The sequence below is a fragment of the Acipenser ruthenus genome, chromosome 8, assembly GCF_902713425.1.
Source record: "Acipenser ruthenus chromosome 8, fAciRut3.2 maternal haplotype, whole genome shotgun sequence".
In the NCBI taxonomy this organism is placed as follows: domain Eukaryota; kingdom Metazoa; phylum Chordata; class Actinopteri; order Acipenseriformes; family Acipenseridae; genus Acipenser; species Acipenser ruthenus.
Genome location: NC_081196.1, coordinates 57,411,459 through 57,696,738, shown reverse-complemented (window position 1 = coordinate 57,696,738; position 285,280 = coordinate 57,411,459). Strand labels below are relative to the sequence as shown.

The 285,280-nt window shown below is 37.0% G+C and overlaps 1 protein-coding gene across 9 annotated transcripts; it reads right to left on the bottom strand.

Annotated features, from left to right (window-relative positions):
- Positions 1–83,680: 83,680 nt before the first annotated feature.
- Positions 83,681–254,458, bottom strand: LOC117407345 (dachshund homolog 1-like). 9 transcript variants are annotated; one of them, XM_059029354.1, is made up of 14 exons: positions 253,701–254,458; positions 186,279–186,394; positions 172,134–172,220; positions 165,753–165,857; positions 164,044–164,205; positions 139,076–139,231; positions 137,978–138,150; positions 135,978–136,113; positions 131,273–131,407; positions 106,531–106,676; positions 104,128–104,275; positions 103,659–103,802; positions 101,861–101,929; positions 83,681–84,017 (listed from the first exon to the last, which is right to left on the bottom strand). In XM_059029354.1, the coding sequence occupies exons 1-14, from the start codon at positions 254,237–254,239 to the stop codon at positions 84,007–84,009; spliced, it is 2,127 nt and encodes a 708-aa protein (XP_058885337.1). In that variant the 5' UTR covers positions 254,240–254,458; the 3' UTR covers positions 83,681–84,006. The 9 variants fall into 9 exon arrangements, with proteins under 9 accessions (XP_058885337.1, XP_058885335.1, XP_058885336.1 ...); XM_059029352.1 differs by lacking the exon at positions 83,681–84,017 and adding an exon at positions 87,893–90,851; XM_059029353.1 differs by lacking the exon at positions 83,681–84,017 and adding an exon at positions 87,893–90,851 and having other exon boundaries at positions 165,753–165,854.
- Between the last annotated feature and the right edge of the window lie 30,822 nt (positions 254,459–285,280).

Genomic DNA, 285,280 nt, shown 5'->3' with positions numbered 1-285,280 from the left:
ACTTATGCATCTAATCATAGTATTGATTGTGCTTTGTTTATTTATTTATTTTTTTTAATTTTGATTCTTTAGTGCTACTGATTTTGTTTAAAAATACAAAACTAAAACTGATAGACCACTGAGCTCATTCATCCCAGATGATTGTTCTGAGGATACAAGACAGACCGTATCCTAGCAACCTGAGAAGCACCTGTAAAAGGTAGCTTGCAGTGTGATAACTCCAATTTCTATAGTTTTGTGGGTCTGTGTCGCAGACTTAACGTTATCGTATCTTAACATAGCCAGCCGTCTAAAGGCCACACGTCCAAGGGCAGTCTGAGCTGTGGCAGTCAGACCGAGGACAGGTGGAGCGAGGACCTTTAGCAAATCCCTCCCAATGGCCTCTAGAGGCCTCATTCCTACCTTGACACCTAACGTCTGGATCCCCTGGACAAAGTGGGCTCACTCATTCTCCACTCCCAGAATGAACACAGGTAAGTACCTGCTGCACATACCGTTACTAACTCCTTCTTCCCCTACGCTGCCTGCTACAAACTTGAAAATCTCCTTTTTCAATTTTCGCTCTTTCTGACTAACAAATCTCTGCTTCTGAGTGAACTTATAACTGATACCAATCTTGATCTTCTCTGTCTAGCTGAAACCTGGCACTCTGTAAACGACATGCACTCGCTGCATCTAGCCACCCCAAAGGGCTATTCCCTCTTTGACAAACCTCACCTCACTGGCTGAGGCAGGGGCACTGCTGTTATTGCAAATTCTGTGCTCGCTTCCTCAGTTCTTTCTTTGCCTGCCTTTTCTTAATTTGAGCATCTCACCATCAAGCTCCCCTCTCCCATGTCCCTCACCCTTGTTGTTATCTACTGTCCACCTAATAGCAACTCTGCGAGTTTTCAGAATTCCTCTCCTTTGTCTGCACTTCTACTGACACAATCCTACTCCTAGGTGACTTCAACATTCATGTTCACTTGCCTTCCTCCCCCCTAGTGACTGACTTCAACATGATTCTGGACTGTCTTGGACTCTCTCAATCTGTCAACGTCCCCACTCACACCCGAGGACACACCCTGGATCTGCTCATCACCAGGGGCCTTGATATCTCCAATCTCTCCATCTCAGATATCTCTCTCTCTCTCGGACCATTTCTTAATCACTGCTAATATTAATCTCCCTGCTCCTTCCTCTGCTACTGATACTGTTATCTCCTTCCATCTCAAGAATCTGCTGAATCCTCTGAAACTCTCAGAATGTGTCTCTGCATCCCCTCTAAATGGTACTCTCCCAGTTGATGATGCGGTGACTCTCTACAACGCCACCCTTGCTCATATCATTGACACTGTTGCCCAGCTTACAACCAGAACCGTCAAGAAAGATCGAACTTCGATTGCTTAAGTCTGCCTGCCACAAGCTGGAGTGTAAGTGGAGGTCGTCTGGACTAACGGTTTACAGAGAGATCTAGACCGACCATCTCACGAGCTACAGGCATGCGCTTGCCGTGGCCAGGGTGAAATACTTCTCTGAAATCATTAAGACCAAAGCGCTTGTAAAGCGCTTTGTGATGGTGGTCTACTATGAAAGGTGTTATATAAAATAAAGATTGATGGATTGATTGATAGTTTTGTGCAATAAATAAACTTTAACCACACACAAACATATAAAGTTGTGGTCTATTTATTTAATCTATTTAATCACGAAGCAGAATGAATGTGGGGCTAAATCTGTATGTACCTGAAGCTTAGCATAAACTCTCAGTTTCTAAGGTCGACTGTCACTTTTCTGTTTGACCAGTCGTCTCTCCGGTTCTTCAGTACAACCCCAAAATGCATATATAATTAGCCTGGGTAACACCCACTGTGCAACCCCACTATTTTCCCCCTTTTTTGTAAATACAGAGTAACTCTCCCGCCTATTTCTGTTGAATTCTTATGAATTCCAAAAGGCAGTGTTGCATGGGGACAGTGCTACTGAACCTGTGATTTAGATCCCATGATAGCACCTGAGATAAGAGACAGGTCCTAGTTCTGTTGTCCATCAATCACATTCCATTGGGACGCTACACAACAATAAATAAAAAATAAATCATCACTGCACCTTCACATGAAAGTATTCCAAATGAGAATTGAGTGATCTATATGTGTCAAATATTGTATTATATTTCATGTCTTCAGTGTGTAGGGAATACTGACAGCTTTTGTCCTATGGCCAAATGGAGAAATCCACAAGACACAAAGCATTGAAAGGGGAATCTGACATTAAAGGTGAATTTATATTATTTCAGATGACAGGCTTTCCACTAGTGATGCCCAAAGGGATACCAACAGCTTGTGCAATATGTCCAGTACTTTTTTAGGCACAACGTTAGCCTAAAGGATCAAGTCTGACTACACAGACTCAGATTGGCAGAGCTAACAGAAATGCATGCATTCCAGATTTTCTCAGCATACTGTAGGTACAAATACTGATAACTTTGCCTCCAGACTTATGTACAACATTATCACTCATTTAGACAGCATAGATCTATTTCTGTTCTCTGCCGACTGACGATTGTAAGCAAAAATGACTTATTGGTTTATGTAAACCTTAGAAACTTAGACATTTTCTGACCAAATAAGAAGAAACAAGTATATTAGAAGCATAGATACCCTGTCATGGCTGAAAATTCAGAGCTGTCCTTATGATGAAAATCTGATGATCATGACATATTATTATTTATTTGTTTGGCAGGCGCCTTTATCCAAGACGACACTGGGGTTATGGGGCAGGAAAGGGTTACAATGCAAGCTTAATATTTAATTACAGTGTATTGAAAGTGAAAATAATACTAAAAAACAACTTGAACTAGGATGCAACAAGTTAAGATTACAACAAGTTATACCTACAATGACATAGTGCATGAAGCATTCTGAGATGCGGGAGGAGATGTGGGAGTCAAAGGATGGAAAGGAGAGGAAGATCTGTGCATCGTCCACGTAAAGGTGGTAGGAGAAGCCAAAAGAGGAGATGAGAATGCTTAGCAACAGGTGTAGAGTGAGAAGAAGAGGGGCCCCAAAACAGATCCTTGAGGTGCACCTGTAGAGAAGGGGCTGAAGAGAGTACAAACTAGCTTAAAGAACTTATTACTGTTGAATTAACTGTTCATTAATTTTTTGTTTCTAAGCTAATTTATTTACTTATTTATTTTTAAAAGACAGTTTGAATGTATTGTTTTTCTGTAAACTACAAAAATGTAAGAATAAAACTGCTTACCTACATGTTTTATACACATTGGTAAGTAAATTAGAAATGATTGTTTTCCTACAATAAGGACGCTCTGCACCCTCCAGCGCATCATTTGAGCTGACTGATATATTGCTGGGTGTAACTCATAGTCAACACAAACAAAACTCTTGCCACAGGTGACCAGATTGAGATTTAGAGATTTGAAAAAAAGATCCAAGGAAATTGATTAACATTTTATATTTATATGATTCCATTTACTTTCTGACAGTGTAGGGCTACCCCGTAAAAAGGGTATACTTTGGACGTAAAATGGAAGAAAGTTCTCAGGTTGCCATGGGTGACCATGCAAAGCGTAATGCGGATGGTCCTGCGTTGTGGGCTCATTGTGTTGACGAGTTTAGAGTTCTTTGCTAGAAAGAGAAATAAGGTACAGTACGTTTTTTGGTACCTTTTAAACCATTCAATTTTTTAGATTTGCTTAAATAAAGTTTATTAACTGGATAAAGCTTGTTTACTTTGCTTACTTATCAGTAGCCGTGACTTTGTGTTATACTGTCTGCCTCTGAAATTTCACTGCACACTTGAGCAGCCCTGGCGGCACACCGGTTGGGAACCTCTGGACTATAATATACTGTGAGTGACCAAGTTCAACTTTATCTGAGACAAACCATACTCCAGTTACCCCAAAGAGTATTAAAAATATAATTGAACCATTTCAATTTCCTCAGAAGGTCAAGGACAGCTACTGGATATCATCATACACTCCACATAAACTATAACGCTCCACCCTGCCAATTTGAAAGGGTTTATTGCATTATCATTAACTAGCATTGATTTACTTTGTTATATTACCGTGTGTTTCCTCCTGATAAGTGTTATAGATGTAATTGTACAGTTAGTCGTTTAATTGGAAAAGAAACATACTTCCATCTGTGGATCTAGGCAACTGCAAAATAAAGACAAGTAATTTACATCACCTTCAAATATATAATATTTCTCAGTGGGTACAGGGAAAACTTTTAAAACATAACACTAAAAACATAAAACAATGTACTTCACCAACATATATAAAAATGAGAAGTACTGCTCTCTTAACCATTGTAATTGCATCAGCCCAATGTATCATGCATGATCTTCTCTGATCACTTTCTCATCTCCTTTTTACTTCTTCTGTCCTCCCCACCCTCTATTTCTACCCCTTCTTTCTTTTCACTGCAATCTGAACTCCCTTTCCTCAACAACCTTTACTTCTGCTCTCTCCCTTCTTCCTCCTATTGAATCATTCTCCCTGCTTTCAGCTGACTCGGCTACCAGGAATCTGTCTTTGTCTCTCACCACAACTCTTGATTCCTTCTGTCCGGTCGTCTCCCACCCGACTCACTTTGCCCCTGTCCGGCCTTGGCTGTCCTCTACGCTCCACTCATCCTGTACTGGTTTATGTGCTGCTGAGCGGAGATGAAAGAAATACAAATTCCCCTCTGATCTAGATCATTACACCGTGTAACAAGTTTTTATTTTTTTTTGGTTCCTGGGTAGTAAGTGTTATTTCCTAATTGCTTATGCCTCAAAAGTATAGAAAATGGCTATTATTCCCCACAAACTTTGCTTTTGTGACCAGGACAGTGATATTTTGAAATTTACCTGTTTTTCCAGAACATTCCATATAGATTCAGTGCTGAGTAAACTTGGAGTAACTTCTAGAACTTTCTAGAACTTTCCAGTAATATAAATAGTAGTATAAATACAGGGGCCTTAAGCCCACCAGTTCAGTTTAGTTCCAGCTGCCTAAGTGGATACATATCTGCATTTTTCTGAGATGGCATCAAGAGGCTGCAAGCATCCGGCAGACGCATTTTGCTATGTCTGCGGCCAATTTATCAAGACAAGAGCGAAAAAGTACTCCTTGGAAGCATCTGCTAAGATGTGTGAGGCGGGACTGGCCACAGCAGACCGAGTTATCTGTGGGGAGGAACAACGTCAAGTGGGAGTCACTGGTGGACCCCCGGAAGGTGCTGATGCCACCACTGCACATCAAATTGGGCCTTATGAAACAATTTGTCAGAGCTCTAGATAAGGAGTCGGCAGCCTTCAAGTACCTTCAAGACTTCTTCCCTAAGCTGTCTGAGGCAAAGGTCAAAGCCGGTGTCTTCGTCGGACCACAGATAAAGAAGATCCTGGAGTGCAATGAATTCCCCAAGAAGCTCACTAGTAAGGAGAAAGCGGCTTGGAACAGCTTTGTCGCAGTTGTTCGGGGCTTCCTGGGCAATCACAAGGCCGAAAACTATGTGGAGCTGGTTGAGACTCTGGTGAAGAACTACGGCACAATGGGCTGTAGGATGTCCCTCAAAGTCCATATCCTTGATGCTCATCTTGATAAATTCAAGGAGAACATGGGAGCGTACTCGGAGGAGCAAGACGAGCGCTTCCACCAGGATATACTGGACTTTGAACGCCGCTACCAAGGACAGTATAACGAGAACATGATGGGAGACTACATTTGGGGGCTGATTCGTGAAAGTGATTTACAGTATAATTGTAAATCTCGAAAAACTACTCACTTCTAAATCTTTTGTAGTCATTTTTGTATTACTTTAGTATAAATACATGTTAATTTGGATTCATATGTTGTTTTTTTCTGACTTTATGTGAACGAAAAGACACAAATTCGCCCGTTTTCTCATTGGAAATAGGTAAATTTCAAAATATCACTGTCTGGTCACAAAAGCAAAGTTTGTGGGGAATAATAGCCATTTTCTATACTTCCCCACCTGTCCTCATTTTTGTCAACTCTCATACTATGAATCTCTCATCCTGTCTTCCTTCAAACCCCACAGACTTCTCCACCTTTTCCTTCCTCCTTAACCACCCAGCCGCCCATTTATTTTGGCAATTTCCATGTTAAAAATGCTCCTTTTTTCTGCAGATTTTTCATTCTTAGCCCTAAGCAATTTAGACAGTTTTCAAAACAAAGTTTACTATATTTTTTAAACACACACTTTTTTTTATTGTATTTATTTATTGTAATTATGACGGAAATAGAGTATTTCAACAGAACTTAAATAACAAAATAACAATAATGTGTTTACAGTTGTAGCATTATAATATAGGGCTTCTAGTTTTGGGTTTTTTTTTTTTGATCACGTGATGCCGATTCGCTTTCTTAATCAAACACTAATTCTCAAAGGAAGTTGTTTCTTTTTACCCTCATATCTTGATTGAGTTCACAAACGACATGCATTGATCTCACCTGATTCTATTTGAACCTGCATTTCGTTCTGGCTCTGATTGCTGAATTGAGATTATCAGTACCACTTTTTCTCTGAAGGTGTTATCCTCACCTGGGTCAGAGCTAATCCACTTTGTCAGCATTCAAACTGCAAGACCAGTCCCATCATTTAAAATTATTTGGTATAACATGGTAATAGGAAATATCACAGCTATAGTCAACTAATACAGTATTCCTCTTGTTTAGATTCACATTATATATAATCTCCTGTTTCACTCATCACATCCTGGTGATTTACCACAAATCTGAAGTCCTCCTGTGAAGTCAAAAGTGTTCTCAAACATGTCATCTTTCTATTTACAGCTTGTCCATGATTTTAATGTTCAAAGTATATGTATATACAATATCAAAATGGGATGAAACATTTAACCAGAAAACAGAATAACACATTTCCTTTGGAATAAAAAAGTATAATTTGTTTTCTTTCTGCAGAAAAGAGTAGGTTCACAAAATCTGCCTTGCACATATTCTTTATACATTTTGTATTCACACTAATATTAAGAACATTCATATTGTTGCAAATGCAGCGTAGTGACAGGATATGTGCATATTTAAAGGCAATATATAGAAAAAGAAAGAAAAAGAAATAAACAATGACAAGGGCTTTGGAACAGGAGCTGTGTCGACCAAAAATGCAGGAGGATTAAAGGACTGAAATTCTTGTAATTGGCAACAGATGTGCTAGCTGAGGTTTTTTCTGGATAAGATGATCTTCTGTAACAAAGATGCATTTCCCTTTACAAATACATATGCTTACAGTCTTGTAACAACAAAGACATGTCATAAGTCTTTGCAGGCTTCTTTTTAAAGCTGTCGAATTATGTTACTGTTGGTTGTTTTAAATGTTGTCAAAAGCTGACACTTTAGTAATCTTTTGGCAACTTCATGGGAAAGGCTTGAACATAATAAGCATACAGAAAAGCCGCTTGCTACTCAATACTAGATTGCTTTTAGAAGCATGATACCTGATTACATTCCCCTGCTATTGCCACACATAGTCTAAATGGATTTGACTACCATAGCTACCATGGCAGCTATTGGCCTTCTTACCAGTACTGTATACCGTAAAAATCGTTTTATAGGTCGCACTGGCGTAAAAGTCGCTCCCCTCTTTTTAAGGCTTTTTCCAGAAAATATATTTTTCTTTTGTAAATTAAATCTGCTTGTTTAATATAATTTCTCATTAATTCAGGCGGTGTCGAGCTCCGGATCGGTATTTTTAAATGCGGAGATCCATTGCTTCTCAATGGACAAGCCTCTATATTTAAATCTCACAGCTGTATAGGGACTGCAACATAGTTCAAACCAACTCATTTTATCTAGTTTATCAACCATCTCTTGAATTCGCCCGAGGGTCACCCCTGATATCGTGTATCTTAACCATGGACATAGTTATGTTGCACACTTTGTTAGATTGACATTTTCATTTTAAATTACAGAAGCCATCTATTAACCTGACCAAGGTGACTCTGACAGGTCCCAGACACTTTGAAGGCAAGGAAGTCAATTAATCTCTGACCACAATGACAGATACAGTAATTGGAATTTAAACAATAAAGTCTGCTTCCTTGTATTAGGTAGCGCATTAAGACTTTCAAGCATATCTAGAAGTCAGCTGAATGATGCTCTTAGGGATAAAGCAGTGTTTGTTATTTTCATAATTACTTTTTATAGTATAAAATGCACTTTGACAAATATGAATTAATATTTAAGTGCGCTTAACAAAATCTAAGGATCCTTGTGAGAACGTTACATTAAAACAGAGTCCTGATATATAGCAACAGATGTACAGAAGTAATCTATATTTTATACATTTAGTTTTCTAGGGGGAAAACCAACATAGATTACTTCATGTATATCAATGTGTAACCTTGGTGTTTTTATGTAAGTTAAAAGATTATATTTACTGTCTATATGTATTTGCTGTGTATTTCTATCATCTCTTTCCTAATTTTTTAATGTTTTATTCAGTGTTAACAATGGCAGGGAAATACAAAGTAAATATAGAACCACTTCATTATATTTCCTAGCGTGTTTTTCATATACTGTGTGCATGCATATAATTTCAACTTCACATATTGATGAAACTGTCATTTAATCTGTGTGGCAATTTTCTGTCTAACTGTTTGCATTTAAAAGAGGCACATTTTATTTACATAGCAAGCCTTATAATGCTGATAAAAGTTTTATAACATGTAGAAATTATAAACATTTAAATTATTTATTTATTTATTTAAGTATTTATTTATTTCTTAGCAGACGCCCTTACCCAGGGCGACTTACAATTGTTACAAAATATCACAGTACAGAATATCACATTACAGATAAGAGCAGTTGAAAGTACAATAAAATCAGTAGCAAAATATCAAATTCAAATAAGAGCAAAAAATAGAGAATATGTAAATAATTACATGTAAGAGCGGGTTCGACTAACAGCAGTAAACTTATATTAAACATATTTGCTTACACAAGTAAAGTCCAGTATGAGCATGTAGTAAGTATGATAAATGGATGAGAATGATTTCAAATAAGAGCAATTACAAAAAAAAACGTGAATACAGATACCTATAAGAGTAAAGTCAAATACAAGATACAGGAAGTAGTTATACTTAAGAGCAGTAGTAGAATACAGCAAGTTATGGAGCAGTTCAGTGCAAGTACAAGCTGATGCAAGTACTGGTACAATTGGTGCCATATAGTCCAGTATAGTCGAGAGCCGTGAGGTTTACAGATGCTGTCTGAACAGGTATGTCTTGAGGAGGTGCCAGAAGGTGGTTAAGGATTGAGCAGTCCTGATATCCATGGGTAGGTCGTTCCACGACTGAGGGGCAAGAGTGGAGAAGGAGCGGGAGCTGGAAGCGAGGGAGCGGAGGGGGGTACAGCTAATCTGCCGGTGGTGGAGGAGCAGAGGGGGCGAGGGGGGTGTAGAGAGAAATGATAGTCTGGAGATAGGAAGGAGCAGAAAGCTCAAGCATAAGTGCCCAACTAAATTTTAAGCAACATGTTTCTTTTATGTCTCTGAATGTCCTTGGACTCATAGACATCACAGCAGTCAAAGCACCTTCTGAGAATAAAACCACTTTCCAAATTACAAAAAAAAAAAAAAAAAAAAAAAAATTGTAATTAACATGCAGGAAGTTTGTAAAGCCATGTATTGTTATATAACGCTTGCCAATTTTAAATCATTCTTAGGCTAAGCAGCTTTCTATAGGGATTTTTAAAACAGAACAATTGTCTAGGGTAGGTATAATTAGTAAGGATTTTTTTTTTTTAAATGACACTACTTTAGGATGTAAGTTATGCATAAAGTCGTACATTTTCCCGAAATGGACAGATCTGTTTATCCTATGATGCTACATTTTATTGTAATGGTTTTTTTTTTTTGCTCTACATTTTTGGCCATGTATTTATTTGGTCCAGTGGTTAGGAGGCTGTGTGGTCCAGTGGTTAAAGAAAAGGGCTTGTAACCAGAAGGTCCCCGTTTCAAATCCCACCTCAGCCACTGACTCATTGTGTGACCCTGAGCAAGTCACTTACCTCCTTGTGCTCCGTCTTTCGGGTGAGACGTAGTTGTAAGTGACTCTGTATCTGATGCATAGTTCACACACCCTAGTCTCTGTAAGTCGCCTTGGATAAAGGCATCTGCTAAATAATAATAATAGAAACAACATATTTCTAAATCCATTGCTGCCAGTGGTCTGATGTGTGTCCACCAAAGGGAAAAATATATGTATACAAATACACAATTCTGTTTTGTTTAAGCTTCAGTTTCATTCACACATCTGATTCATTCACTTCTTGTCTACCCTCAGCACCCTTATCAAAATAATGCCCTGTCTTTGACAGTAACCCTCCCTTACTGTGTTACCAATTAACACACACCACAACCTTAATTCTTACTTGTTAAATCTGAATTAAAACTATGTTATAAAATACTGATCTGTGTGACTAAAGCAGTGGTTTTCAACCACACCCAATGAGGTCAAGGATTTTGTTTCAACCAGTTCCTTTTTTTTTATGATCCCCATACAAAAAATGTCCCATTGCCACATGATAAATACCTTGATCGTGCACCAATCTTCACTCCTTGAGTACTGGTGTTTTGGATTGCATTTGGCAATAATTCGATACGGTTTTGATTGTATATGAATATTTTTAACATGAACACATTCATTTTCTTACCTTAAGGTTTAAGCAGTCCTAAAACATTACATCATCACTTTATGCCATATCCACATATTGTGCATTAGTGTATACTCTGTAGAGAGCACTCAGAAGTTACTCAACTTACATAGGGGTCTGCAGTAAACCTTATCAACCTTGTTTATTGTACAAGTAATACACATACAACTTCCAAGCTAGTTAAGATTCATTATTATATCATCCATTATTCAGATGGATGCTCCTCCTTGTTGGGTTACCTGAGTGAAACTTTTGTACCTTTTTTCGATTTACATCCCAGAACTAAAATTCCAGTCACTAAAGTGCAGCTTGAAATAACACTGACCTGTTTTAAAAAGAGACTGCAGGAATCTAGGTTTACCTGCTCAATAAAAGTAACTTATCCATCATAATATATTCATGATTCATTTGTTCTCATGAGGGTAGGGAAGGTTTTGTCCTTCAGTATGTAGAAAGATTATTTCCTAATATTGTTGCTTCTGGCTACAGGAACCAAAATAAATCTCTAGGGATAGAGCTAATAGGCCAATATTTTGTGTTAAAGATACTGTTTGCTGGATGGTAAACTACATTTAAAATTGACTAGATATTCCATTATTTAATAGAACAGAATATTATTTTCTGTATAAAATCCTAAGGCTAAGAACATGTTAATAAATTATCCCCAAAATAATACTACTTTCTATTTTTTACCTATAGCCATCTACCAAATGCCATGTTTCATAAAGAAATGTAATTCTTTCAGTTTAAATGCTAGTAATTATTCGGATATTACTTGGAATATATGTTATATTCAGTTCATGTAAATAACATAGGCAGAATAATGTGAGCAGTACTCTGAATACCTTTATCCTGAAAATGACTTGTGTGACAGTTAAGTGATAATTTGATTTATGTGTACTGTATTTACATAAAAAAATTAAAATTAAAATTTAGAATGTTTCCTCCAAGTTCACTGCACAAAGGTATATATATATATATATATATATATATATATATATATATATATATATAGTAAGACAGCAGGGAGGGGGTTAAAACCTCCCTGCAGAAAAAAACATGTGCGTAGGCACATTTTGGGTTTTATTTAATTGTTTTGTTAATTGTTTAATTGTTAATTATCACCTGCACCTGGCCATGATTGAAAATTAGAGCCAGGTGCAGGGTTTATAAGGAGAGCAGTCAGTCTGCTCTGGACAGCTGCTGAAGAGTGTAGAAGCCCGACTGTGCTGGTGTGTGGGTACAGCCGTAATTTCAAAGGGGAACGGTAGAGTGAATCCTTTTCTGTGTGTGCTGTTCTGTTTGTTTTGTTTTTGTTACAGGTAAACAGCTTAGCTGTCCTGTTTTTAGTTTAGGTTCATGTTTTGTTTTAGTTATTGTTCAAAGAAGAGCTAGGTGTTTGTTTTGTTTATTTTGTTTTTTGTATTTTCATTAAAAATAGCGCAACTGCGCTTTCAAAAATCCATTTCTGTGTGTTGGGTCGGTGTTTTTAAAGAGGCAATGAACTGCAGAGAGGGGCGATTCTTTTACTATATATATATATATATATATATATATATATATATATATATATATATATATATATATATATATAATATCACTTAAATATCCCTTATCTTTCCAGGATACAGGTATTCAGGATACTGCTCACATTATTCTGGATATATGTCAAATCTGGATGAAAAGTTCAGAATAACCATCAACATGGGTGAACCACTTATAATTGAAGTTGTTTCTTTGCTAAATTGATCGCTCATTTCATACACCTGCATATAGATGACAGAAAAGCAACTTTGACAAACAAACCAGTGTTTTCATTTAGTAGGTTTGCATCACACCCTATACAATTAACTATTTTTGCTTCATAGTCAAATTAAACCTGCTGAATAATGTTACGTTAACATATTGAATTAGATACCGCTTCGTAGTTTTCCAAAAATTGAAAAATGTGACATTTTGAAATCTAACATGAAATACTGTACTACTATTATAGTTTCCAGTAGACTTTTGCAATATAATTATGTAGTTTCTTGATTGCATGATGTTAAATAAAATATCAAAATTATGTTATCTCCTACAATATTGTAAGAAAAGTCAGTCAGGTAGTGCATACCGCTCATGTGTGCCCGGGTGCGGACTAGTGGTATCGCACTGTAAAAATGCCCAGTGGTGCCACGCTACTCATGTGTCCCAGGCTTAAGTAACCCATTCCATAACCTCCCCACTCTCTGAGTGTCTCTTACCCTCTGTCCTGAGTCTGTTTACACTTCATTTCTAACTGTGTCATTTGCTTAAAGTATTGGTTAGGGTTGACTTTGTCTTCTCCTTTTAAGATTGTAAAGGCTTTAAACAAACCCCTGCCCTCATTTTCTATTTATTTTTGATCATTCAAGCCATAGGTGGCAGAAAAGAAACACTTTCTTGTAGCAATGTTTTCATGATCTGGCTGCATTGAGCTGAATTTATTGAAAATACCATTGAGGAAGCTTTGCCCCCCCAAATCGTAAAAAGCTGCTGCCACCAATAATTCATGCTGCACTTTATTCATTCTGTACACACAGTTTCATTTGAAACAATGACAGTAACATAGCAGCACATCAAACGTATAAGAAGATAGTACATTAAATGAGGACAAAAATAATATATAATTTCTCATAAATCTTTTATCAACAGTTCTTCAGCTGGTTCATACTTCAGATGGGGTTTTGAATGACAGGCATACACAAATCTTCATAAGTGCACTGCTGTTTATCAATATTATAACTCTGGGCCAATGTAATTTCAAACATGTAATTGAAAAGTCCAATACTATATCCTAGTCATTAAAACTATGAGTTTTTCAGGAAGAATGTAGCTGATTTAGATGCAAAGACATGTAATTGAAAATATATCTTATATGGTGTCATTGAAATAAATTACTTCAGACCTGACATCGTTCCAGTTACTGTTTTTTTTTCTTCTCCATTTATATCAAACACAGTCTCAGTGGAATAAGATGCTGTTTAAATGAAGAGACGCTGTTTATTAAAACCATAACTTTTCACTTGGATAATATCTTATTTAAATGGGAAAAAAAGGCAATAGAATTTTTTTTTTTTTTTTTGCCTTTCTCTTCGGTCTCCTGACAAATACACTTTTCAGTATATTACTGTATAAATGTGCATCCTATTCAGTTTTTATGTATCTGTTATACATAATAATGTATTTCTATTTTGAAGTGTATCCGGATATGAATACAAAAAATAAAGGCAAAAAACACAAAACACAACAACTTAGCTGATTGGAAATACTATGATAATACAAATCACCTATGGTATAAGACCAGTACTGAAGGAATAGGAAACCAGATCCGGCTTCAATAGAAACCTACAAGTAAAACTTAACCAATAACAAATCACTGAGAGACAAATAATAAACATAGGGGAGAAAAAAGTAAGTTTGATCATGCCCCATACCCAAGACACGCAAAACAGACAACAAAAGAAAAAGTGATGAAGATATCTATACAAATGATCATGATTCAAAAACAGTAAAGAGACCAACAGTAACGCAGTGATACCAGGAAACAAACAAGAGTGAGAAACATACACTGCCACAAACACTGGCAACAAGAACAAAACCAGCTCAAACATACACTGCTATACAAACACTGGCAACGAGAACAAAACCAGCTCAAACATACACTGCTATACAAACACTGGCAACGAGAACAAAACCAGCTCAAACATACACTGCTATACAAACACTGGCAACGAGAACAAAACCAGCTCAAACATACACTGCTATACAAACACTGGCAATGAGAACAAAACCAGCTCAAACATACACTGCTATACAAACACTGGCAACAAGAACAAAACCAGCTCAAACATACACTGCTATACAAACACTGGCAACAAGAACAAAACCAGCTCAAACATACACTGCTATACAAACACTGGCAACGAGAACAAAACCAGCTCAAACATACACTGCTATACAAACACTGGCAACAAGAACAAAACCAGCTCAAACATACACTGCTATACAAACACTGGCAACAAGAACAAAACCAGCTCAAACATACACTGCTATACAAACACTGGCAACAAGAACAAAACCAGCTCAAACATACACTGCTATACAAACACTGGCAACGAGAACAAAACCAGCTCAAACATACACTGCTATACAAACACTGGCACTTTCACAAATTACACTGCGGTACCTGCCCAGGTCAGCATCACCACATCCATTCAAAGCACAATCACAGGATTTAGTTACAAACTAACAAGTCACAACAGGGGATCTGGGACCTTTACCTAATTATTGACTTACACAGGGAAACAATATAATGTTTTTCTTTTCAAGCCCCCTACCGCAACATACCATAATAGTCACTATTATTATGAATAATTCAAAAGATGAGATCAATATTTTAACATTGTATTACTTTTATTTCATTCATGTTGCCACCAATGAGGACATGTTACAGTAAACATCTTGATGGCTGGTTGTTTGCTACTTGCTACACGCAAGACCAGCACGCACTCAGTGGGCTTGATTATTTGTGAAGAATTATTAACTGTATAACAAATGCGACAGGGTGAAATTATATTACACAAAACTCGGGTTAGGACACAGCCGTTCTGCAGTAGACATACAGTGTTCCCCTCGCATTCCTTTAGCTGTGGTGTTTTTATAATCATGTGCAAATGCATATTGCAGTAATGTTGCTTTTTTTGTAAGGAAGGTTGGTCAAATTTAAGAAATATATTTTTATCTAAATCAAATGTTGTAATCTATGGACTGGTTACAGTATGCAGCTGGGATAAACTGTGAGCTCTCAGCATAACAACCTCAAATTAATGTACACATCCCAGTTCCATACAGTGAATCCTTACCATCTATGTTTTTGCACACATTCAGCTGCAGTGGTGAATCAGTTTTCCTCAGCAGTAGTATCAGGTGTTATGAGAGAAATTATTTAATATGATATTCAAAATCTCTCAGCATCAAAATGCAAATTTAAGAGCTGTATTTTAAACACCACGAAAGCTAGTAACTGTTCCCTTAGGCAAGATCTATTTTTCTTTTCTTCATATGCAAAGCTCTACACTCCCTGCACCCAAAGTTTTAAATCCTTATTCCATCCAACATAGTGTACTATTGCATCAAGAACTGTCATGCTCTTTCAGGTATTTCCTGAAGGACTAGTCACAGTTCCATTGATTTCAGCCATTCCTTCTTTCTTTTGTATCACCTCAGGCACCACAATGTGACTTCAACATACAGCCTCAGAGAAATCCCCTGTGAAACCAATACCTGTTCTCTGGGTATTGCTCCTGGACCAGAATCGAAATACACAGACACGACTAAATACGTTTATATAATAATACAGTCATACTAGTAATAACAATAACAATAATATCAAGAAGGGGAAGAATCATATAAAAAGAAAGCAATAATAGAGCTGCATTGTGGAGCTTTAATATTCTATAATGAAAAGCATATACAAATGTATGGAATACAATTAGTACTGCACAGTGCGCATTGTTTTCACCTTTGGTTTAAAGACAATCTACATAAGGAGAGTACACGTGTGAATGGACACTCTGCTGTAGACATGGCTTTATTAATGGACTACCTCTGCACTTCTGACAATAGCAAGGTTATTCACTGCCTTCTGGTGGTATAAGAAGGCAACACGGTCTCTCTAGCTGGAACCTACTTTGTCATGATTGTCAACTGTAAATAGTAATGTGTACAGTAAATGCTATTAAAATAATTTTCATATTAACACACCCATTTTAATGCTATCACGCCAGATGTGATGAATATCGTTTAAATGTGTGGTGCAGTGTATTTCTAAAATCACAAAGTTTGAAAAGGGGCCTGAAAAAGACTGCACAAACTCAGAGATTATTGACAGATAGATAGGCTAAACATCCTTCCAGTCACGTGAAGGCCTTCTGCAGTGCCTGTGTCCAAAATAGCCATTATTTAAATACTAAATCTGTATATTATATTAATGCAGTTTAACGTTTAATTGTTTGGGATGTGCACACAATTAATTTGACTGTGAGACTTCTAGAATAAATATTAAGGTTAAGCAACTTACCTGTTTAGTAATTACAAGATGATGCAATTTTGTACTCTACTTAGTCTCTAGCCTACAACACCTGCAACAATAAGTTAATTTAATAATGCAAAAATATAGGAACTATATCTAATTCTTTTTATTTGTGTAAGTCTACCTTAATACAAGAATGACTACACTGGACTGCAAAATACGAATATGTACATAAAGTTAAAATCTGAATCCTGCTGAGAGCCTTTTAACAGAAGGAATAATTTGTCTTTGTTATACGAGGTGCCATCAATTTTCATTCATCTGTAGACCTATACATGTACAGACCAGTCATATAACAAAAGTTAAACATATTTAAATATGCTTTTATATATCAGTTCTACCATACCGGTACATACTGTAATGTTGCAGTCACAACACAATTTCATGATATATTATTAAAAGCAAACAATATACTGCAAATTAATTATTTGCACATCTCAAACAAAAGTTCAAAAATACATAAAAATACATTAATATAATTGAAATAATGACTATATCAGACACAGTTGCTGCAAAAGGCCATTACGTGACTGAAAGGATTACATCACATTAGCCTATCTGTGTGTCAATAATCTCTATGGTACCTATGCTTTGTGCACGCCCACCTGATCGCAAAAGGGTAAATTTGCATAAGACTACCATGGTTTTGCTTGGTGTCAAGGACAGTAAAAAGGAGAGGACAATGATGTCATAGATGGGCAGAGCTAAGGCAGGGCGAGTGCCTGGAGCCCAGAAAGGATATTCTTGTTCAGATTGCATATGGGAATAGAGTGGCAGTTAATACATTATGCAGGTATTTTGCAGTGACACCTAGTGTCCAGTCAAGCTAGAAGAAAGGCTGGAGTAACACTGCTGTGACTCTCGACAGTCAATGCAAAATACCTGAAATATTAATTCTTATACGTGCTTAAATAACCGTTATAAAAAAGAGGTATCAAAAAGGGGTTGTAAGTTATATGCAAAATCGTTATATCACATATTCGTTACAACGGGATTGTAGTGTATAATTATTATGTTTTTGGTAATTTTATAATGCATACAACTGCTACAAACAGTGTATTTACTGGGTTAATACTTTACATAGGCTAAAAGTTATTGTGACACAATGTGTTCAAATCTCACCTCTGCTGTGTGTTGTAATAATTAAACACTTTAAAAATATATATGTATTTTTTATTGATTCGGCTAAGAGAACATTGGCTAAGAGAACACTTTGCTTGCTTCCAGAGGTGTGTTCTCTTAGACAAAGACTACTGTAATCGTAAGTGATTAAGTGAAATATGCAGGCAAGGTGGTAAGAAAATCAACTTTTTTCAGTATTTTGCATTAGTTTATTGCTCCCCACAGCCATTATAGCCATTAATTAAATCAGAATTGAAATATTCATTCTTTGGAGGAGCATGATCAAATAAATGTCAACCAGGTTGTTTTTTTTTTGTTTTTTTTAAGATTTTTAAACATTTCAGAACGAAGAACATAACATGTGGTCAAAACATTACACATGCACAGAAACATTGAAAACTCCTGATGGATGAAACTAAGTTCAATTGTTATCATTGTATTTGATTCTACATATTTAAAAAAAAGCCAAAAACAGACATTTCAGTGCATTCACACCTTCATCCGGGCATCAAAGTATAAACAAGAATCACAGAAATATATACAATGACAGATAATTACAGATAGATAACTGGACCCCAGTTAGACAGATTTATACAAAAACACAAAAGCATACAAAATTCATTTTTAAAAATACAAATAAATAGAAAGAAGGAAAAAAAAAACACATTGCATAAAGTTGTAATTCTTCATAGATATAGACAACTGATATGTCACTTGCAAACATAACTTTGAGGTCTATTAGATATGTAAAGATGTAAACCATGGAGTGCCAAGTGCAAAAAAAAAGCACAAATATTTTACCATGTGTGTTTTTTTTTATTTATCCGGATTTCACTTAAATCTATCTCCTCTTAATTTCCAACTGTGTCTTCTGCTCCAGCTTTCTGTACTGTGCTTAAAGTAATGGTTTGTTTTAACTATGTCAACTCCTTTTAAGATTTTAAAGACTTCCGTCATGCCCCCCTTGATTTGTATTTCTTACAGGCTAAGTAGGTTTAGTTCTTTCAGCCTGTTTTCATAGATCAGTTCTTTAAGTTCTGGGATCAGTCTGGACTCTTCTGGACAGTCTCCAAGGCCACAATGCCCCTTTGTTGTTGTGGTGATCTGAATGGACACAATATTCCCAGTGCACTCTCATCAGTGCATTATAAAACCTCACCATAACCTCCTTGGATTTGTACTTTACACTTTTGGCTACATAGCCAAGCATTCTGTTTGCCTTTTTGATTGTGTCCCTGCACTGTGTGGTTATTGACAGCGATGGATCTATTACAACACCAAGGTATTTCTCTTGGTATTTGGATCTTACATTAATGTCTGAGACGAGTGAAAATTTACATTTGTTGGCATTGAATTTAATTTACCACATTTCTGCCTAGTTCTGTATGTGGTTAAATCTAAATGTTATCAGGGATTTGTCACACCATGATCTGACTTTCCAGAGAGATTTGTCTCCATGACCTGACTTCTCGGAGATACTGGATTCAGTGGACAGGAGTTGTGGTGTATAGTGAAGGCTCTATCCGAGGAGTAACAACTGGTTGAGGAGGAAAGAGGCCGACTGGGGACCTCAAAAGACAGGTGATGGAGGAAGTTCACATCAGTGAAAATGAATTAATGGCTAAGGTAAGGGTTGGGTGGGAGATAGAGGGGAGTGGTGCTGAGACACCAGCATCACTGTCAAGCCTTCTTGAGGTGTCATGGACAAGTCAACGAAACACAGACGACAGGAGGCGCCCACCTGATGACCCCTGTGAAGTCCAACACCCAACCTATTCCAGACGGTTGCCATGCTGAGGCACTAGGGAGATTCCTGGAGCCAGCATTACACTAGCCAACAACATCGGTCCAATAGGAAATCCATGTTACCTGGCGGAAGAAATGCTCTGAAGGCTCCAATATTACAGCAAAGATAAATCTTGGTTGGTCCTCACCACTACTATCTAATTTCATCTTAGTGAAAGCCAAGTCCAATATTAGCATGGAGTCAGTAACAGTCTGTATCCACTAGCCTTTCATGCAGCACTTTGTCACAGGCTTTTTGGTAGTCCAAGTATATGATGTCATAGGCTCTTTTTGTGTCCATCGTTGCTGTGACTTCTTCAAAAGAAGCCTAAGACGTTTGTCAAGCAGAAGCATCCATGTTAGTGGTCTCCTATGATGCCATTACTGTATAGATACTCCTCTTGCTTTCTTTTTACAAGTCATTCCATGATTTTGCATGTTGTGGAGGTGAGACTGATGGGTCTGTAGTTTCCTGGTTCTGTCTTATATATTTTTTAAATTACATTTGCAACGAGATAGTCACCTGGGACATTTTTTGATTGATTTATGTAAAATCTTTCCCAGGGACTTGCCGATGACCTCCCTTGTTTCTTTAAGCACTCTCCTCTTTTACCCTTTATAACAGAATGATATATTTTTAAGCTTGTTTTATAGTTACTAGTACATTTCTTGAATTGTATGCCATTAAACGTATATATTAACAATATTGAAACTGAACACCAACATTATAAAAATGTGTGTGCTTTGCATCTAACATATTAGTGTAATTTCTAGTTCAGTACAGCAAATACCAAAATCAATGCCAAAGTATTCACCATTCATTATTGTATGACTCTCTCAAATGTGTAGCTAATATCTGGAGAGATGCAAGAAAACAAATCACATTGGTCATGTTTGATTTACAACCACTATTGGTCTGTGACATACACTGCTAGAATGTCAGCTTAGATCACCACTTCTTGGCATTTGGTGTGTCTGTGACATCTCACAACTAGGAATTGACTGCACTATGATGGTGCCTGCTGTCCTTTAAGCTGTTTTTCTTTCTAGACACATACATTCAATGAGCAAGAGAACACGTCACATGGACGAGAATGCTGTCAGTATATTCTGTTCATAAAATACTTTTTATGGTTTACACATTGAAAGTAGACATCAGCAGGGGCCATATCTTGTGCAACACTTACATCCCTTCTGAGATGTGGCAGTTATACTATGGGGTTGGACTTAAGGCTGTGCTAATGTGGTAAAAACAAACAGGCTGACATCTGCTGTATACAATCTAGATATGATCAGAAATATTGCACTTCGTTCCATGGTGAAATGGATCTTTGTAATGCATGAACATTAGACTCCTAGATGAAGCTCTTAATGATGCAAATATATCCGGACCTGCTTATTCCCCTGACTACTGAGCATGCATGGGATATGTTACAGAGAGTATAGGATACTCATTCTCCACCACTTCAAAACTATGTGTGATTTTATGGGTCAATAGCTGGAAGCCTACAAAATGCCAGGCAGTATTTGATGCTCACAGAGAAGCAAATGGAATGCATAGCGTTGAGGCTGTGTACAGTTACCCAGTATTTTTTATTTTGGATTTGGGTTAAGATTCTTTATTTGCATACCAGCACTTTGTTATCAAGGCCCTCTATATTTAGTCATAAATATAACTACATCTACTGTATTTTGGGAAAAAAAACAGAACTGGTACTGTATCTTTCTACACTACTTTGTGTGTTTCCATTCTCAGTCATAAACATTGTCACATGCTGTTGTTTCTTTTTAACACATGCACACATACATGCTTCAATGGAAAGATTCCCTGTTTGCCTGCATAAGCTTATTCAGTCGTGCGTTCTTATTCAACAGAATACCAGCATCTTCTCAAGGTTTTGAATATTATGTGGCTCAGTAATAATAAATGGCCAGCAGAGAGCTATCTTGCTCCACATGAAAGTTGAAAGCAAATGTGGATGTTAATGTAGTCACAGATTGTTTCGTTTTGTGAATAACTTTAAGGGCATACATTTTGATAAAATAAAAAGTGACATACGTACAATAAAGTATTGCAATACATTTTAAAATAAAAGCTCTGCCAAAAAAAAAAAGCTTCAGGCATAAGAGCAATATTTAGGAACAGGAAAGGGTTCTATGGCTTTGGTAGTGGAAAAAGTAATTGATGGGCAAATGATGTAGTTCTGGATTCCTGGTGTGTCTAATAATTGTTTTGCAATGTGCAGAATGAGAAATAATGGTTTACATATGGATGATAAGTGTGTCATTATCCTCACTAGCAACAAACATTTAACTAGTCTGTTTCTGTTGTGTTGTTTACATTACTGTTGATTCACTCTGTCAGCAAACAACATTACATTGTCATTTATTACTAAATGGCAACTTCAACATGAATACTGCATGTTGCCTTACTTAATGCTTCATATGTCAAGACCAAATGTTTAAGATATACTGTAACAACATATTATAAAAACCTTCAGACTTGATTTTTTCTATTTTTATATGTGACACCTTCCCTGTCTTACTTAATATTCCTGAAGTAGTGTCTTTCTTGAAGTTTGCTGCTCAGGCAGTAGGACAGATGTTATTACTGAAGTAAATACAGTACAAAAGTAAGGGATAAACAGCAATAAGTGTTTAATCAGTAAAACGAATTCACTGTTTCCAGAGCCGTTAGACACGAGAACCTGGATCATTTTCTTACCGATTCAACACTGAGTTGTTTATGCCACTTAAAACATCTCTTCTTAGTTGAGATTCAATTGATTGTTAATTTGGTAATTGGATTCAATTTTTGCTCTTTTGTTATGGTTATTTAAGTTAAAATGTTTGTCTGTCATATTGTGGGAATGTTGTCATGAGTTGCTAAGAGTTTGAGTTTGAAATCCCACTTACAAAGTGTCTGTTGTAAGTGAAGATAGTAGCAAGGACTATGTTTTAGACATAGAACATGAAAGTGGCATTGGAAAAATAAAAATACAAAAAACAAAGGCATGTGAACCAGCAACAGAGAGTAAAGTTATTGACTGTTTTGCCAAAACTAAAACGGATGATGACCTAAATATAAGTGGGCTGCAACCTTATTTGGACAATGGTTAAACAAAAGAAATGCAAGAGCTGAGTTTAAACTAACTAACGTCTGTGTTGCTGGTGTGATGGAGATTTAATGATGACATTGCTGTTGTTCCTAAACTCAGTTGACCAGGTGATATTCAGTATCATAACACATTATAATGTGTCTTTAAATGTCAATGTTTCATAAGAACATAAGAACATAAGAAAGTTTACAAATGAGAGGAGGCCATTCTGCCCATCTTGCTCGTTTGGTTGTTAGTAGCTTATTGATCCCAGAATCTCATCAAGCAGCTTCTTGAAGGATCCCAGGGTGTCAGCTTCAACAACATTACTGGGGAGTTGGTTCCAGACCCTCACAATTCTCTGTGTAAAAAAGTGCCTCCTATTTTCTGTTCTGAATGCCCCTTTATCTAATCTCCATTTATGACCCCTGGTCCTTTTTTCTTTTTTCAAGTCAAAGTCATCCCCCGGGTTGACATTGTCTATACCTTTTAGGATTTTGAATGTTTGAATCAGATCGCCGCGTAGTCTTCTTTGTTCAAGACTGAATAGATTCAATTATTTTAGCCTGTCTGCATACGACATGCCTTTTAAACCCGGGATAATTCTGGTTGCTCTTCTTTGCACTCTTTCTAGAGCAGCAATATCCTTTTTGTAACGAGGTGACCAGAACTGAACACAATAATCTAGATGAGGTCTTACTAATGCATTGTAGAGTTTTAACATTACTTTCCTTGATTTAAATTCAACACTTCTCACAATATATCCAAGCATCTTGTTAGCCTTTTTTATAGCTTCCCCACATTGTCTAGATGAAGACATTTCTGAGTCAACATAAACTCCTAGGTCTTTTTCATAGTTCCCTTCTTCAATTTCACTATCTCCCATATGATATTTATAATGCACATTTTTATTGCCCGCATGCAATACTTTACACTTTTCTCTATTAAATTTCATTTGCCATGTGTCTGCCCAGTTCTGAATGCTGTCTAGATCATTTTGAATGACCTTTGCTGCTTCAACAGTGTCTGCCACTCCTCCTATTTTTGTGTCGTCTGCAAATTTAACGACTTTGCTTACTATATCAGAGTCTAAATCATTAATGTAGATTAGGAATAGCAGAGGACCTAATACTGATCCCTGTGGTACACCACTGGTTCCCTCGCTCCATTTCGAGGTTTCTCCTCTAATCAGTACTTTCTGTTTTCTACCTGTTAACCACTCCCTAATCCATGTGCATGCATTTCCTTGAATCCCTACTGCGTTCAGTTTGAGAATTAATCTTTTATGCGGGACTTTGTCAAAAGCTTTCTGGAAATCTAAATAAACCATGTAGTATGCTTTGCAATTATCCATTTTCAATGTTGCATCCTCAAAAAAGTCAAGTAGGTTAGTTAGACATGATCTCCCTTTCCTAAAACCATGCTGGCTGTCTCCCAGGATATTGTTACCATATAGGTAATTTTCCATTTCGGATCTTATTATAGTTTCCATAAGTTTACATATAATAGAAGTCAGGCTTATTGGTCTGTAGTTACCTGGTTCGGTTTTGTCTCCCTTTTTGTGGATCGGTATTACGTTTGCTATTTTCCAGTCTGTTGGTACAACCCCTGTGTCAAGAGACTGTTGCATGATCTTGGTTAGCGGTTTGTAAATAACTTCTTTCATTTCTTTGAGTACTATTGGGAGGATCTCATCTGGCCCAGGGGATTTGTTTATTTTAAGAGCTCCTAGTCCCTTTAACACTTCTGCCTCTGTTATGCTAAAGTTATTTAAAATTGGATAGGAACAGGTCGACATGTGGGGCATGTTGTCCGTGTCCTCCTTTGTAAAAACCTGTGAAAAGTAATCATTTAATATATTTGCTATTTTTTTTTCTTCATTTATGATTTTGCCATTTGTGTCTCTTAGACATTTAACCTCCTCTTTGAATGTTCTCTTGCTGTTATAATATTGGAAAAAACATTTTGGAATTGGTTTTAGCCCCCTTAGCAATAATGATTTCTATCTCTCTCTTGGCCTTTCTAACTTCCTTTTTGACTTGTGTTTGCAGTTCCAAGTATTCTTTCTGTGTGCTTTGTTTTTGGTCCCTTTTAAACGCTCTGTAAAGTGCCTTTTTTCGCTGAATATTTTTTTTAATTGATCTATTAAACCATTTTGGCCATTTTGCTTTAGATTTAGATTTGTCTACTTTTGGGATGTAATTGTTTTGTGCCTCTAGTACTACATTTTTAAAAAACAGCCATCCTTTTTCTGTGGATGTTTTCTCTATTTTACTCCAATCTACTTCTATTAGTCTCTGTTTCATACCTTCGTAGTTTGCTTTTCTAAAATTGTAAACCTTAGCTTTAGTCATTACTTTTGGGGTTTTAAAAAATATTTCAAATGAGACCATGTTGTGGTCTGAGTTTGCCAATGGCTCTCTGACCTCTGTTTTAGTTATTCTGTCTTCATTATTTGAAAAGACTAAATCAAGGCATGCCTCCCCTCTAGTCGGTGCCTTGACAAATTGCGTTAGGAAGCAGTCATTTGTCATTTCCACCATTTCACTTTCGTCCGTCGTGCCCCCCATTGGGTTTTTCCATTTTATACAGGGGAAGTTGAAATCCCCCATTAGTATGGCTTCTCCTTTTCTACACGCATTTCGAATGTCATTGTACAACAGATTATTTTGCTCAGCGTCTGAATTTGGCGGTCTATAGCATGCTCCTATTATTATGCCCTTTGAATTTGTGTCCATTATTCTGACCCATATTGATTCTGCATTGTTTTCTTTGTCCTGATTTAACACCTGGGCTTCAAGGCTATTTCTTATGTATAGCGCTACCCCTCTGCCTCTTCTGTCCTGCCTGTCTTTCCTATACAGTGTGTACCCACTAATATTATATTCGTCTCCATCACTCTCAGACAACCAAGTTTCTGTAACACCTATCACATCGTAGTTACTTGTTAGTTTCGGTGTCATTAAGAAAACTATGCTGATATAGACTCTAAACAAGTACATCATAATAGCATATTGTTTCTGGGAAATTTCAACTGGAATAAAAGGTAGCCTACAATATGTATGTATTTGTATTTTAAAATGTCTAAGGGAATTTCACCATTTCATCTATTAGCTGAGTAAACCAGTAAAAAACGAAATTGTTCTTTGCCTCTGAACCGAGATTAAATGATATATGAACACTGTAATATTGAATTTATATTTTGTGCATTTGCTATAATTCTCCATTGCTGTTTCTGATTACATGATTGCAATTTTTTAAAATTCAATTGCAAATAAGATCAAATACCCCAGCTTGCACATTGCTGGAATTCAATGCTGGACATATGCATGTGAGAAGATTGACAATTCACAAAATTGAAAAAAATTGAAAACAAATTGAAAACAAGTATTCTATAACTGGGATGAAATGACAGAGCACAATACCTTGAATAATGACCATTCATTGAATGAGAGAATGTGCATTACAAATCCAGTCTAACACTATCCTGTCTTACCATGGGATACACAAAACTATATATGTGTGTGTGTAGGTGTGTGTGTACATGTGTGTGTACAAGCATTTTGAAATACAATGACTACCAATAAAATATACTGACACAAATAAAAGATCATAAATTAGTATATTATTATAAATACAGAGACAATCCCATAATATTAGAAACATATACATTTTTGTTTTTTATAAAATAATACATGATGAAGAAATAATTGTGTTACTAAAAATTAGATAAATATGAAAAGGACATGGCAAACAGTGCACTGTCTTGTGTCTAACGCATTATGAAGATGAATAAACAATAATGAAATAACTATTCTATGCATTGGCTAAAGTATATATGACCAATACATGTAGTATAATCTTGTTTCCAATTGTTTGGTGCATCCACTACCATAACTGACTTAATAACTATATTGGAAATGCAATGCGATTTTACAAGGGGATTTAACATGCAAGGAGATTAATGGATGGCATTGTAGTGAAGTCCTTCTAGAAATTTAGAAGAAAAATAAATAAATACATATCCAATTTACAAAAAAATACAAAGCGTGCCAAAGGTATCTGGATTGTTTAAAATATGAAAATGTTACAGTAAACTTGTCTTTTGATTTATGAGACCAAAACCTTAGGACCAGTTGCCACTACAATATTGTAAATGATATGTTTATGGGTTTCAGTCATCACTTTTCATTAATTTCTGTTGAAATATGTTGAAAATCAAAACCACAAACCACTGGATTTCATGCAATACATTTCACACATGGCTACATTTTCCTTTGTACACTTACACAATGAGTTTAAACTGAAACAAAACAGCAAATCAAGCATCATTTTAAAGTTGTGAGACAATGATAACAATGTGGTTTCTGACCACCTTGTGAAAGTTCAGAGTAGCTAGGAAGGGCTTTGTCAAATAAAGTCATTTATCAAATAGACTTTCATTACTTCATAATATAAAGAGCAAGATCCTGTTTTTTTCGGTATCAGCATATACAAATATTTCCTGAGTTATTTAACTTCCTTTCAAATGCAAGCCATTTAAAGTCCTTATCAACAGTCATTCTTACAGGAAGAAGTGTTTAACTGTAAAATGAGTCTCAATGTAGTGATGTTATCTGTAATGTATAGAACTACATAGTACATAACTACATAGGTTAATATTGCATCTTTTAATATATTGTTTCTTACGCCAACAAAAATAAAAAGTGAACATTAAAGATCCATTTAATGTACCATTATTTAACAGCATTAAATACATTATCCTCAATAATTGTACATTTTGTTTCTGCTTGTGTCACATTACATCACGTTTTTCCCAGCTTGGAACAGATGAAGAATGGTCTTTCCATGTTTTTACCAGACAGTAAGTTTGAGTTTCAACATCACCCTGAGAGCAGGTCTGCCCTGTGGTTTGGGTCAAGTCTCATCAGACGGCTTCAGGGAGACAAGGCTGCTTCGTGTGATCTGAGGCTGCTCAGCAGCATAGTGGAAATCGAGCATCAATGCTATTGTAATTATTAAAGCTGAATTAGTAACACCCCTGAGTTAATTTCGAGAAAGAGGGAAAAAGCAAAATGTTTTGATAATAAATTATATTAGGGACATAATCATAAAGCTTTAGGGCAGCAGAAGAGGGATTGGGATCAAATACATTTATTGGCACATTCATATTTTTATGATAATGGACCATAGTACAGTATATTATACATGTCATTTGTTATAGTTGTGTTATTCGATTTTGTTTTGGGGATTATTTTATTACTTTATCTTTTAATATTGAAACAATTAAGGTGTCATTTTTTAATTGAGGTATAATGTATTAATAAGACACTATAGAACAGTAATATATGGTAGTAACAATGTTTGGTAATTATGTATCCATTTTTTAAAAGAGAGTGTTATACCACCTTTATGGCTAGGCTATATTAAGGTGTCATTTTAATAATTATAAAATCACAATTATGTTAATCCATCTGTTGACTGTAAAATGTACATGAGGAATTTTTTTTAGCATGTTAAATTATTGCTCACATGATAGAAATAATAGAGAGATTGTTAAGATGGATTTGGCAGGGGGTTCCCTCTGGCTCTGGCCCTCTGGCTCTCGGAGGTCGAGGCCAGCTCGGCTGGGCTTAAGGTTGGGAAGTGACGTCACTTTGCCCCCAAAAGAGGACCCCCGGTTCCCTGCATCTGCGCCACCAATGCAAAGAAGAAAGAATGAAGAGTTAATAACAAGGTTAATAATGACAATCAATACTGGAAGATTTTTTTTATTTTTTTATTTTTATTATTATATAATTAAGGACTAATCTCACCACTCAGCAGAGAAGACCTCCCCTTGTGAGAGGAAAATTCTGGTGGTCCCACTCCAGGTATACTAGCAATATTCTATTTGGCCGAATAGATATCAGATAGACTGCTATCTGACAAGGTACTGGTTAATATTTACTTTGGCTGTCTAGGTTGCAGTGCCATTACAAAGGAATGGGGGGGTGGGAGTAGGGGATAGATTTGAGAGTTTCCAGGGGGAGGTGCAGCTTGTCTTTTGCGTGAATGAGGAATGAGGATGACTTCCTAGCTGAAGGGAGAAGGTGATACCTGTCTTTGCTTGCAGAAGGTGGTGAAGGAGGACCAGCCAGTATATCACTATATATATATATATATATATATATATATATATATATATATATATATATATATATATATATATACACAGTATATATAATGATATAGCCCCCAGTCAAGGCTGGTTTGTGCCCTTTAAATAGTTGACCGAGACACAGAAGCTGTAGTTCAGCGCTTTCCTGCGCACTTTTATTTACAAACACAAAAGGTTTAAACAAAACACTGTAACAAAAACAAAAGCCTAACTCCACCTAGGATTGCTAACTAAACCTTTTCAGGATCTAACCTACTAAACTGGACGACTAAGCCGTTTACCAGTCCCAAAACACACAGTACTTTTTTTTTTTTTTTTATTCGACCACACAAGTCTCCACATCGGTCTTTAGCCTCCATACAGATACAGATCAAACATATCACCTGGTTTATATACCTGCCTGTAATTACCAGGCAGGTGTCCCTCATTAAATTAGAGCCAGGTGGTTCCACTCAAGAGAATGAGTGTTCGACCCAGGACTTAAATAGGGAGGATAATTGATAGATTGGCTGGATTAATTAGGGAGGAGCCCCTGCCCCTGCTCCTGCTCCCCGAACAACACCTAATGGTTACAGTACCAAGCTGTACTGGTAAACGTAAATAAAGTTAATACTTGTATAACCTTCTGATCTTCTATGTAACTCACAAATTAGTAGTGTTGTAGTTTTCCATCCACTTCACCTTTGGTTATTTTCCAGCAAGTGCACTGTGACGGGTTGAATGGCTTGATTTCACCCAAATGTATTCACAAATTACACCTACAGCCCCATGGGCAGTGCCTTCATTTGATTTCTGTGGTGATGTATTATACAGAATTGAGAAACTGCAGATACAGAGGCATCTTCATCTCTTTTTATCACTACATCAAACACAACAAAAGGTTCAAAAGCATCAGTTTAACATCTGATCTGAAGGATGCCTTAAAACACATTGCTGGCATTGTTATGTATGCAGGTTATGTAACACGTTGACAAGATCCTTAGATAGTTAATAGAATAGGCCCAATTTCGATAGCAGGGCAACACACTAACACTAAGACAGTTTGTTAGTGCCTGATTATGGGACGCAAGGTTGGCGCAAACGACAGCAATGAGACTGTGAAATGATTTTGGTACAATGTTTTGCTCCAGGTTTTTATGGCTGCACTACCGCCAAGTGTCGTCCAAACCATTTTTACCCAAGTGATTTTGAAGACGGGATAAAGTTGTGGCTTTGTGATCCAAACAAACATCTGCAGGTGTTTTCAAAAAGCAAATACTGATGCAGGGAAGCTACTGTGCACACCATGAATAAACAGGCTGTGAGGGGCACGACTATGGAGACATGCAGAGAAAACTATTATTATTTATTATTTGTTTATTTAGCAGACGCCTTTATCCAAGGCGACTTAGAGACTAGGGTGTGTGAACTATGCATCAGCTGCAGAGTCACTTACAACTATTTAATTAACACAGGTTAAAAAATGTGATGTAAAAGTTACAGATAAACCTAAATGTATACAAAGTAACAAAAACTGGGTTTTCAGTGATGCTTAGTTCTCTTTTCATGTTGTGCGTGTCTTCATCCTGCACAAAGCAGTCATATCAGCATGAGTGATGACTGCTCTGTTCAAATGAAAATGTTAAACTCTGATAAATAAAAAAAAAAATAATAATTCATTCATTTATTTAAACAGGATCCGTGATGCTTTCTGGCCTTTGATCTGCATGTCTGAAATGCTGCCTGTTTCCACATGGTTCTGCCATTCACATGCAGATAAAAATACATCGAAACATTTTCGTTCTGCGGGAACAATGCCCTTTTTAGAGAAAGGACATTGTTTTGACAGATAAAGTAGGCATTTGATAAATTGAAACAGGTTCTGAATTATTTTGGGGAATGTGTGCTACATCTGTCTGCTGATTTTCCACTGAAGCACTGCTTAACTTTCTTGTCTGATTGTGATTTATTGAGACGCAATAGAGGTTAAGAAAATTTCATGGCTCTGCTCTTCAAATTTGTATGCGAATCAAACAGCATATGTTACTGTTTATTAAACTTAACATACAAAAGGACATAAAGAAAAAAAAGAAGAGAAGTGTGTTTACAGGAACCCTAGCATAAACAGCACCATTTACTGTTTCTTCAGTTTTAGGCTGTATTGCTTATCTATATTTAAGATACTGGTACCAACAGCAGGTGCAGAGCATACAATAACACTGTAACTCTTTTCCTTAATTATTCAGCCAATATTCATCAATCATTAACAATATGGTGCATCATGTATCAGTTTAACTACTTCCCTATTAATGTTTACTGCTTATGCTTTCTTTGCAGGTTTAAGTACCTGTGAGTATCAGTCTGTATGAGTAACAAGAACATCCAATAAAGTACAATAAAACAGCACTTTACAAACAATATATTATATCATTTTCTTTAAATTGGATTGGGAGCTTAATGCACTTTTATTACAATACTGAACAACACAAAGTATTGACAATTTCATAGAAAAATCACAGTATATTACATTAAAAAGTGTTGTTGTTTTTTTTTTAATGCCATAATTAAAGATAATAGATGTAAAGGTAATTTTAGCCCCATAAGTAAACCCCTAATATTTTAAGATTTTCAGAAAATGTGTAAGATGTGCAGATCGAAGAGTCTCCCATTCATTCTTTGTGGACAATCCATTTCCACAATAAGATGAGGACTGTATTTATAAGAGTTATAAGGTGGCAGTGGAAAAAGTCACACTCATTTTGAAAAACTGATTTTAAACATTTCCACATTTACTATTAATACAGGCCTTTTTAAACAAGCATGTATAACTGGAAATGCCAAACCGTACACATATGTTTAGCAATGTATTGTTTATGTGAGTATGTTTGCTGTAATAAGCACGGGAAATGATGTCCTGAACCATACATTTAGGTCTCAGAAGAAAATTAGAAAGAATTTGCAGATGTTCACCTTGTCCATACAACATTTTATACATTTATTTTGTAGGAGTATTATTTCTATTGAGTGCGAATAGATATAATTTAGCAAATTATAATATGTTTCAGTAGAACAGTGAAGAGCAACACATAACCATATTCCATTCTACCCCCCTGTTTAGGTTAAAACAAAACAAACAAATACTATACATATATATGTTTGATAGTGACTAGAGCAACTCTTATATTTAACTTTGTGCTACTTTCTGCTGTTGTTTAGCCACAATTGGAATTCGACTATAAAATCTGTCACTGGAAAACAGTATTAGGTGTGGAAAAACTACATTTTACAAATGTGTTGACATCCAGATAATCCTTTATAGGTACTTTATTCACAGCTTTATGTTTGGATAAACACTTAGCCCATGTGTTGCTTTAGGGGGTTTAGTTGATCTCATGCATATGGCAACATTACCTAAACTTTGGCAAATTTCCTAGATTTCACATGTTAGTAAAATATTACTTTCCAAAGTAATTAAAGTGAAGTACTCCATGAACTACGTTGATTTGTTTCACACAAACAGAGCTTGGCTTATCTATAGCTATTTTCCACATTTTTTTTTCATATTTGCATCATTACAGAAAGTTTTTTTTGTTTGTTTTGCTAACAATAGGGAATATCTTTCTGAGTTAGAATCAATAATAACAGTACATCATCTATCCAGACATATATAATTGTACTATGACAAATTTATCATTTACTATTGTGAGTGTGAGCAACGACTGTACAGTGTCCATTCAATAAATAGCCACTTTATTTTCAATAAGGTGTCTAGATCACACTACACAAATCAGTCAAATCATTTGTCAAACCATTGTTCTACTGTAATGCCATACTAGTTATAGCATTCTCACAGGAGTTTGCTACACTTCTTGACATTTGGTATATTTCAATTTGGCAAGAAATGTTTTTCACAGCAACAGCACTGTAATGGGATATAACTTTATAGTACCCTTCATAATGTCCAATTGCCTCTCACAATAATGTATTCATGATACGCCCCTCACTATACTGCAGATTCGGATATATCGCGGTCCTGGAGTTGGCGTTCTAACTGCGCATGCCTTAGCTGCACTATACATAGACAATTTCACTTAGAATTGCTGTTCGTTTTATTTTGTACTGCACATCACAAACTAAAATATACAGAACAATTAAAAACAAAGAATTAATATTGTACTGTTATCATATACACATGCATTGCACAATAACACAAAGCAAATTAAATATCTACTTGCTGAAGCGTTTTTTTTAAGCAATGCACTAGCAAAAGTCACAGGGTTAGGGTTAGGGTTAGGGTTAGGTTTAGGGTTAACAAGCCTCCTATGTTGGGAATGGATTCTTTCAATGCAGCGGTTTGGGCATTTGAGAACTTAAGTTAATGAGAAGCAATTACCCTCTGCAGTATAAATTAAAACGGTATGCTGCTTTTTATACAAAAAATGAGAAAAAGCGGGTTGCGTAGAGGATTTATATTGGACCCTGACGCCCACGATAAAACAAGGGAGTGCTTGTACAGTATTTGTTAGCCTATTTGTTTTTCTGTGGGTCTCTCACTATATCGCGGCCCTCGATATATAGCGGATTTATCGAGTGGATGGTGTATCTCAGTCTAATGTTTTGCATGACGCCTTGGAACTGTATATAACTGAATCAGTGATAATTACTGTTTTTCACTGGTCAAATTGTTTTATAAAACATTGAATCATTTTAATTGTAACCTAATGCTACACCACCTCAGCTTTCGCTGTACAGCAGCACCCTGTAATAAAATAAACAGCAAGTCCTCACAGAGGGTTTTCAAAGGAATCATTTTGTAAAGTATGTCTTACCTTTTCTCATGTATCACTATAACAAAACATGCTGCAGGGTTGCATTTATTCGTTATCTAATCTGAGGCGTTGTACAAAAATATAGAATGGAGGTTACAGGAACACGACTGCCACATGTGGCCCCTAATAGATAACAAGTGAAAACGAAACTCCCCTATTTTGGTTGAAATGGCTCAGTTCAGGTTAATAACTCCCGTAATTCATTATTTGAGTTTAGTGTTTATAATTGTTGTGAATGGATGTTAAAAGTTAGATTAGCCATGTATATTTACACTGTAGTTACATTTTTTACATGCATTCTGTGATTGTGAGGATGGAACATATTAAAAGCCAGTTATTTTCCTGATCATGCAATCTTGTTATAAGTACATGTATTAAATATTGTAACTACAGTAGTTTGTATCTACATTGCAGTTTATGTACCTGTACTTTGAAGTGCATTCACTTTTTAAACCAGTAGCCATAAATACTGACGAGTCACTAGGTCACTTATTTTTTTCATCTTTTATTTAACTTGATGTAGAATGTTTTCTTTGATAAACATCCGTGACATTCCATGCGCAAGAGACCACTGTCTGCAAAATTCTAAATGTGGAGATGACCAATAGGGTCTAGTTATTATGCAACTTTAGAAATGTCATCAACCAGTCAGAAACCTTAAAAAAAAACTAAATGTAAGAAGATCAAAATATTGTTGAAAAGGTAAATAAATACAGTATGTTATTTCAAAATGAAAACAAATAAACAAAAGCACAACATCAAAATAATAACATGTTTATGCAAAGCCTATAGAACTTCAGCTGCATTAATAAGTCCCAGAACATATATGTAATGCATTTGTTTCAAATGCTTTGAACACATTCGCAATAAAACTACAGAAAACATGTCTGTACTTTTTAACCAAAGTTAGTTCCTGTTATCTTTATTATTATTAATGACTAATGTTAACATTAACCATAGCTTTTTATCTTCTTCTGGTACAATAGCTTTTCAGACTACTAAATGAAGAATATATCAAAAGGCCATCCATGAGAAGCAAAAAACAATCTATTTCCTCCACTTTGTGACAGAAATGAGTAATTCCTTGGGTAGGACTGGGTGTTTTCCAGTCTTTTAGCCAAAGGAACATTAAACATGTAAATCATTGGTGAGTATGTTAGGCAATCATTCTTGCCACTTGTAGCAGAAAGGAATGTGGTTCAGTTAGATAATACAACTAAAAGGCTTCTTTGTTCAATTGGGAAGGCATTCACAGGAGGTATGAAAATGAGCATATTATTTGAATGACATTACCTTTACAGTGTCATTATGTATTACCTCAGTATGCTAGTAATGTCACTATTTCATTTAAATGTGTTCATTTGCAGCAGGGTTAAACATGACTCATGCATTCATTTCAAGAACGTTATGACAACAAAGGCTTACCTCTTATTTTAATTGGGGAACATGCAGATCATTTTAAGCACCACGCTATAGAGCAAGAATATTTAAGCTTCTTCTAGGTACTGTATAATTTCCTGTGCTAAAGGTCAAGCTGTTTTGTAGCATTGGTTATGTTTACTGTGACTCAAAATTGAACATTCTAGTTCTAGAATTCTGATGTTATAATACCATCATCATAACTCCTCTTTAATTACTGTGAAATGACATTGAATGGTACACCACATTGGTGTGTGTTATACAGAGTTGAAATGCTTTGAGGCATCACCTCCAGTACTCAATATTATAAAACTTCTAAGTTATTGTACCTATTAACATAATGAATACATATAAGTATATTCATTAAGATATATATCAACTACACACCTTTACCACACATTGCAACCAAAAAATAGATCAAACACAAGAGTGTAATTCTTATCAAAGAGAACATTATCAAATAACTTTATATCTGTCTGTAAGATAAAGCGATATGCTAAATTCAATTATTTGTAGCTGTATATGTTGTAGTGAAGAGAACAGCAACCCTCAGACAATGGTAATGTTGTCAAAGGCATTACAAAACTATTGAGGGATTACTACTGTAAATGAAGTGATACGCCTGTACTGTATTGTGTTTCTTTATATGGACAGCACAAAAGCCAAAATGCTTACAGATATATGTACATCTCATAAATTAGTTTTAGTATTCTGTTTTAGCCAGAAAAATCTGTATGTGCTTTATATTAGATCCATTAATCCTGAGTGATATCTAATGGATTTAACCTAAAAACCCTCAAAACAAAAATACTGCAATCAATCTGATTTAATGAATTCATTTTTTTAACAAAGTAAACCAAATCATATTGTTAGAATGAAGTTTAGTGGTTGTGCTTACAGTATTTAAACAAGTTCTCCTTGATTAGGACTATTCCTATTGGAACAGTACACAGTCACAGCCAATGTGTTTGCTGGTCAATGCTTCAGACATAGAGCTTTGAATGCAAAACAGAAGAGAACATTTTGATAATCGGATATTTTCTTTGTGAAAATCTTTTTTATTTTATTTTTTTTAATAAAGGCTTACAGAAATTCTTCACATTGCACTCTAGTTTTTAACGATAGATGGTTCATTCATATGCATAAATGTTTAATCCTCTGAAGTCCCTGCAATCCTTTGAGACCAAGATAAATGTGGGATTCAATCTGACTAGCAGCCTAATGATAAGACATGGAAAGATCTGTATATGCTTTTTGATTATATGATCTAAATCTTATTAAAACAAGAACTATGTACGTTGTAGCCGTTGAAACTAATTGGGAACTTTGCTGAAACATTTTTAGAACATGAGAGTTGGGCATTATAGATATGAGTAACTACCTGTTGTCTAACACCACTGTCCTGTTTGTGTTACTGATATAAAGTATAGTAGGCTACATTTGGCAGCTTTTTTCTCTTTTAATCTTACTTGGCTATTTTTTAAAATGTGTTATTATTATTATTATTATTATTTTATGACAGATGTGCCAAACTGATTCATGAGATGGAATGTGTGAATATCAGATTTCCTTCATTTATATATTATTATATATTGTCATTTTTTTGGGCAAAAAGTAGGTCTAGATCAAATCTAATTTTAAAATGCCAGTGAATTTGAGTTAATAAAAAAGGGATTTGTTATCAACTCATCCAATAGGAACAGGAATTGCAATCAGAAGACTGATAGGAAATAACAATAAGGCATGTGAAATGCTGAGCAATTACTTAGTGTAAAACAGATACATATCACAGAGAGGAACGTATTGTAAAACAGACATGTGATTGGGAAGTACGTGACTTTCACACAATTCACATTTCACATGTGCTTAGATAATAAATGATTTTCACAGGAACCCAAGAGTTAACGCAGTTCTCCATACTACCATTGTTGGGTGTAAGCTAAACAGTTGTTTCAACTAGCAGTTTAATGACATTGGCTCAGTGCCTGCAGTGTAATTTGCTATTTTTATTAGTCTGTCAATATTGTACATTACAGCCCTAGATGTGTCTCATTGAATGTGAAACAATTCCTTTAAACAGGAATAAAAACAGGAAATGGCTAATGCATGTTCTTAATAGCACAGATCCAGATTAAAGCCTTTGAAGTAGGCAGTACTAATTAATTTGAATTTTTGTGATGAAAAGACCCATGGTTGTTTGGGATACAGCACATCACTATTGTGTAAATAAAAATTTCAGAGTGTAACATTTTATTTTACACCCCACAGGTTTTAAAACAATTAAGTTATTCATCACTTTGAAGTCAAACGAAAATGCTGGTGAAGGATTTATATAAAACAGTCTTTGATCATGCTGGCTTATTCTTATTAGCTGTTCCAACTACCGGACAGCAGTCACATAAATGAAAACACAACTAAGTATTTAGGAATACTAAACAATTTAGGGGGGAAAAAACTACTTGCGGCATCAATTGATGCATTTTAAATGCAATAACCCGTAGATTACAGTGGCTGTTGTTGGAGCTGTCCTTTGTTGGAGACTATCAAGCCTCTTAGCTGCACCTGGTAATTTGCATAGTTGCCTCAAAGGACAGTGTGAGAACAGGAATAGGAAGTAATAATTCAGTTTTACTTAGTATGTGCCATACTCCTCCATCCTTAGCTGGAATGTCAGCATTGTATTTGTCAATTAAAAAAAAAAAAAAAAAACTGGTACCTGTTTCTACAATACCAGTTATGATACACAACATACTACAACACCCATTATGATATATTTAGGCCATGTAATTTTGATATTTTATTTAATATATATATATATATATATATATATATATATATATATATATATATATATATATATATATATATATTTTTTTTTACAGAAATCAAACATGGGAGGAAACAATTACATCTTAAAGAGATACTTAGTATGGGTATGAAATATCCCAGTTATCTAAACTAATGTATTATTCTTCGTGTTTAGATTCACTTTGTGTATCATTTTCAGTTTCAGTCATCACAACTGGTGTCTTTTTAAGTTTATAGCACCCATGATGCCTTCAAATTTAAAAATAACTCTCAAACATATCTTCTCTTTAAGTGTAGCTTGTAGACCACAGTGTACCAATTAACCTGTTCGTCTGCAACACTCTTCCCGTAGGAAATATAGGAAATACATCTGTAATAAGCACACATTGAACAGATAAATACACATTACATAAACTGGAGGCAAAGTGTTGAAGGGGGACGGGTTAATGGTTACCTCTGGTGCTTTTAACATTTTAATTTTGCCAGGATGTGATGACTGAAACAGAAAATGATTCAGCGTGAATCTAAACAAGAATTCCAATCCATAAGTTAAGATTACTGGGATGTGTCATACCCATAGCAAGCAGTTAAATATTAAAACAATATTTTTGTTTGATTAAGTACTCAAACACCCTGCTTGTCACTGTGAGCGATGAAACCAGGACGTGGCATGACGCCGCATCAAGCAGCTCCAACTGCTGTCAATACTCTGTTGTAAGGCCTCAACAATGGGAAACACCATCCAAATCTGTAGATGATATTGGAACTTACTTTTGCCTCTGTGAATCCAATCCAGTCCAGAACCCTGTTCTGATGACCACTCAGCTATTGAATTGATGAGTCCATAGCCTAGTTACAACCAGGTCTTTATGTTTCAATGAATGTAGTTGATAAATGATGTAGTTAAGGACCTGTATGGGACATGGTTCTAGATTCAATTGTGCTATTGTGGTACAATCTTCAGTAAAAAGTTCTAAGTGCATCAGAACAAAGTCATTTTACAGCATCAGAGGCGGAGATATTGATGGTATGCATGCATGTATTTAGCATTATTAGTGTCATGAGAATCAATGCTGTCTATCTGATATTGATTCACCCTTTTGTACATTTATGGTTTTGTTGCATCCTGAAACGATTAACAACATACACCATGAGAATTAGACTAATTGTAAATCAAGTACTTGGTAGAGAATCTCAATTTTGCTATGGACTGGAACAAAGTGGAGTGTCAGATTATACATTACAATGGTGTAACAGTACCTAGAACTCAAAAACACTTGGTACCTCTGATATTTTCAATTGAGTCCAGTATTGCTGTTTAATGTGCTGCAAAATACATGCTGTGTTTCATTCAGTATTTCCATCGCAAAACCGCACTGTGAAAGTGACTAGCAGCAATTTAGGGTTCAGGCCAAAACTCACTGGCTTAACTTATTTATGACCTCTGTTAATGATCTAAACAATGGCAGATCTCAATACTGCCACTCTTAAACATGATTGAATTTAGCAGAAATAATAAAGGGGTCACCAGTGAGATTAATAAAGAGTTGTTGGCATTCAGTTCATTAAAATAGACCCCACTTGCTAAAAACCAACACATACTCATATGCATAAAATCCCATTAACAGATTTGTTTCTATCACAAAAATTAAAACGGTATTAAATATTCCCTATAACATCTTAACACAACCTTAAAGTGCCTATGGACAAGTTTTCTACTGTTTTGCGAAGGTGGCCTGTGTAGTCATGCCATACTATATATCAATATTTTGAGACAATCAAAATCCCATTCAACTGATGACCAAAGTGAAAAAAAACAGCACGAATGACACATTTTCTTTTTTAAAGAAAATGGAAAGAAACTGCTTCTGTTGGGCAAATTCCTGAGACGCAATTGCCAACAGGTCAAATAATTACTTAGGTGCAGTACAGTTTATGCAGTTAACCATATAAGCACTTTTTTTAACAATAATTACCTTCCATAACTAAAGAATAATTTCCTTCTGGGGAAGAAGTTGAGTTGCTTGAATATGCTTATATACTTTGAACACAGAGCTCAGGATGTACAGTATCCGAAAGTAAAAAAAAAAAAAAAAACGGAATCTTATCACCTTGCACAAACAATGTTATGTAGAACTCTGACCCAAGGCCTTATTGTTTTCCCCTATAAAAACATTGGTAAGTCTCCTTCATCAGTGAACTGCCATCTTTTTGCTGAGGACATTATTTATGTCAGTAAATCATCCATGAATGAGGACAAAGCATGCCTACAGGAAAACTCTGACATTGTAATTATCCCTTTCTCGACACAAATTACTGTTTGACGCTAGATAAACTAAAACCATAGTAGTTGTTTGCTGGTATATTGAATAAATTCAAGGAATTAGCCAAAGGTGCCACAGTTAAACACAGCTTATAACTAAAGAACATTTAGAATACTAATAAACTAGACATTGAGCAGCTGATATATGTGTAAGATTGTGGGCCCGATTTAGACGACAGGGCAAACATTTAACTCTAGGGTAAAACGCATTTGCCCCTGATTTTGATTAAAAAATGTGCATGTTTGCTTTGAGCAATTTCGATAAAGGTGCAGATAGGGGTTACGGTGTTTCAAACTAACCAGGTAAGGGGAGGTTTATTTGAAATGTTCTTTTGATCCCATTACAAAAAGGGAACAAAGTGGTGAAGGAGCGAGAGAGTAACAGAGAGAAAACACGCTTTTTTCAAACAATTTTCTGATTTATATATATATATATATATATTAAAACAAACAATAAATAATATAGTTGTGCAAACTGTAATGTAGAACATGCTGATAGTTCCGAAAAGTAATTTTGATGTAACACAGTTTACTTTGTAAAGCAGTATCTCTTTAATATAATTTCAGTTACAGGAAGGTAGTTCAAACACATTATAGAGCACCTAGATTGTGTTGTATTCCTGTGGGAGGATAACTGCACAGTGTAAATATCAATATTGTGATAAAAAGTACCACAACATGGTACAGTATTTCTCCAAAGCACCACAAAAGCAAATACAACTAAAATTGTACATGGGACTTGTAGTAGCTTTATATTTCCAAGAAACAAACTAATCGCTATTAATTTTAGTGATGAAGACCAAACAGTAGAACTGCTGTTTTGTGTAGTATACATTATATAGTACAATACATCAACCATTTCATTTAGCTATTAAATTGACATTGCAAAATTTGCTAAAATAAACGGCATACCTTTTTTTGCATCTAACTGTATTTTTATTTTAAATAATAATTAATCGATAAATAACTGTTTCTACAGCAATTACAGAATAACAGATGAGAGTACAAGACGAGATGGATCACATCCTACCTTTACTGGGATGCCATGTACTTTAAATTGCAATGCAAAATGTTTGGTTCACAAGTCTATGAGAATAGTACTCTGATATTGTATACCTCTCTTGATCTTTGTTAGAGTGGAGCATAGTAGTTAGTGTCATAATAAGTACCAGAACCTGTTTGCCTCATGCACTCAAAGCAATCCCTTTCCACTTCCAACACAGCCATGGAAAAGTCTGAAAGTAAGATAAATGTTTTATTTTTATGTAAGTTACGTTTTATTCAAAGGTTGGACACACAAAAAAAGGAAAAAAAAACATAATTTCCACATGAGCTGAAAAAACCTACAAATGAATGTCCATAAAATATTTCCATTCAAGCATACATCACTTGTGATTCAGCTTTGTTCTCTGCTTCACAGATGGTAACCTGTATAAACTGAAGGCTCTACAAGACATTTCACAGAGGCTCTTCTGACAGGTGATCAAATACGAGAATGCCTCTCTCAGCTAAACAATGTTCAGATGTAGTCAATGCATGGATACTTTAACAGAATCTTTTACCTTTTCTTTCTGTTGACTTCCCTTTAATAACATAGAGTGAAACAACTTTTTGCAGATTTTCAATGTAAAGCAGCTCCTATTTATTTTCCATGTCTCCACAGCTGTGGAGCTGCTTCAATTAATCTTTAAAATGTTCTAAAGACACAGCATGCTAAAGTACTCAAAGATGTTTGATATAATTTTATATTACAGTATGTTTATTATGTCCTCGTTAGCTTTTATAATACACATTTAGGAATCTTCAAAATTATTTTCGGAAGGTCAGAATTCCAAAAATATGGTTTATGGTAATGGTGCTTTCACAGTGCAACTCAGGATAATCATGGCACAACTGGAATACCAATACCCCAAGCATCTCAAGACGAACTGCAACCTTGGCTAGAAATTGCAGTTGAATGGTTAAAAATGATGTTTCAGAGCTCATTTGACATAGTAAAGCTCATTAACATAAATCACTACATGTCAGTGTAACTAGAAGTATTAGACAATGCTTTAAATTATCACAAGGCACAGCACACAAAATAACAGGATGCAAGCAATTAACATACAAGTTGACTCGCAAAAATGATCCTCGCAACAACTCTGCAAGCTATTTATAGTAAAATCTGCCCCTAAAATGAAAACCAATAAGAGGTACTACTTGATGTATGTAGTTGTGTCCCTGTTGGTTGTGTTTGGATTCGATCAGTGCTATTTAATTATTACATTTACATTTAGCAGTACATTGTGCACAAAAAAATGTACACATTTTAACAACAGTGCATTGTCAAAATACAGAAATAACGATTACTGTCGTTTACATCCTGTACATAGAAAGAACCAAACAAGTAATATAAATGGAAAAACACAAGGATGTTGATATCTTCATGAAATAAGGAAATTAAGGAAATTCTTTGCAGATGTAAAGAATCTAAATTAATAATAAAACCTCATTAAATTTTATGTTTGCCAATATGAGTTGGAAATCTTACCAAACATTATAGAAACAGTTCCCCACATCTTCACTGTCTCATTAGGTGTGTCATACTGTTTTCATTAGAGTACATTAGAACTTGAAAGAGATCCCTTCATAATGACATATTGTTCCAATTCTACTTTCAGCGGGCTATAGAATATTTTAGCATTAGTGTTAGAAGCCAGCAGGTGTCTTCAGTTTGTTTTTCTTCTTGAATACTTTTATGTACATCCCTCCAGGCACATACTGGAATGTGAATGTTTCTAAAACAGACGTATTAAGAGACAAATGAGTCTGATTAGACTCAAGCAATAATACTGGAAGCATATTTTCAGGAACTTTTAGCCAGTTGTGGCTAATTAAAATACACACCTTTTATATTTCGTTGAATGAATACCTTTAGGGTTTTAATGTTTGTTTCATGTTCATAATATTATACAGAGTTGGATTTGTGCTTCAGACATATTAATGTTGCAAAGGTTCGGTCTTATCTCCAATTTGGCTCTGCTATTTAACTCCACCCCCTTGACTACCAATGCCATGGCAAAGCCACCAATGCCGTTTGGTACTAAACCCTCTGGTCACATTTGCTATCCAGGTGACTTCCAAAGCAACCTCAAGAAACAACACAAGCCACAGGGAATAATTTACCAAGGGCCGACACAATTATGCAAGTCCACAAACCACATCCATCTGGCCCGGGGATCCCTCCGGAACGACCAAGGCTAGCGTGACTGGTCACCCCTAAAATCCACCATTAAGTTCTGTGGAGGCTACCTCCACAGGAGGGTTTTATTACTATTATTAGTATCATCATTATTATTATTAGGGCAATTCTGAAGGTCAAGTAAAACCAGTCCTTTGTAATTTACATCATAACGGAACACATGAAAATCAATAATTGCTGTAGTTGTCTCCATTCCCTATTTCAGACATGCAGATTAATCATAGAAATGTGATGTTCTGTAAATCAGATTAAAATGCAGATGCACCTGTCACCCGCTTCGTACTGCCAGGGCATTACATCATTGTATGTAGCTCTAATAGGCACACTAATAATAAAACAAAACGCATCCAGATTTTCTTCAAAAATGTTAAAATTAAATAATAAATACACTTAAAGGCACATACTTAAAGACATGCTGATTATTGTATTATACTGAGAACTAGTCGTCATTTGTTAAATATAGACAGAAATAAAGAGATACATTTAAAAAATGAATGGCTGTTTGAAAAATAAATATAATTATGGCTTCTCTGATCATTGCTTTACAGCGTGCTGACAAACATTAAACTCTATTAAGCTGTCTTCAAGTATGCAAAATAATATGATTTCACAATGATTATATATTCACTTCACAGCTGGCTGAGTTTATGCATCTCCATTTGTCATTTACTATTGTGTCCAATTAAATGATTAGCTTTTAAAAACTGCAGCTATTAAAGAACCCTTATGTGTTTCATCGCACTGAGTGAAGCAGAAACAAACTCATTACAGCATGTATTCACACATATTAAATAACAAACAGATGGTCATTGTAAATTGGGGCTGCTTTTTTCAGCAGAAGTGCCAGAAAAAAAGGTGTTTTTATTTAGCTTTGTTTTCAGCTTTTTCTGACTTTTTTCTTCTGACAAAGCAGCAGCTGGTTGCTGAGTTTTTAAATCAGCCTAGATGAAAGAAAACCTTGTTACCATTAATTCCTGTAAAGTACATATTTGTATTATTTGAGTTAAGAATGTATGTGGAGCAAGCTTCTTGATTAACAGAGTTGTGAAGATTTAAAATTTGCAAAAGTGCAAATAATTGATCATGTTTATCAGGACTGAACTACACATTTCATTGTCTTAATAACTTTGTCCCCAAGGAAGTTTTTGTTTTCTCGTAACACATTTTAAATGTTAAGGTTTTTAGACACATGACTGATAATTGGTACAAATTTTCATTAAAGAAAAATCATATATAAACGGTATAAACGTGTGGTTACCATGAAATATACACACGCCTAGGTGGTGATTAGTCCCGAGGCGAAGACAAGGGCCTTTAACCACCCAGGCATGTGTATATTTCATGGAAACCGCATGACCCAAAATGGTGTAATTGTCATTTGGGAGAAATAAAATCAATAAAACACCTTTTTAATGTAAAAAAAAAACAATAATAATAATCTTTTATTGTGTATATATCCGCAGTGTTATATAGTTCAAAGGACATAACCTTTAATTTGTATTTAAGAATACATTTTAAGTTGCACTTGTTAAATATAAACTGCACATTACCATTTATTGTGAACTTTTGCATAGAAAGTGGCATCTGAAAAGTATTGGGCGGAGCAAAGGCTGAAAATGTGGATGGAGTGGGCGAAGTTTCAAATGAAACTGAGGAAGGAAGTACAGCAGCTGCGATGGAGGTTGAAGCTGAATTTCAAGGTGAGTTTCAGGATAGAACTTAACTCCACTCTTTTCTGTATTGCAGCATTGGAGTCTAGTAGCTTAGTAAACGCTTTCAGATCGGTGCCAGGTTAAGATGAAGATCAAACCAGATCTTGCGTACCAATCCGACTGCAAGGTCCATTGCTTCAGCTAATATTTTGTTAAACTACAGTGATAGCATTTTTTGAAAAGAAACATAAGATAGAAGTGAGAACCATCCTTTCATTACTGAAAGCAGCCTGAAGTAATTAACACAGATTACCCGACTGGTCTTTGCAGGGCAGGATGTTAGAACAAAACAGGCAATTCAAATGTTCAATTGCATCGCTAGGAATATACAGTATATGTAAGAAAAATGATAGCAAACGTCTTGTTTCTCTCTTCAGGTTCAGCTGACCCTTAGTACAATCAAACCCACCACTGACTGTTTATATGTAAAAATACTTTGGGAAATACGATGTCCACATTAAAGCCCTGTCCTGCAGAGACAATAATTACTGCATTAGGTTCACTGCAATGCAATTTAGTCTCAAATGGAGGTCTTGAAATAAGAGAACTAATATCTGTAACTGGTCATAAGAATTCAACTTCCAACCACATTCTCCAAAGAGATTGAATTATTCTTTTTTTATTTATCTGAGACTCTCTTGACAGGTTTATTTATTTATTTATATTTTTGGGGGGGTGGGATTGATATATGCTGTAAAGGTAGAAGTTTCAAGCTCTGTACCACCTAGGCTACCTAACTGTCACAACAGTAAAATATCTAGTAGGGATGGCTGTGTTGGACATTTAATGCTTAAGTAAAGCACACAAACAATTATTATGACCCTGATGAATCTGGAATGATTTTATATACATTATTTGGGCACATCATATAAGATACATTTTTACTGGTCTCCCATCTGCTGTTTTCAGTGGAGTTATACAACTGTGGTCTGCAGTTTAAAGTATTGTTTTCTTTCCTAATTCAAGGTAATATTTATGATAATTGAAAACATTTGCCAGGGAGGATTTCACCATGAAAATTGTTCTGAATGGAAAGGGTTTTACTGGGAAATATCTGTATCAGTTTTATCGTTCAAAAGAAAACAGATGTTTTGAAGTTTTAGGAAAAAGTGACCTGAATATTCCACATTCGGATCCAAGTGTTCAGCGGTTCTGCAAAGGGATTGTCTGTATAGCAAAACTGCTCATCATTCTGGGCATGGGGAGAAACGACTCTATTGTGTTTCCATACAAACGATGGCAGTAAGTCCTGCAAAACACTGATTGGAATACCAATAGTGGAAGCCATCTGACAAAATTAAATTAAGGTTTTCATTCCACCAGTCTTAAACTGTGGCTATGTAGAGGGCTATTGAAATGATTAGGAAGTTCAAATAATTTTATCCTAGGTAATCCCATATTTATTAAAAGTCCCACATTAACTCATGGGCAAGGCTATGTTTATGTCACTTACTGAGGTTTAGATCATTGTTATTTTTTATAATTTTCTGTTTTAGTCATCACATCCTGGTGGCCTCTGTAATTTATATGTAAATCTGGTACACCAGTGTGTAACCATTAACCTGTTCTCCTGCAACACTACACAACCAGAATACATTAGTTAAGACATCTCTGATATTTCAAGTCCATAACACTTTGTTGTTTAACACTAGAACCGCTATGACAGTCTTTTTGACAGACTGAGGTTTTCAAATTTAAATTACTCTGCGTGTCTGAAAGTTATGCGGTTGTCCGATTATGACTTTTCTTAACTACATGTACTAAATACCCTGACGGTGTTTGAAAGGCAGGGTCACGAAAATAAGGAAGTTATAATCCCGCCCATCTAGAACTGCCAAAGCAGTCATTTTGACTGCCTTTTACAATACATGTTTTTATTTTGAATATAAGCTACAGTATTCTATTTTGTTTATATATATATATATATATATATATAGAGAGAGAGAGAGAGAGAGAGAGAGAGAGAGAGAGAGAGAGAGAGAGAGAGACGTGCTCAAATTTGTTGTAGCTTTCTGTAGCTCTCAATGAGACTTCTGCACCTGTTAACAGGTAGTTTGGCCCACTCTTCCTGAGCAAACTGCTCCAGCTGTCTCAGGTTTGATGGATGCCTTCTCCAGAATGCAAGTTTCAGCTCTTTCCATAGATGTTCGATAGGATTCAGATCAGGACTCATAGAAGGCCACTTCAGAATAGTCCAATGTTTTGTTCTTATCCATTCTTGGGTGCTTTTAGCTGTGTGTTTTAGGTCATTATCCTGTTGGAGGACCCATGACCTGCGACTGAGACAGAGCTTTCTGACACTGGGCAGTACGTTTCGCTCCAGAATGCCTTGATAGTCTTGAGATTTCATTGTGCCCTGCACAGATTCAAGGCACCCTGTGCCAGGCACAGCAAAGCAGCCCCAAAACATAACCGAGCCTCCTCCATGTTTCACTGTAGGTATGGTGCTCTTTTCTTTGAAAGCTTCATTTTTTCGTCTGTGAACATAGAGCTGATGTGACTTGCCAAAAAGTTCCAGTTTTAACTCATCTGTCCAAAGGACATTCTCCCAGAAGGATTGTGGCTTGTCAATATGCATTTTAGCAAATTCCAGTCTGGCTTTTTTATGTTTTTCTTTCAAAAGTGGAGTCCTCCTGGGTCTTCTTCCATGGAGCCCACTTTCGCTCAAAAAGCGACGGATGGTGCGATCAGACACTGACGTACCTTCACCTTGGAGTTCAGCTTGTATCTCTTTGGCAGTTATCCTTGGTTCTTTTTCTACCATTCGCACTATCCTTCTGTTCACTCTGGGGTCGATTTTCCTCTTGCGGCCGCGCCCAGGGAGGTTGGCTACAGTTTCATGGACCTTAAAACTTCTTAATAGTATTTGCAACTGTTGTCACAGGAACATCAAGCTGCTTGGAGATGGTCTTGTAGCCTTTACCTTTACCATGCTTGTCTATTATTTTCTTCCTGATCTCCTCAGACAACTCTTTCCTTTGCTTTCTCTGGTCCATGTTCAGTGTGGTGCACACAATGATACCAAACAGCACAGTGACTACTTTTCTCCATTTAAATAGGCTGAATGACTGATTACAAGATTGGAGACATGTGTGATACTAATTAAAGAAACTAATTAGTTTGAAATATCACTATAATCCAATTATTTATTATCTTTCCTAAGGGGTACCAACAAATGTGTCCAGGCCATTTTAGAATATCTTTGTAAAATAAACAATAATTCATCTCTTTTCACAGCTTCTTTGCTTTATTCTGTGACATACCAAAGGCATGCAAGTATACATGATAAAATAGCTTTTAATTTCATCACTTTTCAGGAGGAATGAAGCATTATTTCAATGAGCTGTAAGGGTACCAACAAATTTGAGCATGTCTGTATATATATATATATATATATATATATATATATATATATATATATATATATATATATATATGCACACAAGCCTGTTGTTATCTCTACTTGACCTGGCAGCCATCAATTCCTTCGTTTTTGTACAAGGAATGCACCGGGGAAAATATCAATAGTAGAGATTTCATCTTGAAGCTAGCCACAGCGCTTCGGCAGAAACAGTTCTATCAGAAAACTGCAAAGCAGCAGGCGGCTGCTGCAGCTCAACCTGGATTCAGTGCTACACCGAGTAACACATGCAAGACAAAACATATGTTACTTTCGTTTTAAATTTTAAAATAATTTCATTTTTACAGTTTGTATGTACATATACCTGTTTACACATTAGTTTCTTTTGAAATGTTTATTTTATTATAGTTTTTTCATTTTTTGAAGTAGTGCTTTATATGTGCTTGAAGTTTGTTTAACTGTTCATTTAAATACGGTGTTTCAGTTGTGCAGATGTTTGACATGAATACATTTTTTGAGTTGCATCCGATGGTTTGACATTCATTTTAATACTGATGTTGTTTAAAATGTAACCATCATAATGACTGCCAGCAGCGAGTTTAGGTATGAGTATAACCATGCCTGTTCTAGTGTTAAAGTACTATACAGCTACTTAAATAGCTATAGACAAATGAAGCTTGAGAGGACAAATATAGACATATAGATATAGATAGATAGATAAATAGATCAAAATCCAAGACTCTTAATTGACATCTTTCGGTGTATACATTTATACGTGTATACTTTTGTAGTAGCATGCCAGCTTTATTAGCTATTTACCTAATATATGCTAAATTATAACATTTCTGACAGGAGTAATTCTTATCTGTACTTGATATGTCATGAGAGTGTCAAGGTTTGGGAAAAAAATATCACATAATCAAAATGCCTTGGCTAAGCTATTTTATGGTACACTGTTTCATCAGAAATATGATGAGTCTTCATGTAATAAATGCTGATTTGAATTAGATTTAGAATATATGTCATCCCCAATTAGCCTTGCTTGCATCACCATGATTCCACGTACACTCCAAATGAATCTATATTTCCTGCTCTGTACATGGGAGGTCATTTGTCAAATTTAATATACTTCTACCTTTGCTTTCCGCCTATTTCCGCCTATTTCTGAGGTTGGGTGACCAGTGATGAGATGAAAAAAGAAAGTAATAATCTTACACATTCACACATTACAAAATGCCCACAGAAATATCTGTTCAATATAGTGATCATGACTGCTTGTATGGGTATGGTGAAGTAAGAAGCCACCACCCTCTGAAAGAGGAACTGATGTGACGATGCCTGGTCAGCAGGGTGGACCGCGACGAAGTCACGCCCTTCCCCCAAAAAAGCTGAAGACCGAGCGGATCCGCCAACTCCACTTAAGTGAAGGAATAACAAACAAACAAACAAAATATAGATATCAGAGAGTGACTGATATTTGATAAGGTACTGGTTAATGTTTACGTGCTGAAACTCAGTTAATGACCGCTGCCGAGGATATTACTGACCAAACTCAGGTAATAACCCTGCTGAGGGTATTACTGACCAATGATTGATAAATGGCAAGCACAAAGCAACAAGGTGTAACAGAGCATCAATTGAAACAGTGGCTTCGTTATCACAGTGAAACAAGATTGATTTGGATTTCTGTGATGGACCTCATAGTGCTATCGCTACACTGATGGGGTATATTTCATACAGGGCTGAAGAGCATTCTGGCATGGGCAAGTGGTCAAATTCAGAAGGTCATGCTCCGTAGAACCACTGGCCAGCCAAGTATCCTCCAGAACCAAAGGAAGGGGAAGCGTCAGTAAAAAGCTAGATAGCATTAGTATCAGTAAGATGATCTTCATAGAAGAAAGATATGCCATTCCAATTGTCTAGGAGGTGGGACCAGAAGGCAAGGTCAGATTGACAACTGGCTGTTATGGTGACATGGTGAAATAGATCTTTAACAGATGAGGCTAGATCGAGAAGAAATAAAATAAAGGATTGGCCTTATGGTATGATCCTCACAGCATAATAAGAATGACCGAGTATGCTGAGTAGCTGTCGTTTTGTACTTGATTTTAGTTTTAGAAACTGCTTGATGTATTCACGTATCCTAGTTTGTTTCTCTTCTGGAAGCCGTGCTTCAAAGGATAAGGTGTCCAAGATGATGCCAAAAAATTCTGTGCAAGTAGAGAGTCCTAGAATTTTTTTTTTTTGATACGGGAACGCCAGGCTTTTTTTTAACTGACTTCAGAGTTGTTGTTGGTCCATAGGGGAAGATGAAAAATCGATCAGAAGGAATTCGTCCAATAATAGTACTAAAAAAAGGATCTTGTAGTTATAGAATCCAACAAAGGGCTTCTGAAAGGGCTATTTTTACACCCAAAAGTAAGCCAGACAGAAACATAGAAATTATATTTCCATGAAACTCTGAACAAGTGCCATTGATCAGGGTGGATTGGCATCCCTTATATCAGCTTTTGAAAGCCAGCCCCCCCCCCCCCCCCCCCAGCTTCTTTAACCCTTTGCGGGCCATTGTCGGACTGGGTCCGACATTGCAATTATTCCTCACAGGTCCTTTGTCGGACTGGGTCCGACATCATTATAGCAACACAATAAACGGATGTCCAGTCGTTTTTTCTCCGGAAAAAGCCGAGAAAACCATTCAATTGCCGAGTGGGAGCGACAGGAGCCGAAAAAAAATTGGCGTATCTCATGAATAGTCATACATGGTATCAGGTATCAGATAACGGGGGCGGTCTGAAGTAAACAAGTTGGCTGACTGAATCAGCGAACAGAAAACACAGACATTTGCAGAGCTTTTTTGAGATGTTATAGTAATAAAATAATGACTTGGATCGCATTATTGAGGAGTTTGGTGATAAAACGAGTGATCCGGAGATGATCGATCGGTATGTACGACTATTATTATTATTATTATTTATTTCTTACATAGGTGAACGCTATAGCAAACGAAAGGGTGGGGCGGGGCTGGAGATGCCTAGTGAGTGCTTTGTTGATATGCAGGGCCATTTAAACCCGTTTGACTGAAAAAAAACTTTTAAACAGCGCGTCTAAAATTAACTGCGCGTGTGAAAATTAATCAGACCTGGCGTGCCTGACGCGCGATTAATAAATGGACCGCAAAGGGTTAATAAGCTTGATTGCATGGTCGATAGTTGCACACTGTAATGAATGTTGTTTGGAAGGGATAAGGCTGTTTATACATGGCTGTGCAGAATGTCTGTGAGGAGCAGAGAGGTCGATGTGACAAATCCTTGCAGGAGCTGTAGGTGTAGTGAGCTGGGCGTCAGTAATGGTGTGAAGTACTGCTGATTGAATGGTGCTTCCTTCTATTGGAACTGATGGACAAAGAAAGTGCTGTTGGATGATGCTTGTTTGAATGCTGTCTCTAATGGATTGTGCAGGGCTCGCTTGAAGGTGACTGTCATTCCTGTTGATGGCTGAGCAGCCAGGAATTTACACAGAGTATCGAATAATACTTTTCTGCTTGAACCACTTGGGGATTGGGACCTTATTTTCATGAAGGAATTCTAGTAATCTTTGAGTTGGACAATCTTTATAAAGAAGGGCTCTTTCCTTTAGGACGTGGCATTTTTTAAATGTGTTTGCTTCTTCGTGGAACGGTGATTTTTGCTAATAAAGTTGGAGCCTTTTCACTTGTGGTCGGTTGGAGAACACTCGTTTTCTTGATGGGCAGGTCTGTGGATGTTTGTCCTTTTATCCCCAAATATCAGCCTAAGATTCCAAAAAATGAACTCAATCAATGGCTATGTTTACAACTTCTGACACCTAGAATGGAATGTTCTTTTTCTAGAATTGTGATGTCATCATACTGTCATCGTACTAAAGAACTATACTTTTATAATTTTGGAAATAATAGTGCTACTATCATGGTGTGCTACCTCTATTTTTGTTGTAAACATAGCCAATGAATGATATATAAATTATCTCTAAGGCTATGCTGTCTGGAATCTGCTTGGAAAATTATTCAGAACTTATTTGAATTCTACCACCTCAATGAACAACTCACTTGCAGGACTCAATAGAATTAAACATACAATAACAAACTGATATGGTAGGATTGGCCAATAAAATGAAGTTGCTTATTGAAGTGCTAGGAATGAAATCAGTGTAATTTCTTGTCAATCACGACAAAGTGGATTCAACTCCTGTGGATTTACTTTATTCTGCTGTGGGTAATATCATGATAAGAGTGCTTTTCTTCTTTTTAAGCACAATGACTGACCAACACAGGGGGAGCGGAGTAGGGAACCTGTCGAGCACAGGGAGGACCGAACACTCCGGCAGGGTGGCCAGAAGCATGGGGCAAGAGACCACACCCACCAGCATCAGACTGTGGCACAGGGGTGGAGGTCGGGGCAGTGTGGAGATGGACACATCACCTCCTCTCCCTTTTCTGTAGCCGTCAGTAGCTCTTCTTTCTCCGGTGCGGGTGACTCTAGTTCCGCCACAGGCGATTCTTGCTCCAGTGGCGGCAACTCCGGTTCCGGTGCAGGCCACTCCACTTTCCAGAACAGTAGCTCAAGCTCCGAAGGTTGCCTCTCCGGTTCAGGTAACCCCCTCTTTTGCCTCAGCTGTCGGTTGCTTTCTTCTTGTGCTGCTGTGGCCTCTTTTAATGCTTTTAGCATATCTTTTAACTCAATTTTCTTCTATTTGTCTTGTGTCAGTACGAGTGCTGCCACCATATGTGTACTGTGCTTTGCTTCTTGGGTCCTTTTTAATTATTATTATTATTATTTATTTCTTAGCAGACGCCCTTATCCAGGGCGACTTACAATCGTAAGCAAATACATTTCAAGTATCACAGTACAAGTAATAATACAATTAAGAGCAAGAATGCTTTTTAAGCACAATGACTGACTGTGACAGGGTACTGTGTCACATGCGCATGTAACCGCTGATAGGCAATACAGAGAGACATGGGATGTGGAGTTGAAACGATGCACAGGCGTGCAGGATTTATTAACTCAAAAAAGAAAGTAAATAAACAGGTTGTGTGACGCTACCAGCGATGGTAACGCACAGAGGACACATACAGTAAACATTTCCCCATGTAAATTACACCAACACTAATTTCCACATGTGCAGGGCAATAACCCTGCTACACTGACCAACACAGGAACTTTGTTTTTAAGTTCTGCTGTGCATGTTTATTTTACACAGAATAAAAATAAACAAAACAAAAACCTAACTCCTGTTCGGAGCACTTACTAAACATTTACTATTTCCCTAAACTGACCAAATTGGATGGATACGCCGTTTACCAGTACATAATACAAACACTTGTCTTTTCTGAAAAGAAAATAAAACACCAGATACAATTCCACTGGACACACAAGCTCCTTTATTTCTGTTTTTATAACTTCAAAGGCTCCATTCCTCATTCCTGAAAATGTGACAATTTGGACTACAACATCTAAAACCTGTATGTTTTCTGTATATTCAAACACAGATACTATTTATATATCTTCACTGTTAAGCACATTTCACCTCTAAAAGTGTACCTTCACATGGTTCATTCCATATCCTTAACAATGTCTTTCACTGTCCATCACAATCAGTTACCATTACATTGCTCATCCACGGTTGGAACAGTATTTCTATTGTCAGACTACAAATTTATAATAAAGTTCCTGAGAACTAATGCAAAAGAGCTTTTACTCCAATCTTGCATTAACATTTTATTCAGTATGGCAAGGGAGCTTTAAGTGTTTCCTTTCAAGCAAATTAGGTTGCTGGATGGAAATATAAACAGAAGGAAAATGTATTGCAGCATATAACAAAAGAGCTGCTTAATAAATTATGGTAATGCCATTAGTATTCTCTTTGCTTGTGAGGAAAATATTTAAATGGCTGGGATTTACATATAGTGACGAGTTTTCCATGTTGTAGTAAATTGCCAGTGTCTTTAATGACATGATTTTACTACCCGTTTTCCTGTCCTTGTTCCCTTTGGGGGTCAAAACAAGAAACTGATGTTCGATTGTGGTTGTTGAAACAGTAATTATTATAAAAGGAACATGGTTCTTTCCTTGTAAGATTGTGTTTTCTGTGGCACTGGTAATGGACTGGGAATCCTACTTTGAGCATTTAAAATGCCATGTTGCTTGGAAGTAAATATTTATAAAGCCTTCAGACATCCTTGTGCAGCTATTTTATTTACTAAGATATATTCTGTTGGCACTGATGTAGTATAAGGCTACCACCTTTTTTCTAACAACATGATTGCTTGTTTGATACTAACAAAGAGGGTGCAGTGTGATGCAAGCATATTCTTAAAATCAGGGGTTAATTTGTAAACAAAAAGGTACCAGATATTATAATTAAGCAAAAGGGATAGGGATAGTGGTTTTGATTCTAGACCTAATGTACTGACCTTGATTTACAGCAGCTCCCATATATGCTTCAACTTCTCATCTGCCTGTGGCTCGGGGTTTCGTGCCTTATTGTTGGTGTCAGTTGCTGCATGCCGACCTTTGCCCAGCCATGTTTTAACCCCCACTTGTTTTAATCTTCAGGTCTGAACAAAACAAGCGGCGGGTCGGCTAATCTAATGAACAGAAGCGACGACTGTTGCTGTTGTTAAGAGTGTTTGTTTATTTTGGGGGCGTTTTGACGTTTTGGGTGTAAAAAATAAAAGTTTTGTACTCATAGACGCCACAACTTAAAATATATCGTTACGGTACACTTTTGTCATTCAATTCATGTAACAGGAAAGTGTTTCTCTATTGTACGTTATGTACATAGGATTCTTTTTTGCAACAAAAAAAATACATTTTGTATTCCGTCATACAGTTCATAATTTGAGAACTGTTTAACTCTCATCTCATCAAAAAATGGTACCAGATCTGGGATCCAGTGCGATCCGGCACAAATGAACCCCTGCTTAAAATGTTTTAAACTAATTATGTTAAAATACTTTCCCGTCTCAGATCTTTGTCTTCCAACATCTATGCTTTAAGACAAGTTTTAAACACATTTAGGCTGCAGATGTGGCTCTCATTTATTTGAATAAAATCAAAGTTGTAAGATTTCTTATTTACAATAGCTGGCCTTTATTGACCTGAAATGTTGCACCTTGATTGGCTGAGGCAGTGTCCAACATTCTATTATGTTGATAAAATAGTAGAATATCTTTTGCCTTGAATGGTAAATGTTACCCCTGCATCTTCTTCAGTAATATAGACAATGATACACACTGCGTGTTATTTTTACCCTTTATACTCCTTGTCTTTTATAAAAAGACATAATCTCTGATAAGGCATTTACTTAGCAAGAATTGACTCTAATAGATCTCTCAGTCAAAATATCTAACTCAGGAAAATGTATGACTTTGTCTACAGCTGCCACTATCTTAGCAGATTGTACTGTCACTGTTTCACACAGAGAGCATTGCTGCACCATTAGTGAATATAAATAATGCACAGCCTTTTCTGCTCTACTCAGCTAAGTGCATAGAAACCTTGGGTTCCTCTTGTCAGAAATCCAATGGATTAGTACCTAGATTTATTTTAAGTCCATAAAGCACTTTGTTCTTGACAGCATTCAAAGTGGAAAGAGTGTTATACTTAGTGCGCATCTTAATGTTGTCATTCTTATCTCGTAAGGTAGGCTGATACAGTGACTGCAGCAGGCTCTTTTAATATTTCATTTGTTCTCACAGAAACCTTAACATGCTCTATACTGCCAAGGAAAATACAAAAGTTCAAATGTCATATTATAAATTATATTAGTGTAAATGTCAGTGGGATAAAACAAATATAAGGGAAGTAAAATTAAAGATGAACTTCCTCATAAATTGCTTATTGTTCCTGCTGAAATAGTTTAAAAATATTTTATGCAAATATTTAATATGGTGTTGTATCCTTCATGTTAATTTCTGTTTACTACTCTATTGTAAACTTCTATACTGTACTGTATGTTGATAAAGGTTGTTAAAATAATCCACTTTATAATGCAATATGTGGCCCCACAGTAAAGATGCAATGATATAAGAAGTGTTTGCCCTGAAAGTTCATTCACAGCATTTAAAAAAAATCTGTGAAAAGCTTTTTTTGCATTTCAAGAACATAAAAAGTAAATATTTTCTAAATTTGGATTGTTTTTGCTGTGAATTTCGAAAAAGGTGAGTAGTCGTTGCTATGGAAATATGTTTATTGCAAAAGCATTTTGTGGCATAATGAACATCGGTTTTTGCTCTCTGACGGGTTAGAAACCAAGTCATTTGGTGAAATGTGCTAAATATTGACATGCTATGTTGTTTAATACATTAGAATGTATATAAACCCATGTATTACTATATACTATGTTTCAGTATATTGTAATATATTTAATTTCCAAAAGGGATATTCTCCAATAGAACAAAAGGTTTACTTGAAAACAGTCACAATCAAAGTATAGGAGATCACTGAACAGGAATTTGGCAGGATCTATTGTCAGCCACCTTAGCTTGTTAGACAATGAATGGTAGATGTAATAACAAGACCTTTCCTGAAATAAATGATTAAACAAACAGATGGGAAGAATATAGTACATCCTGCCAAAAATATATTGTGGCTAACCTAAAACCTAAAAATACCTTAGGTTTAACATAATGTAAAAGCCATCCCAGAGTTCTTATTTAAATAGGCTGAGAGAAACTGTAAGGCAAAGTATTATAAATAGGGATCTACCTAATTCGCAATGCATATTGGACTAGTACAGAGAGAGAAAAAAAGAAACCTAATTTAAATTACCTGCTGCACACCAGTTTTTTTGCATTTCTTCGCTGTTCTGTGTGCATTGCACTTAGGCAAATAAAAAAAGAAAACACCCTTAGACAAATAACATAAAAAAATACTCCCAAATGGTTAACTTTCTTGTTTACTGTTCATGTCTATCAGTGTGTCTGTACTGGCTTTTCTGTACTGTTCAGTAGGAGGTGTGACAAAGTCGGTATTGCACTGCATTCAGTAAACCCGTTAAAGAGGATTATCCATGCACAAAATTCGTAGTAGATTATTTCTTGGCTTGGTTTTCTAAACATATCTCCAGATAAAAGAGAAAACCTTAGCTTAATGAAAATTATACTTCAGATGTAATTTGTCGTCAGGAACATTTGCAATTTTTATTATTATTATTATTATTATTATTATTATTATTATTATTATTTATTTCTTAGCAGACGCCCTTATCCAGGGCGACTTACAATCGTATTGCAATGATAGGCAGTGTAAATTATGACATTTTAATATAAAAACAATATGAAGCAATTCACGTTTTAAGGGACCATTGATGATCTTGGGCTGCATTTTTTATTAATTTGTGGATTCATGTTTCTCTGATAAAACAAGACTGCTATAATATTTGTTGATTGCATTAGCCATTGTAAGGGCACTGTGGTTGTTGCTTTTCATTCCCCTCATTGAATTATTTCCTGTCCTATACAACCAAATCAATGATCGGTTTCTTTTATTTCTAGTGATGTCATCCATGTCAGGATATTGCTTTTGGCATGTGCATTGAGACAGAACTCTATAGCCTTCAGGAAAGCCTGACTAAGAGAGGTATATTGTATACAACTAATACAGAAATAAAAAGATCACAGATCGCACAAAACATGTCACCAGTACAGGACAGCATGCCTGGGTGATGTAGTGAATTAGGATAGTCAAAAAACCGAATGATCAAAACATCAGAGGATCTTTATACTGTGGCACAAAAACTCAAAATCCTGCACCATCTCAGACATCATTCATGTTTTATTTATCTTTTCAGCATTAAGCAAATTTACAGGAAGATAACCCTAGTATAAGTAATTTGAGTTTCTTATATTGAAAAGTGAATAAAAAAGGACATGTGGTATACAGAGGTTGCAGAGGCCCTGTGGAGCACAATTCCATTTTTTTGTTCATCTAGTTTATGAATCAGTATATCTGGACATTCACAAAATTCATGTATCGGGTGGAGTTATCTTTCTTAGACCTGGATACAGTGTTGAATTATGCTACAGCAGGATTATTACAGGTGGGATACACAAGCAGGATGAATATAGAGTACACAGTATAAGGCGCAAGTATTTGGATCTGGGTCCATTTTGATCATTAAAATATACCCTGATGATGCCATTATGAGAAAAGGTATACAAATTTCCAAACAACATGGAAAACCTAAAACATACACAAGCAAAGGCAAATAAAAAACATAATGGATATTACACTGCTGATAAACACTGCTACAATCATACCGATACACATCACATATGCATCGTTTAATACTCTTTATTGATAGACTCAGAAACACCAAATCTGATTTTGTTACACAACACTCTAATTGGGATTGAATCTATATGTATATGTGGTGATGATCTACTGTAGGTAGTGTAGTCCTGCAGGTTTTTTGTTCTTCACATTGTACTTATCTTATTGGATTCTTTCTTGCTGCTACATTTTACAGATGTATAAGCATTTTCTAAAACTACTTCATAATGTTTTTTGATCTCATACCACTGAGCTATGTGCTGTGTTGTATGCTCACAGTAGGTGGCGCTTTGTGATCTTCTTATACTGCACAGTAGGCCAATTGACAAGTACAGATTTATCAAATTCACAAAATCCCCTCAAGTTTCCATTGGTGTAATGGAAAAACCAGGTAGCTGAGTTTGTTAATTAAGAGTGATGTTCTTTTTTGCTTTAAGGGTTTGTAGGGTAAACAAAAAGTAAAACCAGGGATTGTATCACTAACTCAAGCTAGACATCATTATTAATGACATGCTTATATAACAACATTCTGCAACTAAAAAATGAAACGGGCAGTGGAAATAGACACCAAAAAAAAGCCACCACTCCATCCTTTTGAAACAACTCTGCATTCAGTATGAAATGTGGTAATATTATTTTCAATAATAATTTAAACAGTAACCGTATATACACATTGACACTGTTTATGATACATAAATACAGAACATAAGTATATATGTTTAGCTCTTTGAGCTAATATATATATATATATATATATATATATATATATATATATATATATATATATATATATATATATATATATATATAATTTAATGTTAAAACCTAGGCAACTAAACAGATTATAATTGTCGTGTATATATTTAAGGACACAGGTCAGGGGTATTATATGTGAATAAATACATATCAAAATCCATTTAAAACACTAACACACTAGCTCTATTTAAAGTAGGCATCCCAACTGGAATGGTACTCTCGACAGCATGTCAATGCAGTTATGTTGAGCCCCTTGACCTAGCTTGTATCCATTGTTTAACTTAATGAAGATTTTTCCATATGTGGTCAGTGTTATATTATCAAAATAATATGTAAATAAGAAAACATAAAAATGCTTGTCCATTTACCAAAACATAAACTATTACTGAATTTATTGAAAGTCAGAAGTGAAGTGGTGAAGTCTGTACCACTTTGGGCTGTTATTTACTCCAAATTTTCCAAAAGGATCCAAAAATAATTATAAAAGTAAGACAAATATAAAACCTCTCAAGACTGCTAGGCAGCAAGACCCTATGTTACGGTATGATTGGTTTATTTCTGCTGTGGTAACTTTAGTGTGTTTTTCCTTAACGGTTTGGAGTAAAGAGCTTTGAGAATTTAGCCCTGTGCGTTACAGGGCCAGGGCACATATATTCCATAGTAATTACTGAGTAACTGTTTGGTAATGACTGTGTAATCATAAGGTAATTATACTGTAAATATAATTTAATAAGAATTGGTAATTACTGTAACACATTTTTAATATTTAATTATTTAAAATATTTAACCCTTTAAGGACCACGTGATTTTGATTGGGATGCTCCCTCAGGACCAGGGTTTTTTTTTTGGCTGTATTTGAATCTATTTTTTACAAATATCTTGGAATTGGTGTCCTTTTTGCATGTATAAAACAGTGTTATTCTATGACCTGAGGGACCTTATAGTAATTCCTAAAAGTGTTGATGGAAAATATTGCTGCTTGGGCAAATTACAATACTTTGTTTCACCTGAGTGATTGCAATGCTATAATAAACGTTTATTCTCAGGGTTTTTATAAGCAACAATGGACACTACTCTCGATTTATTTTCTCAAAATATTTTTTTTATAAATAAAATAATAGTTCTTCATTCCTTTATTATCAGTAATAAGGAAAAAAAAACATACCTGATAAATTTTGTTCATGAAACATTATCTGCTTATATCCACTCGTTTCTTGATATTTATAAATGTTGTAAATACATATATATTAAAACATATGGGACAGAATATGTGTTCTAATATAATAAGTCAAATACATCAGATTTACAGGGATTTCAATGTTTTTTATTAGCTCTAAACATGTTCCTTTTTGTTTCTGCATGCTGCTGTAAACTGTCTCCGCCCTTTAACAATTAAATGCTCGTCTCAGTCACACGGAAAAAAAAAACAAGCAGGAAATGAAATGCAATCCCTCCAATATGCGTTTACAACCTGTACTGCAAAGTATGGTGGCCCAGTAAGTCAAAGAAACGAGGTGCGTTTTTTATCGTGTTTACCCGATCAAGGTCCTTAAAGGGTTAACAGTGATTACGTAATTCTGAATTATCCACATATAATAAGCATTTATAATGTAGTACACCACCCACTCAATATATCGCAGGTCAAAATGTTTCTGCCGTAACTCCAGGGCTAGCTGCAAAATGATGTCCCTCCGAGTGATTGTGTTGCCGGTGCACTCCTTGTACAAAACCAAAGCATTGATGGCTGCCAGGTCCAAAACATTATAAAAAACAGCCACAGGCCACCTGCGAGTACCACCTTTGACTGAATACAGCCGTGCCAATACATCCACACCATACTTTGTTACGTTGTAAAATGCAATAGTCTCTTGCTTTCGTTTAGCATCAGTCCTGATGGTCACTGATCTGTGCAGAGCTTAGAATACGCACATTTTTTTATTTTTTTGCACCGTCACACTCAGGCTGGCACAGTCGTTCTGCCTGAGAAATGTAGTGTAAATAATAATAATATATGATGTGTAGAATGACTTTCATCAGTGTTTCGAGCACTCAACAGGATTATAATATGTTATTTCACAATGACATTGATTTTATTACAAAGCCCATACTAAACTGTCGGCTATATTGTATTGATTTCAATATGCCACATAAGCTGCGGGTCTGGCCGTTGAAGAAGTAAGTGCTTATAACATTTATTTTTACGATTCTGCAGCTGAAACACAGTATGAGTATTTAATTCAAATATTTATTAACACTTAAGAACGGACATGCACGTGATATTCACACACAGAGATATTTAAATTTGAATTGCAAAAGCCTAGTTTTAAAGTGTATATTGGTATGTGGCACGGGGAAGTTGTAATTAATTCATATGCAGACTATGCCGGGGCCAGACTGAATGATTAGCAATTACGCAATTAGTCAGGAGGTGACGTAAAATAACAATTACAATTGCTATTCGTGCTGGATTTATACCAGCGCGATACTGGTATGTTCCGTGTCTGGTTGTCTGGCTGTTTTGGCCACCGTGCTGTTTTGTTTTGTTCACCCTTTTTATTTATTATTAAAATTGGCGCATCACCGCTTCCACACCCCAGTCCTGTCTGTCTACTTCCTGTTCTGACGTCACCCACAAGCCATCCTGGTCACAATAAGCAACAGTTTTTAAAAAGCCTTAGCACCCTGAATTCTATGACAAATGGAATAACAGCAGATGGCCTCATTAAAATTTGGTGTATTTTTAAAAAGGAGACAATGATCCATTCAGACATACCAATGTATGTAGTAACCAAGTTAGGGTGAGGTTAAAGGGGTAATAACAGTCCCCATCCCCAGTATGTTTATTAGGCTGCTGTCCCAATACTTTTAACTGTGCAGGGCCCTTTTCACAGAGTATGAACTCGTGAGTTATTTACACATATTCAGTTTTGTCCACAGTAGTCTAGAACAGATTTGTTAATAAACTTTATTTAATTTATATAAAATATACATTTAAATTACCCAGTTAAAGCTTTATGGATAGGGCCCATATTTGTATATCCAAATTGCTGTATTTTTATGCATTACAGATTTTATAATTTCCAATGCCTACATTATAATGACACAAGTGAACATTTTTGCTTTATTATGATCTTTCTCCAACATTAGCTTTACAATGAAGGCCAGCCACCACAGAGAGAATGTCTGTGTTAGAAATGTAATACTTCTTAATAGGACTAATTAGCACTTCAAGAGAATGTTTAATTTAATCCTGCAGGTTTACTGTAGTGTTAATTGGTGAAGCAATCCATACTCCCACTTTTAAAATCAATTACTGTTTTACACCCTATCTAATGATAGCTATAATGTAATTGATTCCTAGTTTATTGACTTCCTCTGGCATTTGGTGTGAAAAAGAACTAACTTATTTACATAAAAACTGAAATCAACATCTGTACAGTGTATGAATTGTTTAATATAAATATACTGGTAGTTTTATCACCAACCACCATACTCATATTCACCAAAAAAACTGGACTTATTATATTACCTTAACACTAGAACTACCACGGCAGTCATTTTGATGGTATGAGGTTTTCAAATTGAAATTACTCTGCGTGTCTGAAAGTTATGCGGTTGTCCGATTATGACTTTTCTTAACTACATGTATTAAATACCCTGACAGTGTTTGAAAGGCAGGGTCATGAAACTAAGGAAGTTATAATTCCACCCACCTAGAACCGCCAAAGCAGTCATTTTGACTGCCTTTTAGAATACATGTTTTTATTTTGAATATAACGACAATATTTTATTTTTTTATATACAAGCGTGTTGTTATCTCTACTGGACCTGGCAGCCATCTATTCCTTTATTTTGCACAAGGAATGCACCAGGGAAAATATCAGTAGGAGAGAGTTCCTCTTGAAGCTAGCCGTAGCGCTTCAGCAGAAACATTTCGATCAGAAAACGGCAAAGCAGCAGGCTCAGCAGGCTCAACCTGGAGTGACGCACGCAAAACAAAACATATATTACTTTTGTTTTAAATTAAAAAATAATTTAGTTTTTACAGTTTTGTATGTACATATATATCTGCTTACACACTAGTTTTTTTTTTTTAATGTTTATTTTATTATAGTTTTTAATTTTTTTTTTAAGTAGTGCTAAGTGGTAAGTTATAAACCCTTTTATGTTTGTTTGTTTATTTAAAGATGGCATTTCGGCTGTGTAGGTGTTTGATATGATGTGCTTAATTAAAAATTTGAGTTGTATCCGATTCATTTTAATGTTAATGTTGTTTAATATGTAACCATCATAATGACTGCCGGCGGCGGTTTTAGATATGAGTGTAACTCTTAAACTGCATCTTCATTGTAAAAATATAGGTACCGCATAGAGATCAATAATATATGAAGACATTTCTATGATCATTTTTATAAATGCCCTGATTGTGATCCAATTATAGTATTCCAGTTCAGGTGTTTGTTCCAGCCATATTCAAATATTGTTACATTTAGGGTCCAAGCTATTTTCGCCTGTTTGTTTTCACTGTTGTTAGATTTGTGGCTGTAACTCTTTAACTATAAAGGTTACAGGTAAAGTGAAATTAATGTGCACACACTAGGCTTTCATTAAAAAAAAGTGAAATTGTGTGAAACACCCTGTTCAATACAGATAGCAAACACAGAAAAAGAGAGACGCTTTTTAGAAAAAAAAAACATTATTTATTTGTAAAATGAAACGTCAACATGTAGGGAACAAGGAATATTTTTTTTTTTTAACAAATTGGATAAAAAATAAAGGAATTATGGCCATATATACAAAAGTGACCAAAAGCAACCAAAAAAAGGGATTAATTAAAATGTGCAAAAGAAATAAAAAAATTAAAAAAATAAAACATTCAAGTTATTCGTCCCAGGCACCGAAGATGGAGCTTCCCACTGTGGCTTGAATAGCCAGCAAGGTGGTAACCAAGGCAACATAACCTTAAACAGCTCTGGTCTTGTGATCCACAAACACGAAAAAAAAAAAAAATGTATACAGTATATATAGTATATCAGTAAATAGGTCCTTGTGTCTTCGCTGTTGCCATTTCTCTTATTTTGTAAAGATTTTGTGTGAAAATGTTTGTTTACTGCACCAAGGTAGGTCTGTTATCAGCGCCGTGGGAACATTCCATAAACACTCGTATTCAAGGCTATCTCCTAATATGGTAATCTACCGGAAATACACAAGTAGGACCTCGCTTTAAAGGTCTGAATCTCCTCTTTCCAATGAAAGCAGGGCTATCTCTCACAGTGCCTGAGTAAAAAGAGTTAAAGGGCCAGGTCGTCAACGGGATATTTAACATTGGGCAGACCATAAAAGGTTAATTGAAAAAGTAACCTAAATATGATAAATATTTCATTTTGCCAACTGAACTTCAAGTGGAATGGCTCTTGTGGACTGGAGTCATTATTCAATATCACATATATTAGATACTCAATGAATGTAAAATGCTAATGCTATATATCCAAAATTGACATTCAGTATTCATAGTCAAAACATACCTTTTAATCATCTATTCATCATATGGACTGAAAGAAGCTTACACCCTTAGGGTAGTCTGATGTATCTAAAAGGGAGAACAGCTTTTTTTCAGAGAAGTGCTTTTATTCTCTTGAAAGAGTTTGCAGCTTTGATCCATATACTTTTATAGACCACAGCAAATTTGATTCTTTCACTTTGCAATTCTCAATAGCCCTGTGAAACCAACAAAGCTTCTGTTCATTTCTTTTTTTATATAAATAGCGATTTGTGATTTAATTAGGTCACATGCAAATGCTCGTTTCAAACAAAAGTGTTATCATGCAATCCACAAAAACTCTAAGTTGGTATGATATTTGTTATTATTCCAATAAGGACATTGTGATAGATAGATGCATGTTCTGTGTTTGCAAAAAGGTGATTGGATTGTTTATAAAAACAAGACAAATAAGAACTATTTATTTATTTCACGTGGGTTATTCCTGATGCAAACCCCCATCAGCTGAGGAGCCTGCACATATAATTGCACAGTCAAGGTCGATGTACCTTGCCAAAGATTAAAATGGTATATTTCTTTTAAATTAGTGTTTCAAAGTAGTCTGTCGTGTAAAACTTCCTGCTGATTTGAACTCGGCTCTCGCCAAGATAAGCACCAACTAAGACATAGCTTTACAGTAAACTAATGTGATCCATATGTGTCTCCATCCATTTGTGTTTCCTTCCATATGATGATGTAGATATCCTTCTGTCTGGTGTTAATGGCTGAAGTGCAATGCTGGCTACAGGGATCTGCTTATTGCCTCCCTAGCGCATCAGCACACACAACGGCTGCGATGCTGGCTCCGGGGATCAACCACAGTGCGGTCTCCCCAGCACATCAGCATGACAACCGTCTGGATTGAGCTAAGTAGGGTCCATCTCTGGGGTCTTCAAGTGGGCACCTTCCATCCTCAGTGTTTCGTCGACTAGCCCACGACACCTCAAGAGGGCTCGACGGTGATTCTGGTGTCCCAGCATCACCCCCCTCCGTCCCCCACTCAACTCAGCCCAGCTTACTTACCTGTACATCAGCATTTCTTTCTTTCTGTTGTGCTCGAGATCCCCAGCCAGAATCTCCCCGTCTCAACCACAGCCAGTTGATGCTCCTCTCTGCTGCTTCAGATAAGTTCTTCACTGTGTGACGCAACTCTTGGCCACTGAATCCGACGTCTCTGAGAAACCGGGTTGTAGAGTGTGCCACAAATCCTTGACAACCTACCTCCACTGGGTAAACCCGGACTTTCCATCCTCACTGTTCCGCTTCAGTGGCTAGTTGAGCATACCACAGTTTCTTCCTCTCATACGCCTCATCTACAGCATCCTCCCATGGCACTGTTAACTCTACCAGGTGAACAAGGCGTGCTGATCCAGACCACAAGACAATATCTGGTCGAAGGTTAGTGGTGGCAATCTCAGGTGGAAAAATAAGCCGTTGACCAACATCTGCCAGCATTTTCCAGTCTCTAGCAGCTTCCAGTTGTCCTGGGTGAGGATTTGTTTTAACACCTTTGCTTGGTGGTTGCTCCCCTGGGTGGAGGAATGTTGTCTTTTGTGTGTAATGTTTTGATGGAACAGGTGGCAACTTATTGGTCATGTTACGCTTGTCTTCCAATGATAAGGCCAAACATCGCAACACCTGGTCATGGCGCCAAGTAAACCGTCCTGGCTAAGAGCCACCTTACATCCTGTCAAAATGTGCCTTAATGTTGCAGGTGATGAACACAAAGGACATGGATCCTCTCCTACTCAGAGGTTTAGGTTCTGTGGGGATGGGAGAACATCATATGTTGACCTGATGAGGAAAGTGATCCTGCTCTGTTCCATTGACCATAGGTCTTGACAAGCCAATTTTGCATTGTTCCACACTCTCCCATCTCATTCATTCTCCCTGCTTGGCCTGGGAAATGGCCTTTATGCACCTCATCCTCTCCTCCTGCTTTTGCACATCGTTGACTACCAGCTTCCTCCTTTGAGCTGGGGCTGCCTTGTGCCATGTAGGAGGAGCTGAACTGAGACCAAGACCCCTTCTTCCATGCTGAACTTGCCCCATGATATCACCAATTCAAAGGGCAGCCTTTGCATCTTCCACAGCTTTCTTTGCCGCCCACTTTCTTCCAGTTTTCAACACAGGTGCTGCCTCCCTTACGCATTTGTCGCGTGACTCTACTAATGTCATTTCCAGTCTGACCTTGGCGCACTTAAACTCCTCGGTTAGAGCGGAGACTGGTAGCTGCAGTATTCCTTTACCATAAAGTCCCACTCTGCTGAGGCAGCGTAGAACTCCCAACCATTTCCTGATGTATGAACTGATTAAAGCTTCCAGCTTCTCTACTGTTGTCAAAGAAACCTCGTACACAGTCAGTGGCCACAGCAACCTCGGCAGTAGACCAAACTGAAAGCACCAGAGTTTCGGGCTTTGGGTTGCTGTTCCAGCCAGTGCAAAGAAATTGGCAGAACCCGATGTCAACTGTTTAATCTCTGAGGCAGACTTTTTAATATCAGTCACAGTGCTCTTTCCAATTCCAAAATCCTGTGCTATTTTATCCCTGGTAACCCCCTTTTCCCGAAGTCAAAGCATTTCCAACTTTTTTTCAAATGCAAGCACAACTCGCTTTTGTTTTCTTGTAGCCATTTTGCATTCGCACTGTACACATGGGTGACTTTGCTGAAGAGCTTGATCATGGTGGATAAACGGTTAGGGTGGATATGTGATGAGCGAACACGGATTACTGTACTATGTTTCAGGTTCAATTGCATTTTTCAGATGCCAAATAATTAATATGCTTCAAATCCTGTATTTTTTTTTTTTTTAAATCTGTTATTGCGTATTATTAGCTGGAGAAAATATTGCAGATATGTCTGTGTGTGTGTGTGTCACAAGCTTCACATTCACATCACTGTAAATAAAGAGCAGGTGATACATTGTGATGACTGGAGATTTAGATGCCTGGGTCCATATTCATTAAATGTGTGTGGATTTTATATCCCTGTCACAAGGCTGGCTGGTAGTGACACGTCAGACCCGGAAGAAACAGACAGACAGAGACAGCGAGATTGGTGAAGCTGAGCACTTGGTTGTGCTCAGCATTTAATAAACAAAACAAGAGAACACAAAAACACAGGACACGGCACTCTACGCCAAAATAAAATAGACAAACAAAACGTACTAAACACTAAACAGACAAACGAACAAACACGGTGAGTGAAAACAACTATCAATTTTTACTTTATTTTACTTTCTCCTTCTCTCTCTCCCGTTCTCCACTCACCGAACACCCAACCCCGAGTGAGTGCTACGTGTCTCTATATATACTGTTGTGCTGGGACTCAATTACTAATTAATTATTCACTTGAATCCCAGCACGTGAATTCATTACGTGCAACCCCGTGCTCACATATTATTACATACTTTAAATGCAATCCCGTGCCTAAATATAATTATACAATTTAAATCCTCGTGCTGCACACACCCATTTATATCCCGTGTACCAACTACAGTACACCAACATACAACATACAACAACATACAACATACAACATATAACACAAACTACGCACACGGGCGTGGCCACATTGCCACAATCCCCCTGTGACAAAGAGAGAGTGAACTCTTGTTTTAGATCTCCCATCCGACCGGTGAGGGCACTGGGGAGGAGGAGCAGGCAGAGTCGCGGTGCGCAATGTCACAGACCCAGTCGGGAAGCGTGGTGGCAATCACGAATTGGCTGACGGCGGTTGCCCTCGCTGACCAATGGGGACGGGACGGGGCGTACAAAAGGGGGCGTGGCCCAGGGTTCTGTTCCTTCTGGCAAGGTACAGTGTGTGTGAGAGAGAAAGAGAGAGAGAGAGAGAGAGAGAGTGAGAGCGCATTTTACTGCAGGATATACGAGCAGGGAAATAAATAAACGGAAAGGAATAAGAAGAGTTATTCTTGTGTGTGTGTGGATATACCTGCTAACCCCTTCACCCTTTGTCTGTCCATAGAGCACTGACGGGACACTCCGGGAATACTTTGGAGGAGCGCGGACCCGGAAGTGCCGGACTGTTTACAGTGGTTCATCTCGCTGGGAGTGAGGAAGGACGGACTGTGTTTTTGTTTGATTGTACTTGCGTTTTGATTTCGTTTTCATTTGGGACTGCAACCCCTTCTTTTCCCTTTGTTTGTCGGGTTACACATTGTTGTGTATCCCGGCGCTATTATTATTATTATTGTTTGACCGGGTTACACATTGCTGTGTATCCCGGCGTTATTATTGTTGGATTTTTGTTGTGGATTAAAAACCCGGAGTTTATACCAACAAACCTGTACTGGTCTAACGATCTTTTACACCACACCCTCAGCCAACCTGTCACACCCCCATACTTGGATTCTCAGTGTAAAAAACAGATTGAGAAGAGAGCAGAACAGAAGACATCAAGTGTGATGTCAGTTAGTGAAGACTTGAAGATTTCCCAAAATGGTTTGTTTTAGTCAATTGGGTTGAAAAAATTCTGATGAACGCCCTTAATTAATTATTTCTCCTTTGCTCAATTGGTCTGAACAGCACATTTTTCAGCATTCCGTAGGCATACAAATTCCCTCCAAGGTTAATAAAATGGAGGCTATATTTTAGGGACTGAATGAATTCTTAACTGCAGTCTTGTGAAGATGGAGGTAGTGTCATTGTCACCACAGGTAAAGCTTTGTGTAAGACACACACACACACTCACATCACCAGGTTTTGCTGTTTGGGATTTCTGTTACTGTGCTGGCTTATGACTTGGTGACATTGGTATATACAGCAAGGTATATTGATTATGTAATGGGTGATGTTATCAGTTTATACATTTTCAATCCCCATCCAAGGTGATGCCAGGATACTCACAATGCAGTATATTTTTAATATGCTCCACTGAATTCTATATTTTTTTTATAGCTAACACAGACATCAGGTTCATCCTGGAGCATCCAATTATAGATATAAGCCTAGTATTTACCCTTTTTAAATATTTAGTAGGTTTAAATGCCATAAATCAGTCACGACAATCTTTGTTGAAACAATCAATGCAGCGCAATAAATATTCTGTAATATTATATTGATATGAGCATGACACTGCATCTACCTTCTCTGAAATTAGAAAAAATGAGGCATCTTTTTAAATCAATATTTAGCTTTTCATGCCATTCATTACAGAATTATCAATAATACATAACTTTAGCTTGGTCTGTGCCCAAGAGAATTTGAGATGGTTTAATGAAACACTCTATTTTAGACACAAATATTTTGTTTCATCCTTAAAATACGTTTACAACCCCAAATTGAATATAATCACAGAAACATACACTTCAAAATGTAAATGTCTAGTCACATTATATTTTAACTTAACAACTTAAAATATATTTGCTTCTAATATAATGACACTCCAGTTGCATTTACAAGCTGCAGTTAATATAAAAATCAAAACCTTGTTCAATGTGGCAGTAACATGCAGAGGAGATTAAAAGGGCAGGGGCTCATTGAGCAAAAAGGGCACTTTTTTTTTTTTAATTTAGTCGTTGCCAATTTATTTTTTTTTATTATTATTTTTCTCCCAATTTGGAATGGCCAATTATTTTTAGGCTCAGCTCACCGCTACCACCCCTGCACTGACTCGGTAGGGCGAAGACGAACACACTGAGTCCTCCGAAGCGTGTGCCGTCAGCCGACCACTTTTTTTCGCACTGCGAACTCACCATGCAGCCACCCAAGAGCTACAGCGTTGGAGGACAATGCAGCTCTCGGGCAGCTTACAGGCAAGCCTCTTTTCTTCCTATTCAACTGGTCTTATAAACATTTTTAAAATCAGGCGTATCTTTTAGTAGTTGTTGCACATCACTGCAGTGTGGCATACCTTACTTTACAATACAACCAGAAAGGATTTATATTAGTGTAAAAACACTAATATTCCTGAAATTATTGTAAATATTCACAAATATGTATAAAGAGCATTGCTTTTCTTTTTTAATACCTGTCAGCAATCATAATCCTATATTTATTACAGTTCAAGATCCCTTTTATTATCTCTATCAACAAAATCTTGCCTTGCTCCAGATATGTCCATGGCCTCTGGCTTATTGATTGGATCCTGTCGAGGAAGGATGAGTCTTTAGGGTACATTCTGTTTTAGATCACTGCTAATGCAAATGCACTCCCACTGTACCTGCTGCTTGGTTTATTAGACCACTGTTCATTTAAATGCAATAAGGTTAAAAACACTGAAGTGAGCCTAAAGGCAGAAATAAAACACTTTATACTGTATGTAGTGTATAGCAGACTCCTACCTAAAAAGGGATTCAGCATTGTTGTTCAGTGAAGTTCTAGTGTCTTAATTAAAACTGTGATTAGGAACTACATCGGGTAGTTGTGTTAAGCTTTCTCAGGTACAAATGACTGCTGAATCAACTTTTATGGCTTTGGATATAAGTTAATGCATCGTGTGTAGGGAGTCTCTGATTGTTCTAAGGAGATGTAGTTTGGGCGAGATGATTGCGAAAATTATTTATGTTTTAAAAAGAGACGTCCTACACACAGCGTATCACCTCATTCTACTGTAAATCGCTGAAATGAAGATTCTTATGAGGAAGCACTGTTAACATGAAAAAGAGCTGTTTTTTGACTATTATAATTAGTCGTGCCATATGTGTCATATTTTCTGTGCATGGGATGGCAAATCCTTGGTTTCTCAGGGGTTTTTTTATGTATAACAAGCATCAGGATTTTCATCCTACCACAGAACTTTCAGATAAAACTGCAACGGAAGGAAACAAAACATTACAATATAAATACACCTGTAAAATTAAAGATGGTACATGTTTAAAGTAACAATACAAGGTTTCTAATGACAATGCACCATCTTCAGCTAGCAGATTTTCGTAATTAAATAGGGCAAGGGTTCAAAGCATTCTGTAAGTATACACTGTGCTACTGTTTGTATTTCTTTTATGTTTTCTTTATACCAATACAGTGCAATTCATTTCTGTCTGCATCATGGAACCAAACTGTTGAAGTACCGGTGGATCTCTACTTGTTCCAATATTAAACTGTGACCAGAGGCTGGTCCCACTTTATGCTATCAGTTGCATCTATGGTTATGTTTACCAGGGAATAAAAGTTTCTTTTTTAAAAATTCTGATTTACCTGAATTTTTAGGAGACTTTACAACAAACTTGTCTGTGGTGTCACTGTATTTTAATTGAGGTGGGGCTATGGTTCAATGAAAGTTAAAGCACAAGCCTCTTAAAAACATATGTGTGTGTATGTATTGTATATTTAACACATACTGCAAGACATGCCTCCCACACACTACTGAAGTTATTTTGATGTTGCTTTTAACAGGCAGCCCATTCTGTAAAGTCACGGTGTTTGTAGGCTATAGCCATAGTACTGTATTTGGTTCAAATCCTATCTCAGAGCAAGATTGACTGGTAGTGTGTAAAGGTGCTCACTTTCCACCACCTATACAGTTTAGGTGTGGCCTATGAATGAGCGCTATTACAGCTGTACTACCTTATTGATCCAGGATCCAAGCAGGCTCTCAAAGGATAATTGCTGGGTTACAGTAATACAGCATATATTCCCTAATTCAACCTGTCAATACCTTACAGTACTTTGGTATGGAGCATGCAAACATGCCACAACAAGGTTAGACACACATGCCACTAACATGAGCTACTGGACTATAAGAAAAGGAATTCCTCTAGAATACACAGCAATATATCAAAAAGGATGGAGTTACAACTCCCACTTTTTTCTTAAAGGCACAGTGTCAGTATAGTAAGTAAAGTGATCAGTACAATGCGGCACCTTGAATCATTCACATGGTAGCACTATTATTTTAACTCAGAGAGGTAGAAACCCTAGTCTTCCTGATGGTTTAGGTTAACCTCCATAAGGGTGACATTCTGAGGATCAAATCAGTAGCAGACTCAATGAGTTCACTGGCAAACCTTGTTCTTACTGAAAATGGATTAAAAGCACACGACTATTGTCTTTTCTGCTTATAATGGAAAACTATGGCAACCTTGAACAAGAAAAGTAACAAGGTCACAGGGAGATTACCCATAATATTCTCTTATACAGTCATATACAGTGCTAATAATACAACAACTGAGTAAGAAAGCTAGACAGATGTTATTACAAAAGAAACTCCAAAAATTTGAAACACTGTTTTTTTATTTTTATATTAGACCTACATTACAAGGTCATAAGACAAAACTGAAATGTATATAAAGCAACAAACTGTCCTGTACCTAATCACCTTTAAGCATGAAAAATAAAACCACAAACACAGAGATTACATCAACAGATAACTTCAAGTCAAAGAACTATAAATAGGCCTATCTAAAAGTCAATGATTCACTGCCTGTTGGAGTTTCAAAAGACTTTCTTGTGTGGTGGACTACATTTTAATTCATATAATTTATCTTCTTAAGGATAAATATGGGTTGTTGAGGTTTTTTTTTATTGCTTTCAAATGTATTTTTAATTTTAATTTCCTTTTTTAGGACCCATGTTAATAATGTCACAGCTACAGTATTGTTTGCTATGTAACAAGTAGGAACAGCAATGAGACTGATATGAACTCATATTAATTTGTTATCACGTTAATGTATGTATGTCCCTTGTAATATAAAAATCAAGATTTCAAATATGCATCCCTGGTACACCTCTGTTTCCTGCTGTTTGCTTTTTTTTCACATAAAAGAGCTGTAAAAGGCATTTGAACAGATGGTTGCTGGCCTCCTCTGTCCTGCATCTCCTCACAACTGCCACAAAGCCTTTGTGTTCATTAATCTTCCATAGACTTCCAGTAGCACAACAACTATATTAAACAGCTTGGGAGAGAAAGAGGCAAGCCAGCACGGCTGTCAGGAACTTCAAACTAAACCATCAGTCCACCACGCCAAGTCCTTCTACTAAATGCTACTGTAAAACAGCGAGAGAAAATAAACATTTAGCCAGGAGGCTGACCCTTAAACATGCTTTCCAAAGAAAGGAAACGATAAATGCTCATTATACCAAGGGCAGTCGCTGCAGCAAGTGTAGGGCAGGCTTTGAAAGCGTAGCATAAAGACTAAAAATACATCTGGTTTGAATTTAAGCGGGCTCATTACATTTTAAGAAGATAACTGTTTCCCCCTGTACAGGGTATGGAAAAATTGGAGCCAATGATGCTTAGATTTGTAACAAGGAGTTTGCACAGTGGGCGATAACTAAAAAGAAAAGTTTATTTTTTCTTTCCTGGGTGCAAGCAATAAATTCTGGTTGAGGGTGGATGGACACAGGTTTATGAAATGTTTCAAGCATTTGCTTTTATTGAGCGAAGTTAAAAGAGAAGCACAATCCCATTTAAACTTGTAGTGTTTAAAAGCATATGGAAACAGTTATGTGATGCGATCTCAATGGCACATCAGTTTTTCTTGTGCTACTAAATACATGAATTCCTTTTTTTATTCCACTAGATTCACAAGACCAGATCAAGGACTGAGTGGAGGATGATCCTCTGGAATTGAAATAGGAGAGAGTGCTTTGTGACTTGGAAAAGAGGACAGGGTTTCCCCTTGGCCCGCAGTCTGAGAAGCAAGCGTTACTTCCCTCAAGGGGAACCTAGAATGGGCAGAGAACGTAAAAACGAGTTAGGATAGATTTGGCCGGGGGTCCCCTCTGGCTTGCGGACAACCTTACTGGTAGAGGACAAGGCCGGCTTCTCTTGCCCCCAAAGGGAGACCTTTGCAGAGGTGGCACAGCAAAGTGGAGGAAGAAGGGAGAATGGAAGAAATGAAAAAGCAAGACAGAGAATCAGGGAATTACCCCTTAGCGGTCCATTTATTCAGCGCGTCTTATGCGCGTCAGGTCCAATTTATTTTCAAACGTGCAGTTTATTTTAGACGCGCTGTTTAAAAGAATTTTTTTTCACAGTAAAACAGGTTTAAAAGGCACTGCATTTCAACCGGACACTCAGTACTGCATCTCCAGCCCCGCCCCACCCCTTGTTCACTGTATTTTTTATATACCTCTACATAGTAGTGCATACCGATAAATCATCTCCTGATCACTCGTTTTATCACCAAACTCCTCAATAATGCGATCCAAGTCATTATATTATTACTATAACATCTAAAAAAATCTCTGCAAATGTCTGTGATATTCTTTGAGCGCTGGATGCAGAAGCAGCTATCTTGTTTGTTTATGTCTGTGTTATCTATGTGGTGTCGGGGCTATCTGTATTCATGAGATATGCCCCTTTTTCTTTTTTTTCTGCTTCTCTCGGCTCCTATCGGTCTCACTCGGCTATTGAATCATTTTCTTGGCTTTTTCCGGAGAAAAAACGACTAGAGACCTGTTTTTTACGTCTTTTTGATGATGTCGGACAGGGTTCGGCATTGGACCGGAAAGGGAAAATTGCAATGTTGGACCAGGTCCGACATAGGACCGCAAAGGGTTAAATAGGGAGATTGACAAATATTTTGGCGGGACATAACTGCAGTACAAGGAAATCCAAACGATATTATTTATAAACAAAGGAGAAGCTATGGATTTGTTTAAGCCATTGCACTGGGTGTATTTTAATAAGTTTGTGATTTTTTATTTATTTTTTGTTAGCAGTTTACCATGAAATAAGAATGTATTAATGTATATTGGACTAAATAAAGCTTTGTCTTTAAAGGGTTATATTCTCTAAAAGAAACAACAACTCTGAATAAGAAAACAGTTATCACCTTCATTCAAACCCAGTAAATCTTTCTTTTCTCTTAGAAATAAAAACCTACAGGCATCGCTGAAGACCTGCGCATAGGGACCCCAAAGGTCATACCTGACATGTTTTCTCTGCCTGCCCATGCTGGGTTAAAAATCTGTTGTCTGAGGCGGCAGCAGAGGAGAACACATTAAGAAGCCTGTGAATTTATGAGGAGTACATCGCCATGACAAATATTTCAGGACCACAACTCTATCTGGCCTCCTCCTCTGTGTGTCCATTGCAGTCAGCAGCTAAATTGAAAAATCAATTCCAATTTAAATTATTGGAATAAAGAACACCAGGAGTCAAAGATAAAAAGGCGCTGCTCTCCAAGATCCTCTTTAATTGGAAAGTCATTTCTTCAGGGTATTCTAATGGTTCTGAAGGAGGATTGCAAAATAAAGTTGGTGAGCTGGGGGAAGGTTAATAGCTTATGTGCTTTTTTCTGCACAACAGCTCCCTCTCTCTCTCTCTTTCGCATTCCTTATGACAGACCCATCAAATGAAGAAAAATGCCAGGAATCTTGACTTCTTTATAGAGACTGACACAGGATGTTGCCATGTGTTTCACCAGAACTGTTTTTTTAAGGGTTTTGAGTTCTTTACAACCGGTATCTCTTCAAACAATGCGCCTCGTGTATAACAATTTGACCAGTAATGTTTTATTTATATTCACTTATCTGCAATGCAATGGTATCAAATTATCAGAACAGGAAGAATAGAGTAAGAAACAGAATCAAATGTATTATTATTTTTTTTTTACTATTACGTAAAGTGATCTTATCTTTCTCTTGGATCTTGTGTGCTGAATGTTGGAGACCGTGAAGGTAATGTGTATTATGAAGGTGGACATGGAGCAGTTGCTATAATTGTACGGTTATTTAACAGTTAGGTTAAATAATTGTACAATTATAACAAAGTGGGCCCAATGTGCATGCTTTTATACTGTGCTTCAAATAAGCGCCATGTCCTCTGTTACAGATGATGAATTCTGTCCAGCATCAGCTTGTAAAAGAGAGAAGTAGGATTATACTTGGATATACCTGGATGGATTCAAGGAATGATTACTGCATCCATACACAATGACTGTCTCTGTTTTCGATGGTCGTTCCCATTCAGATTTCACAAGTGCTTTATCCAGTTTGTCCTCCTTAAAAATTAAGACCAGTCTGCAAGAATACAATGCCCCTAGGGGGTTGAGTTGCGAGGTTTAATAAAGCTAAGGGCAAAGTGACATGGAGTATTTAAGCCCATTTTACAGTGTAATTCAATCAAAACAGGCTGTATCTATACCCAAAGGCATGGCCTTGGATTTGAACTGATTTCACAGTGTCTTTCACGTAAAATATACTTGAAAAAACTGTTTCCAATGGGATAAGGCCAGTTTGATTAAAAGAAAAGCATGTCAAGACGTTGCAGTCATTAAGCATCCCCATAAGGGGGCACGTACGTTTTTGCAATGTCTTGTGGCTGCTCTATTGTGGTGAATTGTGATTTATAAAGACACAATTCTTAAAATATCACTGACTTTTACTTGTGGCTGTCATAATGAGATCTTAATACAATTCCAGGTTCTTTAGGATGACCCACTTTGGTGATGTTGTATTCCTATTTGGCACATCGCTGCATTTTATGATTCTCTCAGCCAAAATTCATTGTTCAGTAAAATGTAACCTTTTCACTGCCACATTGTTCTAATATTTGTCGATATCAAGGTAGAGGCCACTCGTTTTTTACTATATTTGTTGATAACATATTTGTTAATAAATTTCCTGCTGGGTTTTTATTTATTCACAATAAACAACCATGTCTTGTGTATTTTAAATTCACACCTACAATAAAACATTTCTATTACTGTTGCACCTATTTTTAATAATTAATATGGACATCTCATTAGGATATGTCAGGGTCCAAACATATGTGAATCTGTTAATTGGCTAGAAATAAAAAGAGGTATGTATTTCTCTAAGCAAGCTGGTGTTTTTTACATCTGTATTCTCAATTTGGCTTTGTTTCCTACAAGGAAACTAAGAAAGTTAAAAGGTGGCCTCTTTACAAATGAAACTCAATTTCACAGCACATTATCCCTCCCTGTTCTCTTCCCTGGGTTTCATTTTCATTAAGACCACAGACAAGCACACATTAATAATTACTATAGGGTGACTAAATCCAGGCCATACTTTTCTAGCCTTTCATTTTCCTCAGTGGCCTTCCATGCTCATGCTTGTGAAATGTTAATTTAGATAATGTGGCCTGCCCCTTGTCAGATCATTCTGTTTTGCAGTTTTACTAATACATAATGGTCTGTTCTGATTAGATGGCATTAACTTGATCTTTCTTTTAATCAAGCCTTACTGTTTTCTTAGGCAAAATATAATAACTGTTTAAAGATCCTAGCCAAATTGGTAACCAGGGCTACAGGTGGTCATGTGCAAGGTTTTTCTTCTAAATGCTTCAGAAAACCCATTTATACAAGGCACATTTCTGGACCAATCAAACAAACATTCAATCATTGGGCTATTCCCCAACCAGAAACAACAGAGCCCCAACTACATCTGTGCTCAAGCAGCAACCAGCACCACTGGTCTTGTACTTCACACCAACAGTGCTGTGTTTCAGCCAATCAAATTATGCACCCAACATAACCTCAAACAACCCAAACATTCTAAAACAATTCAGATATTTCACAATATAGCATCCCATTTTACACTTCCTTTCCCCATAGCCTGGGGACTACCCATCTGGACAGACAATACTACCCTGCTCACCCAGTTATGGACGCCTCTTATCCGTGCAGTAATTCAGGCGTCTAACCACCCATATTATTTATCAAGGTATTTGTGGCCAATAAAGTAAAACTGACACAGTTTAAAATATTTGGCCTGCATGTACAACCTATACAACCAGTTTGCACCTAATTATAGGCATTCTTAATTAATCATAATCTGTCTTGAAATTAACATAACTAAATGCGTATTTCTTTAAACTAATGCCAAGTTCACTTAAACTGATTGTTCTACAAACACATAAACAGACTCTTATGTAGAAATATTCTGCGTTTTAATTGTAACAATTTGCTTTTTGAGATATGCCACTATTAATATATACAGGTGGATGAGATGTTGAGAGGATGCCTGTAAACATTTAGTACCCATTCCATGAATTTAACTCCAAAATGGCTGAGTACTGCAAGTATAACTAATATTCAGTGACAGACATCCCACTCAACAGCTGTATGTTCTGGCACCGGGGATTTCATGGGAATCTGAATGAAGCCAATATAACAGACAAAGGAGATGTGGGCATCATACACAAGACGACTAGTTTTATACCCTGGATATATAAGACACCACGCGGTGTATTGGGATAGCGTTGTACCCTGGTCACATGTTCATTTTACATCATGAAAATATTCCTCATGGCTCCCACGTAACAGCTCTTGCAGCTGAAACATAAACTTCATACAACTCACCCAACACAACAAAACAAAACTGAAAATAAAATAGAAAAAAACACTGAAGAGAAGAAAAGTTTTACAGGTTTAACGGCATGACTTGTATTAAGGCTATTATCTTCACTGTCATTATCTTTATATTTAAAACATCAGACAACTGAATAAATGCTGCAGAGTGTTTAAATATCACCTAATAGTCAGGACAATGCCTTTCTTTCTGACTCACATATGCCTCTACTGTAACAGTCTGTTCTCAGTGTTTTATTTGCACAATATCTGTTTTATAATACACTTGTTTACAACTGTATCTATTTATAATGTTTGTCTAATAATAACTTTAACCTGACATAAGGTTGCAACGAATCACTTTAGATATATGAAATTAAACTAAATTAACTGAAGGAACTATTTGGTAGGCCATGAAACAGAGCATAGCAGTTGTTTATCCCGGAGGAAACAAAAGCATATATAATAAAGAACATTTACTTCTTAGCATCAAGTTTACTTTGGTAAGCGAAAGATGCCACCCATATCTCTGACAGTATGAAAAAGCATTGGGAAGTTATAGATAATTAATTAATAACTAGTTTAAAGGCCACAATAGTCATGTATTATTTTTTTTAAAAATCACCTATAGGCAAATAGGAAAATCCTTCTTAAGGGGCATCCTGTTAGATGTAATATGGCTGTGCCAAGCAATGAGTACAAACAGATTTTCGTAACGAGTACTGTAATTTACAAGTCATTTTGTTATTATTTGTTATTCGGGGGGAAAAAATGGAATCATCTCCTGGCTCCAATAGGGCAGTGACAACTGTCAATAAGTCTAGAGATAGAGATCCAAACCGGAGAAGGAAGAGGAACAATCAGCATGGCAGTCTTTGAGCTACACATCCTCCATTACAGTTCCAGAGGCGAGCTGCTCTCAGCGAATTCTGACATACATCTACTTTGAAAAAGGGAAAAAAGCGACTATCATATCATTTTTTTGTGTGTTGGTATGTCAGTATTTTTTGTGATTTTTGGGCACTGTGGGTTAAAGTATTACTATGTATCTTACTATTTACTGCTGCTGCATGCTTTCAATGCATTTTGTTAAAAGCAAAGCAATAGCACATCTCATCCATGCTGTAAGGACAGTGCTGACTTTCTTGCTGTCAAAAATAAGGTATGTCTTTCATATGGTGCCTTTAATTGTTTTTGTTGTTAGATGTCTCTGACATACAACATCTATGTTGTGTGTTTCGTAAACACTTTAGCCCACAGAATCTACTCTTTTATCATATATATAAAATGGTATACTATTGCCTTTTTTTAAAGAAAAGCAATCGTATATCACCTTGCAAGAGGACAGGGCTATTTATCTTAACAAAGATATGTGTTGTTGCTTGTGTTTAAAAAAGCTTTTTTTTTTTTCTTGTGCCGCAGTGTTTTTAAATCCAGCCTTCCTTTCCTTGTTTTAGGTAAACCAAAGATAAGCTTTAGCATTAGAAAAATATAACTAGGCTTGCTACTTTTCGATTGTAATCGGTAAAGCTCATTAAACGTCAAATTCCCCAAAAATATGAGTTTGACTGAAATAAATTTATATGTGATAAATGTCGGTAAAACCACTCGCTATTTTTTTTTACTTTCTTACCAAAAATAATAATTTAAGAAATCATCTCTAGTTTGTGTAGGTTTTATACTTGCTGTCTGTCCCGTCTCCGTTCCGCTCTGAATGGCTAGGGGTCGCTGTCAGTCATATCAGTGGTTCCTTAATAGGCTAGTGTAGTTTTACCGTCAGTCATTTCATCCTGTCCTGACAGATCTCGTTGGCTGAAGCAGCACTAGAATGCTCTCATTCGTTTAAATGACTGTCAGTCATCAGACCAACTGTGCACTTCCATTTGCCAGCTACAGCGCTTGTCATTAAAAGCGTCTACTTTGAAATTAGCGGGTTAAGGTGTAGGTAAGCGTTTGCTATTATAGGTATATACAGTGACAGTTACTAGTTTGATTTGAAAATGGGGAGCATGAGGAAAACACTTAATGAGTATTGTGCACAATACCCTGCTCGACGGCAGAAGTCCCAGCGGCAGGACGAAGTGGGTCTGTCTGCCTTGCCTCCAGTGAGTCCAGCTGTGCTTAAGGAGAGGGGCAGAGCGGTGTGAGGCTATGTGGTCCAGTGGTTAAAGAAAAGGGCTTGTAACCAGGAGGTCCCCGGTTCAAATCCCACCTCAGCCACTGACTCATTGTGTGACCCTGAGCAAGTCACTTCACCTCCTTGTGCTCCGTCTTTCGGGTGAGACGTAATTGTAAGTGACTCTGCAGCTGATGCATAGCTCACACACCCTGGTCTCTGTAAGTCGCCTTGGATAAAGGCGTCTGCTAAATAAACAAATAATAATAATTTTAACAAATGCCGCAAGAAACTATATTCATCCACCAATACATAAAAAACAGCACCTTAAACTGCAAACCCAAGAAGCAAATATGTCCTTTAGCTGTGCTTTTATTGATTTATAAACACTCAGTCAAGTTATCTCATCTCTGCAGTGTAATTTAGATATGGGAAAATATCTGTGAAATATATTGATTGCATTATTGATTGAAAAGCCAATTGCTGTTGCAGTCCTGTTTTACAATTTAAATCCTGACACAACTTGACATATGAGCCTCGATTTTGATATGTGATAACATGAAAGCATTCATAACCAGCCCTCTATCAACTTGTAGAATTTGCAGTACAGTAGTGATGTTATCAGGGTTGTTTTGAGTTCCACATTCAAAAAATGCCTGTAGCCTTAGCAGAGAAGGGGTTAATAAACTGTTGCATTTGAGAACCTGGAAAACCTGTGTGATTCTGTCTTCATTTCCACCTAACGCTACAGTAATTTAGGTATATATTATTAATTTTAAATAAATCTTTAGTAGCTTGAATATTGTCTTGCAGACTATTTCTTTGGATAGAAGTGGGAGCGTTTGTGGGTGTGGGTACATCTAATGTTTTACACATATATAAATCTCCTGAAAAGAAACAAGTGTGTTTGCTAGTATGTTGTTGATAGGTATGAAAGTTTACTTATGTTTTGCTTATCTTTGTTTTGTGCACGTTTTACCTTTTTTTGGATGTAATGTTTAGTCTCTTGTCGAACATGAAAATCATTAAACATTATATCTCCCTTGCATCCCAGTTTTCTTTACTATACATAACAACATTTGTAGTAAGCTGCAAGAAACTGTGTTTGTCTCAAAGCAGAGCATGTTCTGTCCAGACCAAAAATACATCCAGTTTGACAAGAAATACAAGCACTGATGTACTAGCACTTTGATATAGTGATTTTTTCCGTCTATATTGTGTCATTTTAAGGTCATTCATTATTATGGAAATTATGAGCTAGACATGCAAGTGGATTTTATTTGTATTAGATTGTAGTGTTTTGTATTCCTTGCATACATGCTAGTAAATTGGTTCAATTTGTTTGTTGCTACATTGTAGTCTATTTTATGTAGCCTACACCTTATGCTAGAACATATTTATCCTCTTTCTTCAAGCGGTTTATTGTGTAAGTATTTTATTTTAAAATAAATTACTATTTGCGGTTTACAAAATCACATGCACATGCAAATCATATATAGACTAGAGAGAGTAATCATGTGGTATAGAATTCAAGACCTTTCGCATTGTTTTAGTGCCCTGTCCGGACAGTTTTGTTTTGGCATGGCTTCCACCCACTCCTTTTAAATTAGCATGTCCATTTGCTGTCCTCAATGAATACAGTAACTTGCAGCCACTAACTTGTAATCAGTGGATCCACATAACTGCAAAGGTAAGAACGTTAACGAGTGTGTGTACTTGTTAAAATATTTGTATAAATGTATTGGATTATAGCCAAAATCAATTTGAATCATCTATATGAGACTAGGACTGTAGATGAATGTTTGGTGAAGATTTGTGCAAAATGAAGCTAGTTATCATGTTCACCATGTGGGCTACAATGTGACAGGCAGAGATGGACGGACAGACAGATACGATCAGTGCTCTAGATAAGGTTTTGGGTCTGGGAGTAACTTACCCTCTAATTTTAACACTGAGAGAGTAAAATGTATTTTCAGGGGGTAAAATGAAACACTACCTTGAAGTCATGAGTAATCTCGATAAATACTGTACAATCTTTAATGGTAATAGGGTAGGAATTAAAAATTTAAAAAGAGCCTTCTATTTTAACTACAATATTACTTTGAACTACTGTACAACCATCTGCTCAGCACATTTTTTTCAAGGTATCAGTGACAGGACAGTACTCTCAATGAAAAATGTCCGTATTAAAAAGGAAGCAAATAATAAATCAGTCGCCCCTATACCAACAATGGTATAGGAGAAGCCAATACCGGCGGGTTGCAGTCCCAAACAAAAAGACACTCCAAAACCACAATCCTCCGAGCACGAAACTGTGCTCTGTAGGTCCTGGGGAAAGTGGTGCTCATGTCCATACTGTGCTTGTGTCGTGAAGGATGGTGCTCAGGGTTTCCGTGCTGGCTCTGTGGCTGCAGTTCCTGGGTCGCTCACTCCTCCTCTGTAACAAAACAATAACAAACACAGCACTCCAGCATGTCAGAATTGTCACTGTAAGGGGCCGTACTCACGAAACTGCATCCCCTTTGTACCACCAAACTCCTCCCTGCAACCAGCCCGTTGTCATGGTTTATCCAATCGCTGCCTGGCCCATATTTGATCTCAATGGAGTTGTTCAGAGTACTTGCAGCTACGCACTTTCCCCAAGATGGCCCACTTCTGGTTCCCACCTACCGTCGGGTCCACCAGTCGAGCCTTACTATTATAGGCACCTTTTTTTAGCGGTTGCCTCTGACGATGGTTCTAGTTGGATTTGTAGCTGGACTGGGGTATTTGTACTTCAACCTGTGTAGTTGAATTTTTTTATTCTTATACAAAGGCAACAGGGCTAGTCAGATTGGATAATGTTCGTTGGGTTGTTTTTTCTTCTGTACAGTTTCCTAGTAATGGAAGACGTATTCTGGGAGAGGTAGTTGTTAGTGGAAGTTTCAGGGGAGGCAGGAGGGGAAGCAGACAAGCTGTGCTGCAAAATTGCTATGCATATTTTTTCCCAATAAATTTAAATTTAGTGCATATTTCAGTTTTTTTTAATGCGTAAAAACAGCAGGTACGCAACTTATCTGGACTACTGGATACAATTAGGTGAAATTGTGAAAGGAAAGGCTGATGTGACATTGCCAGTACAGGTCTGTTTCAGTCAAAAAGCTAAGTTTTTGCCCTTCCTGTTTGCCATATATGTTTTTAGGCATAACTGTTTTCAGTGTAAAATATGAATATATAAAAAATAATATTGTATAATGGCTTAAATAGGGACTTTAACAGATATTCTGGTGGGACGGAACAGGGGGGAGGTGCCCTAGCTCCTGCCCCCTGAACCACAGTCCAAGAATACAACAATAGAACACACATGGGAGAAAGTCATTTAAGCCTTTACTCTGTTCTATTAGTTTCAAAACTCCAAAAAAAACATTTTAAGAATACATAAAAGTCCTTAAATAAATTAATAAGTGGTTTATTTTCAAGTGTTATAGTTTCAGGGAAAAGAATGGTGCTTCCGATAGTTTAGAGTAAAGGGCTTTGTGAATTCCCCCCGCATTTGCACCACTGGTTCTATTGTTGTTTTTATCTACATAAGCAATGTGTGTATGATTATGCTATAGAAAGGGAAAAAAGTAGAACTTAATTATATGAACTTTTATATAGCATGCTTCATTGACTATTTAAATGTGCTTCTTCAAGGCTGATTGCAACTTTAACCTCATTTTCAGTAAAGAAGAAAAGCCTCAAATTTGCCAGACCTTGAATTTGTTTGTTGAATTATGCAGTGATCAGTCAATTATTCATCTCTCCCAGTCTGTGATGGCTATGCTTTAAAAGCATGCAAAAATTGGGCTATAGAATGCTGTGCTGTGTCAACACATTTTACTCTGCTTACAAGACACATTTTTGTTTCAATGTCGATTCTACTTTTCTTTATGCTGGCTTGTAATAAGGCACCTGTTACAAATCAATTGCACTGTGTATCTTCATGGTCACAAGAAATAAAAATAAAAATAAAAGTTTCACTTTTCATAGTTACTGGGTAATTCATGAATTAAGCCATTATGTACTAGTGCTTTACTGGACAAGAAACTGCTCCAGAAAATGATGAAATATGATACTTGTCTTAGGATGGGGCTTGTCAACAGGTAACACCAGAGGCCAATTTCAACCCAGGATACACAAGAACCTGGGGGACTTTTTTTTATAGGTTTAGTTAGTGTACACACATATTTTAGTATACATGCATGAAAAAACTGTTGCACTGAATCATCAGCTAAGTCTCAGCTGATTGAAATAAACTTTCAATCTGCATTGCTTTCTAGTGAACACAATTGGTGGTAATTATAGTTGGTGGTAATCATATTCTATGAGCATGCACTTCAGGTTACAAAACAAAAAAACTAGGCACACTACTCATTATATGAAGGTAAAAAAACATTATTTCGTAGTTTATGTATAAATGTTCTTGTATTTTGGCAAATGTGTCTGATTATACACTATTCATAAATAATATAGTTGCAATAGATATGCCACTAACATCAAGATAAATAGAAAAAAAGTGACTTTTGCTGCAGGTGGTTTGTCAGGCAATGGGAAAAGTATCCAAACAAATGTGAGTTTCCCTTTCAAAAGAAAATATCTGCCAGTTTCAAAGACTTGAAAAAACAAGTGTCGACCATGCCCCATAAATCACAACATATTGCAATTCTGAAAGAGACCATAGAAACATCACTCAGAGGGATGCCTGCATGATGGTGCTCCTGCATGCAGCGCTCACAAACAGAAGGTGATCTTCCAAGCTTAGATACGCTTCAGTCATTGAGGAGTGGAACAGTATCCCTCAAGAGCTAGATACTGTGATCCACAGTAGGCTGCAATGAGCGACTGTGTATTACTGTTATATGCAGTGTATTTTCTAAGTTATGCTGTATATCATACATTTTTCTCTGAATAATGAGTAATAGCTAAATTACTTGTGTATTACTTGTACTTGGAAAAAAATTGCATTACTCGTTATGAATGCTCGTTTGTGCTCAGACTAGGGCACACCTCTATTTTTTTACCATTTGTTTGAAAACATAATTATGGTGTTTTGAGTGAACCTCAGAGTTGCTCCAACCATTGGTAACAAGCCATAGAACTGTTCAAAGAAACACTCTCAATGTTGTACTTTATTTAATTGTCAAACACTCTGTCTGTTCTGATTATAAAATTATACATAGATAAAATTAAACATAGATTTGAGTAACTGAAAATATGAGTAAAGTACTAATTACCTCAAAAATAGAAACTACATATACAGTTGTGTTCTCGCTCTGTAGGTGTACTTAAAAAGATCCAGCAGTTTCCTTGCTGGGGTTGGTTACCACAATGTTACACCAGGAGGCAGATTAAATCTAAATTCTGTGTGGAAAAATGTTTGTATTATAAGAGAAACAGCAAAATACCCTTACAATTATTAAAACAAATCCCCCAATCCAAGACTAGTGTTAATCAGAGTACAGTATGTGAAACTAGCTGAAGTGTTCCACTTGATGAAAAGTGTACAAGATAAAAGGTGACACTCTTATCCATAACCAATTAAACATTCCATTGTGGTTGTCAATTAATTTATAATTTTTCTAATGCAAATGTGAAAGCAGCACAAACCAGCTTAGAAAGATTTTGAAAACCAAAAGTACCGTGTTTATTAGTGTATATAAGGCCGTGGGTTACCTTCGGTTCCCAGGGATCCGTAGTGTGGACAAATGAAACAGGCCAGGCGCTTGATCTTGCTTACAGTCTTTGTCGGGGTTTTATTAAACAGCGACTCCAATATACAGGCTCAGCAATAGTGGAAACACACAACGTAGTTGGCCAGCAGACAATATAGAAACTGTGATGCGACTACAGTTAGAAAATGATAAAAGTAACGGGATGCAGTCGGGATTAATCTGCACTCTACCACGTCTCCCGCACAACCACACAACTCCTCCTTTCTCTCCCAGCATTCTCTCTCCTCTCTAGCTACGGGAGCTGTTCAGGTACAAAATAATATACACACTAACAAAATACTGTAATTACTGCTAGATTCATTATAACGGCTCACAGTGTACATGAAAAAACTTGTTTTCCTGTAGCACGCACACACACAAACACACGGGTTAAAATAATCTAACCCCACTTTGCGGTGATCAGCACAATGCCTTATAGTATAGAATCGTGGGGATATTACAGCAATACAGAGGAAAGGTACAAATAACAGCTTCATAAACTCTGAAACTTGTATAAATAAATCATGTAGATGGGAGCAGTTTGCTTATCTTGCAAAGAAAAATATGGGGAAAAATGTGCTTGTTAAACAAAATGTGTTTTTATTATGTTTTTCAGCACAGTAACTCAAGATAGAAACATAGCAGCTGCATGTCAAATCACAAATTATTCAGCATTGTTCTTGTAGTAATGTAAAAAGCTGACTGTTCTATCTGTGCTAACATAGTGTAAGTTAATTAAGGGAAATAATAAATACAAGATGGGAGATTTCAGACAGTTTTATTAGCAGATTGTTGAAAAGAAAAGAAAAGAAACTACAGTAAAACGTGGATCCTCACATTTAAACTGGACTCAAAGAACTAGGATACCATAGAAAAAAAACTTGCATTCTTGAATTATGATGTAAAAACAGTTTTCTCATTTTGTACAGATTGTGTACAACAAAATTTGTAATAACCTTTTTTTTTTTTTTTTTTTTACTTTTAGAAAACGTTAAATATATAGATAAAAATAGACAATTTTCATAGGTCCTACGTGAAGATGAGCATTATGATCTGTTCCAAGGGCTTGCATAGAGTGCAAATGTGGCTATAAGACAGGACAGCCTGACACAAATATTGTTAAGATAAAAAAAGCACCATGAACAATAACTTGGAAAAGCAACTGTATGATAAACAGTGGAATAACAACAATAACTTATAATGCAGTCTTTCTAGAAATCAAATATTTGAATGCTCTTTCTTGCTCCAACCACTTCTTAAATCCCTTTCTCTATAAATGTAATTTTGACTGTTCTCGACAGCAGGAAATGTACACATTTCTTAACCCAATAAATGCTAAGTGGTGACTCTATGCAAGGTGTGGAGTGATGAGAAATGCTACAAGGTACAAGTATTGTAAATCGCTTTCTTTTTTTTTTAAGTGAGAAATACACAGCCAACAAGCTATTAACCCTGTAAAGACTAAAGCCCAAAATATTTTCAAATTATTTTCAAATCACACTTATTCAGTCAAAACCCTTTAAAGAAAATACTTTATTAATGAGGTGTTTTAATAAACACAGTTTTATAGTGATAAACAGTATGCTTTAATTCTGATATAAATAACCATCTCCCTTTTTGAAACCATAACCATTTCATGGTTAGCTGCTGAGGTGACTATTCATATCAGGACAAAACCAACACAATCCATTTTTTTTTACTGTATTTCGACAGTTTTCTATCCTTGATTCACAATATCTCACTATTAACTTAAAAAAAAAAAAAAAAAAACTTTCTGGTGGAATAAACCATCTGCTTGTACACGTTTCTAAAAAAAAAAAAAAAAAGCCTGAGGCAAAAATGGACATACAGTAAACAGTTCTCTAACTGATTGACAGCTGATCCTTAATACATATCTGCATGTATGAATATGTTAAAGATGTATAAACAATGTGATATTTGTTTTAGCGATTTCTGAACTCTGTGGCTGAGGTCACTGTTTGATTAAAACGGACATTTACAGATGTATTTCCTTTGATGTTGAAGGCTTTGGAAAAGCAAGCTAGCTGTTAAAGAAACACCTAATAAAAAGACTTCAGATATTACAGTCCCATAAGAGACAAAGGCTAAACCAAACTGCAGCGCATCAAAGAAGATATTTATTAAATTGTATTATAGTTTATAAATAACCAAAATAATATTACTAATATAAAATGCATATTAGTAGCTTTTGAACTGTTTTCGACTTTCAAACTTAGACTTAAAAGATGAATGAATCATTGCGAAATAAACAGAAAGCTACACTACAAAGGTAAGTACTGTGTCGTAGGTTTACTTCCAGTTATCTTCACAATATAGACAGTGAATATTACACAGAAACAAACCTTGCCAAATACAAGGGAAGGAGACATGTAAGCGATCACTCAGCTTTACTTTCGGTTTAATCAATGCATCAAGTGTTCTTTAAGTCAATGCTGTCACAAGGATGCTTGATGCTGCTAGAAAAGTAAACTGGGTATCTGATTCACAGCACAGTCACAAATAAGAAGTATTCAGGGCTTCTGTTGTTGTGTGTGTGTGTGTGTGTGTGTGTGTGTGTGTTTTTATATTCCAATCATATAATACCATGACTCCAGGACAAACATTTACATGCCTGCATGCGTTAAAACTAAAAAGGCAGTTCTCTGATATCAGGGTGACAAAACAAAATAATAAAATTGTTTTTTTTTGTTGTTTTTTTTAAATGTGAACTTCCAATTTTAATGTTTTGTTTCCTAATAAATCTACTGCATACATAATACCTTCTTTCAATAACTTGTTTTTATATACATACCATCTTGGTTATCATTAATTTTAAAAACATCCCATCACTTCAGATCAAGAATATACAATGTGGTGAAAAAAAAAAGACAGTGAATTGCATTTTTCCTTTCAAATTTAAAAACCTTTGAAATCAAAGTTTATTATTCATGTGTAGGCTTGAACACGCAGTCTAATCAAACACTTCTTCAGAAGCCTTCCCAAACTTGTGTATTTGACAAGAAGTGTAACAGTTTTTAAGTTGTTTGAAAAAAAAAGATGAAAAAAAAAGATGCAGGTTCGATTTGAAGCTTTCTTGCTGGTTTGAGTACAGTATAAAAGTCTTCAACTTTACACTATTGGGTTTAAAAAAAGGTTTCCAGGTGTGCTGCTGGATTTTTCAGTCTGCTGTGCTCAGTGTCCAGCTTTCACTGCAGAATGTATTAGGATTTACAAAAGGCAGTAGGCCCCAGTTTCAATGCCCAACAGCAGCTAATCAGTCATTGTTTTGTGATGAGTCTTTTATATTTATGAACCTTTTAGCCTTGAGTACGGGTGGTAATTGCAGCACTCAGATGTATTCATCACTATTTTGTTGTTGTTAGAAACAAGTGGATATGCCAGCTCAAATAACTTGCTCTGAATGCTCCCTCAAAAGCTTCTTTTTTTGTTGTCATTTTTAAGTCTTTAATTTAGTCACAGAACAGCCTCTGCGTAGTTGGTTCAGTACATCACTGAAGTCTTCAGAAAAAGTCTTCCATCTGAAATATGAAAATAAAAATATGTATTTTGAGTCAAGGTTTACTGTGTTAGTCTTGTAAAGTAATGTAAACACCTGTTGTATTACAGTAACAGATAATGTACTTGGATCCTGGTAATATACAGGTGACAACGATTTCATTTCAATTCTAGTTATGTATACCATATAAGAAAACAAGTTTGAATACAAGAAAAAGCAGTCATGAATTCAGCCATTCATAGTTTTTTTTTTTTTTTTTGTTAAAACTCCATTTCAAGTGTGGTTAGAATCAAAATGGAGAATAAATCAAAACAGCACAGGGAGTCAGAGTGTTCTGGTAATGAATCCCAGCACATACAATGAATCAGGGAACAGGCTGTCGTTCTGCTGCACACAGTTACACTTGCTGACAGATTCTGCATATCAGTTCATTTCACCTAGAAAAAAAGTGTATTTAAATCAAACTTTCTGATAGTTTGTGTGCTGGAGAGGTGGTGGAGGAGTATTTGGCATACAGTTCTGACGCACTATGATGTATAAAGTGTAGTGAAAATAAACATGTCTAAAGCCCCTTTCACACACAAATGCCAGTACTGAGCCATCTCAAGAGACTTAAAAAGACCTATTCATACAGCACAAAATTGCAGCATCTATGCTGGTATAATACCATCATAACCCTTTCACACAACCAAAAGGATCATGGAAAAAAAACTTTCAAATATGCCAATCAAAATATAATTCCCATGGCATCAGAAAGCACTTCATTGAACAAAAGAAATAAACAACAATAATAACACTGTTTTGGTGGATTTGGCTTTTTGTTTGCTTTTCATTTTCAGTTATATTACACAATATAACAACATGTTAAAACACCAAATTGCAGGAGCTTCAGGCACACTGAAGGTCTCAAGTTTTAATGCGAAGAAGGTGGTGCAGTATTGTTAAAAGAAAGAAATTCCAGCTGTTTGAACAACAGCAGAGAGTGAAAATATTGTGGATATTTGCCTCATATAAAGGATGCTCGTGTGAACGCTCAGTTTGGGTAAGGGAATGCCAACACGGCGGTGCATTTTTATCTGTACATCAGGTATACAGTCACGTAGGGTGTTGCGTTTTGATCCAAGACCACTTGAGCGCTACAGTGCCGGCATAGCTGTTTACACAGGCAGTTAAGACAGGTCTGTGCCGTCTCTGAACTGCCTCGCAAGGTGGTTCAGCACCATCATAAAATACATCAGCTCTGTGTCAGTATAGGCAAGTCACACAGCCCAACATGCTGCTTCTATGCTGGCTTCGAGCCGTAATATCTAGTCTGTGTGAAAGGGGCTTAAGAAGTCCAAAAAGGAAACAACAATGAAAACAACTGTGTCCAATCATTTTGTTCAGTACTAAACATAAATAATGATCTCTTCCATAATTTAGCCATCTGTCCACCTTAACTTATCACAAAGCAGACCTTGTTGTTGTATGCAATCTTTGGATCATACTCATTTTGGTAAATGAAAGTTGTGAAATTTAATGTGTATTATACTGTAGTACTATAGAGGGAATGGATTTGGCTCACAGCCTTGTGCACGCTGGGGCATGTCAAAGTTCTGAAATCAGAAAGACAGGGTGGTGTGGGGTCATCACCCCTGAGGAGTTGGGAAAAGAGAATTAAAGGAGAATCTGTTTCATAAGATAGGAGGTTTAGTTCCAGTTGTGGGACTAATTGATACTGAAGTATCCTTTCAGTGACTGAAGAAGTGACATTCCAGCAGGTTTTGGTGGGACATTTAGAACCATAGAATTGCAGCCAAACCTCAATGTACTGTTTGCTAAAATAGGAACACCAAGTGATTTCCAAATAGCACATTCTATATTGCTGAATTTAATTATGGGTACCTAGAGGTGCTATAATGGCTCCACAATGAACAGGTCAAGTCATTTTCTAAAAAAAAAAAAAAAAATAGCTTTACTTTTAAAACTGGTGTGACTAGGCTTAAAAAACATTTCAGTTTATTAATGTCTGAAAAACCATGTGATGTGGGAATAGAAGAGAAACAGTACGTTATCAATAGTATGTAAAATATCCTTTCTAAATTCCAAATATTTTTATTTAGCAAATGTAATTTGTTATTCTGATGGAATTAGGGTGATGACAGTAAGAGAGTCAGTATAAAACTCAATTACATCAAGTGGATTATTATTAAAAGGAGTTCAGTATAGGACCTTATTGACAAAACTTTACACAAGTACTGAGTACAAATGTGCTACAGTGGCTCACATTGCTGAAACATTCAACACTGGCCAAGGCTAATCCGTGTCCCCTCATAATGTTCCTGGAGAATTTGATAAAATTTTTTTTAAAAAAATGACATCATAACTGAAGCTACTGTAGTAAACACTTAATACAGCAGTCCATTGTATCATGTTCCAGTAGTCAGGGCTTTAGAGCAAAGCACTATTTCACACTTTCAAGTTAATCTTTGTAGACTGAGACACCTTAAAAGATATTAGTAACAAGATTCCCTGGTTTCTACTTAATAAAATATTCAAAGTAACACGCCAGAATTAAAAAAAAAAAAAAAAAAAAAAAAAACGTAAGTGTTTCAAACATTTCTTGTGATATGCTTTGTTTGAACACAGCACTGCACTCATGATTCAAAGCACTTAACAAATTACATTTCCTGTAAGGAAGCAGCGTTATTGAAAAAGGCAGCTCCTGTTCTCAGACGTTATCTCCAGACACCTGTAATCTAACAAGCTTTGTCCATTTTCAAAGAACACTCGTACGTGCATGCCTGAGCGCACATACGCTGTCTGTCGTGGAGCTGGAAAGAGCATCTGTTAGGCACGGCTCAGGAGTTTATTTGATGTATGTTACTCGTATGTTTAGTATAAAAAAAAGAAAGATAAGGAAACGAATTGTAACCAGCATTTTCTTTGTTCAGCCCTGTAACTAAATTATTTAATTTTAGAGGAAACTCAAAAAGAAGTGATGACAAGCTATAACGGGATGTTTCGTCAAGCTTTTGACAAGACACAAGGGCAAGTCAAAATAGAAGCAAACAAATATCTGGGAACAGACTGCAGATGCAGTGCTTTGAAGCAGTCGAGAAAATGTTCAGCACAGGAAACAACTAATTAGACTTGAGCCTTTCTGTGATTTATTTTTTAGTTTTAATTAAAACCTTATTTTTAGATTGTTATATTGGGGATACAATTTGTGTGTGTGTGTGTGTGGCACAAGATCAGGGGATGCACAAACTCTTTTCATAATTGGCTACACTAGAATGCCTAAACATTACTGGATTCTGTTTTTATATATATATATATATATATATATATATATATATATATATATATATATATATATATATATATATATATATATTGTTAACTTACTACTTAGTTTAGCATGACCAACCTTGATTCAAGTAGTTTCATGTGAAAAGAATGAAACCATATCTCACAGGGGAAACTTGTAAAACCAAGCCTGCACCCTCTCTACATCTAAGGACTATAACACAATGTGCTATTTTAAATATGACACCACTACAATTTCGATGTTCAACTCAAAAGTGCAGTTTATTAATAAACATGTTCATTTTAATTAAAGTACCTTTGACCTACATATATATTTATTCAGCAGCCCTGTGAACTTGGCTACTGTTATTCTGTTTTCTTTTCAGAGAACAAAAGCTGTTCCAGGAAAAGACAAACACAAGGGCTAATTACAAAGCAAATCTGAATCTCCAAGGCATTGCGTTCTGGCCATTTCTATTCAAGCAACACTATGGGATTCTGTGTAAAACTCATTTCAGCGTGAAGTCATTGCTAAAAATAATCAGTGTGTGAATCTGCATGGCTCACAGTGTCCAGGCATGAATTATTCCTATACTCATGCAGCTGCTTCAGTCTGCCTTAGTGACAATCAAAGAGCTTGCACTTTGATTCATACTGTACAGAGGGATGAACCTGACTGAGCTTATAGACTCATAATGTCAGGGTGGTGTACAGTACACTGATCAGAATCTTGGAACAACCATTATAATTATAATAACTCATTTGAAGGAAAACAATAGGTATTTACATTCTCCCTTTACTGAATACAGTAGAGTGTCCTCAAAGTTTCATATTTAGTTAGGGCTCATTAGTAACATCGCACAGGCAGTGTGAAAACTATGAAGTCAACGAATATGTAAGGGTAATGTCATCATTTAAATCCTTGTCAACAAAACAAAATGTTTATTCAGCACAATTTCATACTTTAACAGCCATTAAAGAAATCCACTATTAACAATCCCTAAGCTTTAGATTTTTGCTTTTATATGTAAGCTCAGGCACTCTTAAACCACTTCAGTACTGTGTAGTGCAAGGTTAATTGATGTGTACTTTAACTGTTAAGTGTCTGTTGTTGTTAAAGCCTGTTTATGTGTATGTGATGCATTTACAAAAATATTCCAAGAGAGTACGGTACATCATCAATTTTAAGATGACTGCTCTGCTGTATGTGTAATGCAAGCTATTATAACCCACTTGTCATGCCCTTATCTTTCATCACAAACATTATGCTAGGCATGGCATTATCAACTTCTAGAGAACATCTATCATCTGATAATATGGGTATTCTTTTTACAAGAGCACTTATTTACCCAGAAAGCACACAGTAGCTCCATCTAGCAGGAGTTAGAATTAAAAGAATAGAAAACAACACACTATAAAGGAAGCTCGGGTTGTTACACTAGGAATAAGAAAGCAATACTGACAGGTAAGATTATAAAAGTAACGCCTAATTTTCATGTTAAAAATATGACTTTGATAAATCTAATGTAGCCTAGCATATTAAAAAAGAGTTCTGAAGTCAGTGTTTTTATAAAAGAAAACCCTCATTAAAATATGTACAAATTTTAGCATTTTTTTTTTCATTCAAATCTAGATTAAAGAAGATAAATATTTCATCAGATGCTAAATAAAACAAAGGGAATTTTTGGCTTCTCTCAGCATAAAATTCCTTTGAAAGATTAATTAATACATGTAAATTATGCAGATTATACCCATGCAAATATTTTATAAAGACAATTAAGGAACCATTAATTACTGCCTTTTTTGCTTCAGTGAGATTCAGTCATTTAAATTTAATTTCACTTTAACTGTTTTGATGTTTAATCTTGCAATAAAGAACTTTATCTCTCCAAGCAGGGTCACTTAAACTTGCAAAACACATCAAGTGGCAAGCAACAGAAATCAGGAAAGACATTCTCAGTGCTATGTTTAGCATCACCAGGAATGTGTGACAACATGCACTCCCAGAAGCTAGGAGACTGGAAATCCATGTGAGGTCATTCTTGGAATTGGTTCAAATACTGGAAAAGCAATTAATTTGCATTGGCTGTATTAATACAAGAGAATTAGAAAGTGTGACACAAGACAAATAGAGATAATTAGTCCTCTAAAATGATGTTCTCCTTACTATGTTATTTTTTACAGCAGGAAGTAGAAATTACTACACTGATTTTTGGTTACTAAGGTATTATTTGCAGAAATGATTTAACATTGTCATCAGTAAGATGATGATTATTCAAGGCTTGTGCTAGCACTCCATCCACAGCACAGAGAGATACAATATAGGCAAACTCATTTCGAGCAAAGTTAATGCTTCTTCTTTCCATGTCATCAAAAGACGATCATTGAGTTTATCACAGATGCAAACAAGACTGATTTTGCTTGCTGTCACTGCTTGGGTCCAGGTCACAGCAAGGCAGGTGACACAACTACAAGAAAACATTATTTACAAATACTGGTCCCTGAATCATACCCTGCCTGGCCAGTTACATGACCAGAAGCCCCTTTTTGTGTTTTTACACAGGTTATGAAACATACACAGAATACAGAAATTGGGGTACATTGGTTATAACAATAAGTCAAAACTGTACTGGTTTCTATCATTTGAGGAATGAGGTGACCATATGCATTAATCTATTAACTCACTAAACACTAACCTTCTTAAATAACAGCTACTGTACAATGAAGCTAAACAAGCTTGAGTTATGAAGTAAGGCATCCTGGGTCATATTTTTCCTGGGTATTAATATTGATTTAAGTATTACAGAACACAAAGGCTGGTCCCAAACATGAGTTCAGAGTCACCATGAAACTGGTTATTACAGTGCCTAGGAGCTTCTCATATTCAACACTGAGTCATGAAACATTAAGAGTTGGGCAGTCATTTTTTCCCTCTCACAATTTTAGTTTTGACCCAGAACAAGGCTTCTCAGCATGCCCCAAGTACACTATGAAGTGTTCAAAATAAATAAAAAAAAACACTAAAGACATGTTGTCAAATTATTTGTCTACCATGACAAAATCATCATTGCTGTATACTGTCCTGTACATACCACTATTATGGGAACGGGAAACCAGTAGCAATGTGGTTGTAAGGGAAGCTTTATTTTGGAAGCACACATTTAACTGAAAGGCTCTCTTGCCAACAGTGTGTACATGGAATGTGTTCAGCTGCATGCCAGAGATGATTAATGAGATGATCATGTGAATAAAAATATCAAAACAATCAGGATAATGTTGAAATAGATATCACAGGACTACATACAGCACACGAGACAGCAACAGTAATGAGTTTGTTTTAAACACAGTGTTCAGTGTTGCTTTAATGGCTTATCATTAGAGGGTTTAAAAGTAATTTGATATCAATAATATATGTTAGCATAATAGAGCATGAGGAATAAATTATGTCACTTGACCTTCAAGTAAGCCAACTCCATGCTAAATTATTTTATATTTAGATGTTACACCAGCAGTTTAGCAGTTTGACTAAATCAAATGACATATACCACACCATATTTTATTGAATTTGACAGAAGGCATGCTTTAATTCACACATGTATTTATGTCTATTAACAATGAATAATAATAATACCAAATCTTGATGTTTGGTATATACAACACTTACATGTGTTATATTGCAATAGACTTAATCAGATATCAAACATATGGTAGCAGTTACAGGAAACATGAATACAACAAAATTACTTAAGCTTTAAGATCTATTTATGTTAAATATTTAGATTTTGCTGATTAATCCTGAAGGCTTGCATAACTGAATTAATGTTCATGGCAGACACATTTTGATTTTGTGCCCTTTCATGTTGGAACCTGGTTTCCAGTTGTTCCTTTTAAAGTCTTGGCAAGGCATAATGAAGTAACCTAACCTAACCTAACCTCTTCCTAAAGAGCGCATTTATAGGTCCTTAAGATCACGTTGAAAGGTAAACCTGTCATTAGTAACTGTAGCAGTCTCTAAAAGTGCTTATGTTCTACTATACATTAAGTCCTAAATCCTGACAACAAACCACTTCAATAGATTAAGTTAGCAGCCTATATTTGACAGCGTAATTTGCTCAGTATAATTTTCAGAGTTCCCAACATATAATTGACCTTTATTGTGTTTTTTTTTGTTGTTTTTTATTTTTTGTTTTTATTTAGTCGTCGCCAATGATTTTACCTCAGTTTTCTCCACAATTTTGAATCCCAATTGTATTTTATTAATCCCAGTTCACCGCTGCAACCCCTTGGCAACTTGGGGAATGATGGCTGACACACTCATCCTCCGAAACGTGACCCTGCCTAGCCGTCTTTTTTCGCACTACAGATCCACAGCAAAGTCATCAGACATATAGTGCCAGAGGAATGGCTCCACAGCAGACCTGCAGGCGCCCTGTCAGCCACAGGAGTCACTGGTGCGCGGTGAACTGTGGCTTGCCCTGATGACCTAAGCCCTCCCTACCCGGGCGGCGCTCGGCCAATAGTGCGCTGCCCCCTGGGAAGTCCCGGTAACGGTTGGCAATGACATAGCCTGGATTCGAACCTGCGATCTCCAGGATATAGGGCGCATCCTGCACTCCACGTGGAGCGCCTTTACTGGATGTACCACTTTACTGGAGCCCCAACTGTGTTGTTTTGATCCACCATTTATTTACAATAAAGAAAAAGTAGTGTGGAGTAGTGGTTAGGGATCTGGACTCTTGACCGGAGGGTTGTGGGTTCAATCCCTGGTGAGGGGACACTGCTGTTGTACCCTTGAGCAAGGTACTTTACCTAGATTGCTCCAGTAAAAACCCAACTGTATAAATGGGTAATTGTATGTGAAATAATGTATAATGTGATATCTTGTAACAATTGTAAGTCGCCCTGGATAAGGGCGTCTGCTAAGAAATAAATAATAATAATAATAATAAATAATAAAAAAATCCCTTGTTGCTGTCTCTTTTTATCTGCTTTTAAGGTAACACCATGTAAATGAAGCTAGCAGAATATTAGAGAAAAGTACAGGTGCAGAATGTGTTATGTACTGTAGCACCCCAAGGCTATCTATAAATCAAAGCAGAGGTAGAGCTATGTTGCAGCACAGTAACAATGATGTCATTATTCATTTGCAGTTTATCAACACTTGGCCATCTCCAGAGCTTAAACTATTAGTGGTGCTAAATTATGGGTATACCAAAGGGAGTTAACAGCAAGCTTATAGTTAATTGAAAGTCAATACACAGAGTTTTAGATTGCCACAAACTCTTCATTTAAAATATGCAGTTTCAATTTAAAAAAGGCCCAGTAAGGTTATGAAACATGACTGTCATCCTATCCTTGTTGTGGCTATTACTAGTACCTCCTAAACATTCTAATTATGGATGAGAATCTTTTCTGTTTGCATCATTAGATGGGGAGAGGGATTAAACTGAATTAAATGATTCATAATTATTTGGTCAGACTGCCCATATGGCATGGCACTGAAACAGAAATGTTAAATTAAATGTAACCTTTTTAATTAAAATCAACAGTATAAATTCACACCATTATAATTACACACTTCTGTCCCTCCAAAAAAGGCTTCTTCAATTATACATAAAGCATAGTCTTATACACAGTATACTGTATACTACACAGTACACAAAATCATGGGTTATTTTTTGTTGATACCAATGTGGTAACCAAATTACATTTGTGTCTATGGTTTACATGAGTATGTTGTGTTAATTAGATTATTAACTAATAAAAACATCTTCTTACGATTTATACTCTATTGCATCTCTATAATTCTCAGTTGTCAACAGTTATGTATCCCATTGAGTGATAGCTATCAATAATGTATCCACATGTGGGATACATAGGGAATGTTTGGACCATCCTGTAGCTATATCTTACACAGGTAAAACTAACTTTTGATTCATGCTGATCAATCCCATATGCATTGTATATGAAATGTTTATTTTATCCTTATAATACAAATTCATAACTAAGATAGAGACTGAACCCTGTATAAACTGATCTTGCATAGAAATGTATTGTAATTGTTGTTTTAAGTTAACTATGTAGAGGATTAACACAAACATAGGAACATATGTGATTTGTTGCACACAGTTTCATGCAGATGTACTGTTCTTTACATGATTGAATTGGTATGTAGCACTCAGCCCATGGTGAAAGATACCATATTGTTCTATGTGGTATTTCTTACAGATGTATTTCATACATGAATTAGGGGCAGCGTTGCTAGAGGAGAAGATAAAAAATGGTTATACTCTGGTGTAGTACCTGATGTATTTAATAAATAGATATGTTTCTGGTTAGTCAATTTGTGTGGAATTTCACATTTTGTGTTATCTGTGTAATCAGTAAAACCATGGCAACAAAGGAACAAAATTGAGATTTTTAAATCTCACCAAGCATTTACCTTGACCAAGCTGAAAAAGTACAGAGAACTATTGTACAATCCACTGAAAATGAACCATAATGCATCTCTCCTCTCCCCTGGCACGGAAGTCTGTTACTTGGCAGTTTCTCATCCCAAGCTAACCAATCTAAGGCAAAACTGATTAAGTAAAACTAAAGACCATATTGATTGCTTACTGTCAGTAGGAAGCAAGTGGACAGTCAAGTAATTGAGCGAGCCATTCTGACTCACTGGTTTATGAGGTTTCACTAGTTCAACACATTAGTTTACCCCATGTTAAAGCTGGTGAAGAAACACTTCCTGGTGTGTATTCTGGGCCGGTCAAGAGCCATATGAGTTCAGTGGGCATTATTTTCTCAGTTTAGTCGCTAATGCATTGGGGGCCAAAACCATTACAAGAAAAATGCATAATTTACCATATGATCCAATGGTTTCAATGAATGACATTGTTTTTAACTATTTCTCTGCATGTAAATGTATCAATTCCAGAGTGCTGCATACTGTATAAGCACAGTAGTTACAATACATATATTTTGCCAATGAACACATACAACAGAATTTAATTGTGCTGTCACTACTGGAATGTTATAATATGAAATGCACTTTTTTGGGGGGTGGGCTTGAAGCAGGATCTTTTATTCTATGCTAATAGTATACTAATCATTTAGAGTTGGTCCAGAATTGTTTTGTTGAAAACACATTGAGAAAGGCTGAAGACATATAAAGTACTGTATGATCCTTACCCCATTGCAAATTAGCTGCAAATATGCAGACTTATTTTCTCCCAGACTTAAGCAGCATTCATAATGTGTAAAATCACGATACCTTATTTTGATAGAGCTTGCTTTGAAATAGCACACAATGTCCATAGTACATGTCCATACGTATTATAACTGTTTTTGTATGTTAGATATTATAAACCAATCAGAGATCAAGGGAAAGCCAAACTAAATTGTCATGGCACACCAAATGGATATAATTGTTCATGCACCAATAACAATAGAGGAAAAATACTTGAGCTACGTTTGAAAGAAAATGAATTGTTTATGCAAAAATGATAGGTACATTACATCTCATCAATTATGATTCATTAACTTTAGTAAATGAACACAAAGAGTGTATTAACAAAAAGGGGGAAAAAAGATCAGAATAAGACTTGTAAATAAACACAATGATCTTGACCTTGTTTGAACTTGGATTGATGTGGCCCAGATGGTACGCTACATGCTTGAACAGCGGGCTGAGACTAAGTAAAACTCATGTAGCAGGAAGTAGATTTATAGCTTTCTCAAAACATGTACCTTGTATTGTCCTTTCAGCATCTGTTCTGCCACTGCCACGGTCAGCCTCCATCTCCTGGGTCAAAGACTCTAAAAGAATTGAAAGAGAGAGCTACTCAATAACATTATTGATGTTCCATGTGGAAAAAAAAGATATTCAGAGCCAAGTTTACTATACTGTATCAAACACAGCTGGATTATTAGGGTAGTATTTACTGATTACATGATACACATATACTGTATAAACTGATACATCTTTAAAAAAAAAATAGCTTTCAAAACCACAAGCTGTGATGACTGCTTTTGCATTAATCTGAAGAAATACTTCCCATAAATGTTTCAGTCAGTGGTCTTTATAACGTTCTTGTGGCAAAGTTCCCCGCTCCTGTGTGCATTTGTGTGTTCTGTGTATGTATGTATGCGTGTGTATGTTAATGTTGGTGTATAGATTGGTAAACGGGATATAAACAGGTCTGTGTTTCACGTGTGTTTAAATTGTATATTTGTATTTAGGCACAGGATTGCACATCACGCACATGCATTTAAAATATAATATGCGAGCACGGGGTTGCACAGAATTAATTCACGTGCTGGGATTCAAGTGAATAATTAATTAGTAATTGAATCCCAGCACAACAGTATATATAGATGCACATTTTCATTCAGTCGGGGTTGGGTGTTCGGAAGAGGAGAACGGGTGAGAGAGAGAGGAGTAATTAAGATCGTAAAAGTAAAGAGAAGTGTTTTGTTTGTACTCACTGTGTTTGTTTGTCTCTCCGTGCACCGTTTGTTTAGTGTTAATCCGTTTTGTCTGTCTGTTTATTTTGGCTATAGTGCCGTGTCCTGTTTTTGTGCTGTTTGAAACCTTTTATTTTGTTAATAAACGCTGAGTGCAGCCATTGCACTCAGCTCATCACAACCACTGTCTCTGTATTCCTTCCTGCTTCTGGTCTGACGCCACCCACTCTGGCCGTCTTTGTGACAGTTCTTCATAAAAACTTATAATTGGAATCTTTGTGAAATAATTGTACTAGTTTATTTTAGTACAAAATATCAAATTATATCAAAATAGCTTACTTTTGAATGTTTAGTTATGATTGTACTATAGATGTAATGTTGAGTTTATTTGAATTAATTTTGAGTCAAAAAAAAAAAAAATTATAAAAATGTTACAAAATAATATCTAATATTTTTTTTCTTTTTAAAGTAAGTACCAAAAGTAGGCCTTGGGTTGGTGGTGATTATTTAATAGTTTTTAGAATAAAGATAGCTTTGGTTCAGAACTGATTTCAATTTAAGAAACCCAACGCCTTTTTTTAAATTTATTTTATTGGTCAATCCTACAACCTCAATAGTCATGGCGTTAAAAACAGAAACTTGCCTGCTAACCAGCGGATTCACACATTATATGCATCTAAGGTATTTGGTGTGGCATTTCAACTTTAGCCATCTAGAATTACTGTGTGGATCATCACACTGCCATATTATATAGCATTTTCAGAGTCAAGTGCTTTTTGTATGAGCATTATGGCGCTGCAAAAATTAAAGGGATTTAAAACTCTTCCTATTGAGGGCCCTAAGTCTGTCTGCAGAATCTGCCTGCTTCAGTGGCTGTTCTGCTTGTTCTTGTAGACAAGAATCCCTGTTATAAGTGCTTTTTGTATGAGCAGTATGGATATTTAAAACTCTTACCGTTGAGGGCCCTGAGACTGTCTGTAGAAGCTGCCTGCTTCAGTGGCTGTTCTGCTTGTTCTTGTAGACAAGAATCCCTGTTATAAGTGCTTTTTGTATGAGCAGTATGGATATTTAAAACTCTTACCGTTGAGGGCCCTGAGACTGTCTGTAGAAGCTGCCTGCTTCAGTGTCTGTTCTGCTTGGTCTCGCCTTTTGGTTTCATATTCAAGTGCTTCCTGTAATTTCCTTTTTGCCTTCTTCTCCTTCTTTAACCTCTTCTGAATTATTGCTGGTTAAAAGGATAGATGGCAGGTAAAATGTGCAGAGTGATCCAACTCACAACGTGCAAGACCTCATCTGGGTTGCCACATTTTGTAGTTCTTTCTGCTGCCATCTCTTCACAACTGTGCCCAGTATGAATCTAAATTTAATTCCATATTATTATATATTATGAATTAGCTTTAATTATGATGATTTACCTTCAAAGTGAAATACCCATCTATATGCAACACTTGTATAAAAAATGTAATACATTGGGAGACTTCCGCCATTAAAATGTCTACATTTCAAAATCAGCATGTTAGCTCGATGCATTACTATCTGTTAATGGGTACCTCTGTTTTTCTGCTCCACAGCTAGCTGCTTCTCTATGGTTTCTCTGAGCTCTCTCTCCCTGAATAGCTCCATTTTCAGCTCTGTCTTCTCCATCTGGATCTGCTTCTCTTGGGCTCTGGCGTTGTCGATGGCAACCTTTAAGAGGCCCTGTGAACATGTTTACATTTTTTTAGACATAATACAGTAAAAACTAAACGCAGTAGGGCGGTTCAGCAAGCTGTACTGTACTGTACTATCGAAAGTATTGTCAGGATGGTGAAATCTGGTGTATATCATAGGAAACAACCACAAGGAATTACCACAAGTGTAGGGGCACCAATGCACAGAGCTGGTTTATATGTTGTCCATGTAAGCGGCACCCCCAATACCCGCTTGTGATAAGTCTTGGTATTTCCTTCCATGAGTGATACATACTAACTGTTGCCATTCTGGCAAAAACAAAAGTAAAAAAAATAAATAACAGCTTAACTGACAGTCCTGATTACTTTATAATCAACTTTCTAAAAACATGAAGTCTGTAAAAAAAAACTATTGCCGTCAACCAAAAATGTTTTTCTTTCAAATAATATGAGTTAATTAAATACAATGTATGTTTTATAAGTGTGTTTTATTCCATGTTTCCAATATGTTTTTGGACATTATTATTATTATTATTATTATTATTATTATTATTATTATTATTATTATTATTATTATTATTATCAATAGTAGCAGTACTGTAACCATACAGGACCTATATGTTTTCTACTTCGTAAAATGTAGAAAGGATATACATATTTATTTTGCCTTTGTTGAAATTCATTTTTTTTTTACTTTAGGACTTAATTAAAATAGATCCAATACAAATACATATACATTGTACAACATTAACAACATTCATCTTCATCTCAAAATGAACTTCATGGAAATGTGTTCCGTATCCAGCCAATATAAACAGGTAATTTTATTAATTGGTCTTATCTGCTTCACCCAAATTCAAATCAAAGATGCCAAACCTCAATGTTCTGCTGGAATTCCTCATGTTGATTTATCCCTTCACTGTGTTTTTTACAGAACTGTAACTAAAGGTAATTTTGCAAGACGACTTATTTTACAAATGTGTTGTGGGCCTATACTTAGAATTGATTAATTATAATATACCATAAGCCAGTGTAAACAGCCTGGAAATCATTCCTGTCTGATAGATGTACAAGTCACAAGTGCAATGAGCTGAGCAATCTGAGCCCTCTATATCTAATGCACAGCTGTACACATCACAAAACCAACCTTTGACTTAGGTTTCAGGTCTGCTGGTTTCCCTGTGAAGACTATTGAGGATGGGATGTGACAGCCAGCAATGAGACACTCTAACCAGCGTTGGACAAAGGTGAATAGCATGGAATGAAGTTTAATATGCCTTAAAACTGAGTTAAATGAGTTTCTCAACTATCAAAGGGTTCTGTCCCTCTTCCAAAGAGTATGTGAGTGATATACAGTACATCTCCTACCACGGCTGTAAATACAAAATTAGAGCTAGCGGTATTATGAAAAAGTAAAATGATAACAACCTACATGCACCGTATGCGTATGTAAAAATGTAAGTGTGATAAACGGATGGCCAGACAGAATGCATATTTAACAGTTTGACGATCTTATTTCCTATCACAATTGTTCCATTACCATTATGCATCAATAGCTAATTTACATACATCATTTTGGATTGGTAATCTGCACCAGGAGTACAGTCCCCTGAACTGTCATATTATTTCATATTATATTGCTCTTTTTCATGTTTTCTCATCCTACTATGTTGGCAGCAACTTGCAATTTTATTGATGTATTTATTTTTTCTCAGGTGACTCATTTTGCATAACAACATATCCTTTCATCTCCCTTAATAAATGACCTGCACCAACATCAAAAGCAGAAATAGAACCGGCGAGGGAACCCACAGAATGCCTTTATATGTGTTAAATTCAAATCACAGCTATTAGCTTTTGCATCTATGTTACAATATATTAAGGTAATTCACAATACTAATGTTTTTATTTATTTCAAAGTTATTTCACCAGAATAAATGGTTCATTATGATATAGCATATTGTTTACAACAATATTCATATGCTTACTTGCAACTCATCAACTACAAATCTCTAATGCCAAGAAATTACACAATCACACAACATATATATTTTACAAAGATTGACAGCAATCCCCCTTTAATAGGCTATGCTTATTGAGCTGCAAACTGTTCACTTTTTAAAACAAACATTTAAAAGTTGATTGTATAACCTTGTCATTCTTTTATCTGTTAACCAGTATTTCAGACATATGTGCATTGGGGAAGCATACGAAGAATGAAGAAGACTATTCTTAAAGAGTGTTGGTCAAGTCTCAAACGTGTTGCCGTCTTGAAAGAGATACCTGTATGTTGGTCAGAAGGGTCTCTATCGAAGACAAGCCATCAGGAAAGAGGAAAGGTGATGGGAATCCTGGAGGTAAATGCTGTCCTGCCAGGGAAAGTCTTTCAAAGCTGTCTCTTGCAGTCGGAGTGCAGAGTGGAGTCTCATCTGTAATGAAAACGAAAAGAAAAGTTATGCTTTTCTGTTTTTTTTTTGTTTGTTTTTTTGTCCTAACTATTGCTAGTTATTGTGCCAACAGTACTAACAGCAAATAAAAGTGAACCTCAGTTTTCCTACTCATGTTTGGATATGACTGGTTCTATTCCACCTTAAGATCTATACTATTGATACACATTGTTGAAATTAAAGTGCCCAGATGATCTCTATGTATGTATATACAAAGTTAATACAATTTCATGTGTTTGTGTACCAGAGGCCTGATCTTCTGGCAGTTAATAATTACCAAGTACAGTTAATTATATTTTAAGTACACTGAATCTCTATAATCAGTTAACCATAAATTATGAAACTGGAACCACTATTAATCCCAGGACTAATCACACAGACAAAGGGTACACATAAGACAATTCCAGAACAATTAACCAGTGATCATGGTTTTAAACTGGTCAAACCCAACAAATCACTGTGTGTTTTACAAACATTTTCAGCCAGTTATGTCAGCTAGCTAGGTCATTATGCCTTGTGTGGCTTGTGATAAAACAAAATAATATGCCAATATTCCTTCATAAATGTAAGAATGTATTAAATACCTATAGCATTTAAATACCTAAAGCATATAAATGCTGGTCTATAAAAAAGAAACCTTACACACATGGCATTCCACTTAGTCCTTCAAGCCTTCTCATGGGCTAAAGAGCTCTTAAATAACAAAGGCTGATATAGTGATACATTTTTAGTGTTACCCAGTATCAGCTAAATAATCTTTACCTTCTTTTTACTTTTATCTTTACTGTATTCGACACAATGTATTTGACAAATGCTGGTGTAAATATAAATTTCAGTACCGAGACACTGTAAATTTCTCCCCAATAAGTGTAGCTCTTGTCACTGCTTGAGAACATCCTATTAGATTTTAAAAATCAGCCCAGTTGTTCAGAATGCCTTGTTTAATGTAATATTTATATGTTTATGCACATTTCAACTGAAAGGCCCCAGTGTGCAGGGGTGTTTAGAAAATTGCCTGCTCCACCCAGTCCATATGGCATGTTTGCTCAACCAATGTGAGGTCTACCTTTCTTTTCAACCACGCACATATGGTAAGCCTTAGCTAGCCAGGGCCCTGGGTTTTCAACAGAGGCCATATGGCAATGAGAGAACAGTGAGCCCTCATTTACCTTGTACTAATATGTCATCCTCTCCCCTGACAAAAGGATGAGCAAGTTTGGGCAGATATCTTTGATCTTCGGAAAAGAGTTGTCTACAAAATCAATACTGCAAAGGCAGTTTTGACATGAGCTGTGAAATGGACTCAATATTCTTTTTATTAGGTGAGGTGAATGCTGGTGATGATGTCTCTAAACCTCTTATTGTTACACAGTGATTGATGGTTAATCTATGTGAACATGCTTACATGTTGACTGTTGAGGGGGAAATGCTTTAATGCTTTTTTTTGTTTTTTACAAAGACTTTATTAAGAAGTTCAGAATCTGGTACTATACACTTGAAGAATGTATCCACCATTACAATGACTATAATGAATACAACTGTATCTATAAATGTAATAAGAAAAAAAGGGTTTGGGGAGAGGTGAATGCTGGTGATGGTTTTCCTTTCAGAACATGATTAATTCATGCAGCATATAGTACCGGGTGCATGGAGATTATGCTTTGTTTTACTACAACATAGCTACAAAACAAGAAATATTTCTTAACCTAGGTATAAACATCAAAGTCAGATTAGCTTACTTTGAGGGAAAATGCTTTTCTGCATACAGTAGTTACAGAATCCACATTTTACGATCACTAGCTTATTGCTACATTAATTCACATCCTTAACTGGACCGGTTCACTTTAAAGACCCACTCAGCAGTTGCAAATTCATGTTATGAAATCCTTAAAATGTACATGCTGTTTGCTATTCAATTGCCCAAACTATTGTATGTCACAGAGACAGCATGGCTAAATAGTTGTGATTCTCTATTGAGTAATCCAGCTACGTTAAGCACAAATGCATGGCTTATTATAAAAGCTGGGACTGGTATCAGGATGAGAATGAGGTTCCACTTTATGGGATGATACGGACAATGTGTTGCCCTTGGAAAATAAGCTATTATACTGTAGTTTATTGCTGGTGTCTTCTGAGATTCAGGGCCCCAGGTGGTTCTAAGATCTGAGGGCTGCTCAACAAAATGTTGCTTCTGAGGACTTTAAACAAGTTGCATCTGGTTTCTATAATCTTCCGGCAGCCTGAATAGGTGCTGACTGCTCACTGTTATCCCACCCAAGGTTACAGGGCCTGACTCTTTAATAACATCTCCCTGTCCGCAGAGACCAAATCCCATTATGCCTCGGTGAAGGGTTAAACAATATCATAAAGAAATACATATTGCACACATTCCCCATTTAGCAGATGTCACCCGAGTTCAAGATTTGGAATTCTAAGCAGCCAGGCCTCAACCTGAAATGTCCAATCCCTCTGTGAACCCATTGGTCCCTGTCAAATTCATGATGACATCATATCCCATCCATCAATTGTTTAAGGGCTGCACTTGCCATCTGCTCTGCAGGCTATCATAACTCCACACACATTTACACAGTAACAGGCTGCACAATGACGTTATCTCAAAGCTGTCATACAGACAAGCTGCTTAAGATGTAATAAAGGAAAGGAATTTGAAAGCCAGAAATGTCGTTTTGCAGTTTGACATATTTAAAAAAAAACAAAAAAAACACGCATTTAAACAAAATAATAATTCCTTAATTCTTTATATCTGCAGTATATACAACTGAGAATGAAAGAACCACACTTAGACATCGACTGTACACAAACTGCAGATAAGATGCTAAAACATTCTGGGCTCTAAATGTATTTTTAGTTCCACAGCAGTCGGAGTGCAAAGTGGAGTCTCATCCGACTAATTCAGGCACTTTCAGGGTGCATACACCGGTGTATCCATAAACAATGGATTTGACTATGAGTTCAGGAGCTGCTTTTCATTTCGTGTTGCCTGCCATCAACATATATTATTTAAGCTAGATCTGCCAAAATGTCTTAGTAAGTTAGCACCATATAGTGTACAGCTATGTATAGTAAGCAAAATTAGAGGAAACTTGTTTCAAACATGGCATATCACTGATTACAAGAAATAAAATAAAAAACCTGAGAAAAATAAATCAAGAAAAGGAAAACTGAAGTTACTTATAAAAAGCACTGGAATTACAACCATGTGGTAACCTTATCCTTAAACTTTGGACTTTTCTTTTGTCCCCACAGTGGAGCTGACTCGATGCCAAGTGTTTGTTCCCCCTGTGGTACTGTCTGATTTGAAAACTTTTCATTTTTAATTTTAATTGCGCACCGCCCCTAAATCTCTGTAATCTACTCTCATACAGTATTTATTCCTGTTTACACTGCAATATAAATTACACAGAAATAAAAGTCGAGCAGCCCCTCTTCCCCCATCAATATTCACAAATGCCTGCCAAGTCTTGGTAACAGCTGGTCCTACATTAATTAGTTTAAACTATTTATTTCATCCATCTCCAGAGCAGATTGAGCAAAAACATTAGAGATTATATCTAGCATCTGCAAATGCCCTGGAAACATGTATTAACCAATGGTTGAACAATAGGCATCCACTTGCAGTGTATGTGATTTTTAATTTTTAGAAGGGAATGGGGTGGTATTAGCATGGTCCGTTGAGATCATACATACATTACCCTTTTTAACGTGGTTAGCTCAAAATAATTAATTAGGATAACTAAACACACTACCCATACAAATACAACTGCTACTTGTATAGTCAGTGTATACATCCAATTCAGAACTCTTGTACTTGCCTATCGCTGTCTCGACCTTTCTGCTCCCTCCTGTCTCCAGACTATTATTTCTCCCTACACCACCTCCACTCCCTCACTTCCAGCTCCCGCTCCTTCTCCACTCTTGCCCCTCAGTCGTGGAACGACCTACCCATGGATATCAGGAGTGCTCAGTCCCTGACCACCTTCCGGCGCCTCCTCAAGACACACCTGTTCAGACAGCATCCATCAACAGTCCAAATCACCTTTGACTATTGTTCCATAGTCCAATTTTTGTGTTCCTGTGCATAGTTTAGCCTTTTAGTCTTGTTCCCCTTTCTTAACAGAGGTATTCTTACTGCAACACATCCTTTAAGTCCTGATTTCAAGAGTGACCTTCGTACTGTTGATTTGATGGACAACAACACCTGTGCCTTCTGCCAGTTCTGTTGTCAATTCAACGCTTGTCTTCTTTCTATTCCTTAAGGATATTATCTTAAAGTATTGCTCATCCTTGTCAGACAGCTTTCTGGGTCTTCCAGTCCTGGGTTTGTCAATTACAGATGATGTTTCTCTGTACTTGTTGATTATGCTTCGGATACCACACCTTGAAAATCAAGTGATGCGAGCTATTTCACTCAAAGTGTTTCCTTCTGTATGCAAGTCAAGGTTTTTAATAGAAAACCCTAGTGGAGGCTTTGAGTAAATTATTGATGCTCATAATGCATCAGAGTAAAAAAAGACAACATGTCTAAGACTTTTGCACAGCAGTCTATATATATATATAAATATATATATATATATATATATATATATATATATATATATAATTTAAAAAATGTTTTGCAGCCAGGCATAGAAGATGTATAGCAGTGTCAGACAAACACACCCCTCCACGCACCCCCCTTGGATCCAAGCATAACCTACAACCTTGAGAATAGCATAATACAATGTAAGTATAATGAGGCTATGCTCTTTTATCGGTGTTCTAGGTCATATTATAGTTCTCAACATTTTTTATTTTTTTTAATAAATTTAGTCATTGCCAATTGTTTTTATTATTTTCTCCCAATTTGGAATGGCCAATTATTATTTTGAAGCTCAGCTCACCGCTACCACCCCTGCGCTGACTCGGGAGGGCGAAGATGAACACACGCTGTCCTCCGAAGCGTGTGCTGTCAGCCGACCGCTTTTTTTCACACTGCGGACTCACCATGCAGCCACCCCAGAGCTACAGCGTCGGAGGACGACGCAGCTCTCGGGCAGCTTACAGGCAAGCCTGCGGGCGCCCGGCCAGACTACAGGGGTCACTGGTGTGCAGTGAGCTGAGGACACCCTGGCCGACCTAAACCCTCCCCCCCCGGGCAACGCTGGGCCAATTGTGCGCCACCCCCTGGGAGCTCCTGTCCACGTTCGGCTGTGGAGTAGCCTGGACTCGAACCGGCGACGTCCAGGCTATAGAGTGCATCCCGCACTCCATGCGGAGCGCCTTTACCGGATGCGCCACTCGGGAGCCCGTTCTCAACATATTTTGACAGTTGGTTCTTTGTTTCTTAGTGCTTTGATACTTGGCTATTGGTAAGAGCATTGAGTTGACTAGAAATGGTGTCAATATTTGGAAGACTTGGGTTTTTCTAGTTTAACAATAACAAATTAGGAAGAAAACTGAAAAAAAAGAATGTATAGTATTCTTAAGATTAATTGCAAGTCTGTTTCAAAACTCTTTTCAAAATGTCGGCTCTATTGCACAGGGGTTTGAGATCTGTCCTCTAAATCACTGCAGGAAGAGCGAAAAAAAAACCCAACAAAAACTACTTACTCTTTAACAGCTGTGAGTAGTCACTTTCTTTTCCAAACAGTTTCATATGTATCCATCCAGCGTTGGCATTTTTGCAGATCCAATATTGTTCCAGGTATATCCTGGCAGCCAAGTAGTATTTTATCAGATAACCACAGTCCTCCTTCTAGTTTAGACAGTGATAGTCTACCTTTCTGTATTTCAGACTAAAATCTTTCCAAAGTAAATCCCTGATATGTGTATTCAAACAAACGCTTATGAAATACTTTTGCACTGAGGAAATGCTTAAAAATAAAAAATAAAGTTTACTTTATTATGTCATTACTCTTCCAAACTCAATTTAATTAATATTTTGTTATTTTTCAAAGGGGGAAAAATGCACATTTGCGACATTTGAAAGTACAAAAAATGAATGATAAATTGCTTCGTAAACTAAAGAATTCTTCATTAAAAAACAATGTTAAAAAAAGAAACACTGAGACATTGATAAATCACACCCAGTGTTTTTCTTCTATTCTAACTTCAAATAAATGAATTTGTATGGGGGAAGCTTGTTCATTCCTACAAGCATTTTTAAAGGCAATTTGTATGGGTCGTAAGTGCAGGGTTTTTGGTGAAGCCTTAGATGTGTGGCTGAATGGGTACACTTAATCGGTTTATTAGTCAAAAACTTAAACCAAACTCGATTTAAAACATGAAATTACAACATGGATAGTCAGTATAAGAGTACTCTTCAAATGTATTATTGTTAATATTGATACAACAATAATAGTGAAGCAAACCAGAAAATGTGCTTCACAACACAGCTATGTGCAGAGAGTATGTTGAACTGCACTTAAAGAGTGTTCATCCATCACACTCAGAGACACTGTGCAGCTCAGGTTAGCGCTGCCAGGGGGATTCATATCACATTTTAAACTGACCCCTAAAACCGAGACCTACACCTTTACTAGTCATATTTAAACAGGATTCACCTACATGAATCATTTTTGTAGTGTCTGGGTAGCTCTGTGACGGCTCACTGGAGTTTCTTAACACGCCTGTCACAATAGCCATGACAGCAAAATGGATGAGAGTAGGATAGCATTATCGTAGCTCTTTATTTTAATATGCATTGGAATTCTCAATTGAATTAATATATTTAGAATGTTATTTAAAGCTCTCCACACCCAAGCCGGTTCGTAGAAGCTACTTGCTGTAAGGGACTTTATATATATATATATACATACAGTATAGTGGCTCCTCTGTCGGATACAAGAGAGCTCATTACATACAGGACAAGCAAGGTTGAGCGCAACCATGCAGTTATCTACATACTGTAGCACCATCAACTATGCTTAAGACAGTACAGTGCAGAGGCACACAGCAATTACTGTATGAAACTATTAACCATCAGTGGTGGGATTTTTTGACCTATTGGGGTCACTGTCAGGAAACACTGAGAAGGAAGGTCAGTCCTTAGCATAATATAGGGGGTAGAGACAGGTGATCTAACACATGTATGATGATTCAAAGGCTCAAACTTAACGGCGGACATGCGGCAATTGCCCTGCGTGCCCTCATCAATCACTGCAGTGCCCCTCAAAATATATGTCTATTCACAGACATTAAGGTAGAACGGTTGCTGAAATAAGAAAAAATAGATAGATCTAGCAAGTAGAACAAAATTGAAAAAGGGAGAAGAAGATGATGAAAAATACCTCAAATGAGGAGGATTGACTAAATATAATTGGTGAAGTAGCTGTTGCTGGTATTGAGAGCAAAAAAAGAAAAGCAGATCAAAGCTCTTCCTGCTGCCTCCCAACTTAAGTAAGCACATTTTTTGTTATCCATCTAAGTAAGCAATAGTTACACAACTTGTTAATAAAATGCATTATTATTATTATTATTATTATTATTATTATTATTATTATTATTATTATTATTATTATTATTATTATTATTATTATTACCCACTGTATCCTAATATCTCATAACCAAGATCTCCACTGGCAAAGCGATATTACAATTTATTTGTATTTTTTACTATTGAAACTCAGTGTTCAGCGTGCACAGTAAATCCAAGATTAAAAGGCTTTAATGGTTTTAAAAAACTTTCTTTTTTAAGTTTGTGTTTCAAATACCTTTAAGAGGTTGATTTGTTTCTGTTTAAATCTAAAATATGTTTGACCACCTTAAGATTAGTTATCTCCCTTCTTGGCAATCAGTATTTTGCTATTAATTGAGTCTGTATATGCATCAAGAGGATTTGACAGACACTAAATACTCTTTGCCTTCGGATTTCTATGCCATACCGATGATGAGCTATTAGTATGAGCACCATTGTATGTTCTAATAGGATCTGCAATGAAAATTGCTACCTGCTGTGGGGCTGTGCCAGTTTTATGAAACCCATTTTTTTATGAAACAGGCCCCAGGACTGCACTAACTAACACTGAGCAAGGGAGCTGCAGCTGCTATTTCCCATATTAGGCTACAACTGTACACAATTAGAGGCACTGTCACCAATTCCATACACAACACATGCAAAATATCACAAATAGTATCTTAACAAGTTGTAGTTTAAGCAGCTGAATATGGGAGCAACCAACGTGCTCCTAAAGTAGCACCCAACAATTGGATTTGGCCATTGGCTCCTAATGCAAACATTTTGTCTGGAGCCCTGTCTATTTATTATTATTGTTATTATTATTATTATTATTATTATTTATTTATTTATTTATTTATTTATTTATTTATTTATTTATGTGTGTATTTATTAGCAGACACCCTTATCCAGGGTGACTTACAGTAGTTAGAAAATATCACAGTACAAAGTATCACGTTACAGAATATCACATTACAGATACCCGCAGTTATAAAGTACAATAAAATCAGTAGAAAATAAGATCAAAATTCAAATAAGAGCAAAATAAAAATACACTAAATAATTAGAATTAAGAGTCTAGACTGTCTAGGCTGCTGGCTGACAAAAAAAACATAATTTTTCTGAATAAATAAATAGCTATTATTAAGTTAAACTGTTTTTCTTTCTGTGACCAATAATTAACTCTATATATGAATTACACAACATTCTACACTTTGGCCTTGACTTAAGTTTAGTGACCTTGGTGTCCTCTACAGATGTATTGAACTGAAGGCCATTTTAGCCTTGCCCTTTGTGTTGTGAATTAAGAGCCCTGCTAATGTGTTTAGTACACCGCAAAGGTGCAGGTGAGTTTCTGCTGTGGTAGTTGTGTCTTTAGTGCTGTGCTGAAGCCCAAGGGCCCAAGAGCCCTGACAACCACTTACAATGATCCAATATATCCAAACACTAACATCCTGGATTAGAATTCTGCCAAAAACCTAGAGGTGAGAGACTCAATATCCTATTGCAAACCGACTGGGCCATATTTATTTCTCTAAAAACAAAACTGTGGTGCAATTTAACAATGTAAATGGTTAATATGACATTTTGGTTGTTTTTTTATTTCTTTTGTTATTGTTATTGCAGTTGAGACTGTAGCTACAAGTTATTGGCCTTAAAAACTTTTCCTAAAGTTTATTTGCTTAAGGACACGCAATATTGGCAAGCGTTTTAATGTTTTTTTTTCTCACCATTGGTCCACGATTATTAAACACCTCTTAATTATAGCAGCAGATGCTGGAGTGGATGAACCTGAAGAATCAAATGCCTCATTTCCAGGTTAATTTTTCCACTGCTTCTGCCAGCAGCAGATGTGTGAGTCCCCAGTGCTCTGCAGCAAAATACTTATAAAATCCTAACAGGTCACCTGTGTCACAAACAATATTTCAGACACAACTGTTTCACCTGATAATAGGAGCCACAAATACAAATGGCAAGCTGTAAATACAATGTGGTTTGAATGAAATGCCATCATTTTAAATAGCTTTTTCTCTTCTTGTAGTCCTTGACACTATACTAGTAGTTAATTATCTCTCTTTATTGTGCACTATGGCTCTGAAAGGGGGAGTCAAAAATGGACTTATTGTACAATATAAAAAAAAAACACAATTAAGAAATCTGTCATTTCTTGAAATAATATCTCACTGATGGCTGTTCCGACAGACAAACAGGCATTACATACACATATTTTGGCTAAATTAAGTTAGCAGATAGGGGGATTTATAAATGAACTGAAACTGTAGATTTAAGTTGAAGTGCATTCATGAGGCAACAGGAGATAAAAAGGGGGTGGGGGGCGGGGAGGAGAACTGTTCCCAGTAAGTGCTTGTAGCTGACCCTGGGCGTACTGATTATAGAGGCTGAGCAGATTGATGATAATGCCATATGTTTCAAAGGTCCCAAGTTTGAATTCTGGTCCCAGTGGACCCTTCACGTGTTGCTTTGCCCCTGCTTGGTGGCACATCTACTGCACTGTAGAAGGGTCTTCCGCACTCCGCAGCGAGCAGACAGTCACACTTGTCCTCCCATATAAAAAGGGCGCTCTTTGGCTGGGCAGTCATGGTTATATATTGACAGGTGAAGCCTGTGCCCTTGTAAAGTTGTGTCCTTCCCAGCAGGAGGATTGAGCAGAAAAACCTGGAGGCTGTCAATTGAGTTTGAAATGGGAGGAGAAGGAAGGGGGGGGGGAGTCCAGCTTCTCCAACGCTTTTTTTTTTTTCAAACACAAGATCGTTGGTAACAATCTGTTGTTATTTTGTACTGTATTTACAGTAATCACTTAGTATTATTATTATTATAAACACAGAACGATGTATTAATTATGTGAAAAATGACATTATTATCTGGTAAGAGTATTTGAAAGATTGGTCAAATCTAAGTATTACCTACATTATCCACGATATTATACAAGGCAATATATATAGTAATACATCTGTCTGTCTATCTTTATATAGTTAGTAAGATAGACAGACAGATGTATAACTGTATACTCACTGCATTCTATGGATAAAGCTGCACCTAAACTGACTGAGACACACAATATTAAAATGGTACGGTGCAAAATAGGACAAGAATATTTTTGCATTCATCTTCAGTTTCCTGTGATGGAAATAATATGCATGGGATAAGCAATGAAAAGAAAATGTAATTTGGGCTACGATTTTTTCATGAGCAAGAAAAATTCAAGTGATTAACTAGCACGGACTGCACGCTTAGCTTCAAGACCCTCATCTTTGTGAAAAACAGTGGTGTTATTTTTTCCCTAATGTTCCCTACATTTAGAGATTAAATCTCTCACTGCACAAACCTATTTGGAAAAGGAGAGAAGGTGAAAAGGATAATCAGCACAGCCACTGATCCGTGTTTCCTAAACGCTTTCAACAACATTACTGTGCACAGGCATAACATTTGCAGCAGGACCTTAAAAAGCTGACATTTAGCATGACTTTTTGGAAAGTGACACCCTCATATTTTCTTGTAGGATATCATTAAATTTCAACTGCCCTATGGCAGTGCCATTCCATTAATAACCAATCCAGTGTGTCACTGTGCTTCCCCCCTTTGAAATAATGAGTTGTGCTTTGCTTTAATACATTTAAACATATTCTCAAGGCCAAGGGAAGATAGGAGTGCACAGATGGGCACAGGGAGAAAAAAAAAAAAGATTTATAAATCCTTAACCGCCTGAAATTGTTGGGCGCAAAACAAAATAACACTCGTAAAATATTAAACAATCCCAGCAGTTCACGCAAAGCTTCATTAACAATTTGACTATTTATTGCTGTTCACAGAGCCCTTAGGCAACAAAGGGCTTGTGTTTGATCACTGCAATGCAAACTATTTGGAGAAAAAATAGGCCTCCTGCTAGCTTAGGAAACACTGTTTTTAACTTCCGAGGAGCACAAAAGAACTTCTGTTTTAAACATGCTTTCAAGAATAATAAAAATGAATGATTTGGTTATATAGGGTTGAGGTAAGGTCACAAAAAATATTCCACAAAAACAGTTAATAGCTTATTCCTAAAGGTTGTGAACAACAACAACTTGGTACAAATTGATTACTTTCTAAACAATTTATCTCATTGGTGTTTCTACAAAAGACACAATATATATATATATATATATATATATATATATATATATATATATATATATATATATATATTACTACTATGTCAAAATTAGATTTTCCAAATACAGTAGTCCTGGGACCAGAATAAGGGCGGATATGTAAATCCTGTTTTAAATATCATTATACACAGCTGTAACAATTACTATATTCACACAATTATTGTTTTGAGATTCAGCTTTTATTCGGGAGGTCCCATAAATCCTTTGTTTAGAAAGATACAGGGTGTTAATGCTTGTGACAGGGTAGCCGTCTGCCGTGTGGGCACGTGCATTTGGTTGTTAGTAGCTTATTGATCCCAGAATCTCATCAAGGTAACTTCTTGAAGGATCCCAGGGTGTCAGCTTCAGCAACATTACTGGGGAGTTGTTCATAAGCATGGAAAAGAATATTAATAATCTTAACAGAAACCACAACAGATAATCATACAGAAGACATTGCATAAGATATTAAACAGCAAATGCATTAAATATTAGGTAAATGTTGATCATATAAAGTATCACTCACTAAATCATTCATTCAGCCGGTAGTGAGGATTCTCAGAATCCTCCTCGAGAGGTGACACCCGATCCTGACACTTTATATACAGTCGTAGTATACTCTATGAAGCCAATCCAGATTTACCATCAAACTTTTTCTTATAGGAAGTGTTTCACCAATGTACAGATAAAAAGAACAAGCATTGCATATTTACTGCTGATGGCTATTCTTAACCACCAATAGCTTTCCAATGTAATACAGTGGAATCCATTTGTCTTGCTGGCATTTCATATTGCACTGATATCCATAAATAAAAAAGTTAATATGTAACACTGTGTTTGTGAAGTACCTTTTGTTATCAGTTGCTATCATGTCTGAAGATACATTTAGAGATAATCCCATTCATGCCAGTAAAACCTTTCTTTTGAAGGTGAAATAGGTGCACACGAAAACGGCCAATGCATTTTAAGCAAATAAAGACACTTTAGCTATTACACTGTATGTTAGTCAGAAACTAAAGGGGTCACATGGCAGGGTGGAAGACATCAGGAAGCACTGCACCTTCTAGACAGGCTGTCATTTTAGTGGACAGAATATCGATATTTCTTAACATTTCAAGGACAAAATATTGCTTTTTTACGGCCTCTGTCATATTTATTGCATGTGAAGGGTCGGGCTGTTTATTTGCTTTAAGTCAGCATTTTTTGTCACTGTGATGTTAAAAATGCTGAAAGAATTCCATTAACCCTCAAAAAAAGCTGTAAGGCTTGTGTTACTGGTTGTGATCTAAATGAAGACGACGGCATAAAATCCCATTAGTCTTCCTAAGACCTGTAACTTGAAAACAAGCCTGTAAAAAACAAAACAAACCCACAGCACTACCTGAGTTATTCTGCTAGCACATTTGATTGAATTTACTGTTGTGAGAGAAAAGGGAAAAAAAAATCCATGACAGTTAATTTAGACAGTAATGACTTTCTGCAATACTGTCAGTATTGCCCATTCTAGTTCCACAAAAGGTTGCTACCCTTGGTAGAAATGTAAAGCTTGTTAGTGAATTGTTTTCTATTGGGATTTGTAAATGTGAAACGAAAGAATGTTGTAATATGTGTTCTGCATATGCCATATGTTTACCTTTGCTGCATAACATTATTTGTGAATATTATATACGTATGGGGATATTTATTTGATCAGTTTCTTTATGTTATAGATTTGTTTGCAAAAAACTATGTTTATGACATGCATGAGTATGTATGTACCATTCTGCACAAAAGGTTAAAAAAAAAAAGGCTACATGTTTTTATTTATATACAATAACCTCTAACACGGACATTGTACACAATTTCAGCTGTACTTGATGGGGAGTAGTGTGTAAATAATTTGATTAATTTTCTCTGCTTACAATATGCTGTTACCCAATACAATTTCAGATATCTCTCTCTCATCATTTCAGTCTATTTTCTTTTTGTCACACAGTTCTTTTCTTCTGTATTGTTCATCAGCTAATATCTAAAGCAATTAGAATGTGAGCCTGGTCAGGATAGAGTCTTTGCCACCAGGCCCTCTTACATTTTGCCACTTCCAGTGAACACCACCAAATATTTGCAGCTGAGGAACATTTGGTTTGGCTTAAATTAACATTTCTCAACAGTCAGAAGTCATTAAGCCCTGCAAATGATTCAAAGCAATTTTTCCATTCCAAAAGAGACACACTAGGTTTGTTTGTAATGAATTTACCATTTAGTCACTTATTTAAAAAAAAAAGGTATAATGCTTCAATGTGTAATATATATTTTTTACAGAGGACACAGCTACAGGGTTATCATAAAAAGTAAAAAGACACAACATACCAGTCAAAAAATAGACTTTTAATATCGAGTTTTTTAACCCTATAAACAATGCATCATTCCAGGGTCACAGGGTTACTGAGTAAATGCATCATGACATGGTTGTGTGATTCATCGAGTTAATGGATTCTGACCCCTTTTTAGTACAGTGTACAGTGATACTGTCTTAGAAGGCCTACCGACAATGAACGAAAACTATACTTTTGACAAAGTAAAGCTTTGACAGAATAGTCAGGTGAAGGTTGTTAAAAAAAACATCTATGCTGAAATGTAACAATACGATGTCCAATGCCGTGTTTCCTTATCCCTACTTGGGGAATGTGAAGAAGGGGCAGTATCATTAAGTATTACTAAAGGCCATATAATCAGATGCAATGATGCACAGCTAAAGGCTTCTGTATCTGGGTTTTATTATTCAGTAATGCTGGTTATAAAATAAAGACACCTCGGGATCCTTTCCACTCTTTCTTGTTTGACTGTTTAGATTGCCAGGTCCTAGAAACACAACCTGCCGTCATGCACTTTCTTTCTCTGACAGTTTCGATTATTTGCTTCTTCTAGTCTTAAGGGGCGTTCACACCGGACGCGACGCGGCACTAGCAATGGTTTTCAATAAAGGCGGTTACGAGCAGCGGCAGAGGGACGCGGCACTGCAGAGCGGCGCGCAAGAGATCAAATATTTTCAACTTTTGCCGCGCCGCATCGTGACGTAATCTACCAACAGCCAATCAGGGAAAAGTAGGAGGTTCCTTTGCGAGGAAGAAATAAAAAAATAAAATAGAGGTAAAGCTGTTAGCTTTAATTTCAGATTTCCCGAAATAGTTACAGAGATATTAATAAAAAAGCTGCAGCATGGAGGTCTGTGGGTGTACAAATGGGATTACCGAGTGAATATTAAATATACATAATTACATAAATAAGATCATATATATTTTTTGTGCTAAACTCCACATTGAAAATAATTATGCACCTGCTACTATAACGTAAGCATTTTTTTTTGGATAAATTAACTGCAGACAAACTTTTAAAAGATAAAGCAAAATGTTTTATTTGGTGTTATAAGAGTTTTATTTTCCCGCTGGCATTTACTGTTTGTTGCTCGGTAACCAAAAGCCCCTGTACCTGCAGCCGTGACGTAACAACGGACCCCCCACTGACTTTACCTTGCCGCGTGTGGTGTGAACAGTACTGCAGCGTGGTGCACAAGCAGGCGGCATGTGCACCACGTCTGGTGTGAACGCCCCTTTAGCCTACAATTCAGACCTGTAAAATTATTAAATGCTGTTCGCTCCAACAGCACTAATTAACAAGTCATAATAAAACAATTTTTTAAAAAATCAATGTTCCTAGTACAATAGAGATCTTCAATTATTACTACCAGCAGCACTTGCAATAGGCTGGTCTTGAGGTTGACATGGGTCAAGGGTTTTAGAGATGGAGAATGAATACAGTTTTAAATTTAAATCTGGAGCTACAAAACATATTCTTCTATCTAGCTTCTAGCAATGGAGGCCAATCCGTCCTCTTTTGGTTCACAAAAATACTTAAGGGTTTAACCAGAGTATGCGTTAAACGTGGGGAAATCTGTTTTGATAACATTATTCATAACATTAGCTTTGCTGTGCTTGAATTAATAACACTCCATTTACAGAAAGAAGAAAGCTGCCGTGGTATCTCCAGTTAAAGAGATTAATTTTTAAACACCTAATTGACAGGCAGGGGTTAGGGAGGATAAGCAACATATTTTCTCTGCTGCTGCAAAGTCAAGGTGACGAATACAGGCAGACTGACTGTTTTAAGCAAGGAGAAATGAAATACTCTTCTAAGGAGTTTGTTTTTTTTAGTCCTTTCACTTATATTGAAAGGATTTGCAGTTAAACAGTATAAAAGGAACAGTTATGCACAAAAAAAAAATACAAAAAAAGAGGTTGGAATGCAAATGTGTTTTTTTTTATCAGAAATTACTCACAGAGTACACTACATTACCTTAATTCTAATTGTATCCAAATAGAATTTAAAAAGGTTCCAATTTGAATTGTACACTTGCTGGATCGTGATTCTCCAATAAATATTAAGCAGTGTTATTAAAATGTCACGAGGCTATCACCACTAAGTAAAGATGCCCAGAATACATGGGACTTGATGGAAAACCATAACTATATAAATACTGTATAAACAAGATGCAGGGTGCATACTGTAGATACTCTAGACACCCTGGAATCAAGTCTTCTAAAAGCATAAGGTTTATTTAACTGTCACGCAAGATCTCCATACATTTCATAAAAATATACCTCAATATCTTCACATAATGCTTGTTCTGTCTGACAAAAAATAAACAAAGTTGACTTAAGCTCCAATAGACATTAGTCCAATTTTTTTTTTTTTTCAAAGATGATTTACACAGTAGTACATTTTGCAAAATTATTAAGATATGCAACTAGATTTTCAGAAGTTATAACTTATGTCACACCAGTTGGAGTCTTGTTTAATACATGAATGCATTAAAACAATATATGCAAAGGGTCTAAATGAACAAAAAGGGATTTCCTTTTAACACTGCAGGGACAGCTTAAACACAACCAAACACAGATAGCCTGAATTGGGGTAAGAGACCGTCTTTCACATACTGTACAGCATACTGTATTGATCTCCAGTGACATGCTATAGAACAGTTGCTCAAGGAAGAAGTACCTACAGTTTAAAAACACACATGATAATTCCTGTTCCAATGAACAAGACAAAATCATTCTTTACTGTTAGTCTTGTTCTAGCAGAAAGTCTGGAGGGAATATAGTGCTGAAAAAGACAGTAGACAACATTGCTCAAAATGTGAGTGAGTATTTGGCTTGGGATCACATGTTGGATTCTCTTTCTGAAAACTACTTTGTATTTAATTGATGCAGCTAAAAAAGCAGTCATATTTTTTTTAACATACATAGATAATATTTGTTACTCCATCCATGCAGGTCCCCCTCCATTTTATCACACATTATTGAAGTTGTCATTTTCGTCAGTTATGGTCAGTTTGACTATTCAAATGATTTCCCAGCACTTTAACAGCCATGTGCTGCTTAAATCTTGGCAGGATATTGTTTCCTATTCCACCCATTTATTGAGTAGCAACGTATAAAGACACTGGTAAAGTTTATTTTTATTCCTACTATACATCATAAATGATTGCACACAGTACACATTGTATCCCTGAAAATTGTAGTAATGTCAGCTAATGTCTTTGTTTTTCTGGCACACACAGATTGTGTTTCATCTACTGTCTTATTTTCCATTCCCTGCTGGCTTGTACAGGTACTTTCCTTCTATACTTATCCAGAGTGGTTTGATAATAGGCTTTTCTGAAGGGTTCTTTTGTATTGTCAGCGCAGTTGGATACATTGTGCTTCAAAATGTTATGGATCCTGGTGGGTTAGTTCAACAATACCTATAGCTTTAAATGCAGGTTTTGAGTTGTTGACAATATATATTTTTTTTTCTTGAGTTGTTGTGATGTTTTTGGCAGCCTCAAATCCAGCACTTCACAACAGAAGACATGCACAACTATTGGAAGTGAAATTGTGTTATATATCGGCAGCACCAGTACTTGTACCATCAGTCTGTCATCTTGACAGTGTCCAACTGAAACTGCTGTTCAATCAGCTGACAGAGACCTGTACAGTAGATACTGATCTTTATATTGTCATATAGCTCTGCAAGTATAATTTATACTTAAAATGATATTCTTCATGATACAGTTAATATGAAACCTTCAAACAAAATGTTACACTAAAGGCTCAAACATGAGCAGGTTTTGTACTAAAGAACTTAATTGCTGATTATACTGTATTTAGACAGCAGAAGTATTTCCTTTCAACTTTGTGCAACCAGGAAGTCATTATTGCATTCTGTGGGCCTTATTAGTACCTAAAAAAAAAAAAAAACCAAAAACATGAAAGGCAGCCCTATTAATACATTTACTTAACTTGTTACATAAACACCACGGCCCCACAAACCATGCTTTAAGGTCATGTTTTTGTGTTACAATTAAACAGCACATTGACAGAAGTCAATTACAGCCTTGTGATTTGTATATTTTGAGATATAAGGGGCTCTGTATAGATAGAACGCTGTAAACATTACAAAATTACATTTCCTTTATGAACTAGAACTGTAAGGCCCTACTCACTTTCAAAGCCTGACACTTTTCCACATTCAAATGCAGTATTGCTATTCACTTGTTCATCAATCACCGTAGTTGTTATTCACTCTTTTGTCACATAAAGGACAATCGATTTGCAACCAGATACTTTGGGGAATTATTTGAAAAATCAGTTCAAATTTACACATTTCACGACATATTTGTGTTGTCTTTCTCATTTCACCAAGTTGATAATCTGCTTCTGGAGCACAATGACAGCATGCCAACACTCTCCAAGGAGCAAACTGCAATTTCCTGTATACACCGTATCAACACAATAACGTATTCTGGCTGTGGGCCCTGCAAATAAGTGCAGATTGCAAATGAAAAATGACAAAAGATGTCATGCTTTCAATGTGTACAAACCTACAGTACAACTTTTTCTGCACTACTTCTGCACAGCTAACTTCTTCCTTTCAATTAAAAACCCATTACAAATTATATGTTCCAGTCTGCCAGGGCTTTTATGTACCATTGCCAAGGTCATGCTCCCAATAGTCATATTTTGTTTCGAGTGTTTAATTCAGATTCGGATGTTTCTAAGGAAATAAAGGAAATACCAAGGTCCCTTGCCGTTGGTACAGTATGACTAAATGGCTAGTAAATGAATAAATCATTTGGCATCTGTTTCACACTGCAATCCTGTTATGTTCGCCCAGTAAAGAGAAGATTGAGATCTTTTTTTACAAAGTTCTGCAGGATCTAAGATAGCCTGTCACTTTGTTTAACCTTTACACTAGAAAAGGGAAACATTATCCCTATCAAACCAAGCATGTTTAATTAGTATGTTCTCTATGCTGAATACATTAAATAAGACCCTTTAGGCTTACAATTAATAAAACACAGCACCTTTTGTGCAAATATTCTGCATGGTATTTTCATGGGAATGGGGTGTACATCTAAATTTAACCTATTTCAATATTACACAAAATTGTACACTTTATGACAAACTACCTATCAACAAATACACAATTTACTGTCTAATTCCAATTAAAGTGGTATGCTAAGATAATACAGTATAGGATTATCAGAATATGAAATAGCTCAGAAACAATGGCATGTAAAACTGTATTTCATGATCTTATTTCTGTAAAAAAAGTGTTGCTTCTTAGCAGGTCAAAAGCATTAAAATGAATAAATAAAACACATATATTTGCATGTTATTTTAATAAACATTAAACACATACAGAAGGCAAATGCTTTATAATACATCACCAGTAGTGGAACATTTCACCTTCACTGAAAAACAATAATACATTATTAAATTCACTTTTCTGCTCAGTAGATACACTTAGCTGACCACAGCAAATTCATTCTCTGTCTGATCCTTACAACTTGGCAGAAGAAAACATTCTGTCACATTTAAGGCATTTTAATGATTAAAAAAAACTCTCTTTTCAACATTTTTAAAAGCATCCTTTCGCAAAATATGATTAGCTGCTCCTGGTGTCACGCAGTGGATCGTTCTCGAAGAACGCATTTCCAAATGAACTCATTGTGCTAAAGGAAGAGCATCTTTTCTGCATCAGCAAGATTTGTGACATGGATTTCTGTATTTGATTGATCCCACATTGCATTATTTTTGTCTTACCTTTTTATTCCAACACAACATTTTCCTAGTTGTTTGATCACACACAACTTGAACTGCCATAACCTCAGCTTTTTCTGTGTCCTATGGTGACTGAGCTTGAGTTTCATTAGATCAAAGTCAGTAATTCAGCATTGTAAGAGCTTCAAGTTTGAAAGCAGACAGTATTCTTACTAATAAATAATATACAGAGCAAGCTGGAAACTGACACCCCTGTGTTTAACATTTCAACATCACAAACAGGTGAACTTAAAGACAGATCCCTCTAGAAACAATACTCTAGCTGTAATAGTGGCAGTAAATAAAACTTTACTGTAGACAGCAGGTAGGCCCTTTAGAAGTCACAATTGTGGGTAGCTGGATAGGTTGCCACAACAAAAAATATATATTTGTACTACAGCATGTATCATATCAGTGATCAACAGTAAAGGACTGAATGTCAACTTTTAATGTTTTTTTTTTTTTAATAATCCAATCTAATACAGCAGTTAACCTTCCAACGTCAGACATAAAAAATAAATTATACAAAAAAAAACAAAAAACATGGATTAATTTCACAAATCCATCATATACTGTTTGATGTTCAGAAAATGTTGCATTTTGTGCTGGGAAATGGAACAGTGATGTTATGATTTAATCATAGAAGACACAATATACAGTTCCTTCTTAAGCGTGTTATTGTGTTTCTCAACAAACCTTGTTGAAACAAAATAACTTCCTGATATATTTGATCGCAGAGCTCTTTCAGTTTTGTTCCACAAAGCTCAAATGTTCTTCCTCAGAGCATGTCAAAAATAAACACTAAGCTAAGTGTATCTACAAGCTACTTAAAGGCTTTCCATCTACCAAACATATAAAAAAGTGATCTCATGGCACCAAGTGTCTTTTAAAGTCACACTCTGTTATTGGTTAACTGTGCACTTCGGTGCAGACTTCCGGCTTTTAAGGATCGAAGTGTGTTACAGTGTAACACAACTGCAATGAAAATAAAACCCAATGCCATTGTTAAAGTGAAAGAATGCCATCAGCACAAAGAGCAACTTCAAAGCCAGTCATATTTGTTTGTTTGATGTGACTATGACAGGATTTTATAAGAAAACTGTTTTTTTGTCAGCTTAGAGTAGATTAAACACTGTGTGTATAAATAGAAGCAACATCATTAAATATAATATTACTTCTAGACCTAATACACAATCAAGTCTTTTTTTTCAATTATAGATTTGTATATTTTGGTATATTCAGACTCTAGCAGGATTTGGTATATGTAAGATACGTACCATTTAATACTACATGAAACATATGTGATTCCATTTTTTAGTGACTGACCAGCTGGCAAGTGGTATTGCTGCTCCAACACTTAATCATTCATATGAGTACTTTGTAGGACAAGGACTGAGCCTGACTGGAAATAGCTCCTATAACGTTTTGCAGTTAAAACATACTTACAGTCTTTGTGACATTATAGATGCTAATATTAACTACTGACATTAACAATTTATATATGAGTTGCTTACACTAGAAGTTTAAAAAATAAAAAACACTAATAATTAACTTGTCTAGTTTATGTAATCTGTCAATTCTGTCATTATATAAGTTTTATGAAACAGCACTTATATTAAGAAATCCATCAAACCACAAAAGGGATTTCTGAAATATTTAGAACATTTTTTCAGCACCACCTGTAATTCATCTGAAAACCTATTTTGAATAACGTTGCTCACGTGTTTATAAATTGTGTGTCTTCCCGTGATTTATCTACAAGCTCTTTGTATAGTAATAAAGCAAAACAGTCTTGGAGCAAAACATTCTTGGAAATTAAATTCATAACCATTTTAACAATTGACTTGCCTCTTGTACTGACAAATATGGAAATGTACGTGCATCAGCATTTATTCTGCAAGCAATACTGCCTACACATGTATACTGTAATGTTCACGTTGGCTCATTGAGCATCACTTAAAACTCTGCTTAAGATGTCAGATACATTTTAGGCAAATGCCACACAAGTCAGTCACAATGAGCCAAAGAGCAGATGTAACAGACTTTGACATACAGGTCTACAGTAATACCAGATGCTCCTTTGGGAGGTGCTTCCTTGTACTAGACTGCACACATTGCTGGTGCATTACACAGAACAGTCACAAGCGAGAATACCAGCCATTCAGAACACAATTTGCTGTTGATTTTTACTGCTGACTTTCCTGAAGGAATTAGCCATCAAAGATGGACCACTGCTCCATTTACCCTACTCTACCCTGTACTAACTGTACATGTGCACGTCAAACTGATCTTTGTGGAGTCCCTTACTGCCAGAAGGAGATCACTAACTTGCAGACACACCCAAGGGCACGGGGCATTTAAGTGAATAGAGTGTATAAGAGGACGGTACATCTTTGAATCTTTCATCAGTACAAAGCTACTCTCATAAGAACGAGCATACTGCATTTACAAACAGGACTAGTGAGTCCCTTTGCAGAGGCTTGCCCTTGACAGATCGTAGGTCTGTTCTATTTGTTTTGGTACTAGCGGTTTTGTAAGGATTGTGTTATACTGTCGGTGTCTGTGTGTCTGTGTGTGTGCATGTGTTATTACAACTGCAAACATCACTGCAATAAAGGAATCATTTCAACATGGGTTTGCATATTGGATTTGTTATAGTTCTGGGATAAAAACATGCAATGATTGTACAGAATAAAAAATAAATGACAAGATGCAATGTCAGGGAGAACCGATTTTACTAATTCTTATCTGAGATCCACAGAATACCCAAGTGGACCAGTAAAACACAATACACGAAAGAGCCAATAGGCTGAAGCCCACTACCTACAGTGGTAGAGATGGTAGTCAGGTTTTGTTGCATTCAGCGTATTTCTTGTATAAGAAAAACAAAACTTGCCTGTAAAAGCATTAACTATTTACAGCTGTGTAACAACAAAAGGCTTTTAAATCCATCCTGTCTGTGTCAGCCCCCTGATTGGACACATGTCACAAGTCACCATTGATGTATTTATTTATTTATTTATGTTTAATTATTATTTAAATTTACTTTGCTTGTGTTTTCTAGTCGAATGAACATATAATGAAACGTTTTCTTGGAAAATCATTTAAACACTTTATTTAAAACTGACAAAGGTAATGCAAGCATCACAGGCCCTGTAACAGCAAAACAAATTACTGCACAGTAAATGATAACTTGTCAACCTAGTGAGGCAGTTATCTTGTCCTTGATCTACAAAAAAAAAAGAACTGATCTGCCTTGCCCATTACTCGTGAACAGTGAAGCACCAGAGTGTATGTGTTGTAGCTAGAGCTGTTTTGCATGTTTAGTCACAGATGACGCAAGAGACGGCTTATTCCTGCCCTATAAAATATTGTTATACTGCACACTGCATTGAAAGTATAATACACACAATTAATGTAATGCTCTGGCAGGTCCATAAAGATCAGACAAGTGGAGAAATATCATTAAACCATTGGAATGTTATCTAATTTGTCTAAGCAAACTGATCCGATGAACAACCCTAATTAAAAAGTCTGACATAAACAATGTGTGGATTGTAGGCCTCTCTTTAACAATGGAACACATTTATTTTATCAATCGAATGCATCATGTATCATATCATTACAGTTCTATATATATATATCATTAATTTTATTCCCTTCACTTAAGCCTTTTATTGGGATTACTTTAGTTATTAGTTGTTCTAATGTATTGGTTACCTCTAGATCTCGCTGTACAATCTCTCTTATCTCGCTGAATAAAACCTGTGCGTGTTATTCAAATTGCCTCATTTATTATGATAGCTTCCCCATGTAAATTGTGCTGACTGTTCGCCCTTGCACAGTCCTCATTAGACTAATGAAAACCTTCAAACGAAAAAACTAAACAACCTGCCAAATAAAGGTCTGAGGTTATTATGAAAATTACAACTCTGGGAGCTGGGAGAAGCTCTGTTCATTAATTCATGCTCAGCAAATTGCTAACTAATTTAGTTGCACTCCTCTGCATTAATGGACTATTTTATAAAAATGTTTTTCACATCCTGAGACCTCTGGTGCACGCTTTGGAGAGCCCTGAATTCTAATCAACCTGAGCGACATATTAAGAATTTAGTATCTAAATAATAATGGGAATGGCATATGGATGGAAACAATATTAAAAATCCCTTGAAAGGGGCTTTGGGCTCTAGTTCAACTGTCAATTTCAGGGTGGTTAAATATAATGTACACTGTTAATACGTTAGAATTGAAGCACACGCTTTTTTCGGGCAATTAAAAAAAATGTAATAAATGGGATTATTTATTTATTTTGGTAAATTTAAACCTAGACCCAAGAAATTAGAGTAGCACTTATGCTAATTATTATTTTCTTGAGACCTTTCACACCACAATCTAAAAAGGTCCAGGACCATTCTGAGTTGATGTCGTGCCAGTTGGGAAAACATGACCAAAAAAGAGATTTCATTGTCAGTTTTTCATAGATATAACTCAGCTTAGAACACTAAGGTGTATTATTTGCTTAATTTTGTGTTGAAATCATAGCAGTCTAGTGGCTGGCTTGAGTGTATGTCCAGTTTTCCCCATGTCACTTAATGGAACAGGGTAAATCATTACATTTTTATGCTTCGGTGTAATGTGTTATAACAGTAGGATGTATCCTCTAGACAGCCAACCCTAACTACTTATATTAATCTAACACTCTCAGGTGGAAGAACTAAACTCACTGATTTGAACCAAAAGTGTATTTTCTGACGACTGTCCACTACCTGTTTAGCTGCTAGTTTAATCACATGCACAATTAAGAGTCAGAATGCTGGCAGGTGTTAAATACAAATGTCAGAGAGAGCGTACCTTTTTCAAGGTGTATTCTTTTTGCTTCATGGCCCATGTCATGGGTGGCGAGATCTCCTTCCTTGGGGCCGGGCACTACATTTGGTGACAATCCCATAAGTGTCTGGTTCATGGATAGTCCATTCTGATGCACAGCTGTAGGAACAGATGTATATTATTTTCACACCTTCACATTCTACTGTATAGCTACACTTACCAGATTTAAAAAATACAAATGCCTCATTTTAAAAGCATTGATTTTCATGGTGAGTCTAATTGTTTTGTACTTCAAAACAACAATTTTACCTGTTTCTATTTTGTTTCAGCCCTTTCGACTTAGGTTTTACTACAAAGGAAGGATTGGTCAGAACATTCAATTGTAATTACTCTTAAAATTCAATAGGTGTTTTATTAAATCAGTCTGATGTGAGTGGCGTAGCCTGTAGGAATGATGGGATGATTCCAAATGTGTTAAATAAAGTTTCTAATTTGACTTTAGTACGTGTTGTAATTCTAATTATTACACATACTGATTTGGCCAATCAAATCGATGAAAATGAAATGAGAACCAATACATTTAAAGAAAATAGTATGTGCAATAATTCATTCAATTAAAAGTCACCTTACATCTGCCATTCCCGCCCAATTCATGGTGGTATATGGACTTGACATTGGGTAAAGTCTAGTGAAAGATGGATAGACCCAGACCTCCCCCCCAAGACGAGCATCAACCAATGGCTTCAGAGCTTTAGAAATCACTTTAATTCAGCAAAATCTCTCACTGCCATGATTTTGCTATTTTCCTTATTTTTGATTTTTTTAAGCATATTTCATGTCTGAAATGAAAAAGACGTTATCCCGAAGGTGATTCACTACTCTTGTAATTATGCTGCATGACTGTAAAATGATCAGCCCCTACGTAGGTACTACTGTAAAATGTGTGTAAAAAAGGTACACATTAGAAACAGTGGGAATACAGGGAGGGAAACATAAATGCACAGATTATACAGTATTCTTGTCCAAATCAAATCTATAAGTTTACTAAACATTTGAAACACGTACTAAATTTCTGCACCAAATCAAGTTTGCACTCTTTGCATTAACATGTCTAATAAAATGTGGTAAAAAATGCAGCAGTCATGTATGGAACACCTCCACAGAAGTGGTGTAGTTTATAATGAAAATAAAAACAGTCTTCTCAAAAAGCAAGGACATTCATTATATACATATGCATATTAATATTAGGGATGCTCCAATTAACAGATTACGCAGACTGATTAATCAACTAAAGAGTTGATCGCAGATTATTTTTCTTTTACAATGTAATCGTGCAGAATTTTATTTTTGCATGGTCTCCGTGGCAGTCCAGTCATACATGAGTAGAGGAAGGATATAAACAGTTGAAGGTCTTTAGCAGGTTTAACCAATAGGAGAGTCAAAGATCTGCCCCTTTGTTATACAGGTGTCCAATCATGAGTGAGCAGAGGTGGGACATAATTGGGAGTTTAACCAATGGAAAAATCAAAGATCTGCCCTAGTTTTACAGCTGTCCAATCACTGGTGAGCACAGGCGGGACATAAATATGCTTGGGTAAGGGTGTAAGAATAGCTGAATTTCGTGCGATATTGCTTATTATTGAGAATTTTGTGAGCCACTGTTACCCTCAAAACTTTTGGGCAAACCCAGATTGATGTTCAATTTGATGAGCAGAAGCACAGGGATACAATACATCCTGTTGTTTACCTTGGCAAGCAAGAACTGGCATTCAGAGGGCACGATGAAGGCACCAATTCCTCAAATAGAGGTAATTATGTGGAATTACTTTCTCTGATTTCTGACTACGACAGCATGTTAAGCAATCACTTGTCAATAGCCACAGTATTCTCGGGTACCTGTAACAAGATTCAGAACAGCTTAATCTCTTCGGTGCCTCAGGTTCGGCCAGATGCAGAAGTACAGGAAGGAAGCCAAGTACGTAGCTGTAATGCTAGATTAAACAACTGATGCTGAAAACACAGCTCAGCTGTCTTGTGTTTTCAGGTATGTGACTGACAGTGTCCTGAAAGAATGGTTGTTCTGTTGAAAATGTTTTAAATGTACTAAAATTAAAATTATTATAAAAATGATTTTAAAAAGACCAAATTCCCATTGGGCTTATTATTATTATTTTAGATTCTATTGATTTTTTAGTATTACTATGCCGGACAGACGCTATATAAAATGTGCACGGATTAATCTACAGATTAATCCGACCCAGGGGATTTATTTATTTTAAGAGCTCCTAGTCCCTTTAACACTTCTGCCTCTGTTATGCTAAAGTTATTTAAAAATGGATAGGAACAGGTCGACATGTGGGGCATGTTGTCCGTGTCCTCCTTTGTAAAAACCTGTGAAAAGTAATCATTTAATATATTTGCTATTTTTTTTTTCTTCGTCTATGATTTTGCCATTTGTGTCTCTTAGACACTTGACCTCCTCTTTGAATGTTCTCTTGCTGTTATAATATTGGAAAAACATTTTGGAATTGGTTTTAGCCCCCTTAGCAATATTGATTTCTATCTCTCTCTTGGCCTTTCTAACTTCCTTTTTGACTTCTGTTTGCAGTTCCAAGTACTCTTTCTGTGTACTTTGTTTTTGGTCCCTTTTAAACGGTCTGTAAAGTGCCTTTTTTCGCTGAATATTTTTTTTAATTGATCAATTAAACCATTTTTGCCATTCTGAATGTCCTTCCTCTCTTCACACAACAAAGCATAATGGTGGACAAACCCGCAACGAGGGTTTGTCCAAAAAAATACTGTATTCCTTCCACTTATACTGTATTCCTTCCACTTTTTAACCATTTTTTGTTTCTCAAAAATAGCCTGTGTCTGAAGTTCGAGTACAGTATATGCATTAAAATCGCCAACAAAAGACATGACTACCCGAGTACGCAAACAGCAATGTGACTAACTGCCAAGAAAAGACGAACCAAAACGTTACTGCCGATCTCGAATCATCCATGACATACAGGCAGCTATTTTCAAAGAAGCGTCATCAGTTTCCTGAGGAATTGAAAGAGAAGCTTTTCAGTGTTTCTAACAAACAGTACCAGCTTGGACAGATCGGAAAAACTGATCAGAACCCCGTATTTTTTCGACATGCCAAGCAATACCACAGTTCACAAATTGGTGTGAGTAATCACGACTGGAAATGAGAAGCAGCACATAACAGCAATGCTCTGTGATGGCAGACGGACGCAAACTGCCTCCAACTGCGTAATTGAGGTTGTATCTTTGTAAATGCATATTTATTTGATGTTATTTTATTCCTGAAATTGAGGGTGGGAAATTTGGGCTTTGTCTTAAATTTGAGGGCGTCTTAAATTTGAAAGAATATGGTAACTACGACATTCACAATCTCAACGGACTCCTCCAAGAATTCTATGCCGCAGTGAGAAAGTAATTTATTTATTTGTTCTGTAACAGCTATTTCTTCCCTCTTGGGCCATAGTTTCCCACTATATGCCTCCTCTCCATATACACTGCTGTGCAAAAGTCTTAGACATGTTGCAACAATTTACTCAAAGCCCCCACTCGCGTTTTCTACTATTACAACAACCTTGACTTGCATGAAGAAGGAAAAACATTGAGTGAAATAGCTTGCATCACTCGATTTTCAAGGTGTGGTATCCGAAGCATAATCGACAAGTACAGAGAAACATCATCTGTAATTGACAAACCCAGGACTGGAAGACCCAAAAAGCTGTCTAACAAGGATGAGCAATACTTGAAGATAATATCCTTAAGGAATAGAAAGAAGACAAGCGTTGAATTGACAACAGAACTGGCAGAAGGCACAGGTGTCGTTGTCCATCAAATCAACAGTACGAAGGTCACTCTTGAAATCAGGACTTAAAGGATGTATTACAGTAAGAATACCTCTGTTAAGAAAGGGGAACAAGACTAAAAGGCTAAACTATGCACAGGAACACATAAATTGGACTATAGAACAATGGTCAATGTTGTTTTGGACTATTGATGGATGGATAACAACACCTGTGTCTTCTGCCAGCTCTGTTGTCAATTCAACGCTTGTCTGTCTTCGGATACCACACCTTGAAAATCGAGTGATGCGAGCTATTTCACTCAATGATTTTCCTTCTTTATGCAAGTCAAGGTTGTTATAATAGTGGAGGCTTTGAGTAAATTGTTGATGATCATAATGCATCAGAGTAGAAAAATGCAACATGTCTAAGACTTTTGCACAGCAGTGTATATATGTAGTCATAAGAAGTTATTTGTAATGGCAAACTAACCATCCATGCATACCTCGCTTAATTGTCAGTGCAGTACAATTCTCTAACATTTAATTTGCTTAAAACATTTTTTATTCAAACACAACAAAGAAAAAACACACCGCGTATCAACACCTAGTGTGTCTTCATCAGGTGTAGCTATACCACAATTGCTAATTGGATAGCAGCTTAAGAATATATATATATATATATATATATATATATATATATATATATATATATATATATATATATAGATAGATAGATAGATAGATAGATAGATAGATATATAGATATCAATTAATACAATCATTGAACCATTAATTACATAATATAAATAGACAGACCATTATATTAAGTTACAGATCACAATATTAAACATTAGATAACATTTCAGGAATAAAACAGGTGTGGCCATACAAACATTGCTATCCAATTAAAAAAGGACTTACGGATTCTGTCTAAAGAGCTTTCGGTGCGAGCGGGAGAGCTGGACACACTGCTGCTCCGGTGAGAAGAGGGATGGCTGCCGGGTCTCCTCCCATCCTCAAGGGACGGGGCGGGAGACGGGCTGTCGGGTACGCGTTCCTGCAAAACAGGTCAAATGACATTATCTCACAATTTAGACTAGAGCAATCATTTTATTGATAAGTTTTGTTTTATATATATATATATATATATATATACAATTCTTTGACAATTGTCTCCGTAAAGACTTTTTGTTTAATTGTCACAGAATTATACCTGTATTTCTACTTATCTTATGATTTAAATAAAAAAACACCACTACCAATGACCTTCTATGCCCCAAGTGCTTTTATCTGCATATCCAGCTGCCAAGTACAAACATGATTTGCACTGCAAACACTTCCATTTTGTTGGAGTCTGTGATTTATTTTAATCAACTCTTGAAGTCACAAAATTTAGATTGAAACTTTCCCAACCCAGATTCTCAATTAACCATGAAATGTTCATTTAGATCGTAACACAACATTGTACACTTATTTGGTTGGCCAAAATACAAAAGCTGATTGATGGTGCATGACGTGATCTCATAGTTATAAGCTGGCATCATAAAACTGTTTCAATGGGGAACTTTGCCAGCTCTCAAATCCAACTGGATTTTGATCAAGCTGATGGGTCCAGAATTTTGAGAACAGATGTTCACCCATCTCTTCAAAACAAATATTCAATTGTATTTCAACTAGAGGTCTATCATAAAATGGCTACCGTTCACAGGCCAAATAAAGAACATTGTTCATGAGTGATTTCCACATGAAGTTGAGCTCTGCTTTACCCCACTCTACTCATTTATTTGGAGAGTACAGTATGATTCTCACCAGTGCTTTCACTGTGGCTTATTTTCCTCATTCATTTAATTGTTTAAATGTTGCCTTTTTTCAGTTTTTATTTATTTATTTGCCATTTACAACTTATTCTCATTTTATGGGTGGGTTTATGACATTTAGATATTTACCACTGATATACTGTGTCTTTTCATTTTGTGACAGTTTCAAATACATTTGGTTTTATTTATTTATTTATTTATTTGGTGTATTATATACTGTATGTATTATTGTTCTGAATTGAGTTTCTTTTCTTTTTGTATCTATTACAAATTATCCTTCTCTCTCCACATTTTTCTTCAACAGCAAAGCCTTTAGAGTCTGCATTCTGCAACCTGAATATTCCTTTGTACAGTTTAGAAAACCTTTCTTGTTGATATAATAAAAATGCTAACAAGCTGAGCATTTTGATGTGTGGACAGGTGATAAAAGCCACCTCAAGTCTAAGGCCTCTGCAGGTCACTGCTGTCTCATTCATTGCATTTCAGAGCTGCCACAACCTTCAGTCTTAGTTTGTGGCTGCTCCTCTTAACCGCACAGCTGATCTGTATACATTCCAGCAAGCAAGGACAAAGACACTTTCATTTTGCCCTTCTAAGGGCTAGCTATAGATTTTCAAGAATCAAAGCAATGCTTATTCTTCTGTGGAATGACAAAAACTCAAACACGAAAGCTTACTTAATTGGGCCTCACAGCAAAGTTAACATCTAGAGGGATAGTTGTATACCCAATTACCAATAGTGTCCAAGTATACAGCATACTTTCTTTTGTTAAACTGAAAAGTAAAATTTTGAAATAGTCAAAAACAAAGCTGAGCTATATTTGCATATTTTTTTAATATAATGTGATGATGACAAAAGTTGTTACAGGAAGGTGTGAAGCTGGCTTTGTGTGTGTGTGTGTGTGTGTGTGTGTAAATATACAGTATACTGCATGCCTTCTAATCTGATGCAACACAAAAGTGATCTAATGTTTATTTTTTGTGAATAAAAAAGTGTAATATTCCTGTAAATGTTCCTGGCTGTCGTAAAGAAGCCAATAGAACACTGAATAGAACACTGTACTTCATTTTAACTAATCAGTAGTTACTTTCCTTGTTACTGTACCTTGATAACTGAAGTCTCGACTCTGCAAGGGGGACTCTGTACTTGTGCGGCAGCTGCCATGTTAGCGATCGTGCTGAGGTGGTTCATCTGACTCATTGCCATGGTAACCGATGCAGGAGGTAGGCTGACAGGAATCAGGGGGTGGGGCATCATCATGAAGGGAAGCTCCAAACCTAAAAATAATGTTTGAGCAATTAAAATCTACAGTAACTAAAGTCTCCATTGTTCATCCTTCACAAGAAAAAAAACATATTATGATTATATTTGTCATAAAGGAGTTTTTTTTGTCAATATGGTATTATTTTCTCTCTGTGTTGTGTAACTGAACTGTTTAAAATGATATCGGTGTTGTATTTTAGGAAAGCTATGTATGTAATTCCTTAGTTTCTACACAAAATGTTTGAATGTGTTACAAGCCCTTTGGAAGTTATTCCTTTGATGTTCCATTTGATAAAACGTGCTGTTGAAATGAAAGTCATACCTACAAAAGAACTTTCCAACCTATTATAAACCTTTATATAGGAAAACCTTTCTATATGTAGATCATTACTTATTGATATAATGTTATACTTGTTTTGGTCCCCTTGTTTTGTTCAGTACATGGTTTTGAAAACCAAATACTTGACACACCCTATAACACAAATTCTCAAGGATTGTAGTCCTTCTGAATGACCACTGAGTTTTACATATGCTGTACGATTGTATACCACAATTCAGTCACTACTTTGCATGTACTGGATTCCATATCTAGTATAGGTTTACATAGAAAAAAAAGCTTGTGTAATTGAAAACACCCCAAAAAAACTATCAAAATTTGATACACCATTGGACAACTGAAATACTATATTTAAAATACTTTGTAAAAAAATTAATTAATTAATTAATTAAAAAACATATTGGGAATAAAGCAATGAATGGTGTTCCAGTTGCGTTCTACGAAGCCCACTAGAGTGGACAAGCTTGTGCAGTGTTCAAAAGCTTGTTTATCAGTTCAAGCTAGTGCTAGTCTTCAATATACTGAAGGCATAAAATTGGTCCTGACTGCTCTGCTGGCAGTGTAGGCCATGGGTTGTTGGAAGTTTAATTTAGTCCCCTTACCATTTGGTAGAAGGTGGTTCTGCTGGAGAGGGTTAAGGGGGTGACTAACTGAACGTTTATGCTGTCCAGGTAGGCTGGGATGGGTAACTGAGGCCTGTAATCCTTGGGCATTGGGAGACTGAAGTTTCTCTTTATCCCAGGAAACATCACAGCTACCTGAAGAGAAAGATTCACCAATGAAGTGCATTAGCATGTGTGGTGATGTCAGGCCTTCATTTGTACCTTTTTGTCAACACACAGTGCCATTCATGTCTTTATACCACTGGAGATAAAACCCAAGTACCTCTCTTGATAGAAATAACCCATGTCGTACCATAAGCTAAAAAGCGCTGCCAGACCAATGCCTCATAATTGACAGAAAAACTCAGCATTTTCTCTATCCAGTATGATGCAACAATTTCCAATATTTTATTTATGGAAAACTAAAAAGTAGTGCTAGCATTGATGGTGTAATAGTTGTATAATAAGAACTAGACAAAGAAACTAAGTACCATAAAAAAAAAATCTAATATCCTGATTGTATTATGTCTAGATATTTAAACCGTCGAGGGGAAGTTTCAGACAAATACAATACAAAATACACTACACAAATAAAAAAGTGACTCAAAACACAGCTGACTCTCTTACAATGTGTCAAATGTTGAAGAGCTAGGCTAATTATAAAAAATAAATTATGTTTTTCAATGTAAATACAATCAAGCTGGATAGAATTGTTTAGTAATGAAAATATTAAATTGTGATGATATATTTGCAGCTAATATCATTCATCCATCAACTCTTTTTAAACTGTATTCATACTGACACTGCTTGAGATTAAAATTGCAATGAATTGGTAATACATTTGGAACCATCTAACTCAATTGTAATTAATTTGAGCATGTAAAAGGCAGTCTGAGTTGTTAGCTTGAACTTGAGGTACTGATCATATGTGGACAAAATACAAGAATAACAAACATTATTTCTTAATTTAATACAGAAGTTTATATTGGCTTCTATGCTATACACACTGCATAATAACACCAGTAACTGAAAAACCACAAGTCCAAAGTTTAAGAAACTTAAAAGACACATTCATTATGCTATAAAGAACAACATAAAAAAATATGCTAATCAGTTCATTATAAATAGGGTGAAAATAATGTGTAAAAGCAAGCCAATTATAAATGCAATTACCCATATGAGTAGTTAAAACCAAAGACAGACCAAATACTTAGAGCATGATGAAAACAGCTACAGACCAATTAACCATATTTGGGACTAATTCACCAATGTCCTACTTTCCAAATTTCAAATGACATAGCAAACTAACAATTAACAGATATAGTCAACTTTATTTGTTATATTGAAGTATAAAGAATAACTGCACTTATTTGTTTTTATATGTACATTTATAAACTGTTCACACAGCCAAAATAATGCCTGAGAATCACGTTTTGAAAGGGTAATTGAAGTGACTGACAATCGTGTTTCAATGGTGTTGCTCATACATCGTTTAGGAAGTGTGGGTATTAGAAGAATGCCGAGTTATATGCAAGTTAATAAGTTACTACACTTTTGTTAAACATAAGTGTATCTTTGCTTAGGTTCAGAATAAATGACATCCTGATACAGATGGGGCCCCTATGTATGTAACGGTCCAGACAGTTCAGTAAATGAAGACTAAATCCACATACACTAATGAAACCTGCAGTGAAATTCATCCCATTATCAACAACTAATAAAGTTCAGGAATCATTGTTGAAAACATACCATAAACAGATGTCATTGGATAGGTATATAATTTATGATATACAGTATGCATCAGTAATTTTAATATTGACATTTTTGCGCTGTTAGGGAAACAACGAGATACAAAGTATGCTGTAAAGCAACAACAATCAAATGTATAATATGACTAAGGAGTAACGTCAGCTCTTACAGATGTAATTGAACAACTGTATTTATAAACTGTTCTTGAAATGCAGGCTAAATGAATGTGGTTTCTGTACTTTACTATAGGAGTACACTGTCATGAATATCAACAGCTTTGAAATCAAAGAATAATACATTGTTGAATACATTGCTAATGAAAACCTAATAAGTGGATACATATTGTTCAAACATAAAGTATTACAGTACTACTGCCAAACTCTCAAAAGTATAACTAAACATATTTTATGTAGTATGTGTATCCGTGCATGTTGCTACAATTTTATATAACCCCCTCTTTCATTTGATATATTACAATCCCAAACCCATATTTTCCTATTCATAATGATTAAATAACTGTGCCATTTATATATTATAAATCACTTATGCTTGCAATAACTTTGTTTATCTGCATCTCAATATTCACTAAACTGTGATTAACATGGTATTTCAAAAATGGAAAATGTAATCATTATATTAAATTATACAAACAAACTAGTTAATGTTTCAGATGTTTAATGAGTTTGGTTAACAAATGCCCAAAAAGAAACCTGAAGACACTGAGAAAGGCTTCTAGTCGAAACATTTGTTAAAGATTGATTTTTTAAATGTTTCTATTAGTATTTCTACATATTCTATCACTGAGTGTTTTCTAGTTGTGAATGAAGTTCAATGCCCTCCTGCAGTCTGTTTAAATGTGCACACCTATTCACAGAAGTGCCCCTACACCTGTAGACCCACAATTCAATTCAAACTGCTGCCTGCGCCTCATTGGCATAACTATTTCATGTAGTTATAAGATGCATCTTCTTATTTTCAGGTGGAAACTGCACTTTCATCCTTTCACAAGTAACTAGTGCCAAATAATGTCATGACCGTATGGATAACATTTGACCAATCCTGCTTCCTGTACTAAACATTAGTTTTCATTATTGTTATACTTTATACAGGTATGTAACTTTATACATGTATATAACATGCACACCATCACACATCTGCATGCAGAAAGAGGCATCATGCTCATGTAAAATATTTAATCTGCTCTGTAAGACATTTGTGTAGGAGACTACATTGCATAAAATTAATAACTAGGCCATCGTACACAAGTTCAGATGTTTTCTCAATGGAATGCAACTGGAATGTGATTATAGTTGTATAGAAAGAGAATTGCCCATTTTACATGGTAGGAAGACATACCCATAAGGTTACAGCTGAGGCGCACACATCAGAGAGCAGTGCATTATAGCTGCAAACTGCAGATTCTAGCTGACTTTGAACTGCCCTGAGATGAAAAGGGATCAGAAGCAATTCATTCGTCATCACTGTCATCGCAAAAGGTTGATGTGTGTCCTTAAAAAGGATACTACATTTTTTTTTTAAATCTTTAAATTGACATCATCTTCTGTTGTTGGTTTCCTGACGGAAATGCTCTATGCCCTGAGTGTTAATCCACAATACAATTTAACTTGCTTTTGAACAAAATGCCAGTGGATAAAGGGCAGCAGGGTCTGAATGCAGGGCTTTTAAAATGAATGAGGCAGTGTTTGAAAAAGAGGGGTACAAGAACTCTCTCTCTCTCCTTCACTTAAAAAAGGATTGATTTCCATAAGAAAGATAGCATGCAGATCTACAGAAGAGCAAATTCAGAAAGAGAATACAACAAAAAAAAGGGAAGTAGATTAAAGTGGATAAAGCTAGCAGCACCTTGTTATTGCAGCTCTTGTAGAACAGTGATTCTGTATCAATTACAACTCACTCGGCTGGACTCAATTAAAAGCTCACACAGAAGCTGTGTGATTGCATAATACTTACGGCACCACAAGGAACAAATTGAGTGAGTCATTCTTGAACACATCTACCTTTCAAAGGCACACAAAAGCCAGGCTGAGTGATATGCAGCCTTTGAGAGAGAGCTACAAAGAGCCTCTGACTGGTTTGTGGAAAAGCAACAAAAAGAAAATCCTAAGTAAAAGGTCTGATATGAATTTGTCTTTGTCATTTAAATGGCGCTTCTTTATCATTCAGTGCCTTGAATGCTGTCTCCCTTGTAAAGTGGCTTGCGCTTTGCAGTAAGCTATTTAACTATCTAGATCTGTTTCTTTGAATCTGTATATGACTTTTGTACTGTAATACATGCTCCTAAATAGTATAGAATTCCAGCTCCAAAGCCCTGTTCTCTCACAGCTTACATACTGGAGCCAAACAAGTTTAAAGGGTACAGTCCTAACATAACTAATATGATCTGCCTAAACCCTAAACATGGCACAACGCAAGGTATTTTTAGCAGAAAATCGCATTTAAAATGCTCACATTGTGGCAAAGCTAGTTCTTCAAAATGTATTTAATTTGCCTTGTTCATGAGGAACATGTCATTGTGACAGGGTGCCTTTTGTAAATATTTGTATTATTATTGTAGATATTGTTGTGATTGTTATGGTGATGGGTATTATTATTGTAATCTGTGTTGTATAGCGTGGTTGTGTATTGTTTGTTGTTTGTTATTGTAAAGGGCGAACGGAACAACCCGTTCACCAGTGTTTGTTTATATTTGGGAGATTGTGTTCACATAAGAATGAATGTATTGTAGCGATCTTGGTTAACGCAGGCAGGTGCATCACACAGGGTGAGGTAATCCACACACAGGTGGAGGGCGGGCGCGAAACCGGGACCTCTCGCACTAAAGCACAGCACCGATACCGCTGTACAAAAGAGCCAGCTTTTGGTGTTAGAATGGGATGCAGGTACCCAGCATGCACTTGCCGGACTGTAGCCTGATGAGCAAGTCCGGGGCGGACTTGAGGCTAGCAGGGGAGAGTGTGGCGTGCATGGGGGAAGGCAGCAGCAGGGATGGTAGATGACGTAATCACACACAAAGACATAAGCCCGATATACGCTCTTTGCAAAGGAGCCGGCTCTGTTGTACAGTGGTATCGGCGCTATGCTTTAGTGTGAGAGGTCCCGGGTTCGCGCCCGCCCTCCTCCTGTGTGTGGATTGCCTCGCCCTGTGCGATGCACCTGCCTGCGTTAACCAAGATCGCTACAGTATGTTAATTGATCTCTGTAAGAATGCGTCCTTGAATGAAAATCCATATGCGTCTGTTTATTGTTTAATTGTTCACGTGCGGTTGGGAGCTTCGGGGTAATTGTGTAATTATAGTCCACGGTGTATTTAAGGAGAACGGGTGCACTGTATGCGAGTTGGGAGATGTATGTTGCGAGAGCGAGAGCACGGTAAAAATAAATAAATAACAATTGCTATTCAAGCTGCTTCGCACCAGTGTGAGACTTGTTAGTGTGTTTTGTTTATTTTGGCCATTGCGCCGTTTCATTTGTGTTTTATAATGTACAGTTCTACATAAGGTGACCGTATGGATCCATGTTCAGCGGGACAGTTTGGGATAGTTCAGGCTTTTCAACCCAATGCATTCAGGTACATTTTACCTGTCTTAGGTACCATTCTTACCTTTAAGAGAAGCAGGACTATGCTTACCAGAATGCATTGGGTTGTGAGTTGAAAAGCCTGAACTATCCCAAACTGTCCCGCTGAACACAGAGCCATATAGTCACCTTATATAGAACTGTACATTATAATATCCTCATGACTATCCTTATCTTAAAATACATATTAATGCTTAGTCTTGTAAAAATTGCAATAAAACATATTCTTAATGATATCTAAAATGCATAAGCCTAATTGAGACACCTCTTACTATGTCAATAGAATGCTGAGTTCTTATGTTTTATAAGTTAAAAGGTCAGACAAAAGACAGACACTTAAAATTTTATAGTGTGAGTGGTTTGGGGTTCTGTAGTTATTGCCATTGTTCTCTAACACTGCCTTTACCAGGCTTTTAACTTGTCTGGGACTGAAGAGCATTCTTCATTCCATTGAAATCATGTGACGATGTGGCGCTTGAACTCTGCACTACGATGGAGCTCAACTAGCTGTCAGAGTTGAAAGGTTACAATGAAGGCTGTCCCAGCACTTAGGATTATCTGGAAAAAGCTCAAAGCCGGGTAAAATCAGATTTAAAAACTCAATATAAAATAGTAAGGATAAAATGTATCAAAAGGACATTTGAATCTACCTACTCTTTTAACATGTTATCATTCTGAATCCCTTAAGTGAGACTGTCACGTGTACATCCAGGCTCTCGGGATGCAGGAGCCGACATTAAATCTTAATTTAAAGTTTCCATATGTTTATACAGAGGACTGCTTTGCGCAAGCTACTTTAGTTAAGATGAGAAAAACAGTGCTTGCAAGGCTTTCACAAGCACAACTGCCTTTCCATTAGGAAAATGGCACTGCACACAGTAAATAGTGCCCCCAAGGGAAATGTAACCATTGATTTTATTACTGTGTTGGTTGGTTTGCATTTGCAATTGTCAGCTTTAATTTTAAGCTGCACATTTAATATCCTCATTCTAGGGTGCTAAGAGAGACTTATTAAGCAAATGTACATTGCATAAGTAAATATAGGGTTATTGAAAAGACTACATACAGAGAATGTGTAGACAATGGTTTTTTTCTCTGCAGCACAGGCTGAAGAATGAAATATAAATATTCCTTAGACATGCAGTAATTGATCTGCTAAAGCTTCTCATGATGATGGGGTGCTCAATTTCAACACGGTTTTATGTAAATGTGTTGTGTTAAAATGTCCTACTATTGCCTGTATTTGATAACCCACTCATAATAGCCTTTTATTTACATATTTACAACAACTTCAGTATTTAGTGTTTAGGTTTCACCCATCTATGATTTGGATAGCAACAGCTATCAGACAAGCACAGTCATGACTGAAGATTTGCCTCTTAACTGTGCATAAAGATTGATTGATTCATTCATATTTAAATAGTAGGAGCAATAGGATTAATTCACACATTTAAGCTATTTACATGTATTGCTTCTATTAACACTGTCCTCTCGTTTTCTTTAGAGTAGTCCAAGCTTGGCTTAGCAAACCAACCTTTTGAGCATTTAACTTTTTTAAGAGACAGGGCTAGGCATGGGACACATTAAAATGTCCCAGTAACATGGCATGAATTAGTTTGGGCCAAGGCCAATTTGTTAAAAATCTCCATGACCTTACATATACATATGCAAAGATAAAGTTGTTGTGCTTTTGTGTTGAAACTATTGCTATCTATCCAATGAGCCTGTTATGCAGATAGTCTTGCTATGAAATGCTCTGAGCATGGCCAGGGCAAAACTTTGCCAAGTCTACCTAATGCGTTGCTAAGATATTTAGTGAGTACAATAATAATTAGTTGTCTCATGTTCTTCATTTGCTTTAAATAGACACAATTTAAGTCAATTTCAATTGAAGTTGATGACACAGATCAGGTTTTACTTTTGACCCCATGATTTGGGGTGCTGGTCTCTTTTATTTATACAATTGCAATGACAAAGGCTGCACAACTACCATCCTCTGAACTTGTATTCATTGGCATAATTGGCATCCACCTTCATTGATTTTAATGCATACTTCACTTGGCAATGGCAACAAATACACACATTTTTCTCAAGGCTTATTTGGAGCTCCCCATGGTTCAGTTCTGTATTTTATTCTGCTTCATGTGAATGTCGTGGCATTTCTTCAGGTACTATGTTGCGGACGATGTCAATAGTGCTGCCTAGCTGGTTCACTAATACAGGGTGATATCAAGCTGATAAAATCGAAATTCAGAATATTTTTATATCCACCTGCTGCACAGAATGAGCTACACAACTGAGTATTTCCCAACTTCTGAATCAAAGATAATCTGTGTTTTCCATTCCAAACCAGTATTACATACATAAAAAGCTTAGACAACACTGGGGTTTATCTGTGGAGCCTTTTATAAATCACAAGCCAACATGATTGTGCAGCTTTGCAAGACACTATTCAGAAACAAGTAACACTAAATTACATTTCTTTTGTACGGAATCTACTGAATAACATCAAATCTCTTGGAGATTGAAATCAGGACGGAAGAATCCCAAATGACCTAATCCAACATTCCTGCTTAGGTACCCTTTTGAGCTTTTACAATAACTGTGCTCTTCCCCATTTTTGTTCAGTTTACACAACTGATCTGGCTTGAGGGGGCAGCATTGGCATTCATTCTACATTTCCTAAGTCTCTGTCAGTTCATCTTGTTAGTGACTTGAAGTTAAAGAATGCCTTGCTGAATGCAACTGTGTCTCTAAGCAATTTTAATAGATTCAGGGCTGCCATAAAACAACACCTCTGTGACTCGATTTGAAATTGACTACATACATCAAACACTATTTGTGCGCTTGTTTTTACGTACATTTCTAATGTTTTAATATTTTATTCATGATTTTCTAGGTCACATCTTTTATTGTTTTATATGATTATTATATCATATTGTGTACGTATTTATTCTTTCACTTCTGAGTACTATATCTATTTGTTATCTTAAGTGAGATGCTTTTATTTCCCATAAGAAAATAACTAGTTTACCTTCAGTTAGTGGGACATTAATCTTCTATTCTACTACACTATAAATGCAATTAAAGTACTAGATTGTTGTAATTACTATGCCTAGTGAAATGCCATAACTTCACTTACACAGCAGTTGCCATACAGTATAATGTAACTGTAGTCTGATATGTCTCCCAAGCCTGTAGTGCTAAATAGACTTTCTGTTGATTCGTATATGGTGTTAGCCTTGTCAGCTTACACAAAATAAAATATAAGCAGTGGTTAAATAACCTAGGGTCATACTTACAAAACAAAACAAGTCGCTAAATGCAGAAGATTGCTATGAATTTGAGGCTCACTAATGAGCTATGAATGACCTTGAGCGCTAGTCTATTAAAACTAATATCAGCTTTTAGATTCTTAAATATGGGTCAAATGGATGATGATGGTTATTATACAGGTTCTATAGAAAAAAAATAGGACTCTTTCTAGTTCATTTGGTTATCATCACTCCAATGTTCAACTTTTAAACTTTAATCAACAGCCTGTTCTATGATCTTCAAAAGTGAAAGGAAACAATACTTCAAACAGGACGCTTGAAAATGTGTGCTTGACCAAGAAAGTTCTTTCTAGTGGCTAAAATCACTGAGGGTCTGCTTAACTTTTAATTAGCCTACTATATTTTACAGGCAAACTTCTACATGGTTCACTCAAAATGTAAACTGGTAGTAAAATTAAAGAAGGTCTACCATGTCATATTTGTAATCACGAGCAGACGAGGGCTACTGCAGCAATTAAATATTCTCTTTGTTAATCATGTTGGACTAGTTATGTTTACAAATGCACAGATGTCTTTCTGCAATACGGTGCTAATTTACACTAATGCTTTAATAAAACCAGGCCACTCAACAAATTAAAAAATGCCAATATGTACTGATAATCATAAGAATTAGTGGAGCCGTCGCTTAACTCTTATATTTAACCAAGAGTAGGTGTTTGCAAACACATATATTCCCTCCGGGGGATGTTGTGAATGCAAATTTGAAGGTGAAAATTAAACAGAACAGCAAGTGTTGTGAATACACAAATGACAGTGCCTTCATGCTGCCTGGACTGTGCAGATGGATTGTCATTACAATTATCAAGATTTTTGCATACATGCTTAAATTATGGACCATTAAAAAAATTTAAAAAACATTGTTTGAAATACATTTTTTTTTATTTTAATACTGTATTACCGGTACTGCCAAAATATCGGTCCAGTTCTGGAAATGTCAATATTTCACAGGTGATACGAGTGATGTTGAAGGTTACTTGAGTGTTGTTTCTTTGTATTGAGAATACTGTATAAAAACTAAGTAAATTGGAGGTACAATCCAATTTGCATTGCCCCTGGCTTCAAATCCACAGGAGTATTAGGGCTGCTCTAACACAGAGCCACTGCCTGTTCAACCGCCCCACAAACCTGGGCAAGAGAAAACCATTGCATGGTGGTGGAGGGGAGATGAAGTGTGCTTGAAAACATGGGCAGCTTGCAAGTACATTCAATCAAAATATAAAGGAAGAAAGAAATTAGGTGGTTTACAGGATGTATCTTTTAGAATTGATGAATATGTTGTCCAGCACTGAGTGACATCACAGGCATCACACTATTCAGCAATACTCAGCAATATAACATTGCATTGGTAGATACGTCATGTGCTTTTAAAGGCTATTGATGCAATTGTCTGCCTTGATCAATTTTGGTTTTTTTTTCACAGTTCTTTATATATTTTATTAGTTAGCATGCAAGCACAAACTGGTTCCATTTCTGAAAATAAAATAAAATAAACAATTTAATGAAAAACCTCAGCACTGCTGAATGAAATCTCAGTCGCACGGTGTTTGATCTAGCTCTGTAGTGATAGCCCCTTTTCCTTTTACATTATTCCAGTAAGTGCCGAAGATTTCCCCTGACAAAAATTAAACCAGCACCCGTTTGGTGCTTTATTATCTCTTCAACTGAATGATTTATCATGTGTAGGCTGAAAGCAAAAGAGGAGGGAAATTACATTTTGTGCACTGCTCAGACTGGCCCCGCTTTAGGTCCTATATTCTGAAAGAGCTCACAACAAACAATAATGTCAGCTGTAATTGATCTGAGGTCGCTGGTGAGCCCTCCAGTAAAAGCCTACTATTTAAACGACAAAACGCCTGCCGCTCGTCTGAAACCTTCTAATGAAGCTGTCTGTCTCTGGTATTTACCTTCTCTTAAATGGAAAAAAGAAAGATATACTGTAACAGACAGTACCAAAAAAAAAAGATTAGCTTTTGCCTGTGAAATAAAACGAGCAGATGCCTGAGGAATGTATTATTGGTTGCTACAACCAAAGCACAGTTTCCAGAGTAATGAAATTACTTTCCAGCTTTAATTTGCAACACTAATGTTTGTTTACTTTTTTCCATTGATTTAATATAGTTTTTTTTATTATTATTTATTTTTTAAAAGAGACCACAACATAGTACAGGGCATGTTTCCAGAACTCAAAACAACCTACTGTATATTTCTTTCTTTAAGAAAATAGTCCTTATTTTTTTAAATAAATCTGTTTTAGGTGATAATTATTGTTGTACATAATTAGAATAAACTGATGTGTTTACATTATCTGAAAACCAGAATGTAATGAATCTTACAATAATAAAATGCTGTCACATGTCATGCATTCTGGTAAAGACTCAAAGGCGATGCATTAAATTCCTATATAGATGTTGTTTACATTTTACATCTAAGAGCTCATCTGGCATTATGTCTGGAAACATTTTTTGGGCCAAAAAGTCTATGGATTAATGAACTCATTACGCCAAAATAACATAGAGGAAGGTGGGGTGGTATGGGTAGGAGTGGGTAGTGCTGCAAGTAATCATTTTATGGCCCACTGATACTCCTAAGACCCTCTAAGACAACATAATTACAGTACATTGTTCAAAGAATAAGAGGCTAAAAGCAATTTTAACACATTTTTAAATGAATATATATTAACTACTTATTAAAAAAGAACAACCTTTGTGCATGTGTTAGTAAGCTAGTTGATAACAGTTAATAAAGCATAAAAGAGTGTCACCCTTGAAATAAAGTGTCACCTACTTGAATACCCTATTAAATCCATACGCTTAACTCCCGCCCGTCACAGTACATTTTAGACTGGCTGCAAGGACGGCATTTTATTGAACATTAAGATTTTGAAAACGCAGCTAGGATTTGGAAATGGTGTGTAGTTTTAAGAAATGTATTTCATGTGAGAAAAGTCAAGTTGGCACACAGCTCAGTGTTTCAAGATGGCTGACGGATCTTATCTTGTCTGAATAAGGTTCAGCATCTTCGCAAACAGACAATGAGTAATTACAAGCTCATTGTGCTTTTGACTTTAAAAAAAATGTATATCAAATTAACAATTCTTTCATTTATTTTTGCTTAACCTTATTCCTCCTTAAAGCAACGTTTTGCCTCCTGGTATGATAATCCACATTTATTTGCTTATTTAATTATTTCTACTTGCTGCCCCGTCTGTTGCAGGAGTAAAACTGCATTTGGTGAAATACAGTGCTAATTAAACCACAAACCCAATAGCAAAAAGCTGTAACAGATGTTGCTGTAAATTCGTGTGACCTGAATGCAACATTGCAGACTGATTAAACAGCTACAGTAGTGGTGCTGCATACAAAAATATAATAACAATCTCTTCAATTAATGCATTGAGATCATCAATGTCATTAAAAGACAAAAAATATGAAATCGCAAAGCTAAAACATAATTATTTCTTTGAATACCTAAAGGGTTCCATCTACATGACCCCTGTACACTCCCAAACTATCACGTTTACTTCTCAAAGCAGAACATAGCATATCAACAACAACGTGTGTGCCTCTCAGTTTCTGTTAATCAATCAATTCTGAAGATTATTACTGTACATATTTTACATAATACAACCATTCAATTTACTTCCATTTGCAATTAAAACAGTAGTTTGGCCATAATAAAGGTTTGTTTAAATTTTAAAACATGCTATTTCTCATTTTCTAATACAGTATTTTAGCACATATGCCAATACTGTATTAGCAAATGGTGCTATGGCAATACAGCAGCCTTTTGTTCATGAAAATCACGCCAAAGGCAATCGCTAGGGCTATCATAAAAGGGAATGTCAGTTGCTCCTGATTTGCTAGCAGCTTCTGACTCCCACTTTTTTTCATTGGTCAGTGATAATAGAATTTCACCAGCGCCCAGCTCAAACTCCCTTCAAAATCACAACATGAAAGGGACGGTGCAATCCAGTGCAAACGTAAAGCACTTTGCCATGACATTCACGTTTTACCCCATTTCCTCAAAATCTGTCCCTTAGTATATTATAGTTTGCCATCAACTTAAGAGCTCATTCAGTCAGGTATGATATTGAAATTAAATAAAATATAATATACTGTATTTTACTGATGTCAGATTTGAAAATATAAATGCTATACAGTTTAATTTGACATGTATAAGGTTTAAAACTAGTCATTTAGTCATGCCATTATGTTCAAATCTATAATGCTTCTAGTTTTAAACATACTGTATAGTAACTATATGAAACCAATAAAGTTAAAGTAGAATTTGTACTGACACTAGGTTTCAGGCTTCAACATCACAATTGTTTTTCAGATTGAGCATTACAGAAGGACGTTTCTGCTTCTGTCGAAATTGAAAATACTACCTTCTAAAGCTGCAACACGTCTTCTATTTAAGCCATCAAGGAAAGACACGTCATAAGAATTATCCAGAAGACAGACTACAAAGGCAAGTTTTATTCAGTTGTGCTTTCACAAAAAGATAAAGGCACAGCATCTGTCCTCAGCAGATGGTTTAATGAGTGTGTTCCAATAATACTGGGAATGAATAAAGAGAAACACTTCCCAACTCTTTAAAGTAGTCTCCCATACATTCTGTGTGCATAGCTTCCTTTTGGGAGGTGATAAGGGTTTATTAATATCATTTTAAAAGGCTTTCAAAGTCACAAATGCCTCACAGGATGAAATTACATAGTTTGTAAATATATCATCAGTTTTGAGTTCCGATATTAGATCAATATTGGCAAATAAAGCAGAATATTGAAAACTATAAATGTCAATAAAATATATAAAGTTGCTGCTTTTGGAAAGTAAATCACTAATTAATTGCCTTTGATACTGCATTACATTTCATTGTGTTTCTGTAGAGTTAATAACAAGTCGGGTTAAAAAAAAATTCATGGGGGCAGTGCAAAGAAATGAAAGACTGATGACAAGTTATTATGAAGTACTGTCAAGAGTTTAACTTTTGAGTCTGCCACAATGGAGAAATCAACACTCACAAATTATTCAGATATACCTCCCTGAACATTATGGAATACATGTCCATTTAGATATTTCAGCTGCCTTTAATTTAGAAAAAAATGCCTTTATACTTTGCAGGTAGAGATTAATATACTGCATTTAAAACACATTCTCATTTTCTTGGGCTTGGTTTTGCCAAGCTTTCTTTCTTTCTTTTTACTTTTATCTTAAGATAGTAAACTGGCCAATATTAATGACCACTGTTCCATCCTGAAATCCCAGTTAGACCATGTTTAAGATAAAGATCCTATAAAAGGTTTGCCCCGTGAATGAAGTCAATACCATATAATATAGTTATCTTTAAATCTAGGTTAACATAATAATTACAGTGTATTAAAAAATGCTAAAGACATGCTTTGACCCAGGTTGAGCGAGACAAAATGATGGCCGAAATAACAAACAGCCACGCCTGCGTGAAGGTTTCAATTCCGCAAGGAACGTTTTTGTTTATTCTGTTTAACCATATTTTGTTACTTGAGACATGATCCAGATTGCAGCAAGGACGAAGAAGCATGTGCTCCATTCAACATTTGGGCCGACGGTTCAATCCAGAGAAACTTGGATGGAAGCGCCTGTAACAAGCTGCTTCCAGGGCATTGATAAGCACATTGTTTACCCAGGTCAACCCTGCTTTATCAAAAGCAATATGACACGCATGTTTCAAATACAGTTTATTTTTTCACTGTGCAGTATGCATTAAAGACAAGTTACACTTTTGATTCATCATGATGAATCTTTGAATTCACACAGAGAAAAACTGGGTCCAGAACGACTGGTAACCCAAAGCTGCTTAACATAATTAGCAGTCTACAGATGGCTTGGGATGCCAAGACACTGGCCTTCAGCATGCATTACTGACTGGAGGCCTTAATCTGTATTTGAATTGGTTTCAGTTTAAATTTGTCCTTTATCATTCACAATAAACTACAGCTGGTGTTGTGAGGAAAAGGACATTACCAGCAGCTGTTTCAATCAGGGGTGCAATATATTCAAGAACAATCAATAAAAACCACACAGGCTTTGACACACAACCAGACAGAGGAATCATTTTAGTCTGATACTTAGCAGAGTCCCTTTTAAAAAGATTGCTTTCAGTCAATGCAGTCTGGTTGTCATTCTGGTCAGGCTTTTAAATAAAATACACGAAACAGTATTATCAATCACTAAATATCCTTCCTCCATATTGCTTTTGAGTAAATCCATTTGCAGCTGGTCAGTGGGACATTTTTTCGATTAGGAAATGGAATGCAATGATAACAAATAAAGTGTATTACTAATACACGTTACTGTAAGTTTGCATAAGAATCATAGAAAAACAGAGTATTATCAATATATCACTTGCTACATCGTCACAAACAGGATCCTATGTTTGATAGTAAACATTAGACAATCACAAGAGACTGCTTTTTTTAAATCAAGATAATCTTTGTATACCTGTTAAGCCTTTTACCTGTCAGAAAGGTTTAGCTTCAAGGCCAACGTTTTCTTTTGACTGAAAAATCAACAGACCAATCAGAACTCGAATTCCTCACATACACAGATTTACTGAGTGTTGTTCAAATGATTTAATGCAATTTTAAAACAGCCTTTATTTCTAAAATAAAAACATGCTATGTAATTTGTATTTTGGAACTCTAAGTAATGAGGGATTTGTTGCTGTTGATTGCTCTGCAAAATTATGATACAATCTGATCAAATTGTGTTTTTAAAAGTATTAGTTATACAGTCTTAGATATTCTAGTTTAACAAGATTATGCAATGTGAGTGCAAATATGCAACAGAGAGGGAGAGAGAGAGTGAGAGAGAAGGATGCACACCACATCAGTGGAATGACATTAAAGGTGGTATTGCAATATTGTGGTGAACAACAACCTGTATAGTATTCAGGCAACACCTTTAAAATGCATATTACATTCATGTATTTATTAGCTGTTACTGAGCATGCTTTAAAAAAGATCTATTGTTTCACTTTCTTCAAATGAACATATTTTAAAATGTCAATCTTTTAGCTAAGAGTCCAATCAATATTTCAATATATATTAAAAAATCTGTATATGAAATGGATCAGGATCTGTGATTAACACTACATAGAAAATCACTTTGGTTAAACACTCACTCAATCTATTAAAAACTGTCTTAACCTTTGAGAAAACAATGGAACACATATTATTCTATTGAGAAAATACCAAAGCATTTCTTATTGATCCAAGGATAATAAATGTTTGTCTCAATGAGAAACAATGAGCAGGAATAAAGAATCAATTCAAAGGCATGTGTAGAATTGCACTGCACAAGAGAGTTAAAGCAATCGAGCTGCAGGATTTGGTAGATATGCTGAAAAAAAAATGTACCTTGCAACAAAACCGCAAGAACAACACCTCCTTACAGCTCAAAAACAAATTGTTTATATTGTATATAATGAAATCCACCAGGAACAGAGAATAACTAAGTGTGGTACATTCAATCTGGTAGCAGACTTCTGGAATGCAATGAAGACCAGCCTGATTCTCAAAAGAAGCAACAGTAAAAAGTTGGATTAATTCCAATATCAGTGAATTATTCAAAAGGAGCACATTAGGTTGCTACTTTTGCCCCTTTTAAAAATAACCTATTCATATTACACGAATAATGCATGACCAACCCGCGCTGAAATCATTGTAATTCACTTTATTCACATTTTCAATGTGTGACCTATCACGTTTTAAAAACTAAGTTCTTATTTTTGCCATATTGATAACACTGACTATAAATGCCTCACCCAGTTGTTCTGTGTTGGCAATAAATGGTACTGCCACTGCACCACCCTGCACTGTGGGGAGGGATTACTGAGGAGTCTGTGAGCTAAAATGGGCTGCAATGCCCCACCAAGTCGTTCTGATTTTACTTTTCCAGAACTTGTCAAGTATACATCAAAATGTGGCAATCTTCCTTGGGAATGAAATAATAACCTAATTGTGTACTGAAATAGCCACTGTTACTATAATATAACCCCCTAATGTGTTCTATTATTTAAATATCTTAATCTCAGTCTTACATGATGAGATGGTGTTCTATTAATGAGCAGCAGAATTATTATAATGAACGTTATATTTGCATTTTAATCAAATAATGGATACTTTATTTAAAAAAACAATAACGGACTGGAAACAATGCTCATATCATCTGAGCACAGTTGAATGTTAGTTATTACATGCATGAAAAGTGACGTTGTCTTTTCAAATTGTGTTTATCTCTTCACTTCTATTTCAGCTTCCAAAGGTCACTCAGTTCCAGCTGTAAATTCATCCTGACAGAGATTAGTAAAAAGGGACAGTTAAATTAATGCCTCATCATGCAATCAAACATTTCCAAATTAATTTATCCAATTAATGAAAAACTACGCCCAGAGCTGATTGGGAGTGACATTTAAACTGGTCAGTTATTTCTTTTAAATATCAAACATCTTTAGCTGAGGTAACTAAAGCAGACAGCACTGAAAATATTGGTATAATTGCATAAAATCACTGCAACTAAAATATCAGTACATTATAATGCATCTATTAAAATATGAGAGAATAAACACCATATTTATTTAGATTTCCTGGATATGACTTCTGTAATATATATATATATATATATATATATATATATATATATATATTAGCTCAATGAGCCAAAGAAAAGTTTTTTTAAAAGATTTACACAAAAAGTTTAAAAGATTAAAAAAATATATTTTATTTTCAGGACGTTTCGGGAAAAAGCCCTTCTTCAGCTGTTTAAAAAGAAAAGTAAACACAGTCCAGTAAACTTGTTGTTATTCAAGAATATATATATGCAAAAAACTCCAATAGGGCTTATATGTGTAAAAGAACCCTAGAGAACCCTAGAGTTCTGCATCATTTTTATTTTCCTTGTATTTATTAAACTTATATATTAAAAGGTACTTTGCAAAGCATATGCTCTCCTCTGTATTCTGTTGGAGAAGGTTAAAACACACTACAAATAAAGTTCTCAAAATAACTCACTTCCTGAACTGAACATATCTTAAAATACACTTTTGTCCCAGAAAATGGATGCTAAAGAAGTCAAGAAAATGTATGCCAGCAAATAAAGTGGCATAAAATGTCCTTGACAGGAAACAACTGTATATTTACTGTACATATATATATATATATATATATATATATATATATATATATATATATATATATATATATATATATATTTAATTAAGTATCTAAAAATGCATGTTTAGTATAGAGCAGCTGTAAAATCAGAAGCATTTGCTGAGTGCTATTTGAAACCAGAGTAATTTATTGTGATGGTAAAAGTCTTTAGTTCTGAATAACAATGATGTTCAGCAATTACAACAGGTGTTTACATGTACACTACAGATAGTCTAAATCAGACCTGATGAGTAAGGACAACTTTACTTTCAAATAAGTATAAACACTCTTGGCCTGCCCCTCTTCTTTCTGTACAGTCCCTAACCGCTCTCTTGCTTGACCCCTGAGGAAATAGCTCTAGCTCTTGGCTGCACAATTTATCAACAGCTTGAAGTGACAACAACACAGATTTAACTCTGGCAATGCAAACATATCAGATGCAGGCCGCATTCCTCACTCTGCAGTGGCGGAGAAGATGAAAAAAGGCCCATGTTGCATTTGCCCTTTCGTATAGAGATGGAAATATTATTAGAAAGGACATAAACAGACTAATTAAATCACAGCAGTAAGGCTAAGATGACAGCTGGTACTGCGTGTGACTGAGCAGATCCATATCTGTGAGCAGGAGGCACTTCCAATCCATTTGCTATACAGTGTTTTTAGGCTTTAGTATACAGACATTAAAATGTATTCTCTGAGAGGTTTGGAGGGATGGGGGGTGTAGTGTGATCAAAACATTTACAAATGTGGATGTTCTGAAATAAGATCTCATAGGAAAACATTTAGATGTCAGCCATAAGTACCATACCATAGTGTACGTCAGCAAGATTCTTTAAAATCAACACTCATTTTTATTTAAGCTGTGAAGTGTGGCTACTGTTGGGAATTTGGTCCATATGACACATGCTGCGCTATGAACCAATGCTGCAACAGTTTTACTAATGAATGCACAATGTAATTAATAACTAAAAACTCAGCCTTTAATATAACCGTCTGGAGCCAGGCTGTCTGTTACAAACCAATGTGCATGTGTATATTATTAAAACATTTTTTCCAATTATACACTGCTTCCTTGTTGTTTCACCATCTCACTTTTTTTCAAATACTGCTCAAACTACTTTTTCTCTTATAAAAATGCTTTTTTGTTTTACAGGATTGAAATGTTTATTGATTGCATTCATAGGGTTGCCAACTTTCCATTTTTTCAAAACCGGACATCACCACGATTCGCAAGAACCATACTTTTGCAGTCCGGTCAGTGGTTCTGACCAGACACTGTACAAATTCCCTTAAAACCGGATTTCCGGTCGAAAACCGGACAGTTGGCAACCCTATTCATACAGTGAGTAACAATGTGGAGTTCTAGAGCTTGTGCGCCCTGACATTTTCACCCCTACTATTTGAAATCTGCAAACTGTACCACCAGCTTAACTAAAAAGGATTAACTCTCATATCCAACTGAGAACACAGATAATTCTCAGTAATTGGTAAAAAATGAAGATGAATGGGACTACGAGATAAGGACCAATTAGCTCATCGACGGTTACAGCTGCGGTCTCAATCCACATACATCTCTTGAGTCTTGGCCTCTTTCTGCAAGAAAGCCTGGGAGAATTAGTAGGATGACCCCCTGAATAGAAGGCTGCCTTTCCATCATCTCTCACTTCTTCCACTCTAGTTCCTTTCTTCACAGAGAAACCTGTCATGACTTGCTTTGTAAATCACCTAGCCCTCTCACAGAGCTTTTCACCAGGAGCCCGTGTCAAAAGCAGTATTTCTTCTACATAACTTCTCAGGCCCGGCGTCATGGGTGGGCCTTAGGGGGCCTGGCCTGTCCAGTTTAGGTCCAGTGCCCCCCAGTTTCAGATTCTAAATTGATTCAGTACTGTCAGCTTCCAGTTCTAGCGGTAGATGCCCGCTGGAATGTCTCAGCACCAACTGTGAATCAAACTTAAAATCAAACCGCGTAAGCGCTGGCTTTTTCTTTTTGACTTGCTGTATTTTTAAGCGTAGTTCACTATTGGACAGTAAATATTAAACAAAGACACAATTGGTCCAAATTAATTTTATTATCGACCAAAACCAGCCAATCAATACTTTGCATCGACGAAAGCAACCATTCCTGTACCTACAACTGCCGAGATCCAATCACAGACTGTCAGCTCGACTGGAGCACAGACACAGCATCTTTCAACAAGAACAAAGCGAGACGTGGACAGTTCAGTAATATTGCTCCATTCATATGTAGCTTCAGGAGAGAAAGGTTTTGGCTGAAGGTAGAAACATAGTGAGTTAGGAGGAATTTTAGAGTGGAATTTAATGAGAGATTGTATTGGTAGTTCAGACTCGATCGTACACGGACTGTCCAGTAATTGCTCCGTTCATTCCTCAGGTAATGTACAGATTATAAATAGGGGTTTAAAACCCTAACAAGTTAATAAAACATTTAAATCGATTTACTAATTAAAAATGCATCGTTTTTCTCTTTATATGTATGCTTGTTTTTTATTAAAAAAAAATGTTAGTAAAGCAAAGCACAATAATAATAATAATAATAATTTAAAAATGTCTTGTTGCTTCTGGTGTTTGGAAACCCCTTTGTAGGGCCGCCTTGTCGGATTGTTTACAAGAGCTTATGCTTTTTATGTTCAGTAATGAATAGTCAGTTGAAAGTAAGCATTGTATGTACATTTGTTACTTTACAGTAACTTGGTGTGTGTGGGAAGCTATTTATTGCAAAGGGCCTGCTCACTGTATGATTGTATTTGTTTCAAGTATTGTTGCTCAGACACCCTGTTGTTGCTAATGCGGTAATAACAATAATTTAAAAGAAAAAAAAAACTTTTATGGATAGAGCTGTGGTAATTTGTGCTGTGTGGACAGTTCATAATATTGCGCTGTCATATGATTTATTTATTTGTTTATTGCCATCACAGTGAAGTAAAATAGTAGAGAATACGTGCTAATTGATTTGTCTTTTCCAAAATGAGCCCGCCCTAAATAAATGGATGCCCCCACACAGCGTTCATGCTGCTGCCGGCCCTGTAACTTCTAGAGTTAAATGGCTATTGTATACAGTCTTAAATTCCCTGTAAATCGTTTCATTATAGCAGCATCATCTGTTTGATAATACACGCAATTCCCTTATCTAATTACAGAGAGGATTTGAGGTCCATTAACATTGCTGAGGTAAGGAATCAGTTGTGTAACTTCACCCAATGGCTTGAAAACCAGTTTCCTTTTCTTATGCTCAAGGTCTCCCTGACGTTTTCCTGAACCTACACAAATAATCTTCTTGAAATAGGCACACGTGCATGGAGTAAGGAAATGACCGCAGTTTGTACTAGTGACAATATAGGTTCTGTTCAGGTCACTTAAATAAGAAGGAATTCGTCACCATTTTCTTTCATTGTTGTAAATCTGTTAAAAGAAGGCTTTTGTTTAGTTCCGAGCAGTTTGCTGCATTTCTTGAAAGAACCGGAAACAATATTAATTGTCAGCTAAAACTGAAAATAGAAGGGGTTAATAAAAGAAGGCTCAATAAACTATTGCGTTTTGTGTACAGTTAGAGACAATGTTTAAAATGCACTCATGTTATGTTTAAAGTTAAAATGAGAATAAAGTAGCTATAGCTGCATATTGAGATATTGTCTAAGCAGACAACAAATATGATTTCAGCATAGCTCAAAGCCTCTATAATATTACCCACATTCAGTCAACCCCATTTACTACAGTACCTTAAAGATATTAACCAGTCAAGACAACAGAATTACCCATGAGGGACCACTCTATTCCTATAGCCAGAACAGCTAAATTCAGTACTCCTAAAAAAAATAAATAAAAAAAAAATAAAGAACAGGTGTGTGCAGTACTCACCTGTGCTGCTGACTGTGTGTATTATATATTGTATATACATACATCTGAGGTATGGGGCCAATATGAACATTATGTTAAGCCTTTGTTAATATTTTGTTAATACACATCTCAGCAAACAGGTTTTTCTGGAAGCAGCTGTTTGAACGCTTGATTTTAAATAGTCATGACCTCATTTCCTGCTAATCAGAGTGCTTGCATTGTTAACTGCAGTAGCCTGACTCAGAAAGGGCTGCTGTCAAAAAAAGTTCCTCTCGAGTCATGTTACAGCTATATCTGTAAATGATTTATGTTCAAAAATGTTGAGAGCATAATGTGTTGACCGTTACACTGGTAGTTAAATACAATAAGAGCACTCAAAGGAAAGTTTACACATGACATGCCATACAGAGAGTACAATACACAGCAGGAAAGTGACACAAACTCATGGCACAGTGACAGAGTTCTGTGGGGGAAGCAAAAAACATTCACCCGGAAGTTACAGATTTGGGTATTTTATGTTTTCTATAGAAATAAGGTATTTCACTCTAGTTCATGAGCAGTAGTATTTCAATACCATTACCATGTGTATTTATAACAATAAAACATTAAATAATATCAATAATGTTTTTTGTTTTTTTTTAAATCACAGTAAAACTGACATATCTGTGAAGCTTTTTTCTTTTTTTCTTTCTTTCTGAATAAAACAAATGTGTGGCAATAATTGTTTCAAGGTATTCTGTGGCTGTCTCAGCTAGCCGAATAGAGCTTGCAATATTCTTCCTCCTTATCATCTGTGTGGCTTATATCGGCCACCCTGTCACAAGAGAGTGCTTGATATAAACAAGAGATTGCGGAGACATCCAGTAATCAATATTTGGATGGCTTCAGTACTGCACATCATTTGTCTCGGCAACCATTTCTTTGACCAAACGAAGCATTAATTCAAATCATAAATCTGAGGTGATTTAAATCCAGGAATGAGAGGCTGCCTGCTTTAATGATTTATTTTGTACATTTCTGCCAGCGAGAGATTTGTCCATACGAAGTGACAGGTCACCTTCAAATGCCAGTGGCAGACTGTTCATCACCATGCCGACGAGCATCTCATCGGCGCGAGTAAATATTAAAGTAAAAGAACTCCAATTGATTGTGGATGGGGGAGAAAGGTGTCACTGTCATATATTTTACTCAGAGTTCTAATGCCTCGCTTTCTACACCTTCAGTGGCTGTTTTACTAGAATTATTATTCTAGTGGGAGGCTGTGTGCTCAAGGTTACAATTTAAATTGTAGCAGATAAAACATTTTCTTATTAGCTTCATTGCCATAGCCCCGCTGTTCTTATTCACATTTATCTTAATTTCTGTGACCTCCTAGCCTCATTTTTCACTGCAGTTATGACCTCATTTCCCATGCATTTTTTTGTTAAACATATTTATAATACATCTTGTTTTCAGAATATTTGGTGTCGATAATAATCGCCTTATGTAAAAACGAATAATTACTCAACAAACATTCAACTAATCAGTCATGTGTAAAGTAATACACATGTAAAACATGGCACAGAATATACATATACATTATACTAGAACTGTTCACATATTACATTGAAAGATTCTGGCATATTCTCATAGCAATAACTAGACCCCTGAATATTAAAATGTTCCTTCTATCTGTCAGAATAAATGTGCAGCACTCGCTAAATAATTGTGTCTGTGTAATACATTGTATGACAGATGTATTTTTTGTTCATTTTTTTTAATCCTGCTATGGAAAAACCTAATATTTAAATGTTTCGTTTTTTTTCTAAAACAGGGAGTCCAATTACCCAAAATTTTCAGCTCTCTTTTCAGGATGTACAAATGAAATGACTATGTCAGTTTACTGAAAACCAAAAGCAATCAGTACATCCAATCTTTACACTACCTCTACTGTATGCTTGTTTGTTTGTTTTCCCTTTCGTTTTATTATTTACGTATATGTTGAACAAATTAGCACATTCCAGACTAAAATGTGAACCGGTAGATGTGCAATTTTAAAATACCCTGAGAGAAAGATATTCACAAACCAAATATATTAAGGATTAAAACTCACACCTCAAACTTGTCCTGTGCCTAGCCCTGGGTTTTAGAACTACTGTACCCTCAAAATGAATGATCAGATGCCAAGATTTTAAGCAATCAGGCCTGTTAAATAAATGTTTTTCTCCCCTATATCTGCACAACTTTTAAAAGTAACCCTAACGACTCATCGGAGACGTGTACATGCTATGATAAAGTGGGGTTTGTTCATAGGCCTGGTTGCTCAAATGTATTTTTAATTTTAACTTTCACTAAACTACCATTCTAGCATAGCCCCACCCGAATTAGAACACAATGAAGCCCACCTACCTTTTGCTACATATAGGTTTCTTTTAACCCCTCCTGTAATAGCAGGTAAAATGAAAATGTTATCGATAAAAATACACCAAGAGTATACCAGTTGTTCTGTGCTATTTATTTATAAAGGAACAGACGTCAACAATTTGATTCAAATTGAAATTATTTTTTTATTCCCTAATGTTTACATTCTAAGGTTGAATTGAGGCAACAATAAACCCAGCAGGCTTCGTAACATAGTAAATGGTTCTCGTTCCTTTCTCTATCGAGCGATTTTCCGGATCCGAGGATCTTGGGTAATGTAGTCATTTTGTTATATACACTAAAGTCCCCCTTTGTAACGACCGTTTTGTGAAAAACATAAACAATCATAAATGAGTTGCAAAACAGTCCTTTTATCAGTCCTAAATATAGCAGATGACATCATCTGGATTTAGACAAAACAGAGTCACAAATGAAACAAAGGCAGATGACTTCCAGCTTTAAAAATATGGTGGTGATACAGTTTAAAACAGAAAACTGTTTTGTATTTACCTGAACTTAAGGTTTCTCAGTTTTGCTTGTGCAATGTGCACTTATGTGATGCATTTGGGTGTTACGGTATTACAGGCCAGATCTGTACAAAACAATTCCACCTCTTTTTGTTATGTTTTTCTTTAGTTTTATTGGATCTTGCACTTTGTATTGTTTTATTTTGTATTATGGTCAAGCTCCAGCTGCACTGCACAGTCAAATACATATAGTATATTTGGTTTTGACTCAATTGCATGAGTACAAAATCACCTTGGATTAATAAAGTAAGTACACTGGAAAAGAATTGTCATATTAGGGGATTTAGTCAATGAAAATATCAGAGAATCACTCACCCACGCTGGAATTCAGGTCTCCGTTCTCTGAATCTGCCCCATGCTGGTTATTGCTACTGTGGTAGCTGCTCATGACTTCTAACTTGATCTTCTTTACCTTCATGGCCTCTGCAATGGCAGCGTTTGTGGCAGCGGCAGCTGCAGCTGCTGCGGCTGAGAGACCTGGTGGCCCAACACAACAATGACATGATGAGCAGGATGAACATATCCTCTTTACCTTTAATTGAGTTTGGACATCACAACAGCATCGCTGTGTGTCGGTTTTGTGCATTTACTGCAGTGCTCCAAAATGTATTCCAAAAAAAAAGATTTGGTTTCTGAACACAACTATAATGAAATACTACAGTTTGGAGTATGACACACGTGGGCTTAAAAAATCCCAAATATCAGAAAGGAAATGCACACAGCAGCAGATAAAAAAAATCTAACAAACTATGATGTAACTGCAGATGGGTTAATTGTCTGAAACACTGCTTTCTTCATCATAAATACATTGTCTTGAGTTTTGCTTGTGAAACTCATTGCCTATGAATTGCAGAAATAATGATATTTTCCTGTTAGTATTATTATTATTATTATTATTATTATTATTATTATTATTATTATTATTATTATTATTATATATGATTGTTTGTGGTACTGGCAGCGGCCCTTGCTTTTCTCATGTGTTGTTCCATGACTGCCCGTTTCATACGTTTTATGCCACCAACTTTCCTCCATTGCTGTGTTTTGTTTGAGGGAAACATGAGACAAACACAAACACAAGTGTTACCCCTAATACTTAACGCAATTCAAACCTACAACCCTCTCAACCTCTATTCACCCAGACACAAACTAAAATATAATAAAGAACACTTTAATTCCAATTCGTACGGACTTTAACATTAATAACGTGGCTGGTCTTTTGTATTTTATAATAAAAAAGGGTAGGCCTTGATTTGCAACCTAAAATATCACTACAGTTTTGATTTTTCCTTTCTGACAACTTGAAAGAAGCTATGGCATTTCAACATGAAAGAGGTAGAAAACAATATCAAAACCTACACTCTGGAGTGTCCGTATAGTCATTAGTGTGCTCACTACTACTCGCATTTACTGGCTCTATGCCTATCTGACTAAAACCCATCCACATAACCAATATTATTCACAATGTACCTCTGGAAGAATAAAGGAATTCTCTTACAGATGTCACAGAGTTGTCATGGGAGCAAAAGCACATTAAAACACACAGTGATGTAGTGTTCGATCAGGCAGCAAAAATAAATCTCAAGCGTGCAAAAAGGCAACGATCCTCTGACCTTCAGCATCATAGCACTTTATAACTGTAGCTACCCTTGAAACAGTAGTTCACCCTCTGCTGAATGAATGCAATTTAAAACTAGGAAGGTTAAGGCACTGGGAGTCCCTTATGTTGGCATATTAAAATATTTTGTTTTAATACCAGTGGTGATTGAGTGATACAGAACATTGTGTCTTTTTCGTAATGAACTTGTTACTTACTGTTACATCCTTGTATTATCACTGTAGTTTCATTTTAAAATAATACTGGATTTGGATATTCACAGTACTGCAGCAACAACCAGGGGCAGGTACTGATTTTTTTGAGGATTTTTGTTTGTCTGGGACTGCCAAGCTTAAGTCTTCTAGACGTCAACACTTTTTCTATAGACTGCACGCATACGGGTATCACGGAAAAAGGTGCTTTTTACCTGATCCAAGGTAGTACCTTGACTTGAACGTGTTGACATCATGAAGGTGTGCTCCGGGCAGTCTCTGAGCAGCTTGAAGAAATCCTCTGCAAAACTCAGCATCTGCTACAGAACCGTAACACATAAATATCCACCAAACGCAGATTTTATTTATTTATTTATTTTTTTGTTAAACAAAGCTACAATGTTAAAATAGACAGCAACAGTAAGTGATATATTAGTATAAAAAAGACACTTAGTCTTTGTATTTTGTTTAATTTATATAATACAATTTTAACAATGCCAGTACCAGCTCTTAATGAGTCTTCTAAAACTGTATTTCTCTGACTTGCCAAGCCGAAAGATACATGAATAAATCAATCAATCAATCAATAAATGGTGTTTTGCTGACCACTACCAGTTAAAAAAAATCCTCAAAACGACATTGCCTTTCCAAAATAAATTTATATCACTGGGATAAACTGATATAGAAAGTTTTTGCATAAAAATGTGACTGCATCAACTGCTGTATTTCGGTAGTACTGTACTACATTACTTTTCTGTGATGTGATTCAAAGTATGAGATATAAATAAAACTGCAGTACAGGTAAAGACTGGACACTAAATATTTCCAGTAAATCTTACCCAACATGTCGTTTCAAAGGTCTCAAACGTTCCTATATAGAAGACACACACGTTCTGGTAAATGTTAATCTACATTTTTAATGGTACTTTTTGAAGCTATTAGGGGAGATCATTTATTGATTGCTCTTTACAGATATTTCAATGAGCTTGCATGGAAAAAAACACAGTCGACATTGAAAACACATCAGTCATAAATAAAGCAGCCATTGTTTACTGGGCAAGCCAAACGTGATGTTTGTGGGAGTCTGAGTTCTTGAAAAGGAGCTAAATTAAATGGCAGAAAGTTCGTTTTTTTGAAGATTTTTCAAACTAAAAATCAGGCTTAAGAAGTGTCTTACATTTTTTTTTTTTACAACTCCTCTGTGCTCTGTCGATAACCAATCATTGCTTTCCCAGGGACATGGTTTCAGTGCTGACTGTTCTTTCATGGAAGTACATATTACAAACATTTTAAAGTGTTGACACTTATACTTACAGTACAGTGCTAATGTTGTACAGCTAACTGAAACCTCCTCCATGGAGATTTGTTACCAGGAGGTAACACACTATTGTTACTTGAATTACCTGAGGGTTAAATTAATTTATTGAAAGGGGGTATTAAGGTTTTCCTGACTTGACATCAAAGAAAGCTTTTAAAATATGGACATGACAGATGACCCTATATGGAACCTTTTTGAGTTTTAATCACTTATACGTTTAAATGCTGCCCTTTGCTAACCAGTGTATGCCTGGTATTTCCATCTCTGCTTATTTTCGAGGGACAGGCAGCTTCATAAATATCTCATCGCTTAGCTGTCACACACATTTCAGTGACATGACTCAAGTGCAGTTATTAGCAGTATGAATCTAGCCAGTACACGAGGATCGAACATGTGGCATTAATACGCAGTCCTGGTTTCTAACCATCTGATAGGCAGATGGCGTGAAGCGGATTCTCTAGCTGAAATGAAGGGGCACATCATTTAAAACCTTGTTTGCATTTTAAAAGACATCAGTTCAATATTGATGTACAGTATACATCATGACAGGATTTAATAGCCACACTTGTTTGCGGTCTGCTCATTCTATTCAATATGTATGCAGAAATATTGTTCATCCCATATCCAAAGCTTTGGTGTTCTATATAATGAGTGTGGCCTCCACATTCTGCTGAAGGTCTTTGTTCACTTAACTAAAATATACATGAGTCAACTGTTTCTAAATGAGGGAAAAAATAAACTTACAGCTCAAGGATTTGCTATAGGATGTTTTTTTTTTTTTTTTTAATGCAAACACATTTTATCAAGTCAGTGCCCAGTAGGTTAATGCTGAGGACTGGGATCCGGAATCCCAGCTGAGGCACTTACTTATTGTGTTGGCCTGGGGCATGTAAATTCATATGTGCCTTCAACCAACCAAGCAGTAGAACTGAACAGTCAGAACCACAATGGAAATGAGAAGTGGTATCTCAGCTGATAGACTCTGGATAAATAAAAATAAGTCAATATCTACAGCTGAGTCTCTCTAATGAACACTTTGAGTTTAAGAGAACAATGAATTTGCAATCGATTGGTTGTCACCCAATATTGTCATTTAAATGACGTACGGCTCAGTTTAATGTATTATAAACTGTCTTTAATTAGGAGCAAAACATGTATTTAGTATGAATTTTAAATTCAACTGTTTTGTAAAAATTGAGTTGTTTGTGAATGGAGTGACTTGATTGGCTGATAGATAACATATGAATAAATAAAAATGATCAACACAATTAAATGGCCAAACACAATTACCACACCAAATGTATGTGCAGCTGTTCAGAGTGAGTAAACTGTTTTAAAAAATATGTATCAGTGCATTTTAGTTGTTCCATGATAAACCAGTTCAGGTCTGTTCACAAGGATCATCTTAACCTAGATATGCTAGGTTTTCTACACCACTCTAGTGCCCATTTAACACTTTACAATACAATGCCAGCTTATGTAAATTAGTTAATTACACACAATTACAAATGACAGCTTTTGTCCACTCCCAGTTTTTGATAAAGTTAATCACTGTTTTATTATTTGCATGTTATAAATAATACCTGTATGTTTATTGTAGTGTGCATATAAAACAGTTAGCAATGCAATTCACTCCTAACTGTTTTACATGTTGCTGTTTTTGAAAAAATAATTCAGAATATTTGATTTTTTTTAAAAAAAAAAACACTTTTCTATGTTTACTTGACTTTAAAAAGTTAAACCAACAACAATATTGCATTACGTTTTCTGAAAAGTGTGTTCTCGTGACTTTTGAAATGTGAATTACTTTTCAGAAAACTAGATTTTCCAAAAATGACCATGATTCTTGAATACCTGAACTGTAGCCACACTGATATGTATATACATAAATATCTGATTCAAATTGGTGAAAGGAATGATTTACAAATCCTTTTCAGGACTGAATTGGACTGAATCTCAATGAAACTCCTTCAAAAAATGTTTTAAATAAATGTACCTGTACTTTTTTTTTTTTTCTTTACTAAAGGTTGTATGGTAAGAGCCATGAGGGCTCCAAATGATCTGATGACTTGAAACTTGATTTTGTTAAAGTGTCGAAGGCTCTATTTTTGTAAGGTATTATCTTGCTCTTTAACTTTAAAAAGAAAGAAGAATGCTGTCAAGGCAGTTATAATAAATGAAACCTACTGCCTCAGGCAATGGCCTAGTTAATAAACTTTCAATGCAGGTTTCTTTCAACTGTTACGGACAATGAGGTTGAAAACAAATCTTAAATTACAGCCATGTGTGACTTTTAAAACTCATTTTCCTTTCATCTCCAATTTTAGAAAAAAAGAGAGATCGTCTTAATCAACTAAACACGTAAACACAACTGCCTTTGTTTCATAAAGTTGAGTTATATTTAAGTAATTTTAAGTATATGTGTTATAAGTCATGAAGAAGCATTTGTTCTAATTTTGTTAGGACATTTACCCTTTACTACAACTCTTTCACTTTAAGTGTCCTAATGAGTCACTGTTAGTTGAATGGGATCTTAACAGGTTTTACTAATGTTGGATGCCAATGAAATTAGATATATTTATGTCAGAGATTATGTCAGAGATTGTAATGATGAAGGTGGGGAGCATTTCTTATTGTGCTGATACTGTTATCAGTACATGTAATCGGGACATGCTATAGAAAACAACACAAATAATGATGTTACTGTCACCACAGAAACAATTCCATGGAGCTATGAATCTAGGTTTTCAATGAGGTTTTTTCTCAGTTTTGTTTTCCTGCACTACTTAGTCACTAAAGAGATGCACAACGCCACATTATAAAGAGATGCACAACGCCACATTATAAAGAGATGCACAACGCCACATTATAAAGAGATGCACAACACCACATTATAAAGAGATGCACAACGCCACATTATAAAGTGTATGCAGAAATCTGAACAGCTGTAAATCTGACACATGTGCTTGATAAAGATATTACGAATACAAAAACACCATAGACTAAGTACAGACGTGCTCAAATTTGTTGGTACCCTTACAGCTCATTGAAATAATGCTTCATTCCTCCTGAAAAGTGATGAAATTAAAAGCTATTTTATCATGTATACTTGCATGCCTTTAGTATGTCATAGAATAAAGCAAAGCTGTGAAAAGAGATGAATTATTGCTTATTCTACAAAGATATTCTAAAATGGCCTGGACACATTTGTTGGTACCCCCTAGAAAAGATAATAAATAATTGGATTTCTTTAATTAGTATCACACATGTCTCCAATCTTGTAATCAGTCATTCAGCCTATTTAAATGGAGAAAAGTAGTCACTGTGCTGTTTGGTATCGTTGTATACACCACACTGAACATGGACCAGAGAAAGCAAAGGAGAGAGTTGTCTGAGGAGATCAGAAAGAAAATAATAGACAAGCATGGTAAAGGTAAAGGCTACAAGACCATCTCCAAGCAGCTTGATGTTCCTGTGACAACAGTTGCAAATATTATTAAGAAGTTTAAGGTCCATGGAACTGTAGCCAAACTCCCTGGGCGCGGCCGCAAGAGGAAAATCGACCCCTGATTGAACAGAAGGATAGTGCGAATGGTAGAAAAAGAACCAAGGATAACTGCCAAAGAGATACAAGCTGAACTCCAAGGTGAAGGTACGTCAGTTTCTGATCGCACCATCCGTCGCTTTTTGAGCGAAAGTGGGCTCCATGGAAGAAGACCCAGGAGGACTCCACTTTTGAAAGAAAAACATAAAAAAGCCAGACTGGAATTTGCTAAAATGCATATTGACAAGCCACAATCCTTCTGGGAGAATGTCCTTTGAACAGATGAGTCAAAACTGGAGCTTTTTGGCAAGTCACATCAGCTCTATGTTCACAGACGAAAAAATGAAGCTTTCAAAGAAAAGAACACCATACCTACAGTGAAACATGGAGGAGGCTCGGTTATGTTTTGGGGCTGCTTTGCTGCGCCTGGCACAGGGTGCCTTGAATCTGTGCAGGGCACAATGAAATCTCAAGACTATCAAGGCATTCTGGAGCGAAACTTACTGCCCAGTGTCAGAAAGCTCCGTCTCAGTCGCAGGTCATGGGTCCTCCAACAGGATAATGACCCAAAACACACAGCTAAAAGCACCCAAGAATGGATAAGAACAAAACATTGGACTATTCTGAAGTGGCCTTCTGTGAGTCCTGATCTGAATCCTATCGAACATCTATGGAAAGAGCTGAAACTTGCAGTCTGGAGAAGGCACCCATCAAACTTGAGACAGCTGGAGCAGTTTGCTCAGGAAGAGTGGGCCAAACTACCTGTTAACAGGTGCAGAAGTCTCATTGCGAGCTACAGAAAACGTTTGATTGCAGTGATTGCCTCTAAAGGTTGTGTAACAAAATATTAGGTTAGCGGTCCCATCATTTTTGTCCATGCCATTTTCATTTGTTTTATTATTTACAATATTATGTTGAATAAAAAAATCAAAAGCAAAGTCTGATTTCTATTAAATATGGAATAAACAATGGTGGATGCCAATTACTTTTGTCAGTTTCGAGTTATTTCAGAGAAAATTGTGCATTCTTCATTTTTTGTGGAGGGTACCAACAAATTTGAGCACGTCTGTATGTCATTTTGTATTGTAATTAAAATTGTTTTAAAGCTTTACTGTTTGCATGTCTACATTACAGCAATTAAATTAGTTTGGAGAGTCCTAATACAGTGGTTAATGTCACACTGGCACAATGCAGCAAAAATTGTAAGTCTTTGCTGAAAAGAGGCCCTAGAGACAGGAGTGGTGACTGAATTACCCACTTGAAGTCTTAAGCTTTCCATCATCCTATACTGTACTGGCCCTCTGAATAAACAGAAGGTGTTGGTCTAAAGTGATGTCAATCTCTCACATTTAACCACCGTTTATTTCATCACCACATATTTTACAGTCTTACAGTATTAAAATGATTACTGAAAAACAAACTAGTTGATTTCTGTGTTCCTTCTGCAAGTTAAACTGTTTTAATGTAGTATAAAAGTATAAAGGTTTCTGATCTTTTACAAATAGTTTTATAGTATATAGTATACGTGCATTTTCTAACTTATTTGCATTTATGATAGATTGATCTTAGTGTGATCCTATTAAAATAATGATCATGCCAGGACTAATATAAACAATGTGTTTACATCCTTACAAAATGTCAGCAAACAAATACAAATGTGTAAAATATAAAAACTGCAATTCAGAAAAATGTAGCATGTTATATTCAAATAAAATGAAAACAAATAACATTTACCTGTTGTCTGCCGACATTTGTCACTATCCTTTAAAATATCATCCGTGTCAGAGTGGAATCTGTAGAAGAGTGGGTGGAATCCTGCCACTAAAATAATAGAAAAGGCTTATTTGACTTATTCAGCATTTGCTACAAAATTAAAGATCAGTATGCAACTTTATTTAAATTAAAGTCAACAATTGAAGTCTAAAATGTCTTTACATATAAAAGGTAATTGTAGACTGATCTTTATTTTAGTGGGTTCTGAAGAGGTAGTATATCAAATAGTGTATCTACCACATACATATTTAGGGAGTCAATAGTTTTATCTTGGCATATAACTAGCGTAAGACAATGTAAAATAAAGAGTTTCCATGATTTATTGCCTAATCTGATAACTTCTGTCATCCAAATGGTCTTTACAGAAACATTCACATTTTATCAGCAACTGAACAGAAAAGATCATTTTCGTGTTGTCATTGAAGTGCCACTGTCAATTGGATGACAGGCCGTGACGTTGGTACTTGCGCTGTCGGTCAAGCTCATTCCCTTCATTTCAATAGAACACACTTTTTTTGTAGCTGAGATTTATCTTATTGGCTGGCCTTTAAATGTATACTGAATACAAAACAAACACACATAATTCTCGGTTCAACTTTGTTTAAAGGGTTGTTTTTGGTTCCAGCTCTACTGACAGTCCTTTTAAGGGTTAGAATATTTATGTAATCACCCAATAAAACCCTATATGAAATGACAAATAATTTGCATGAGCACTTAAATCTTCAATGGTGTATAACCTGAAACACAGAGAAATGGGTACCAGGGAAGAATGATGAAATACAGGACTGAAGAGGACTCATTAAGACACATGTATCAACAGATACAAGCAGTTCTCAGGTTCACATAATCTAGAAATGTAGACAAACTAATTCCTATCATGTTGCACTACCAAGGTCGTAACAAATATTTTCACTATCAACACAATTTCATTTTGAAACAAATAAAGCAATGTGTTGTCATAGCGAATCCATGTTACAGCTAATGGGGATCCAGTCTTAGTACTAGCTACTGCGCTTGGAGCTGCTGTCATATTAAATAATAATGAGAGGTCTATTAATATGCAAAGGAACCAGCAGCAGACTGCATATTGTCAGATTGTTCATTCATTACTAATTAACATGCTTGCTGCTCCATACCTGTGCAGTGTCAGAACATTCTTATAACACATAGAGAATGTATGTGCCCTTTCCTAATAATAGTGTAATTAAATTAAAATCAGGTTAACGACACATCAGTACACAAAGACTGACTTTAGAACCCAGGCGATAAAGAATTACCAGTTCATATCTGAAATGCTACAATATATATATATATATATATATATACATCAATCCTGTCCAAGCATGTTTAACATGGGAGATGTAGATTGGTGGGAGTGCACTTTATATTTTGCTCAGTATACCAAACATTTTTCATTTGGAATTGGCTACACTTCCGCCAGCCCGTGGGCCCTCGGGTGTGGACGTTCAGAATACTGAACGTTCAATATTTTGGGGTCCCAAATATTGGTCTCATATTTTGTATGTTTTTGTGGTCTCATGTAAAGCAAATAACACGTTTCACAACCACATTTCATTTTCTCTTAAACTTGGTCTCAGGACCAAGGACGATAAGAAATAGGCAACAGCTTAATTATTATTACTGCACAATAAAAATAAAAAAAAGATGTCTGATATATAAAAAATAACTATATATAGATAACATTTACAATAGAAAACATGCTTTCCTGTTCCAAGAACTGAATGACAAAAGTGTACTGTATTGATATATTTCAGGATGGGCCTTCTATGAGTAAGGAAGTTACTAGTTTGTTTTTCACCCCAAACGACGAAATGCCAAAAATCTAGCACTCCTAACAACAACAGTGTCCTTGCTCCTGTTCATCAGATTAGTCGACCCACCACTGATCTGAAGATTATGTTAAAACATGGCTTGGCATAGGCCAACTCAATGCACAGTGTTTCAGCAGAGGTTTATTGAACCTCATGATAAATAGAATTAACTCAATTTTGTGCATCCTAGACAGCATAATAGTGGCTAAATGATGCGTCTGGTCATTTCTTTGTTTTAGATATGCAAAACATGTGAAGCACTGAGTACAGGGCACAGCTTTAGCTAAACACATTTTAACTGTACTGTAGTTTGTTTTTTCCCCATATAAGCTTCCTATATATTGTTAGAATGTGTAGCTAGTAGCCAGTTATTTCACTCTTTTTATTTTTCCACTGCAGACAGTATTATTAAACTATACTTATTATTGTGATGATACTGTGTGAATGAGATAAAAAAAAGACTATAAACAATTCAACAAATATATTGTTTGTTGAACTTTGTGCAAAGTAAAAAAAGAAAAAAGCTATTGCGTGTCACAATTAGGTAATTACTAATCTTATCACAATACAATCATTCTAAATCCATAAAAGTGTATTTCAATTTGCTCAGTGTACTTTAAACAGCTGTTGCACAATGCGTATAAAGTATTGTTTAAATATCAGGAAATTACACAGTAACCTAGCTTGTCAAAATGAGTTTGGCAACAACCTGTTGAACAATATATCATTATTTATACATCTATACCAGTTCTCCAGAAGAGAAAAAACACTGCTCCACCCTAGTAACCCTGCTGTGACCTTATTAGTAAAAACAAATACAATCATTATATGCCTGCATTTGCGGTTCATTTTAGTTTTATATGGGTCATTCCACCTCACAGAGGCCCCAATTGTAGTGTCCTAATGTATTGTGAGTTACATCGTAAGACAACACAGACAATACTGTTTTGTTTTTTTTTTACAGTGAAACAAATTGAGTTTGGGGAGAAAAAAAAAATCTACAGGGAAATATCTGTAAGCATATAATGCAAGTCCTCAAGAAATCTGCATGAGATTATGTAGTAATACTGGACCAAACGCAGTGATATCAGCATGTACTGTACAGTACTTAGTTTGCCATCCTTTCTATTTTTAACACCGTTCCCTTTCTCTTAGAGTAACTGGGAGATCAAAAATGCTTTTGATCTGGTTTAGCCCATATATCATAACACAGAATTGGATGTGGTTCCTGAGGATCTAATACTGTCTGCTTATCATTAAAGGGTCGTCCTGTCAGAAAAGCATGTGTTAAAAGTCCATTGATAAGTCGTTGTTTTACTAGTGTTTTAATATGTGCAACCTTAAATCCCCAGAGAAATTTCCCCTGAATTCATAATCAAACGAGCCAAAACAGTCGACAGATTTCCTGCTGTCTACAAGTTCAAAAAGTGCACTTGCCGTGCTTTTATTTTCCAGCATCAAGATTCTTTGTAATATGAACCCAAAACATTAGCAAAGCCAAATACAGTACGTGGTGCTTGCGTTGTGTTCAATCTGCTAATGTTTCGACACATTGATCAATTTACCTATCATTTCCTAATTTAAATGAACATTTCAGGGCTTAAAAAGCCTGCTTGTCACATTATGATATTAGATTACAGGACGACTAAATATCTCCTTTCTGCTGCTAAAACAGAACAAAGTATTAAGTGCTGCCTCACACTGATAACATCTCTACTTCTTTTACACTGCCTTCAGTATAAATAAGTATGGTTTAGTTCCTGTAGTTACTCTACGCTGTGAGTTGTACATGCATGATTTAGAAGACAATGCAATACAATATGCAGGCATGTACTGTCTTTCCCGTCAAACTGGAGGTTCACAAAGCCCCATCTAATGAACAAGGATTTACAAAACCTCTACAAAGCTTCGACGATTAGGAAAACGTCTCATAAGTAAGCTGTGTCCTTCCTGCTGAGTGCTTCAAACCTCAGCTACTCAAAGTAAGCTTCGGTATCAGCTCACAATTAAAAATTAAACACTTCAGATCTTCTGTCATTAAATCGAAGACGACAATAGGTGTTTTAACAGGAGGAGCTGTCATTAAGGACAATCAGATAGATGGCTGTTTCCTTTTACTTGGGGACAATGTGTCTAATGTGTAAAAAGAAAGATAACCCTCTACAATACTTGTGAACAAGAAATGATTTGTAAGGTATTCAAAAAAAAATGTTAGGTTACTTACCGTAACCCTGGTTCCCTGAAAGAGAAGACAACCACCAACAACATTACATATGGGATATGCCTGCCTGTTGGTAGGTATTTTCTGAGCCCTCTATACCAGAGCTGCCGATAGGCCCCTTCCTGGGATGACTCCCTCGGTCCCGCCTACCGAGGGATTAAAACCGTCATACTGAGGAAGCCATTTCTCTTTTTGCATCGAACCTGTGAGAGGCGACCGATGCGACCGAGGTTAGCAGTGTGAGCGTGCAACCTCAAGGACCCTCGTGCCTATTGAAGGCAAGGAAGGATCTACCACATTCAAGCAGTAGAACCTGGAGAATGTACGTGGCTTAGTCCAGCTAGCTGTCATACATATATTGGACAGAAAAGGGCCTGAGATGTAGCCAATCCTCTAGTAGAGTGAGCAGCTACTCTCCCAGGTGGGGGTAAGCATTGAGCCATGCTTGGAGTGGGCGTATGCATAATAGACCCAGCTCGATGGCTGATACGGCTGCGGCCATCAGACCCAACAATTTTTGGAACCGCACCAAGGGGACCTTCGATCCCTGTTGGAACAAGGACAGGCAACCCTGAATAGCTGCTACTCTGTTGTCCGACAGGTATGCACACATCGTACTGGAGTCCAGCCGGCCCCAAGTGCGTTGTGCACTGCGCCGGTATAAGCCGACTCTTCGCATCGTTGATGGTGAGGCCCAGCCTCGCCAGATGCTGCGTCACAATCACCGTGTGGGCTACTGCTCCCTCTCGCGACTGTTTACAAATCAGCCAGTCGTCGAGATAGTTTAGTACTCTGTTAGTCAGACGGGCGCTGTATAAGTCCTCCTCAAATGTGTCTCTGTAACCCTATATTGAGGGTTTGGGCAAACAGGGTCCCTTGACAATCCACCCACCGGCAGGGCCTTAACCAAGGCTGCGATGGTAGAGTCAACCGGGGGGAATCCTACCAAGCCCAGCTTCTCTGCGCCTTCCAATTAAGCAAGTCAGGCGGCTTACTTCAAAATACTCGGCGCTGACGAGGGCCAATCCCAAGAGGAGCGTACCTCCTCCATAAAATCAGGGAACGGTGGGAATGGCTGTGCTGTGGGAGCTACTGCCTGCGTCTGAAACACGGACCGGCAGGGCTCTGCTGGTGTCGTCCAGGGGATCTGTAAAAAATTTGCATCGCACCCCATTAATGCCGGCATGGAGCTGGGCAATGGCGGTAAACTAGTCTCCAAGGCAATCTCATGCTAAGTTCCGCCACAGTCGATGGTGCCAGCTTCTCCTCTTCCTCCATCTCTGTGGGGAAGGAGTGCCTTCCTCCGCCATCAAGGGCTGTGGCTCCGGCTTGACCTGGGCTTCCATGGGAGACCCAGGGGCCGAATCAGGTGCAGGCGGTAGCGGGGCCTCTACCGATGCCGCAGGAACTTGCTGCCTAGACAGCAGCTCAAGGACCTGAGCCATCTGCTTCTTGAGATAAATGACGTTCCTCGTCTGCTTTGAGTGCTTCACCCTTCTCACCCTGGGGGATAAGGGGAGCAACTACAAGGTCTCGTCACAGGAACCTGACCTTAGGGGATCTCCTGTGAGGGGCTCTGTGAGAGCTGGAGGAGCGGGGATGGGGCTCCGAGGGCTGCTGACGGCTGCCGCGGGAGACTGAGTGTCTAGCCCCATGGCCCTTCTGAGCCTATTGTGACGCACCCTGGGCTGAAAGGCCGCACACAAGTTGCAGAAGTCCCCCTGTTGGACCCACAGGCACCGCACGCAGAGCGGGTGTTTGTCGCTGGGTGGTATATTCGCCTTGCAGGACGTGCAGGTATGAAATGGAACGTTCGTTATGGTTGTCAAGTGCGGCAAGCACTGTGTGTGCCAATTGGCTCCTGTGTCCCGGATGCTCACCGAGTGCACTGAGCAGGGTATGTCCTAAATGCACCAAGCACCGAGGCACTATGCGCACCAGGTGCACCAAGTACCATGCACACCGAGTGCACTGAGTGGAGCTAGCGGCGCGTGCACCGAGCAGCAGGTACTGTACTCACTGGGGTGCTATCGTACCGAGGGCACAGAGCATTGAGCGCACCAAGCACTGAGTGCACCGGATGGGATGTTATTTGCTTAATCAACGCATGAGCCACATCTGTGTGGAAGCCCTTGCTTTCAATATGCTTGGTGTCCCTCATTTACCCAGGTGTTTCCATTTTTTTGTCCACTACCTGTAAATCCCAATATTATATTCAATACAGCGACATACCCCCATTTGCTTTTTCTTAACCCTTTGTGGTCCTATGTCGGATATGGTCCGACATCGCAATTTTCCCTTTCCGGTCCAATGTCGGACATCATCAAAAAGACGCAAAAAACAGGTCTCTAGTCGTTTTTTCTCCGGGAAAAGCCGAGAAAACCATTCAATGGCCGAGTAAGACCGATAGGAGCCGAGAGAAGCCGAAAAAAAGGCGTGAATACTGATAGACCCGACACCACATAGATAACACGGACATAAACAAACAACGTAGCTGCTTCCGCATCCAGCGCTCAAAGAACATCACAGACATTTGCAGAGCTTTTTTTAGATGTTATAGTAATAAAATAACGACTTGGATCACATTATTGAGGAATCTGGTGATAAAACGAGTGATCAAGAGATGATTTATCGGTATGTACTATTATTAAGAGGCATTTGAAAAATATAGAGAACAAGGGGTGGGGCCTTTCCTCTCTTTAAACTATTAACCTTCTCAGCTTCTTTACTCTGGGGGAAGAAGCCATGCTCATTTCTACCTCAGCTGCTGATTTTGTCCCATCCCAGAGGCGGAAGATTAGGCCAGATTTTCATTTAAAGCTCATTCCCAGAGCTGTGACCTCACCTGCAAGGTGGATACCATGTTCTCACTCCCTGCCTCACTGGCGAGCCAGAAGGATAGTGCAAACACTGGTAGGCTTGCTTTACTGTAATGGTATTTTAGCATGATCACTGGTATAGCACTTTCCCTCTCCTAACCTTGGTCTTGCCCAAGCCAGTGCGTCAATGACTGGATCAAAAGCAGTTGTGCTGTATGATGTATTGTTCAAACTAATATGTTTGGTGGTGTGTCCTGACTATGCTTAAATATGTTTTTAAAAAGACATAAAACAGTCCTCAACAAGAATGTACTGTGATAGGGGCCTACCAATGTTTTTACAAGGAAACGCTAATGGAGAACCACCATTCACATTGTGTGTGCTATAAATAATCTATGAATAATCATTTGCAGCATTTAAAAAAACAACAAGAACAATATGAAGTGACTTTCCCTAAGATAGGAGTATTTAAAATCAGGTTAGACTAAATTCTAACCACTATGCAACTCAGCTGTTGGGCTAAGAGAAATAATTAGCATAAAAAAGAAGGCATTCTCTACAACAGAAACTTGAAATCAGAGTAAAGGCATGTGTTAACACAGCTTCCATTCAAATCTGGTACGGTAATTCAACTGACAAACTTCCATGTACTCAGAACTGTGTTTCTGTATAGGTCTGAATACAACCTTATTACAGTGCAAAGTGTTTTTTGGGCATTATATTGAGAAGCCTGTTATATGGTAATGAAGGTAATTGTAATATACTGGGAGCCCAGGCCATAATAGACTTACACGGAAGGGATCAAACAAATACAAAAAGTATGAATGCAGCAACAGGTGCATACCTAAAACAACTATAAATCATACTGATAAGATGTCTGGTTTTGCAGCCAATCCCATTAATATGGAAAATCAATGGGAGATAACTAAGAACAATAGACACCTAAGAATTGCAATTGGGACTCTTTTCTGCTGAGATACCACAAATACAAAGGTGAGAAGCTTGAAAAGAATTTGAAGAGTCTAATAAACTGAAGAACACCTTATTCACTCTGGTTAAAAAAAAAAACATGTAGTTTTATTGTATTTTGGGGTTAATGTTGTAAATAAATTGATTTAATTGTTTAACTGCTGTGGCACTCCGCCGGGGATGATTACCTGTCTGTGTGGAGCAGCAGCTGAAAGCAATGAGCTGTTCCAGCAGGCAGGTGGGCGTGTCTCAGCGGAGCGTCAGTATAAAAACATAGCTATCACTGTGATCGGGGCTGCTGCAAGGCCTGCCGTTTTCACGGCACCTTTGATTTATAGTTTGTCATATTGTGTTTTATTTTGAGTGTTTGTACAGTCTTGTACCGTCCTCTGTGCGCTACCATTGCTGGTAGCGTCACATGACATTATTGTTTACTTTTTGTTTGTGTTTATTGATTGAATCCTGTGCGCCTGTGTTGGCGTATCAACGTCAGTCTCTCTACCTGAGTCTCTTGTGTTCTCCTCGGCTGCCTGAGGCAAGTATACCAGGACTCTACCACAGCTCCCAAACAAATTTATGCAGGAGATCATTCTTGCTTGGATGTAATGAGAGAGATTATCTAATTGTCACTTTTTGACTCAATCCAAGCTTATCTAAATGTTTGTAGTTAAAAAAAAAAAGTAATCCCATTCTCTTATATCATTAAAATAATTTTTAATTACTTGGTTGTTTCCTTAGATACAAAATCAGAAACATTCCAGTAAATGCTAACACCCTCAGATCGTTGGGATGGGGTGAAAATGGTATACAGCAGATGCAACACAAAGACATCTTTGTTTTTTTTTATAGATTCTGCCAGTCTGAATGAAAATAACAATAAGCAATTGCATGTTATACAAATATGAACTCATGCTCAGAGAAGTGGGTATAGGTATCTGCTTTGGGGAATATCGACATTTCTCAACTAAGGGACACTACTTTTAGGATCCGAAGACCAAATATGTTTTATTGATCCCTTTAAATTAAGTTTGCTAGTGAGCAAAGAGCAATTGATACTGATATTATTAATTCATGCTAATGATAGGTAACTTCCCTAGACAATTCTGAAAACATTCTGTATTATGCTTTTATAACCACTGTTGTTTTTTTTTAAGTCTCAATCACCAAGTTTCCAGTTCACTCAATGATTAATTAATACTTAATGTGAAGTGTAATTTTATTTTTTTATTTTTTTTTCTTATGAGGGTGTAGAGGGGAATCAAGGATTTAATAAATGTTTCTATCTAAGACAAATATGAGCCCTACCCAGAGCTGGAATCTGTGGCCATGCTTTCCAAAGCACCTCTGTTTTAAAGGAGATGTCATTCATGTACAGTGTCAGCAAAGAATACCATTTAGAAGGGTGATCTTACTGTAATGTATGAGGAATCACAGTACCCCTAGAGCAAGGCTCTAAGGAGCACACCATTTTACAAAGGATACATTGGATGCTTTTTGTTTTGTTAAATGGTAACCAAAGAAGATTAAAATACTTTTAACAAACCTGGCCTTCAGTTATTTAGTAGAAGAACAAAAAGGCTGACATGGCTCTCTGTCATAAACTTGCATATAGATATGTCCCTGTGAAGCTAATATGAACAATGACTAGGAAATGAAAGCCTGCTTCGAGGAACCTACAGTAGTGAAGTAGACAGCTTTCCATGGCTATAACAAAGCTTGCTGTGGGGAATTAAAACAAACAAAACAAAATAAAATTAATCTTACAGTGAGTGAAGTTTTGATACATAAGTTCTGGCAGCTCACATTGCCCAGAGCACAGAATGAGTTTTGCCATTTGATAATTTGCTTGATTCAGTGCACTGCTTCATGCAGGGCATTTTCTGCCTGATTTATGTTTAATCGAGTCACCTGCTCAATGTTAAGGAGGGTCGCAGGCAGACAGAAGGGATACAATCACATTAGTATCAGGGCTTTAAACATTCCCATATCTGACAGCAGAAATCAAATTAAAGCAGTTTTGGACTATAATTTAGATCAATTTTAAACTGTTTTTAATGTGAAGTACAAATAACAGATTGCCTTTGAATGTATGTTATCTTACAGATTTTAACATTGGGGGCTTTTCTGTTAATACTAGCCATTTTACTGCACCTTTTGTTGTGCTGTTTTATAAATAATGACATTTAAAAATGCAAATACTATAATCACAAATCCAAAATAAATGTCTAAAAAAGGTTACATTTATGTCACACAAACAAAGTTTGTATGAAATAAAACAGAAAATGGGGAACTCAGGATGACCTAGCGGTCTATTATATGGACATCTATCAGACTTAATTTGATTGGTTTGAGATCATGTCCTTTCATATTTTAAAGCATTTGCCTTTAAGAGTTTTGTAACTGAACAGAAAAACTGCTTTATGTTACATGCAGAAAAGCAGGCACAACAAGATTTACACATGAGTCCTTGGCACCGCTTAACTAGTTTGCAAGATTACTGATTAAGAAAGTCAACTTTTTTATATAAGCTCCTTCATTTTCCACATAATATTTTAAACATTGAAGCGCCTTTGAAGCACCTTTTCCCTTAAGATACTACAGTATCAGCAAAAAGAGGCTATAACATAAGTTACCGTTATTTGCAGTTGCTTAACAGGCATATGTAGCCAGTTCTGTGTTTCTTTATTGAGCTACTGTACAGATGTTGTAATTGCTGATTTGCTTGACAATGGTTAATGTAACCTTTTTTATGACTGATCAGATATTGAGATTGTGATGTGTTCCTTTAAAAATGTGCATTGCTCTAGGACTGGACCACAATAAATAATACATCACATCATGTTTGAATATAACATGATTGTTTTGCCATCACAGGACAGCAAACAGCCCTGGTGAGAAAACACGTGTCACAAGTTCTGCGTGTATTGCCAGGGCCCAGCTGAACACTTTAACATTAGAATATACAAGCATGCGGAAAAGAATGGGAGAGCAATTGGTTGTTGTATACAATATTTAATCAATTAAACTGTGTTGAAATTGATGCCATCAATGACATCTATTTCAATCTATTTTTTCTTATGTTTCTTATGTTGTTGTTATGTGTCTTATGTAAAGGAATGGAGCTTAAATAATCTATGCTGCCGTGGCTAAAACAGAGTGCTTTATCCATAGGAGTGTGTAATACAACAAACTCATTAGGGCTGCATCTGAAAACTACCGTATCTGGTAGCTACTGACTCCTGGAGAAGGGCAAAGAATAAAGAGCACAGCTATTACTAAAATGATTTTGTCAACAATACTTTTCACAATAAGGAAACAAATATTTGTATTAACAAGTAATATATGTATAATACAATATCACATACTGTTTATAATAAGTGTAAAATTGACAGGCTTATTTAGGGATGATCTCTACTTATTCAACAGACACAATTAAAAAAAAAGGGCAGGAAGTGGTGAATCGAGACCAGCTTTACTGAAAGACTGCAGCATGACTTTCAAACTGTCAGAGTTAAAATCCAGCAACAAAGATATTCAACCTAGTGATTTTTATATAACTTGGTGATAGTTATATAATAGTAGTATTAATGATATATACATGGATTTTAAAGTTAACTAAAGTTAAATTTTTGGTTTCTTCTAAGGGGAGGAGTGATTTTAGCCTGAGTATAAAAGGGAGGCTGTGCTAGAGTAAAGGGAGAAGGGTTTAGAGAGAGATGGGTGCTGCATGAGTGTCCTGGCTATACAAAGTAGTATATCTCTACTGTTGTATTGCTAAAAACAGTTTCCTCATCCTGCATTTAGGAGTTTTTTTTTATTTTATTTTGTAAAAAGTTATTTTTCTTTTTCTTTGAGATTTTGCTTTGATATGTTTTTGTTCAATTTAGTTCCTGGATTATTTGAAAAATAAAGAGAAAAAAAAGAAATTTTGCAACCAATCTTCTGTTGTCTGTGTGCTTCCCTGCAATACCATCTTTGGCCACTTGGTACATCCTAACAATTCCTAAGACAAGATAATGGGGATAGTGATGGATCTTTCCTTTTTTTTCCCTCATGTACAAAAATATCTTCGAGTTCTATTTTGGCTTCACTGTTTGATCTTATATTCTTTTAACTATTCTGTTGCAAAAAAAATAAATATCGGTTTTGTCATTCTTTTGTGTTTAATACAGTAATATGGAGGCAGTGTGGTCCAGTGGTTAAAGTCCATGGCTTGTAACCAGAAGGTCACTGGTTCAAATCCCACCTCTGCCACTGACTGACTCACTGTTTGTGACCCTGAGCAAGTCACTTAACCTCCTTGTGCTCCATTTATTTCTTAGCATCCTATGGATGAGATGTTAAATCAATGTCCTATTGTAAGTGACTCTGCATATAATGCACAGTTCACAGCCTACCTCTGTAAAGCGCTTTGTGATGGTGGTCCACTATGAAAGGCGCTATATAAAAAGAAATATATTATTATTATTATATCCCACACAAACAAGGTTAGCTACTGTAATAGCAATTAACAACTAGTGAACCAGGGTGACAAAGTGGTCATTTACTTGGAGGCGATTACTTATAGTACATTACAATGCTTTCAATCAATTAAACTTTTATTTGTACTTGGAAACTCATAAGGCAGGGAAATGTGTATCATATATGGCAACTCTTTTACTCTTCGCAATACAGCTTTCTGGGCCTAAAGATAATTATTATCTTTCCTGCAATTGTTTCGACCTTTTTGTACACTGCCACTGTAGTTTAAATTATATTGTAGCCTACTAATTGCTTTTTGGTTTGTATCTGATTTGAAAATTAACAATGAATTTCTGTGCGTGTATATAAAAAAAAAAACATTTAAGTGCCTGCAGTTTAATTACAGCCCAATGTTAGTTTCTGTGTATTAGGTAAAACATGAAAGCTCAGTATCAAGTCATTTGATACTGTAAGTGCAGTTATATCAATGTGCAATACATTATTAATGTACAGTAGTCATAATGGCTATTTGGCTCCTGATAATAAGAATCCCTGACAAGACCAATGTTTTTGCTGGTCTATTGAAATGTGTTGTAATAAGAGTTGACTGTAAAATATCCTCTGACTGGGCTATGAGTAATAGTTCCAAGGTAAGTTTGCTGGTGTTATATGCAGTACAACAATGTGTGAGCTATATTGTGCAGTAGACATTGTACTGTACAATACTGTACATGAAGCATTTATAGATTCATATATACATGAACCTTGCTTTTTCTCTTTTTATTTTTCCATTCAAAGAAACTGAGACACTACCACTTTGAGGACAAATATAATAAATACAGTAACACTTTATCAGGTAAGGATATACAAATTATAAAATGTCCCACTACTTTGTAATTAATGCACATATTACTTATTTAGCCATGCAATCATACAACTGTTGCTGCATATAATGTACTAATAAAAATAATAATAATATAAAAGTGCATGCTGTGAAGGGTATTATTGTTATCTGTGATGTTCACATGAAAAAAAAAACGATTCTCTGCATTCTTATAACCACTGTAGCAACATCTTATGTAATCTTGCACTTTTTTGCCTGTCATGTTGATTTGCCACATCATGTTATAATTCCTCAGCATTTAACTCTCGGAAATTTCAAAGTTATTCGTTTCGAAACCTATAATAAAAACAACAAACAGTTTTTTTTCTGGTTTTGTGAACTGTCACCAGCATCTGATTACACAAGGGTTGGTAACTGATAAGAAATCTTGCTTTCTTAATGAATTTGGCTCAATAAATTGAAATGCATATTCTTGTGATAAAAATGTAAAATCTAACATGTAAATTAACAAATAGCTGTTTTTATTGTTATGCTGAGGAATATCAATAAAACGAAGGAATGTTAACTCTATTACAATACAATTTTTATTTTGTTATACGTACTAATTGTTTATACTTGGTATACTCTGCCCAGTACCAAAGAATCATGCACCTTTAAGTGTAAACCTAGCGAGACCAATGTTTCATTTTGAGGAATTATCTGGTAGTAGCAAACAACAAACTAATACAATTGACATGTATATAATAAACTTTAAAATATCCCAGTTGAAAGACCTGATTTGATTTGCTAGCAGATGAAAGCTAAACCTTTACATCATTCCATGTCTTTGCATTTGTTCGTTTGTTTGTTTTGTGCCAATAATTTGAGATTTGAAAACTCTTGGTTGCTGAGAAACCAGTTTATGCTCTGAGGCAAGTGAGGAAATAGGAAGCGTATTTCTGGAGAGAGAGACACATTTACCTGTAGGAGCAATGATTCCTGGTGACATGAGACCTGGGACAGTATGTGGCATGATGTGCTGATTCTCTGGGGATGTAACACTCTGCGTCCTCTTGGGAGGCCTCCCGGGTCTAGAGCTAAAATTAAAAGAAAAGAAAAAAAAACCTTTCACTTGTACTGCTGTCTTGAACAGATTCTACTGAAAGTGCTAACATGTTTTGTAAATAAATGGTTTTCAAGGACAGTTGCTTTTGCAGTTAGATGTAATAGACTTCCATTACTAATTAGATTACATGCTGAATTCATTTCATTCACTGAAGATCAACCGCTTTTGATGCATAATTCATAGCCAGCACCTCGTTACCTGCTCCTTGGTATTAATATCCAGACACCATTTGAATTGCCTCGTTTGCATATGCTAAAATTCAGCACGTAGCTTTCAGCTTGAAAATTACATGTTAACTTGTAATAATTATTGCAGTCAGGCTGCTGTTGATTTATGAGACCAAATATGTGTAGTTCTTGTAATGAATGATATTTTAAGGCTCTTCCGGAAATTAAAAGGCAATGGCTGCCTAAGGAAATGTTCTCCTTGTTTGATTTAATACTCCAGTTAGCTTGAAGGTTGTATGAGAGAGGGATTCAGACCTGTAGTATATTTCTGATGAGATGTTTTATTACTTCACATAACCGGCCTAGTATCTCGATGATAAATTACAATACCTGCCTAATCTGGTGGAAAAGGTCTCTTCATTTTCTTTCTTTTTCAAGGATCATCAAGTTATACTTTAACTTATTTCTGCCTGTGTGAATTCTCCATTGTAACAACTTTTAACCATACAGTATGGCTCCAGTGCCTTCATATCAACAAATCAATACAATTGATGTTAATTTGTGTTTACTGCACTCTGCTTATCCTATGTTAACATAATCCCAGAAGTGAGAATACTGTTTGGGATCTTTGTTTTTTGGAGGGCTTTTGATTGAAATGAGTTACAATAAAAGCCTATTGTATAAAATTCCATTGTCCACAATTGTATGTAGAAAGTAACTGACTATAGCCCCTTTCACACGCATGATCTACTCGGGTCAGAACCTACCCGGGCAGTACCCAGTATCATGCGGGTCGGGTACCCGGTTTTCACACTGCTTTTGATAAAGCAGGGTTGACCTGGATGACAGACGCAAGTACACAATGTGTGTATCAATGCCCCGGAAGCAGCTTGTTACTGACGCTTCCGTCGAAGCTACTCTGGACTGAACCGTTGGCCACATTTTTAATTAGAGCAAATGTTTCTATATCCCTGTTGCAATCTGACTCATGCTGTGTCTCAATCAACAAAAATATGGCTAAACAGAATAAACAGAAACGTTCCTTGCGGAAGTGAAACTTCCACGGAGGCCATCCTGCATTTTGTCTCGCTCAACCCGGGTCAAAGCGTGTCAACCCACATCCTGAGGTGGGTCACCCGGGTCCCATCCAGGTACGTGGTTTCACACTACACGGGATTGTGACCCGGTTAGCCAGGACCAGGGTCCAGATCCGGGTAGGATTGCCAGTGTGAAATGATTGATTTAAAAGTCAATATGACTGAACAAATATAATGTTGCAGCCCATTTAAGCGAGGACGAGGGGCTTTTAAATAAGGGAGGCTCTTTGATTAGGAAATTACTTTCACCAAAATGTTCATAGTTCCACTATGTTCAGATAGAGTCTTTAACACAACATACTTTAACATTAGCATCTAGCTGTGTTATATATTATGGTGCTGTGGCAATTGTCAGGGCAGCAAATTTTTTTTTGGCAAAAAATTTGCTATGCCTTCTTAAGGACCACTGTATGCCATGTAAGTTTTCATAATGTCATCACATTCACTTCCCTATAGTCTGGTAAAGCTGGAAAAGGTTATTTTACCTGAATGTGTTTTGAACCTTGAAAGAAAGTTATGAGATGACATGCTATGTACCTGGTCTTTTTAATGATAATTGACTTAATAATACATTTTTAAACATCAGATTTAATTGAGAAAGGAATTCATTAACACAAAGCTTTTTTTTTTTTTTTTTTTAAATACCGGTTACCAGAACACTAACTGAAAACCTAAATAGCAAATGCATTCTTTTTATTAGGTTTTTTTACTATCATAAAAAAAAAATGTGTCCTAGAAATTTCTTGAAGCATCCTTTCTTTAAAATAGCTCTGATGTCATTGCATGTGCTTGTTTTTCAGACATAAAAAACAGCTGTCTCTTCTGAAATAAGAGTTCTGCTATTTAACTAAGGAAGACATTGCTCTAATAGTAAACATGATTTATACTGTGCTCAGTAGTTCCCTTTTGTTCTTAACTGAATTATGCTTAAATGTCATTCATGGAGGCTCAAGTTTAAATTATCTACAATGCAGCTAAATTTAACATTTAAATTCCTCTCTCTCTCTCTCTCTTGAATGCCAGAAGAACATTTTGGATGTTTGCATGTTGGAAAATGCTCAGTGACTTCTGAATGCTGATTCAAATACTTTAAACAGAAATGTTAGATACATCAATTTTTTGGGTGCCCTGAACGACAATTGATGGAAACAAAAAGTCCCATAGCAATGTTCAAGTCACCATAGAAATCCACTAAAGTCTGGATCAACCAAAGGGTCTGTAGTGTGCTAAGTTAATGCCATCTAGTGTACAGCTAGTGCACTGTGTCAAGTATCATTCAGTACGGTTACTTTTCATTGCTAGCAAAAGAAAGTGGCTGTGCACTCAGCACAACCCTTGGTTTATCTTGCCTTTATTAGATGTATATGGAGACTCTACTGGTACAAACTCAAATCCAGGACTGAAGTGCAGAGAACATTATCCAGGCTACATTATTCAAAATAAGGAACTCAATATAAAATCGGATAAACTACGTTTGTACCCTTTCAAAATCCAATTGGCATCTCTAACAGCAGAATTTCAAATCTGAACTGAAATTTCTACCTTGACATCTTTCTTCTTATGCTGTATGTGCTGTATATATAGACGTGCCATCTGTAATAATGCATGCCATCAAATATGGCTCAAAATCAATACCTTTGTACATATTCTGAGAACATGTTTAGTAATTTAATGCACAAGAAAAGGAAAATAACTAATTTTCTAGGTATAGCTTCAGCAAGACAGTTTTAATTGAATCTCCCTTAGAGATTCAAACTACCTGTTTATACACATTCTGAGTGCTTTAATTAAATTTGGGGCTGTGCAAACAAAAGGCTGGTGTATAACTGGATTTATTAGGCTATAATTTTTTTATTGACTTATTTATTGTTCAAATACTGAGGTCTGGAAAGACCAAATGAAACAAATATAAACGTTTACCAAAATGAAATCAGCAAGTCAACCAGGAACATCTGTGCTTTTCTTCAGAGGCGATCCCTGGATATTCTTCTGTTTACACTAGAGATAAATTGCTGGGTTTATTTTCCTGACTTCAATTTATAAAGAAATCCAGCACACTACCTTCAGGGTCCAAGCCACTAATATGTTACAAATACAGGATTTCTCCCCTTTTTTGTTGTGTAACCATGGCAAAAGAAAATAGAAATGCACTTTCCCTGAACCTTGTTTCTTTTAATGGACTTGGTCCATGTTGACCCAGCAGTGCAAGCTGGAACCCGATACTATCGGATAGACTGCTGCTAAAGCAATCAGATTAAAGGCAAACTATACACTCCATTACAGTACCAATTTCAGTGCAACAAAGCCATTAGAGCACAACGGCCTATTTCTATTAATCATTCCTTTTTTCGCACTGTTGTAGGAAAACTACAATTAAGTTAAACATTCAATAAAATACCAGTCTGCAATTCTACCTTTGATCTCCACCAATAAAAGGTGGTTGTTTCCCCTCACTTTGATAAACCCTTTATAAATGATATATATATATAGAGAGAGAGAGAGAGGAGAGAGAGAGAGAGAGAGAGAGAGGAGAGAGAGAGAGAGAGAGAGAGAGAGAATAGTGATATACAGTATGTTACACGTGTATCTCTTTGCAAATGTCACCTAAACAGGATGACATCCTTAATTTACATTTAGTGATTCAGGTGGCCACTGTATTATTATCAAGAAGACTCCAGTCACATCTAATGTATTCTATGATTGGGAAAGTTAGTAAGGCAACTGGGGGTCAAATTATTCACTTTGGACTGGGGTTAGTAAAAAAAAAAACAAAAAAAAACAGGCTTTTCTAAGGCCAAGGGAAGCTGCACACAGGTGTATTATAAGTTTTGTTTAGTACTACTGTATGTGCTACCGTTGAGTGTTTATAGTTATAGATGATGATGATGAGAATGTGGCATTTGATGTGTAGAAACCCCTCGTGGCAATATTAGTACATTTTATCACAAGCCATCAGTAATGGCTGCTTCCCTCTCTGTGCCATCTTTTTGAACTGGTGGCCCACTTTCTTATTTCGAAGCTTCACTGTTCTTGTCTGCTACACTGCCTTCTTTTTTCTAATATCTTTAGCAGTATACTCCTGCTTCTCGAAACAAAGTCTTTTCCATCATACCGCCAATCAAACCTTATAAAATATTAACTCTATGTCATTGCCCTTTTTAAAATCTCTCACCTAGAATTCCCTAATTGTTCCCGTTCTTTATCTCTCTGTACCAGAGAAATTAACAAAATAGCTTTTATCGCAATGAATAACCTTTTAACTGAGGGATTATCGCTGGTTTATTTTTCATTTCTTTTACAGGAGATAGCAGTGCATGCCTCATTGATTAGTTTGCTGAGGTGGTGACCAGCAATGAAAACAAGGTCTCGGATATTGCCAGGAACTGTTTTTTTTCTTCAAATCATTAAAAAAAAAAAAAAAAACGGTTCCACACATTGCTTGCTGAATTCCGTTTCTTGGATATAGAAAGTCACAGGTCAAAAGAAGTTTGTTTGTTTATTTCAATCACATTGTGCTAAGAGTTACTTTCAATATATACAATTCCCAAAACCTGTTATCTATTTTTTTTGCTAAGGTACAAGGATAACAACTTTCTCTGTTATAAATAAGCAACCAAATACAGTTAGTCTACGATATAATCAACACATGACAATCATGCTGTATGAAACTGTACCCAGTCTGTCATTCAAAGTCATAGAAATAGTTGTATGTTTTTAGGGGTGAGGTGTAGAAATGCACTATTGTTATTATTAGTAGTAATAGTAGTATTATTATTATTATTATTTATTATTATTTTTTTTTAATATAATTTAGTCGTTGCAATTCTTTTTTATTATTTTCTCCCCAATTTGAAATGCCCAATTATTTTTAGGCTCAGCTCACCGCTACCACCCCTGCGCTGACTCGGGAAGATGAACACACGCTGTCCTCCGAAGCGTGTGCCATCAGCTGCCCGCTTCTTTACACACTGCGAACTCACCGTGCAGCCGCCTCAGAGCTACAGCGTCGGAGGACAACGCAGCTCTGGGCAGCTTATAGGCAAGCCCACAGGCGCCCGGCCAGACTACAGGGGTCGCTGCTGCGCGGTGAGCCGAGGACACCCTGGCCGACCTAACCCTCCCTCCCCCCGGGCGATGCTCGGACAATTGAGTGCCGCCCCCTGGGAGCTCCCGTCCACGGTCGGCTGTGGAATAGCCTGGACTCGAACAGACAATGTCCAGGCTATAGAGCGCATCCTGCACACTAGCGAGTGGTTTTACTGGATGCGCCACTCGGGAGCCCCTATTATTATTATTATTATTATTATTATTATTATTATTATTATTATTAATACTAATGTATATAATACACTAAGTCATGTCTTTGTTTCTTCTATTAGCATGAGAACCAATAATAAAGCTTGTGTCATCTTATGAACAAAAACATAATACAATTATTATACAATTCCTTACATCATTCCCATAGCCTTCAGCATTAATAATGCATTTTAAAAGGTTTCAAAAAAACAAGCACATTTAAAAATGGTGCTGTAAAATTATAATATAAAAATACAGTATTGTTGATACTGTAGTTCAGGCTTCTTTTTCTCAAACAAGCACAGGATTTTACAGACATACTCCGCTCTATTTATAATATAGCACTCCGACTAAATGAAAAGATTGTGATAAAGGTCAAACAGTGGTACATAACATGCTATTATGCTCCCTTGTACAGTATTTATCAATCCCCACTATGATCTCTATCAGCAAGTTGATTTGCATTGAGCTGCAGTTGGTTTATCTCAACCAGCTTTCCCTCACACCTGTCAGAATGTTCCTGCGCCCAGGTAGTTGTAGCTGTGTTATCAGATAGTGATAGACGGATTATGTTTAAGGACTATATATATATATATATATATATATATATATATATATATATATATATATATATATATATTTTTTAAAAAGCTGTCCTTTATTGCTATTCACAGCTGCTTCCTGTTGTAAACACTTTACTTTTGTTCTCAACAATAAATAAGATGAAATGCAGAGAATCAAAGGAAAAAGGGTACTTCAAGCTGAACAGGGCTTTTAATCTCTCAACAGCCCCTAAGTAGCTTGTTACATTAAAACAAAATACAAAGGGACCAAGTGCGCTTTCTGTTCTCTTTTGGAACAATAAAATTTACTGATAAAAAAACATTACTTCTCTGTAACTAAAACATTAGGATGTTTTATCTATCTATGTCAAAGCATTTACCCCTGAGGCCATACAGATATTCTCTTTATACAGTAATCTCTTTACATATTTACATTTCAGTGTCTTATCATTTGTCTTCCTATTAAACCTTTACCTGCCTTGTGTTTTGCATTTTTCCCATTACAATTTAGTTTCACTTCAGCACAAAGAGGCTCTTGCATCCTGCGTTTGCATCCATGTTAGGTGATTTCTGAGGTGTCTTTTTTCATGAACCTTGTCCCATATGTCTAGTCTATAAATGGCTGCCACACTGTTTTTGGTTGTGTGTCTTTCACCCATACATAAATGAAACAGTGCACTTCATATACATGTAGTACACATGTAGTAAAGATTACAGTTAGCTTTAGATACATGTAACAAGAGGAAAAGATTCTTGGCTATCTTCTGTGCCAGTCTAGTGTCATTAACTTCCATGCTAGTTAGTCAACTGCTCTTTAATCCTATTTTCAGTAATACAATACATCTCCCACAACCAGACTGGAACAGGTTGAGGGTTTATGTCTTTGTTTGGGGTGGCACAAGGAGTTCAATGGCTTTGGAGGTGCGCTATGTAGGTTACAGTATATGGCAGTGGGGCTCTTGGGCTGTAATATGTCTTGCGTTGGAATGTATAATGGATGACGGATACATATGGACAAGTCATATTGGAATATATGTCGTTTATTGGAAACTTCACTCATGAAAACAAAAGTACATGGATTTAGCATCACATACAGTCTTGAAAAAGTACCAATGAAATTAATAAAAGAGAAAATTAATTACTAGAAGAGAGTTTGATAATGCCAATTTGTAAAAGCCGTAATGTATTATTACTAGAAAAAGCCAACTGCATTATTGTGTACACTAATTATAAGGCACCAGTATTATTTCTGTATCACTTCTATTAACACTAATACAGACTGAACAGACTGAACAGACTTTCCACAACATGGGAATTGAGGAAGAATTTCTAATTGGTTGACTTTTTTTCATTCCTAATGGAGAATATTTTTTTTAATTAAACAGATACTGTACCTAATGTTATAAATCAGATACTGCTAAACGTAAAGCAGTTAATCAAATGTATTAAAATGAGCAGTTCCAGGAAAGTCAAAATGAGATTTTTAGATATGATTTTGTTTTCAATATTTATTAATTGCAGTCCCTTTGGTTAACAAAACAGAACAGGTCTTATCTTACAATTGTAAGGACATTTAATCTAACTGCTTTGAGTGATCTCTCATTTTCATGAACTGCATTGCATGTGAAACAAGTCTTCAAAAACAAGGCTTTAAAAACATACCAGTCAGGGTGCCTTTGAGGATATTTAATTAAAATCTAATCCTGCATTCATTAAGGCTCACATAAATTAAGCTGTCATTCATAAGATTTATGGATTCTCATTTGCATATTGCATACAATTCATCAATTACTCAAGTATGAAAGGAGCACATTTCCCTTGGAGCTGCCTGCTATCCTGCCAACATTTAAAATGAGAGAAAGAGCAAGACTGTCAGGCATTCGAACAAACTTTCCTCACAATGTCTGCTTCTTGATTAATCTAATTTTCTAGCCATCTCTTACATGATTTTACAACAGTCCAGCTGCAGTTTTCAATTATGTCTCCTGTCTTCACAACAAACTTTCTTGTAGTTTTTTTGGTGCCATGTTTGGTGAATGTAGGGGTGATTTTTATATGTTAGTAATCCAGCCGAGTTGCTTTCACTATATAAGAGTTCTCAATAAGTGTTCTGTAAAGAACATGTTATGTTGTACATGTTAAGGGTTTTACACTCAGCTGGTTATACAAATTAAAGTAATTCAATAACATACCACGTATTTAAGGAAATGGAAATTATTAAAGGAATGACATATTTTATTTGACCAGTAAAAGTGCAATGGTACATTTAATGAGCATAATATTTATATTTTTGTAAACCTTCAGCACATTCAATTTTTTTTTTAACTTAACTCTTAAATGGTGAGGAATGTCAACTATGTTCATCGAAATGAAATAATGTTAATTTAAAAGTCTAGTGCTGTAACACAAACATAACCTCCACAGTATTTCCTGACACATTTCAACTCTTAAGTATTTTGACAGATTGCAAAGTGAACATTTACTGCCAGACAAATACAATCTCTGTTTTCTGTGGGTTGCAGTGGGAAAACATGGTATGGAACTAGTAAGTGCTAAAAGCACACCAGGCATGAATATGTCTGAAAAATAAACAGATGACTTGAAGTTTAATCAGAAACATGAGGTCATTAATATGCATGATTAATACAAGTCTTGCCAAATCACAAGCACGGGCAGCAAAACTCTTCTGTTGCTTTCCTAGGCACCCTAGTGTTTGCTCTAAATCAGAGCAAGTTATTACCAGATTGCTGTTTGATTTTTTCTACCTTTTTCAATTTCCCCATGTGTTTTACAGTGAATACTTAGCACAAGCTATCTGCCCAAACTGCTCAAAAGATGTGTGCAATAAGCAAATCATTTTCACCAAATATAATCACCTACAGCTATGGCCAAAAGTTTTGCATCACCCTATAAAATTAATTTAATTAACTAATTTTGCTTTATAAAGTCGAATGAAACCTGCTGAATAATGTCATGTTAACCTACATACCACTTTGTAGTTTTCCATATACTTCATGAAAAACTGACAAATTGAAAAATGTGACATTTTGAAATCTAACATGAATTACTGTACTACTATTATGGCTTCCGGTAGACTTGCAATATTGTTTTGTAGTCTCTTTGATTGCATGTTAAATAAAATATCTAAATTATGTTCATATATATATATATATATATATATATATATATATATATATATATATATATATATTGTTTTTATAAATTATGTCTCAGTCCTAAAGTTCTAGATGATGCAATACGTTTGGCCATAGGTGTAGATTTTTTTTTATTTTTATTTTTTCTAAATCCAGACCACTTGTTCCGCTCTACAAATTGGCTGGATATCCTTAACAAAAGGCAACGATAAACAAAAAAAAACAATAATTGCCACACATGTGTTACAGAGTTCTGTTCCACCTGACGACACCACGCTGGCTGCTGTTTCAATCTGACCTTTTTATTGTGTACAAAGGGACATTAAAACAAAGACCAGTGTAAATGTCATTAAGCAGAATAAACAATGTGGCATGAACTGGAAAAACATTCAAACGCTAATATTTCCTTTGCTGTAGTATTTTGAATATAAAGAGACTTTGTATGCAGTTATTTATGCATATGTATAGAGGATTATGGAGTAATATTGAAGAATGACTTTACTGTAATGTGCTGTTTGTATTACCAGTATACACTATGTGTAATTTGTACTGCTCACATACATTATTATTATTATTATTATTATTATTATTATTATTATTATTATTATTATTATTATTATTATTTATATCTATTTATTTGGCACCGTTATCAGTTTTAATGGAGAGATTGCATTAACCTTTGTGCAATGTGTTCAATCAATACTGCTAACAGAACAGACAAAGACAAACTTGTCCTGGTAGAAAATATTATTTTCAAATTAAATCCCAAATCCTGGCAGAAGAACATGCAGGTTTTAAGAAATACAAACTAACTAAGCCTTCCTGAAGGGGTTTTAATCTGTTCCCAACAGTGGAGAATATGAATAACAGGGGGGTTGTACCATAATTGACAAATCTGCTCTTTCCTGTTTGAGACATCAATACAGAAGGTGGGAGATAACCCTGATTATTAATAACTAGAGTAATATATGTTGTCTGAAGATTAGCAGTACAGGTGAAATATACAAACATACATTAAACATTTTTAAACTGTTGCCCCCCACACTCGCAATGTTACAGTACATTACTTTCAATTGTCTATATTAAGTACACACAATAATGAAAGTCTATCAATTACAGAATGTGTGATCTTCAGTAATTGTTAAAGTGTCAAAACCAAAACATGCTTTTCAAGTAATAATTTTGAAAAACCTAGTCCCTGTAACCAAGCCTGCTTGAAGCATTAATGTACACATTTTCCTTTGAATATATGTGAATGCAAATCAGCGTTATTTATGATTTCTAATTGATTGCATACTTGTACACTCACTAAAATGCTCAGCACTAAAAGATGTTTGCTCAGCTTTTTCTTATTTATTTTAATGTTTTGTGTGTCTCAGGGATTCAAATTCAAATTTAAGTTCTGCACGAATGTGGTTCCTACAGTTTGTTTATTTTCCTACATCCAAACAGTTACAACAACAAAAAAAGGCAGCAATGTGTGGTCATATCATTTGTTCCTACAATAATTAGAAGAAAAAAAACTAATTTGTGCTGAGACAAACACACACTTTATGTACAAGTTAAACAGGAAGTCCTTGATGATTAACATTAATTGGACCAAGCACCAGAATCCTGTGTGAAACATTAAACAAAACTGATCTGCTGTTTATGCTCTTTTTCCTTTTTAATAATTAATGAAATGTAAATAATCGAGGGAGTCCACAGTGCTTCATATTGTAAGAGGAAGGCAGATGTTTACATAATACTAGAACCTCTCTTTACAGAAGGAGGTTATGAATCTGCCCCATTTTCCCTGTTCAAAGTCAGAAATAATGGTGCCTGTTCCCCTGAGCCTACACTGCAGGAACTGTTTGCATATTTAGTTATTGTTTACGCTGCTCCAGTCATCTGCTGAAGTTCACTCTAATGTGGCCCTGATCAATTCTGCCAGCTGTGTTTAAGTGCTGTTTACAATAACAACATCACAGTGCATTTTTATTCGGAAACAACAGCTCCGACAGCACCTCTGCACAGTTAAGAAAAAAAAGTGGTTTGCCTAAACTAGTATCAAATTGAAACTCTTAAGGAGAACATTGGGTATCTGCTGGTATCTCTTAATTAATCCTTTTCAAATGCACCCTTGGCAGTCCTAACTGAGAATAGACATGTATTGACTGAGAACTCACAGTCTCAATACTGTTTTCTTCCGTTGTTTTACCAGAAAACGAGGGCTGTGAGACTTAACAGCGTCTTCTTGACAATGCAAACCAAGATGGGAAGAGGATATTGTCAGGAAGGCACACGTACCTTTTGTCTCCAATCTAGATGCTGGTGGAAATGATTAATTGAGTGTGACGTAACACTTTGCCTTCATTCGCACTGACATACATATCGGCATCGTCTGCCAAACACACAGGGGTTCTTGATGGAACCCAGATCACTAAACCTGGACAACCCCAATTACTTCAGACCAGGCTCATCTGTCCTATGAGCCAGGTGAAGGTATTCTACTTCTTACCAGGTAAATGACTCATTACACTATATCGCATGCCTCAAAGCAATAGATGCTGCTGAAGGTTTCACAAAGAAAGTTATTCTTTCTTTTTTTTTTTAAGTTAAGAAAGCAAAATGTTAAACTCAGCAAATTTAGGTGAAATGGTAAGATTCCTATGACAAAATGATATCATTCGTAATGTATGGCTTCACTTTACTGACATAAATCCAAAAAATATATTGCCAGAGTTCTCTGATAAATTGTTTGCAACATTCTCGAGACTAAACCCCTCAATTCTACCTTCTAGTAACTCTGAGGAACTGGAGATGTGACAGAATGATGAATATCACAACCGACAGCTCCAATATGGCACAATTCTAGCAGATCAATATCTCATTGCGATAGAAGAAAAAAGGAGCTGATATTTGTCTACACAGTGTATTACAGATGGGGTACATTTCTATTTTCTGCACTCATGCTGAACCCAAGCAATATTTTATAAATGTCTGAAATGGGTTACACACTAGTACACGCAGTGGAAAGTAATCATTGTTGTAGCACCTGTTTAAAATTATGATTGCACATAGCTTAAAACTCCTGTACAACATGAGTGTGTCCTTGGAAATAAGCTGGAAAACTGAAGGGTAGATGTACTGAGATGGGCCAGTTGCAGAGCAAACATACATTTTGTCGTATGTACTAAGAGAATATATGTTATTCAAGAGAGACGCAATATACTAATTTAAATATTTGTTGCATCTTCTTAGCGAGATCTCAAGCATTATACATTGCGAGAGTCGTACAACATTGTTCAAATAAATAGCGGGAGTTGAGTTGTGGTTTGCTGCAGCAGAGGGTGCCCGAAGGATAACATCTATACATACAAGGGGGCAAGAATCAAAATAACATTGTTTTTGTTAAATGAAAACTACAGTGCATTCTGTTTCGTTTTCATTTTACCTATTTTAATACTGATATATATCAGTATTAAAACCCACTTTCACCCCCAAAAAGCTTTTCATAATCATACAGTAACCCCTTACTAAACCGGACATGTTTGTCCAACATCAGGAGGTGTCGGGTTTAAAAACAATCAAATAAAATCGTACACACATACATTTATAGTGCTAAATGCATTCTAAATGTAAATTAAATGAACACTAATGTGTTTTGAGTAGGCTTCACATTACATTATGTAAAAATATAAAGTAAAAATATACAGTGGGCCTACACAGTATACAGTACAGTAGTAAAATCAAATGAATACCTAGCACACTTTCCTTTTACTTTAGCTTACCAGGAACACACAATAAACAATGCTGCTGTATTGTACACATTGGGGTACAATGCAAATTAAATATTATTTTAAATTGAAACTAAATGATTTTAGCGTTGTTTTTTTTGTTTTAATTATTATTATTTTTATCGTGGCCTACTTAGTAGCCTAGACAATTAACACAAAATAGATCCTGGTCCTATAAGATGCTCAGAATGAGCTGGAGGGGTTAGCGTCAAATGTGTGCAGTCTATTGCTCCCAATACGTTGGGGAAACCAGAAATGTCATAGAAATTTGTTTTCAAGGCTTGTAAGTACATCCTGACTTTAGTGAAAATTAGGTACTTGTGTGTTCGCTTCAAAAATACATTGAGCACAACTGGCAACGCATGAGAAAAAGCTGACTGGAAAATGCCAGCAACAATTGTGACTGTTCAAAACATGCTTTCAAAAGTTCTTAACAAATGCAATTGTAAGTGTCTTCAGCTTTAGTACATCTCATAATAATATTTGAGAACCCTCATTTGCACTATCTCCATCCCCTCTTTTGCGAATTTATGCAGGAACGCCCATAATTACATATTCATCTAAGGTTGAACCTCATAGAAAAACTGCTGCCACAATGCATTCCCTAAAAAGTCGCTAACAGCATTGTACATGTTTAGTACAGTTCACCTTAGAATTCCGACTCATTTGCAACTGGTTTGCGACAGCCACAACACTTTAGTACATCTGCCCCTGAGTGTACACTGAATGCTCCATTCAATTAGTTATAAAAAAAGAAAAAGTGTCATCACGCGTTATTAAAAGATCACAATACTCAGAAGGAGTCTATGAGTTGTTGGATACTATTTGCGTTTAATTCTTAAACAATGTTTTCCATAGCTTCCCTAATCCTTTTAAAGGTACTGTAAGTATAAAGCCTAATAAACACTTGCAAACTGATTGCTTGAGTAATTACTTAACTACAGAGTGTTTAGACAGCCATGTTGGCGAATGTTTTGACAGAGAAAAAAAATGGTTACTGGAGCTTAAGAGTGTCTTTCATTCCATAAAAAAAAAAAAAAAAAAATCAGTTGAATGACTCCTTGGTGAGGTAACATAAAGTGTAAATAAAAAATATAAAAATTCGGCACAGTTCAAGTACTGTAATGTTACAGAAACCAAAGGAATTTCATTTTGATACTTGTCTTGATATAAGGGTCTGACCAACATAGCCTTGATGTGGAAAATAAAGATTAAAGTAAAGTGGGTGGATCACTTTTTAACCGATAAAGGGAACAAAGTACTTGAGCCCAGGCACAGCTGGCTTGTAGATACATGAACAACATAAGGAGACCACCATCCGCAGGCGAGCAGTGATGAAGAATATCAGGTGTCACAGACTTGTTTCACAGGAACCTTTCCCTCACATCTCAGCTGTGCATATTGGCCACCTTCTACACAGGCATCACGTTTGTGAGCTTGACCATGCCAAATCCCAAATCCCTCAAGGGCCTTTACATCAGCCTGCTGGTGTAGCTCGGGACCCCAGTTCAGCACTAAAGAAATAAAGACATCAGCTAAATGAAACAGGAAGCTTGTTTATGTTCCCATTGGGAGCTGCAGCAGGGTAGGGTGATGATGTGAGCACATGAGCAGCTATGGGAATTACATGAGATTTAGAATAACTAAGTAACTCAACAGCATTAATAAAACCACAGGTATGAACTGGCTGGTCTCATTCTATTTACTGTACATTTCGGGGTGTTCTGGGAAGTCACATTGGCACCATTGCCTAAGTCACATTCGCTTCTGTGTTCTGTATAATTCTCTTGCAATAGTATATTAAACAGGTAAGAAATTGACTTTAGGCATATATACTGTGGATTATATAAAGTACCCCTTTAACGCCTACTGTGGCCTCTATAACCCTTTTTTATTTTTGTCAAAGCCCTGTGCGACTGCACAATTGGGGTGGGTGCCTTAGTCTCTGGCTCTGAGCCTCTCATCACACCCCAGGTGTACAATTATGTCAGCCTAATGAACACCTTGTCATTCCTTATTCCTTTTTTTAATGCACTGAAAAAGCGGTTAACTGTAGTAGGCATTAATACTGTGCAAAAGCATCCACATTAGTTTCATATTAACATTGCAGATTTATATTGGAGCTGTGATAAAGTGCCTATTAGCACCAGTGTATGGTTTTATTAAGACATCTAATATGCATGTAGTACTCACCTCCTAGTGTTAAATTAAAAGAAAATACAGAAAGCATATTTAAACTTAACTTTGAATCTGTTTTATTACCCATCAAAATCCAGATAACTGAGATATTATAGGGTCACAAAAAGACCTGCATTGGAAAGTTTCATAATGCATAATATCTTCTCTCACCGGGGAACAACTCTTAAGCCCCACAGCTGTCACTGGCAATAGGACCATCTCGTGGTGAATACTCAAGGTTCGTTAAATGCTATTAAAGGAACACGGTATCCCTTGTGCAGAAAACTTGTCAGCATTTCATTAGAGACTGATAAACATATAATGCATAAGTGTCAAACACAGTGTCTGCTTTCTGACAGACTGGCAGGAAGAGTATTTTGGGATCACTTTGCTGCAATAATTCCCATGCACAGGGCTGACAGAATGAATAATTTCAATGGGGGATGTCACAGAGATTCAGAATGTCGCTGTACACTCGTACAAAGATAGCAAGGGATAAACTGGCTCAGAATAGTAAGGATGGCAAGTTATATTTTCCTTTTTAGGGACATGTAAAATTATATAAACATATTTTAAAGATACTGTTGGGTAAAACATGTAACTGTCACTATTTATAAATACAGGTATATACAATAATTTGTTAAATTACCTTAACATCAAAAGATTATTATTATTATTTGTTTATTTAGCAGACGCCTTTATCCAAGGCGACTTAAAGAGACTAGGGTGTGTGAACTATGCATCAGCTGCAGAGTCACTTACAACTACATCTCACCCGAAAGACGGAGCACAAGGAGGTTAAGTGACTTGCTCAGGGTCATACAATGAGTCAATGGCTGAGGTGGGGTTTTAACTGAGGACTTCCTGGTTACAAGTCCTTTTCTTTAACCACTGGACCACACAGCCTCCTAACTGAAAATACTATTCAGTTAACTGCCTCAGCTTTGTAAACTCTACTCTCAGAATGATACACCGGGACGCCTTCTCCTAAATTTGTATCCAGAAATCTTCATGTAATAAGGAACACACATCAGATGTGTCATATAAACAGTGTTACGACTAAATGTGTCTCAAAATCAACTTTAAAACTAGCTCTTTGAAATTCCAGGGTATTTAGCTTTTCATTTTTTGGTGGCCTATTACATATATAGATTGCAATGTCAAATTAACAATAATATTTTGAATCGTGTCTTTGACATAGTAAAAATTCTGAAGCTGTAGTCCCCAAGCCAGACAACCACGTGTACTGTGCATCTCAGTCTGGCACTATGGATGCTGCATTCTAAATGTATGGCTCTGTCCTGTTAAGACTGTGGGCAGTTTTAAAGTTGCTGTTGTTTAATATTTCAACTCCCAGTTGAGAAATAAAGAAACCTTCCACATAATGAGAACAAAAACATGTAAACGCATGCAGAGATAAGTCATAAAACACCAGGTGGTTGCAAACCTGACGAGGTATGTAAATGTTATATCCTGTGGATGTAAAGAACATACAGTCATACTAAATAAATATAAAAATAAGTTTGCAGTTCATGAAAAGCTAAAATTATTTGGCTTTGAGGTGTCTGAAAACAATTCACAAAAAAAACAAAAAACAGTCCTTTAAAAGCATTTGTTAAAGTCTTTAAAGTTTTGTGAATAGGGCCCAATGTTGCAAAACAATTACCAGTAATACACAACTTGGAGTGCCTCCACCACAGTTTGATTGTGCTTTCACAAGAAATGATGCAGCTTTAACACAAATCTGACCGGTGGATCCTACTCATAAAGTTTCAGCTCATGAGTTTTTTTTTAATATATAAATATGTATATAAAATACAGTTTGACGAAACTGTTCTAAACTGTAATTGTTTTTCAACAAGCAGTCTAAAACTTTTTTTATGAATATTACACATTTTGTAATGATTTATGTTAACCACCCATGACCATTGTTATAAGTTGTGACCTTACCCTAGCCTAAATCTTAACCTTAACCATATCATTATTAATAGTTGTGTAACAGAGAAGATTGCATGTAATTACCTCATTAATTACTATAATTACCAGTAATTGTTGCCCAGTTAATAAAAAGCATAACAAACTTTATTGTATTCTTATTAGATTTAACTAGTGCTTAATGTATAAATACTACTATAGTATGTCTTTTTTATTTTTATTCTTAAAGCTGACTCTTATTAAAATCAAAAGAGACAATACCAGGAAATACATACCACAAGGATTTGGAACAAACTGAAATTCTGTTTAAAAAAGAATGAGAAATATTAATTTGAATGGCTGATGTAGTATCATATGTGGTGTGAAGCATTTACTGAGAAATATCTTGAGCTCCATAATTAAAAACGTGTCAGGTGAAAGTCCGACTCGCTTCCTCTGAGTTTAAGTTCTCACAGTCTGCTCTTTGTTCATCCTATTAACCTTCTAGCTGCTCGGTGCGTCTTTAAATTAAATATTTAGCCCCTTACTAGTGAAATTAAAACTGCAGTCCCTTGAGCAATTCTAATTATTCTTGTTCTAAAAAACTTCCACTTTGTCTGTCTTTTGTATTACAAAGTTGCAGACTCCCACTCAGATAATATATGTGCCAGACTCTGTCATGCTTCACTCCATTGAGTTTTTTTTCTGCAGCACTGTTAAATTCTCACCTTGCACTGCCCTTGTCGTCAAGTCATTCAAGCACAAAGCAAGGCACACAGGAGTGTTTACTCATTTCCCATGTACATTATCTCACACATTAATCCGCAGGCTGGAACTTCTGGACAACAGCAAATCTGTTACATTGCTTTTGACTGCAATAACCCTCAAGTTTCACTGTAATACGCCTTGGACCTAGGACATTATTTTCTTAAAGCCACTTCTATATACCACCAGTGCTAAAAGTAATGCAAAGTAATGTATTTAGTGTAAGTACATTTTAAAAAAGTGTATGAAAAACAAAGTAAATAAATAAAATGTTTATCATTATATATGATCTGCGGTATAAAAACATATTTTCAAAAATCAGTATCAAGACGTTAAAAAGTGGTTAAGAAAATCCATGCTTACTGCTTTAGTTAACTTTTTCCACACTTTTTTTTTAATAAAAATAACACTGTTTAACCCTCATAAAACCATTGCTGTATTCACTTAATTCCCACTCTTTCAAAGTGCAGCAGCTGAGCAGCAATCATTCAAATTGTTCATAAACGCTTTACAACATAAAATATGATGTTATGTGACTAATGATGTAGGTCCCTAGACACTTTTGAAATACACAAGTAAAAATCTATAATTTGTAGTGATTTTATTTTAAATCTGATAAAGGAAACAATCTTTTGTTATTGATATTTCTAAAAAAAAAATCCTGGAAAGTTTCTTATTCACAGACCCACTATTTTGAATTAAAATAAAATAAAAAAGATAACACACAGTAATTTGTGTAGCTTTTCCAAATATTTGTTTCACTGTAACTATGAAGTCAAATCACACACACTGTAATATTTCAAGACACTAATGTACAGCATATTGAAGTATGAAAACTACAGTATTTATATTAACAAGGACTTAGAGAAACTCCAAAAACACACCAACAACAGATAATCTGCAGCAACACAGTCAGTTTGTAAACAGATTTAAATTTCATTTAGTAAAGTGGTATGACCTAGACAAGAGAACAGGCTTTCTAAAGCAGTACCACGTAAAACAAAGGCCATTTACTTTACTTCTGAGACACAGTACAAAACACCCAACTTAGAACCAACTGAACTCCATACCATGTGAATATGTCCTGCGGTATTGAACGCCTCAGGGCAATAAACATAATTAGACAGAATACAAACTAATTACCAGGTTTCTGAAGCAGCGTAACCAGAGCCCTTTAATGGAGAACAGGCTATTTGAAAAGATGGATAGCCATGGGCTCATGCACCAGGCCAGTGACTTGTTTGTGAAACATACACTTTATTGCCTGGTATGCAGGTTATAATGAGGTACGGACAACTGCAACATTATCCTTAATGATTTCATTCCATGTTTCAGTCGGACCCCCTGTCCTCACGCAATTAATGTTTTCCCAGCTCGCCTAGAGGCTGCAATGTCACTGGAAAAACATCTGAAATTCAAATAAATGAGCAATGTCAATAGTTTTGAAAGAGTTTACCCGAGAACAATACACCCTTATGAGCCACAAGTGAGAACAAAATTGGGGAGGGGGGGGGGGCAATGAGCTAGCACAATGTAGCCCTTTTTCCAGAGCAGCTTGTTATCAGGCAGTAAGCAGGGCCCTTTCAATCTGCATTTAAATACATTTCATTCCATTCGCTCATTTGCATTAATTTCTCCCATTATATTGGAAAATGGCCGAATGTCTAGCCAGCACAATGTGGCAGCCTATCACAAGCAACCGGGACCCGCACCTGATGCCAATGTAGCCCGCTTGGCTCTTTTCATTGCCATTGCCCATTCTGACAACTGGAGCTCTTCACAGTCCAGGGGACTTTTCAATTGGATTTGCTTGTGGTGACAAAATTGTTGTGTTCGTTGAGAGGAGGGGGTTTTCTGTGACCAGGCATTTATCAGGCTGCCATGGGAAAACGAGAGACGAAGGATTCTCAGTGGCTTCTGATTTCCACTATTTGTTCAGCATTAGGCCCACTTATCTCCCAAAGAAAAAGCAACATGTGGAGAGAAAGTGACAGGCAGAAATACACACTCGCTAACTGGTTCATTGTACACTGAAGACCTGTATTCAAACGAGAGGGGCCCTCGAACACAGAAAGCTGCAGCTCTGCCTCACTCAATTATCACAGCAAATCTCTATTGCTATACAAAGTAAATATATCATTGCTTTTTTCAAATAAACTGTTTGGTTGGGCCAGTGAAGCAACAACCAAAATATGTCAACAGCAGGAACTGATGTAATATAGCAGGGATGCATTTCTATATTATAGAAGTATAACACTGTGAACAACATATACATATATCATGTATTTTAACATACCACCCTCATCTCATTCTTGTGCAAGACAATATTAATTATGGCACCCCACACACATAAAAACAGCAACTGACTTCATTGTCATAATTTTTTATAGCTGGTTTTATTAATTAATTTACAATTTATTGGAATAACCATAGCTGTTAATCTTTTAAATGAATTAAAACTTTTTTTTTTTAAATGAAGTTACGTGCAAAAAGTACATTCAACAAAGTACATTGTACATATAAATAAAATAAAATTAACTTTTAAAGGACCAGAATGTTTTTTTGTTTGTTTGTTTGTTTGGTTTTTTTTTAATAGAAATATTGATGACATGTCATTTACATCTAGTAATAAAATGTCAGCAGTCTGAAAGGAATTCGTAGATGAAATAAAAACACATGGGGGAAATGACAGAAGGATCCCAGTGGCCCTTATGCATTAATCACTGCAGCGTCTTTGACCTTTCGTTTGCCAAGGGCAGAAAGCAAGGAGGAGGGTGGCCTGGGTTGTAGAGAAGAAAAAACAGGAGGCTATAGATATGCAAAGTCCAGAAGATGCCACAACACATTCCTAATGAAGAGTGAAATGAATCAGCTTCGTGGGTTGTTAGAGGAATCTGACATTCCCCAGCCCCTAGGTGGTATCAACTGCTTCCAAATTCAGATAAAGACGGATAGGCCCCTTGCCCCCTTACACTTGTTATTAAAAGAATTACAAAGATGTATGCCCATTCTTTCTGTCTTTGAGTGCAAAGCTAGTAATAGAAAAGACAGGGCGATTGGGATGATAATGCTGACATAGCCATGTTGGACTGAAAAGCTAAGAAATAGACAGTAGAAAAACACACCCAATACTATTTGTTGTCTTAATTAAGGTTTAGACTCAGTTATGCCTTCCTTTTTGCCCTGCATGATGTACAGTGTTTTTTAGTGTTTCGTATCCTTGTAATGTCACCTGCTGCAGCTTGTCACTGAAGTCTTCACAAATAAATATTGTAATATGTACTATTTTAAATTGATTCCCCTACAATTTGTTTATGAACTTATTTTTTCCTTTGCTATGAAATAGTAAAAACACAATATTTACTTTTAAGTTAACTAAGTATCATATTAAAAAAATGTACAGTTTATCCAGTAAGCAATAGCTAACGTGTTGTTTTACTGCAGAACATGCACAATATACAGCTAATTTCCAGAAAATAACATTAGGACTGTGTACAGTACAGTACACCCGTAACAGCACCTTAAATATACTGACCTGAAAAAAGATATAAGAGTGTTAACACAAGAGAAATCATAATGGAATTGGAGCGGGGGGGTTAGCAGTGTGTGTTTCCTATTCCACTCTATTTTTAAGGCACCTTGAATGACAACTCCATCAGGGACTATAACGTTTTTAATCCCATAGCTTCTACAATCAACATCATAAATGGATGAAGATTAATAGATTAATAATAAATAATGAGGCCAAACTAACAGCAGTTCGCATTTTATAGGGCCAGTGGTAAGGTTCCACTTTGTGATGTAGCTGCCTGATTTCCAGGTAACAGTTAAAATGTGCAAAGCTTTGTGTGTGTGTGTGTCTGTGTGTGAAGTTGATCTGTCAGAAGTTATCATTTGAATGTCTTCGTGCAGTACTTGCGAGTTCTTGTCTATAATTAAATAAATACATAAATAAATAAAAAATGTTCATGAATAATACTGTATCTTTACTGTGTGCACTATATTGTTTTAATGAACTTGCACATCTTATCAGGCTAATTAATTTAAAAAGTAAAAAAAAAAAACTTTTCTGAACTTGAACCATATATTGAGCTTGGTAAAGCAGCCATCCTATGTACAAATCGACTGTTTTAGAAATAAAAGTCTCCTTTTAGCAAAAAACATAGTTGTTATTTATGGCTCAGATACGAAAAGTGAGTTTGGGGAATTTATCACTGCTGAAAGTATGAAACGTTTTAGCTTGTTCTCTTCTCTCTAATCCATAAACCATTTTCTTAGTCACCCAAGTGAATTCTAATGGAACAGCAGTGATGAAATAATATTTTCCAAAGCCCTTAACACTTTGTCTACTGTGCTCACTGTATGACTTTGAAACAACATGTCATTCATTGTACAAACAACTGAGTTAAAGCAATTAGTCAGGAAAAAAAAAGAATCATATAAATACCAGTAAATGATAAACCCTACGCGCACACACACACACACTCACACACACTCACCAAACAGTGAGTAATGATTTTTTTTTAATTCTGTGACGGTGTGGCATGCAATCAAAGAAATAATATGACAACAGTGTTGACGAGTTGGGATATACTGTAGCCTATGTACAGCCTACCCCCACCTCCCATTTAAAACTGTACCCTTAGAATGGTGAGGGGGCAAACTGATTTTAAAAGGCTGACACCACTGAATTGCTAAGAGACTTGATCATTACTTCTACTTAGTCTGGTCATCATGGATGCAAGCTACATGATATTGTTTACTCAATCTGTGCATCTCACTTGGCCGATGTCTAAATATTGAAATGCAAGCGTTTTGTATTGTCAGCACCTTATAAAAACATGTATGACCTTCTATTAGGACGGACTAACAAATAAAAGTGGTTGCAATTGGTTTCTACCACGAAAAAGATTTCAAACCTTCTATCCTCAGTTTTGAGTTATTTCATTTGATTCTTAACAGCAATTAAAATAGGGCCCGACCTCTTAGAATGTCTTTGAAATAGATGTGGATCAGACAATACCATTTAAAATGCAAGTAGTGGGGTTCCAAAAACATATAGCGTTATACATCCCCACGTGTTGCTACAGCCGTTTAATTAGCATACTTTTTCTTTTCACTGTTTTTTCTTTTCATAATTTTTCTTTTCACTGTTAACATCTGACAACTTTTTACACTTATAACTTTAAACTCTTTTTCAAAGCTCTTTTCAAAATAGCCTCTGTAGTGCACTGATGATAGTATAGGGATTATTGCCCACGTTGTCAAACAGATAACACAGCAATAGTGATCAATGATGTGGTACAGAAGAGAAAAGCCAGGGCACTTGCTGTTTTTTTTTTGTTTGTTTGTTTGTTTTTTATCACTCTTCCTGAGCGACAGATCTCAAACCCCAGTGCACTAGAGCGGTCATTTTAAAAAGAGCTTTGAAACAGAGTTTAAAGTTATAAGTGTAAAAAGTTGTCAGGATGTTAACAATGAAAAGAAAAATGACAGGTACATTATTTAAACAGTTGTAGCAACACGTGGGGATGCATAACGCTATATTTTTTGGGAACCCCTCTACTTACTCTTTAACCTACCCACTACCCACTGGTATTTTTAATACTGGTATTTGAAATACAAAGGTTGTTCATAATTTAAACTGAACGTTTGAATAGTGTGTCAGCCATATCATCATCACTCTGAAAAACAAATTCATACAAAACAAGGGCAATGTGTTAGAAGCCGTGCAGGATTTATATAATTGCTTCATGGTGAAGCCATTTAAATTATACTGTATTTTGTTCCCTATAACCAACATCCAAACATTATCTGTAGGCCCCATGTGAACCCTCTATGGGTTATTCATACATCATTTGTTTAAAAAAAAAAACTGTCACATGGATGTCCTGCACAATTGAGCAGTTATCTCATATTTTGCTATCTTGAAGGTTAGGCTTTTAATGGCTTTGTGGCCCCTTTCTCTGGGGTTTGTCAGGGCTACTCCTGAAAAACAATTTATGGCTGTACTACAAAACACTTGACACCGTCAAATAAATGAAAACTAATTGGTTTCCATGGTGATCACGGTCAATTACACAACTGCATGACAGAAATGCAAGTTCCTCAGCTCTTGTAAATAATACACTTTACTTCACTAAGGAAAGTGCTACATGTTTGACCACAGAGTACAGATAATCTGAAATAGTTTTGTTTGTTTCCAGAAGGAGGGAGATAAATAGGACTTCCATCGTTTACATAAATCATTAAGACCAAACCTTAAAAAGTGGGAGCATGGTCATTGAAGTGATTGGCTATTACGTATGTGTTCTTGAAAATAATTGCTAGTTAAGACCCAAATAGAGCAAGGAGCGGTTTCTTTCCAAAAATAGCATGCAGTTATATTTATACATAGTTAAGTCTATCTTCAACCCTATTTTTTTCCCAAGGTTAATTTAATCAGTCTGTTTCTACCTCTCAAGTGCCTGCACCAATTTAATTGGCTATTTTGTATTGCCTCAGAGACAACTTAATTGAAACCAACAGGGATGTTACAACAACTGTGACTTGCTGACATCCTTGGGTATCTTTGAATGTCTAGTTATTATTTTGCAATGAAAAATGAGTATCCACACTACCGCCTAAAGTAAAAACTGAAATAGGGTGTAAACTCTTTACTTTTTTTTTATTTTAATGGAATCAATACTTGATTTCAACAGGTATGATGCAAAGTGTACTATAACCCTAAAGTTTCTTGTTATATGTTTCTTAAAGAGCTGCTCTTGTAAACTCATCAGCCGAAGCACAGGATATTAAACAGGTATTACAATCCAGTAAAGTACTGATGCACAATACAAATACTGTAGCTACATTAATATGAACAAACCATTGTTTTTGAATACATTTTTTAAACTCTATATTACGCTTTTTTCGTTGCTTTTCTCAACTCCTCAATAGAAAATGAATAACAGGCAAACACCAGCAACTCAAGCCTGACATCTGTATAAAAACACAAATAATCTGCTGTCAGCAGAATGTTCAGTCGCTTCTATCACTCTAGTGCTGGTAAAGAACAGCGGCTGTAAGGATTCTGCTGTTATGCGAGGCTCAGTGGATCGGAATGCATGCTAATTACCGTCAAAAATACTTGTTAGCCTTTCACGTTACAGCATTGAATCTTATAGATGGAGAATGTAAATTGCCAGAACTCAGGATCTGAAAAATCTACACATTTATAATGAAAAAATAAACTTCCATTAGTACATTTTTAATAGCAACACCTAGCTGATTATTTTAACTATTAGAGTTCCATATTCTATTATTATTATTATTATTATTATTATTATTATTATTATTATTATTATTATTATTATTATGCATTAATCATGACAGGTAATTCAATGTTTGGTATTTAACAGGCATAAAAGGGAGGTGCATGACAGAATGTATCAACAAAGAAATGTGATTTGAATACTTTAACATGAAATATTTTTCCTGACTATATGACTGTTAAAGTATTCCTGAAGGAAATTTGAACTATTAACATAAACTTTGCCCATGCTTATCAACTGTTGGTACCAACTTTTCTTGTCATATTGTGTTTTGTGTCTTAAATAATATGAAAATCCTCCAGCTCCGAACAAGAACAAACCTTTCAATTTAAATAATTGATATTCCTTAATTAAATGTGCCAGTTGGTAGATAATGCATTCTTCATAAAACTGAGTGTAGGCCTTGAGCAACCAAGTTCCTATCCTCTTTAAAGACATTTCTACAGTGCATTTTGCCCAAATGTTCAAAGTTTAACCTGTATAGATCAATGTACTTTAAAAGAGTTTAATAAATTAAAGTGCAGAAAGCTTTTTTCAGTGGGCAGAAAAAAGCTGATGGAGACAGGTTGAGTTTAATCTCAGGCAATAGAAGTCATTAACCATTCTCCTAAGAATTAAAATATAGCTTGCCCTTTTCTTCTCTCACTTATCATTAGCATCACTTTAATCTCCCAGCGTTTCACACTGCTATTTTAATCATTACTTACTGCCTTTTGACGAGTGAAGAACATGCTTTTTACTCACTAAGGCAATATCCTGGTTTTAGCTGACAAAATGTAGGACATCATGTAAAAATATCAAAAGTAACATCTTTTAATTTATTTCTTAATATTGAACATGAACTTGTACATACAATCACTAAAACAGTGAACACGTCTAAATTGTTGGGTTTTATCTGAATGTAGAGTTAGTGACATGTAATGAATTGGATTTTGTATTGTTTGTTTTATATAGGTCATTTGTAGCACAGGTACATTCATTTATTTGCCCTTCATGCAACTGAAGTTTACAACAAACAAAACAAAATTCTGTAAAGAGTATAAATCATAACAAGGACAGTCTCCTGATGACAGATATGGGGCATGTTCTTAAATGTCTTTAACACATTTCTTTCTAGTGTTCTAGAATAGCATGCACAGAAAGAAAAAAAAACATCCAAGGTGCCATTTCACCACAGGACGGCTCACCTGAACTAAATCTGGAAGAGGTGGTTTCAAACAAGTACAGACCTTTCTGTAGCCAGGATCCAAAACTTCAAGTCAGCTGATTAATTATGAGTAACTGGCTGTAGTGGGTTAAAATGCATTAATATAACACACTTGGCAATATAATGCAACAACTAATGTGTCCAACAACTGTTATGGAGATACTAACAATTTTTCTATACACATATTTTGATATAATGATTTTGTTTAGCTACAGTAGAACATTGTGATTGCAGAATACAGAGACAGAATCCTACAGGGAATCTGTATAATAACATTACAGTTTAAATGTTATTCTTTATTCAGTGTTTATTGCTGCAACTCTCTCTATTTCAAACTGCTTGAGCAGTACTAAGAACAAAAGAACTGAAGCCAGTTAGATTACTGTTGCATTACTTAACTCTTTAATAGTATTTGAAATATGGCCAAAAACGACTTTAGTACTTTAAGCATGTTCATGTAATAGTTGTCAAAATTTACAAGACAATATAATATATCATTAGAACTGTAATCCTCATAGAGCCAGATATCTTCTATAACAAAAAGAAAAGTGATGTGTTCCCGGGTAGTCTTGTCTTCCCTACATATTTTGGTTCATAGACAGAGATGGAAGATGAAATGAATGTTGTTATTATTGATTGTTGTCACTTAATCCAGTTAATAATCTTTCACACAACTTAATTTATTTTACAGAAATTAAGTAACAAACTACTACATTTATGGACACATTAATTAAAGTAAATTAGGCAACCAAAATTCAGGAGCAGGACTATGTTGTTGCTGTAAAGAAATTCTCTCTCTCTCTCTCTCTCTCTCTCATAACCAGACACCCTCTTTGCCCTTTCCTCGGATGAAAATCTAAACTCCATGTCCTTTTAAACTGTTGGAACCTAAATGACATTATTTTCTAAATGTTTCCACAATAAATCCCTTCTTTTACATCAAAAAAGCAGCCCCTTTCATTTTCTGAACTCGTTCCAAGTTCAAAGGCTTACTTATAGTGCTACTTCAAAGAAAAAATGTAATCAAAGACAAACAGCTGTTAAAACAATCTTTTGTTAGTTCATTGTCTTCTAACTGGACTCTTCAGAGTATCCACAATGTAACAAAACATTGCACCAAAGAGAGGTTTAAGTCTGCAACCTTTGACAATATGGGGGCTCCCTGCAAGTCTAAAATACCGCCTTGCTGTGAAAATGAGGCCACTCATGAAACAGTAGAGCACCTAACCTCTTTTTAAGCATAAACAGCAATATTTATTGCACCTTAACTCGCCTTTTCTGTCATTTTTAGTGGCAACAAAAGAGGCAATGCAGACTAAATGGGAGTTTGTTCAGCTCTATTAGTTAACCCCTTGGGTCCTCCTAATGTATGTTAACAGGTTACAGTCCATCACTACAAACTGTACATCCTGCAAGTCTGCTGGTAGTTATTAACTGCTGACTGTTCTACAAAGCTGCCTGTGAAATCTCCATCCAGGAGATCTCTGTTAAACAACAACCTCTGAACTTTAACCCTTGACTTTGAATGTTCCCCCACCTGGCAATACAGAAGATTGCACCTTGGGTCAATAAGAGTTGTCAATCAAGTTGCATTGGTGCAGATTTTGAATTTATTTATTTATTTATTTTTTAATTTAGTAGTCGCCAATTATTTTTAATAATTTTCTCCAACTTTAGGATATCCAATTATTATTTAAGCTCAGCTCACCGCTACCATCCCTGCGCTGACTCAGGAGTGGCAAAGACGAACACATGCTCGAACTGGCGACGTCCACACGAAGTGCCTTTACCGGATGTGCCACTCGGGAGCCCCCCAGATTTTGAATTTGAACTATTAATCTAAACCCATTGAGTTTTACAGCCTATGCAAGATTTGAAGCATTACTTAACCACCAGACACAACTTCTTCAGGTCAAGCTCTAGACACTTCATATGCACCTTTTTAAGTAGCTGTAAAAATATCTAGCACTATAACAAACTCCCTTTCCTTATTTTGTCTAAGCACTATTTTCACAACATCCCCTGTCGAACATTTCATATATAAAGAGGTTTGTAATACGTTTTGCTGAACCTAAGAAATTAAATATGAATAAACCTTTAAAATAAAAAAAAATAAAACATGTGTTGTGGTCATTTAAATTCTTAAAGGAATACAACATTTGGCACAAGCAATATGAAAATTGAGTTTGTATCTTCATCAGCAGTTCTCATCCGTCAACAGTTAAAATATAGACCATTGCTTGAGGAAGGGGGATACTACTTCTTTATAGAAAAAGAAAAAAAAAAACTCTGCCAATGCTAAAGCCTGACTTAATTTCTTAATACATGCCAGCACCTTTCTTTAATCCGAGTTTTATATACAGTGTCAGAGGTTACAAGAGAGATAGAAAAAGCACCTGTCAATCAAGGGCTTGTCAAACTGTGGCTCCACTAAATTTAAAATCAAACTCTCACTGAGGTCTTTTAAGTCACCCTGACTAAATCACTAAAAAAACGATTTAGTAATATGACTGTAATTGCACTGTTGCAATAGAACTCATTTCACCTTCTGAAAAGCAAAGCCATATCTCAATGTAAAACACTTTTTATTATTTATTATTATTTATTTCTTAGCAGACGCCCTTATCCAGGGCGACTTACAATTGTTACAAGATATCACATTATACATTATTTTACATTATTTTTACATACAATTACCCATTTATACAGTTGGGTTTTTACTGGAGCAATCTAGGTAAAGTACCTTGCTCAAGGGTACAACAGCAGTGTCCCCCACTGGGGATTGAACCCACAACCCTCTGGTCAAGAGTCCAGAGCCCTGAGCCCTAACCACTACTCCACACTGCTGCCCTGCACTTTTTCCTTTAGCGTATTATTGACTAGGTCTAGACAAACCTTCATGACAAAAAACCCTGAAATTCAGAATAAACACTATGCTAAGAGAGTTATACTGTATGTGAACTCTGCTAAACCTCTATGCCAGTAGTTGTTTTGCTGTTGATAGGCAGTGAATGATTAGAACAGTCCTGATCAAGCCAAGGTGGGTGGTGGGGGGTGGAGTTTCATCCAGCCTAGATTCTACTGACAGCCTCATGACCAAACTGGATTTAAGTCAGCAGCACGCTGTAGGCTATATACTTTACACTTAACAGCGATATGTGACCTATTTTTAAGATAATGCTGTAAACTGCAGATGTCGTCATGCAGTAGTGGCATGTTGTAAATTGCATGTGGCATCTTGATTAGTCCTCACAAGCTACCCTTTGGTAACAGTATAATACAATGCGAAACAGGGAAATGTTCTCACATGGTTTTTATATCATCATTAGTAATGAAGTGTTTAATAGTCCTTTACCTTACAGCTGTCAGGGCACTTCAAAACATATTATCCCTTGAGAGTTATAGGGTTAAGCAGCTGAAAAGTGTCCTGTAGGTTTGTGTGTTCATTAGTAGTATTTTTTTTGCTACTCTACATGCCTTAAAGCTGATAATACCTTATTTGAAACACTTTTCTCTCTACCCTTTCCCCTTGGCTATGGAATGTTCTCCTTCACAGAGTAATAGAGCTTGAAAACTCCAACATCGGCAGGGAAGGAAAGTACTACTTAGCTGGTTACTGTGAGAGACAAAATGCAATTAAGGCTCCCACCAGGGAGAGGGAGAACCAAACAAAACTCAACATCCTCACACAAGTCTTTTTCTTTTTTTACCTCAACAATACAGGGGCTCAAGCTTGTTAATAAGATGCCTGCATTTAGGACATGTTTCTAGATTTCTAGATTCTCTTGTTGGAGATCAAATTAAAGCAGAGAGGCTATCCAACAAAAGAAAAAAAAAACACACAATGTACTTGCATTAAAGGGGGATAACCTAAGACTTACAAGGGCCAAAAGAAATTTCAAGCAGCAAAAACTGAAATCTGAAAAATGCATTGGTGTGCCGACTGCAATTCAGCCAACTTGAGTTTGTAAGTTTTCTGTTCAGGGTGAAAAAAAAAAAAAACATCTTCCTGTGAATCTATTATATATAAAATGAAATACTGAATTAGATATTTTAGTCCAGCTATGCCATTTCCCCACGAAGGGATCCTTAAATAAGACATTATTTACACCAATTTTGCACACGCTGTACACATCAAGACTATTTCCAGCCATCAATATTAAAGACCCTCAAGGTCACCTCTAAAGCTTCTTGATCTTTCCCACAGAATAATAAATTAACTTCCAAAGTAAAACATGGTATATATTTTACACTTACATGTTCTGAAAAATCAACCATACGATATGTATTAAATGCTCCACACCTAGTTTAGTCAGTATAAGAAAATAAGGAATCAGGGTGTCTAAACAAACATTACAAGAATACTAGGCGTGCATATGAGAAAGTTATTTCCAAAACCATATTTACAGCAATGCATTGGAACTACAATTTTGAGAATTGAATGAATTGGCAGAGATATGGTACTTTATGTATTGTAATAATGACACCTTAGGCTCCCTGTAAAGTTACATTTTGCACAACAGCAGCTTTGTCTTTTAAAGCTAGGCAGCAGCAGCCACAGAAATCATTTAGTAAGACAGGCTGTTGATTTAACAGTTTAAAATTAGGTACCGGTAATTTAATTTAGTGAATGACAAAAACAGTCTGAAAGTCATCCACCGTCATTTCCTGTGTTAATAAAAATAAACGTGTATGAATTATTAATCCCAGGATACACAGTGTGTGTGTGCGCGTGTGTGTATGCGTGTGTGTCAGTGTGTGTGTGTGCATGTGTGTGTGTGTCGGTGTGTGTGTGTGCATATGTGTGTGTGTGTGTGTGTGTGCGTGAGCGTGTGTGTGTGTTTGTGGTGTTTGTCTATAGGGTGCCATATTGTATCTCACATTGAAAAGATACAACAATCTGATTAACTATCAATTACATCGAACAGGCCTTATTTGTAACTGGAAGACCTTTCTGGTGAATGATTGAATTTAGTTTTTCACATTCCACATGTAACAACCCCAACTGCAAAATGCCATTTCATATATATATATATATATATATATATATATATATATATATATATATATAAATATATATAAATATATATATATATATATATATATATATATATATATATATATATATATATATATAGTTTTTACAAAATAAATGATTGCTTTGTATGGATTGCAGTAAGTGCCTATTTACCAATGCATGTAATTGCCACAAAGCAATATTCTAGATAACATTTAAAATATAGACTCATTCCAGCCAGCTTTGAATCTAAAATACCCCAAGAAGATGAATTTCTCACAGAATGAAGGTGAAATTCAAAGTAATATCATGCATCGGTGTCATCAAGTTGAAACTCTGCTGTTACAAGTCGTGCTTTACACTGCTGCATGGCACTGTGCATTGACATCAACGTGTTTAGAAATAACAATTGCAACTGTACTTTATGCTGCTCCTGTCAATACATGGATTAGTATGGGTTTGTTTTTTTCATTTTTTAATAATAAGCATAATTTAACTTGAGAATAAAGGCTCACAGTTGATTTATTTTATTGTGTTATGAAATTATAGTTTTCATTTTTACATGTATTTCTTTTAATGAAGAGATTATGTGTTGCATTCCTTTGGTTTTTTTTACACATATCAACTGTCCTGTCTATAGAACATCAGTGGGCTATACTATACGATAGACAAAAGGATACCTTAAAAAGACAGAGGTCGGACAAGACCATCTTAAAGGGTAAATTACTAATCGCACTTCAAATCAGATCGTCGTGCACAAGCTTGTAGGTTTCCAATGTTTTTTTTTTTCTTAATGGGAACCATTTACGGTTTTTATTAAAAAAAAATATCAATACGGTTGCAGTAGCCAAAGAAAACAACGGCCTATTAAACAACCATGTGTATAAAGCACAGTGAATAAGAAATGAAGACACAAACTAAAATTACTTCCAGCTCACTGCACTTCATAAGTACTTTAAAATCTGCTGCTTAAAATGGCAATGACTAGGAGCATACCGTTTGAGAGTTTGTGTGGCAGTACAGAAGTTGTAATAAATGCCATGCTTCAGTATTGATCATTTTACCTCCCCTCCCTTTCACTTTCTGCCTTACACACACAGAGACAATGACACAAATACACTCACATATAGACATGTTCAGCATTTGTGAGTGACTGCTTATGCAACAACCCTGGGAAACATGTAAATTGTATTTCCTCACGGCCAGCTGCAACTGCATTAGACAATTGAGCAGACATAAACAATGCAATCAAATTCCCTGGCTTTTTATCGAGCCCCTATTTGACCACAAATACACATGGAAGAGAAATAAAACTGTGTTTATCAGGGTCTGTGACACTGCAGCTCTTGAGGGAAATGAACATTTCTGTATAAGTGTATTACTTTGTAAAATCTGACAGTGCTGTATTTACTCGCATCAGGTACAAGTCAGATATATATTTCATATTTTAAAAGAGATTCCTGGGAATGTTTCGAGCAGATATTTGGGGGCTGCTTTACAATTGAGCAGACTGCGGAAGGATAACAAATGACTTCAATGTAAAACAGCTATTGAAATTCTTTCAGTATGTGGCTTTAAAAACAACTGAACAAATAGAGATAAGAGGGTTAGTAGGATTCAAAATGGGATTGCTTTTTACAGACCTAAATAAAACAAATGGAGCTTATTGCTGCAGATTACATTTCACAGGGCAGTTTCACTGCATGGGGCCAATTGTAACCAATCCTTTATCTTATGCAGTCCCCCCCCCAAAAAAAATATATAATAATACTGGTAATATATTTTGACTCAGTAGAAAAATTAAAACATTAAATAGCTATTACCATGTATGTCACCATAGCAAACACAGGCAAACTAATAATCTATTACTATAATGGTGGTACTTTTAGTTTATAAATAGTTCAATCCCACTAACCTGGTTTCCATACATGAATAGAATGTGTGTGTGACTGTACAGACGGCAGATAAAACACACACACATTGACAAACAGATCGACAGACAGCTGAGAAGAATTAGACACCGTGTATTTTATATACTTGTAAAAGTCATCCCCAGTAGCAAAATCAGAGTGCATTTAACAAACCCTAACATCACATTATATAGAGGATAAGACGAGCCTCACGGTAATGATACTTTGCGGGGGGGGGGGGGGGGGGGGGGGGGGGGGGGGGGGGGGGGACTAGTACCTGAAAAGCACATTTAGAAGCTAACTCTGTTTAATGATTCAATCCAAGTGTCACCCACACCTGTCGTGTTGCAGGGTTGTGTACAAGATTTACAGATTGGAGGACTGAGCCAATAGCAGGGTCACATTCAGCCAGGGAGGACACTACTTTTACACCCCTGTTAGGGTTCCAGGTTAACTGCAACTGTTTTGGACAGTACCATTGTTCAGAGTTGGGCACATTACTGAAAAAAAGTAACTTATTACTCGCTACTCGTTTCTTTAAAAAAAATAATATAATGTCCTTACTTATTACTTAATAAAAAAAAAGTAGTGCTTTATATTTCTTTCTTCTGTCTTGTCCTACGACAGAGTTGTTGTGATTGTTTACTTTTTAACTACTGATTTCGTCCGGTAATTCATTTGTTATTAACTGTGTCAACTGTGTTTTTACAATTTTTGTAGTATAACGCGTTATCTTACCTCATTATTGACAAAGTAATATTAGAGTAACCCGTACTCTGACGTTTTCTATCTCATACAATCTATTTTTTGTAACAGATGCACTATGACCACAATGCCCTCAAATGTAGACTATTTTGCTTGGTTTACATTTCAGCTGGGATCATCGACACATCATCAGTATGTAGATAGGTTATACTAAAAATAAAATAATGAGTACAACTCAGCAATACGTACATACGGTATACTTGTTGTAAATGTGTTTTTGTTATGGTACAGGATTTAAAAGGGGTTAGTTCCCTGGTCTTTTTCGAAGCAGCATTCCACAGTGTGGCAGGAGCATTGAAGACTATTTGCCAGTCTTCAAGCTGTGTGTTGGTCTATTTTTTTTTACAGTGGATTACCTCCAAGTACAGAGAGGAGGGCCTTCACAGTTATAAAACCCATCTACACAACTGTATACCAGCTATTTATATATACCATCCTTCTTACATGTTTGACACTCAATATGTAAAAACAACACTGCTGAATATAAATTTATATTTCGCAAATATTAAAATAACTAGGGATGGTAAATGTGGTTTATAATATGCATAATGTATTTCTTTTCATTATATAACAACCCACGTTTCAAGCCAGTTCAAGATAGAATAAAATGATTTTCATCACCACCTACAAACACCAGGCACATTGACTGTATATCACAATACTGGATACATTGATATTTCTTTGGGCCATATCAAGTTCAAACCAGAGCATCAGCACGACTAATATTGAAGTGTTTGTATTGAATTCTGTAGTTCAGTTGGAAAAAATAAAACGATCTGTGTGTTGTTGTGACGTTTCTACTTTGTGGGCAATCTGTTGCTTTGTTTATTGAAATTAGTGTTGAGTCCCATGCCTTTCTATGTATCACAAGCTCTAACAGGCGACCATATTTATGATTTATAAGCGGGGTTGCTATGCAACAGGCTGAAAGTAGCTGTACCACACTGGTCTAAATTTATTATCAGTTCAAGCCATCTAACAATCAAGCCTTAAACAGAACAAAACCTATTCCAAATAAATTCTCACTGTATTTGTGCTGCTGATTTGATTTAAAGGCCTTTGGGAAGGCACCATTTGGTAGCACGGGAATATCGAGGGTTAGGTGGTGCCGAGGAGAAGGAGGGCTCATGTGCCAGAAGTGTTATTGTGTCAGGTTGATTTATTGAGTGAGCTTCATTTCACCGAATGTTCTCAGATATTTATTTCCCTAAAGGCCCCGCAAAGATATGAACAGGCCTGCATCCACAGATGTCATCATTGCTCATTTTACAGAGTCAGGAATTTTTTGTTTGAAATTGCTGCAACCGAACAATGTCACTGCACCTTTCAAACTCCACCTTAAAATTTCTATTGTTAAAATACAATTGTTGTTGTAAATTATATATATATATTATATATATATATATATATATATATATATATATATATATATATATATATATATATATAGTATGTTGTTTGTTGACTAAATGCCATTGAGCTAAAGGGTTAAAATGTTAATATCAAATATTTCTATAAATCCTTCAAAACAGGTTGTATTTTATAGTAATCCAAATTGGCCAAATTATTTTGAACTTCTGAATTGACTACTGTTTCCACAACTTAAATATATATGATTAAATATGTGATTTGGGATTTTTTTCTACGATATTGAGTTTGCATCAAATATAGCTTACAACTAAAACTTTTATTTCCAAATGTTTTACTTCAGCCAACAAACAAAAAAAAGGCAGCTGGCTTTTGACTTTGATTTTCCAGATGGCTGTCTCCACTGGTGTGCAGTGACTCTCGAAAGTGCCTCAATGAAAAGCTGGCTTTGCCTTTTCTTTACCAAGTTAGGTCTCTTCACCCAGACATAAAGAAGGGATGTGGCACTCAACAGTGTGTCACTGAGTCAGTGTACATGCAGCCTTGTGCTGGCTGGCTGAGTTCAAGTCTCAATGCTGAATGCATTTTAACATGCAGCACACTCATCCACAACTTGTGAAACTCTCAGGGAGCACACTTTTGTGAAGCAGTTATCAGTATTCAAATGCTTCATTTTTTTCCACACATTTAAACTTCAGGATTTTACATGTGCTCTGTAGAAACTAATCTGTTATTCTTCTCTTTGAAATAGAAGCCTTTTTTTAGCAATACAATTTACAACACAATAGCTTTTGTTCCTTTGGGGAATGTTGCTTTGTTTTTCATTTGGCATGCAGTTCTGTCATACAAAAATATAACCAAGTTGTGTTGAAACATGTACATCTATAAATGAAGAATTATGTTCTCTTACATCCAGACCAGTTCAGCAAGCATCTCATAATGCACAGATTTTGTAACTGATGGAAAACATTTTTATTGCATTTAATCTTTGTCAGATTTTAACATGATAAGCTACATCAACATTTACATCAAACATTTCCATCTTATTTGATCTTTTTTTTATATAAATAACACAAGTGCTTCTACATAACACCATGGGAGGTATTACATTAGAAGATAAATTCAGCCTGTACACTCATCTGCTGAAAACTGTATTTTCTTTCTGTTTGTCCAACATTCTGCTGTTTATGTGAATGTTGTCAATATCTTCTATTACAATGGCTTTAAAAAATAGGTTAATAATCCCCTATTACACTATTACAAATTAGCAACTGAAGCAAAATCATCTTAATTTGCTCTAGACCAGCAAATAACCAACTCATTTGCAGAAAACCCCGCCTAATGTACGTATTAAATGCTTCATGCTTATTTTATGACCTTTGCTGCACCTCTGCTCCCATGGCCCAGTCTCACATGATTATTAACATATTGCAAGCGAATAAACTTTATTTCAATATTCCGTAATTAATGTGTTTTTTTGGAAGGCCGCAGGACTTCAGATCCAGTTAATGAAACTTTCTTCCCCAGGCCTCTGGAGCCTAATAGAGAGACGACTCCTCTGTTGTAACGGTTGTCTTTTCCCTACTGTTTGTTTATTTAGTGTTAATTGATCTCCATTCTCCCAGAAGCATTTCAGGGACAGAAACTGTTCTGACTCAGTTAAAGATTTTTGTTTTCAAAAGCCCTGATGGCCAATGCTATTTTTAAATTAGGAGTTTATACTATACGTTTCTTAATAAATGTAAAACGCTTTTTTAGAATGTGACGCTTTCTCTGCACAAAAAGAAACAAAATAATAATAATAACTACAATTCTTCAAATACATCCTGCACTGATCATCTCTTTAAGATGCCCATAATCCATTTAGGTTGGGTACTAATAATAACAAGGAGTGGGAAAAGCCAGTTAAGACATTATCTCAAAATAGGAAATATTTACAATATAAAACAACTATAAACATCTCTTTAGTCACTCACTGTAGTCAAGTGGATTGGTTTCCTTTGCAGAACTGGCAAGTACTTGTTCTGATTGACAGGGTGGCAGCTGGGAAATAAGGATTCCCCACTAAATAGAAAATATGCAAAAAAGTTTTTCAACAGTAAATGGTAACATATTTATAATATTAATGTTATATGGTACAGTTTCCAATCCAACAAACCCCCCAAAAAAACCTGCTGTTGTAGCATTACTACAGCATTAATACTCGCTGCTGCTTTACTTGCTCACTGTACATATGAGTAGGCAGCATTTATGATGTTTGCATTCTCACTCCTATGTATCAGTTCAGTGCATGTTGAAAAAATGAATATTTGCCTGATTGAACATTTTCCCCTTGAGGGCAAAGAGTGCTAATGAATACCTTGGTCCTAAAGAATTACAGAGTGCTTTATCTCTTTCCATATTGGATAGAGGGTGGAAAAAAACGAGACATTTCAAAATCCTATAAATCTGTAAACAAAATCTGTGGAGCAGATACATTTTAAATGGCACAATGCAATTAAAGTTGAATTCAATTTGTGCACACCCTGTCCATCTGTCAGAGGGAAACAAAAGCAGAGAAGCTCTATTATTGCCGAATCCCTGCTCTTGTTAATTTGCTTGCTGAGAGTTTTCAATTTCTAGGAACTGCACAGATTAAGCTACAGCTACAGTGTTCAGTCGGCGCGAGATCCTCAGTAACTATCAGCAGATGGTGCAAATCAGAGCTAATCAAGTGGCCAAGCCTGTGCCTGATAAATAATTTAAAAACACCCTCTCTGTATTTAAATATTCACATAAACAATGCTCATTTTACTGTAAAGTCATCCCGGTATTAAAAAGGCAAACAATTGCTTCTTTGCAAGTTACATAGAAGTGCTACAATTTGTTAAATGTTCAATTGTTAAACTTTGAATTATAATGAATTGTATAATCTTGGTTTCTATAAAGAGTCATATGCTGTTCCTACCAGGGGGATTTGAATACCATTTTAACCATATGATGATTGTCAATCAACTGCAGCATAAGTGTCCTTACAGGTATACTTCTATAGACAAATGCAACAATGAGAGCCAAGAGGAAAACTGAATGACAGAAAATTAACTTGCTAATTTAGACGGCGTCTGAGACACAGTAAATGGTCAACAATGCATCTGTCACACTCCTAATGAATTCCAAACAGCAATGATACTACACATTGGTTTGGGATTTGACTGAGGATGACGGTTCAAGGTTGGCATCTTGAAGCTAGCAATGATAATTCATGTTATTCAAATCTTAACAAAAGCACCACAACAAAAAGAGGATCACCATTTAAAATAACAGATATTTACAAAAGCAAGTAGTTCTTGCAGCATTAAAACCTGGCTGCTTTGTTCAGCCAAGGTAACTTCAAAAATACTCAGTCATAGAATATAAGGCAAAACTTCAAGTAAGCACCTACAAACCAAACAGTTTTAATTGTAAACACAATATAAGATATATATATATATATATATATATATATATATATATATATATATATATATATATATATATATATATATATATATATATATTATATATGTAATGTCATTAATGAACAACAGGTTTTTTTTTTATGTAAATCAGTATTCATTAGTATTCAATAATTGTGACTTCTGTTATGTGAAAGGTCAGGCAGAGTAGGATTCTCCTATCCAAGCACATGTTTCATTAAAGGATGGTTGCCAGGGTCTAACCCTTTCTTCCTGCATGGTCATTTGAGTTTGAAAACAGATTCAGTTCATGTGTGAGGGTTTGATGTTTTAAGCTCAGTCCCTTGTGGGCCGTGGTTAGCATCACAAAACCACCATGTAATTCTTCACCATGCGACACTAATGCCAATCATTGCTCGTAATAGTCCAGAATTATCAATGTACAGACAAATCATCTATCTTATTTAAAAGGCAAAGTGTGTAATAAAATCAAGCAAATGTGTTAGAAGAGATGTTTTATAATTATCTTATTTGAAAAATAAGCTAGTTGTAGTTGAAATTTATATAATTTCCCTCCACATTTGTGTGAAATGCAGGCAGAAGTTTTTTGTTCATATGTGGGTGAAAAGGTAAAAAAGCACCAAATTATGTCAGCAGAAGGCTTAAAGATGGTGTTTGTTGAATCATGATATTCATTTAAAAACGATGATGTACAGTAAATGTATATTTACTTTACAGCCAACAACATGTAGATGTTTGCCAACTATTATCCTGCTGGTCCACCTTCTTTATGATATGATCTGAATCTTTCTTGTTTGTGCCAGTGGATAGAATTGTAATGCTTTCAGCAGAAAATCTTATCATCTTCAAAGGTAGAAGAGTATGTCAATTAAAAATCAAAAATGTATCTTGCATCTGTATGCTCCTTAAACTACAATACATCTAAACTGATTAAAGTACATCAAAGGCTCTTCATTCATTACTCAGAGCAAAAAAGGGGAGATTTTAATTGCAAAATCTAAAATCTTACAATTAAAGGCTTTTTGGTACTCAAAGTTTGCACAAACACAGGCGTGTTAAGAGCAGCATGCAAATTAGCTTCAAACGTGTATGTATACTGAGGGCTTTGTAGAAGAACAGCAGTATTCAAATCATATGACAGTCTTACAACTTTCCAACATGTTTATAACAGTCACTTGGCTTTTTAATGGAAATGCCAACTCAATTAATAATCAGATTGTTATTTCAAGGGCCGATTGTATTTCAAATATATGTGTGCTTTTGTTTGGTTAATATTACATCTCTCTCCGCTGGTTCTAATAAATGTAATGTTCATTTGCAACAATCACTTTTGGAATGTTATTAGCATTATACTTGAGCAAGGTTTAAAGTGCACTCCACCACTTGAAATAATATTCGTTAATACAGTGTGTTTTTTTTAGTTCTATATGTTAGCTTTAAAGGAGCCTCTATTTGTTTCAATGACTGTTAATTGCAGTATAAAGTTTGGTTACAAATGGTGTTGTGTGCATGCAGTATCTGGTGTTCTTTTCCTTTCACAGTAAATATGTTGTGCCAATAGACTCTTTAGGATCAACAACACAGCCAATATCGATCAATATACACAAACAAAAGGCCACTGGTAGAGTTAACAACGCAGCCCTATAGGGCTCCCGAGTGGCGCATCCAGTAAAGGCGCTCCTCGCAGGATGTGCCCTATAGCCTGGAGATCGCTAGTTCGAATCCAGGCTATGTCACAGCTGACCGTGACCGAGAGTTCCTAGGGGGCGGCGCACAATTGGCTGAGCGCTGCCCGGGTAGGGAGGGCTTAGGTCGGCAGGGGAATCCACGGCTCACCGCGCATCAGCGACCCCTGTGGCCGATAGGGCGCCTGTGGCTCTGCAGCGGAGCCGCCAGATCTGTGTTGTCCTCCGGCACTATAGGTCTGGTAGCATTGCTGTGGATCTGCAGTGCGAAAAATGACGGCTTGGAAGGAGCACGTTTCGGAGGACGCGTGTTTCAGCCTCCGTTTCCTGAGTCGGCGGGGGGGTTGCGAGCGGTGAGCCGGGGATACAGATAATAATTGGGCATGCTAAATTGGGGTGAAAACCGGGGTAAAAATAATTGGCGACGACTAAATTTATAAAAAAAAAAAAACAACGCAGCCCTAAGCCTAGCATCTTGAAAACTGTAAAGAACTAAGAGGTAAGTGCCAGTCAGTCACGAACAACTATGCTTGCCATACTAACAACCTGACATCACTGCTACGCAGTTAATGACTACAAATTAACTTGGCAGTATGGGCTTGACAGTCTGTTATGACAGTTTACATTTTATGATCTAAGGTTTCTTTGGGGTTCCCTATTGAAGGTATGGCATTTAAAACATCTGTTACAGCAACAAGTAGAGTGTCATTCTTTAACATCAACTGTGTCCTTGACAGGGAGGAAGGGGCGGTGTAGCACATAGCTCAGGTGCTACTCTACCAAATCCATATACTGTACATAAAAATATATCACAGGACCTGTCTAAAACATTCTTCAAAACGACTGCAGGCGTTCTTTGGTAAAATGACTCCCTGCTATTAAAAGAAAAATGTATCACAGGATCACACGGACTGGGTAACTCTGCTGATTCAATGTCAGTCTTTGACCTCTGGGGACCCATGTTTGATACTCAGTGATATATGTTGAGTGACTATGAACTCTGAAGCTCATCAGCAGAATACAGCTTCTCTGTGCATCCCCTGACTGTTTTACAGGAAGACTTAATTAAACAAGAAAATGACACTCAACCCCTCACTTGTATTGTTGAGGCCTTCTCCGGGTCAGGGTTAAGGCAGGTACTGTAAGTGAACTGTGGAAGTCCATCACTGAACTCATCACATTCAATACTCACTGCAAAAAACGTTGTTACAAAATAGTTATGGTTTACAGCTTGAAGCCACAGAAGTCAGGAATTGCCATACCACCCATAGCTGCATCCAGGTTAGACTCTTAGCATGGATACAGATGTGATGGGCAGGGTAGCCATTCATATTTTAGATAGGGGAAACATTAACGTTTTTATCTTTTAAAATACTGATCCTGTTGGATACTGAGCCTTTTAAAGATTTAAAGAGACAGTGTCACAAAGTGTTTATGTTCCAAAGGACATCACTCTACCCTCCTACCATTGCCGAAATATTTAATGAAAATCTGAGTTTACCATGGAAACGAAGTTGAAACCATAACTATCATATACCAGTTCCCATACCCTAGAAATAGTCACATGCACTTAAAGAGGGGTTGCACCTACTGTAAACGCAAGGTAAGCGCATGTGTTTTTATACAGGACTATTTTAATTGAACAGGTGGAAAAAAGAAGATAGAAAACATATATTAGAAATCTGCCTACACAGCGTCCATATTTTACTGTTTTACTATCATGACCTTTGTGACATCAGCAGATTGTTACTCCAAATGACAGCGTACCAACACACTGCCTATCGATGTTACTTTGTATTTTTCATTGCAGTCAAGAATTAGTAATACCGAAACCGGTAATAAAGGTTAATTATTACTAGGTTGAATAAACACCAAGTACTAATGTAAATTGCCAAACAAAACTACTGGTAACTATAAAAAAATGCTTGTTTAGTACCCTGTTGAAAAAACCAACACAACATAATCAATGCGCAGTTCCTCTAGTAATTAGAAATCCATATAGATACTGCATGCATCTTACAGACATATTCGAAATGTTAAGTATTAGCTGCCGAATGAGCAATACAAAGCGCCCGAAGGGTAAAAAAGAGCAGGGAGTAATGGAAAGAAAACACTTTCATGAAAAACACACACAGCCATGGTGAATAAGACTAAAAACACAGAAGAGAAGAGGAGCTGCAGGATGTTACGTTAGGGAGTAAGGACTTGTGACCTCCCGTTCCATACGATAATAATATCTCACCCAGGTGTCCTTGCTTTCTTTGGGCTGCCTGGGGCCCTTCCAAGCTAAAAGAGGCTCAGTTCCAATGCACTTTTATGCACCTCCACTCCCCTTTTTTTCATTTTTACTCTGGAAATAAATGTAGTTTGTATATCAATTATGTATTTATTGAATTACTTCTCACCTTCAAGGAAGGTTGTCACATAAAACCTAATTATAAGCCCTGTAGAAACAGTGTCTCCATTAGAGGTGGCCTGTCAAGCAATTCTTGTTATTTTCATAATGGCCTTGATAAAGACCCACAAAAGTGTGTCTATATTACCATAAATGTGACATCGTTTGTGCCACCAATAGAACAAAAATACAATTATACCTGCTGTAACACTGAAAGCATATATGCTGTGTGTTGTGGTAAGTCTTCTAGAAGCTAGAGAATTGATTATCGGATATGTGAATTGCCTTTCTCCTTGCTAATACCTATTTTGTATTTGATTTTATTACTGTTAATGTATTCATTACGAGTGACCCATTAAGACTGCAGGCTCATTTACCAGTGTGTCATAGCCAAGATGTTCTGCAGCGCTATTGGCTCGTCATTACAAAAATCAATCCTGTACTGATGTGACATTCTCCTGTGATTTATATTAAAAAATATGTGCTGAAATATATAAGTACTCTTCTTAATTTACAGTCATAATGTTGATAGTTCAGTCTATCCTTTTTTTATAAGGATTGCAGTAGGGGTTTGGATACAGTTTACAAATTGGCAGAGCAGGCCAATTAGAAAGAAAGCAGCACATTCTGAACAGAAGATGAAGACTTCAGTATTGTTGTTTTTCTGTAGTTAAAAATGAGAACAACAATACTGTAACCATTATTGAGATTATTATTATTTATTTTCTTAGCAGACACCCTTATCCAGGGGGACTTACAACTGTTACAAGATATCACATTATTTTTACATACAATTACATTTTTTTTTTTTTTACACATTATTTTTACATACAATTACCCATTTATACAGTTGGGTTTTTACTGGAGCAATCTAGGTAAAGTACCTTGCTCAAGGGTACAGCAGCAGTGTCTCCCACTGGGGATTGAACCCACACTGCTGCTACTCCACACTAAACCCTAAATGCTGGGGAATTGGTCACATTTTAATTACATTTTATAAGGCTGAATAAGGTGCTGTTTTTGGGGACTGAATAATAATAATAATAATAATAATAATAATAATAATAATAATAATAATAATAATAATAATAGCCTTGTCCTCTCATCTACTGGCTTTGGAAATCAAGTATGTGAATTGTCACCCTGTCTCCTGCATTTAGAATGGAGCTTGAGAATTCAGTAAATACTGCTGTTTTTAATATAGGATAACAACAGCTAATTATAATAAAGATTGCTAATACTGTTTTAGAATTCTTTTACACATTTATTTCAGATCTGCATTGCGGCAACTTATCTTCATATTCAACTAAAGCAGTTTAAAAAAGTATAAACCAAAACCACAAAACTACAGTTACTTGAAAAATTCCAAATTTCATTAGGCCTGTTATTTAAATGCAGTGTTCTAAACTGCCAGTAATCTGTGTATCTTGTTCTACCCAGAGGGCTACATTGAGAGTAATTGTTTTCTCTGTGCACTCTCTCCCGTTGCTGAACAGAGACAGCCTGCTTGTGATTAGCATGTGGAAAAAGTTAATAAGGAATATGAGTTACCTACTGATGCAACTATATGCAAATATATCAAGGGAAGGCAGAGGGACCAAATACAAAGAGCACCTTGTCACACTTTGAAAGACGTTTTTTAATTAGTTTAATCGTTTTCTTGTTTGGATACATTACACAAAATGACACTTGTGTCCACAAAAGAAAAAAGAAAAAAGCAAGTTAAACAAACCCTATCATCTGCTGTCATTTACCTTGATAATGCAATATTTATTTATTTATTTATTTATTTATTTATATTTATATAGCGCCTTTGACCAAGGCATGTTACAATTATTAAACTAAATGGTACAATCAAGAGAAATGGCTGAAGGAAGAAGGTAAGTTTATTGGGCAAGGGTGAGGAAGTAGAGAATGGTGCTACTGTGAGAACTGAAGCTAGGGCAGTGTTGGGCAAGCAAGCAGGGTCCTGACTGGAGGTTAGGGGTTAGGGCACGCAGTGGGATAGGCTAGGGTGAAAAGATGTGTTTTAAGGGAGGAGCGAAAACTGCGTAGTGTAGGTGACTGTTTTATATTGAGTGGGAGTTTATTCCAATGAAGGGGAGCCAGGAGGGAAAAGGAACGGAAACGAGATTGGGCACAGGGCGAGGGTGGGACCGAGAGGAATAACAGAGTTTGAGAGCGTAAGGGACGGGAGGGAGCATAGTAAGTGATAAGTGCAGCCAAGTAGGGTGGGGCGAGACCATGGAGGGATTTGTAGACTAGAGTAAGGAATTTAAATAAGCAGCGACAGTAAACAGGGAGCCAGTGTAGCTGGAGGAGAAGAGGGGAGGTATGAGAGGAGTGGGGAATGTTGACTATGATACGGGCAGAGGCGTTTTGAATTTGCTGTAGTGGTGTGAAGGCATAGGAGGGAAGGCCAAGGAGAAGGGAGTTGCAGTAATCGAGACGGGTGAAGATGAGACCATGAACCAGGAGTTTAGTGGCAGAGAATGAGATGGAGGGGCATATTTTGTGAATGTTAAATAGGTGGAATCGGCAGGTGCGTGTAGTGGCCGAGATATGATCAGCAAGGGAAAGGGTAGTGTCAAAGATGACGCCGAGGTTGCAAGCAGAGTTAACCGGGATGAGGGACAGGGGAGGAAATGAAATAGTGGGGGTGGGAGGGGGAGAAGAAGGGGAGGGGAAGAAAAGGATTTCAGTTTTTGATGGGTTGATGAGGAGGTAATGACGTGCCATCCAAGATTGGATAGCAGTCAGGCAAGCAGTTATACGGGTGCAAAGGTCAGGGGTGAAGGAAGGGAAGGAAAAGAAAATCGGTGTCATCAGCAAAGAAATGGTGGGGGAAGTTAAATGAAGAGATTAGAGCTTCAAGAGGTGAGGTGTACAGAGAGAATAACAAGGGTCCGAGGACAGAGCCCTGGGGAACACCAACAGTCAGAGGGGAGGGGGGAAAGGTGAGGCTGTTGAAAGCATCAGCAGAGGTGCGGGAGAATAGATATGAGTGCAGCCAGCTAAGGGGTGTTCCAGAAATGCCGAGGTTGGAAAGGGTGGAGAAGGGGATGGGATGATTGACTGTGTCAAAGGCAGAGGAAAGATCAAGGAGAATGAGAATTGAAGAGAGGCCAGTGTGGGAGGAGTTGGCCAGATGATTCTGGACAGTGAGAAGGGCAGTCTCTGTGGAATGGGAAGAACGGAAACCAGATTGGAATCGGGGGTAGAGGGAGTTGGCGGATATGTATTATGATAGGCGTACATGAACTAGATGCTCAAGGAGTTTTGAAAAATATGGAAGGAGAGAGATTGGGTGGTAGTTGGCAGGGCAGGCAGGGTCGAGAGTGTGTTTTTTTAACAAAGGAATGATGGTAGCTGATTTAAAAGCAGCAGGGCTGATACCGGTGGACAAGGAGGAGTTAAAGAGGGAGACTAGATAGGGGAGGATAAGAGGGAGTAAAGGGGGTATGAGGGAAGCAGGGACGGGATCCAAGGGGGGAAGAGGTTGGGTGGACCTTGGAAATGATGGAGGAGAGTTCAGAATAAGATGTGGGGGGAAAGTCAGTAAAGGGGGCATTAGGAGCAGATGGAGGTAGAATGGTGAGCTGGGGATGGGGACTAGTCTGGGGGAGAGTCCGGAGGTGTAGATGAATAGTACTGATTTTGGTTGTGAAATAGTGAGAGAAATCACTAGCAGTGTGGGATGGGAGGACTGAAGATTGGGGTGAAGGAGGGGGAGGGAGTAGTTTATTGAGGGTTAAGAAAAGCTGACGGGGATGGGGAGCCAAAGCAGTGATGAGAGTTTGGAAGTAGTCATGTTTGGCTAGTTCCAAAGCAGAGAGGAAATTAGAAAGGAGGGAATGATAGGTTTGGAGGTTCAAAGGTGAGGGAGAAGACTTCTAGAGTCGCTCAGCCTGGCGCAATGAACGTCGGTCTGATTTAAGGGAAAGAGTGATTTAATGGTTGAGGAGGCCTATGTGAAGGAGAATAAGGACATAAGGGGGCTAGGGAGTTGAGGGAAGAGGATAGCGCACTAGATAGGGTGGCAGAGGCTAAGTCCGGGTGAAGGGAAGAGAAGACAGAGGGAAGCAGTGAAGAGGAGAGGGAGATCAGGGAACTGGTGTCTATAGTACGGAGATTACGACGGAGGACAGGGAGTAAGGGTAGCAGAGTGGAGGGAGAGGGGGAGGGTAGGGAGAGGGTGAGGAAAAGGAGGAGATGATCAGAGGGGGTCAGGGGGCAGTTATGGTGGATGATGTTGCCTTACAGCCGGAGAGGAAGATAAGGCCGAGAGTATTACCAGAGGTGTGAGTAGGGGGCGAAGGGAGAAGCGAGAGGTTAAATGAGTTGGTGAGCGGGAGAAGAGCAGAAGCAATGGGGGAGCAATGTAGGTGGACTAAGCTTGGTTGGCCTGTACAGTAGCATGATGCACAGACTAAGGATTTAATTAAACCTGCTCACAGTTGCTCCACTATTAGGATAAAAAAGAATAAAACAATGTAATACAATCTTATAAAGTAAATACTTATGTAACGTGTTGGTGTCACATTCAGAAACATACTGTTGATATTTCAGTTAAATAAAATGTATCCAACATTACCAGTATGTATTGATTAAACTCTAAGAAAAGATATGGTTGCTTGAATTATTTTAAGTAGCTTTTTATTTATTAGTTAATGTTTTTTTTGTTTTTTTATGTACAGAAAACTAGTGAGTGAATTCCAGCAATTGTGTGTATAAACAGTACTGTTGCTAAGTCTCTGTATATTTCATACAGCTTGTTATTCTTACCTGCAGATTGTTTAGGAAGTGTTGGCAAGGAGCTATCAGCAGGGGTTACAGTACCAGATTGCATATACAATCTGAAGGGTAGTAATACTAGCAGCTACAGTGTCTTCTGCTACCGAGGCATCACCAGGTCTCAGGCTGGTTGGACATTTTGTCACCCATCCATCTGGAAGACTGTAAAAAACTAAATCATAAGCTCTGCAGAAATGCTAAAACAAAGTTAGTAAAAGGTTTCAATGACAGCACCTTATCAACCTCCATCTGGGTCTGCAACTCCAGCTGTTGGTGACCTATTTAATGTTCTCTGATGGCTTTTCTTTGCATTTACACAATGCTTCTAAAGTATGTGCGTAACATTCAGAAAATGACAGTAGTCGGGTGGCACATTGCTGATTTTCTTCTTTTGTGTCATTCCATTTGAACCCTTAGACTGCTGGTACTGGATGAAAGAAATACTAGAAGGCTTTTTTCTTAACTGCTTTTTTTATATTTAATTTGTAAATTAGTATTTATCCTGGGGTCTATTGAGACAGTGTAAATAGCTGCTACCGAATATCTAGGCCCTTGGCAGCGAACAGACGTTGCACAATAAGTCTGTTAATAGAAAAACAACACAGAAATAAATGTTTTGAGCTCCTTTCAAATAAGCTTTAAGGCCGATGCATTGTCAGCAAAATTCTTACAGCTTAAGTATTAACTTAATAAATGTGTTAGTAAGTTCAGAATAAGTAACACATGCTCTGTGTACATATGCCTGTTGTAGTGCAATTCAGTTTGTATACGTATTTATTAACTTTGATATTCCTTCTTCTAGACATAACATAGCAGTAAACAAAACCTCAAACCTACAGTAGACAGGTACAAAATGATCAGTATTGTTACAGTTATTAAAAAACAAAACATTTTTCATTTGCCCACATCTAATCCATTTGCAAGCACAAGGTACACCTGTCTTCTTTTTTTTTTGGTTCTACCTTCAACAAATCTACCTATTCCACCACAGCTGGTTTATGGAACTGTTTACAGTGAGCCATCTAACTGACAGCTGGCAAAGGGAACTGAAACAGCTGCACCCCCGCACAAGAGGAAAGAAAGAAAAAGCAAACATAGTCTCAATACCCTCAGGGTTGTCAGCTCACATCCTACAACCTGCATTGCTTTTAACCCGGCAACTGTGAAATGACAATCTTTCAGCAGCGCAGCAAAGGTTTTTTAAGAATGCATTTCAAGGATCCTCCTGCCCCCACACATTAGTAACATCAGAGTTTGAAGATGCAAGGAAAGACAGGATTGGGCCAGCCTGGCTCTTCCAAACTGGAAGAGATACCCGCTGTCTGTATTTAACTGTAGGTTCTCAAAAAGCAAAAATGATATGCAATTCGCTATACTAGGAAACTATTTGTAAACATGTTATGATTGCCATCATATTTATTTGATTGGGGTGTTATATAAAATAGTTTACAATATTATTGCATTACATTAGCATTGCTAGTATTAAACAGTATTTTTTATTAATGTTATGTTAGCCCTCTATTTTAACAACACTTTACTGTAATACTGATAAATCCTTGTGTGCATTAGAAAACACATATACAGAAAAATAAACATGACAGTTGATATTTACATAGCACTGAAATCCAGCAGATCACTTCCAGAAGGATCCAGCTTCTATCCAGTGTTTTAGACTGGTCTGGTGGCTTGACCAATATCACTAAATAAGTCATTTGTTCAGATGTCTTTGAACCACAGATTTTCTGAAGTTATGCACTGCCCCCTACACCACCAGATGGAGAGACAGATTGCTCTTCACACATCACAGTACAAATAATTGTATTAAGCACTTTAATGAATTTGATAAATAAATATGCAAATGTCACAACTCTTTATCACCCTGAATTTAAGCATCCGAGAATGGAAGTATCATGAAACAGCCCTTAGGGATGAATGGTGGAGCAAAGCACATAACTGCTTCTCTATTAGCATAATAACGATAATGTGGTTCATGGATAACTTTAAACTACATAAAGCACTTTTTTAAGAGAGCAGTATTCTCCCTTTATAAAGGGTTTCAGACATATTAGGGAGGCTTTTGTGACCTAAAGTTTAATAAGTGTTGGTTGTTTTCTGATAAGCCAATACATGAAATGATTGAACGCAACTTTCTTTCTTTTGAGAATTGCAATGGTTACAGAAGAAGTGATAGAAATCAGCCTGCAAACCTAAATTAATGTCCCACACATTCAAATTAATAATACAACATAGGCCTATATGTTTTATTGGGATCAGGAGTTGGTCTGGTTAAATGACTTTACGAAGAAAATGTACAAGATAGAGGACCGACACTTGCTTCAGGTTGATTGCTGTTTCTCTCCTGCTGCTCTAACTTGCTGTGGTGCAGCTCCCTCCCCCCTAAGTTAATTTGACCCCATACCCATAAACCCACCCATCCACTAAACTGGACAACAGGAATCAACTCTTACAAAGAACTAGCATTCCTAGGGCTGGTTATACTTTACATCCATACATCTATGCACTCACACAACAAAATTTGGAAGATGACTGTCTTCCAAATTCAAAACTAGAAATCATATATCTTTTGAAATGATTAAATATCTGAACTGAAATGTGTTGGGGTTCTCTTTTTATCATGTTAAGGGTATATATATATATAAGGATAAATATAATGAAGTGTGTATACCTCTATTTAACTCTGCATGCAGTGGATATGAATCCAAATTGGGTTTTCCCAAAGGGGTTCTGTTTTGTACCCCCTTATTAACATTACTACATACAATAAAAATGCAAATCAGGTTCAGACATTTAAGGAAGGCAGAAATAACATCTGCCACTGTTGAAATCATAAATTTGAGATATCTATCTATCTATCTATCTATCTATCTATCTATCTATATCTATATCTATATATCTATATATATCTATATATATCTATATATATCTATATATATATATATATATCTATATATATATATAATGTCCCAGCAGCAGTGTGGAGTAGTGGTTAGGGCTCTGGACTCTTGACTGGAGGGTCATGGGTTCAATCCCAGGTGGGGGACACTGCTGCTGTACCCTTGAGCAAGGTACTTTACCTAGATTGCTCCAGTAAAAACTCAACTGTATAAATGGGTAATTGTATGTAAAAATAATGTGACATCTTGTAACAATTGTAAGTCGCCCTGGATAAGGGCATCTGCTAAGAAATAAATTATATATATATATATATATATATATATATATATATATATATATATATATATATATGGCTGCAGAAATATACATATGTTGGACAGAATCAACATATCACTAATGAGGTTTTAATCAGATTTTTATTGTCAACATAGCAAAAGTTGTGTCAGTTTATTCTAGTGTTTATTTTTTTCTTGTAAAATACATTTTATTTTGATTACATAATAGATACAAACCAGTTTTTGTATCTATAACAATGAATTAATAGCTAATGGAAAGTTAATCAGTGCCTCCTCTGAATGTAACACAGGACATGGTCTATGTGTTTGTTATTTAAAGCACCAGTACACAAAGCCCACAAAGAGTTTTTTAATGCACATCAAGAAGTATATTAAAAAGTCATTTAAAGGTGCACCTGACAAACAGAAGTAAAATAAGATGCAGCTCCAATTGCCACTTCATAGATCAAGAGGGGGAAAAACAAAGACAGGAAATCCAAAATAGATTTGTACTTTTTCTCATTTACCTTTGGAGATTGTAACCGAGAACAAATACCGCCTGGAGCTGGCAGACACCTGCAATGTATTTGCTTTCCCTCGACATTAAAGTCCTTCGCAGAAATCAGAATTTAATAAATCACCCCCGAGTCTGACAGAGTTTATCTCAAGGGGTCGCTTCGACTCCAGAGCAACTCGCAGACAGACAAAGCAGGGCAGATACGGTGTGAAATGAAATACAGTTAGCAGAGTGAAACAAAGGAGTGAATGTGTCATACTGAGCCTTCTACTGCACAAACGCTCTCGAGCCTTTGAAGTACAACGAAGGCAGGGCTGAGACATTTTATTACAGTCACATTAAATCTCTGCCACACATATTCCAGTCTCTGAGAGGGAACAGTTCCGTTCCGTCTGTATTTCACACTGATTTTAGTCGTTTCTTGTATTTTTTTGTTTTTTGCATTAATATGTATTCTGTATTCTAATAAAAATGTGTAAATAAATATTTATTAAGACACGAAAAACAAGCAAATAACAGTATATCAGAGTAAATTGTGTTCTCAACATCAAAGTTTGTTTATAGCCTTCTGAACTAGCTTTATAAGCATATTGAAACAGAAAAAAATATGTTTATTCTTTTCCATAAACTCTTTTTACCTTCCTGAAACATTAACTCCTAATTAAAAAGGGTACTTGCACTGGATTACACCATTGTAATCATTCAAAAGTAAAAAATCAGGGCAGGTCTGGCACAGTGGCATTCTATGTAATCTGCACCTCATCAGGAATAGTGCATGTACTTTTTCAGAAATGCATCCGGGACTGGATGTTCAATAGGCTAATGCTGTCCTTTGCTCCCCTCTTTTATTAGATTACAATAATAAACCAGCCTGGCTGTCTTTATGGTGGGAACACAGTGACCCTGGGGTGATGTATAATCTTGTGAAACTCTGTCCACACTGCTGACCAGACTCTCTGTAAGCCCCGCTATCTGTTTCTTCAACTGATGTCTTCCTGCTGTGACAACACTGTTGGATAGCTGTCAGCACACAAGCATTGCCCCAGCTCTGCATTCTCTCCACAAGCATTTCTCAAGTTATTCTTATTAAACACAATTCAGGGGGCTGCTGTTATCAAATAACTCTGACACTTTCTCATTAGCCTCTCCCCCACACGAAAGGGGAGAAATGATTGGCTGATACATTACAACAAGACAAACAAATAATCTCACACCCTGGCCTAGTTTAAAAAGACCCATCAAACTGTTGATTTAAATCAAATTATTATTATTATTATTATTATTATTATTATTATTATTATTATTATTATTATTTAAATCAACATTTTCTTAACTTTTTTTTTTCTTTTTGGCTCTTGCTTCTAATCATAATTTTAAACATTTGACTGTATTAAATATAACATTTTACATCCCCAAACAGAAAAAAGGTTAATTTCCACCAAGGTTGCAGCCAATACAAAATTAAAAATCATTAAATGAGATTTAACAAATACTTTCTGGCTTTTTGCACAACCTTTAACTTCGTCACGCTGGTGCCCTTACAACTGTAACCATAATACTAGCAGTTTTACAACCTATTTTCTGAAGCCCGGTTCACATGAAACTAAAAATCACCACATAGAAACAGGTGGCCTCAGAATTGTTAATGACATCTGTGAAATTTAGTTCTGTGCAAATCTATTTCTTTTTACCTGAGATCATTTTCTCAGTGTTTTTTTACAGGACATCGGGACAGTAGCCTTTAGAAAAGAAGGTACAGTGAAATGACAAGGATGAAAACTAGGAAAGGATGACTTTCCTTGATGAAAACGAGTCCATGTCTAGGAGGTTACTAGACATCCTCTGCTTTTGACCAACTCTGAGGACACTTGATCTTTAGTCCCGTGCAAATCAAGCTTAAGCGGTCCTTGTTTGTAATTGTTTGGCAGCAGTATTAGGATCTTATTTAGACGTCTTAGTGTTAAAATACTACTAACTTATTGTCTGGAGTTATTATTATTATTTCTTCAAATACTTTATACATGCAGCCTCTCTAAACATATATACCATAGCCTGAAATAAAATTAGAAGGTTATGTGGAATGTGATTGCTGGAATATAAAGCAACACAGCTGCAAAAAAAGCTTTCGTGGCATGACACAGTTTAAACAGTGCTGATGAATACGGATCATACTGTCTCTTCTCTGAACGTATTTGTGTGTCTAACAATATACTGTACAATATCGTAATTGTAATACAAGCTGTAAAATGTGATACTTGTGGCTTTGTTTTCCACTTCCACTTCCGATGATTAATCCACATGCTGCAGTATCCTTACAATAAAGTATTACCAGTGTGTGTTTGATCCAAGTAATCAGATCTCAGCACCAGTTAAGATTCCACATGTTCCTGGTCTGATTTTTAAAAAGGACATCCTAAAACCACAAAGCATTGTGTTTGATGGCTTTATCTTTAACTGTGGTTCATTAATGACTCTTAAAGCAGGGTTCCGGATATCTAACATTTTCCAATAACAATCAGCAACATACCTTTTTATAACACTGGTATTGTGTGGTTTCAAAGGGATTTTATTGTGAAATTATTAACAGGATGGGTGGCATAATCGATGGAAATGTTTGAAGTTACACTGGGCTGATCCAATCAAAATATTACACAGTTATAACTTATAGCTTAATTGTTATCTGAGGAGATGAAAATTCACGGTGAAGGCTTAAGGTGGTATTGACTGCAATATATATATATATATATATAGGTGTACGAGTGGATACATCTAAGCCAGAGTTCAGGGACACTGTTGTCTCCAATCCTATATATATATATATATATATATATATATATATATATATATATATATATATATATATATATATATATATTAAGTGTATTTAAAGTCTTGGATTTGTATTTGAAAAGTCACATGTGCTGTTTCTGCTCTGAGTTTGACTGAATCAGTTGTCATAAATTTCAAAATATAACCTTAAGACGACAGTTGGTTGCTTTTAAATTCCCTGGTCGCCTTGGTGTAAATCATACTCCTCTGGTATTCAAACTGACATGGATGAAAATCACACACATTCTGATGTTGATAACATGTCTGTGTGCCATTATTCATAAAAGTATGTTAATGTATCATGTTAAAAGTATTGTTTTACGGACAGCAGTGTGGAGTAGTGGTTAGGGCTCTGGACTCTTGACCGGAGGGTCGTGGGTTCAATCCCAGCTGGGGACACTGCTGCTGTACTCTTGAGCAAGGTACTTTACCTAGATTGCTCCAGTAAAAACCCAACTGTATAAATGGGTAATTGTATGTAAAAATAATGTGGTATCTTGTAACAATTGTAAGTCGCCCTGGATAAGGACGTCTGCTAAGAAATAAATAATAATAATAATAATGGAGACAATATGTATGCAGGTAAAGTCCAGCATTGCCTTTTTCACATAAAACAGGCAGTGGTTCGCACTTCATCCTGTTTTGCGTTCCTGGCTATCAGGGACGATGGTAATGGTGTAGGCTCAGATCATGCCCTTATGGCATTGTCTATGAGCTGCCTTGAGAAACTAGGAGGAGTAGATACCTAAGACTCCCCTTTTATACATAAAAAGGTGGCGCTTAGCTTCAACAGAAATCTATACAGTATGTTGGCCTTAATGTGTACTGAGCAGAACACTTAATCCTTACACTGCTTTCTGCAAGCCATATTTTCCCCATGAATACGTATCCATTTTAATAGCAACCAAGGGGGATGTAACATGCAGCAGCTACACTTAACACCTTGTACTGAGACAAAAATGTTTTTGATATGCTCCTGTCATTTAATCATCCCATTTTCTACTGAGCTGCACAGAACAATTTTGCAGGGTATTAACTTGCAGCTAAACCATGCTTGAATCATTTGTGGTTCTCACTCAGTTAGGAGCCCCAAGAGACAGTGTGAGTTCCTTCCAACTGTAATGAGCTTCACTAAGCAGAATAAAAAGTGAATAGAAAGGTAATATAAAAAATGTATGAATCATGAAATATAAGGCAACGTTAAAGAGCTCATGCACTCCCAACTCGCTGGTAGAGGGAGTGTAAAGATGGCTCACTGGCAGCAATTGTAAAAAATCTGCTTTATGAAAAGTGATCCTGCAAATAAGTGTGAGTGCCTAGCATGAAAACATGTGGCAGTAATAGTGAAAGCATACCTTTCTGGATTGACATGAGTGATTCATTGTGAAAATGCAATACCACTGTATTTCATCAAGACAAATACTACACTTTATAATGTAAAAATGCAGTTCTAAACTCTAAACTCTCACTGAATGTAAGAATTCAATGAAAACCCTCAATGCAGTTTGATTTTACAACCTCCTTGTAAATTATCCCATCAAGTCTGACGTTAAGATCTTCTTATATACCGAATTTTCTGTTTTGCTACCGGACCAAGAAAAGGCCGTATGTTCTTAGGAAAGGCTACTGAACAAAATCAAGGGAGGTAACTCTGCCCCATGAAAATCATTTTTAGTTCCATTATTAAGAATCAGGTCATCTTCTCATAGTTGTCAAGCATGCAATAAATCTCTGTGTGCCACAAATGAATACTGCATCAGGAATGAAACAAAGCTGGCTGGCATGCAATGTCAGCTTAACTTAATTCACTTTCCTTTTCAGGAAAGCCAATTCACAAGCGAAGTCTGGGAATGGCACAAGATACATCACTCTACTAAAGGACAGCCTCAGAATATAGTGACTGTGAACATCCCCTTTAAACTCATTTAGCTTATTTCATAGAGAACACACTTCACATTCTATTTACTGTACCAGACCGAAACCTTCCAGGGAATAGGGTTGGAAGAGTGGGTGTACATTGAAACAATGGGTATTGTGCTAAGGGACTATGGAACAAATGTGTATTTGTTGTATTTTTACTGGTCTTACTGTACTGCATTTAGTTAATACTGTATATTATTCCCTCAATATAAAAACAAGCAGTGTGGAAGCACCGGATAGGGTTACAGTCATTTGTAACCAAATATACTACTTTGAGCCCTAAAAGAACAATTCTGTCTTCCAGGTCAAATAAAGTTCAATTTAGTCCTCTCGGCAGAAAACAAAATCATTAACTGCATTGACAGCAGTCTGTGTGAGTAAGCAGCCCCCTAACCTGTGAAAATTCTCCTTTTCACAAATGTTATTTTGTTTTATTTTCAGCATTTGTAACCCTGTGTGGCTAGGTGGGATGAAACACATGAACGTGTTTTATTGCTCTGTTTGTGCTGTATGCACACAGAAATGTAACGCTGACTCCTGTAGATCTAGCTTGGTATCATAACATCCCTCTTGCCTTACCCTACAAAGCAGATTTGAGGCACCACCAATAACTCATTTTGATACCAATTTCCTGTCAGTGGAAAGGTTATCTTTTTGTGTGAGATTTTAATTTCCAAAACAAGCTCAGGTAAGATTAAGGAGAAAGAAGTTGTACAGTATAAACAACCACTGGGTGAGTGATTAAGAGTTGATTAACAAACTAAATACTAGTTTTTTTGTTTTGTTTGTTTGTTTTTATACGGGAGAGTGGACAGTGTATGTATTTGGTTTACATTAAACAGAAATTGCACTGCAGCATATTTATATCTCAATATAGCAAAGAAAAACGTGGATGTTTTTTTCTGATGATCCCTGTTTAATTGTGGGTTCTCTGCAAGGTTTTTTTTTTTGTGCAGTGTAATATTGATAAACCTAATTTGGAGACATCTCTTGACAAAGGTTGAATGTAAAACATTTCTAACTTTTACATAAGGTCCATAAATCTGCTCCAAAACTGTGTCCCTTTGGTAGCTGTATTTGAAAAGGTGGGAGAAAAAAGACCAGGATTAACAATTGAACACAAAGTGGTGACTAGCTAGGAAATATGAGTTAATGTAGAAAACAATAGTGGTATCAAAAACTATAGTTATTCAGATCACACTGTAGCATGCCTCAGAAGCTCCATGCTCTCCAGCAAGCGGAGGGTAGTGTATTGACAATTTCAATGTGCCCTTCATTTTGTATTATCAACTGCAGTTGTCAATGGTGATGGGGGCAGCATGAAAGGTATTTGGGCACTGTCATATGACCTTAAAAAGTAGAAGTGTTTGAATTGACTTTGATATAGCTTTGAATAAATGAATGCACGCTTCTGTAGGATATGTTATGATTACTGGCAGGTGTCAGTGTTTGTTTTTGAAATGAAGGAGAACATACGTGTCCCAATGAGAAACATAAGGCAGTCTAGTTTAAAGAGAAATCTCTGCCCGATTAAGTGTTGGTATTCACCATTAATTCTATCGTCACAAAAGACTGTAGAGATACGGTGTTTTCAAAGTTCAGTCGTTCTGCAAATAAGTATACACTACTCTGAATTCCTGGAATTTGTCAATTCACTCACCTTATCAGGAAACTGCTTCTATACTGAAAACACTACAAGTGACCAAGAAGTAACATGTTAAAACTTACGATAAATAAATGGAGACATGAGTTTTACATAGTGTTTGGTGTTGCTGCTTTACCTATACTGAAAGACATTCGATTCTCTGTACTGCTAACATATGATTAATTGATATAAATGAGCCTACATTTTGTATTTCAACTGCATTATAGTTTTATATTGATTTTAAGGACTTTGCTGCAGTCTAAACACTTATTACTTTATGGAGCCTCCAACAAAGCTAATAAAGATTAGCTAAAGACAATCTGAAGTCAAAAGGCATTACTTGTAAAAGAAAAAAAAATCTGATCAGCTTCAAGAAATTCTCTTTTAAGATCAAAGTTACACAATAGAATGGAACCCTCTATGCTTGTCCTATGATTCTCTGTTTGTTGGAAGTTCTCCACACATTACAGACTGCTATTCATCTCATCTAGACAGCACAAAATATTTCACTTAAATGAGAAATAATTGAGTTACCATGGTCTGAAAAAACAGGGGGAAATGCATAACAGAAGTGAGTTCTCACTTGTGCATGGAATATTATCCTGTTTATTAAATTATTAACATATTATTATTCATTATTAACATAATTCTAAACTTTTGGGATCAAAAGGCTTTGCACATTCCCTATCTGTGATGTTTGTATATAACGATGAATGAATTATCTTATAAACTGCAAATCTCTTATTTGAAAGGTGGGCATAATAGACAGTAGAAAGTTTTTAAATGTTTTGTGGTTTGATGCTTCAACTACTTTTGATCCAAAGAACCAGACCCTGAGGAGGGATACAATATTTCCATTAGTATACCAAAAACTATTGAGTATTTATCATGTTTCACTTGCAGTAAAGATGTTTAGCTGGTGAGAAGTGCTGCAATTATTACTACCTGTACAATCATGTATCTTTATTAGTAATGAAACGCCTATGAACAAAGTTCAATGTATATTTGAAGTTTAAGAAAAACAAACTGAAATATATTCTGGTTTAAACTGTACAACAGACAGGTACAAAATGGACATAAAGCAAAAATAATGTCAGTAAAGTTTTATTTACATGGTAATATAGAGAATGTGCACATTTTATTTATTTGAAAATGTGTAAACAGACAATGGTGACATACATGATAATATAATATTTTCAAAAGGAATTTAAAACATAAAATAACATTGCATCTTAATATCTATTTCACTAAAATATTGCATCACAGCATCAGGATTTTTTTCAGTTGCTTGCCTGTAAAGGATAGTTACAAGCTTCCTAATCCCTCATTAGTGATGTCTATTGGTGTATTGTGACTGGTGTTTGAAAGGATTCCCTGTTTGTGAGGGCATAGAACAATACATACATCATATATCACAAAGGAATTCATTGCTGTGGTATGCAATATCACCACTTTAATTGCATCCCATTAAGAATTGTCTATTGAACTACTGTACATCTTAATTGCAATGCATGAGCACACTAAATTATTTGCAGGACGAGTAATATTTTCCAGTTGCCTGGTGTTTGCTCTCTAAGTTACATCTAAACCATGGAATTTTAAGTGTGAGCAAAAAGCGTGGTTACTACCAAAAATATATGACTTGCGTTACTGAATGTACTGTATTCCACCGATGAACTGTTGCTCAATATACCAGGACACTGCACTGACTGAGCAATGCCACAAGTAGTAAAAACAGCCCTCTACAGTGAGCCTTCCCACCCACTAACATACGGGTTTTGGAGCAGTTGGAATAGTTGACAGTAGTGCCTGTCCACAGCAAGACAGTCAGACAAAAGCTGAAACATATTAAACACTGCAATCCATCATCTCACAGATGGGGAGCAGGAGCCAGTTGAGTTTGGGAGGAGTGACTTCCCACTGCTAACAATGGCTACAACACTGACAGCTCAACAGCATTCTACCTCGTACTCACTCCTGACACTACCTCTCACTACCTGGAGAAACTGGACATGGAGAGAGAGTGTCTCTGCCTATGAAGCTGGTATTCATGACAGTATCTCAAGTTACTTCCCAAACTGTATTACAATCATCACAGCAACAGCCTCAGTTTCACACAGTGCAGCTTAACTGACATGTGATTTATAGGTAAGAACATGTGGGATAACTGATAGCTCAGATACAGAGAAGGAAGTTCATGGTGTTTATGAAAAATAATGACTGCTTGTAAAGCTGAATTTCAATAGGCCTCCATTCATAATTTTTTATAAAGTATTAAAAAAGGGGGATTTTTGTCTGGCATTAAATAAGAACATACACTTTATTCATAGAAATGATGTAACAAAATGTTATGGTAACTAAATGTTTTATTATTTAGATAACATTGTTATGTTTACATTTTAGCAAATTAAAGGGTAATAGTCCTTATTAAAAATGAAAAAAGCCTTATTAAAATGTTGAAAGAACCTCAAGAACTTTTTTTGTCCTCTTTTAAATATATATACAGCCTTCAATAAGAATCAAGCAGGCGTAATTTAACTCCAGACATAACAATAAATTAGAAAGGGAACAAATAGACATTTAAGGATCCCAGCCTTGTCATTTCCAATGTTCTGCTCTTTGGACATGCTTGTATTCCGATTCTAGAACATCTATTTGGCATATCAATCCTAATTAGACAATCTGGGGCTGCAATGGATGGAAGCTAGGTCATTTGCATAATTTAATCATAAATACTCAGTGATACACATTTCCAAATGCATTTGTACAATTATCTTTCCATCCTTGGGGCAATGGTATTAATATGATTAGGCAATATTTCTGGGGGAAAAAAACAGGCAAGTGTGCACTCTTTATAACTGCAGCTTTGGGCGGTATGAAAAATTAATTAATTTCCGAAGAAAATCAATTTCTCTACGTGACCATATTAGACAGTGCCAAGTGAAGACACAGACTCTGTTCTCAATAAGGAAATCTCATCTGCTTCTTCTAACTTCTGTCAGTAGCATTTAACATCCTCATACCAGCCCCAGTGTCTTTGAACAGAGCCCCTGAATATGCTACAGAGTGAAGATTTCCAGTGTGAAGAAAATAAACAGACTACACCTGCAAAAGACATCAGTCATTGAAGGAAAAATATAATTCTACTGTGATGTTATTTGATTTGATTGTTCTTGTCCTAATTACTTATTGTGAATTTTAAAGTAAGTACTGAAACATTTTGAGAAATATAGAAGTATCATGGGTGCGCTTTGTTGAATGTCCTTCATCCAACCTATACGAACATGCAAATGAGCTTGAGCAGTTTTTAGCACAACAGGCATATTAAGAATGCAAGTGTCATCTCTTCAGGGAACGACACAAATCTGATTTTAAAAGTATCAAAATAAAAACAACGAACGAGTACTTTCCTAAACTTAAATAATTTAAAATCATAACATGAAGTATAATGCCCTTCCATCAGTTTAACTAGGCCTGTGTTTTACATTAAAATAGTATATAACCAATATTGTATCATGAATTTAAAATACACAGTGCTTGAAAGGAAATGACAACAGCTTAAACCAATTCCGTGTTATTAAAAAATAGAAGGTAAACCAAATTTATGACATATGTGGTGCACACTGTAGTGCTCAGAGCCCAGGTGGCTAATCCCATTCGAAAACGTTACTGGTTTGAATGTTAATTAGTGTAAAAATCACATTTACGGTTCAAATTAATCATCTTTTTCCCCAATCAACATGAAATACTATAAATTATGAGATGCAAATGTGCAATGTTCATTTAATTTGCGTGAAGGTGCTTGAATGAATTTTTGATTTTAACAAGCCTCACTTTTCATGCGATTGTTTCTCTTTCATCCTAATCAGGCATCTGTCACTCTGTTTTTTGAAGTTATTATCGCATTGATTCCCTCTTGGATGTGGTTGCTGGGTGATCGGTATCTTAGCACCCACTTTGACTGGGAAAGATTTGAATCTGATCCAGAGATTCCCCTGGAGTACCTGAAAACACAGTCATATCTTGTAGCAAACAAACTGCTTCTGGAAGCAGGGCAAAAGTAACAAAAAAAAGTTGATTAGCTAATTCTTTAGACTTACCCATATGATGACCCCTCACCTCTTTTCAAATACAAATGATACTATCTCTTTTTTAAGAGGATTTTTTTTTCTAAATGTTTATTAAGTTCAAGTATCATTATAATCCTTTACACTTGGCATTGTATGTCAAAAGTCCATATTATTGTTAACATTATCATTACATTAAATTTAAAAACTTTTTATTATGGTAATTATTTTAAGATATAAAACCTTTTGACTCCTGTATTGTAAAATACAATGAATAATACTAATAGCAGATTATTATTATTATTTGATTTATCTAACTGAGTGACAGGCACTGACAATGCATATTTTATAACACTATAACAAACAAATACAGAATACTGAATACTCATAGTTATTTAATTTACCAAGCAATTTAAAACATGAACCTTTCAAATTATACGAATGCATTACATATCGCTTTACTGAATTAACCCAATAAACACTGCAAACAATCTGATTAAAAAAAACAAATTCTAATGCATTCTCAGAAAGATTTTATCTCTGAAATGCAGGGATGATCAACTAGCTAGTGCAACACTATTTTTACCTCAACATTAGCAAACTGTTAAGACTTGAGAATGACTCCGGTGAGACCACACTGATATTACAGTAATACTATCTTGTGTTTTAATAACCTTTTATCAAAGTTCAAGTGTTGCAATTCTCTAATAGCTCTCTGTCCCACAAGTAGAAAACGGAAAGGAAATCAAGGAGCTGCTGTGCTGCTGTTCGTAGGGCAGTGTCCTAACTTCTTTGAAAGGGAGGAGATTACTGCCATGTATCTGTTACACCCGACACAAGATGTACATTCATCTCATCAAAGTACCCCTCAGAAACTGGAGAAGACGCTCAATTCCTTTCTTTCACAGCATAACATCCTATCTTACAAGTGTGCATTACAAAGCGTCTCCGTGGGAACAATTACAATCCTGCAAAAATAGCAAAAACAGTAAATACAGTGCAATCATAACAATCAGGGACCCAAATAGTACTGTACTGTACAGTATTATTCAAATCAAACAAAAACAGCAGCTTTGCACATCTGCGACTACTACGACTACTAATACCGGTAATAATAATAATAATAATAATAATAATAATAATAATAATAATAATAATAATAGAACATTTAATTAAACACTAAAAAGCACTTATTATAAACATGCCAAGCAGCCCAAAGTCCAAAATGCCATAATTACAACGTATGCTGTAAGAGTTGTGTACTGTTGTACCCATCTCATAACAAGAAATACATACATATCGTTTTCAAGTGAAGATGTCTTTGTGCATGATTTTGTGGACGCCTGCATTTTCAGAATGATATAATGGTTATACAAATAGGCTGAGGCGATTGCGAAAGTGATTGATTTCAATCTAACACAAGCACAACCAGGTGCTTTCAAAGACAATTACAGCCCTCTATGTGTAGCAGTAATGGCCATGCACTTCACTGTCATTAAGCTAACATGTAGCACTGCATTAACCCTCTAATCCCATCACAGGCCCACCTTATTCATGTCTTTGAAATTACAACGCACATTTCTCTGACAGACCTTTGATGAAAACTGGCTTTTTAATAATTTGAAGACTTATAATCTTCGTACATTTTCAGTATGCTACTTGCCACTACAGACTTGAAAAAGTGGGTTGTGAAAATATAAATTGATACAGTTAATGTGAAGCAATATTTGTTTTTATAATCAATAATCTATTTAAATAAATATGTCAATGCTCAATTCCTATAGTTTTTTCTGTATAATTGTTATCACACAAATGTATGCTATTTGTTGCTAAAAGTAATAAAAGTTTTTGAAATAATATTTCAAAGATCTTGTCTGTATTACCTGCAGTCAATTAATTAAAAAAAGCTTTTCTAGGCACACAAGTTTTTCGGCTGTCAGAAATTTATCACGTCTCCTGTTTTGCAGTCAATTCATAATACATGAAATCACTTTTCTTTAAGTCCTTATGTGTTTGGTGTTTACTTTGATTTCTTGCCTGAGCTGTTTTTAAGATAAACCTCACAGAACAGTAGCATGAAAAAAATGTCACTGAATCACATTCACATTGCAGATAAATGTTATCTTAATCTGTACATTTCCCACTGTAGCACACTGAACAGCTCTGGTTATTTTATAAATCACAATTACAGTTTTACAAAAAAAATCTAATAATAATGTGTAATTTGAAATACAAGCAGAATTAAACAGTAATATTGTGCACATGCGATTCCAATAACAGACATCCAAGGTCCCATTTCTATCAAACATAAAAAATAAAACAATGCAAAAGAAAGCAAAGTATTTGTTTTGTTAAAGGATGAAGTGATACTTCTATGGGAGAAGCTGAAGCATAACGTGTAGCACTCTGAACACCACTACAATTTCTAATAAATAACAAAGGCCATTCTTAACAGTCACTGAATGTTGATTCATCCCAGGGTGAGGTCATAGCTTCCAAGATTTATATTATGGAGATTCAGATTATGTATCGAAAGGCAAACCGTGATCAAATGTCAGTGACTGTTGATTCACCTTCAGAATGAGATCACAGTTTTGATGATGTCTAACCCAAATCCCTAGCTAAGAATGTCATCAACAAGGTGTTATCGAAAATGGAAAAAATCAAATAAAGCAGTGTCAAGCATTAGATACTTCATACACCTAGACTGATTTCTGCATCTCCTCCTTCACAGGTACCCCTGTTTTACATACAGTAACAGCAGTGATAAGAAAATATATATTCTTACAAATAATCAAGCAAATGCCTTGAACAAGTATTTAAAGTGTATTAGAATATTCACCAACCCACAAAAGATAACATGGTTTTTATTGTATTAAAGCACGTACTATATAACTTATTTACAGTTTAGATTTAGTGCTAACCTATATCTGAATATAAAATTAAAGATTATAATTAGCAAGTGGAAAATATGCTGGACCAATGAAGTTGCCATTATTGGGGATGTTGTAAATGTATATTTTGCTACAACACTGCATTTAGTTTAGTTTTCTTCTAAAAAATGGTTGCAGGAAAATAAGCTAATGCAAGTAATGCCAAAATCTACCATAAGCTGATAGTCACTTCACAAGACCACAAGAGTAAATAAAACACAGAACAGTTCAACGTAAAAAAAAAAAAATGACAAAAATGAATCTAATAAACCGTAAATAAAATAGTTGAATGAAAACATTTTGCAGTAAACATAACTTGGATAATAAAAATTATACACACACTTGGAAAAACTAACTAACTTGGAGAGTCAATACTAATATATGTCCTGTTTACCGAATTCTCCATACGAGGTTAAAGCAATGAGTGGCTGTGATCCATTTACCGATTGATCAGAATGTAATTACCTTTAGTCATGAATAATAATCGGTTACAAAAATAATAGTGATGCTAGTAAAAGAACACTATCAGCCGCCTGTTGACGCGCTGTGTTACAATATGCCAATACAGTCGTGAAGGACGAAAACATGGAACAGTGTCCTTTTCATGACAGGATCTATATGAAAATATATACGCATGTACAGGTATATGTAGGCAGCTACAGTGTAGGCATATATACTATTTATATGTGTATGTTTTCAACATGTTTCCTTATTTAAATGTGTATAAAAAGAATTACACGAAACGTGCCGTCAGATGCCGTTAACTGTCGACCAGTCCTGGTTTGAGTTGATCTGCATCTGAATGCTCTATGACAATGGAGAAAGGTGTCATTTTGATTGGAGAAATAAGTCAACCCCCAACACGATTAAAACAAACATGTTTACAAATGCAAATTAAAATTACAATTAACTGCAACAACATTTAAATTAAACGTTTGAGCATTACAGTCAAGAAATAAAAAAAAAAGATATCTACTAAAACAAAACTAAAAAAAACACAATACGACTATGATATAGCCTATGTAAAAAGTTAAAGAAAATGAAACGATAGAATATAACTTTCAAATAAGATGCGTCATTGTAGCACAACCAAATACGGAAACGTGTATTTACAGCCACCAAAACATACAAGTCACATTGACAGGTCAAAGTAAAACTAAGCATTTAAAATAAGGAAGCAAATTGTTAACGAACTGCTTAAATATATTGTACACGACAGGCAGAACACAAAAGCAATAAAGCTACCTCCATGTACACCACTGCTAGTTACCATGACCACTAACGTGTTTTACGTGCAGTTTTGGAAGAATCTACCATTTGACTGATATACTCTGACTGCTAGTAATGTATACACTGCCTCAGCGACAAGCTTTCGAAACTTCAAAGACAAGATCATCTAATTTTGTGTGGTTGAAATACCACTGTTAATGAAACTTAATTCAGAAAACACTGTATACAGTACATTGTATTACAATATTAAACAGCGAACACAACATTTTCTTAATTACACTTTGAAACACTATCGATACATGTATTTGTCAGATAATAAAAACATGCTGGTAAGTCATTCCTGTGAAACGCAGCGGATCTGCGCTATTCTGCACGACAGCAACGCGATCAGCACCCCGTGTATATTTCTCTGATTTTACCCTTTCCCCTTTGAAAAGCGTACCACCTTCCTTTGAAGCTACTGAATACTATTCCTGCTTAGCCACCATCTGCCGTCCCTTCTGGCAAAGAAAATATGTTCCTGAAAATTATGAGGTGTTTCAATCATTTTCTTTGTCACTCTCTTTAGTACACCCTTGTCTTGCCTTTGGAGCAAATGTCATAATAAGTGTGTCTCCTGGTAACAAAAGTTATAACTGCTGTAAAAGTACATTAATATAGCATTAATAGGCTACAGGTAAGAGACCCGATGTGATCTTTCTCCCAAAATGATTTCTGTATAATACAGTTTAATCACAATATATATTTTGATGCTCTGAAGCCATTCATAATATTGTTTACATTGAATTGCGCATTAAGTATTACATTTACTATGTTACAGCCAATTGCTTTCCGCTGTGTTTTCTGCCTACACTAAGTTTTATCAACTGCTTTGATTTGTTTTTAACATCATGTAGAAGTGTTTGAAAACAAGTTCTGGTCTTTACTTCATGCTTTGGTCACATAGATTGTTTCAAGATTTAACTTTTTATCTCGTGTGAAAAAAAAAATGAATTTATTGTCATGTCAAATTATGCTAATCTGTACGAGTCACTTCAGAGTTGGTCAAAGTGATGAATGAATGAACCGGTTTCTTTACTTTCTGTTTAATGCCCTTCGTGGCTTGTGTGTTGTTTCACTTACCTTGCATTGGTGCAGTCGTTGTAAAGGGTCTCGAAGTCCTTTCTGGAGATCAGTTTGCAGCGGTTCACTCCTGGTTGGATGGCCCCGAGTCCCCTCAGGATCCGGACTTGCTCCACATTACACACCACCGGCGTGATCTCCAGCCTCTTCAGCTTGGTGTACACGGTGTGCAGTCCCCCGACCAAGTGCTTCAAAAACAGATCAAAAGCCTGAGGAAGGCAGATTAGTTCACAGCTTTCCACTGTGAATGAAGCGACCTTAGCTCCCCTCAAATCCACCATTTTACACTCGTTATTCTGCGGAGTATTCTCAACTGGAGACGGAGTCGAGTACACCGGCTTGCTCGGCAGGCTGCCGACAGGGATGCCAGGGCTGTTGCTGTTGTTAATCGGCTCCGATCGAAACAGGTTCTGCCCAGAAGGAGCGACCGAAGGAGAAGGAGAAGAGGTTGTCGAGGGCGAAGATGTGGCTGAAGTAGTTGAAATCGGAGGTTGAGGGACAAGCGGGGTCGGGGGGATCAAAGCAGCCGGTACTGCCATGGTCACCTATGTGAATAAGTTCAAGGTATATAGCCAGTATAAGTGTCCCGAAAAAAAATCAAAGTCCAGCGGGATGTGTTCTTCTATATATTTTGTTTTGTTTTATAGGTAAAGGAGGAGGTGGAAAGGAAGGGGTTTGCAGGATCTAGGCTGGCTCTCTACAGTAGTACATTGATCAAAGATTGAGAGAGAATGACAGGGAGAAAACGAGCTGAAAAGTGCAGCTTGCTCTCTGGACGGGTTGTTGTCACAAGGTATAGGGGGAGGAGCTGGGGGAACTTGAGATAGCAGCCTTCAAAACATGCACAGCACACACTTAGCGTGAAGACTTTCATACAAGGCAACAGAAATTAATGGGAAACAATCGTGGTATTCAAAGAATCGCAGGGTGGCATGTTTTCAAAAAATAACTATTGTCTTTTACATACAATGATACATAATGCAAGGTTAATCGTGGTAAAGAGCAGACGTTTCAGAGTTAAACGTTTATGTCCACGTGTTAAGGCTTTGTTCTTGTTTTCTCTATTAATAATATCTGTTTAGAAATCCAATTGTGTCCACTAACAGCATTAGCGTACTATTGGTGGAATTCAATAAGCACCTATTTCCAAAAGTAAATGCGGGCGCACACATACCACAGATATTCAAATCAATGTAATCCGATGATTAAAGTGTAACTATAATATAAACTATAGCAAACTATAATATAATATATACAAAAAATAATCCCAAAGGAAAGAATGAAGGTTTTCAGACTGAACATCTGTCGCATCGAAAAGGTACCTTCGATGAATAGGCTACTCCAGAAAACACATTTAAAAGCATATTTCAGATTTCAACACGTCAGCCTATACTACAGTAAATGAAAACATCTGAAACTTGAACATGTTTATTTAGGCCTAATCCACAAATGATCTCACCTATTCATGTTTTATCACAATGTAAAGTGTGTTATCACAGGCACTAGCCCACTTTAAACATTTATTTATGAAAGCAAATATATAATAACCAGAAGTTTTGCGATAGTTGCATTGGTTTTTATTTGACAGAATAGCAGGTTATATCCATAAACTTCCCTACCCGGGGAGCCGGTAGCAGGTGTTTAGAAGGTTTTCTTTTTGTGTGTGGGGGGGGGGGGTTTGGGGGGGATCGATCCATGTAGTTTAACCTTTAATGCTGTCAAAAAGTGCGATTCCTCGGTCACAGAATAGGCTGTGCATATGCTTAACCTCTCTAATTTATAATAGCCAAATGTTTACTGGTTTTTTGATTTTTTGGGGGTACGTTTCAAAGAACTTCGATTTTTAAAGAATATTAGAATGATCACGAGGAGAACGCTTATGAAAAATGATGTTCCCGTATTACTTAAAGCCAGGGACAAATGGAAATATTTGTTCATATAACACACGAATTAAAACAAATTAACTTATTTAAATTGTACGATTTTACTGTGAGCATACAATATATATATATATATATATATATATATATATATATATATATATATATATATATATATATATATATATATATAATATGATGAATGCGAATCAGAACCCCGTGTAAAGACAAATATACATATACTTTTAAGAGTAGCCTATCACTATATTTTACCAGTTTAAATGGTGACTTATTCTGTACTTTCAAAACGATTCAAAGCTTAGTGGTTCCTAAACATGTGAACCTACTTAAATATTCTTTATTGGGCCTCAGTGCATTACATTTGCAGGGAGATAAAGTGAATGACATTTCCAAATTGTCATTCATACAACGAAGTAGCTATAGTGTAAAAATCAATGGCTGCTTACAATTCACAGGAATACAATCCATTTGCCCTTTATATTGCTAACCTTTACTTAAATATGCATCATGGTATAATTAACACAATTAGAAAACTGTGTATATGACTGCATAGGCTATTTGACGTTCAATTCCATGTACTTGTTTGTTTGTTTGTTTGTTTTAAGTGTATTGTGTGTTTCAGGGTGAGCATGTAAAGCATGTGTCAATGATATACGATACCTTTATTCCACTATATATGTTATTGATGTGCTGTGCTTACATATTGTGTGTGGATGTGAGAAATCGTCTAAATGAATTGTGTAAAACTACCTTTACCATCAATGTGCTTTGAGTGTATTCAAAACATGTTTTTAAAAAATGTTAAAAGAATAATAAAGCAGTTTAATGAATCTCAAGTCGCTTTTTGGTTTCATACTCCTGTATTCTATTATAGTTTCAAATCACCTATATATGTATTGATTTTAACAGTCACAAATGGTATATATATATAAGAGCATACGTATATAGAATGAATATGTGTTTACAATCTGTTGCATACGATTTATGTTTAATTCTTATAAAAGTTGTTTACATTTTGCCATACAACCATTAGTAGGTTACTACTATACCGCGACTACGACTACTTTTACTAAGACGAATGAGTCGGATGCTTGTTTTAAATTCAAGTTTATTCTAAATTAAGTTGTTGTGTTTGTTTGTTTGTTTGTTTGTTTTTTATATATGGCTAGGGACGTTTGTTGTTTTCTTATAAATTCTAAACAAATGTTTTGACAACGGATTTGTTTTCCACTTGAACTAGTGCATTATATATAACACCAGGGCTACATGCATGCTCAGCGAAACACCTACATTAAGTTCTTATATGATTGCAATGTATCCTGCAGTACAAGTGAAGAGATTTGATACAAAACCAAAATGTAACCACGCATTCATTAACGGAACATACTGCTTACGAGGCTTTGCTACGACGTTTGTGAAGCCTAAACTGTAGTACTTTGTATTTAATCATATCCTGATGTAACTATCACTATTATCAGCTGTATTATTGAATTGTGGTTTGTCACACTTGTACTTTGCTTGAACAAAAGTTATTGTATTTCTTGCTCTTATTGTATTACTTGTATTGTAACACTTGAAATGTATTTGCTTACGATTGTAAGTCGCCCTGGATAAGGGCGTCTGCTAAGAAATAAATAATAATAATAATAATAAAAGGTAAGACTTAAATGAGATCTCATTAATTCAACTAATTATTTCTCCGTCTGTACTCAGTGAGTTTAGAGGCATAGGTCATGTGCAATTTCCTTCGTATATGATCCAAGTAAAATGTAAAGTGTTTTACCAATCTGCTTATAACTACTGCAACAGGAAATCATCGCGTTTATATAAACACGCATGATTTATCTTAGAAGGACATTGTGCGATTCTTTACCTTACAGATATTGCGTTGGCGTTACTTTAATCATGTCGAAAGATAATATAAGTTGATCACGCAGTTATTGCCAATTAAACCAAAAAAGGGAACGAACCTGCTGATCTGTAATTCACTCAGATCAAATATAATACATGCAAAACGATTTTCCTTCAAAATATTAAATAAATCAAAACTAAAAACTATCCGCGACACGATGACAGCTAAAATTGAAAGCGATTCTGAGAGATGATGTCATGCTTGTGTTTTATTCCTGCAGCAGATAACTATATTTCCATTGCATGTGTGTGTGTGTGTATTAGACACACACATTCATTAACGAGCTACATTTTTTTTATCTTTAAAATTGCCTGTTCTGTGCCTGCTGTTATCATACATTTTAATTCGCATTATAACAAGGTTTCTTTAAACTAAAATGCAAAGTGAATATACATTTATAAAATCACGCAATTTTTGTTTGTCAAATCGTCTAGTTAAGATTTGTCAGCAAAAATGTATTTAAGGAAGTACTCCCAACTTTTAGCACCACGTTTAAAATAACAGGTAAAGGCGACCTCTGTCGGTAACAGTATGTAATAGCCGAACATTTTATAAGGGATTGACTTAACCTATATATGTAAGGAACGGTTTACTCTGTAAAAATGTTACACACATTAAGGTTATACAGTGTATTTCGTTCTTGGGGAAATGTCAGCTCTTGTTCCCAAAATTAATTTGCATGTATATTCTACAGTCTGTAAAGTGACGTGAGAGTCACATAATTAGGGGCACCAGGGTAATTTTCTATCTAATTTGTCCTGACATGTTGTCTTTGGCGTTATATATCACCTCTATGGCTTTTATTATTTACAGCCATCAGGTAGTTCTGGGTATTACTGGCATGCCATACTGTACAAAGTTCAATTAAATGATTTATACACTCAAACCTAGCATAAACCTAAATATGCTGCATGCAGTTCAACATTTCTGCTGATCTCAAATCAATACACAATTTATTTCTGAAAAATGCATCCAATACGTACATCTGCAGACCACTTGTCATTAAAAGTTAATTTCTGTGGCTCATCCAGTTAAGTCATACGATCAGGAGCTCTCTAGTTCAAATCCTGGCGTCACTGATCTTGATTGAGGAATAGGGAGGCAGGTCTGGGTTGGGGAGGGACAATGTCTGGGGATAATTTACCTTATGCTTCAGAAACCTACTGGTCAGTCGTTTCAGGAGTCCATACAAGAATTCCCAGCCTGACCCTTTGCTCAAGTGTTCAGTGTACTGGTAACCTCTTTGCTTTACTTTGGCAAGTGAAAAATAAGGATACAATTGATCTTAAAAAAAGTTAAGATTGCAGTTTTCCCAAAACACTATTATATTATGCCGCTAAAGTGAAAAAAATATACAAATAATTGCAATTGGTCCTTTGTGAGGTATAACAGTACAATCTCAGCCAGATTCTGTAAGTTGGTAAACATTTCGTTATTGTTCATTTCAATGTTGTAATGGTCTGCTGTGTTGTTGTTTTTACTACAAGGGAATCTGAATGATATGAGAGCATTATGAAATCAAAATGTCACAGATTGCTGCTTTGAGCAATATACCAGGGGTACAGAGGATTTCTGAAGTGCCATTTGTGGTGTATCCAAAGCTAAACTTACCCCCGTTATGGTCAAGTGTAGACAGGCCCTTGCCCAGGGCAAGTATTGTTGGCATTCAGAGCCAGGATGTGAAATCTGGAAAAGGAGGACAGAGAAAGACAAGTCCCAACACAGCAGCAATGAAAGATGTAAAAGGAGACCAAAGTCTGCTTTAGACATTATTATTATTATTATTATTATTTATTTCTTAGCAGACAGCCTTATCCAGGGTGACTTACAATTGTTACAAGATATCACATTATTTTTACATACATTTACCCATTTATACAGTTGGGTTTTTACTGGAGCAATCTAGTTAAAGTAACTTGCTCAAGGGTACAACAGCAGTGTCCCCCACCTGGGATTGAACCCACGACCCTCCGGTCAAGAGTCTAGAGCCCTAATCGCTACTCCACACTGCTGCCCTACTACTCCACACTGCTGCCCATACATACTGTAATGGCAATGTCAAATTGGAACGAAGTGTTTGCTTTTCCCTAGTTCTATTTTATTTTAAATGCAAGTGTTATGATCTATGCAGAAGCAAGAGGCTCAGTGATAACACTATGTAACACAATTTTTGTTCCTGGGTAGTAAGTGTTATTTCCTAATTGCTTATGCCTCAAAAGTATAGAAAATGGCTATTATTCCCCACAAACTTTGCTTTTGTGACCAGGACAGTGACATTTTGAAATTTACCTATTTCCAACGAGAAAACGAATTTGTGTCTTTTCGTTCACATAAAGTCAGAAAAAAACAACATATGAATCCAAATTAACATGTATTTATACTAAGGTAATACAAAAATGACTACAAAAGATTTAGAAGTGAGTAGTTTTTCGAGATTGCCTCGAACAGACTGGTCACATTGTGGCAGAAGCAGAGCCCATCTTGACGGGTGAAAAAGCTGGAAAAAGGTTGGTGACGCTTCCTCTGATCTGCGACTTGCACACTTTCATCCAACAAGTTCCACTGCTTGAGCCTAGACGTCAAAAGCTCGGCATTGGACTTGGTGAGACCAAGATCGCTAATCAAGTCGTTGAGGTCTTTTTGGTTGGGGTAGTATGGGTCTCTCTCCTCAGCTCCACCTCTGAAATTGTCATCTGGATCTACAACGTCTTCCTCGCTCTCTGACTTGCTGCTCTCTTCTAAAGACGGCTGCTCTCTCTCCGGAGGAGTGGGTACGGGGAGCTCATGGCAGTGTGGCACCGGGGCGAGGGATGAAGGAAGGTCCGGATATGTAATAGCAGGTGCATTCTTGCCAGTCCGACGTTTGGAAGGGTCCACCATGCAGAAGTAGCAGTTGCTTGAGTGGTCAGTGGGTTCCCGCCAAATTCTTGGGATAGCGAACTTCATGGCTCTCTTTTCCCCTCTGTACCATCCTACAAAAATACATTTATTTCACCCAGCACTGAATCTATCTGGAATGTTCTGGAAAATAGGTAAATTTCAAAATATCACTGTCCTGGTCAAAAAGCAAAGTTTGTGGGGAATAATAGCCATTTTCTATACTTTTGAGGCATAAGCAATTAGGAAATAACACTTACTACCCAGGAACCAAAAAAAAAAAAAATAAATTGTTACACGGTGTAATTATCAGCATCACAGTACCATAGGAGGCTCTGTACCAGGCCAGCTTGAAGTACACATGCTGGTTGATAAGGAATTGAAAAGGGGGTGATTCTCAAGGGAAATACCCTGTCATTCAGTTACCAAGGGTACTAGCTGATATTCCTCACCTCCATTGGGGAAACCTTCTACAACAACAGCTGCAACAGGTCGCTCACCCATGGATGGAGTTGTATACACTCTGCTGTAGCTGTAATGGTCTTCTCTGCCATAATATTGCTCTGCCATTCCTTGCTGGATCTCTGCTTCCAGCTTCCCAACTGGCTCATAAGACAGTGTCATCTTCATGTCCATTTTGTGAGTCTTCTGCTCTGCAGTTTTTCATAACTATGGCTCCTTAGCATCTTCTTTAGGTTGGAGACTTGGAACCACTTATTGAGCAATCGAGTCACTGACTAGACAGAGCGTGCGCAAGCCCCCTGAACTGACTCAAACTGCTTAATCCAACACAATTAACACAAGTCGTAGTGTGTTGAATGTAACACACTACAAAGTGTTTAAAGTGCCTCTGGAACCTCTGGGCGATGGACGCTTGGGCTCCCCCCCTCTTGGGCGATGGACGCTCAGGCTCCTCCCAGTTGGGTGTTGGAGGCTCGGTTTCCTCCCACTCCAGGTTTGTGTCTGGGTCCCAGTCAGCCTCCGGGCAGCTGTCCTCCTCATGCCCATAGCACAGGCAGAAGGAGCATTTTGGGACACCGGCACGAGCATACTGGGACTGTTCTGCCTCTCGCTCCTGGTAGACCCAGTCCATGACCTGGATCATTGCCTCCAAGGCCTCCATCAGCCCTGGATATCCTCTGCTGATTCCCTTCAGCTGGACCGCGGGCTTCAGCTGGACAAAATCCAGGAGGATATCCAGGTGCTGTCCCCCAGGAATTGTCTCCCCTCTGTTCTCAGCCACAGGGGGGTGCTGGGATCCCTCAGCCAGTCCTCATACCTCTCTTCCTTTCCCCTGGCTCTTCCTTTCCCCTCTGGACAGGACCTTCTCTTCTGTAGTGCCTCACCTCTGTTATGTGCAGGCACCACAAACCTTCCTCCGTCTTTTCTTCACTCACAAAAAAAAGCAAAAAATTTTTTTTATCCGCAGTACCTACTCTGGCCTGGGTCCGTGGAAGCGCTAGATCCCACATGGACACCACGTGTGACAGGTTGGCCGAGTAGTGACGTTCCCAGACCAGATAGCTGACAGAGACACACACACAGGTACTACGGGTAAAAAGCGCTCTTGTGCGTCGTTTTTATTGAAACAAAAATAAAATAAATATTTAAACAAAAATATTAAGGTTTAACAAAACAATTCACGAAAACTAATCCAACAAACAAATATTGTGCTGGTCTACCCAGCACGCTTAGCAATTGCTTGCTTTTACTTTCATTTTCGTGTCTTTCACTCTCACGTACCGCCTCTCTGAAAACCACCCCTGCCAACCACCACCAAAACACCACAAAACACTATTTACAAGCAGGGCCCTGCCCTGCCACACACCCCCATTGAGGTTTTTTTTTATAGTTATGGATCAGTTATTTGATTTGTTAGTCATTTCTTTTGTCACTTTGTATTATCAAAGTATTTAGTTATCTTTGAAATCAGCTCACATTGTTGCAAAGCAACAGCTGGGGAATTTGAAACAAGGGACAGGGCTATTTGAAACATACGGCAGTTTTTCAGTTCTTTTATGTAAAGAAATGTCTTACCAAAACCAGTAAAGCAGAACAAATGTACATTTTAGTGGCAGAAATGACAAACAAGACATAGCAAATGATTGCCAAAGTATTTGTTTTGTTTCCTTATTTAAAATATGAAATGGTTTTTGTAGCCGGTTTGACTACTCAAAATAATGACTTTCTGAGAAGACTGAAGGAGAGCTGGAAGCTGTTTAATTTGCAAAGGTTCCCTTGAAGTAAAGTGACAGGATAGAAGTAAAGCATGGTCACGTCCACTATAATCAAGGAAGGTCATCTGCCTCAAAGGATGAAAGCCATGGCATTATTTCATGCTTAGCTGGTGGCTAACAATTTCTAAATTGACATCAAACCACCTCTTAGTTAGTTATAATTTCCTAATTTTAGTATAGTAGAAAAACAAAGATGGCAATAAATAAAAATGTTAGTCTCATTGTTCCATCTGTCTGTGCTACTCGGACTGTGACTGGTATAATCTGTTACTATAGACTGTGGGTTAAATTCATTCTAGGCAATACATTTTAAATTGTCTCTCACTGATCAGATGCTGTATGTTGCATACATATAAACTGTAGGGATCTTGTATTTCAAGTTCAATAATTGAAAAAACCTTCCCAGTAATTAAAAAATAAACAGTTTATTGAGGTACACTTATTCAACATATTGGGTTGATACTTGCTAAATGGCCAATTTTTAATTTCATGAGGGATCTGTATAGTGTAATTAATAAAGGAGGAAATTAAAAATCATGTACCCAATTATCCTTTACCCAGGAAAGTATATCTGTATTATTTCTATATTGTACAAAAGACTTGAAAGAATAAGCAGAAAAGTCACAAATTCTGACTTTATGTTCAATTAGTTTAATGGTAAATATGAAAAATGCTTACTTAATAGATGAAATACCTAGAAAAGGAGCTTCTAAACAAATCTATAATACACATTTTAATACTCTAAAGACAAAACAGAAAAGAGTATACAAAATGTGTTAAGCGGCTCAAAAAACAGATCCCAGTTGTGACTCAACATCAGTATACAGCATTGGGTCTTGAAATAAAGTTAATAAATTGTAATCCCAGTCTGAATACCTTCAGTCAAGCCTTCCTTTAGTTTACATTCTCGAGAACCCCATGCCTTTAACAGTGAAAATATTTTAAAAGAATTTTCAAAATGGTAGACGTGTTTCACTGTTTCTCAGACCTTTGAAGTCTTTGACCAAACAACAAAAGAAAAGCAATACCATTGAATGTACTGTTTTTTAACAATGTGTGCATGTTGTGGGAAAAGGGGAGTGATAGTGTTCGCTGGTACAGTATACTGCTGTGGAACTCGAGTGTGTGTTGCAGTATGTGTTTTACACACACCGGCCATTAACAAAAGACCTGACACCAGCTTCATTGTCTGTTACAGCTCACATTCACGGTCTACTGTCCTGACTCAAACTCATTCAGTGCTAGCAATTGTTCCACTGGTGAGATCACTGATGGATAATTAATTTCTTGTTTTTTTTCTGATAAGAATAAAGCAATACCCCCAAGTCTGTTTTTTTTTTAAAAACTGTTTTCAAACATTTGTCTGACACCTCAAAGACCATCAATATTTACATGACCCCTCTCTCCTAGTTTCTAACCACTCCCTAACAGGTACATTTTTAAATCACTTTATACCACAAATGTGGAAAAAAAACTATTCAAAAAGTGATTATAGTAAATATGAACGTTTTAGTGTTGTGCATGTTTAACTTAGTAAACCTTTATACTGCACAGTGTCAGAGTTCACAAACAATAGCTGGCATCAACGTTAAGCTTAACCTATTTTTACTGTTGTGTTTTACTGGGAAAATGTATTGTGACAGACCTAAAAATGCTAAAATATTTAGGCCCTGTTCTGAAGCGTGGCTGATTTCATTTTTGTTTGCTTGCCCAACATGTACCTTAAGTTACAGTATTTTGCATTTTATACTGTATTAATAGGTTCTGTTAAGACCTGTTCTAACATGATTCTCATTAGAATTATTAAAATGTCATGTTGGCAACAATTGTAGGAAGTATCTTTATAGTGCCTGTAGGTGCACTGAGCTCATAAACAAATTGTCAGGGTTGTATTAGTTCTTCTGTTCTCAGTTCCACCAAGCCTTTGGCACACAGGCCCCATTATGAAACCTTTATCTTTAAAAAAAAACTGTGTGAAAGGGTTATTCAACCTTTATTAATGTTGACTACCTCTTCCTGAATATCAGAAATTCAATGCAATCGGGAATTCAACTGGATTTCAGATGTATAAGTGGAAGCCATGCATTTTTTATGTATTACTGTATCACTCATGATTTCTTTTCAAATACAAATGCATGTTTTATTCACTTTTATAAGTTTGCTGCTCTGTCATTCTGTTATTTTCAGCAGGCGGTTTTGTAAAACAACACTGCTCTTAATGTGTCTTGTAAACAGAAACAAGGCTTCTAACGCATACTGGGGTCTAATGAGGTTATCTAAACAGTGGCACATCTACAGTCTAGACTGCCGTCAGCTGAATAATTGAACAGGACTCTCCCTGGTATTTTACGTAGTTCTCAAAACATTATTACAATGCAGATACTGTACTTCAACCCTCTGAGAATCTTTCCCTCACTATTAATTGAATTGAAACACTTGTAGTGTTTTTATCTTTTTTTTATTTCAAATCAAAAACAATATTATACAACCTGAAGAGACCTTGTACTGAAATATTATCAGTATTTGTACCGCAGGTCTGATAATATCAGAAGGTTACATGATAGCTCTTGGGAAGGTTGGATTCCGGTATTCATTTTTGTTATTTCTTCTTTAAGAAGAAAGGCAGGCATACTATAAAGTATGCCATTAACCTTTATCTTATTAAGCAACTGAAATCAAGGAAAACCAGTTCTGAACAGCATCTCTTAAAGATTTGAAGCATTCACACAAAGGAGCATTGTGATCACTTGCGCAAACCCATTGCATAGACTATTCCTGCTATTGTGTTCACTCAAGCAAACCCATTGCACAGGCTATTCCTGCTACTGGATCACTCAAGCAAACCCATTGCATAGGCTATTCCTGCTATTGTGATCACTCGAGCAAACCCATTGCATAGGCTATTCCTACTATTGTGATCACTCGAGCAAACCTATTGCATAGACTATTCCTGCTATTGTGATCACTCGAGCAAACCCATTGCATAGGCTATTCCTGCTATTGTGATCACTCGAGCAAACCCATTGCATAGGCTATTCCTGCTATTGGATCACTCGAGCAAACCCATTGCATAGGCTATTCCTGCTATTTTGAATCGAAAAACTTCGGGAATTATTCGGAATACATTTTTAAAATAGTTAATGTACGCTTTTGTATTTGGGGTTAGGGGTTGAAAGAGAAAGACAGAAAGAAAGAAATAAGTAGGAAATTAGACTAGGAAATAAATAAGTACTGTAACTACATTAGTACAATGCAAACTAACAATATTTGCACCAAGTGCAGATTAGAATGGGATGAAAGGGTTAGAAGGAAAGAATTAAGGGAATCCATTCAACAGTCATGGCATCAGTAACTTAATAAGCATAAATATAAAAAAGAAAGAAAAACAGCGAGAAAGTACTACATGTCGATGTATTTGGTGTCTGTTAAAATAATTATAGACTTTTCTTCTTAATTCCACTTACTCAGCTAAATAATGATAATTTTGAGATGATAAATGGAAGCCTTTTTTAAGACATGTAAAGATTATAGTTATGAATTCTACATGAGCAATGCCACTGCACATTTTTTGATATAATAATTTATTCGCCCTCTACGTCGTTGATAAAACAGTGTTGAAAAGCAATTTAAAGGAAATTCATTTAAATGTCAATTCTCATGGTTAGGATTTTTCTATAATTGGCTATTTAATTAAAATAATTTTCATAGTCATTAATACAGCCTGCAACTTGTAGTGCACTGACATGTTTTAATTACATGGTATTAACAAAATTGATATGCTTTAGAAAGCATGGCGAAAATCTGAATAAGAAATAATTAGGCCAATCATACATCATCCCCTTATGGAAGCTAAGTGTATTGCAATATAATTAATGAACTAAAGTGTAACATCCCTTAAATATCAGACAAATACATGTACCACCTTGAAGTCAGAACCTGTCAGCTCTCAGAAGCTAAATCAAGGTTGAACCTGATTACAGCGTGAAAACAAGAGGAGGCCATCAAGCAGCTTCTTGAAGTATCCCAGGGTGTCAGCTTCAACAACATTACTGGGGAGTTGGTTTCAGACCCTCACAATTCTCTGTGTAAAAAAGTGCCTCCTATTTTCTGTTCTGAATGCCCCTTTATCTAATCTCCATTTGTGACCCCTGGTCCTTGTTTCTTTTTTCAAGTCGAAAAAGTCCCCTGGGTCGACATTGTCAATAACTTTTAGAATTTTGAAAGCTTGAATCAGATCACCGCGTAGTCTTCTTTGTTCAAGACTGAATAGATTCAATTATTTTAGCCTGTCTGCATACATCAGAGCAGCAATATCATTTTTGTAGCAAGGTGACCAGAACTGAACACAATATTCTAGATGAGGTCTTACTAATGCATTGTAAAGCTTTAACATTATTTCCCTTGATTAAAATTCAACACTTTTCACAATATATCCGAGCATTAGTATGGTTTGTCTCAAAGTAGCTCTTTCAGTTTTACTGTGTATTATACCCTGAAGTATAGCATAGCTCCTTTACACACATAATGTCAGTTTTCTAGATGCAGAAGTGCTTTTTAGATATTTATAAATACAGTATTATGTTTTTTTAATGTAATTTTAGACTCATTTATGCTACAGTTTGTTAAAGAACTGACACTTTACAATACTGTGACAGTGCCAAACCTTTCAGTCAGTTCTCTCTATGCATGTTTCAATAGATTGCTAAGTGTCCCTGGGCACAACGCCAGAATATGCATTTAAATGGAGATATTTGAAATGTATAATATGCTAGAGACTGCAAGTATCCATTATAATTATTAAAGTCGTATGTTTATTCAATTCTGTTAACCATTAAAGCAGTTGTCAGGAAAGTGAGATTTGATTCGACTGTCAGTTACAAAATATGCATTTCACACTTGTCAATACTGTAACATAACTGTACTATAGTATTAAACATGCATTATTCTTGTACAGTTTTAAAAGAAAACATATACATAATGTTATGGATTGTCAAAACAAACTGCCATTACAAAATCTTTAAGCAAGGGGGAAAAATGCACACATCAGCATGTATTGTTAGAATTTCTCATTATTGGAATTTGTTGATTTAATTAAATGTAACTATGACAGGCAGCTTCTTAAATGATAAATGTCCTCTGTTGCGTTGGGCCTTTACATGTAAAGTTATCCTTTTGATATGGAAATATAAATATGTACAAATCTTTAACTTTATGGTTCCAAAAATACATGTATGATATAGGCCATTATTAAAAACAGTCACCCAACACCCCCCACTAAATGTTAGCCTGCGAGGTTCGGGTGATCTTTCTTTTCATTTAGCTTCTCATTTCGGCTCCAAGAGCTCCAACGTTACTCTTTCCTGTTCCATCCAGTCTCCACCTCGGCATCATAGCCGTCCAAAGCGCAGCTTCATTACTCAACTTGTCTGCAACTTTATCAGAAAGTCTGGTCCTCCGTTAAACTTTCAAGCTCCTTCGACATGACATCGAGATTCCCGTTGTCGGCGATTGCCTTACCTTAGCTCTATTTAATTCTACCACAAAGTTTTGTCGGCGGAATCTTTCTTTACTCCTCGTCTGCAATCAGACGCCCCTCCCCCCGCTCCCACAGAGCCAGCACAATTACCGTTTCATCAGAAGATGGCTGGACCTCCATCAGCTACGTTCAACCTTTTAAAGACGTATCCAGCCCATTCTAAACTCAATTTTTAACCAGTGGCGGCTCGTGACTCGACTGGTCACAACATTCTCCAACGACACCATTGTACTGTAACTTTCCACCGGCGCCTCACAGACTATGGTTACCACGGCAACGCCCTTATTGAGTGACTGCGGGGAGTGGTAAGTTGTCATGGTGACCAGGCAGCTTCATCAGGCTCTGCGTGCTCTGCGCCTCAGCACTGCAATCTTCCGGCTTCCTGTTGCTGCGCTTTCACAACTGGCAGAGACGAATTCAACGCGCCGAACCATGACATCTAAATATTGCGTTAACTTATTTATATTCATGACTATCTGTCCTAAACATGTCTAGAATATTTATTATTCAAATCTAAAGGAATAAGCAAATGTTGTTCTACATAGACAAGGATTTTAATCGTAATAACTTCATAGATTCTACCGATTCACTCAGGTCAATGATGTAATTCCAATCATAACCTCCGGATGGCAGTATAATACCACAAGCTCTCTCTCTATACATTAAACCAGTTTGGTTTCGCTGCGAAGCTCGGACACTACAGCTTTTCTATCTATTCCCGCAGTTCTCACTCGGATGGATTCTCGGGAGTTCCCCTCCTGCCTCATCCTCTGTCTATCTATATCAAATGACATTCTTCAATTTCAACTCTTACCCCCCCCCCCCCCCCCCCCCCCGCCCCTTTGAGGCAGACTGCTCCCGACCAAATCAATAGATTTTTCAACAGCCTCAGAGCAACGGATTCTTCATCCTCAGGTTCTACAGCGGCCTCAGCTCTATGTATTCTCCATCTCTGGCTTCATCTAAATCACTTTAACTCACAGTCCAATATCTACCGCATTCAGCAGATCTCTGTGCTCTACAGCAGATCATCACACTTCCAATGGCAATCCACCATTCACTATTACAGATCCCTGCTTCAGCAGATATCTGCATTCTGCAGCAGACCACCACGCTCTACCAATGGCAGTCCACCATTCACAATAACAGATCACTGCTTCAGCAGATCTCTCTCTCTCTCTCTCTCTCTCTCCAGCAGACCACCGCTCATTATTGACAGCACTTCTTTGTTTACTTCCTCAGATCTCTGCACCGTTCAGCAGATCCCGTCCTCTACTGTTAATTGCTCCTCACTGCAGCAGATCTCTGCTCCCTCTTCAGATCTACTCACTATTATAGCATGCAAGTTGCTTTAGTTCACAGTCCAAATCTGTACCTGCACTACTCCAGATCTTCCAACGCTTCCACTTTCCTCCAATACGCAGATCATGGAAGCATTCCGCAGTCAAGGCTAATGCTAATCCCCATCTAACCAAAAATACGAGGTGCTTGTTCAGCAATCTATTCATATGCCCACACATCCTCTCAAATATTACAGCATTAATACATGGTGAGAGACGCGGTGAGACTGGAAATCTGTCTTGTTTATGAGTTAAGGAGTTCCACTCTAGGAGAATAACTGGAGTCGTGAAACCCAGTCTCTCAATGTGAGTTCACCTTTTCCATTTCAAGCAGTCATGATAGTGGCAGACCGCAGATCGATCCCGTATTAACTGACACATAGGATAGTCAACATCTCATCTCTGCCCTCCATTCCAGAAAATGGAGCACAAAGCGTGCTGAGCTTCCCCAGCAGTCGATTTACACACGTTCGTTCAGTTCCAGCTGCTACCTCAACTGTCAGTTCCAGCTCCCCTTCGGCCTCCACTTTTAGTATTCAAGTTCCGTCGACTGGTCCCGTCTGTTTCTCAGTTTGCTCATTCTACTCTTCAGAAATGCCACTTCTCCCCATACAAGGATCTACCTATGGAGATCATCTGCATCTGAGCCCTCTTCGGTCTCCTTAAGAGCTTAGAATCCACAGTTCTAATTTACTCCATCATTCCGTTGTGTACCTCCAGACGGATCCATTTCAGCGCGGTCAGTTAATTCAGCTGTCAAGCAGATTCCCCTATCTGCCCCTTATTTTCAACGTCAAGGTATCTCATCTGCTTCTCGGCCTTCTTCGGCTTCCTCAGAAGCTCAGAATTCACAGTTCCTTCAGCTTCAAGCTTCCCTGCAGCGACGAAGATCTCCTAATCAGCCAACCTCTCCACCCTCCTTTCTAGAGCAGGCCTCCCTCCTCAGCTGTATTCTCCCCATTCATTTCGTAGAGGTGCAGCTACCTCCGCTGCAAGAGCCAGCATCAACCACAGTCTGATCAAGACCATGGGCCGCTGGTCCTCTTCCGCAGTAGATTATTACGTTCAGAACTCGCAGTTTCTTCTGCTTCTAATTTACTTCACCATTCGGTCGTACCTCCAAGAGGGATCAATTTCAACGTGGTTAGTCCATTCAGCTGTCAAATAGAGTCCCCTATCTGCCCCTTTCATCATCAAGGTATCTCCCCAGCAAGAATCCCCCCCCCCTCCTCTACACTACCCACCCCCCCAGGACCCTCAGTTCATTGATTCCTCTTGCTCCTATCATCACTCATCGCTGGTTCTCAACCCACCTTCCACCCTCCAGAGCAAGCCTCCCTCCTCTACTCCACCCCCTCATTGATTTCTCTCGCTCCTAGGATCACTCGTCGCTGGATTCCAACCTACCTAGCCTCCAGAGCGGGCCTCCCCCCCAATCATTCCGTAGGCACAGCCCCCTCTGCTGCGAGGGCCAACATCACTCACAGCCGCCTTCGGCTTCCTCAGAAGCTCAGAATACACAGTTTCTTCAGCTTCAAGCTTCCCTGCAGCGACGAAGATCTCCTAATCAGCCCACTTCTCCACCCTCCTTTCTAGAGCAGGCCTCCCTCCTCAGCTGTATTCTCCCCATTCATTTCGTGTAGGTGCAGCTACCTCCGCTGCAAGAGCCAGCATCAACCACAGTCTGATCAAGACCATGGGCCGCTGGTCCTCTTCCGCAGTTGATTATTACGTTCATTCATGTCCTCCGATATAGTTGCAGCCCATTTTAAAAATCGCTAGCATGCCCGGAGTGGGGGCTACCTGTTCGCCGGGGCCACCAGAGGTTTTCCCCTAATCTGCCTCAAGGGGTTTTTTCCTCTCCACTGAGCGGCAGGTATACACATAGTCGCATCCTACTAACAAATTTACTAATCTTCCTTTGTTTGTCCTGTTTGTCATTCTGGTCTTTTGTCTATGTTATGCGTTGGCATGTGCTGTCTTGTTTGTCTCACGGTGTGGGAGTTTTCTTGAGGTGCCGGGGGTCCATCCTTTGGGGGGCAAGTGAGGCTCACTTCCCCGACCTCAGGGCTAGGCAGCCGCCTCCCTTACCTTCAGGGGTTCTCACCGCGTGAGTCAGAGTGGACCCCCGGCCAAACTCCGTCCTGTCGCAGCTCCTGCACTCATCTCACTCGAGGCTCTCTTCTATTCTGCCTCTCTTCAGGACGTGGTCACTCGGGCCGAGTCCTATACTAACCTCAATGCTTTGACCTTATTTTCAGGTCCCAGGCAGCGTGACGTCTCGGCCAATCAGGGGTTTTACAAGCGCCCCTTACAGAAGCCTCAGATGCTGGGTACCTCTCTCATCTCCTCCCGAGGGGCAGCTTTCCAAATCATAACCCTCATATGTGTTTTCAGTTGCCGGGTCCTCCGCCCCTGGGATGTTGAGAGCGTCGGCCCCAGTCGGTGACCTCTTTTCTATCCTGTTTCCGGTTGCCGGGTCCTCCGCCCCTGGGATGTCGACAGCGTCGGCCCCAGTCGGTGACCTCTTTTCTATCCTGTTTCCGGTTGCCGGGTCCTCTGCCCCTGGGATGTGTGACAGCGTCGCCCTCAGTCAGTAACCACATTCTGTCCTACTAACTGCTTCTTGCTGCTTCTTCTGCCTTATCCTTCCCCCCCAGCTCACGCCCAGCGAAATGTTAGCTTGCGAGGTTCGGGGGGCGTGGAGCTGGGGGGCCGCTAATCTTCTAATCTTTCAATTTTCTAATCTCCCGTTAATTAGTATCTATTTACTATTTAAGACCTGATCACCTGCACCTTTTCTGTCTAGTGTTTCGTTTTCCTCCTCCTCCCCTCCTCCACCTTCTACATGCCTTCGCATCGGTCATCTCTGGGGGGCAAGTGAGGCTCACTTCCCCGACCTCAGGGCTAGGCAACCGCCTCCCTTACCTTCAGGGGTTCTCACCGCGTGAGTCAGAGTGGACCCCCGGCCAAACTCTGTCCTGTCGCAGCTCCTGCGCTCATCTCACTCGAGGCTCTCTTTTATTCTGCCTCTCTTCAGGATGTGGTCACTCATGCCAAGTCCTATACTAACCTCAATGCTTTGTCCTCATTTTCAGGTCCCAGGCAGCGTGACGTCTCGGCCAATCAGGGGTTTTACGAGCGCCCCTTACAGAAGCCTCAGATGCTGGGTACCTCTCTCATCTCCTCCCGAGGGGCGGCTTTCCAAGTCATAACCCTCATATGTGTTTTCGGTTGCCGGGTCCTCCGCCCCTGGGATGTCGAGAGCGTCGACCCCAGTCGGTGACCTCTTTTCTATCCTGTTTCCGGTGGCCGGGTCCTCCGCCCTTGGGCTGTCGACAGCGTCGGCCCCAGTGACCTCTTTTCTATCCTGTTTCGGGTCTTCCGCCCCTGGGATGTGTGACAGCATCGCCCTCAGTCAGTAACCACATTCTGTCCTACTAACTGCTCCTTGCTGCTTCTTCTGCCTTATCCTTCCCCCCCAGCTCACGCCCAGTGAAATAAAAAACGTTAAATAAATATAAAAAAACATTAAGCGCTACAGTTTGAATTAAGCCCATGAAGACATTGAAAAGAGTGGAAAATTTAGGTTAAGCCTGAAAAATACTTGGAAGAGCAATACCATCCAAAAGAAGGAAGATGCAATCCAGTGAAGGTATATTGGAGAGAGGGAGAGAGATAGAGAGACAGAGAGAGAGAGAGAGAGAGAGAGAGAGAGAGAGAGAGAGAGAGAGAGAGACAATAGTATAAATTGGCAATCAATGTCTAAAATGTCAGCCGTTCTAAGCACCAGCCAGTCTAAGAGCTACAAGTCCAAGGGCAGTCTGAGCTGTGGCAGTCTGAGCTGTGGCAGTCCGAGCGAAGACAGGTGGAGTGAGGACCTTTTCAAAATCCATGGGGATGGCGCTGAAGTTGTAAATATAAAAGTGATAGGCAACTTTACTCTTAAAGTGACACCCAACAATTGGATTTGGCAGCCAATTTTTTTGGCCTAGGAGCCATTGGCAAAAATGTGTCTAGACCCTGCAAGGTCAGCCACAGACTCTGGCCGAGGGATTAACTAGCTGTTAATTATCTTATTATCCCTCGGCCAGAGTCTGCACGCGTTTGGTAAGGATGCATGACTGTCAGCTAGTTAAATAATCAGTAGCTGATCAGCCATGCATCCTCACGGGGTTTTTAAATATAATAAAAGATGCGGTGCTTTTATCCACGCCGCAAACAAAAATACAAATAATAATAAATAGGGGCGGGACACTCCGCCACACAGTCGTTTATTGATTATATCTAAATGTTCAAATTTTACTTTATGATTAAAAGAAAATAAGTAATTCAATTTAATAATAAAAAAGAAACATTACTGTGAATGCACAGTAGCAAGGTACCACTTGTTTACAAATTACTGCCAATACATGATAATCACTTAGTCGTTTTTTTCCCACTAGTCTCTTTTTTGGTAGTGTACTGAGCTGTACGTACAGTACCCCCCAATAGTAGATTTAAAGGTGCAACTTTATAAAACAATTTGATACCAAACCCCTTCCTACTATATACCAAGATTTTTGGACATCCAAATTGCAAGGAAACCCTGTATAAACACTCATAATTACAGCGCCATTGACACTTTGTTGTGCTCATTCTGAAGCAGCCAGAATGATTAAAACGAATCCCAATCAACTCCTCCATTAAAAATGCTGGCAGACACGATCCTTTGACCTTTCTCATTGATTGAACACAACAATCACAATTCAATTGTAATGCAAAGAGAACATTTGTTATAATGTACACAAGATGCATGAGCCATTTCCTCTGTGCTCCAGATAATCAATGAGGGGGAGTCCTATATCAAGAGCTGAGGAAAGTATCTGGCACCTAAGTGCAGGCCTCAGCTCTGCTTAATTCACAAAGGTTGTGCTGTACATATGATTAAGCAAATAATACGTTCATATTAATCCCATTTCTATCTGTACAATTCAGTGAAAAACCCCCATGGGTGCAGATGCTGTTGACATACTGATTTCACTGTGACCCTGACATCAGTTATCTGGTAGATTTTCTGACTGACAGCATGGTACAGAAGCACAAGGAATCACTTCTCTGATGTCTAGTCCCAGTGTATTGATGAAAACAAATCAAGCGAGAATTATCAAACACTGGGTCCTAAAAACAAGAAAGTGGTTCTGCTTTTGTCTGCCTTTCTTATTTATTTGTTCAAGGCAAGCTTATACAGTTTTATTCAACTGATGTAAAAAGTTAAATATCTAAATAAAGTCTAAATTATTAAATGAAGGTTCACTGTGCACCAACAACGGAGGTGTTTCACTGCAGAAGGTATTGTATTTATTAACATTCACCACTGTGTCCCCTCCTACCGTATATACTTGTCGTCTATTATAAATAAACACTATCAAAGTACACCAATAATGTGCATTGTCATTTATAAAAATGCATATAATATGTCAATCATTCGGTTACATTTTTAATACTATCTTTGTTTAATAAGAATCAAAACAAAAAATGGTCAACCAATCGGCTTATCTTTTTTCTTTTGCAAATGTTGAAACCAATTGCAGTTGTTCAAAAATGATCCCATTCACAGTGGTGGTTTTTGTCAGTAGTAGTTTGTTTAACTCTGTTCTTTTTTCTCAGTAATGCAGTATAGTATTAAATGTCCTCAACACCAATTAATTTGAACTTCTCCCTGCAGCATTAGAAATGAACCAGCTAACACTAATTGATTAACATTTTCCAGTTCAAATTTAGTTATTCTGATGTGTGAAGGCTATAAAACACACACAAATAACCTTTAATAGGGCTTTTTATATATTCAGTCCAGAAATATGTGAAGAGAAATGAGTGGATCGAATGTAACTGATCAAATTTATTTAAATGTTTCTCTTAAATGACCAATACTGTTCCACATACTGTAACATATTGGCAGAGTGGTATTTACTGAGCTTTAAAGACCACATTGGCTCCTTCTTCATAGTGTGAAGGTGTGCATTAAGCTGAAACCAGAACCACAGTCTGATCTCAGTATAACAAATTTGTATTCAGGAGTGTTTGAGCATTGGTCCAGACTATTGTACCTCTGTTTAGAATTCAGGTTGGCAAGAGGGCTCTTCTTTAAGGATAAACAGAATACTGGATTGCATAAAATGTAAAAAGATGTATCATATCTGAATACATACAAATACAATTATATGACATTAAAGCTATTTTATTTAAAGAGGCATATATAAATATGTTGTTCATTGGCTCTTATTCAAATATCCCTGCAGTTAAATACTGTACATACTGTACTCTTCATGTGGAAGTCCAGTTTTTTTGTACAATATCATATTCCTTTGAATTTAAGATGGAATTTTTAAACCCATTTTTTCTTCTCAAAAATGGCCTGTGTCTTAAGTACACAAACAGCAACGTGACCGACTGGCAGTTGAGGTGACTGCCCAAGTACACAAGCAGCACCGTGACTGACAGTAGTTACCCTGTGGAGTGCTCTCCTCCTTGATGTAAACAAAGCAAGTTTTCGCTCAGCACCCGCATGTGTAGCTATGGCCGTGGTGCAGTAGCCTCGAACTGCCGCTTCGGCGTACTTAAACAGGCGTAGGCTCCCCGGGCACGCCCTCCAGCCAATCAAGACCTCCCAGCTCAGCTCCGAGCAAGCCTTCCTGTTTACCACAGCAGCAGCGCAGCTGAACCAGCGACAGGATCCTCCCTATCACAAAGCGTCATTAGCTTCCTGAGGGATTAGAAGAGAAGCTTTTACAATTTCATCATTATTAGGCTCAGTTCTAATCAGACCCCTGTATGTTTCTACTTGCCAAGCAATGCCACAGTTCACAAAAAGGGATCAAAACATGTGTGAGTAATCAGAACAGGAAATGAGAAGCAGCGCATAACTGTAATGCTCTGTGTGACAGCAGACAGCTGTAACCTACCTCCATATGTCATTTTCTTAAATGAGTAAATGCATCTTTGTGAATGCATCTTTATCTAATTTTTTTTTCCTCAAGTTGAGGGTGGAACATTTTGGCTGTGTCTTAAACTTAAATTTGAAGGAATACGGTACTTAAACATAAGAAACAACTAGCCACGCCTAGAAACAATGAGTTGGACACCCACTGTTAGCAAACCTTCTTTCAAGTAATGTGAAGCAGACAGTTTGTCTAAGAAAACTATAAATGATGACAGATCTGATTTCATTATGCTGGTGTACAATAAACATTGCATAAAGAAAAATAGCCTATCTCACTGTATCTGAGCTACAATGTAAAAACAAAGTGAAATTTAAATTGCTTTAATCATCATTTGCTTTGACTTTGTTAACAGGAACTGTCTTGTAAAGGAAATTGCACGTTACTTCCAGTATGATGTGATATTTTACAAATTCAAATTACCATTGTATTGTGTTGGAGGATTAGTTAAATTGGGGAACATATTTAGCACTGGCCAGTAAAGATGTTGTGGCTAGTAAGGAGGCTGTGTGGTCCAGTGGTTAAAGAAATTGGCTTGTAACCAGGAGGTCCCTGGTTCAAATCCCACCTCAGCCACGGACTCATTGTGTGACCCTGAGCAAGTCACTTAACCTCCTTGTGCTCCGTCTTTCGGGTGAGACGTGACTCTGCAGCTGATGCATAGTTCACACACCCTAGTCTCTGTAAGTCACCTTGGGTAAAGGCATCTGCTAAATAAACAAATAATAATGTTGAAGCTCACAGTCAGCGAAAACACAAAGTCAACAGAACTTGAGTTCACTCTAAATGATTGTCTTATAAAAATAATTGTAATACTAATGTTGTGTTTGCAAAATTAGGATGTTGTACAATTGTTACAAACAAGATATGTTAATTACCAAATACAAGTTTTGATTCTCTAAACTTTTATTTTTATTTTCTTTTACTGAATGCAAGGCTAACAACTTCAGTGAGTAGTTTTTTCTTGCTAAACTTCAAGAAAATCTTGTTTTACCACCTATAGCTTACTGATACTGCCATTTATTTTAAACAATATGAATGCATTTCAGAACACCACAAAAAGAGTTTTACCTTTAATCTATACTGAAAGGAAATCATGCGTTTCCTGCCTTGTTTACCATACTTACTTAACAAGTGTTCCTGTACAATTAGAATTGTTAATAGATTTGGAAACAAAGGGACTTTGAAGGTGGAAAACTGCTGACATTATTTCAGTTGGGAAAAGCCCTCTGGAGAGAGCACTGCAGTACAGCTAATGTTTTCAGGAATACGCGCCCATGAAACACTTTGAGTCTTCTCATTAAAAAAAATGCCATGCAGATGGCATAAATCAAGGACAGTAAAAATGTTCATTGTTAAAACACTAAATTAATGCTTATTGTTGCACGGTGATTGTGCCTAAACATTGTCTTTTTACTTTTGCCAAGTTAAATATATGCACAGTTTTACAATCCATAAACAGATCTTGAATAAAAGTTAATAAATGTCAAAATTTGCATTTAAAAAAAATCTTGCTGCATTTTTAGCAAAGATCAATCTATGAACCTTTCAACATTTTGTCAAACGAAATGCTAATTGTACCTTTAGGAATTTCAGAGATAGTGACAAGAAATTAAATGTTCTGTTCCTTTGAATCAGGGAATCAACATGGCATGCATATTTACTTGAATATAACTGAGGTAAATGTGACTGAACAAAAAGTAATCAATGCTTCAATAGTGGCAAGGTCTGCCTGGTATTTATGTTAAATATGAGGCATGTTCCACCTCCTAGTTTCTAATTATATATATTTTTGCCAAAAGGTATAGAAAGGATTTTACCACTCCATTCAAGCATTATCTGTTGTATACATGTGCTATAGATTCTGAATTCTAAGTGTCAGGTAGCCTATGCTGAATACAGAACTTGGTTTCCAATGATACTGACCTGCAGATACACATACCAAAATAAAGAAAGGTCCTATACTAGAAAATAGAAAAGAAAAAAAAATGTTGTGATGAGGGGAAGACTGATTATGAAATTGGCCAAAACTTTATGTTGTAATTTGTGAGCATTCCTAAACATGTATTAAGGAATTACGCCATTTCAAGGGACAACTCATCCGAGTTTGGCCACTTGGATCAGACTGTTTTCCGTTAGACTTAAAATAAAATTGTGTTTCATGAAATAGATTGTTTTCAATATTGTTATTCAATCTAAAATTGACATTTAGGGCCAGCATGATTTCACATTATGCCATGTGTGCTAATAGAATCTTACAGGATGTATTTACTCTATTAAATTAAAAAAAAAAATGTTTATTGGTTTTTCTTTCCTTCTCTCTCTTTTTTTTTTTTTTTTTTAGAAAAGGTATTGACGATGTCGACCCAGGGGACTTTTTCGACCTGAAAAAAGAAACAAGGACCAGGGGTCTCAAATGGAGATTAGATAAAGGGGCATTCAGATGGAAAATAGGAGACACTTTTTTACACAGAGAATTGTGGAACCAACTCCCCAGTAATGTTGTTGAAGCTGACACCCTGGGATCCTTCAAGAAGCTGCTTGATGAGATTCTGGGATCAATAAGCTACTAACACCCAAATGAGCAAGATGGGCTGAATGGCCTCCTCACGTTTGTAAACTTTCTTATGTTCTTATGTCCTTATGTAAATCAACAACATTGGCCATGTTTACAACGGGCAGAAAGAGACTGATGTGCTGTTGGTGTCTGAGTTGTGCAGGTTGAGGTCGTTATATTTTAATTGAGGTGGCACTATAATAAAATGGTAAATATTAATGAAAGTTAAAATTAAAAATATGTTTGGAACATATGGTATAGTAAAATAAATCGATAGGTTGCGGATGCAACCCCGGTTCCCTGAAAGAGAAAATAACCATCAAGGTATGGGATATTGCCGTCAGGCAGTAGCGATTGGCTGAGCTTTTATAGCAAAGCTGCCGATAGGCCTCTGCGCGAGCTGCCACGTAAGCCCGCCCCCTTGGGAGCTTACTATACGCAGCGCGCAGAGACTCACTTCCTCTTTTGCTCTTCAGGCCGTGAAGGCTTCTGAAGCGACCACGCGGCTTGATGGTTATTTTCTCTTTCAGGGAACCGGGGTTGCATCCGCAACCTATCGTTCCCTTTCAAGTCGAAAATAACCATCAAGGTATGGGAACAGTGTACCCAAGCCGTCGCGAGGGAGGATTCTCGGCAGTAGGACAGACTTACGTCATAACGCAACTGCGTAGGCAGAACATCTAGGCATATGCGGAGCTGCGCCTCAGCGTCTATGCTCGTAATGACACCTGTCTTAAAGGTGGAACAGTCAACACCATGCTATCAACCACTCTATACGTCCGCATCCTGAGGCGTCGTAGAGTGTAAAACAGATGCTCCAAACAGTGGAGCAGAGGAATCCAGTACATTTAACCTGTAAAACCTCATGAAAGTATGCGGCGTAGCCCAACTGGCTGCCGCGCAAATATCAGACACCGGCACCCCTCGAAAGAGGGCCCAGGATGTCGCCATACCCCTGGTAGAATGCGCCTTCAACTGCCCTGGTGGTGGAAGGCCTGCAGATTCATACGCTAATTTAATAGCATCCACTATCCAGTGGGAAAGGCGCTGTTTAGACAGCGGCTGACCCAAAGATCTAGAACCATGGCATATGAACAACTGTTCTGTCTGCCTCACAGTCTTTGTACGGTCCATATAACACCTCAATGCCCTCACGGGGCAGAGCATGTGTAACCGCTCTTCCTCTGGGGAAGAAAAAGGAGGAGGATGGAACGCCATCAACTCGACTGACTGGTTCATGTGGAACGGGGATATAACCTTTGGTAAAAAGGCCGGATTAGGGCGCATGGAGACCTTAGAACCGTCTCCTGCAAAACGAGTACAAGAAGGATGCACTGAAAGTGCATGTAACTCGCTCACGCGTTTTGCTGATACCACAGCCAGCAAAAAAGCTGTCTTAATAGATATGAGCTTCATATCCACGCTGTGGAGAGGCTCAAACGGTGCCTTGGTAAGGGCTTCTAGCACCACATCAAGGCTCCACGACGGTAAACTGGTCGTTCTTGGAGGCCGCAAGCGTCTTGCACCTTTCAGAAACTGAGATGCCAAAAAATGGCAACCAGGTGATAACCCGTCAATGCGTACATGACAAACCGAAATGGCGGCTAAATACACTTTAAGTGTAGAAGGAGATTTCCCTTCATCCAGCAGTTTCTGTAGAAACTGCAATATTACTGCCATAGGACAGGAGACTGGGTCGTGGCTCTCAGCCAGACACCAACTCTGAAACAGCTGCCACTTATACGCATACTGCGACCTAGTAGAGGGCGCTCTCGCACTCTGGATGGTCGATATAACTGCAGTCGAAAGCCCTAAGGCTGACAGGCGCTCCCGCTCAGGGGCCAAGCCCACAACTGCATGAGTTTGGGGTTCGGATGCCAAAGCTGTCCTTGAGCTTGGGACAACAAGTCCGCTCGCAAAGGGAGTTCCCTCGGGCGACCGTGCAGTAACTGCACTAGACTCGGGAACCATATTCTCCGAGGCCACCGAGGAGCGATCAGAATCACTGTCGCTCGCTCTACCCTGACCTTCTCCAAGAAGGCGGGGAGCATCGGAATCGGTGGAAAGGCATACAGGAGCCCTGGCGGCCATTCGTGAGCCAGTGCATCCACCCCCAGGGGGCTGTCGAGGTCCTTCACCGAGAACCATAGAGGACAGTGCGTGGTCTCTCGCGAAGCGAAGAGATCGACCTGCGCTGTGCCGAACCATTCCCAGATGCGCTCCACCACTTGAGGGTGGAGACGCCATTCGCCCGCAAGAGGACCTCCTCTGGACAGGAGATCCGCTGCGTAATTGACTCTGCCCGGCAGATGAACTGCACGCAGAGAGGCTAAACGCGGTTGAGCCCAGAGCAACAGCCGCGTTACCATCTGGTGAAGACTGGGGGACCGCAATCCGCCCTGGCGATTGATATACGCCACTACTGTGGTGTTGTCTGACCGCACTAACACGTGCTTGTCTAGAAGCACTGGCAAGAAGTGCCGGAGGGCGAGGTCCACCGCTCTGAGCTCCAGAGCGTTGATGTGGGCTGACCTCCAGGGTCCTGACCACACTCCACGGGTCCCTGTCCCGTTCCAGACTGCTCCCCAACCGTGGTTGGAAGCGTCGGTCGTGATGACCTGCCTTCTGAAAATGGGACCCAAGCGTACGCCTTGGCGGAGGTTTGACGGAACTCTCCACCAGCGTAGCGCTTCCCAGCAGGCTCGGGATACCCTTAGCCTGCGGTGTTTGTCTCTCCGCGGATGCAACGCGAAGGCATTGAACCAGGCCTGCAGAGGTCTCTGGTGTAGTAAGCCCAAAGGAAGGGCTTGTGAGGCGGCAGCCATCAACCCCAGCATGCGCTGACACAGCTCCATGCTGACTGTTTGTCTCAACCTGAATAGGGAAAGACACCGCTCTATTGAGGCAACTCTTTGTGTCGACAGGGTCGCTTCCATGGACACTGAGTCCAGATGCAGACCCAAGAACTCGGTCTGTTGGCTCGGCACTAGGCGGCTCTTTTCTGAATTGATCTTCAGACCTAGCCGCCGAAGATGGTCTGTAACCATCACTGTGTGCTGTGCCACCTGCTCCTTTGACTGCGCGCAGACGAGCCAGTCGTCCAGATAATTCAGCAGTCGGACACCTTGAGCCCGCAAGGGAGCTAGAATGGCATCCATACATTTCGAAAAGGTTCGAGGAGCTAGTGACAGGCCGAACGGAAGGACACAAAACTCGTATACCCTGCTCTGGAATGCGAAACGCAGATACTTCCTGTGACCCGGGCAGATGGGAACGTGAAAGTACGCATCTGTCAGGTCCACGGTGGTGAACCAGTCGCCGTGTCGGACTGACTGGATGATGTGCCTGTGCGTAAGCATCCTGAACGATAACACCCGCAGGTATTTGTTCAGTACTCGCAGATCTAAAATAGGACGGAGCCCGCCGTCCTTCTTGGGCACCAGGAAGTATTTGGAATAGAACCCCTGGTCGATCAGAGCAGGGTCTACTTGTTGAATGGCACGCTTGCTGAGCAATGCTTGTATTTCCACATTCAGAGCTGAGGACTGAACCGAGTCCTTCACTGCAGTTACGACCACCCCCCGAAAGGGGGGAGGTTTTAACTGGAACTGAAGGGTGTACCCGGTGGATATAGTTTTGTGCACCCAGATGTCGTTGGTGCATTGTTGCCAGAACTGGAGCTGGGAGACAGTGTAGGGGAGGGTTAACAGCTGCCTGGTGTTCTCAGGGCTGTTTGGGCTGGGCTCGTTCGCGAGGGGCCTGGCCAGAGCCCCGAGGGCGTGGCTTGGCACCACCTCTAGGGCGCCACCCTCCGCGCTGCGGTCTTGAAAAAGGAGGTTGACCGCGCGCTGCTGTGCTTGAGGGAGAGGTCTTAGTCCCCCCTGGCCGTGGCTGGTGCTGTGGTGGTGCCCTGCGCCACTGATGTTCCTGAGGCCGCTTCGGCTGGAACGACGGTTTTGGCCACATTTTCGCCATCTGCTGTGACGCCTCCCGCGCCTTGGCGGAGCGTTGCAGCATCTCCTCCACCGCTGGACCAAATGTGTGTCCCGGTGTAATTGGGGCATCCAGCAACGGGGCCTTATCAGGTTCCTGCACTCTCGCCTGCGAGAGCCAGAGCTGCCTTCTGGCCACCACCAGAGACGCGATGCTCCTGCCCTGAGCCCGCGCGTTGAGCTGGGCCAGCTTCACCAGCAGTTGACTGACGGTCCCCAACTCGCTTCTGAGGGCCGCCGAAGGGCACTCAGGCAGGTCTTTAATTAATGCCGCTTGGTAGACCGTCAGCAAGCTGGCCACATTAGAGAGCTTGACCGCCTCTGTGGCCGCAGCGTACCCCTTCTTGAGGTGTACCTCAGTGGTCCTGCACTGCTTATTGGGGCATGCAGGATCTTTCGTCAGCCCCGATAGTGTTGGCGTCTTCACCAACGCGGCGAACGCAGCGTCCACAGGTGGGAAGGACGCCAACCCAGCCTCACTTGCCCCTTGCATGTTAAAGGCCGAGGCCTTGCGAGAAGTCGCCGGGGCAGAGGCCGGAGCCCCCCAGGTGGACTGTACCTCCTTAATAAAGTCCGGGAATGCCGGAAGCATCCTGGACTGACTGGACTGGGCTGAAGGCGACTCAAACAAGGAGCGCCGAGGCGGCTCCGCCATCGGCCACTCGACGCCCAAGTGGCGGGTTGCTCTGTCCACCACAGACCACGTAGGGTCATTGGTGTCCAGCACGTGGAGCTCGTCCTCAGAGTGCTGGGAGGCTACCTCAGCCTCTGTACTGTCCCCCTCTAGGATGTCAGATGCGTCTCTAGACAGCGCATCGATATCCCACTCCCCTTGAGACTGCACTGGAGGAGCGACGACCGGTGCAGGTTGTGGAGGGGCCACTGGCTGACTAGCAATGGGCCCAGTCGGTTGTCCTGGGACTGGAGGCACCACATTTGCTAAGGACATGAGGATGGACTGCTGCCCCATCATAACCTCCATGAATTGGGACATTTTGGAGGTTAGCTCTGCCACCCCCGACCTGTCTCTGTATCGCCTGTCCCGACGAGGGGAACGAGAGCGTGCTCTCCGTCGAGGCGATCTGGAGTGCGACCTAGACTCCCGACGGGGGCGTACCCTACGAGGGGAGGGGCTGCGCTCCCGAGCGCGTCTGGTGGGGGACCTCTGACCAGCCGTTAGCTGGGAGGACGGGCTCCTGGAGAGCTGCAGCCGCCCTGGCGGCGTCGCCGTAGATGACGGCGGGGCAGAAATGGTGTGGGACGATCCAGTGGAAGGAGAGCGCCCACCCACTGCTTTCTTCGCCCTTTGGCGGAGGGTGCGTGTCTGGAAACCAGCACAAAGATGGCAAAAAGCCCTATCCGCCAACGCGGATGCGGCGTGCTCTGGCCCCAGACACGCCACACAGTCCTCATGGGGATCGCTCGCTGGCAATTTTGCCTGGCAGGTGACGCAACGGTGGAACCCGGACATGGTTGCCGAAGCGTGGACGTGCCCTGGTCGTAAAGGCGTCGATGCGCCAAGCGTCGAGCGCCGAAGCGTCGAGCGTTGAGGTGCGTGCACCGAGCGTCAAGGCGTCGAAGCGCCGAGCGTCGAGGTGCGTGCACCGAGCGAGCGCCGAAGTGCGTGCACCGAGCGTCGAGGTGCGTGCACCGAGCGTCAAGGCGTCGAAGCGCCGAGCGTCGAGGTGCGTGCACCGAGCGTCGAGCGTCGAGGTGCGTGCACCGAGCGTCGAGCGTCGAGCGTCGAGGTGCGTGCACCGAGCGTCAAGGCGTCGATGCGCCGAAGCGTCGAGCGTCGAGGTGCGTGCACCGAGCGTCGAGCGTCGAGGTGCGTGCACCGAGCGTCGAGCGTCGATGTGCGTGCACCGAGCGTCGAGGTGCGTGCACCGAGCGTCGAGGCGCCGACGCGCCGAGCGTCGAGCGCCGAAGCGTCGAGGTGCGTGCACCGAGCGTCGAGCGCCGAAGCGTCGAGGTGCGTGCACCGAGCGTCGAGGCGTCGACGCGCCGAGCGTCGAGCGTCGAGGTGCGTGCACCGAGCGTCGAGGCGCCGAGCGTCGAGCGTCGAGGTGCGTGCACCGAGCGTCGAGCGCCGAAGCGTCGAGCGTCGTGGTGCGTGCACCGAGCGTCGAGCGCCGAAGCGTCGAGCGTCGAGGTGCGTGCACCGAGCGTCGATGCGCCGAAGTCCCCAAGCGCAGACGCGCTAGCACCAAGCGCTGATGCGCTGCACAAAGCGCCGAAGCGCTGCACC

What these genes read in the sequence shown, in the direction of transcription:
- LOC117407345 (XM_059029352.1), bottom strand. Translation starts at nt 254,239, where the DNA reads ATGGCAGTACCGGCTGCTTTGATCCCCCCGACCCCGCTTGTCCCTCAA. An exon ending in AGGAATCATTGCTCCTACAG is followed by an intron (nt 172,221 to 186,278) that starts GTAAATGTGTCT and finishes CTATTATTTTAG; the next exon opens with TGGCAGGATTCCACCCACTC. An exon ending in GAACCACCTTCTACCAAATG is followed by an intron (nt 138,151 to 139,075) that starts GTAAGGGGACTA and finishes CATTATTTTTAG; the next exon opens with GTTTGGAGCTTCCCTTCATG.